The sequence below is a fragment of the Cinclus cinclus genome, chromosome 26 (assembly GCF_963662255.1).
Source record: "Cinclus cinclus chromosome 26, bCinCin1.1, whole genome shotgun sequence".
Classification (NCBI taxonomy): domain Eukaryota; kingdom Metazoa; phylum Chordata; class Aves; order Passeriformes; family Cinclidae; genus Cinclus; species Cinclus cinclus.
The window spans coordinates 5,200,930-5,478,307 of NC_085071.1; the positions used below are offsets into that span (position 1 = coordinate 5,200,930).

Genomic DNA, 277,378 nt, shown 5'->3' on the forward strand with positions numbered 1-277,378 from the left:
AACTACAATTGGTTCCAATTCCCCAAATCCCCCGGAATTCCTGCCCCAAGGAGCACGATTCCCACCCCATCACCAAGGATGGAGCAGGGGGGACTTGGGGGGTGCCCACCCCACCTGTGAGAGCAGTAGATACTCACAGGGAGCCCTGGTGGCCCTGGGAGTCCGGGCTGGCCCTGCCAGGACACAAGAGGAGAGTCAGGAGCTGGAAAAGGAGGATCTGCTCCAATTCCCAATTCCTGGATGAAGCCTCAGGGCCAAAAACTCCATCAGGCAGTTCCTGCATCCATGGATCGATCCCAGAGTGATGGGGACGGTCCCAGGCTGGGGAGGGGAGGGGAAGGGGGGAGTCTGGGAAGGTGGGAAATTGGGAATGTGGGAATTTGGGAAGGTGAGAGCCTGGGAGATTGGGAGCCTGAGAAGGTGGGAAATTGGGAATGTGGGATCCTGGGAAGGTGGGAAATCGAAAAGGTGGGAATTTGGGAAGGTGGAATCCTGAGAAGGTGGGAATTTGGGATCCTGGGAAGGTGGGAAGTTTGGAATATGGGAATTGGGAGTGTGGGATCCTGGGAAGGTGGGAAATCGAAAAGGTGGGAATTTGGGAAGGTGGAATCCTGAGAAGGTGGGAATTTGGGATCCTGGGAAGGTGGGAAGTTTGGAATATGGGAATTGGGAGTGTGGGATCCTGGGAAGGTGGGAAATCGAAAAGGTGGGAATTTGGGAAGGTGGAAACTTGGGAAAGTGAGAGCCTGAGAAGCTGGAAGCATGAGGAGGTAGGAAATTGGGAATGTGGGAAATTGGGAATGTGGGAATTTGGGAAGGTGCGATCCTGGGAATGAGGGAGCCTGGGAAGGTGGGACTCCAGGGCTGCCCCTTACTCACTTTAATTCCTGGCCTGCCAATGGGTCCTGGCTCCCCTTTCGCTCCTGTCAGGCCCTGCAAGGGAACAGACTCAGGGAATTATTCCCATCCCTCCTGCTCTCCAGGAACTTGTGCTGCGTTGAATCCATCAGGAGGGGCCAAGGGCGGAATTTCACAGCACAGGGACACCCTGCAGGGACCCTGGGCACATCCAGCTCTGGCAGGGACACGTGGGGAGCTCCACCCATCCCTGATCCCAGTTTTATCCCTGGGATGGGGCAGGAACCCACCCCAAAGCTCCCCAGACACCCCTGAGACTCCACCCAGGGTTCCTGGGCACTGGCAGGGTGAGGGGACAGCTCCGTCCCCTTCGTGCCACCACGTCTGCCAGGCTGTGCCAAGGAAGTGGGGACAGTGGGGGAACTGCTTCGGATTTATTCTGGAGGAAACAAGAGATCTGCTGGGATTCCCAAGCTGGGAAGGGGTGGAAAAAGCAGTTCCCAAACTCTTTTGGGATTCCCAAGCTTTTTTGGGATTCTCAAGGTTGGAAGGGGTGGAAGAAACAACTCCCAAACTCTTTTGGGATTCCCAAGGTTGGAAGGGGTGGAAGAAACCATTCCCAAGCTCTTTTGGGATTCCCAAGGTTGGAAGGGGTGGAAGAAACCATTCCCAAGCTCTTTTGGGATTCCCAAGGTTGGAAGGGGTGGAAGAAACCATTCCCAAGCTCTTTTGGGATTCCCAAGGTTGGAAGGGGTGGCAGAAGCTCTCCTTGAGCTCTGCTGGGATCCCAAGGATGAAAAAGGGTGGCAAAAGCTCTTCCCAAGCCCACTTGGGATTCCCAAGGTGCTTTCAGCTCCTGCACAGAGGGATTTGGGGATGTTTTAAAGTGGGACAGACCCTGGGGACAGGAGGGGTTTGCTGTGACCCCACTGTGACCCCAAGGGCAGGGACACCCCGAGGGGACAGGGGGCAGTTCTCACATCAATGCCCGGCTTCCCGGGGGATCCATCCACACCGGGGGCTCCAGGCTCGCCCTTGGCACCCTGGAAAAGGGAGAAGAGTGGGGTCAGGTTGGGATGAGCCCCTCTGGAATTTGGGGTCAGGTTGGGATGAGCCCCTCTGGAATTTGGGGTCAGGTTGGGATGAGCCCCTCTGGAATTTGGGGTTGGGATAAGACCCTTTGGAATGTGGGGTTGGGACAAACCCCTCTGGAATGTGGGGTCAGGTTGGGATGAGCCCCTCTGGAATTTGGGGTCAGGTTGGGATGAGCCCCTCTGGAATTTGGGGTTGGGATAAGACCCTTTGGAATGTGGGGTTGGGACAAACCCCTCTGGAATGTGGGGTCAGGTTGGGATGAGCCCCTCTGGAATTTGGGGTCAGGTTGGGATGAGCCCCTCTGGAATTTGGGGTTGGGATAAGACCCTTTGGAATGTGGGGTTGGGACAAACCCCTCTGGAATGTGGGGTCAGGTTGGGATGAGCCCCTCTGGAATTTGGGGTCAGGTTGGGATGAGCCCCTCTGGAATTTGGGGTTGGGATAAGACCCTTTGGAATGTGGGGTTGGGACAAACCCCTCTGGAATTTGGGGTCAGGTTGGGAAGAGCCCCCCTGGAATGTGGGGTCAGGTTGGGATGAGCCCCTCTGGAATTTGGAGTTGGGATGAACCCCTCTGGAATGTGGGGTCAGGTTGGGAAGAGCCCCTCTGGAATTTGGGGTTGGGACAAACCCCTCTGGAATGTGGGGTCGGGTTGGGACGAACCCCTCTGGAATTTAGAGTTGGGCTGGGATGAGCCCCTCTGGAATTTGGGGTCAGGTTGGGATGAGCCCCTCTGGAATTTGGGGTCAGGGGAGGGGTGTGTACTCACCGGGGAGCCAGGGGCTCCAGCGGGACCTTTGTCACCCTGGAGAAAGGGACAGGGATCTGTCACCCCACAGAGCCCTCCCGGGCCATCGGGGTCCCTGTGCCACCCCAAAAACAGGAGGGACCCCGGATCCCACAGGTAGGGCAGGATGGGGCTGGGTTTGGGAAGGGTTTATTGGGATTTGTGAGGGATTTATTGGGGTTTGAGAGGGATTCATTGGGGTTTGTGAAGTGGGGTTTTGTGAGGGTTTTATCAGGGTTTTGTGAGGATTTTATTGGGGTTTTGTGAGGGTTTTATCAGGGTTTTGTGAGGATTTTATTGGGGTTTTGTGAGGGGAAATTGGTGAAGGTTGTACTGGGGTTTTGTTAAGGCTGTGCTGGTGTTTTTTGGGGGGGGTTGAGGGTTTTGAGAGGGTTTTAGTGGGTTTGTGAAGGGTTGGTGTTTTGTGAGGGTTCTGCTGGGATTTGTGAGGTTTTTACTGGGATTTTGTGAGAGGAGGGTTGTGAGGGTTGGGCTGGGGTTTGTGAGGTTTTTTTACTGAGATTTTGTGGGGAGTGGGGGGGGAGGATGGTTGTGAAGGTTTTCCTGGAATTTTTTGAGGATTGTGCTGGGGTTTCCAAATCTCTTTGACTGCCCTGGGTATAAATAACACTAAAATAACACTAAAATAACACTAAAATAACACTAAAATAACACCACATCCTGGAGAAAAGGAACTTCCTGCTGCCTCACAGGGCTCCCCTCTGTTCGAGCCCCCCATTCCCCAACCCATAGGGGATCCAGAGCCACAATTCCCCCCACACCCCTCTGCAGGACCCCCATGGCATGTCACTGTCCCCCCACCCCAGATCCCCCCTTCACTGGGCACCTCTGGGTTGATCCCTGCCCCAACCCCTCCGAGCATCCTCCACTGTACCCCAACCTCCCAAAAACCAATTCAGGCTCCAATTCCCGAGCTGTGGATTTGGGGTGCAGCCTCTGTGCCACCTTTGTCTGCCCTAAATGAGGAGTGGGAACAGCAGGGAGCCCTGTGCCACTCGCAGTGTCCCTTTTGTGCCCCGTGTCCCCTCCCTCCCCACTGCCCGCACGGGTTCCTGGTCACTCACATCGATGCCATCAGCTCCTGGCACTCCTGGGGGACCGGGGGGCCCTCGTGGGCCAGGTTCTCCTGGTGGCCCTCTCTGCAGGAAAAAAGGGATGGGATCCACGTCAGACGAGTGTGGGGGGCACAGGGAGCCCCTGGAATGTGCCAGGAATAATCCATTTCCAGGGAGCTGGGATGGAGAACAGCCCGAGGGGTCAGAGCTCTGCTCCTGCCGTGGATCCCCAGGCACAGATGGGGAAATCCAGGACATTTCCTCACACTGGCACCTCCAGCTCCTCATTCCCTGCCCAGTTGCTGTCCCATTTCTCCAATCTCCTGTTCTGGTGTCCATGGGGAACAGAGCGGGGTCTCCATGGGGTGAGGGCAGCATTTCTACCCCTCCTCCCTCTTTCCCTGGTGTCCATGATCTCCTACCCTGATGGAATGGGATCTCCATGGGATGACATTTTTACCCCATTTATGCTCTCTCTTACCTTGCTGCTCCTGCCTGGATGGAGCAGGATCTCTGAGCATTTCTCCCCCATCTCTGTCCCCCCACTCCCTGCCACTTCCAGAGCAGGGTGCCCATGGGGTGAGGCAGCGCTTCCAAAAACCCCTTTTAGCTCAGAGTGGGATTTCTGGGAGCACTGGCAGGATTTAGGTGCCCAAAACCCCAGGATAAGGTGGGGACCCCCAGCCCCTCCGTGTGAGCTCTCCCCGGGCTGGGCTGGCTCCGCTCCCAGGCTTTGGACAAAAGCTCCATTCAGGGAAGCTCCCGGAGCCTGCCCCTGGCTTTGAGGTTTGCACAGGACTCGGCAAAGAAACCTCTGTTATCCTAACAGGGAGTTCAGGGGGAAAAGATTCCAGTCCTGGAGACTGGAGCCCTGGTGTTCCTGGAAATGGGAAGCAAACGGTGGCTGGGCTGCACTCCTGCAGCTCCTCCAGCCTCCCAGGTTGGGTTCATTTAAAAATCAACATAAATACAAGGAATAAATGTAAATCTATAGGGATGAGAGGTGCTGCTGGTTCGTGTGCACGACAGGAGAGCCCCAGCTCCACCTTGGATCAATCCCCGAGCCGGGGAGGGAGCGAGTCCCCATCCCTGGGATCAGCCCTGAATGGCACCTTTGTCCTGCTCAAGGAACGAATTCCAAAGGGTTCCTTGTTCCCAAAATTCCCACATCCCCCTTGCTCTGCTCCCCTGCCCCCACAAGCCCATGGAGATCCCGAGGGGGGTTTAGGAAGGAGTTGTCCCCCAGCTTCCAACAGGCAGCTCAGAAGCCACATGGAAAAAAATTTCCAAAATCTCTAAAATCTGATTTTTCTTTTTTTCTTCAGTTGTAAGTCAATGAGAGTTTTTTCCAGGTGGAATCCCACTGCTTGCCTCTCTCCAGGGCTCCTCTTCCCTTTTTCCAGATCCACTTTCTCCTGCCTCTGGGTTAGCCTGGAGAGTCCACAGGGACCCCTTGACAGCCCCCATGGAGCCCTGGGACAACCCCAGGAGGGGCAAAGCCCCCCCAGCCCTGCTCAGTCCAGATCTGCAGCACATCCCAGGAAAGAAGGAACAAATTTCCCAGAAAATCCAGTGGGAAAAACAGAGTCCCCCACTGCTGCTCCAGGGGGAAAACCAAACTAAACTTGTTCAGCCAACAATTCCCGAATTTCCAAGCCCGCACTTCCTGCACGGAGAGGTCTGTGGGGCTGTGGCTGTTCCCACCTTCCCAGGGGGGCATTCCTGGGAAAAGCAAAGGAAAAAGTGCTGGGGGAACAAAAAACCCAAAAGTGCTCAGCAGGGCGAGGGAGCCGAGATGGGGAATGTCCGCTGTCCATCCCCTCTCTGTCCCTTCTCCATCCCTGTCTCCATCCCTTTCTCCATCCTCTCTCCATCCCTTTCTCCATCCCCTCTCCATCCTCTTTCCATCCCCTCTCCATCCCCTCTCTATCCCTTTCTCCATCCCCTCTCCATCCCCTCTCCATCCCCTCTCCATCCCCTCTCCATCCCCTCTCCATCCCTTTCTCCATCCCCTCTCCATCCTCTTTCCATCCCTTTCTCCATCCCCACTCCAGCCCGCAGCAGAGCGGGATCGAGCACGGCACTTACGAGCTGGGCCAGGCAGAGGCAGGAGGCTTGGAGCAGGAGCCAGAGCTGCGACACGAGGGTGGCACGGGCCATGGCGAGCCGGGCCGAGGCGAGCCGGGCCGAGGCGAGCCGGGCTGGCACCGAGCGCGGCTGGCACCGAGCGCCGGCTCACAGCGCTCCGGGACACCGGGGGAGGAGGAGGAGGAGGAGCAGGAGGAGGAGGAAGGGGCTCATTAATATGGAGCAGAGGGATGAGGGATATCCCCGCCTCTCCCAAGGTGAGACCGTGGCTACTGTGGGCTGGATGGGGCCAGAGGGTGGGGCCAGAATTAGGGACGGTAGGGACAACATTTGGCACGATGGGGACGGCATTTGGCACGGTGAGGACAGGATTTGGCACATGAGGACAGGATTTGGCACGTGGGGACAAATTTTGGCACGATGGGGACGGGATTTGGCACAGACGAGGGGCTCGGAAAGGACAAGGATGAGCTCGGGAGCTGCTGCCGGGGACAGCCCGGCCAGGAGGTGCCAGGGGGTCCCCGAGGTGTCCCCATCACGGTGCCATCCATCCCAGTGCCACTGGGCCTCGTGGCTGCAGCTCCCCCACGCCCTGAGATGGGGGTGGCACTCAGAACCTGTTCCTGCCACCCCAGGGAAGCTCCTGGAGGATTCCTGCCCCAATTCCCGCCCCGTGACCCCTGCGCAGCCCCCCGGGGTTGTCCCCATGTCCCCAGAGAGTCAGCTCCCATGGGGGGATGGATGAACTGCTCACACCTCCATTCCCGTTAATTCCCGCTCCCACTCCCGTTCCCATCTTCGCCGGCAGCCGCCCCCATTCCCATTCCCAGGGAACACGGGATGATTCATCCCGGCCTTTCCTCCTCCTCCTCCTCCTCCTCCTCCTCTCCCGAGGGCTCCACATGCGCCGCTGATTCATCACCTTTAGGGGGGGCTCAGCGATTTGGGATGGGCACGTCCTGGGCACCCTCCCCGTGCCATCCCAGCACGGACCAGTTGGGACTGGGATGCTCCTCTCTGGGCTGATATCTTGCCTGGATTGTTCCCTCCGTGTCCCAAACCGTCCGGGAAGCAATTCCACCAAAACCTGGGGGTTTGAGGCAAAGAAGGATCCAGGCTGAGAGCATTTGGGAGCTTCTCCTTTTGGATCTCTCCCTCCTGGAGCTGCTGGGATGCTCCTGCTCGTGTCCCTGTGTCCCAGCACTGCCCCTTTCTAGGACACGAGTGTCACTTTTGGGAGGATTATGCAATTCCGGCTGTATCTCACAGTACTTCAGTGACAGATTTTTGTTTCCTGTCGGTGCCATTGCTCGTTTTATCGCGGTTTTTCGGGTACTGCCGTTCCTGAAATTCTCTCCTAAGCACAGCTGCACCGCCAGGTGCCCCTCCAGCCCAAGGGACAGCACCCCAGGGTCCCCAAAATCCCTTGTCCAGGGCCCCCCAAACCCCCACTCAGTACTTCTGTACCCGAGTCCTCCCCATCCCATATCCAGCACCTCTGAACCTCCAGAACCCAGCATCCCTGCACCCCCACCCGGCATCCTAGCAGCCCAGGGCACCCCAAATTTCCCCGCCAGCATCTCTGGACCCCCACCCAGCACTCCAGGGCTCCCCAGGATCCCCCACCCAGCATCTCTGAGCCCCCCGAAACCCCTGCAGCATCCCTGTTCCCCCATCCATAGCCCCATAGCCCCCCACAAACCTCCCACCCAGCACCCCTGGGCCTCTCGGCCATCACTCCCGCACCCCGTGTCCCCCATGCCCTCCCTGTCCCCTCCCCCGTGTCCCCCATGCTGTCACTGTCCCTGTCCCCTCCCCCGTGTCCCCCATGCCCTCCCTGTCCCCTCCCCCGTGTCCCCCATGGTGTCACTGTCCCTGTCCCCTCCCCCGTGTCCCCCATGCTGTCGCTGTCCCTGTCCCCTCCCCCGTGTCCCCCGTGTCCCCCATGCTGTCCCTGTCCCCTCCCCCGTGTCCCCCATTGTCCCCACACCCCCCCCCCCATTCTCACCACGTGACCCTCCCCATTCATGCCCCCGGTGGCTCCGCCCCCCTCTCCCCATTGGCGTCCGCTGGCGCGCCGTAACCAATCAGCGCTCAGCATCGCCGATGAGCGGGGGAGGTGTTGCCGCGCAGGGCCGGCGCTGATTGGCTCTTCCCCCGGCTGGAGCCCCGCCCATACCGGAAGCAGGAAGCGGGCGGGCCGGCCGTGACCCGCGGGCGGGCAGCGCCGGCCGCGCCATGACGGGAAAATCGGTGCGGGACGTAGAGCGCTACCAGGCGGTGCTGGCCGGGCTGCTGGCCGAGGACGAGAACAAGTTCTGCGCCGACTGCCAGGCTAAAGGTAGCGCGGATGGGCGGCGGGGCCTGCTGAACCCGCGCCACACCGGATACACCCCCTTGGTGCCCCCCCCATCAGACCGGCCTCGCCGCTCGGTGCTTTCCGGTGTCGCCGCTCCCCCGAGGGTCGGGCACACCCGGTTGGGTCTCGTAGGGGTGGGCACCGCGCTGCTTCTGCCAGAGGCCCGGTGGGAGCGCTCCGGTGGTGGCGGGGGGACAACGGTGCTGCCCCGGCGGTTACGGGGATTGCGCGGGGGCGGCGGCTGAACCAGCGCGGGGTCCCGGTGGGGCTTGGGGGCGAGAACGGGGTAGGTTTGGGGGAAGAGAAGGGGGTGGGCTTGGGGTCAAGAGCAGGGTGGGGTTTGTTGCGAGAGTAATGTGGTTTTGGTGGAAAGAACCCGGTGGTTTTAGGGGAAAGAGCTTCGTGTTTTGGGGGCAAGAATGGGGTGGTTTTGGTGGAAAGAACGCCGTGGTTTGGGGCATACGGGGAAAACAACACGGTGGTTTTATTTTTTTGCGGAAAACCCCCCGATGTTTGGCTGCAGCACAGCTGGGTTTGGTGCGAGTCGCACCTGGAGGCCCCTCTGGGAGCCGGGGGGAGATGAGCAGGGAACAGCCCCAGATCTCCCTGTGGGAATCCCGGGAAACACCCCAGGGTGGGTGGGGATCTCTCCTGAAGGGGGAAGGAGAGGGACCTGGAAAAGCCTGGGCTCTGTGGAATTAATTAAGGGAATTCCAGCTGGGGAGTCCCATCCTGTCACCTGAGGCAGGACGTGCCGTGGATGCTGCAGGGACAGGGCAGGAGCTGTAACCTCACCTTGGAATCACGAACCACTGCAGGAGTTCCACATTTTTGTCCTCTGCTTCTTTACCCATCTGTTTTTTGTTGTTGTTGTTGTTGTTCTTTTTTTTTTTTTTTCCCCTGTGAGGTTGATGAGGCCCTGGCACGGGAATCTGTGGCTGTCCCATCCCAGGAATTGTCCAAGGCCACCCTGGGATAATGGAAGGGACAGGACAAGCTTTAAGGTCCCTCCCAACCCAAACCATTCCATGTTTTTGTGATTCCAAGGCGTGCTATGACCCTGATCTCTCTGAGAAAGGAAATGTTTGAATTCCAGAGGATAAAACAAAGGAATCAAACTGTTCCTTGTCCCTTGGTGCTGCTCTGTGGTTGCTGCTTTGTTTTCCTGCAGCAGAAGAGTTAAAAGTTTCCCAAAAATCCCATTTTTAATGAGCTGCTGTAATCACTTGGAGATCTGGACTTGAGCCTTGTTGCCCAAGAGCTGCTGGAAGTGAACTTGTGGGAGGGATTGGCCAAATCCATCTGTAAACAAAGGACTTGGTCACCTCAGTGTGACCTCAGAAACTGCAGAGCCCCCTTGAAAAATGCTAAAAATTAGATAATTATGATCTCTTTTCATCCTAAAACCCCCTAAACCACAATAACCTCATCCATCCCACTTGCCTGGAGCCCACCTGGCTTTGGGATGAAGGTGGTGCTGGAGATCAGGATGTTCAGTGCCAATCCTTTATCTCTTGGCACCTCCTACCAGCCCCGAGGGCAGAAATAACTCCTCTATTTCAGCTTCCCAGACCTGAGACAGCAAATTCCACCAAAATGGGAATCAATTCAACCCCACAGCTCCGGGTGATGGGGTGGTGGAGCTCCTCCTGGTCACAGCATGTCCTGGAAGTGCAGAATTCCAGCTAATTAATTATTATAATTAAGTTCTAATGTAGAGTTCAGCCTTTCCGAAGCTGCTTCTGTCTGGGATCATGGATTGCACCAGTCCTGGAGAGCAGGTTGGGGTTATCTGATCCACTAATTACCCCCTGCACTAATGAGATTCCTGCAAGTGGGAAATCTCCTCTAGGGCATGTGTGGAGCTGTCTCTGCCTGGAGCTCCAGGGATTTGCTGCAGTTTTGGGGCGGTTTTGGTATTTTTGGTGAATTTTGGAACTCTCCCAGCACTAATACCAAGGAAGGCCTGATGTTCCTCATGGAATAAACAACATTTCCACTCTCCCTATGGAAAGGAGCCCCGTGGTGGCTCCAGATGGTGCCCTCAGCATTTCCAGGGATGTCTGGAAGCAACGCTGCTTTTCTCTGCAGGGTCTGGAGTGTCCCAGGCCAGGCTGGAGCAACCTGGGCTAGTGGGAAGTGTCCCTTACCCGTGGCAGAGGTGGAATTAAATAATCATCAAGGTCCTTCCAACCCCAGCCAGCGTGGGATTCTGTGAAACCTCAGGGTGCTTTTGCTGCTGCTCAGAGCTCTTGTTTTGCAGGAAATTGGGTGAAATCGCTTCACTGCTTCTTCCTCTTTTTTTTTTTTTGTTTGCCAACCTCATGTCCGGTCCAGGGGAACTGGGAGAGCTGAGCCAGGGCAGGGTGGGCTCTGCTGAGTTATAATCCCTTCCTTGGAGGATTTTGCTGTGGGAATCACTTGGAAAAACACCTGGAAAGGGCAGCACTTGCTGGGCAGGTGGGATTTTTCCTGCTGGTGCCATTCCTGGGGTGAAGCCAAGCCATGGCCGTGGTGCTGCTTTTCCATGTGTGTGTGTAAGAGATAACAGAGCTGCTGCACAACCTGTGCTGAGCATCCAACACCAAATTCCCTGCCTGGAATGGCAGCCTGCAGCTGGGATGGCTGAGGGGAGGGAGTGATGTGCTAAAAATCTCCCAAGTTCACCAGCGGGATTTGGAAAAATTCCCTTGGGAGTGAATTCGTTGCTACCTCTCCAGCTGCTCTCATGCACCCCTCTCCCAGCTAATTGTGTTTGGTTCTCTGCTTATCCCAAACTCTTCCCTCTGCTCTGCAGTCCCCTCCTGATTGCTGCAGGCTCCGTGGATCCCGTTGGTGACGTCGGAGCAGGAGCTTCCTCCCCAGGGAGCACCGGCGGGCGCTGCCACCGCTGCCCCCAGGTTCAGGTTGTCCTGTGCTCCCCTTGGTTTGTTTGGCTCTTCCTTCCCCCAGGTTCAGGTTGCCCTGTGCTCCCCTTGGTTTGTTTGGCTCTTCCTGTCCCCAGGTTCAGGTTGTCCTGTGCTCCCCTTGGTTTGTTTGGCTCTTCCTTCCCCCAGGTTCAGGTTGTCCTGTGCTCCCCTTGGTTTGTTTGGCTCTTCCTTCCCCCAGGTTCAGGTTGTCCTGTGCTCCCCTTGGTTTGTTTGGCTCTTCCTTCCCCCAGGTTCAGGTTGCCCTGTGCTCCCCTTGGTTTGTTTGGATCTTCCCTTGATCCTTTATGTCTTGTGAGATCCGTGGGTTCCAGGCTTTAATCCATCCCTTGTGTCCCGAGGGATTAGGTGGGGAGAAGCGCTGCTGAACACGGCGCAAATTCAGGTTTAATTCTTCGTCAAGAATAATAGAATAAAAATGTGTAAGGGTTGGGGATATCCCTGCCCAGAGGTGGTTAAATATGGGGTGGGAAGGGGGAAAAGCTTGGGGTTGGAGTAGGTGGTATGGGGAGGCTGACTTCCAGTGGAATTTGGGAATTATTTTATGGGGGAAGCTGCTTTAGTCCAGCCTAACTCCCGTTAATCCAAACCAAATATCCCCTGAAAATCTACGTGACTCAACTCCTCCTCCTCCTCCAGCAGCCTCTCGAGCTGCAGCTGAATTTCCTTTGCAGTCAGAGCAATTCCAAGTGGAACTTTTGAAATAACTGCATGGGAGGAAGGATCCCATGGATCCTTGGAATGGCAGTGCAGGTGGAGGGGGAGTGGTGCAGCCTGTGCCTTCCAAAACCCAAAAACCCCGGGGCTGGAACTGCTCAGCTTGCCTTGGGAAATCTGGGATGAGGAGAAGGCTCAGCCTTGTGCGAGGGAAATCTTGCCAGAGGGACGCACGTGGGCCGTGTGTTCCTTTGAATCCTGCAGCCACAAATTTCTGGGATCTTCGGTCATTCTGCTTTTCTGCTCTGAGAGGTTTGCGCACAAAGGCAACGCTCCAAAATTCACTTTATCCCTCTGGGCTCTTCACCTGAGCAAGGTAAAAACTGGGAGAGGACGCAGCTCCATCCACCCTGAGCCTACCTGGAGCTAAAACTTCCCCCTGAAGCAAAAAGGGGAAAAAACCATCAGTGTTCCCAACAGGGATTTAGTGTGGAATTAGTTGTAGGAAAATCCTTTTTAAGCAGAGATCTGGGTCACGCTTGGATGCCTGACCCTACATCTGGCAGAAATAGGAATAATGCTCAGAGCAGCAGCACACCTGGGGAATCTCTGTGCTGACCCACCTGGGCAGCAGAGGTGGGAAAAGAAAACTCCCCCTCCAAAGAAAAAACCCTCCCCCAAAAAAAAATAAATAAAAAAAAAAAATGCCACGTGATTCCCAACTGGAATAAAATTTGTTCCTATAGAAACTGCTGGGAATTATGTAAGGAAACAGAAGCTGCAGTGCAAAGGGAGCTCGTGCTCCAAAAAATCTAAAGCAGGGTCTTGAAAACGACCCCAAAAAATCAGGAAAAAAAAAAAAAAAAAGCTCAGGGGCTCCTCCAGGGCTGCTCCTTGGTCGTGATTGTCCCCCCCGTGCCAGGAAAGCTGGGACAAAAATTGGGACATTTTAGGAGGAGCTGCCCTGGAGCACTGAGAGTGGGGCTGGGTTTACCTGGGCTTTAAGAAATTGGTTTCTATCTGGTTTTTGGGTTTTTTTTTTTTGTTTAATTGATCTGATTTTTATATGTGGTTTATATGTGGATGTGTTTTTGTAGTTTGGTATATTTATAGATATTTATGTAACTTATCTGTATATTGCGTATATATATAAAATATATTATATATAAAAATAATTATATAAATATAATTGATATTTCAAATTGATATTTCAAATTGATATTTTTTAAATTGATATTTCAAATTGAAAGTTTAAATTGAAAGTTTAAATTGAAAGTTTCAATTGATATTTTTAAATTGATATTTTTAAATTGATACTTTAAACATATTTTAAAATGATACCTTAAATTGAAACCTTAAATTGAAACCTTAAATTGAAACCTTAAATTGATATTTTAAACTTTAAACTTAATACTTTAGATTTATACTTTAGATTTATATATTTATTTATATTTAATATATCTTTAATGTGTATTGAATATATACTTAATATATATTTGTATTTTGTATATTTTTATATATTTGTATATTTTTATTTTTATATATTTTGTTATTATATATTTTATGGGTATTTTATGGGTATTTTATGGGTATATTAATATATACATTTTTATATATTTTATATTTATTTATATATATAATATACTTTTTAAATTTTATGTATATTTTATATATTTTATATATATTTAATATACTTTTTAATTTTTTTTATATTTTATACTTTTTTATACTTTTTTATACTTTTTTATACTTTTTTTATACTTTTTTTTATACTTTTTTTTATACTTTTTTTTATACTTTTTTTTATACTTTTTTTTATACTTTTTTTATACTTTTTTTATACTTTTTTTATACTTTTTTTATACTTTTTTTATACTTTTTTTATACTTTTTTTATACTTTTTTATACTTTTTTTATACTTTTTTTTATACTTTTTTTTATACTTTTTTTTTATACTTTTTTTTTATACTTTTTTTTAATACTTTTTTTTAATACTTTTTTTTAATACTTTTTTTTAATACTTTTTTTTAATACTTTTTTTTTATACTTTTTTTTTATACTTTTTTTTTATACTTTTTTTTTATACTTTTTTTTTATACTTTTTTTTTATACTTTTTTATACTTCACTTTTTAATATTTTTTTATGCATTTCATATATATTTTAATATACTTTATATTTTATAATTTTTCTATTTTAATATACTTTTAATTTTTTTCCATATTTAATATCTATTTAATATCTATTTTTATCTATCTATTATATATATATATATATAAAATTTTTATTATTTTAATTTCAGCACATCCCAGCTGTGATTCCCTGGATTTCCCAGATCCTGCAATTACTGGGACAAATTCAAAAAACAAAAAAAAAACAACAAAAAACCCTTTAAATAATCCTTTTAATTTCTCAACATCACAAATGTGCTCCGTGTTAGGCTCTGCCAGATGTTGAATTTAGGAATTTCAGCACATCCCAGCTGTGATTCCTTGCATTTCCCAGATCCTGCAGGAGCAGGAGGATGTGACCACCCCCCCCCCCCCCCAGTCATGTTTTACTGGGAGCTTGTACTGGTTTGAACTGGTCCGTGTGACAAAACCAGTGAGCTGATTACTCCAGGAACTTGCCCATTAATCCTTTTAGTCCTATCAAGGCTAAATTTATCTGCAGTTGAAATTTAACCTTGAATTTCATGAGAATCCTTCCAGCAGTGTCACCTTAGAGCCCTGGGGGTGGATCTGGGACAGAATTCCGGGTACAAATCACAGCAAGGATCCTGCCTAAGGCATTTATTCCTCATTTTTTGGGCAGGTTTTGTTTTATTCCTCATTTTTTGGGCAGGTTTGGGTTTTATTCCTCATTTTTTTGGGCAGGTTTTGTTTTATTCCTCATTTTTTGGGCAGGTTTGGGTTTTATTCCTCATTTTTTTGGGCAGGTTTTGTTTTATTCCTCATTTTTTTGGGCAGGTTTTGTTTTATTCCTGATTTTTTTGGGCGTGTTCGGGTTTTATTCCTCATTTTTTGGGGCACATTTTGTTTTATTCCTCATTTACTGGGCAGGTTTTGTTTTATTCCTCATTTTTTGGGCAGGTTTGGGTTTTATTCCTCATTTTTTGGGCAGGTTTGGGTTTTATTCCTCATTTTTTGGGCAGGTTTGGGTTTTATTCCTCACTTTTTGGGCAGGTTTGGGTTTTATTCCTGATTTTTTTGGGCAGGTTTGGGTTTTATTCCTGATTTTTTTGGGCACGTTTGGGTTTTATTCCTCATTTTTTGGGCAGGTTTGGGTTTTATTCCTCATTTTTTGGGCAGGTTTGGGTTTTATTCCTCACTTTTTGGGCAGGTTTGGGTTTTATTCCTGATTTTTTTGGGCAGGTTTGGGTTTTATTCCTGATTTTTTTGGGCACGTTTGGGTTTTATTCCTCATTTTTTGGGCAGGTTTGGGTTTTATTCCTCATTTTTTGGGCAGGTTTGGGTTTTATTCCTCACTTTTTGGGCAGGTTTGGGTTTTATTCCTGATTTTTTTGGGCAGGTTTGGGTTTTATTCCTGATTTTTTTGGGCACGTTTGGGTTTTATTCCTCATTTTTTGGGCAGGTTTGGGTTTTATTCCTCATTTTTTGGGGCACATTTTGTTTTATTCCTCATTTTTTCGGCAGGTTTTGTTTTATTCCTCATTTTTTGGGGCACATTTTGTTTTATTCCTCATTTATTGGGCAGGTTTGGGTTTTATTCCTGATTTTTCAGGCACGTTTGGGTTTTATTCCTCATTTTTGGGCACATTTTGTTTTATTCCTCATTTTTTTGGGCAGGTTTTGTTTTATTCCTGATTTTTTTGGGCGTGTTCGGGTTTTATTCCTCATTTTTTGGGGCACATTTTGTTTTATTCCTCATTTATTGGGCAGGTTTTGTTTTATTCCTCATTTTTTGGGCAGGTTTGGGTTTTATTCCTCATTTTTTGGGCAGGTTTGGGTTTTATTCCTCATTTTTTGGGCACGTTTGGGTTTTATTCCTCATTTTTTGGGCAGGTTTGGGTTTTATTCCTCATTTTTTTGGGCAGGTTTTGTTTTATTCCTGATTTTTTTGGGCGTGTTCGGGTTTTATTCCTCATTTTTTGGGGCACATTTTGTTTTATTCCTCATTTATTGGGCAGGTTTTGTTTTATTCCTCATTTTTTGGGCAGGTTTGGGTTTTATTCCTCATTTTTTGGGCAGGTTTGGGTTTTATTCCTCATTTTTTGGGGCACATTTTGTTTTATTCCTCATTTATTGGGCAGGTTTGGGTTTTATTCCTCATTTTTTGGGCAGGTTTGGGTTTTATTCCTCATTTTTTGGGCAGGTTTGGGTTTTATTCCTCACTTTTTGGGCAGGTTTGGGTTTTATTCCTGATTTTTTTGGGCAGGTTTGGGTTTTATTCCTGATTTTTTTGGGCACGTTTGGGTTTTATTCCTCATTTTTTGGGCAGGTTTGGGTTTTATTCCTCATTTTTTGGGCACATTTTGTTTTATTCCTCATTTTTGGGGCAGGTTCGGGTTTTATTCCTCATTTTTTTGGGGCACATTTTGTTTTATTCCTCATTTATTGGGCAGGTTTGGGTTTTATTCCTCATTTTTTTGGGCACATTTGGGTTTTATTCCTCATTTTTTCGGCAGGTTTTGTTTTATTCCTCATTTTTTTGGGCAGGTTTTGTTTTACTCCTGATTTTTTGGGGCATATTTGAGTTTTATTCCTGATTTTTTTGGGCGTATTTAGGAGGTGCTGGGTTTTATTCCTGATTTTTTTTGGGCACGTTTGGGTTTTTTTCCTGATTTTTTTTTTTTTGGGCACGTTTGGGTTTTTTTTCCTGATTTTTTTGGGCATGTTTGAGTTTTATCCCTGATTTATTGTTTTTGGGGTTAAGTTTGAGTTTTATCCCTGATTTATTTTTTTTTGGGGGGGGTGGGGGGCATATTTAGGCAGTCACCAAATCCCTGCGGATGCTCCAGGTTTTCCCCAGGAATAGGAATTAAATTGTTAACAGCATCCCAAATAACAGCACTGCTTTTTTTAGGGTTTGCAAATCACATTTTCCCACCTCCCTCTCCTTAACTCGAGGCTCTGCTCTTTTAGCTGTGGCAAGAAAAGCAGGATAACTCTTCATCATCCAGAATAAAATCTGGGAAAAGTTTTGCTGGAAGCTGTTTGATCCCTAATTCTGTGTTTTCCCAGTTTTCCCCTGCACTGGGACACCAGTTTGTGCTGGGGGGGGGGATTTAATTTTAAAATTTAAAATTTTAAAATATTCCTAAAATTTTCATCAGGATCCAGAGTTTTGCCTGGGTGGGAATTGCTGTGGATCTCTGGGGAATGCCCTGCTGGGATTCCTGGATGCACTGAGTTCAATCTTTCCCTGGTGGATGTTTATTATTTATTTATTATTTTATTTTATTTTTTTTTTTAAATCCCTGGCATGATCTCCCATCCACACCTTGGAGTTGTTCTCTGCCCATGAAAATCAGGAATTTCCATCAGAGCCTTGGAAACTGTGGAGTGAACTGATCCTTCCTTGGGCTGGGATTGTTTTGGGGAGCCAAATCCTGAGCTCAGTGCTGCTCTCCTGCCTCAGCTGGGAATTCCTGCCCAGCACCGAGGAGATTTGGAGATGCTGAGTGGGTTTTTGTTGGAGGGAATCTCGTGGAGCTGATTCCAGGTTATCCAGGAAAAAAAAAAACAAAAAAAAACAAAAACAAAACAAAAAGCAGGATCACAGATAAGGCAGAGCTCCGGGGGTTGGAGGTTTTTTTGGTTTTATTTTTTTTTTGAGTGTTTTAAATCCCTGTTTTCCTGCCTCTTCCTCTTTGAGCTGTTTGGTTTGTGTGGATGGAAGAGGGAGGCCATAAATCCCCAAGGATAACAGATTGGGAACATCCTGCTGCTGTGGAACTCCAGTTTCCAGCCTGGATGAGAATCCAAAGGTTCCAATCCCAGTTCACTTGGTGCAGTTTCCCAGTTGCTCCAGGCAAAAAAAAAAAAAAATAAATAAATAAAAGAAGGGATGAACTGGTGGGAAACACTTTGCTGTCTCTTCCCAGGACCACGATGGGCATCCTGGAATATTGGGGTGTTCATCTGCATCCGCTGTGCTGGGATCCACAGGAATCTGGGAGTTCACATATCCAGGGTCAAATCTGTCAACCTCGACCAGTGGACACAGGAACAGATTCAGGTAAGGGCTGGGATAACACAGGGGGGATTTTTAGGGTTTTGGTTTTTTTTTTTTGTCGGTGGAGCTTTATAAATTTGGAATTAAACCAAGCCAGGATAGCCCCCCCCCCAAAAAAAAAAAAAAAAAATTGTGGGAAGTGGAGGAGGAAGAAGAATTCCAGCTGGGATAGGTTGAGGGGGGAAATGTCCTCGTTCCAGGCTGGACAAACAGCAGAGAGAAAAGTTAAAGGAGCTGCAGGATTAATTAGCAATCCCTGCTGGAGGTGCTTCCCACCTCTCCTTGAGCTTCCCAGGGATTTCCAGAGGGAATTTTGGATTGTTGATGGGATGTTTATCCTGCCTTGGAGTAAATATTGCTTGGCATTGGGGATGGGATGATGGGATAATGGGATAATGGGATGGGATGGGATTGGGGATGGGATGATGGGGTGGGATGGGTTGGGATGATGGGATAATGGGAACGGGATTGGGATTGGGATGGGATTGGGGTTGGGATGGGATGAGTTGGGATGATGGGATAATGGGATGGGATGAGTTGGGATGATGGGATGGGATTGGGATGGGATTGGGATTGGGATGGGATGAGTTGGGATTGGGATGGGATTGGGATGGGATTGGGATTGGGATGGGGATGGGATGGGATGAGTTGGGATTGGGATGGGATGAGTTGGGATGATGGGATGGGATTGGGGTTGGGATGGGATGAGTTGGGATGATGGGATAATGGGATGGGATGAGTTGGGATGATGGGATGGGATTGGGATGGGATTGGGATGGGATTGGGATTGGGATGGGATGAGTTGGGATGATGGGATGGAATTGGGATGGGATGGGATGAGTTGGGATTGGGATGGGATTGGGATGGGATTGGGATGATGGGATGGGATTGGGATGGGATGAGTTGGGATTGGGATGGGATTGGGATTGGGATGGGATGAGTTGGGATGATGGGATGGAATTGGGATGGGATGGGATGAGTTGGGATGATGGGATGGAATTGGGATTGGGATGGGATTGGGATGATGGGATGGGATTGGGATGGGATGGGATGAGTTGGGATAATGGGATGGAATTGGGATGGGATTGGGATGATGGGATGGGATGATGGGATGGGAGCAGCTGCATCAGAATCCCCCTCATGGCTTTCAGGATCAGCTCCTTCCTTGATTTCTGTTCCCTGGCGTGCTGTGGGAAGGCTTTAATGTCGGGGAAAGGCAAATTTCAGGGAATTTCTTTGGATTTCAGTGCGTGCAGGAGATGGGGAATGGCAAAGCCAATCGTCTGTACGAAGCCTACCTGCCCGAGAACTTCCGGAGGCCCCAGACAGACCAGCATCCTTTTTTTAACCCTGGGGGGAGAGAGGAAAAAAAAAAAAAAAAAGGAATCTTTCCGTCCTGGAGTTGTGTGGTTGAACCTCCCAGAAGGAGGAGGAGTTCCCTAGGGCAGGGAATGGGAATGAAGGAATTGCTGCAGAGCTCTGGGGGGTGGAGAACTGGGACACCAAGGTCACCCCCCCCTCCTTGCCCTGGAGGCTGCTGCAGGGAATGGAAGGGTTGGATTTTCCCAAAAAAAAAAAAAAATAATAGTGCTGAGTACTCCAAAGGTTCCGTGGAGATCCCGTTGTGGCCTTCCAGGACCTGAAGGAGCTGCAAGAGAGATGATTTACCAAGGACAGGGTAAAGGGGGTGGATTCCCACTGGGAGGGGATTCTGGGGCAGGAATTCCTCCCTGTGAGGGTGAGGAGGGGCTGGAATGGATTTCCCAGAAAAGTTGTGTCATCCCTGGAAGTGTTCCCCAGGCTGGATGGAGCTTGGAGCAACCTGGGATAGTGGAAGGTGCCCCGGCCATGGGATTTAAGGTGTCCCTTCCAACCCAAACCAGGCTGGGATTCTCTGGTGGAATTTTTAACACTCCTGAAAACTTCAGCTGTAGCTCCCACCTTGCAGGAATGCTGAATAAACAGGGGTATAACAATGTGAACATTAAAAAAAAAAAAAAAAAAAAAACAAAAACCACACAAAAGCACCTTTCCACCATCATTTTTTTAAGTTAATCTGTTACCTGAGGTGCTTTTTTGAGGTGCAGGATCCTGTCGTGACCCGAATGTGCTCGGGGCAAACAAAAGAAAACACAGCAAGAGCCTAAATCCTGATTTAATTCCCTTTTTACAGCACTGAAATAACCTGGAATAACCCACGGGCAAAAACCAAGTCGGGATCTAGCAGTAAATTATTTTAAGAAAGTTACTGCTGGAAATGCTCTTTAAACAATGATTTAATTTAGTTACAGCCTGTACCTTGTTCCTCCCTGTCAAATAAGGTTTCTATTCTGGAATCCTTTGTCCTTAACCAGCTGCTGCAGAGCTGTGGAGAGTTTTATCCGGGATAAATATGAGAAAAAGAAATATATGGACAGAAGCATCGACATCAGCGCCTTCAGGGTGAGTGTGGAGGTCTAAATTAGTGATGAAAATAATTTAAATGTTCCCTGTGTCAGGAGAAATCCCTTCTCCACGGCTTCTTGCACTTCATGGATTGAATTCCTGCCCAGCGCTGAGATTTGAAGATGCTGAGTGGGGTTTTTGTTGTAGGGAATCTCGTGGAGCTGTTTTCAGGTTTGCCAGGAAAAAAAAAAAAAAAAAGAAGAAGAAGAAAAAAAAACAAATTCAAAAAAACCAAAACAACAACAATAAAAAAAACCAAAACAACAACAAACAGAACAGCAACAACAAAAAAAAAAAACAAAATGACAAAACTACAACAACAAAAAAAAATAAATAAATAAAACCACCAGGATCACAGACATGGCAGAGTTTCAGGGGTTGGAGTTTTTGGGGAATTTAAATTCCTGTTTTCTTCCCTCTCCTGGAGCTTTTTCATTTATGTGGATGGAAGAAGGAGGAAATAAATCTGCAGGGATAATGATTGGAGGAGATCTTGGAAGGGTTTTATCCAATTTCTTGCTCAGAGCAGGAAATAGCTCAAATTTTACCTCAAATTCAGCTGTTGCTGAGGCATTTTAGATCTGAAGGGTTTTAAATCAGTAACATCACCAGGTGTGAGCTTTTTCTTGCTGTAATCAGGAATTTTTTTTCCCCTAATTTCGGTGATTTTTAATTTTTTTTTTTTTTTTCTCCCCTCTGCCAGAAAGAAAAAGACGACAAATGGAAAAGGAGCAACGAGTCAGAAAGAAAACTGGAACCCATAATCTTTGAGAAGGTGAAAATGGTAAGATCAGGAAAAAAATCATGGAGCAGTTGTGGAGACATCCCTGAGGCAGAGCAGAGGGATTCCAGCCTGCTCTGGGAACATTTTTCTGGCCTCAGTCACACCCTGGGTGTTTTGAATCCCTGGTGGGAGCTTGTTTTGCTCTGCTCAGACACTGAGCAGATGTGCAGGTTGGAATCCAGCTATTCCCTGCTGATTTTTTTTTTCCCAGCTCCAGCAGCTGCTTCTCCCCTAGTTTAGACCCTGCTTAGATTTGACAACCTGTTGGGACAATAAAGAATTGGGAAATGTTCACTCTGAAATTTTTCATTTTGGTTGTGCAAAGAGAATTTTGCTTTTATTTTTGAGTTAAATCTACCGGGGGGGGGAAGGGGAAGGGGAGGATTTTAAGGGTTAATCTCATTAAAACCTCTGACATTTCACAAAGCTGCACAAGATTTGTGTTGTTTCTTTTCCCCCAGCCTCAAAAGAAAGACGAAACGCAGCAATCCAGGAAAAGTTCCCCCAAATCTGAGCCAGTCATGGATTTGCTGGGCCTGGGTAAGAGAAATTTGTGTCGAAATCGTGGGAATTTGAGGAGTTTCAGTACTAGTTTTCCCAATCCAGGTGAACAATTCCAGGAATGCTGCAGGAATATTCACCTTGAACTGCTGCACTTGGGAAGTTGGTTTGCAGTTGGTTTCCCTTTATTCCAGGAGCAGCTGGAGGGACAAACAAGACCCAGGGGCACTTGGCGAGTGCTGCTCCCATCTCCAGAGGGATGAGGGAGGTGGGGATGAGGTCACTGATGGGGTGGGGTGGCCCTGGTGGCACAGAGGTGTCCCCAGGCTGGGGTTGGGTGACGAGTCTGTCCCTGCAGACGCTCCGGTGACAACGGCCGTCACCAACGGCAGGCCCAGCAGCCTGGAGAAGGATCTGGATCTCTTTGCATCCATGGGATCCAGCTCAGACTCCAGGAAGGTGAGCTGGGAAAAGCTTGTTTGGGTCATAGAGGCACAGGATGATTTGGGATGGAGGGGATGTTAAAGAGCAAGGGACGTCTTGCACTGTGCCACTGTTTCAATTGTCTGCCCTAAATCTTTCTTCATCTAAATTTCCCTTCGTTAAATCCCCAAAATCTCCCTCTTCCCTGTGGAAGCCATGACCCCAGCACATCCCTGGATGGGGGTGGATGTTCCCCCATTTTCCCCTGGTGCTGGACTGTGCCCTGATCCTGTCCCTTTGTCCCAGGTCGTTGGCTCCATGCCAACCTCTGGAAGCGCCGGCTCCGTTCCCGAAAATCTGAATCTCTTCCCGGAGCCTGGAGGCAAAGGGGAGGAAGTGGGGAAGAAGCAGCTCTCCAAAGACTCCATCCTGTCCCTGTATGGCTCCCAAACATCCCAGGTGCCAGCACAAGGTAACCCTGGCTTGAGCTGGGACCTGCAGAGCTCCGGGGAAGGGTGGCTGGGGTGTCCTTGGAGCTGACAAACTTCCAGAAGTGGGAATGTGGCTCATCCCTGAGAATCCCAGAATGGGGTGGGTGGGAAGGGAATGCAAAGCTCATCCTGTTCCAGGCTTGCACTTCCCACTATCCCAGTTTGCTCCAAGACCTTCCCAGCCTGGCTTTGGGCATTTCCAGGGATCCAGGGACAGCCAGAGCTGCTCTGGGAAATCCATCCCAGCCCCTCACCAGCCTCAGGGGAAGAATTCCTTCCCAGTATCCAACCCAACTCTGGCACTGGGAATAGTGGAAGAATTCCTCCCCAGTATCCAACCCAACCCTGGCACTGGGAATCCATTTCCCCATGTCCCTGCCCAAATTTCCTCTCCATCTTTGTTGAGAACTGTGAGTTCCCCGAGGAACAGCTCAGTCTGGATATCCCAGCCAGACTGTGACTGCAATTGTGTCGTTCCAGCCCCTGAACTGATTCTCCCCTTCCCTCCCTCCCTGCCTTTCCCAGGAGCGATGTTCATGGCGCCAGCTCAGCTGGGTTATCCCACCTCTCCCTACCCCGGATTCCCAGGAGTTCCCCCTTCCAGCAGCATCATGGGGGGCATAATGGCCCCATCCGTGGGGATGCTGGCCCAGCCTGGAGCTGCTGGCATGGTGGCCCCCGTGGCTATCCCAGCAGGCTACGTGGGCAACGTGCTGGGCGTTCCCAACGGGATGATGGGGGCCCAGCAGCCCGGCTACGTGGCCGGAGTGGCCGCGGTGCCCCAGCCCGTGTACGGCGTGCAGCCAGCACAGCAGCTGCAGTGGAACCTCGCCCAGGTGAGGGGGAGGCACCTGGAGGAGTTTTCCTGCAAGTTGGAGGGTCGGTAGAGGGAAGGGATTTGGGGGATGTCCCGGGGTTTGCGCTCGGTGCGGGATGTGTTAAGGTGGATGTGAATGCTTTGTTGGAGCAGCTGGGAATTGCAGGGTAGGGGGGGGTTGGAAAACAATTCTGAGTCCAGTCCCAGTCTCATATCCCAGCCCAGAGCCCATGGGCACCTCTGGGGTGGGGGGTCCCAAACTTCCCTGAGCGATTCCAAGGCCTGGCCACGTTATCCATGCAGAAATTCCTGCTGAAATCCAACCTGTCCTGAAGATCTCCCATTCCTGGGGACCCCAAACTTCCCTGAGCGATTCCAAGGCCTGGCCACTTTTTCCATGCAGAAATTCCTGCTGAAATCCAACCTGTCCTGAAGATCTCCCATTCCTGGGGACCCCAAACTTCCCTGAGCGATTCCAAGGCCTGGCCACGTTATCCATGCAGAAATTCCTGCTGAAATCCAACCTGTCCTGAAGATCTCCCATTCCTGGGGACCCCAAACTTCCCTGAGCGATTCCAAGGCCTGGCCACGTTATCCATGCAGAAATTCCTGCTGAAATCCAACCTGTCCTGAAGATCTCCCATTCCTGGGGACCCCAAACTTCCCTGAGCGATTCCAAGGCCTGGCCACGTTATCCATGCAGAAATTCCTGCTGAAATCCAACCTGTCCTGAAGATCTCCCATTCCTGGGGACCCCAAACTTCCCTGAGCGATTCCAAGGCCTGGCCACGTTATCCATGCAGAAATTCCTGCTGAAATCCAACCTGTCCTGAAGATCTCCCATTCCTGGGGACCCCAAACTTCCCTGAGCGATTCCAAGGCCTGGCCACGTTTTCCATGCAGAAATTCCTGCTGAAATCCAACCTGTCCTGAAGATCTCCCATTCCTGGGGACCCCAAACTTCCCTGAGCGATTCCAAGGCCTGGCCACGTTATCCATGCAGAAATTCCTGCTGAAATCCAACCTGTCCTGAAGATCTCCCATTCCTGGGGACCCCAAACTTCCCTGAGCGATTCCAAGGCCTGGCCACGTTATCCATGCAGAAATTCCTGCTGAAATCCAACCTGTCCTGAAGATCTCCCATTCCTGGGGACCCCAAACTTCCCTGAGCGATTCTAAGGCCTGGCCACGTTATCCATGCAGAAATTCCTGCTGAAATCCAACCTGTCCTGAAGATCTCCCATTCCTGGGGACCCCAAACTTCCCTGAGCGATTCCAAGGCCTGGCCACGTTATCCATGCAGAAATTCCTGCTGAAATCCAACCTGTCCTGAAGATCTCCCATTCCTGGGCACCCCAAACTTCCCTGAGCGATTCCAAGGCCTGGCCACGTTATCCATGCAGAAATTCCTGCTGAAATCCAACCTGTCCTGAAGATCTCCCATTCCTGGGGACCCCAAACTTCCCTGAGCGATTCCAAGGCCTGGCCACGTTTTCCATGCAGAAATTCCTGCTGAAATCCAGCCTGCCCTGAAGATCTCCCATTCCTGGGGACCCCAAACTTCCCTGAGCGATTCCAAGGCCTGGCCACGTTTTCCATGCAGAAATTCCTGCTGAAATCCAGCCTGCCATGCTGGAAGCCACACCTTGTGCTCCCCTTTAGGACTCTGCTGGTTTTGGGAGCCATGGGCAGTGTCCATCCCTGACCTCTCTCCTGTCCTGTTTGCAGGTGACCCAGCAGATGGCTGGGATGAACTTCTATGGAGCCAATGGAATGATGGGCTATGGACAGTCCATGGGAGGAGGAGGAGGAGGAGGAGGAGGAGCAGCCCAGGGCAGCAATCCCTCCCTCAGCTCCCCACTGTGGAAATGATCCCTCGCTCCCATTGACCATTTCTGCCTTTGTTCTGTTCTCCAAACCTGCTCCATGAGACATTCAGGGTTTTTGCTTTCAGGTTCGGGGAGCCAACCTCAACCTGAATTTATTCTTTTTTTTTTTATTTCTTTTTTTTTTTTTTTTCTTTCCCCCCCCCCCCGATCCCTGAGCTGCATCTCTGCCTTTCCACTGTCACAGCCACGGGGACAGCTCGGTGGCCAGGCCAGGAGCACACCCCATCCTCAGCACAGTCAATGCACACAGGGGAGGGGATCCCTCCCTGCACTGAGCTCCACCAGAGCTCCTGGGTAGCACTTGATGCCCTGCTGGGCACCTGGGCACAGGTGGAACTGGGAAATCTGGACCGAATCCCACCCGGAAAGATGGGATTTCTCACTTCAATACCAGTGTTAGATTTTTTTTTTTTATTATTATTATTATTTTTTTTTTGGGGGGGGGGTGGGGAAAGGGGTGGGAAACCTCGTTTGGTGCCGAGGAACTGGATTTAAGCCGAGCCCAGGGGCAAGCAAGCCTTGCTACCTCTTCCCTTGAGCGGAGCTCTCCCTGCTCCCAATCTCCTTGGAACCAAAGTCCTTTGGGAAAAGCCCTGTCCCACCCCCCCTGAGCAAGCAGGAATCTCGCCCAGAGTGGGGGCAAAAACCGATGGAATGTGAAAAAACTTGCACTGCAGAGTGAATTTTCTGGCTGGTGTTGGGATTTGGTGGAATTTCACTTTTAACAACCTAACCAGAGTTAATTCTCCAGGGCCCAGAGCCCTGTGCAAGTTTTCTTACGCTTTTAAAAGTTACTCTGAAATCCTAATTTATACCTTTTTCATGTTGGTTTTTTTTTTTTTTCCCTCCTGTTTTGTTTCGTTCTTCTTGTCGTTGTTCCTGTGTAAAATCCTGGTTCTCTCCTTTCCTGGCTCGCTTGGGACATTTTAATCTTAAGCAGATTTCTTTTCTCACCTCCAGTAGAACCCAAAACTGCTTCAAAAGTCAGCAAGAAGTCGGACTTGTGGTCTGCTCTCTCCTGTGGATATGTAAATTCCCAAATAAAATATTGCAGTGGACTCCTCTGGTGCTGGTGGTCACTCCAGGTGTGGGAATTTAGGGAATTTCATCCCAAAAATCAGCCTGAATTCCTTCTGGTTTGGGCTCTGTCCCAAATGCCAGGGAGCTGAGGGAGCACAGCCAGGCCTGGAAGAATCCAAAGTTGACACTTTTATATACAAACCCCTCAGCTTTGGCATGGGGGGGGAAGGTGGAGCAAAATTCCTGCAGCTGCTGGGATTAAATTATTTCATTCCAGCTTTTTCATTCCATTATTTCAACTATTTTAAACTCGGGTTTAACAAAACCTTGTCGAGGCTCATCTAAAAAATGTGAAGGAATAGGGAAAAAATCGGAGAATTTTGGAATTTCATGATGGTTTGGGTGCCTTTTTTACCTCATGGCACTTTCCCAATCCCAGGTTTCCTTGGACACTTGCACAGCTTCCCTGGGAATTCCATCCCAGCCCCTCCCCACCCTCACAGGGAGGAATTTCATCCCAAAATCCCACCCTGCCCTGCCCATTCCCCCTTCTCCTCCCCATTTTTCTTGGGAAGCTGGAGGGGATTTGGGAACCAAGGAGGTTTGGGAGTGTTTGTGGGACCTTTAATTCATTATGGGATTTCTTTCCTCAAGTCAAACCTGCTTTTTCCAGGAAAACAAAAAAAAAAAAAAAAGACCCAAAAAAATATAGTTTTTATCCTTTTATCCCATTCCCCCTTTTCAGATTATCCATGAGGGATTATGGGATGATTTTTTTTTTTTTGGTGGGGTGGAGGGGGGGGGTTAAAAACTCGACTCAAGCACAGGAAAAAGTTTTCAAGCTGGCTTTAATTCATCTCCACTTGCTGCCCCAATTACTGTACATGCAAAGCCAATTAAAAGGTGAATAATTCAGCTTTTCCTCCCTTTTTTTTTTTTTTTTTTTTTATTTTTTGGGAAGGAAAAATATCAGGAATATTTTACAAAACAACGTGCGCCCTCAGAGCCGTCGGTCCCGCAGATAGAAACCACAAAAATACAAGAGTTTGACATTTAAGAAAGGACCACACACATAGAAAACGGGACAGGACACAGGTAGAAAATTCCATTTGCTCGTTTTTTTGAAATATTCCCACTTTTCTGTAGCTGTCCCAAACCCATCCCCTTCTCTTGGATGTGGGACTGGGGCTCCAAGGATGCTCCAGTTCCTCCCTTCCCAGGGATTTTTGGGGAGGGTGGAGTTGGGGAATGGGAGGAATCTGTCATTAAACCAAGTTCAGCACAAACTGGGAGGTGGTGGGGGGGTGGGGGTGGGGGGGTGATGCCATCCCAGCTCCCAGAAATCCTCAAATATCCAAGGGAAGTCTTTCCCTGGCTTTCCTTTCCCTCTCAGCTGTCACCTTCTCATTCAGTGCCAATTAACTCGTGGTTAATTAAGCTCTGCTGCTTCCTCACTTCTCCTGCTGATCCCTTTCCATGCAGATTTTGGGGGGTTTGAGGCTGGAAAATGTGAGGGATTTGGGGGGTTTTGCACTTTCACCCTTATCCTTCCCTTCAGCCTCAGCTTCCAAGGGTTTGGAATTTCTGGCAGAGCTCTGGGACCATCTCCTTGCCTTTAATCCCTCATCATTCCCAACCTTTTATTCCCTTTTTTTATATTTTTAATGGACCCAAACCCGTCTGGAATTCCACAATTCCCTTTTATTCCCCTTCAAACTTTTTTAGAGGGAAGCTGGGTTGAAAGATCCCTTAATATGGATAAAACCCCTCCATTTGGAATGGAAATCCAGAATTCCCAAACTTCACTTTACCTACTCCTAAAAATCCATCAGGGCTTTTCCTTCTGTTTTTATTTCCCTGGTGCTGCTGCCAACCCAAATTCCAGGAGAAATTCCCAACTTTGCTTTCCCCGGAGCTGCTTTTTAGGTGTAAACTTGAGGGATTAATGACAGATTCCAGAGTCCTGGATCATCCTGAACATTCCAGGTGCTCGTTCCTGGGATGAATTCCGAGCTGGGGAGGAGGAGGATGATGGGATGGGGAAGATTCTCTCTCCTTTCATGAAAAGATCAAAGCCCTTTAAGAAAACAAGGCCACCAACTTCAAAGTGCTCTGAACATTCAGGGGTTCCCCCGGCCTTCCAGAGGCCCTTTGGGATTGGGAATTCCTTTGGGATATTCCCTGGGGCAGGGAGAAAATTCCCTTTGGAGCCAGAGGGAGATGGGATCCTGTAGGGGAATGATGGGATCAGCATTGCACCCCTGTCCTCCCAAGGGAGGGGCACCTTCCCTGCCTGCTCCAGGGGCTCCTTGTCCATCCAGGAGGTTTGGACAGGGATTTGTGCCCCTCCAAGGGCTTTGGAATAGGATTTGGACAGGGATTTGTGCCCCTCCAAGGGCTTTGGAATAGGATTTGGACAGGGATTGTTACCCCTCCAAGGGTTTTCAAAAAGGATTTCTGCCCTTTCTAAAGCTTTGGAAAGAGATTTGTGCCCTTCCAAGGATTTTGGAAAGGGATCTGTGCCCTTCAAGGGCTTTGGAATAGGATTTGGAGTGGGATTGGGTCAGGGATTTGTGCCCTTCCAAGGATGAGAGCAGCACTGGATTTTGGAATCGAGCCCCTCACCAACCCCTGGGAGGGTTCTGGGGGGCTCAGGGCAGCCCTGGAGGGGCTGCTGGACAGGAAGGATGGAAAAGGGACACAGGGATCCCTCTGGATCATCCCTCCAGCCCCAGGATCCCTCTGGATCATCCCTCCAGCCCCAGGACCCTTTGCCTTGGGCTCAGATCCCAAAGGGAGCAGGGTTGGGAGTTGCCCACCCCTGATCATGGATTGCTTTTCATTCCACAGGGGAAGAAACAAACAAAAAAATAAAACCTGGATGTGGCTGAGTGCACAAGCTCTGGGTCCTAAAGGAATGGAAAAAGTGGGAAAAGGGAAGGATCCAAGGAAAAGGAAAGGATGAGGTATAGCAACAACTGGAGCTCCAGGCCCTGGGGGAGCACTGGGATCTCCTGGATTCTCCTGGATTCCTGGAGTTCATCCCGGTGTTCCTGAGGGATACTCGGGGGTCCCACAACGTGGAGGTTCCTCAGACACCCAGACCAATACTTGGACATTTTTCCAAGTCTTTTAAAACCCAAAATCTTCCTCAGGTGAGCGGGATTGTCCCACCCGGTCACGGAGTGACCCCCAAAATTCTAACCCTGTTTTTTGGGATTTGCCTTTTTATTTTTTTTTAATTTTTTTTTTCTTTTCCCTAAAAAAAGTCATTCCTGCAGCTTTTCGACTCCTAAAAGTGATTTTCATGCCTTGAACCAACCAGGCAAGGATTGGGAGGGGTTTCTCCATGAAAAAGAAATCCTGCCCTGTCCCTGGAAGGGTCCCAGGATAGGGCTTGGAGCAGCCTCGAGGGGCTGGAATTCGATGGATTTTTAAGGTCTTTCCCACCCAAACCAGCCTGGGATCCTGTGGAGCAGAGGGAAGACTTCCAGTCGGAACAGCTTTGCTACAAAAACATTGGAAACCTTGCTGTTCCTGCAGGGAATTCTCCAGAATCCCTCTGCAGCCATGAAATCCCGAGGGAAAACGGGGAGAGCTCTTCCCATCCATGAGGAAAAACACATCCACGTTGGATTCAGATTCCTTGATCTGCACAATTCTGTGATTTTTCCAAACCAATCCCACACTTTGCGGAGATTCCCACATCCAGGCACTTCCCATCCATCCAGAAAGAAACATCTGAGTCAACTGGAAGAAAAGTTTTCTGCCTGGAAAACCATCCCTGGTGCAGTTTTTTTTGGGATTATTTCCTGTCAGGAAAAAACCCTTCCTACCCTGCTGGGGTTTGTGAGTCCAGGTGGGAATTGTGGAATCCAGGCTGGATTTCCCAAGTTGTGGTGTCAGGCAGTGAACAGAAGAGATTCCCTGTCAGCCAAGGGAATCCTGATCCTATTCCTGAGGAATTCCTGGTCTCTTGGGAACCAGGAGCTCCCAGCTCCTGGAGAAAAGGTTGGGAAAGGTGGAGGGAATATTTTCCCCCCTCTCCAGTGCTCTGTGGCAGTAGGTTCAGGGAATTGGTGCTGTGTTCCACTGGATTTTGGGAAAACTCCATCCAAACCTCCTCTCCCAGGTTTTCAGCGTGCCCTGATAGTGACAAAACAGGGGCTGGATTCTGACTGATCCAAATTTTTTGGAAATTTTCACTGGATTTTGGCAAATCTGGCCCATTCCAGGCTGGTGGGAAACCAGGGATAACTCAGGCCTGGAATCTTGGAGTGTTTTCTGTGCTTTTTGTGAACTTTGTCAGTTTTTAGAGGTTGTTTCAGAATCATTCTGAGAGGATTTTGTTTTTGTTTTTTTTTGTCAAACCCATCCTCGTGATTGCAGCTGGGGGTTTGGATTCCAGCTCTGGCAGTGTCAGGTGGGGGCTGCTCCTCTCTGCTGGGGGCTGGGTGTCAAATGGGCTGAAAAACTGATTTAATTCCACATTAATTCTTCTTTCCAGGAAAAAAAAAAAACAACAACAACAACAACAAAAAAAAAAAAAAACTGGCAAATCCGGTGATTTGGATTTCTTTTCTTGATAGAAAATAGAGGAAATCATCGAGCTCAAAATTCCTTCCAGGGAATTTCGCAAATCGAATTGCACATCAAAAAAATTGCTCTTTGAGAGCAAATATTCCCCCAGAAAAAAACCAACATAAAAAACCAACCCTGGAGTGCAGGAATTCATCCTGGGATGCAGTTCACTTCCTCAGGAGCTGGCACGGGGCTCAGTTTGGGATTTCTGGGTGTCTTGGCCGTGTTTTTCTCATTGTTTGAGGAAGGAAAATGCTTGACACGAGGTCTTGGGGGTTGAGAAATGAGGAGCTGATGTTGCAACCCCAGCGTGACGCAATCCCAGCTCTTCCCCCAGTTTGGGTTCCTCACACCAGTTTAAGGTGGGTCATTCCTGCTGGGAACCGAGTGGCGGCTCCTGGGGGACTGGAAGAGAAGGAGGGAATGTTTTCCTGGATTTTGGTGTCACTCCCTGGTGTTTCCACTTCTGCAGCAGCAGGAGGAACCCCTCCCATGGAACCCTCAACTCATCCTCGGCGATCCGCGAGCCAAAAAATCTTTGGGTTTTCCTCATTCCAGGGTGGAATTTCACCGGGATTTTTGCAGCAGAAAACCAGGAACGCTCGTGGCGGCCCTGGGGGAGCGCGTGGTCGCCACGTTCTGCTGCTCATCCCGTGGGATGTTCCTGGCAGGGCTGGAGCAGGGAAGGAATGCGGGAATGCGGAGGGGGTGGGAAGCTGTGCCCACGCCACGAGCAGGAGCAGAACGTCCCTGCTCAGCTCCCTGCTCTGCCCACGCTCCTGCTCCCTCTGGGACAATCCCACCGCGGCAGATTTTGGAGTTTTCCCATCAGAACCGAGTGGGTGAAGCCAGAGGGAAGAGCGGCAGCTTGGAGGAGAGGAAAGCTTTTCCTTTTAGGATGCTTTTCCTCATGGAGAGTCAAAAATCCGGCACAGGCTTACCCAGGTTGAGCCTCGTGGAATTCTGTTTGCCTTGGTTGGCGTTGGCCTCGTGGAATTGCTCCGTGCCCGGGAGGGAACACCGAGTCCAAGCCGTTGTTTTGTTCCTGTCTCAGCACTCAGGGCGCCGAGTTTGTTCATCGGAGGTTCAGGGCATCCCACGTTCCCAGAGGTCTCCATCCAGGATTTCACCTTTTATCCTTCAGGGATGATGAACTTCTAGCAAAGCTCAGCAGGATCCGGGCAATTCCCTTCTCGGTGGTTTGGAGTTGGCAAAGTCACAGCAGCAGCTCCGAGTCCCCGCCACGGTGACACCGGAGTTGTGGCAGTGCCGGGTGGGTCGGCCACAGCACAGATGAGTCCTGCTGGCCACGGTTTTGCCCCATAGTTTGAGCTTTTGGACCCCAAAGTTTGAGCTCTTGGACCCCAAAGTTTGAGCTCTTGGACCCCAAAATTTGAGCTCGTAGACTCCAAAATTTGAGCTCGTAGACTCCAAAGTTTGAGTTCATAGATCCCAAAGTTTGAGTCCATGGACCCCAAAGCTTGAGTTCATAGACCCCAAAGTTGGAGTTTGTGGACCCACAGATCTGGTTTGTAGATTCCCAAGTTTGGGGATTTGTGGACCCCAAGATTTTGGGTTGTGGAATTTTGGGGTTATGGGACTCCACATCTGAGTTTGTGGAACCCCAGGTTTGGAGTGGTGGAACCCTGGATTTGGGTTTGTGGACCCCAAGCTTTGGATTTCTGAACCCTCAGGTTTGGATTTATGATTCCCCAGGTCTGAATTTGTGGACCCCCAAGTTTGGGGTCAGTGGAACCCCTGATTTGGGGTCGTGGAACACCAAGCTTGGGTTTTTGGACCCCCAGATTTGGGGTTATGCAACCCCAGATTTGGAGTTGTGGACCTCAAGGGTTGGATTTGTGAACTCTGAGGTTTGGGTTTATGATTCCCTAGATTTGGGGTTGTTGACTCTCAGGTTTGCATTGGTGGAACCCCAAATTTGGGGCTGTGAACCCTCAGGTATGGGTTTGTGGACTCCTGGGACTGGATTTATGATTCCCCAGATTTGGACATGTGGAGCCCAGATTTGGGGTTGAGGACTCCCAAGTTTGGTTTTATGGACCCCCGAGTTTGGGGTTGGGTTTGTGGAGGGAACAGCTTCATCCCAAAAAGTCTTTTCCTTCAGCTTTGGGTTTGTTCTGCTGTGGCTGAGCTGGTTCTTCATACCCAGTGCCACCAGGAGAAGCCCAGGTGGTTTTGTTGTGCTCTGTGCATCGTGGAATTCCGTGTTTTGCCAAGAAATAATCCTATAAAAACCCCAGCCGTGCTGTGGGGTGCTTTGTGGTGAAGACTGAAGGTCAGAGCCAGCCCCATGAAATTCCCCATGAACCTCTTGTCCTCTTCCAGCCTCCTCATCTTTTGGTGTGTCGAGATTTTGTTCCTTCTCTCTTGGGAACTGATCCTTCAGGACAGTCACTGGATTTAGGAATATTTGATGAAGAAACCAAGAGTTTCTAGTGGTGTCTCCCCTGAGTAATTTCAGCAAATTTCAATAGGCACCTTCAAAAAAAGCTTCCGTAATTCCTGGGTTTGCTACAAGAACTGGATCCCTCGGAGGGAACCAAAATGCTGCTTGGAAAAACAAACAAAACGAACAAAAAAAACCCCAAAAAACGCTCATCCCGTTAAGGAATCCCGCTCCTTTGTCTGTCCCCCGAATTCCAGAGCTGCTCTTGAGATGTTCCCCTGGAGAGAACCAGGGTGGGGTTCCACTCCTGCTTGGACTTCAAGTATCCAGGAGGGCATCCCAGCTCTCCAGAAGGGTGTCCCAACCCCAAGGAGATGTCCCAGACCTCAAGGGGAGCATGCTGGAGCCCGGGAAGGGAATCCCAGAGCCCGGGAAGGGAATCCCAGAGCCCGGGAAGGGAATCCCAGAACATGGGAAGGGAATCCCAGAACATGGGAAGGGAATCCCAGAGCTTGGAAAGGGAATCCCAGAACATGGGAAGGGAATCCCAGAGCCCGGGAAGGGAATCCCAGAACATGGGAAGGGAATCCCAGAACATGGGAAGGGAATCCCACACCTTGAGGAGGATGGCCCGGTCTGGAGGAGGAGATCCCAGCTCCAGGGAAGGGATCCAAGATCTTGGGAAGGTCATCCCAACCCTCAGGGAGGGTATCCCAACCCCTGAGAAGGGAATTCCAACCTCAAGGAGATCATTCCAAACCTCAAGGAGAACATCCCAACCCCAAGCAGGCATTCCCAGACCCTGAGAAGGGACAGGCAGACCTCAAGGAGCACATCCCAGCTCCGAGGAGAACATTCCAGACCTCAAGGAGCACATCCCAGCTCTGAGGAGAACATTCCGGACCTCAAGGAGCACATCCCAGCTCTGAGGAGAACATTCCAGACCTCAAGGAGGATATCCCAGCTCCAAGGAGAACATTCCGGACCTCAAGGAGGATATCCCAGCCCTCCAGCTGGGAAGAGAATGGCTGGGAGGAAGTATCCCAGTGTTCCTGCTCCTTTGGGTCACCTTCTCCTGTCTCCCACGAGGCATTCCCAGAGTTTGTCCCTTGGATCTGGTTTTGGCCGGACACGAGCGCGGTCAGCGGTGAGACACGAGGAGAAGCCCAGTGAGTTCCCCTTTCCCTGTCCCCTCTTGCTTTGGCAATGGTCACAGGCTACATGCTCCCGGGAAAACCAAAACAAACAAACAAAAAAAAAATATTTGGGAAAAAAAAAAGAAAAAGAAAAAAGGCAGGGAAATGGCCACCAAAAGTGCTGGGAAAGCGACCAAACGGGATGAGACTGGCAGATGTTCCCGGTCCATCCGGAGTTCTCTTGGATATTGCAGTGAGTGTGTTGTTAGCACGTGGCAAAGCTACATAAGAGAAGATGCTACATTCCTTGGAAAACAAAACAAAAAAAGTAGTGCTGAGTTGGATTTGTTCTGAGTTCGGCGGGGTTTTCCCCTTTTCCTCGGAGGCAGGGAAAAGGGAATGGGAGGAAAAAGGAGCCTCGTCCTCAGCCAGGCTGAGCTGCTCCCAGCAGGGTTGGGAGAAAAGCTGGGAGCTTCCAGGACGAGGTCTGGGAACAGTCTGGGATCGTTGGCAGTCGCAGCCTTCAGAGGGAATTTTTGCCTCTCCTTCTCCCCTGCCTCACACCCAGCCCTCGCTCTCTCTCCCTTCCTGGGGAGAGCATCGAGGGCAGATTTCTTTTTTTTTTGGTGGGGGAGGAAGGAGATTGAAAATTAAAAAAAAAAAAAAAGGGGGAAAAAAAAAAAGAAGGATATTTACAGCTCTCCACGATCAGTTCTGCAAGGTCTCCTTGGATGTCTCCTTCCTAATCCCAGCCTTTTACGGGCAGGAGGGGCTGGTGGAGCTCTCCAGGGAGGACTGGGAGAGGCGGCGGGTCAGGGGTCCGATGCTGGAGTCGGCCAGGGAGGAGGTCGGGAAGAGTTTGTACCAGCCCGAGACGGCGCTGGAGAGATCCAGCTCCTCCAGGATGATCTGGGCCATCCCCATGAAGCACTTGTGGTCCATGCGCCCGTAATCGCCCCAGACGATCACCTGTGGGCAGGGAAGGGGGCACGGAGCTGGGAATTCCAGGGGAAATGGTGCCCAGATGGAAAAACCCCGCTGGGGTCAGGGTTGGGAAAGTCTGAGGGATGTGGGAAGGGTTCTGGGGATCCCTGGCCTTGCTCCCCTCACCCTGTGAGGGTGGGGAGGTCCTGGCACAGGGCATTCCAGATTCCAAATGGGACATCCCAAACTCGAGGAGAGCATCCCAAACTCGAGGAGAGCATCCCAACCCCAAGCAGAGCATTCCAGACATCAAGGAAAACATTCCAACCTTGAGAAGAGCATTCCCAACCTCAAGGAGAGCATCCTAACCTCAAGGAGATCATTCCAGACCTTGAGAAGAACATCTCAAACCTCGAGGAGAACATCCCAACCCTAAGCAGTGCATTCCAGACCTTGAGAACATCCCAAACCTCAGGGACAGCATCCCAACCCCGAGGAGGACATCCCAGCTCCAAGGAGGACATCCTAGACCTTGAGAAGAACATCCTAACCCCAGGCAGGACATTCCAGCTCCAAGGAGGACATCCCAGCCCAGAGAAGCTGTGTCTGTCCCACCCCTGGCAGTGTCCAAGGAAAAGCTGGATGGAGCTCAGAGCCACCTGGGGTAGGGGAAGGTGTCCCTGCCCACCTGCAGGACTTTGCCCTGGGGACTCTCCTCAAAGAGCAGGGGTTGCTGGTACGAGGGGTCGCAGGTTTTCTTCACCACCTTGGTCTTCTTCTTGGCCAGGCAGACGCCGTTCTCCAGCAGGTAAACCTTCACATAGGTGGCTGCCGTGGGGAACGGGGACAAACAGGGCCATGGAGCAGCATCCTGAGATGATCCCAGCACGGCACCTCCATCCCCAGCCCCCTCCCTCCACAGTGCCCTACCAGGGATGCACTTGGAGCCCATTTTTGGGATGAGTCCCCTGGCCTGGATCACGTCCACCTCCAGCTGCCCGTTGCGGTCAGCCATGCCCACGTGGACGTCACCTGCAAGGGGGGACACGCCTTCAGGGATGGTCACCTCCCCCTGGGGACAGCCACAGCCCCGTGTCCTCATCACCCGTGGGAATTAGGGAGCTGGGCACCCCCATGCTCACACCCAGCTGGATGTCTGATTTGTTGGGAATCAGGGGCTCGGTGGATGGGAAGGGGCTTGGATTGAGCAGCGAGGAGAGATGGAGGTGGGAGCTGCTCCTCCCCATGGGCTCCATCCCTCTCACTGGGGTTTTATCCCTCCTGATGGGAATAAGGCTGGGATTTACCCAGGCTGGGCCTTGGCTGGGTGATTCCCCAGGAAAATGAGAGGCTGGGACAGGAGGGATCAGGGGTCAGGAACTCTGAGGGTCCCTTCCCTTTCCCCATTCCCATTTTCCCTTTCCCTTTTTCCCCTTCTTTTTCCCCTTCTTTTTCCCCTTCTTTACCCCCTTCTTTACCCCCTTCTTTTTTCCCTTCCCTTCCCTTCCCTTCCCTTCCCTTCCCTTCCCTTCCCTTCCCTTCCCTTCCCTTCCCTTCCCTTCCCTTCCCTTCCCTTCCCTTCCCTTCCCTTCCCTTCCCTTCCCTTCTCTTCCCTTCCCTTCCCTTCCCTTCCGCTGGGATTTGTTCAGGACCAGCTCCCAGTGCCACAGGGACAGGACAGGGGACACTGGGCAGCTCTTCCCATTCCCAACAGGATCAGGATCACCTTGTGGTGTGTCCCCAGCTGGGGACACGCTGCTGCTGGCTGGGAATTCACACTTAGGGTGCAACTTTTGATCCCCATTTGGGATTTCAAAGGGAAAAGCGGGACAAAAGGTGGGGTTTGGTTCCAGGATGCTCGAAAAGGAAACCCCTGGGAAAGGCAGAGCTGCTGCTTCTCAGAGATGCCCTGCACGCTCCCCTGTATAGGGCAGAGCATTCCCGGACCGGGATGTGCTGGGATGGAGCCTTGGGAAGGGACACACGGCCCCTTTCCCGTCCTTCCCTCCCTCCAGAGCCTCCCTGGGCTCTGTCCCTGCTCACCCATCGGGGGGGTTGCCAGGGTCTGCCGCCCCACGAGCTGACCCGGCCCCAGCCCGTCCAGGAAATCGCTGAACTGGCTCTCTGCTCCCAGCCGCGTGGTGGGGAAGATGAACCTGCAAAGGATTTTCATGGAGCATCCTTCTGTGCCCATCCCGGCGCCGTTCCTGACCCCTGTCCCGTTCCTTACGTGCCGTCCGAGCTGTTGCTGTTGGTGCTGCCGTCCGTGGATTCCCGGCTGCCCTGCCGGGTCACCCTGGTCCTCATCTCCACGGCGATGCCGGTCTCGGTGCTCCTGCGGATGGTGCTGCGAAGCTTTTTGGGGCCTCCCTCTGGAATTGGAGACGGGATCAGCTCCAGTTCCTGCCCCCCACTCCAGCCCTTCCCTGCTTTCCATCATTCCCAGGGAGTTGCGCGCCTGGGTCAGTTCCCAAGGGGATGCACAGATGCATCGCGGTGCGGGAGAAGGAGAGGGGACCGACGGGTTGGCTCCGTGTCCCCATGTCCCCGTGTCCCCAATGTCCCCGTGTCCCCAATGTCCCCAATGTCCCCGTGTCCCCAATGTCCCCGTGTCCCCATTGTCCCCGTGTCCCCAATGTCCCCGTGTCCCCAATGTCCCCAATGTCCCCGTGTCCCCAATGTCCCAATGTCCCCGTGTCCCCATGTCCCCAATGTCCCCGTGTCCCCATGTCCCCAATGTCCCCGTGTCCCCAATGTCCCCGTGTCCCCATGTCCCCGTGTCCCCATGTCCCCAATGTCCCCGTGTCCCCAATGTCCCCCTGTCCCCAATGTCCCCATGTCCCCAATGTCCCCATGTCCCCGTGTCCCCAATGTCCCCGTGTCCCCACTCCACTTGCTACAGCCTCGCTCTGTCCCAATGTCGCCGTGGCTTCAGACGGCTCAGAGTCCCCCCTGCAACTGAGACCTGCCCCACTCATCCCACAGGTGCTGGCTCCGTGCATTGTCCCCGTGCCAGAGGGGACAGGAACACGCAATGCCACAGCCCCAGTGCTCCTGATGTCCTCTTTATCTGCCCTCCGTGTGCCCCTGTCCCCACGATGGAGGGGACAGCAACCCTCGGGTGTGGGCACGGTCCCAAAGCTGCTCAGTGTCCCCTTCCTCCACCCCTTGGCCTCCAAAACCCCCTGTGCCCCTGTCCCTGTGCCAGAGGGGACAGCAATCTACAGTGTCAGTCTCAACGGTCCCCATGTCCCCTTCATCCCCTTGTCCTCCAAAATCCCTGTCCCCGTGTCTCCCACGAGGGGACAGCAATCCTCGGGTGTGGGCACGACCCCAAAACTGCCCGATGTCCCCTTGGCCTCCAAAATCACCATGCCCCTGTCCCCATTCCAGAGGGGACAACAACCCTCAGTGTCACAGCCCCAACGCTCCTGATGTCCCTTTTATCCACCCTGCTCGTCCTCCAAACCCCCCCTGTCCCCATGATGGAGGGGACAGCAACCCTCAGGTGTGGGCACGACCCCAAAACTGCCCGATGTCCCCTTGGCCTCCAAAATCTCCACGTCCCTGTCCCCATAGCAGAAGGGACAGGAACCCACAATGCCACAGGTGCGGGCGCAGCCCCAACACCGCCTGATGTCCCCTTTCCCCCACCTCCCCTCCCCACCACGTGTCCCCTGCGGTGGCAGATGGCAGCAGGAGGAGGAGGAGGGTGGCACCAGCGGCCACCCCTGGCACTGTCCCCGGGCCCTGCTGTGTCACCATGTGTGTGCGGTGACATCGCCAGCTCTGTCCCGCTCGCTCGGGGCTGTCCCCACGCGAGGGTTTGCCCGGTTCCCTGGACTGGAGCATCCCGGTCCTGCCATTCCAGGTGAATTTCTGTTTTTTGGGATAAATTTAACCCCTTCAGAGCCACCTCGGATGGCTGGAGGTCTCCGAATTCCTTTCCCAAATCATGGAAGGGCAGCAAGGAGCAGGATAAAAAGCAACAACCAGGGGGAAAGGCTGCACTAAAAGGAGCTTGGTATTTAAATATTTCCCAGAAGTTTGGGGAAGTTCTTTCTCCGAGCTCCTGCCCGAAGATGGGACTGGGAGTTACTGGTGAAGGGGACCCTGAGATTGTGCAGAGCTCCAGCGACATCCTCACCTGCAAACCTGGCACCTGGAGAAGTGCCAGGAGGGTTAAAATGCGATTTTTTTTAGGCAGCTTTATTCAGTGTAATTTTTTAGGTGTATTCTTTTGGATTGTCATTTTTTAGGTGTCGGGTTTTTTTAGGTGTCCTTTTTCAGGTGTATATTTTTAGGGGGTTTCATTTTTAGGTGTCATTTTTCTTGGGTGTCACTTTCAAGTGCCGTTTTTGGGGTGTAATTTTTGCGGTGTCATTTTTGTGTGTAATTTTTTCGGGTGTAGTTTTTAGGCAACATTTTTAGGTGCCATTTTTGTGGTTTCATTTTTGGGTGTCATTTTTTAGGTGCCATTTTTGGGGGTGTCATTTTTGTGCTGTCATTTTTGGGTGTCGTTTTTTCAGCTGCCGTTTTTGTGCTGTCATTTTTTTTACGTCTTTTTTTGGGTGTCATTTTGAGTTGCCATTTTTGTGGTTTCATTTTTGGGTGTAGTTTTTTAAGCGCCATTTTTGGGGTGTAGCTTTTGTGCTGTCATTTTTGGGTGTAGTTTTTTTAGCTGCCATTTTTTGGGGTGTCGTTTTTCAGGTGCCATTTTTGGGGTGTTTTTTTAGGTGTCATTTTTGGGGCGTCGTTTTTTAGCTGCCATTTTTTGGGGGTGTCGTTTTTCAGGTGCCGTTTTTGGAGTGTCGTTTTTTAGGTGCCATTTTTGAGGTGTCGTTTTTTTAGCTGCCATTTTTGGGGTGTAGCTTTTTTTAGCTGCTATTTTTGGGGCGTCGTTTTCTTAGCTGCCATTTTTTTGGGGGGGTGCAGTTTTCTGGGTGCTATTTTTCGGGTGTAAGTTTTTCTCTATCTGCCATTTCCGTGGCGTCGCTTTCACGGTGTCGTTTTTATGGCCGCCCTTTCCGGCCGCCATTTCTCTGCCACCACCTTTAATCGCCTCCATCGCGCGCGGGCAACCAAATCACGAGCGGCGGCCACCTCAAACCCCAAGATGGGGATCGGGGTGGCCTCTCACCCGTCTGGTTGAGCTGCAGGGTGCTCTTGCTCCACTGGGACAACCCCACGATCGCCACCATCTTGGCGCCCAGGCTGGAGCGTCGCTTCTTGCTGGCGGTGACGGTGACGGAGTCGGCGCTGCCGCGCGCGCTCTTCTCCAGGTTGTACATCTCGCCGCTGATGCTGGAGCTGCGCACCACATTCCTGGAGGATGAGGAGCTGGCATCCCCGTTGAACATGGTCAGCGCGCCCGCCGGGCACCGGCACCGGCTCTGCTGCCCGGGATCAGCTGCGGGGACAAGTTGGGGATGGGTGGTGGCATCAAAGTGTTGGCAAATCCAGGAAATTCAGGTGGTAGGAGTTTACTGAGGGGTGGGAATCAGGGAAAGGGTTTTTTCACCCAGAGGGTTGGGAACTGCCCGTGTTCCCCAGGGAATGGGTACGGCCCCAAGATCTCAAGGGATATTTGGACACAACTCTCAGCGATGCACAGGGTTGGGGTTTTGGGGGTGTCTGTGCAGGGCCAGGGGTTGGACTGGATGATCCTTGTGTCATCTCAGTACATTCTAAGATTTTTCCCCACCTGTAGGAGCAGCAGGAAGGGGTCAGAACCCCTGGGGTGAATATCCAGCCCTGCCTCAGCTCCCTGCAGGACTTGGACACTCCCAGCATCCAGGAGACACCTGGATGGGCAGAAGGCTCTGAGTGTCACCAACCTGCCCAGCCAGGGATGAGGTACATCCTTGGCTACAGCCCCATCCACCCCTGAGGACATCCAAAATCCCATCCAGAGAAGTTTTCCCTGCACGTCCCCCTTCTCCAAACCGCATCCAGGTGATTCCAGCCTGGGATGGGAATCCCTGGAGCAGACAGTGCTGGGGGGGCCAGGAGCACCAGGAGTACCAGGGGTGGATGCCAGACCTCCCACACGGCCCTGCCGCCCTCCCTGGCCCATGAATCTTTAAACTCCAGCAGGGTGGAGCATCCATCTTCCAGGGAAAGGTGGGTTATTAACTGCAGGCCAAGTGAAGCCACTTTGTGATAATGGATGGAGGCAGCGCCTGGAAAAATGTTTCCCTTTCAGGAGAGAGGGATGGACACGAGCACGGGGAGGCTGCGGGATGGGGAGTGGGGCAGGGCGGGGGCTCTGCTGCTCCACAGCAGCCACAGCTGGGATGAGAGCTGATGGGAATCGTGGATGAGACCTGGCAGGAGCTGTGGGATCAGCTCCAGCACCGCTGAACTCGTGGATTTATCAATTCCAGGGGTGAGTGGGTGATTAGTCATTAATATCATTAATGAGCTGCCTCCTGACTGGGTTTTCCTCTCCTGGCTCTGCCCAGGCATTGGCCCGCAGCCTTCCCAGCACTTCTTGTGCCCGGGGGGGGCTCAGCACTGACCCCCAGCTCTGGAGGGATGGATCCTCTGGGATAAAGCTCTTGGTGGGGGGTGAGCTCCATTCCAGAGGGATGGAGCCACTGGCACCAGGTGCATCCCAGCTCCAGGGCTGCCCCATCACAGCTCCAACGTCCAGCATCTCCTCGAGGAGGGGTCAGGATGGATCCACTGCCTTGGGGGGACCTTTGGGGTGACACCTTCCAAAGCCACCCACCACTCTCGGGCTCCAAACCTGCTGCAATCTCTGAGTTTTCCCTCAGGGTGCACCTGACACAGGGAACGGATCCCAAACACTTCCCATCCAAACACGCGGTGTACCCATGCCTCAGTTTCCCCACCAGCAAACCTGGCTTAGGCTGTACCTGAACAAGCACAAACCCCTCTGCACGAGAGCTCAGCCAGGCCCAGCCCTGGCCCCTCCACGTTCCAGGTGAGAAATGCCCAGAACAACCCGACCCTGCAGGGCCAGGAGCACACAAGAGGCTCCTGTTGCTGCTCCCCACTCGCCGCTCCAGCCAGGCTCCACCAGGCTCTGCTGGGAGCAAATTAGATCAGGAGAGCACAGCGCTAATGGGATCATTTCCAATGCAACACACACAGGGATAATCCGCCGCAAAGGAAGCGGAGCTCGTTCCTCAGCCCGAAGGGAGGATTTGCTTTCCCTTGCCCATGATTTTATTCCTTATCTCTCTGCACAATCTGTTTCTGCCTGGAGCAGGTGCTGGGTGGAAGGTTCAGGGGGTGCCTGGTGCTGAGATGAGCTGGGTTGGAGAATGGGTTTGAGTGCTGGAGCCTGTGGCTGTCACAGCTGAGCCAGCCTTGGCATGGCTACAGAATCCTTGGCAGGGCCACAGCATCCTCAGTGTCACCAGAGCATCAGTGTCACCAGAGCATCCTCAGTATCACCACAGCATCCTCAGTGTCACCAGAGCATCAGTGTCACCAGAGCATCCTCAGTATCACCACAGCATCCTCAGTGTCACCAGAGCATCAGTGTCACCAGAGCATCCTCAGTATCACCACAGCATCCTCAGTGTCACCAGAGCATCAGTGTCACCAGAGCATCCTCAGTATCACCACAGCATCCTCAGTGTCACCAGAGCATCAGTGTCACCACAGCATCCTCAGTGTCACCAGAGCATCCTCAGTGTCACCACAGCATCATCCTTGGTGCCACTACAGCACCCTTGGCATGGCCACAGCTTCCTTGCCACCACCATAGTGTCCTCAGCATGGCCACAGCACCCCGATGCCACCACAGCATCCTTGGCATGGCCACAGCCCCCTCGATGCCACCACAGCCCCCTCGATGTCACCACAGCCCCCTCGATGCCACCACAGCCCCCTCGATGTCACCACAACCCCCTCGATGTCACCACAGCCCCCTCAGCCCCAGCTCCCCCTTCCCGGCAGTGCAGGGGGAATCAGTTTTCCCTTCGAACACACATTTCCCCCTTCCCCTATCCATGTATTTATTCCCTGTATCCCAAACCACCGCGATGCTCGGAGCAATCCACCGTGACGCCGCATCCAAGCCCCCTCCTGCCCTGCCATGGGAACGCGTTCCCGAGCTCCCGGGGCAGCGCCGCAGCCCCCGCAGCGTTTACCGCCAGCACACCCCGTCCTTGCGGGAAACAACCACCACAGGCAGCCCCGGGAAATTCCCCAGCGAGCCAAACCCCGATCCCGAGGGATGCACGGAGCCCCCGGGCACCGCCGGGAGCCGTGTCATGGCTGGAGCATCTCCCAGCGCCTGGCTCCGATGGATGAGCACAAAAAACGGGATCCCTGTTGCGTTTGGCCGAGCTCTGCTCCTCCCCGCTCGTGGTACCCCCCCTCCCCCCCCAAAAAAAAAAATTAAAAGCAAAGAGGAGATGGAGGTGCCTTACCGGAGCTGCGCCGGGAGGAGGAGGAGGCTCAGTTCAGCTTCCCAGCCCCATCCCGGCCGGATCCGGAGGGTGCCGGGGCGGGTGAATCTTTCCAGGGTTCTGGAGAGCCGGGGCTGTGCTGGCGCTGCTTCAGCATCTCCCTCAGCATCTCCATGGTTACACGGCTGACCCAGTTCTCCCAGCCCCGAGCAGGGGCACAGTGGTCCAGCGGGGTGGGATGTGCTGGGAGCATCCCTGAGCTGGGATTCAGGGAGTTGGTGACCCCCTCCCCACCCTCCATCCCTACAGATAGATCCAGGTGCCATGGGGATGGCAGGGCTGGGAAAAGTGGGGCTCGAGGCAGGGCAGGGGGTCACAGGTGACCCCAAGGTGGGGATGGATCCCGGGGACAGCACAGTGCCAGGGGCTGCAGGTGGAGGAAGGAACAACCTGGGGCTGCGAGGCAGTGCTGGCCCCAAATACACCACAGAAACAGGAATGAGGGGCAAAATATTGATGGGGAAAATGGATGCTTTGGGAAAAGCTCTGGAGAAGGAGGGAGAAGCCCCGCAGGTGCCCCCACACAGGTGGGAAAGCAGGAGGAGGAGGAAGGCACTAAATAAGCATGGTGGGGGTGGGAATGCTGCCTTGCCAGGGAAGGAGGCAGAGGGATTTTGGGAGCTGTTTTCTCCCTCAAAACCATCAAGGTGGGTTGTTCCCAGGATAAAATGGGGCTGGAAACCCCCAGCAGTGGGGCAGGAGTTTCTTCTTGTCCCTGTGCTGGGGCTGCCTCGAGCCTGGAGGGAGAGCATTGAAAACTGTGGATGTCTGGAGCAGGTAGGTCCTAAAATCAGATTTTTTGGGACTAATAAAAAGGTTGCCAGAGCTGCCACCCCGAGGCCCTGCCAGTCCTGGGCAACAACACACCAGAACAAGCTGCAACATCCCAGCTCCCGTGCATGTGCTCCTTCAAGAATTTGGGAATAAGGCAAGGCTTATTTCCCCTAAAAGTATTTCATTCTAATTAATTGCTTCAGCTTTGATGGGCAGGTGCTTGTATAATTTTAATTGCCCAACAAGGGGTATAATTGGGTGCACGTGAGCTGGGAATTTGGGAGGAACTCCAGGTTCTGGAATTGAGCTTCTCCTGGCTCAGGCAGGTTAGCAAAATTCTGTCCTGCCTGCAGTTTGCTGCAGGTGCAGCATTATTGCTGCTGCATTGGCTTGAAATTAAAGAATGGGTCTAAATGTGCTCCATTTCTTGGAAAAGTTGGGAAGTTTGGATGAGGCTGTGCTCAGGGATCCCACAGGAGCAGCTGCTGCCTCTGGAAAAAGGCCTGGCTGTTGGACGAGTGAGGCTTAGGGAGGAGGAAGAAGAGGAGGAAGGCCCTGGAGCAAATCCCACAGGATGGCTCTGGTCAGGATGGTTTTCCAAAGGGCAGGGGCTGGGATGGAAGCCTGGACTGGTTTTCCATCAGGATGGGAAGTGTTGGTGGCCGTGGTGTGGGTGGAGAGCTCAAGGTCTGATGGGATGGTGGTGACAGTGACCAGGGATGTCCCCAGGGGCTCAGCTCTTCCAGAAACCCGGGAATGGCTCTTGTGGGATGGCATTCCTCCAGCCTGGAAGCAGCTGGGGCTGCTCCAGGTGCTCTCCATGCTTCCATCTGCTCCTGCACGTGGGATCCAGACTGGGAGCCACAGCCCAGCATGGAGTCTCCAGGCAGTAGTGACACAGGAGAAATGTCCCATGGGAATCATCCTGAATCCCACTGTGTCCAAACACACCTCGGTCACGGCAATTCCCATCCCCATTCCCAAAGGATGTGTCCATCTCCAGACGCCACAGCTCCAGAAGGATCCATCCCAGAGCACCTGCAGCATCCTCCTGCACCCACTTCGTGCCCATCATCCACTGGGAAACTGGGACAGGTGTGGAATTCCAGGACATCCACGTCCAGCGGGGAGGGGGCTGCAGGACACCAGAGTCCACACCCTAACCACACTGTCCCTGTCCCCCGTGTCTCTGCGTGACGTCTGCGCCCAGTTAAATCAGATCTGTGCTGAATCCCAGCGTTTCCTTGGCAACATCAAGGAATCCGAGGAGCAAAAGCCACCCGGCAGGGCCAGGCTGGGGGACAGCCAGCACCCGCCGAGCCCAACTGGCCACCAGAGCCACGGGGACACTGCGGCAAGCACCAGGCATTCCTCATGGTCCAACTCATCCTGGAGATATTCCGGGACAGAGCGTGGATGATCCGCTCTGGTGGCACCTCGGTGCTGGTTGTGGCCACCATGAGCAGCTGGCAATGGGGACACGCAGGAGCTGGCACCGAGCAGCCACTGTGGGCAGTGGGACACTGCAGCCGTGTGGCCCCAAAAACTGGGGCAGCTCCACGGGGATGCAAGAATCCAGCCCTGGGATGGGGTTTGGAATGGGATCGCCCCGCTCAGCTCCCAACCCTTGTCCAGGCGGCACCGAGGGCTGGCAGGGCCGTGCCAGGGCTGGGGCCGATCTCCCTGGCACGGAGGGAATGTGGAGAGGAGTTTTTCCCGTTCCCAGCTGCCGCTGCCTTTCCGGCTGCTCGGCTCCGAGCTCTGCAATGCAGCTCGCGCGGCTCGGCTGCTGTGTGTGAATCCCATCAATATTTCATGGAGCTGCTTCCTCCAGGGGAAGGGCTGCTCTCAGCTCCGGCTTTCTGCTGTTCCTACCAGCAGGGAACATTTGATTTCCTTCCACCAGCACCTAGCAGACCCTCCTCATCCTCCCCATTACACACTGGAAAATATCCCTGTGCCTTCCAGGGGCTCCAGATTCTGAAATCCCTCCAGGTTCCACCACTGGCACCTGCCCAGTGCTCCTGGGGTTTCCTGGGACAAGCCACCAGCCCCAGGATGGGTCACCGAACCCACCCACACCCCTAAATACACGTCCAGCAGCGGGATGTGCCAACAGCCTGGCTGGGTCTGACATTCCCTGCCTGGCTGTATCCATCCCGCAGATCCCAGCTGGCTCCCGAGCCCAGCAGGAGTCGGGGGTGAGCAGCTTTGTTTGCAGAAAAAGTTGCTTTTTTAACTGCTAAGGCTGCACAATTATTCACGAGCTTCTTCAGGGATCAGCAGAAAACTTGGGAAGAGTTGTGGGAGCCGGAGCGATGCCAGGAGGGGGCAGAGCCTGCGGCAAACACCCCTGGCTGTGGCACGGGGAGCTGGGGAGGCTCCCCGGGGGTGGCAGCGGCTCCTGCATCCCTGGAAGAGCGGGAGGATGGGATGGAGGGACACGGGATGATCCCAGCAAGGTGCTGCTCCCCGGAGCACTGGTGAGAAGGTGAGGCCAAAAGCTCTGGTATTGCTTCACCATCCAACAACTAAAATCTGCACAATTCCCGATTTCCAGGGTGAAATTTCTATCTCCAGGAGATTTTTTTTTGGCTGTGGAAAGGATGAGGAGCCTGGAGAGGCTCCCAGGAGAGCATTCCAGGGCAGGGAAGCAGCTCCTGATCCCGGCAGGCAGCGGGAGGAGCGAGGCTGTCAATCCCTCCCCAATAATTCCTAACCGAGGTTCTCACCCTGCTCGTGGAGATGTGGTGACAAAACATTTGAAATGCCTTGACAGGCACGCCAAGAGCTGCTGCCACACAGCTCCGGTTTTAATCAGCAGGAAAATTAGGGATTTTCTTCGCCTTAAACTGCATTTTGTATCTGTGAGTGGCTTCCCAAAGGGCTGCCCACGGAGAGCTGAGCTCCAGGGATGAGAGCAGCTCAGGGGGGATGGAATGGAGAAGATTCACCCCCAGATTTGGGGCCAAGCAGCCCAAGATGCTGCAATGTCACCCTGCGTCCCTGTCCCACAAAGGCTGGAATGGGGACAAACCGAGAGGCTGGAGCACTGGGAATGTGGGAGGTGGCAGGAGTTTGGCCTCACAAAGGGATGTCGGAGATGGAACAGAGCGAGAGAGGTGTGAGCACAGCAGGAGTGGCCTTGGGGAGGTGTTGGTGCAGGAAGAAACGAGCACACGGAGAACTGGGGCTGGAGAGGAGAGCAGCAGGGGGATCAGGCAGGGATGGATTGGGAGCAGCCAGGGAATGAAACCAGGGATGGATTTGGAGCAGCCAGGGAATGAAACCAGGGATGGATTGGGAATGATCAGGGGATGAAACCAGGGATGGATTGGGAGCAGCCAGGGAATGAAACCAGGGATGGATTGGGAATGATCAGGGGATGAAACCAGGGATGGATTGGGAATGATCAGGGAATGAAACCAGGGATGGATTGGGAGCAGCCAGGGAATGAAACCAGGGATGGATTGGGAGCAGCCAGGGAATGAAACCAGGGATGGATTGGGAATGATCAGGGGATGAAACCAGGGATGGATTGGGAATGATCAGGGAATGAAACCAGGGATGGATTGGGAGCAGCCAGGGAATGAAACCAGGGATGGATTGGGAGCAGCCAGGGAATGAAACCAGAGATGGATTGGGAATGATCAGGGGATGAAACCAGGGATGGACTGGGAGCAGCCAGGGAATAAAACCAGGGATGGTTTGGGAATGGCTGGGGGATGAAACCAGGGATGGTTTGGGAATGTCTGGGGGATGAAATCTGGGATGGTTTGGGAATGGCCAGCGGATGAAAACAGAGACAGTTTGGGAACAGTCAGGGGATGAAAACAGGGATGGATTGGGAACAGCCAGGGGATGAAAACAGCAGTGGTTTAGGAATGGCTGGGGGATGAGGCAGGGCTGGTTTGGGAGCAGCCAGAGGGATCAGCCAGGGCAGGCGCTGCCTTGTCCTGTGGTGGAGGAACAACCCCAAGCTCCTGTGCCTGACAGCAAAGCCCATCCCGTGCTCCCAGAGGATTCGCAGCCTCCCAGCCCCAGCTCACAACCAAAACAAGCAGCACAGCCCCGGGATGTTCCCTGGGCACCCAAGGATGGGATTCAGCCTTGGAAACCCCTTTCCCGTGGGTCCCAGACCCCCGGGAATGGGCACTGCCCACCACAGAGCCCCTCACACCACCACGTCCCATGGGTGCCACCCTGCAGCTCGATGCCAGCTCCCATGCCATGGCCCTGGGGACCGTTTTGGGGCACAGAGGGGACCCTGTGGCGAGCCAGGCCTGTGCCCGTTGAGGTGCCAGGGTGATGCCCACACTGGCCTGGGGCTGTCCCCACTTGTCCCCCTGGCTGTGGCACGAGGGGAGCGGCACGGGAGCTCTGCCCATCCAGGGCACCGTCTCATTCTTCCTCACCCCTTCCTTACCAATTTTCCCTCCAGAACCGACCCCAGCACCTGCCCCAAACCCCACGGCGGGTGGAGGAGACTGAATCGAGGAAGAAAATCCACGCACAAATCGCAGGCTGGAGGCACCACCGGGAAGCCCGGGACGAGCTGAGCCCGGTGCGACGCCCTGGGGACAGACCCTCCCCAGGACCCTCCCCGCTTTTCCCGGTCTCTATCCCGGTTTTCCCGACGCTGGGACCGGCGTGCACGGGACGGGGTTGACGTCAACGAGCTTTCAGCGGGATGATGGATGGCACGGGAAGGCGCTCCCGGTGCCGAGCCGCCGGCCGGGAAGCGCTGCCCGCCCCGCACCGGGAAAGGCTCCGGGAAACCGGCCCGGGGAACCCTCGGGAACGGGGGCAGCGAGGCCGCATCTCCCCGGTCTTCGGCGCAGCGATGATTTTTGGGGGGTTCGCATCCCTCCTCAAAGCCTGAGAGAAGATTTAAGGGTGCCGAGCGCGCCTCGCCGGCAGCCGTGGGGCACGGGGGAACCACCGGCGTTTTCCCCACGGGGCTCCAGACCCCTCCTCTCCCTCCATCCCTCCTCCCGGAGCTCCCGGAGCGCGCATCCCGCTGCTCCCCGCTACCGCAGCCGCGCCGGGCATCCCCAAATTCACCTTCCCCGTTCCCCCGCCGCCGGTCGGGGATGCTCCGGGGCAGGTGCGGCACCGCTCGCTCCGGTTGCCGAGGGGACCCGGGGTTGTCGCCGCTGTCCCGGGCGCTCGGAGCGCCGCACCCCGCGGGCACTCACCGCTGCTGCCGCCGCCGCCGCCCGTGCCCGCTCCTCCCCCGGCCCCGGCGGGCTGCTGGGAGCGGCGGGCGGGGGAGCCCCGGGCCCGGCCCCGACGGTCCGGGAGGAGCGGAGAGGGACCGGGACCCCCCGAGGGACCGGGACCCCAGGAGGAATTGGCCCGGGAGCTGCGGTCGGACCCCAAAAGGAAGCGGCAGGACCGTGCAGCCATCAGGTGGATCCTAAAGGATGATGGAAGCAGCAGCAGGTTCCCAGGAGCTTCCAGTTGGACCCTACAGCCTTCAGGTGGGTTCTATACACAGCAGCTGGACCCCAAAAACTTCAGTTGGACCCTACAGCCTTCAGCTGGTGTCTGGACCCACTAATCAGAGCTTGGGAGCCACCAGCTGGAGCCTGTACCCAGAAATTGAACCCCAAGAGGTACCAGAAAGATCCTACACCCAGAAATTGAACCCCAAGAGGCACCACCTAGAGCCTACACACAGCAATTGAACCCTGAGAGGTACCAGATAGTGCCTGCACCCTTCAAACAGACCCTACAGCCATCACTTGAACCCCAAGAGCCTTCAGCTGGACCCTGCACCCATCAGTGGGATCCCAAGAGCTTCCAGTTGGACCCTACACCCATCAGCTGGACCCCAAAAGCCTCAGGTTGAACCCTACAACCATGAATTGGACCCAAAGAGTCCCCAGCCAGACCCTACACCCATCAATGAGACCCCAAGAGCCTTCAGTTGGACCCTACACCCAACAACTGGACCCTACACCCATTGAACAGACCCCAAAGCTGGACCCCACACCCCCAACTGGAGCTCCAGACCCTCCAGCTGGACCTTCCAGGCACCAGTTGGACTCTGGAGCTGCCACCTGCCCCTTGTGTCACAGCTGGACCCCAAGAGCAGCTGCCGACCCCCCTGCTGTCACCCGGTTCCCAAGAGTCCCCAGCCAGCCCCCCGGGACCTCTCGAGGCTCCGGGCTGATCCCGCTCAGCCTGGGCTTTGGGAATGCACAAACCTCGCAGCTCCGATCCCGCTGGAGCCCCCGGGGGGAACGGGGACACCATGGGGACACCCCAGCGCCCTGGATCCTGCACAAGGAGGACGTTTGGGCGGAGAGGCGGCGATTCCAGCGCTGCCCTTGGACTCACCTTGGCTGCCGGGATCCAAACACCGATTTCCCTCTAAGCAGCGTCTCCCTGCTCCCGGTGAATTCCTCCGGCGCTTTCCCTGCGATGCCTCTGCCGGCTGACATGGAGCCACGTGCCAGGAGGAAACCCTCCTTCACCGCCTTTAACTCTGTCCCTCCCTAAAATCCTGCAATTCCCAGTTCTCCATCCCATGGACAGCACCTCGGGCTGCACGGAACCACCCGGAGTTCCCAATCCCGGGTTTAGGGCCTGGGGAGAGATTTGGGATCGGGGTGGGTCAGTGAGTGCAAGCATCCATCAGTGTAGGGAGGATGTGGGATGATTCCCCCCCGTGGCAGCTGCTGGAGGGAAAAACTGGGATGCAGCAGGTCCCGGCAGGAAAGCTGGTTCAGGAACAGGAATAGCAGAAAGAACTAAATATGGAAACTTGGATAAACCAGCGCTGAAGGAGGGAGATGGTTTCCTAATGGGATTCAAAGCATATAAACAAACTCAAGGAGGAGGGAGGTTGTCCAGAGGGGCCTTGGTGAGGAAGAGTTTGGAAAACCAGCCGGAATTCTCCCAGCAGGGAAGTCTATTCCATGAAATTTCCAGCTTTGTGGAGGAACTGCCGCTCCTGGAAACATATTGTTGGGGGGGAAGAGATAATGAAAACAACATCCCTAAAAGATTCTCTGAAGGGTTTTTTTTCCCCAGCTGCTTTTTGATGATAGGAAGCCTCACAGCAATGGAGTTCTCAGTTCCATTGGAAGTTTTTTGCTTCCTTTGTTTTTTCTGGCATCACCAACCTTTCACACTGGGAAAGCTTTGGTGCTGCAGATTCCAGGCTGGCGCTGTGTGGCACCAATTTCCCGGGAACTGCTTCCCTGGATGGACAAACCCCAAGGCTCTGAGATCCCATCAGAGCTCTCCCATCTCCGATGTCTCTTAATTCCTTAAGGAGCTTGGCTTTGCCGGCTCCTTGGCAGCTTCTCCTTTTCCCTTTTGGGTTTGTGCTGGCACCACCGGGGCGGCTTAACGCGATTATCCCGCTAAAACTCCCCTAAGAGGATTCCCGGGGCTGGGGATAGGGATGATCCTGCTGGACGTGGGGGAGCCCGGGAGAGGCGTCACCCTGTGAGGGTGACCCCAGGATCTGCACCTCCCCACCCCGTGGGTGCCACGTGCTGCCCTTCCCTGGGATAGGGTGGAAAACTGCCCGTGGATGGATTCCTGCTGCTGCTGGACAGAGGGGATGGGGATGGAGACACAGGGAAAGGGTGGGAATGTCGGGGCTCTGGGGTTGTTGGGGGGTTTGGGTTCTTCCTGGGGGGATCCTGGGGCTGCTCTGGGAAGTCCTGGAGTTTCTCCTGGGGCTTCCCAGGAGATTTTGGGGTTTCCCAGGAGTGTCCTGGAGTTTTCCAGAGGGCTGAGGCTTCCCAGGAGGGTCCTGGAGCTGTCCTGGGACATCCTGGGGCTTTCCAGGAAGGTGCTGGGGATTCCCAAGAATGTCCTGGAGTTTTCCAGAGGACTGAGATTTTCCAGAAGGATCCTAAGCTGTGCTGGGGCTGCCCAAGGAATTCTGGGGCTTCCCCCAAGGGTCTTGGAGCTGCTCTGGAGAATCCTGGAGCTGTCCTGGGGCATCCTGAGGCTTTCCAGGAGATTTTGGGGATTTCCAGGAGGATGCTAGAGATTTCCAGAGGACTAAGGCTTCCCAGGAGGATCCTGGAGCTGCTCTGGGATATCCTGGAACTTCCCAGGAGATTTTGGGGCTGTCCTAGAGGCTCTGAGGCTACTCTGGAGGTTCTGGAGTTGAATTCAGGGAAGGAGAAGCTGCACCTGGAGAAGGGTTATGTAAAGGGGCTGGAATTCCCAGTGGGGATTCCCTGGAATAACCCTGCCCTGGGAAGGTGCCAGGCCCTGCCCTGGCTCTGGGATGAGCTCTGCACCCTCTGGAAGTGCCCAGTGGGATGAGCTGCTGGAGCTGGGTCAGCTCCTTCCCTGCTGGAGGCTCTGTCCCACTTCTGGCAGGTGCAGGAGCTGTGTGGAGACGCTGGAAAATCTCCTGGCAGGAGCAATCGAGTCATCAGTGCTCACCAGTGGGATACTGGGGCGGCTAGGGGGTTGAACTGGGCAAGAGGTGCTTTCCTGGGAAATCCTCTCCCCACTGCCAGCAAAGCGGGAATATTGGGAATGAGGCCTCCCAGTCAGCACCAGGCTGAGCACCTCAGCTCCCAGTGCTGATCCTAGAGTTTTGGGGGGTTTCCCTGATTTCTGTCGGCTCTTCCTTAGGAAATGAAGGCTGGGACAATGAGGAAGAGCAAGATTCCTTTGGGAATTCCCATCTGGATCAGAAAAGGTAACATTTCCTGGGACACAGGTTCAAACCTGAGCACAAAAGGGGGACCCACAAGCCTGGAGTTGACCCTGGATCATTCCTCAGGAATTTTGGGCTTCCAAGGAATCCTTCGGCAACACCCAATGGTCAAATTATTTCCTCAGGTGTTTAATTTCAAAGCAGAAGGTTTAAAAATAAAATCAGTGTCCAGGTATAGATATATTCCTAAATATCCTTAAATATCATATGGATCATCCCAGCTAGGACAGGCACCAGGTGGGATGTGGCACAAAGGAGGGGCTCCCAAAATCTGGCCCTAAATGGCCCCTTTTTTCCTGCAGATCCATAAAGCAGCGTGTCCATGTCCAGAATGAATTTATATCCAGGTTTTCCTGTGCCTGTGGATTATTGCCCCAAAGCAACAGCTTGTTTGGGATAAATCCAGAGTCCTGCTGGAACGGGAATCCTGGGGGATGGCGGGGGCTGAGCTGGGAAGGGCCAGCCTTGTCCCTGCTGCTCTGAGCTGATTTTCCTTGGTGCCAAACGAATCCATGGCTCCCAAATCCAAGTCTGGGGTGCAGTGGGAAGTGTGGGAGGGATGGCGTGAGCAGGTGGAAGGTGCTGGGAGAGTCCAAACTCATCAAAGCACCACCAAATTCCTGCAAAATCATTTTCTCCGTTTTTTTTTTTTTTCTTTTCCCCTCCCCTTGTTTCTTGTTTTCCTTGGCTCCTCCACGTTCCGGGCAGGCTGACAGGGAGCTCTGTGGAGCTGCAATCCCTGTGGGAAAAGCTGAGCAGCTCCAGACAATGGATCCATTGCTGCTGGAAAAGGGAGCAGGTGGGGAGGAAACGGAGCCGCTCTAAAGGATCCGGGGAGAAGAGGAGGAGGAGGAGGAGGAGGAGGAGGAGGAGGAAGGAGGGATTGTCCAGAAATCCCTGGAGAGGGGCTGGATCCAAGCTGGGTGCCCCGACAGCTGGGCCTGGCAGCAGCAGCAGTGCTGGGTAATTAATTAATAAATGAGGCGTTTTCCAGGGAGCTGTGGGCAGGGATCATTGGCCTCGGTGCTGAAACAGAAGGAAACAGCTCAGAAATTCAGGAATTAAAATAAAGTAATTTAAAAAAAATATATAACCACAAACTGGAGCAGCTGGGAGGGTAGGGAATGGATTTCCCAGGGAAATTGTGGCTGCCCCATCCTGGGAAGTGTTCAATTCCAGGTTGGAGCACCCTGGGATAGTGGGAAGTGTCCCTGCCCGAGGCAGGAGGTGGAACTGGAGGATCCTGAATGTCCTTCCAACCCAAACTACTCCACGATCCCGACTTTTATTTCTCTTGGCTGCCTTGCAAGTGCCCTCAGTCTCAAGACTTCCAATAAAACTTCAGGAATTTTGCTGTAAGGCATTTCCCACTCCAGTACCAGCACAGAGCCTCTGGGGCAGCCGAGCTCCCAACCCACAGAGGACACAGAAATTTGTCCCATTTCCTCCATTTCTTCCACAAAAACCATAAATCCCAAATCCCTATGCTTGCAGGGAATGGGATTTTGTCCTCTGGCAGGGCAGACCCAGCCATCAATTTTGGGAAGGGTGACTGGAAGTGCAGCAGCCCTGTGGGATCCCACTTTCCTTTCTCATCCCAAACAATATTTCAAGGGATTTATTTTTATAACCTGAACAATGATATTAAAAACTATATTAAAAAAAGAAACTTGGCCAGGTTGCAAATTGGGCCACGAGAAGGACGATGAGGAGGCAAAAAGATGGAGTCGCTCCTAAGGAAAAGGGAATTTTTTCACAGGAAAAATCCTGAGGCAGCATGAGTCACCCCTCGGTGTGTCCTGGAGCCAGGAAAGCTGGGAATTGGGAGAGCTGGCGGGAGCAGGGCACAGACTTTGGCAGGAGAAAACCCTCCTGTGCTGAGGGAGCAGCTCAGCCAGGATTCACTGGAATGTCCCTGGATGATCCTTGGGATTGCACTGCCAGGGATATCCCGGTGGAGAGGAGTGGCTGTGAAATGGATGTGAGGAAAGGCAAAAAAATTCCGTTGGAAATGCAAGAAATACCAATAGAAAACGACTTTACTGCTCTGTTAATTAATCAATCCATAAAAGCAGAGTTCCAGAGATTCCTGAGACTCCTACCATGTATAACACACACCCATCCAGGGGTGGGAATAAATTCCTTGGGTTCCTCCATGGAATTGTGAGGATCCACAGGATGAAACTGTCACAGAGGAAGGGATCCTGGAGGGTCTTTGGGATGGGATCCCTGCAGGAAAGGAGATGGCAATTCCCAGAGGGACAGGGAATGAGGCAACAGCTCCAGCCCTCCGTGGCTTCAAGGAAAAACTTAAAAGGAATTAAAATCCACTTCCCATAAAAATAAAAATCCTCTCACTAATTTTCCTCATTATTCCCACTGGATATTGTTCCAGAACTGATGGATTTGAGGGGATGTCAAGGCAGCCTTGCTTTCCCTCCCTTTGGGGCTGCTTTTTGGGTTTTTTTTTCTTATTATCAGCTGCCTTGATTCTCCACTCAGAGAAAAAAAGAATCTTTAATTCCTTTATCTATTTAAGTCGATTTCAGGAATATTTTTTTCTCCCACAATGTGAACAATCAGAACTCTATGGTCTCCCAGATATGTAAAGTAGTTCTTTCTCTTCTTTTGTGGGCAGATAGAGTTAAGCTACATAATGGGACTCTGGGAGTGAGTCAGCTCAGGAACACTGCATGTATTTAAATTCCATTTCAAACGAACTCCTATTTTAAAAAAAATTCCACAAAAATGCCAAATCCTGGCGTGGAGAAAAGTTCACAGCATACCCTAAGCATTTTTATCCAACATCTCTAACAGATTTATTTACCACCCAATTTATTACAAACTTGACAGAGAAGCAAACCAGCTTGGAAAATATCGCAGCATTCTTGCTGATTTCTTTTTTAATTTTAATATATAATTTTAATATATATAAAGCAGAATATTGGAAGGCTCCCCACACAAGCGTTTACATCAGTGTCAGAGCAGGGCATGTCTGTGTCAGAGCCAGAGTTTGGCTGCCCCTCAAGGCACGGTCGGCCCCGAGATCTCTCCCGAATTGTCCCGATCCCTCACGGCTTGTCCCGGTTCGTCCCTGTCCCTCACGCACCTCCCGCCCTCGGCAAATCTCGCGAGATCCCCGCCGGATCACGCGCCCGCGCGCGCCGCCGCGGCCCAGCCCGGGGAGGGGTGGGGGGGGGAAACAAAAAAAGGGCGGAGCCTCCGCCCCGTCGCCTCACGGCTCCGTCGCCATCTTGTTTCTCGGCCGCTCAGCGCTCACTCCGCTCCGGCCGCCCCCCTTTTTCCCCCCGCCTCCCTTCGGCCGCACCGGAGGCAGCGCGGGCAGCGGGCGGAGAAGGCGGAGGTCGCGGCGCCGGCCGCCCCGGTGAGTGCGCGGGGAGCGCGGCGGGGGGGAGGCGGCGGCGGCGGCGGCCCGTGAGGGGGCGCGGGGCGGGGGCGGCCCGAGGGGTCGTTACGGCACCCCCCCCCCTTCCTCACCAACGGCTGCGTTGCGATTGGCTGGGATGCGGCGCGCCCGTTGATTGGCCCGCGGGGGGGGGAGGCGGGCGCGGGGAGACGGACGCTGATTGGCCGGCGTGGTGCGGACCGGGGAGAGGACAGCGAGCGGACCGTTGTCCCGCGCGGGCGCGGGGTTGGGGGCAGGGCGGCGGGGCCGGGGCAGGCCCGGGCGGGTTCGGGACCGGCCGCACAGGGGACCCCCGTCCTGAGAGCCGGGACTCAGGGCCCGGGACCCCCGTGCCGGGACTCGGGGCTGGCAGCGCCCCGCGGCCGGCGGGCAGAACAGAGCGCGGACTTTGCCGGGTGGGATCCACAGGGCCGCCACAGGGGATGTGCTGTGGTTCCTCAGACGTGGAAGGATCCAAAGCCGAGGTGGATAAACAGCGTGGTCTAGTGAAACGTGTCCCTGGCCATGGCAGGGGTGAAATGGGATTGAGCTTTAAGGACTCTTTCACCTTAACCGTTCCTGGTTGTGTGATTCCAAGGCAGGTTGTGATCCTGACCTATCTGAGAAGGGATTGGGAGAGGGTAGAGAGGAGTTCGGATGTTTAGGTTTGATTTTAGGAAGAAATTCTTGGCTGTGAGAGTGGTGAGGGGCTGGAATGGATTTCCCAGAGAAGCTGTGACTGCCCCTGGATCCCTGGAAGTGTCCAAGGTCAGGCTGGATAGGACTTGGAGCAACCAGGGGGTGGCACTCAGTGATGTTTAAGATCCCTTCCAGCCCTTAACATGTTATCATTCCGTGGTTCTGTTTCACCAATCTTTGGGATTTTTGCCATGCAAGCCTTGAGAAGCTTCTTCAGGCTCTGTCAAAGCATTTGGCAAGAAGAGAGGCAGGACCATGACAAAGTAGTTGAGGGTTTCTGGTATTGTCCTGGGCGTTGTCAAAAACAACAAGAGCTGTGAGAACACCTTTGGTCTTCCTAAATCCTGCTTTTTCTTCTGGAGCTGAGGGAATAAAAGAAATTCTCCCAGGTAACCGGTAAATCCCAGGGCACTGCCAGCAGTGTGGGTGTGGCCTCTGGATAAGCAGGAATTCTTTAGGCCTGGGTGGGATTTCATTCAGGTGGGTTCCTGATGCAGGTGTTTTGAGGGGTGTCAGGGCAGCTTTGGGGTGCCTGAGCTGTGTCCCAGGGCCTGGAGCTCTGGCAGATTCCAGGTTGCTCACAGAAGTAGAAACAATAGCCCTGGTTACTTCAGGAATGTGACTTTCCAAAGCATTTCTGAGCCATTTCTCTTGGTGAGTGGAGTATTTTCGATGAATTTAGGAATAAATCTTTCTTTTCTCCATTGCTGTCTGAGCATGGACAATTCAAAGCCCATGAGCTCGTTATCTTTTCTGCCAGCCCTACAAACCAAACCATCAAACTTCCTTGGCAACATCCTGGGTCTTTCCTTAGGTTTTTTTCCTTAAATGAGGGTCTGGTTTTGGACAGGGCTGTTCCTACTGGGGCTGTTTGTCCTGGTGCTCTGTGACAGGTGCTCTGTGTCACACCTGCCTCTGGCATAACCAGGGACAGGATCCCAGGGAAGGCCTGGAGCTGTTCCAGGGGGGATTTAAGGTTGGATTTAGGGGAGGGTTCTGGGGTTCTTGGTGCTGGGGCACTGCCCAGGCAATGGGAACATTCCCAAGGCTCCCAGAGCTCCAGGAATATTTGGACAACATTCCCAGGGATGCACAGGGTGGGGATTCTTCAGGGGTTGGATTGGATGATCCTTGAGGATCCTCAGGATAGTCCATGTTTCTGGGATCCAGCAGAATCCCTGACTGCTCATTCCAGCTAGGAATAGATGTGATCCCAACGCTGACCTGGAGCTGGGCATTTTTCCTGACTGGCCTCATTAGTTTGTGCTTGATCAATGTAAATCCTGTTTGTCCAAGCACATTTCCACGGGAGTCACGAGCAGTGGAAATTCCTAGAAGTGCCTCAGAGAGGCAGGTGACACCTACAGGGTTCAGAACATTCCTTTCTCCCGATGTTTTCCCAGGAATTCTGCAGTTATGGAATGGTTGGAGTTGGGAGGGACCTTAAATCCCACCCAGTTCCATGGGCAGGGACACCTCCCACTGTCCCAGGTTGCTCCAGCCTGGTTTGGACATTTCCAGGGATCCAGGGGCAGCCACAGCTTCTCTGGGAATTCTATTCCAGCCTCACAAGAAAGAATTCCTTCCCAAAATCACATCCCAACTGTCTGTGCTTTCAGAGCGAGAACAGCTGCAATGATTGAAATAAACCCTTTAGGGCTTCCTAAATTAGTTCAGTGAGGTTTTTCCATAAATGAAAATGCAGGTCTTCCCAAAATTAATTTCGATTTTTTTTTTCCTCCCCACATATAAACCCATTACTGGAGAACTTCCTAAAATTAATTTGATTTTTTTGTTTTTCTCCCCACAAATAAACCCTTTACTTCAGGTCGTCCCCAAATTATTTTGGGGTTTTAATCACCCCACAAATAAACCTTTTACTGTAGAGCTTGCCAAAATTAACCAGCTTTTACTATCAGGAGGAATTATTAACCACTCTGTGAGCATCAGAGTCATTCCCTAGCACAGCAGAGCAGCTTTAGGTCCCTTAGGATTTGCCAAGGCACAAGGGAATGTGTTTGGCCAGTCAGAACCCCTTGGAATTCCAGAATTCCAGCCAGGCATTCCTCTGTTCTGCAGGAAAGGTGCTGGGTTTGTTTTTCTTACCACCCAAAGTACCTCACATAATTCCAATAATCAGAATTCCGCAGCTTCCAGGCCCTGTTTTTTATCTGACGAATGCCACAGGAAGAGAACAGAGTGTATTTATGGTTTTTTAAGGCTGTGTTTTAACCAATTCTATTCCCCCAAATCATCAGGAAGATCTATTTTTTTAAATTAATCTCTCCTCGTTATCAGATTCAAAGTGATTTAATCCACAGGACTGGTCAAGGCTTGGCTGTGCTTCCCAATATTTTTTGCCCCTGGATAATCCTGTCAGCAAGAAATTATACCTTGGATTTTGAGCTGTAATTCCATTGGGGTGGTGTTGATAAAAGTGGGATTTGTGCATCCAGAGGTTAAAATATCACCAAGTTTCCACAGCTTTTTTTAATTGTGGGTCATTCCCAAATTCTCATCCCATCCAAGTGCTGCTGGAGGGGGCAGACTGAGGCTGTGTGTGATGAAGAAGACCAAAGGGAAATTATTGTTGTTGGAGGTGAACGCTCCAGCCACGCTTCCTGCCGGGAATTTTGCTGGGATTCATCCTGCCCAGGGCTTGGGAGCTGGAAAAGCCTCCTCACTTTTATTTCATTTTTCTTTTTTCCCCTCATCCTGTGGAATGTTTGTGGTGCAGCAGGGAGAGCTGCGGGATCCCCATCCCTGCTCCCGGTGGCTCCCAGGTTTGACAGCAGGGTGGGAATGTTGTCCCCGTTCCACCGGGAAGCACCAACCCGGGATTTGGGCCACGAGGGATGCAGTTCTGGGATCCTCAGGACAGGACGAGGAGCTCTGGAGAGAGTCCAGAAAGGATTTGGGGTCTGGAGCATCTCCCTGATGAGGAGAGGCAGCGGGAGCTGCTTTGGCTGTGGCCCTGCTGGAATTAATTATTCCTGAGAAGCAGCAGATTTGTCCGAGCTCAGGGATCATTGTGAGGAAAAACTGGGAGAAGGGGAAGGCTGGGAGAGAGTCCCATCAATCCATAAAATGTCCCCAAGGGGGGGTCAGAGATGGCGGCAGGCTCTGTGCAGGGACAGGACGAGGAGCAGTGGGCAGAAATGAAAACACAGCGAGTTCCAGGCTCCCCCTGAGCAAGGACTGCATTCCGTGAGGGAGACGGAGCTGGAACAGCCGGAGGCTCCTTCTGGGGACATCCCAACGCCACCTGGAGCTGTCCCTGTGTCACCTGCTCCAGGTGACCCTGCCTGGGCACGGGGTTGGACTGGGTGATCTCCAAAGCTCCCAAAATTTCTGGAATTCCGGGATCCGACCGCGCGCGCTCCCGCCGCGCCTCGCGCACGTGCGGCCCCGCGCCCCGCCGGGAAGGTGTGGCGGGAACCGCCGTGATTGACAACCGCGCGGACTAATCAGCGGCCGCCTCCTCCAGCGACCTCGTGCTTTTGAATAGGAGGCGAGGCGGCCAATCGGGGCGGGGCTGGGGGGCGGGGCTTCCCTGACCCCTGCGGCCGCCGCTCAAGGTAACTTTAAAGCAGGAAGCGGCCGGCGAGGCTGCGCCGCGGCGCCGACCAATGGGCGAGCGGGGCCGGGGAGCGCGTAGCCAATAGAAGAGCGCGGCCGCGCGGCGCTCAGCCAATAGGCGCGGGCGAGGGGCGGGCCGGGCGCGCGCAGCGGGGCGCGCGGGGCCGCCGCCGTTAAAGGGGCCGCGGGCACGGCCCGGCCCCGGGAGGGGGGGGGGCGGGTCGGGCTCCGCTGCTCCCGGGGTCACTCAAAGACAAAGCCATGGCGGGGAAGCCCCGGCCGCGGGCACGGCCGGCGGTGAGTCCAGGGCGCTGCCGCTGTGGTGGCGGCGGGTGGGCGGACGGCCCGGGCGCCGGGGACAGGCCGCGGCGGTATGGGGAGGACGGGATGGGGGGGGGGGTGATGCTCGTGAGTCCCGGTATGGGAGCGGGGAAACGCGGCGTGACGCGCCCGGTTCGGGATTTAACGCTAAACCCTCAGTGCTCCCCACCGAGCCACCCCCAGCTCGCGTGAGGACAGCGATGGTCGGGGACAAAGCGGGGGTACCGCGAGCACAACGGGGGGCTCCCCCCCGGTACCCTCGGCCTGGCTCCCGAGGAGGCGACAACGGAGCCGCGACAACACCGCCCCCCTCTTCCCCAAACTCCCACCGCGTGCGAGTTGTCCGCTCTTTGGTTGTCGTTTTTTGTGGGGAACTCGGCGGCGAAGGTCACGGGAGCGGCTGTGGGGGAGAAGCGGGGGGCGAGCGGTGCCCCCCGGGGCCCCCTCAGGAGCTCTCCGGGCCGGCCTCGCTTTTCCCGAACGCCGCAGCACAACTTGGAGCGGGGCCTGCACCGGTGACCTTGAAATCCCAGCGCTCCGAGCCGCCGCTCTGAAGGACAAAGTTTGTTTGCGGCACTTTGGACCGAAAAAAAAAAAAAAAAATTAAATAAGGAGGTAAAACAAAAAAAAAAAAAATAACGTAGCCGAGGGCATCGAGGACACGGGGGATGGGTGGGAGGTTGGAATTGAAGTTGGGTTTTGGCGAGTTCAACGCGGGTGTTGCTGCTCTTCAGAGATGCTCTTCCCTCTCAGGGTGAAAAAAAAAAAACCACTTTTTTTTTTCCCCCCCACTCATCCTCTGACCCTAAAAGCGCTTTTTGGAAAGTTGAGGAGAATTAGAACTTCTCGTGAGGGTCCTTGAACCTGAGCTTCACGTCCTGTCAGGATTTCCTTGCTTCTTTCCAAATGCCATTTTTGAGGTGTTTTAATTCAAAAAATTCAAATTCCCAGCATCTCATCTCGGGCTTGTTGAACTTCTTGGCGTTGTCACAGTTTTAGCGTGAGGAAGGGAATGAGAAGAGAAATATCCCCAAAAATCAAATTTGAATAATTGAGGAATTTGGAAGGAAATTCTGGAGCGGGCTGTGGACCAGGATCGGGAAATTTGATGTGATCGTGAAGGTCATTATCAGCATCTTGAAGCAAAAATAAAAATATTTTAATATATTTCCCTTGAAATTAGGATAAATCCAGCTTTTGAGTGTTGGCAACCTGCAGCTCCCAAAACTGAGAATAAAAATCCTGCCGAAATCTTGGTTCCACCCAATATTTGGAATATTTTGATTTTGCAGGAGGCTGGGTACGAGTAGGTCCTGATAGATTTTCTAGGTCAAGAGCTGCTGGAAAAACCTGGGAAACGTGAAAATTGATTTATTATTCCAGGTTTTTTTAAATTTTTTTTTTTCCAGCTTTCGATGAGCAGGAAGGTTCCATTTTAAGGAGTGAACTTTGGGTGTCCCTTCTGCTCCAAAGATCTCAATTTTTTTTCTTAAAAGATCTGAATTTTTTGAGAAAAAAACCAAAAACGTTCTCAAAAAATCAGATTTTTTTGTTGTTGTTTTCTAGAAGCTTGATATTTTAGTTTTATTCTCTACTTGAGTTGGCTCTTTTAGCTTTATTCTCTAAGAGTTTGATTTTTTTGTTTTATTCCTTAATAGTGGGATTTCTTAGCTTTACTCTCTAAAAGTTAGATTTCAAAATTTTATTCTCTAGGGGTTTGATTTTCTGGTTTTACTCTCTATATGAGTTTGCTTTTTTAAAATGTTTTCTTTCCTATTAATTTCATTTTAAAGTTTATTCCTTATGAATGAGATTTTTTAGCTTTATCCTCTAAAAGTTAGATTTTTAAATTTTATTCCCTGTGGATTTGTTTTTTTTTCAGTTCTCTATGGGTTTGATTTTTTTAAATTTTATTCCCTGTGAATTTGATATTTTACCTTTATTCTCCAAGAGTTTGATATTCCTCTTTTATTTTCCCTCAGTTTGATTTTTTTTCTCCCTTGATTTTTTTTTTCCAGCAGTTTGCTTTCCCAGGATGCTTTTTCCTGTAAATTTTTATTTTTTTTAGTTTCTCCTAAGATTTTAACCTGAAATTTCCAGCTTGGAAAACAACCCTGGTGCCACTTCAGTGAGCGTGTCACCCTTGGGTCACCTTTCACTAAATTTGGATTTTATTTGATTTAATCAGGCTAATATCTTGGATTTATATAATGGTGGTGACATCTGTATTTTAATTATGTTGGCTCATGAGGTGGTTTCTTCATTTCAGGGTGTAAATGAATTAAATTTGGTGAGTTTTGAACCTAAAAATCATGAATTGTATACATTTTTAATCTCCTTAATTAGTTCAACTCTTTAATTATGATCAAGAATAATTGACTTTTTATTTCAGAGGGTTAAAAACCACAGCAAGAACAAAGTTCAGGACATCTCCAAAGCATCTTGGAGGTTTTAAAAGGAGATTTTTTGGGGAGTGATTCCCAAAAGGTGAAGGGATTTTTCTTGTGCTTTTAAATTTGGTCACTTCGTGCTCAAAGCAGAGCAGAAATTTTCAATTTTTGTGCTGTGAAGGTGGGAGATTTGAATATAACACCAAAGTATTTTTATTTCAATCAAAGAGTGGAAAAAAATAAGAAATTAAACCATCCTGGCTGCCTGTTGAGCACTTCAGGTTGGGTTTGATTTAAAACTTCCATGAAAATAATTAATTTCATCTTTTGAGTGATACCTTTGGATGATTTAATTTATAAAATGGAGTGAGGACAGTGATAGGAATAATGAATATTCTATGGAATAATAGCATTCAATAAATATTTATCAACACACACAAAAATAAGTGAATTTATTTAAATACACAGAGCCCTTCCACACCCTAAAATCGTTTATTTCTCCCAAAATTCCCTGGGATAAGGAGTTGGAAATTGGGATCCAGGTCCCTCTTTGCCCATTTTGGGGCTGGCTCAGTGAGAGGATGGCAGCAGAGGGAACGTGGGGGAGGATTTCTGGGATTTGAAAGTGCAAAAAAAATCCTAAATATTCCTTGGAAAAGCAGCTGGGAAGCACCTGGAGTTGATTTTTTCACACAAAGTTTTGCAGCCTGAACCTCAGTGCAGCATTTAATTCTTGAAATAACCTTTCAGCCTCTTAAAAATTAGGTTTAAAATGTTTAAAACTTGGGGGTTTGTGGTGGGTTTTTGTTTTGTTTTGTTTTGTTTTGTTTTGTTTTGTTTTGTTTTTTATAAGCAGAATTTCAGCCTCCCCCGAGTTTGTGTCCATCCCCTTTTCCCAGTTTTCTGTTGGATTTGATAACATCATTTTATAGGATGTTTTTTGATAAATAAATCAGTGTTAAACGTAAAAAGTCTTTAATTATTCCAGTTGGTTTTAATTTTTTTTTTCTTTTTTAAATTTATTGTCTGTCCTTAGTGCCGGGAGTTTTGATGTTTTAATAATTACTAATTTAATTTATTTAATAATTAAATAATTACTAATTTTAATAAGTGGAATGATGGTGGTGCTGTGGGTTCAGTGCTTAATTAGCTTTAATTATTAAAGTTTTTTTCCTGCTTCTTTTTTTTTTTTTTATTGTGACAAATTTGGAAGCAGGAGAAGGATTTGGGATAAGGGAGGAAATGGATTTCCAGTGCCAGAGATTTTTGGGATGGAATTCCCAAAAAAAAAAAAATCTGTGGCTGCCTCATCCCTGGACAACCTGGGATAGGGAAAATTCTCCTTATCCATGGTAAGGCTTGGGGAAAAAAAAAAAAAAAAAAAAAAGGGATTTAAATTCCCTTAATAAATGATTTATGGGTTGGGATTTCCTCAGGTCAATCCCAAACCCCACCCTATAAATAAATCCTTTCCCAGGTGTTGGTTTCCTTCTGTCCCAGTGCTTTTCCAGGGAATATTTCCCATTTTTGGGACACTGGGATGAGTCCCTGTGGATGTTGCTGCTCCTTGGATGGGGTTGGTACCTGGTACCTTCCAGCCTGGCTCTTTCCAAACACAATTCCCAGGATTTTTCCGTGGAATCCTGCAAAAAAAAAAAAAAAAAAAAAAATCAGGATTTTTTTTTTTTCCCCCCCTAAAAAGCAAAAAATCCAAAGCCAAAATCCATTTCCAAAGCATTTTTATCCTTATTTGAAGCCCTAATTTTAGGATGTTGAGGCAAAATTTTTTGGGATTTGTGCTTCATTTCTTTGGGAGCTTTCATGGTTTAGCAGTTTTTTGGGATCCTTGCATGGAATGTGCTCCTTTTTCTCTGGAAAGCAATGGCATTTTCCTCCTAATTGTGGGAATTTTGTATTGAAAGGACCTGGAATATTCCCAGGTTCCAAGGATTTAGGAATTTTTATCCCTAAATATTTTTTACCAATGCAGATCAAGGTGAGGGAGATCCAAATGCAAATTAAATCCTTATTGGAATATTTTTATCCCTGTTTTTCTTAAAAATACTTGGAATATCAGTCTGTGGGCAGATTCCATTCTAATGCAAATAATTGTGGAAGAGTCAGCAAGAAATGTGTCAGTCACTGAATTTCCAGAGGTTCCTTCACCTGGAATTCTTCCTGCCTTGCTCTGGGATTGAAAATAAAATTCCCTGACCTTTTTTCCTTGTCAGAATTGCCTCTGGCTCTTCCCACTCCCAGATGGCTGGAATTAAAATACAACAGTTCCTTGCTTTCCTTGGGAAGTGTGGAATTAATATAAAACCATTCCAGGTTTTCCTTGGGAAATGTGGAATTAAAATAAAACCATCCCAGTTTTTCCTTGGGAAATGTGGAATTAAAATAAAACCATCCCAGTTTTTCCTTGGGAAATGTGGAATTAAAATAAAACCATCCCAGTTTTTCCTTGGGAAATGTGGAATTAAAATAAAACCATCCCAGTTTTTCCTTGGGAAGTGTGGAATTAAATTCCTTGGGAAGTGTGGAATTAAAACCATTCCAGTTTTTCCTTGGGAAATGTGGAAATAAATTCCTTGGGAAGTGTGGAATTAAAATAAAACCATTCCAGGTTTTCCTTGGAAGTGTGGCCTGCAGGATTGTCTGGCATGACCCCTTAGTGCCATTTTAGGGATGCTCTTTCCTTTGGAATGGTGGATTTTGGAATTTCTGGCCAGTTCCTGTTTCTGGGTGGAACCTGCTCGTGGGTCACCGTGGGATGGGAAAAAAAAGCCACACAAAAATCCTGGATATCATTCCCTGTGGGAAATCCTTTCAGATTGATTTTCCATCCCTGCTCTGTGTCGTTCCTGAACATTCTGGAGCTGCTCTGGGTGTTTGATGTTGGTGACTCTCCCAGAATTCCCAATCCTTCCAAGCTGTCAGCAGTTCCTGCTGTGCTCCTGGAATTCCCAGGGGTTTCTCTAACTCAAGAAATTCCAGTTCACACAAACTGGAATCACTTGAAGTGTTTTTATCCCAAAGTTTGATCCAGACATTTATTGAGGGGGGGGAAATTTGGTGTGAGGTGGGAGCTGGAAGTGTCCCCAAGGATGGGGACAGGGAATGCTGAGTGTCCCAAGCCCTCACCTGGATTAGGGACAGTCTGATCCCAGAGATTTTTCCCTTTGTTTTCACCTGTTTGCAGAGATCCCAGATTCCCATGGAGATCCTCTGGAATAAATGGAATAATCAGCAGATTTGTTACACCTCAGGTTAATCACCCATTTGGAAAACGGCTTCAATGAAAAGATTTTGGAATTTGGATCTCCCTGCCTTTGCTGTCCTGCATTGTACAGACTCTTAATTCCTCCTGTTGATCCTATCCAAGGAAAAGAAGGATTTGAAAACTGCTGGAAAGGCACAAAATGACACTTCAGTGTTAAACAGCCACGGAAGCAAATGGTTACTGTACTTTTTCTGCAGAAAAATAAACTTAATTTAAAAAAACAAAAAAAAAAAAACAACAAATCAGGAGGCTGTGAGACCTGGGCTGACATTTCTTCTGATGGTTTTCCAGAGGGATTAGCAATTTGCTGAATTCCTGGGACATGGAATCATGGCCTGCTTTGGGTGGGAAGGGACATTAAGGATCACCCCATTCCCCCTTCCCCTATCCCAGCCTGGCCTTGGACACTTCCAAGGACAAGACTTCTCTGGGAAATCAATGGGAATTTCTTCCCAAGCTCTAACCTAAACCCATCCATCTGTAGCCATTTTTCCTGTTCTCCCTCCTTGCTCATTCCTGTTTTTTTTTTTTTTTCTTTTTTCTTTCCTTTTTCCCCTGTCCCAGGTGCCACGATGTCCACGGATGGTGGCTTTGGCACGGCCGGGAGCAGCGATGCCCAGCAGAGCCTCCAATCCTTCTGGCCAAGGGTGATGGAGGAAATCAGAAACCTCACCGTGGTGAGCATGCCCAGGGATCAAAGGATTCCCAAAAAAAAAAACCAAAAAAAACACAACCAAAAAAAACAGGGAAAAGTTCCTGTCAAAGCTGAGCTGCTCAGCTTGAACGTGTTCCTGCTCGGGGATCTGGGGAATTGTTGTTTTGTTTTGTTTTGTTTTGTTTTTTGTGGGATAATGTGGTTTTAGGAAGTGAGGATTCATTGCCCAAGTGAGGAGAGAGGTCTAAAAAAGTGGAGATGGAAATGGAATTGGAGCAGAGTGATAAAATCATGGAATGGTTTAGGAGGTTTAGGAAGTGAGCAATAATCATCCAGCTAGGAGGGATCTCCAGAAAAATGGAGACAGAAATGGAATTGGAGCAGAGTGATAAAATCATGGAATGGTTTAGGAAGTGAAGATTCATTCCCCAAGCTAGGAGAGATCTCCAAAAAAATTAGAATTGGATCAGAGTGATAAAATCATGGAATGGTTTAGGAAGTGAGGATTCATCTCCCAGCTAGGAGAGATCTCCAAAAGAATGGAGATGGAAATGGAATTGGAGCAGAGTGATAAAATCATGGAATGGTTTAGGAAGTGAAGATTCATTCCCCAAGCTAGGAGAGATCTCCAAAAAAATTAGAATTGGATCAGAGTGATAAAATCATGGAATGGTTTAGGAAGTGAGGATTCATCTCCCAGCTAGGAGAGATCTCCAAAAGAATGGAGATGGAAATGGAATTGGAGCAGAGTGATAAAATCATGGAATGGTTTAGGAAGTGAAGATTCATTCCCCAAGCTGGGAGAGATCTCCAAAAAAATTAGAATTGGAGCAGAGTGATAAAATCATGGAATGGTTTAGGAAGTGAGGATTCATTCCCCAAGCTAGGAGAGATCTCCAGAGAAATAGAGACAGAAATGGAATTGGAGCAGAGTGATAAAACCATGGAATGGTTTAGCTTGGCAGAGATCCTCAGGATTATTATCCCTGTCCCTTGGGAATCATTTCCCTGGCCCAGGTTGCTCCAAGCCTGATCCAGCCTGGCCTGGAACATTCCAGGGAATGTTCCCTCTCCGAGGTGGAGCAGCCAAACCTGCAGCTCCTTCCAGGCTGAGCTAAAAGTTCTTTTATCGGGCTCAGGGATGGCCATGGCTGCATCCTGGGGAATTCCTCTTGGGAGGGAGAAGAGGTGGGATTCTGAACCAGCTACAGGTGTAAAAGGAGCTGCCAGAGGCTCTGTTAGGTACCAGAAAATGGAGGGATTTGAGCATAAAGCTCACATTGTGCTGCTGTTCATATTCTGAATTCCAAACCCGTGAGGGAACCCTTGTCCACACCAAGTTTTTACTGTCAAAATACACCTCAGACTTTTCTCTCTTCCCTAAATTCCCCGTTAATTCCAATTTTGTGAATGAATTTTTGAGTTCAGGCTCCTGCCCTAGTCCAAAACCACCTCCTTTGACAGCCCTGAAGTGTTGAAATACTCAAATGCCAAGTGTGTCATTATCAGGTGCTTTATTAAATTAAAGACATTTGATTTAAAAAATCCCACCTAGACTGACAATAACAACTGGCCTAAGCAACTTGTGGGGTTTTTTTTTCCCATCCCCACAAGAAGTGTGGGAACAAGGGCACGTAATAAAAAAGACTTTTGAAGAGAGAGTGATGGATTCCTCTGATCTAAAAATCAATCTCCTGGTGCTTTTCATGCAGCTGAAAACAAAAAAACTTCAAGTTTAAGCCAGGCTCTTCAAAATAAATTTAAAAAAAACACAACCCAATCCACCAGGCCCAGCATAAGCTGCTTTTTTATTATTATTATTATTTTTTTTAAATAATTTTTCTGTGTGCAGATTGATTAAAGAAACAGATGTAGAAATTTGTATGCATAACCAGAATTAATTACTTTGCTCTTTCAGCACAGTGAATTCTTGTGTTGGGGAGCTGGAGTTTGATCTCCACATGAAAGGAGTTTTATTACTCATCTTATCAACTATGGGCAGCTTAATTTTTGAACTGTCAGTGGGATCTATTTATTGCTTTGCCAGCTCAGGAGTCACTGGAAATGGAGCTGAGGGCAAGGAGGGGATAAAAAAGAACAGGAAAAGATCCCAGTGCTGTGGGATCCTCAAATCCTGAAATCCATTCTGTTGAATATTATTGAAATCTGAATATTTTATACTGAATATTATTGAAAATTGCTCCTGGGAATGTGGATGAGAAAATTCTGTTGGTTTCTGAATTTTGGAGAAGTGAGGGAAGGAAAAAGGAGAACAGGAAAAGATCCCAGTGCTGTGGGATCCTCAAATCCTGAAATCCATTCTGTTGAATATTATTGAAATCTGAATATTTTATACTGAATATTATTGAAAATTGCTCCTGGGAATGTGGATGAGAAAATTCTGTTGGTTTCTGAATTTTGGAGAAGTGAGGGAAGGAAAAAGGAGAACAGGAAAAGATCCCAGTGCTGTGGGATCCTCAAATCCTGACATTTATTCTGTTTATTATTAAAATTGCTCCCATGGATGTTGCTGTAAAATCTCTGTTGATCCCTGATTTTTTTTTTGAGTTTTATTTCCTGTCTGCTTTTGTGGGAGTTTTATTGTGGTTAAAATACAAAAAAAAAAAAAAAAACAAAACCAAAACCCAAGAATAAACAATGTTTAAAGAAGGGAAGGAATCCTGGAGAAATAAGGACCAGGCTTCAGCATTTCAGCTCCACAAGAGGCTTGTGGAGACAACGAGGCCAAATTTGGAGAAAAGAAAAGAAAAAAATTTGGAATTGTTGTCTTGAGGTTTTTCCTGCTGGTTTGGGGCCAGTCCTGTTTCCCTTTCCCCACCTTCTGATTTATGGCTGCCTTAAAGGAATCAAAGGAAATTTAATTTTTAATGATTTTTTTTTTTTTTTCCCTAAATCTAAATATTTTTTTAATACTTTTTTGAACTGTTTGTGTCTCCTCAGAGTTCATCAAAGTTGAAATTTAATGTTGCAGATGAGAAATTTTGCCCTTTTCAGCTTTTTGTGATGGTCAGAATTCACGAGGCCCTTTTAAAAAAATAGCAAAAAAAATCCCCCAATAATAACAACAACAAAAAAAACCACATTTTTTGGGGTATTTTTCCATTAAATCCCTTCACTTTTTTATTGGTGGTCCCTGAGCTTGGTGTGTGTTTAAGGACAGGTCCCAGCCCTTTTATTGCCCCAAATCCTTCAAAATTCCACAATTAAATGAATCCCAAATTAATTCTGGTTTGCAGCAGGAACAGCACATTCAGGTTTCTCTGCAGAACGAGGCACAAAATTCTGATCAATTATATATATTTCTATAAAATAATATGTATAAATATTTATAAATACGCTGGATATTAATTAAATTAAATGCTCCTGATGAAATGCTGGCTGGGCCATGCACAAAATCCACATTTTTCTTCACTGGAAAAGAAGCACAGAAGAAAAATTCTGAATAAAAACCAACATTTTCAGCATTTTTTTCCCTCTCTTTTGTTTCCCTAACACATCCTACAGTGCTTTTTCCCTGGAGAAATGAGTTTCTCATTATTTTATTATTATTTTCCTATGTCATTTTTTTGTTAAGAAAGAAAGATGATTATTATTATTATTTTTTTTTAAACAAGTCTTTTAATCATTCTTGATGCAACCTCAACCTTTCTCCCTTTTTTTTGTTTTAAGAGGTTCCTGACAGGAATACACTGAATTAATTTAATTTATTTTAATCCCACTTTTTGTTTTCAGGGAAAGGAAAAATCTCTCCAGGGAATGTGTGGCTACAAATTTGGGCTCAGTAATGTCTCAGGGTGGGATAATCCAAGTTTCTAAACCACCATTCCTGACTGAAAAACAGGGAGAAATCCACCTAAAAAAAAACCATAAACCTGATCTTCTCAACCAGGTTTTTAAAACCAAAATTGGGATTTGGCAACAGAGAAATAAAAATAAAACCAGGATTTCATCCAGTTCTGGTTTATCTTCCTTTTTTTTTTTTTTTCTGTGATTTTTTTTTTTTTTTGGTAAATTCCAGTGATTTCTTAGCCCAAGAAACATAATTGAGATAGTTGTTTCAAATATAAATAGGTGGATAAATGTGTGACACCAGAAACATTGAGGAAAACTTCAGTTTGGAAGTGAAATAATAAATATAAATATAGATATAGAAGTATAAATAAATATAAATATAAGTATAAATAAATACAAATATAAGTATAAATATAAATATAAATATAAATAAATACAAATAAAGATATAGATATAGATATAAATATAAATAAATAAAAAATAGAAATAAAAATAGAAATAAAAATAAATAATAAAAATAAATAAAAAATATAAATAAATTATAAAATAATAAATATAAATATATCTAACAGAATAAATATATCAATATAAAACACAAAAAAAAGAAGAGATTTTCCAGCCCTCAGCAAAAGCTGCCCCACCCCACCTGTAAGAGAATAAATCTGATTTTAGCCAGATCAATTCTAGAAAACACTGATTGTTTTAATTTTTATTTAACCTTTATTTTCAGTTCAATATCAGTTAAAAAAAAATAAATAATCTCTCAAATCTCTGTGCAGAAAGATTTCAGAGTTCAGGAGCTGCCCTTGGCTCGGATTAAGAAAATCATGAAGCTGGATGAGGATGTGAAGGTAAATTCAGATTTTATTTTTTTTTTTTTACCTGGGATTTATCATCCTGGAAAAGGATTTTTCAAATGAACCCTCAGTGTGTCCCCCTGAATTTCCAAATCCTTTCTGGACACTGCCTGGTGCCAGAATTGAAATGGAGAGAGGGCAGAAATTTGGGATAATTGAAGGAGTTGGGATTTTGGGAAGGAATTTGCAGTTATTTCAAATTAAATGTTCAAACTGGGGTTTCAAATGAACCCTCAGTGTGTCCCCCTGAATTTCCAAATCCTTTCTGGGCACTGCCTGGTGCCAGAATTGAAATGGAGAGAGGGCAGAAATTTGGGATAATTGAAGTTTTTGGGATTTTGGGAAGGAATTCCTCCCTGAGAGGTTGTGGTTGCCCCTGGATCCCTGCACTTGTCTGAGCTGAGCTTTGAGCTCCTTTCCCAAACCATTCCACAACCCAATTCCATGAATTTACACCCTTGATCCGTGAGGAACGAACCTTTCAAACCAAATTTTAGCCACCCAAGACTCTTCTTGATGATCTTAACTCAGTCAGACCTGAGGAAATCCTGAAATGAAAATCCCCCCCCCCCCCCTCCAAATTCACATTTAACCTCCCCAACAAAATTTCCTCTTGGTGCTGTCAGAACGGAGTGTTAAAATTAAAATAAAAATTAAAATAAATAAATAAATAAATAAATTTCAAATTGACAACAATCTCATTTTCTGGAATTGAATGTAATTTTCTTTTTCAGATGATCAGTGCAGAAGCCCCTGTGCTGTTTGCTAAAGCTGCTCAGATTTTCATCACTGAGCTGACCCTGCGAGCCTGGATCCACACAGAGGACAACAAACGCAGGACCCTGCAGGTAAAAGAATTCCCAAAATCCCCTCTGCTCCCAAATCCCTTCCCAAATCCTCATTCCCATAACACCAACCACATTTTGTACACAGCAACCAGTGTACAAACTGCACACACTGCAGCTTTTTTTTTTTTTTTAATTAATTTAATTAAAATAAAATAAAAATAAATCTCCGTCTCTCACCTGTTGGGGAAAAAAAAAAGAACTCTGTGCAGCTGCAGCTGTTGGATTTTTGGATGGTTTTGTGGTTGTGATCTAAATTTGCAGAGGTTTGGGTTGTGGAGGTGAAAGTAAAAATGTAACAAAATGCAGATTATTGGCTCCTGTAGCTTGAGAAGGCCTCAATAATATTCATTTTTTTCATAGTGGAAGAGTAAAATAAAACTTTTTAAGGTGTTTTAATGGAGGAAAAGAAGAGGTTTTCACTTTTAGTCGTCCATATTGAGCAGAGCTACTGGAAAATGCAACAACCATTAAATCAGGCCTTCAAGTCATGGGAAAAAATTGGGATATTCAGGCCCACATCAGCTCTCCTGATGCAGGAATTGCTGATTTAGGGGTGGGCACCCACAACTGATATCCATTAAACTGGGATAAAGTTACTAAAAACCTTTTTTTTTTTTTTTATTGCACATTTCGGAGAATTTGCTCAGCAAAAATCTGAATTTCCATCAGCTGCGACCTGCAGGAGACATTTCCCCCTTTTTCCTTCAGTTTTAATCACCTCTTAATTTCATTTATCCATTGCCAAAGCAATCCTGAAGCTGAGGAATGTTTTTCCTTTTGTTTGTTTGTTTTTGTTTTTTTTTTTTCCAGAGGAATGACATTGCCATGGCAATCACCAAGTTTGATCAGTTTGATTTCCTGATTGATATCGTCCCCAGGGATGAGCTGAAGCCTCCAAAAAGGCAGGTAAGACACAAAATTATGGAATTTTTTGTCCTCTTGGTGAAAACAAAGGTGATCCAACAGCACAGATTTAAACACGAGGTTTGTTCCTCTTTTTGGTGGTTTTCAGCTTCTTAAATTCTTAAATTTCAGCTTCTTAAATTCCTAAATAAAACGTAAAAACCAGAAATAAAAATAAAAAACACTCGAGTTTTTATGGAAATAAGAGTTTGATTGGAGATCCACACAAATTCTCACCAACAAAACCAAACCAAACTCTTGAACAATTCTGATCCCAAACGACTCCGGTGAGTAAAATCGACCTTAAAAAAAAATAATAATAATAAAAAAGAATGTATTTATCTACATTTTATGACTTTTGGGTTGAAAAATCCCCTTTCCTGCATCCTTTGGGGCAGTCAGTGCCTCTGTAAACATCCTTGACTGGAAGCTGGAAGGTGCTGGAAGGAGCTTTCAGTCGGATGTTTACAGCAGCAGGCTGCTGCTCTCAGCTGAGCTGCAGGAATTCCTCATCCCTTTCCCTTAAAATTTCCCTGCTGGATAAAAATCTCTGAGTTCTCCCTCAAAACTTTGTTTGGATAATTCTGCTCCTTGCTCCTGCAATCAAAAAAATAAAATAAAAAAAGAAAAAGATAATTTTTTAAAACAACTCATCTCTGCTGTTTCGGAAAGTTTGCAGCGTGGGAAATCCACACTGGGATTTGGGACCCCGTGGAACATCTTGATTTGGAAGTTTATCTCTGAAATGGATTTATTTTTTTTTTTTTTCCTCTTATTCCATTCTTAATCCTGGATAGCATGGAAAATTCTGTCTGCTCTGAGTGTACAGAGCAGCATTCCCACTTGGATTTTGTGCCTGGAAGTGTCCTCGTGCTGCTCCTGGAGTGACAATAAAAGGAGGGAACAGGGAATCCTCACCTCTTCTTTTGGGATGCTGCCCTGAGCTGGGTTTAACTTCCCATCCTGATTTCCAGGATCTAGAAAACAAGGAAAACACTTTTCCATGTCTCTAATATCTAGGAGAGTCCATCCTGCTGCTCCTGGGGGTTAAAATCAGCATGCCAGGAGTGCTGGGAACTCGACCTAAAATAGAAATATCAACATAAATCCTCGTGATTTCTCCCAAGCTCATTAGTATGGTGTTAATTAAAAGACAAACCAGTCCCTACAGCTGCTCTTCTTTAACTGGAGTTTCTTGGAAATCCACCTTTTTTTTTTTTTTTTTTCTTTTTTTCCTTGAGGTGCCTCATTCCTGTACTTCCTGTTTTTAGCAGTGCACCATGTTTGGGAGGAAGAGCATTCCCTGAGTCTTCTCCTTGCTTGATTCACATCAGGACGTTGTGATTACAGAAATTTCAAGCTCTGGAATCCAAGGAATTCCTGGAGCACTTGAGGAGTGTGTTACAGCATCTGGGATAACGTGTCCTGCTGATCCATCCCATCCAGGAAATCCTAGGGACTTTTTGAGGGAAAATGAGGTTGGGGAGATGTTCCTCACCCATCTGTGACCCCTGCAGGATCACCAGGAATGCTTTTTCCAGCAGGAAAAGTTTAACAGAAAGCAAGATGTCCTCTAGGAGTGTAGGTTAAGGATTTACAGGGAAAATCCTGTGGAAAAGTGGCTGCCTGTGCCTGGATTTTTGTTTCTGTTTTTTGGCTGGTGCTACAATCTGTATTTTATCTCTTAATTTGACAAGGCAGTGTTGGTTCTTGGAAGAGCTGGGAATGAAATCCTGGTGTTGTGGTGCTCTGGGAACTCCAGTTGTGGCTTGGAAATAAAAGATGGCAAACTGGGATAGGAGGGAGTGGAAGCAGATTTGGATTTAAAGCTGTTCCTCCCTAGGATTGAAGCTGGAATAGATGCTCAGAAAAGGACTCAGTTGCCCAAATTATTTCAGGATTCAGCTGGAATTGGGGATTGGAGCACTCCAGAAATATCCCAAGGACTGGGCTTAGCTCAGCTCTTCAGTGCCTGTGGGTTCCTGGCTCACTGCAACTGGTGAAGATATATTTTAATTTATTATTACTCCTTCCTTCAGAGGAATTAATGAGGGGAATGGGAATCACAGGGATCTGCAGGAGCAGGAAGTGTCGTGTTCGGTGGTGGCTGTGATGACGTTTGCCCTGAGAGCCAGGCTCAAAGTTGAGCCAGCTGAGATCAGTTCAATCTTCAGGATGTGATTTTCTGCTGGGAAACCTCCCAGGAGTAACTCCTGCGTTGTTCTGCTCCCCAGAAAACATCTTCTAAGCCAACAAACTCCTCTCTCCAGCCCAAAACCCACCCAGACTTGCTCCTGTTTGATGTGAATTTTCCTTTTCCTGCCCAGCTGGATCAGCTGAAGGGGAATCCACGAGCAAGCCTGAGAAAAGCAGGGATTGCAGCAGGCTGTTGGAGTGGCAGTGTCCCATGTTGTAGCACGTGTAAACATCCTACACTCTCAGCTGTGAACTCGAGGTGGCTGGGAGAGGATTGTTTACGCCTTCTGCCATGGAGTGAACGTCTGGGAGCTGCATCTGCCCTCATCTAGCTCAGCAATTCTGATCCTGGGCTATTTACATCCCATCATCTCTGAAAATCCTGGAATATCGTTGATCCTGAGGGGGTTTTCTGTCCTGAGATGAAGGAGAGCAGCGTTGCTGCTGCCAGGGAGGCAGAGCAGAGCCTCTGGTTCTTCCCACTGCTGAGATCTCTGCTCCCACAGCAGGGAATGCTTGTCAGCCTGGAAAAGCTGGCTTTAAATAAATAACTCCAGGCACGAGAGCGAGCATCACATCCATGACTTTTATTCCCAGGGCTTTGATATCAGAGCTCGGTGGAGGGTTGGGAACACAGCTCAGGAGAGGGGTTGGTGGCAGAGGAGGCTCTGACAGTTCTCCTGGGGCATTTGCAATTCCCCCTGTGCTGGAATTCACCCATGAGGAAGTTCCATGGCTTTCAACTGTGGTGATTTTATTAATTTCCTCCTCCTCACGGTGACCTCAGCAGCAACTCCACGTTAGACACACTTTATTGGGAACATTCCTGATTTCCATCGAGCCGGATAAACCAGGTTTTACCAGCTCAGACTTGGTTTAACTGTGCTGGGTGAGCTGTTGGAGCCCCTGTTTGTGTTTGGGGGGTGGGGGGGGAATATTTGGCCGTGGGGCGGGCAGGTGCCAGGTTCCCATCCCAATTCCCAATGTTCTCCTGCAGGAAGAGGTGCGCCAGGCCGTCACCCCGGCCGAGCCCGTGCAGTATTACTTCACCCTGGCCCAGCAGCCAGCAGCAGTGCAGGTCCAGGGCCAGCAGCAGGGCCAGCAGACCACCACGGCCACCACCACCATCCAACCGGGCCAGATCATCATTGCCCAGCCCCAGCAGGGCCAGGTGAGCCAGCCTGGGGAAATGCTCAGGAACATCCATGGAAATCATGGGTTTCATCCATGGGTTGGGTTGGGTTGGGTTGGGTTGGGTTGGGTTGGGTGGAAGGAAAAAAAGGAAAGAAGGAAATGGAAGGAAAGGAAGGAAATGGAAGGAACTTAAATCTCACCCTGTTCCATGATCAGGGACCTTCCACTGTCCCAGATTGTTCCAATCCTTGTCCTGCCTCACCTTGGACACTTCTGTGGGGCAGCCTCAGCTTTTCATGGCTAAATGGGATTCCTGGGTCAGATCCTTCAGGAAAGGACCTCAGCCAGGCTCTGAGCCCCCTCTGTGGTGATTTCACCTGGGTCTAGGACAGGCTACCTGCCCCAACTCCAATCCCAGCAGGGCCAGGTGAGCCAGGGAAATGCTCAGGGATGGATTGCTCAGGAACATCCATGGAAATCATGGGTTTGATCCATGGGATGGGATCATGGGATCATGGGATGGGAAGAATTTAAATTTCACCTTGTTCCATAATCAGGGACCTTCCACTGTCCCAGATTGTTCCAATCCTTGTCCTGCCTCACCTTGGACATTTCTGTGGGGCAGCCTCAGCTTTTCATGGCTAAATGGGATTCCTGATCCTCCAGGATCCTCACCCAGGCTCTGAGCTCCATCTCTGGTGCTTTAATCTTTAAAATTTGTGGGTGTAGGACAGGCTCAGTCTGCCCAAATCCTGCCATCTCATGGATTTTCCACCTCCTGCATCCTCATCCTTGTTTTGTTTTTTTTTTTTTCGTTTTTTTTGTGCAGACCACCCCTGTGACAATGCAGGTGGGAGAGGGGCAGCAAGTCCAGATTGTGCAAGCCCAGCCCCAGGGCCAGAGCCAGCAGGCTCAGAGTGGCACAGGGCAAACCATGCAAGTGATGCAGCAAATCATCACCAACACGGGAGAAATCCAGCAAATCCCGGTAAGATTCAGCCAGGAGGAAAAGTGGAAAAATCCCCCTGAGTAAATTTGTGAGCATGAGGCTTGTTTCTGTTTGCTTTGTTAACTGGCAGAGGAAGTTTGGATTGAGTGGTGTGGTTCCTGCACTTAGGAAGACCAATCAAGTGTGACATGAAAGGGGAAATAAATCTTAATTCATTTAGTCCAGACTCATTGCCCACCCCAAACGCCTTCCCCTGAGTGAAATAATTTGGATTAGGAAGCAATGAATCAAATACTTTCTGGCTAAACCTCAGTTCTTTGCCACAACCTGGTTTGAATAAAAGAGAATTCATTTCTTTTGCCTTTACTTGGTTGTGCCTGTGCAATCTGAAATCATGGCCTGGCAGGCTGAGTGGGAAAGGTGCCATCTGGGAGTTATTAATAAACTTTGATGTTACAAGAAATATTTCTCCAAAATATTTGGAGCTGATTGGAGGAACGGCTTTGCAGAACCAGGAGATACCTCCTCACTTCTACATCAACCTTAAAAATGGGATTTTGGGTGCCCAACATAACCCAAACTTTCTGAAATGTGTCCTAAGTAAACACAGTAGTCAAAAATAAAAATCACATTAACTTAGAATCACAACAAAGCTGTGGCTTTTGGTTCCCAGCTGGAAAATATCACACCTGTTAGAAAAAATTAAAATAAAAATCAGCCAGTTCTGTGTTCCAGAACCCAAAGGTCACCCAGGGCCAGACATTTCACTTGGATTGCAGTTTTTCTGTGAAATCAGAGCTTGCACACAGGTTTTGCCTTTCCAGCCTTGCTGAGCTCCCTCTGCTCGTGCTGTGCCAGAGCATCTTGGAAAGGGTTTGGATTGGGGGAGCTGCCAGATTTTCCAGATCTTTTCATCTTCTTGAGTCTTCAGCTGATTCCTGCTGCCTTGAGGTGTTGATCAGGAAGGAAGAAATTCCCAAATTGGCTTTTTTACTACAAGGAACCCTTTTTCTTCTCTGCATTTCCTTGACCATTTCTTTTGGTTTTTTCTTTCTTTCCCATTTCTTTTTTTTCCTTGTTCTTCTTTTTCCATTTCTTTTTTCTCTTCTTTTCCTTGTGAAAATCTCTCTGAGAGGCTTGTTCCTCAAAGAATTGTGGAAGGAGATCTCCAGTGGATCCTCAGCAAGAAAAGAAAAGCTCAGATTTGTCTCTAGGGAGTTCTGGAACTACAGAAAGGGGCTTGGACATCTCTTGGGAGAAACAATTCCTTAGAGAGGAGCTGTTCAGGGCCAAAACCTCCTGAAGAGAATCCAGGGGGATCCTTTGGGAAGTGATCCTGTGGTTTTGGAGGGCTTTTAGGGTCTGGTTTTGACCAAGAATTTGCTTTTTCCTCCCTTTTTCCTGAGATTGTGGAAGAACAGGGATCTGTGGCTGCTCCTCAGGAGCTGCCAGGGCCTGGGATGTGGAATCTTTTTGGGAATACCTGGGAACTCTGACAGCTCCAAAACTGCAAACCAGCAGTGTGGGAGCAGTGTGGAATGGAATAATCCCAATTCCCAGCTCCCCATCCAGCACAGATCCTGTTTGGCTGCAACCAGGAGGATTCTTCTGTTGAAGAGCCACAGTTGGTGCTGAAGGAGCTTCCAGCAAGTGAAATAAAATAAAACTTGGAGAAGAATTTGGATTTGGCTCCACAAAATTCCAGTCCTTAATCCGTTCTGCTCTTCTTGCTTTGCTTTTCTTATTTTTTTTTCTCTTATTTCCTTTCACTTTTGGCATCTTCTGACAGCTCTGAGGGGGCTCAGCAGAGAATCTTGGATCACCCAAATAGAGCTGGAAACTCTCTCTTGAAACTGGAATTGCCTCTGGAGTGCTGGGAGCATCTTACTCCTGGTTTTCCACATGTTCCTGGTGCTGTGCATACTCCCTGATGCTCTTCATTCCAGAAATAAAGTGAATTTTATTTTTGAACAGAGAAAAACTGGGAGCAAACCCATCCATTAAGTGATAATTGTGAATTTTATGTTAAATTTTGTCTTACCCAGCCCTCATTTTGGGCAGATTCTTTGAAGTTTCCTCTCCTTGCTGCAAGAACTTTTCCCCAAATCTCTTCCACCATAATTTAATGATATAATTAAAACCTAATCCCCCAGCATGGAAAACTTGACCTCCCTGCAGATCTCAATGCAGAAATCAATTTTTTAATTAAAATTTTGTTGCTCAGGGGGAGTTCTATTTGCTCTTGAAATAATTGTGAAGCTTTCAGACACAAGTGGGGGAGTTGGTGGCTTTTGTGAAAATGCCAGGACCACGATCCAGGCACTTCTTTATCAGTCAGAAGTTTTTTAGAGTGTTCTGTGTGTTCTTTCCCCTTTTAAAAAGAAAAAAACAAACCAAAACAAAACAAAAAAAAATTTCTTTGTTATAAAATTACCCTTAAAACTGTGAATCCCAATGTTGTAAAGTTCAATAAGAGAAGGAAAACCCAGCAGTGGTATCTGTAACATTTCTATTGCTCTCAGGTGTTTATTAACAGTTTTACCTGTTTTTTCTTCTTGTCCCACATTCCCAAGCATCCAACCTCCCAAAATTTAGAGGATTTGGGGAATAAATTTGGGGTTGAATCTCTCACATGAAGCTGACACCTGAAAGCTGAGCCTCTGCCAGGTGTTGGCAGAGAGCTGCCTTCAAAGCTTCCAAAAATATCTTTGGGGTTTGCCATCTCTGCTGGCTTTATTTATGGGGAAAATTCCTGTTTATTCCTTTTTCTTTTTTTTTTTCCTTAATTTTTGACAGGATAGGATTGATGGGGGGTGTAGGATATGATTTGCTGCTGCCAGCTCATAAATGTGAAATGCTGCCTCAAAGGAATAAAACAATTCTCATAACCAAAAATGCTCCCAAATCCCTAAAAAACCAAGCCATTAATAATGCTTTAGCTACTAACTGACCCCTCCCAGCTTGGAAAAAAAAGGAGGAATGTGATGCCTTAGGGATACCCAGGAGCTCTGTGCCCTGGGATTTTGCTTTTAGGCACCTTTTTGATGATTCCTGCTTGGGGAAACCTTTCAAAATTCCGTGAAGCTCCGGGAGGAAATCTCCGCCGTAACTCCAGTGATGGAATCGAGCAGGGAATTTTGGTGTGTGTTCAGGGTTCAGAGTGACCTGTTTCATTTTCTTTCCCTGCTCCCCTCCCTCCACCTGTCTCCAGGTGCAGTTGAATGCTGGCCAGCTGCAGTATATCCGCTTAGCCCAACCCGTGTCAGGCACCCAGGTAGTCCAGGGGCAGATCCAGACGCTTGCAACCAATGCACAGCAGGTATGCACTCCACAGGGCTGCCTCCAAGGCTTCTTCCCCGAATTCCAGGGGGGTTTCGACCACCTCTTGGGTTAGGATTCCTACTTTTCTTTTCTTCCTGTTTGTCAGAGTTTATTTTAAAAAAAAAAAAAAAATGAAGGAGAGTAGCAGAAACCTCCTTTAGGTGTCTGTGAGAGGTGCATGCACAGCTTGTGTGTGTGTGTGTGTGGCTCTGGGTGAAGCTCCTGCTGCTTCTCAGCTGCTTGCAGGTAACATTTTGGGCTCATCAACCTTTTTCTTTTCCTTCTCCTTCTTGTTTGGGTGAGGGAGGAGCCGTGCACCGAAGACAGAACGTCGCCTTGAGGCTGAGGGATCCTTCTCTGCCTTCCTGCTGGCCTGGAGGCCACCTTCTTGTCGGGGGAGGCAGAGAGGATGTGGTTTTGGGGTCTGGAAGGACCTGGTTTGGTCTGGAAGGACCTGTTTTTGGGGTCTGTTTTTGGGGTCTGGAAGGACCTGCTCTTGGGGTCTGGAAGGACCTGGTTTGGTCTGGAAGGACCTGTTTTTGGGGTCTGTTTTTGGGGTCTGGAAGGACCTGCTCTTGGGGTCTGGAAGGACCTGGTTTGGTCTGGAAGGACCTGTTTTTGGGGTCTGTTTTTGGGGTCTGGAAGGACCTGCTCTTGGGGTCTGGAAGGACCTGCTCTTGGGGTCTGGAAGGACCTGTTTTGGGGGTGTGTTCTTGGGATCTGGAAGGACCTGCTCTTGGGGTCTGGAAGGACCTGTTTTTGGGGTCTGTTTTTGGGGTCTGGAAGGACCTGCTCTTGGGGTCTGGAAGGACCTGTTTTGGGGATCTGTTTTTGGGGTCTGGAAGGACCTGCTCTTGGGGTCTGGAAGGTGGTGTTTGTTCTGAAGGTGTCCGTGGCTGCCGTTCATCTCGCGATTTGGGGTGCTGGAAAATGAAAAAAATCTCTCCCCAGGCAGCATTAGGATGGTGGGGAGGGGCTGTGACCCTCTGGGAAGGGCTGGCAGTGATCAGCTGCTTTTATCTCTGTAGATAACACAGACAGAGGTGCAGCAGGGGCAGCAGCAGTTCAGCCAGTTCACAGATGGCCAGGTAAGAGCTGTGGGTCACAAGGGGCACAGGGACCGTCCTAAACCTGCATTTTTTTTCTTATAAAGCAGGATAAGGGGAATGTTGGGCCAGTCTAAATTCAGGTGGATTCTTAATGTTCTGCTGCTTTTGCTCTGAATTAATCCAGTGCCCGGCACTAAATCCTGAGCAATTGAGGAATAAAAGTTTTAACATCTGGATGTTCCATAAGTAGCATAAATCGTGGAATGGTTTGGTTTGGAGACACCTTAAAGCTCATCCACTTCCAACCATGTGAGGGACACCTTCCACTATCCCAGGATGCTCCAATCCTGGCCTGGGACACTTCCCAGGGATCCAGGAGCAGCCACAGCTTCTCTGGGAAACCACAGAGCCCTGATGTGAGCCTGGGAATCAGGAATTCCCAGAAAGACTTTGGTGGGAATTGGCAGCAGCTGATGGTGGGTTTGGGGTTTTGGGACCGAATCTGGGGGGTTCTGGGTGTGCTGAGCACTGACAGAGGTTCCTTTGTGCCATTGTGTGTCTGCAGCAGCTGTACCAGATCCAGCAGGTGACAATGCCCGCGGGCCAGGACATCGCCCAGCCCATGTTCATCCAGTCCAGCAACCAGAGCTCGGACACCCAGGCCACACAGGTGACAGGGGACTGAGCAGGGACCTGGTGACCCGTCCCCAAATCCCAGCCCGGGCACCTCTGCCAGCCCCAGCTGGGCCGAGGAGCACAGCTGGGAGTGAGCCTGCAGCAGGCTCTGCCATCTCCACCTCGCTCTGCTGGCTATGGGAATATCCTGAATATCCAGAATATCCAGCAGACTCTGCCAAGAATGCAATATTTTTATTTTCCAAACCGATCTTTGTGTATCCAGCTGCTTTTCCAAACCCTGAGAGAAGCGATCCGAAGGGATTTGGAGCATCTCATTGAACAAATGTGAGAAATGTTTTTATTTCTAGGAAAATCCTGAGGGTACTGCTCCTGTCAGAGCTCTATTCCTGCTGTTCTGTTTGTATTTTTTTTTTTTTTCTGGATAGAGCTAGGTTTGGTCCTCCCATCTCAGTGGGTTTTAGGGATTTTTTTTTTTGGGGGGGAAGAGTGTGTGTGGTTTAGATTTTTCCCTCCTGCCTCCTTTTTTTGGAGCATTTGCTGTATGCAGGGAATAGGAGGAGGAGGAATTGAAGTGAAACAAAATAAATAAAAACATTCCTTGTATTATGATTGTATTTTCTAAAGGCAAAAAAAAAAAAAATCCTTGAATTTGGCTCCTGGATTCCAGAAAAACTGATGGAATCTGGACAAAACCCCATTCCTGCTGTTACCTGTTGTCCTGGCTTTGGTCCATGCATGTAATATAAGCTTCATAAAAGGAAATAAATTTGCTTTTGTCAGATCCTGTGTGTGTGCTGTCCCATGAGATCCAGGGCCAGGAACAGCCTGAATCCCTGGAAATGTCACACCTGGAGCAGGGGAATCTGCCATAGGATCCCTGGACAAGGGGTTGGCTGAGAGCTCAGGTGGTGTGAGAGGTTTTGGGGTAAATATGTGAAATTTAACACAAAAAGAACCCCCCTCCCCAGTGTTCCAACAGAGCTCGGAGATTTTGGGCAACTCAAAATCTCGCCAAGTTTTGGGAGGAGGGACAGGAAGTCCTTCCGAGGTCTTTTGGGGTCTTCCTCCCAGTCAGGTGGAATTTCTGCCCTCAGAATCATCAAGGTTGGAAAATCCTTCCAAGGTCATGGAGTCCAAGCTGTGCCCGACCCCCTCCTTGTCACCAGTGCCACATCCAGGTGTTCCCTGGGCACCTCCAAACCTCCCTGGGCAGTTCCTTCCCATGCAGAATTCCTCCTGAGCCTCCCTCCCCTGGCACAGCTTGAGGCCATTCCCTGGGAGCACATCCCAAATCCCACCTGGCTCCAACCTCATCCCCCTCCCTCGTCCTTCACCTGTGGCACGTTCCGGGCAGGGACTTGAGTGACAGCATGTCCCTTGTCCTGGAACAGGTACCCCCTTACCTGGCACAGGTGCCCCCTTGTGCCAGAGGTGTCCCCCTTTACCTGACTGTGTCCCCTTATCCCAGCTGTATCCCTTGCCATGACAATGTCCCCTTTACCTGGCTCAGGTGTCCCTTTACCTGGCACAGGTGTTCCTTTTCCTGGCACAGGTGTTCCTTTACCTGGCACAGGTATCCCCTTTACCTGGCTCAGGTGTCCCCTTTTCCTGGCTCAAGTGTCCCTTTACCTGGCACAGGTGTTCCTTTACCTGGCACAGGTGTTCCTTTACCTGGCACAGGTATACCTTTACCTGGCACAGGTATCCCTTTCACCTGGCTCAGGTGTCCCCTTTACCTGGCACAGGTATCCCTTTTACCTGGCACAGGTGTTCCTTTACCTGGCACAGTTATCCCCTTTACCTGGCTCAGGTGTCCCTTTACCTGGCACAGGTGTCCCCTTTTCCTGGCTCAAGTGTCCCTTTACCTGGCTCAGGTGTTCCTTTACCTGGCACAGGTGTCCCGGTCCCTCCTCGCTTTGTAACTCCATGGATTTTTCCGATTCCCGAAGTTTTCCCGATTCCGCGATTGCTGGGAGCAGCGGCAGGGAGGGAGCGGGCGGGGCCGGGACGTGCCAGGCTGGAGCAGCATCTGCCGGGCTGGGAAAAGATGGAATTGGGACCGGGAAAAGGATATTTCGGGAATGCTCGAGAGTGGGATCGGCCACGAGAGGGCTCCCGTGGGAAGGGCTGGAGCGGGATGGGACGGGAGAGATGGGAATAGGAGAGGTGGGAATAGAGGTGGGAATAGGAGAGGTGGGAATAGGAGAGGTGGGAATAGGAGAGGTGGGAATAGGAGAGGTGGGAATAGGAGAGATGGGAATAGGAGAGGTGGGAATAGAGGTGGGAATAGGAGAGGTGGGAATAGAGGTGGGAATAGGAGAGGTGGGAAAACCGGAACGGGACAGCCGGGACGGGACAGGAGAGACGGGACAGACGGGATGGGACAGGTGGGATGGGGGCTCGGAGGTGCCTTCCCTGGGACTGGGGGCTCAGAGATCCCTTTCCCTGGAATTGGGGGGTTCAGAAATCCCTTTCCCTGGAATTGTGAGCTGAGAAATCCCTTCTCCTGGATTTGGGGGCTCAAAAACCCCTCTTCCTAAAATTGTAAGCTTGGAAGTCTCTTTCTCTGGATTTGGGAGCCCGGAGGTCCCTTTCCCTGGATTTGGGGGCTCAGAGATCCCTTTCCCTGGATTTGGGGGCCCGGAGCCCCATCCCTCTCTTCCCACGCTGCCGCAGGAAGAGCTGGAGCGGGATAGGAGAACCGGGATGCGGATTTGGATCTCCGACCCCAACAGCTGATCCCACCCGGCGGGGGCTGCCCGGAGGAGATGAATGACCTCCTGTGCCCCCCCCCCAGACACCTCTGGAAAAGCATCCCTTGGGTTTGGAGAGCTGGGAATCCGCTGGTGAGGATGGAATGAAGAGCAGGACAGAGGAGCTGGCGCTGCTCGCCGTTATCAGCCCCCGGCAGCCAGCGAGGCTCTGCTGAGCAAAAGCTCTTTACCCGCAGCATCGGGTTTGTGGAAATAGGTTAAATTTGAATGGGAATAAATCGCTCAAATGACAGAAAATGGGAGGGTGATGCTGCTCCCGAATGGAGTTTCCAGCTGTTGCATGAGGTGAATGAAATTTCATTAATATTAAATAAACTCTGTTGAGTTCCGAAGAATCAGAGGGGCTGGGGATGGTCGGGCTGATTATTTCAGTTCCTGATTGTGTCGAAAGGGGCACGAGAAGTGTGGTCGTCTTCAATAAAAACCTTCTCAATCAGATGCACAAAAATAGGGTTTGTTGAAGGCATAGAAACTTCAGAACGGAATCTTCTCCTCATCGGATCTGAGTAATAATCATGGATGTGAGAGTGTGTGTTTAATTAACCTCATTAGCATATACAAGAGGCGGATTTTAATACCTAAATAAATCGTAATCGGGGAAAAAGTTATTTTTTATTTAGGTGATGAGAAGTAAAGCTTTGCCTGCCCTCCCCGAGGAGACTGGGACAGGATGGGTGCTTTGGGGACATCAGAGACTGGAACACCGGGCAGTGACAGGAGCCAGACTTTCCCTGCAAGGACTCACGGCCTCCTTTGATCTGCGAGGGGACCGCGGTGACAAACTGGGTGGCGTGGGATGACACAGAGGCGAACACGCGTCCCTCGAGAGGCTGGACGAGCGGTGACACTCGCGGGAGGGACATCGCTCCTTCTGTGTGTGACCAGTCTGCAGTGCCACCAATCTACAGGGCGAGTGCGACAGGAGCAGAGCTGGTCACACCTCCAGAGACCCGGGATGAAGCTGAGGAGGAGGAGGAGGAGCGGTTCGAGATCCCGCTTTTCCTTCGGGGTGATGAGCTCAGCAGCGGCCTCTGGCACTGGGACAGTGCCACGCTCGGTTTGCTGTGAGCTTGGCTGCTGACAGCTGTCCCTTCCCCAGGGCTATTGTCCCTTCCCCAGGGTTATTGTCCCTTCCCCAGGGCTATTGTCCCTTCCCCAGGGTTATTGTCCCTTCCCCAGGGCTGTTGTCCCTTCCCCAGAGTTGTTGTCCCTTCCCCAGGGTTGTTGTCCCTTCCCCAGGGCTATTGTCCCTTCCCCAGGGTTATTGTCCCTTCCCCAGGGCTGTTGTCCCTTCCCCAGAGTTGTTGTCCCTTCCCCAGGGTTGTTGTCCCTTCCCCAGGGCTGTTGTCCCTTCCCCAGGGCTATTGTCCCTTCCCCAGAGTTGTTGTCCCTTCCCCAGGGCTGTTGTCCCTTCCCCAGGGCTATTGTTCCTTCCCCAGGGTTGTTGTCCCTTCCCCAGGGTTGTTGTCCCTTCCCCAGGGTTGTTGTCCCTTCCCCAGGGCTGTTGTTCCTTCCCCAGGGTTGTTGTCCCTTCCCCAGGGTTGTTGTCCCTTCCCCAGGGCTGTTGTTCCTTCCCCAGGGTTGTTGTCCCTTCCCCAGGGTTGTTGTCCCTTCCCCAGGGCTGTTGTCCCTTCTCCAGAGTTGTTGTCCCTTCCCCAGAGTTGTTGTCCCTTCCCCAGGGTTGTTGTCCCTTCCGGGGCTGCCACCTCCGGCCCCCTTTTCCAAGGAAAGCTCACTGCGGTGAAGGTCAAGCTGCCGCTGTGGGTCCAGGATCCCAGAGGGACACTGGAATAGGGACAGGAGCTCCTGGAGACAGTTGGCCAAACTCAAGAGCCCACTTTCCAGATGTCATCTTTGCGCCACCGAAGTCCCCATCCCTCGGGAATCAGCTCCGGCTCTTCTCCGCTCTGCTCTATCTCCGCAGGACCTTGCACTGTTGGAGAGGTTTGGCTGGGAATTGTCCCGGCGCTGGGAGCTCTCGGCATCCTCATCCATCCTTCCTTCCTCTCCTCCGGAGCTGGAGAGAGGAACCGAGCCGCTGCCTCGTCCGGCTGCAGAGCGGGGCCGCTCCCTGCTCCTCCCGGGCTGTGCCCGAGCTCCGGCCGGTGCTGCTGGAGTCATTCCCAGCTCGGGGACAGCGAGCGCGGGGACCGGGCTGTGGGGTGGCTGTGGGGTGGCTGTGGGGTGGCTGTGGGGCGGCTGTGGGGAGGCTGTGGGGTGGCTGTGGGGTGGCTGTGGGGTGGCTGTGGGGTGGCTGTGGGGTGGCTCTGGGGTGGCTGTGGGGTGGCTGTGGGGTGGCTCTGGGGTGGCTGTGGGGCGGCTGTGGGGAGGCTGTGGGGTGGCTGTGGGGTGGCTGTGGGGTGGCTGTGGGGTGGCTGTGGGGTGGCTCTGGGGTGGCTGTGGGGCGGCTGTGGGGCGGCTCTGGGGTGGCTGTGGGGTGGCTGTGGGGCGGCTCTGGGGTGGCTGTGGGGTGGCTCTGGGGTGGCTGTGGGGTGGCTGTGGGGCGGCTGTGGGGTGGCTCTGGGGTGGCTGTGGGGCGGCTGTGGGGTGGCTGTGGGGCGGCTGTGGGGTGGCTGTGGGGTGGCTCTGGGGTGGCTGTGGGGCGGCTGTGGGGTGGCTGTGGGGTGGCTGTGGGGCGGCTGTGGGGTGGCTCTGGGGTGGCTGTGGGGTGGCTGTGGGGCGGCTGTGGGGCGGCTCTGGGGTGGCTGTGGGGTGGCTGTGGGGCGGCTCTGGGGTGGCTCTGGGGTGGCTGTGGGGTGGCTCTGGGGTGGCTGTGGGGCGGCTCTGGGGTGGCTCTGGGGTGGCTGTGGGGTGACTGTGGGGTGGCTCTGGGGTGGCTCTGGGGTGGCTCTGGGGTGGCTGTGGGGTGGCTGTGGGGTGGCTCTGGGGTGGCTGTGGGGCGGCTGTGGGGTGGCTGTGGGGCGGCTCTGGGGCGGCTGTGGGGTGGCTGTGGGGTGGCTGTGGGGTGGCTCTGGGGTGGCTGTGGGGCAGAGCAGCCCCCAGCCCCTGCTCGGGGGTTCCCCATCCCGCAGGAGCCCGGGCTGTGCCAGGCGCTGCTTTGTCCCAGCGAGCGGTGCCAGGAGTTAATTACCCTGGGACGAGGCCAAGCCTCCTGCTGGCGCAGGTGCTGCGCTGCCCTCCCCGCGCCGCTGTCACCGCTGTCACCAGCGCTCGCCCCACCGCGACAATGCCACCCCTGGGACCCCCGAAGCCCCTGTCCCCAGCTCTGCCCATCCCAGTCACTCCAGTCACTCCCCCGCTCACAAGGGTTGGATGAATCCTCCTCTCCACGATGTTCCCCAAATACCCCCCATGAGGGGAGACGAACTGGGGCTTTGCCCTGGTCGCTGTGTCCCCGTCAGGGGTCCCGGCTGTCCCTGGTCCCACGGCCCCTGTCCCCAGCCCTGCAGCCGCATTCCAAGCCCGCAAAACTTACTGGAAATCCTGGGGATGCAAATCCTGGCTGTCGGTCCGTGCCAGGAACTTGAGCCGCAGTCCCGAGAGGGCAGCAGGCTCCAAGCACAGAGGCCTCCCCCTCGCCATTCCCGGCCTCTGGAATCCTTTTTAAAGTTTCATCGGGGCGGGGATCGCGAGTGGCTCTGTGGGACCCTCGAAGCCGGGCAGGTGTGGGGCAAAGTCAGCAAATCCTGGGATGCTTTCCCAAAATCTCTACCGCTTCTGATGGATGGGTTGGTGCCATGTTGATTCAGACTGCCTGGCTCCATCCCAAAACTTCCCAGCTCCCAGATCGATGGAGATTCCCAGGTCTGGGCAGGTGATGAGGTGAGAATGGGAGCTGCCCACTGCCTGTGGTGACCCCCAGCCGCAGGAATAACCCAATTCCCACCTGGCCCTTGAACACCCAAGTCTTTTCCAGGTCAGCTCAACCCTGCCCCCTCCGCAGCCCCGAGGTTTTAATCAATCCCAGGTGAAACCTAAACCTCCAGCGAGGGGAATGTGCGGCTCCGAAGGCAGCGGGATGAAGGTCAGGGTGCTCCCGCTGGAGCTTCTGCCGGGAGAGGGGCCAGACAAGCTGGGGGGATGCTCCAGGAAACACTTTTTGTGGTGATGCAGGAATTAGGGATGGATGAAAGGGAGAATTTCGTTTGGATTTCCAGGATTTCAGCTTCCACGGTTCTTATCCCTTGTGCGTGGGGTTTATGTGGCGTCCTCGGAGGGGAACTGTGGGTTTAACAGCACCATTTCCCGCGAGTAAATGAAACTTGTCTATTTATTGTGTGCGATTCCCGAGACCTCCCGAATCCCGCAGTGCTCACGAGGGCCCGCGCTGTGCCAGGATCTCTGACTGCCACTAAATAATTCACTGCCCAAAGCCCTGAATTTCATCTCAGCTCCGGGAGAACCTGCAGGGGTTGGTGGGAGCACTCGGATTCTCCAAAGGTGAGAGAGCACACGGATCCAACTGGGATCCAGCTTGGAAAGGGAATTCCCAGCGCCCTGCCTCAGTTCCCCACTCTGTTGGTGGGAGGTTGAGAGGGGGAAGAGAAAAAGGCTGAGAGTCTTAGTTGGGAAATACTGGGACAGGCTGGAGGCTGAGTCTGCGGAGGATTGGTGGGGGTGGGATGCTCCATCCCCTCCAGGGATGCTCCATCCTCTCCAGGTTTGCTCCATCCCCTCCAGGGACGCTTTGTCTCCTCCAGGGATGCTCCATCCTCTCCAGGAGACCTCTGTTTGGGATATGATGTGGGAAGCAGTTTGGGATACAGTTTAGCAGGCACTGACATGGTTTGGGATGGGATTCAGTTTGGGATGCAGTGTGGGATGAAGCTGGGATGTGGTTGGGATGTGATTCGGTTGAGGATGCAGTGTAGGGTGCAGTTTGGGATGAGATGTAGATGCAGATGGGACGCGGTGCAGGATGCGGACTGGGATGAAGCTGGGACGCGGTGCAGGATGCGGATTGGGATGAAGCTGGGATGTGGTGCAGGATGTGGATTGGGATGAAGCTGGGATGTGGTGCAGGATGCGGATTGGGATGCAGATGGGACGCGGTGCAGGATGCGGATTGGGATGAAGCTGGGACGCGGTGCAGGATGCGGACTGGGATGAAGCTGGGACGCGGTGCAGGATGCGGATTGGGATGCAGATGGGACGCGGTGCAGGATGCGGACTGGGATGAAGCTGGGACGCGGTGCAGGATGCGGATTGGGATGAAGCTGGGACGCGGTGCAGGATGCGGACTGGGATGCAGATGGGACGCGGAGCGGGATCCTCACTGGCGGGATGCCCCAGGACGCTCCCCGCCCCCAGCAGGGTCCCGTATCCAGACCGGGGCTGACAGAAGCCCACCCACCACCCCATCCCTTCCACCCCCGCGGCCGCCGCCTCCCCGCACGCCGCTTTCCCCGCCCGCCCCGTCCCGCGGATCCCCGGGGGCGGGGGCCAGGTACGGCGGGGCGGGCCGGGCCGGCGGGGCGGCGGCGGGGGAGGGTCCGGCTGCGACGGCGGGCAGCTAAAGGCAGGTGTCCCCGGGAGCGGTCCCGGGCTGGCTCGGGGGTCCCGCGGCAGCCGGGGCCATGCGGCGGGCGGCGGCCTGAGCGGGGCGGCCATGGCCGGGGCGGCGGCGGCGGGCGGGGAGCGGCGGGCGGCGCTGACGGCGGTGAGGACCGAGGGTGCGGGGACCCCCGGTCCCGACGGTGGGACCCCCCCGCCGCCACCCCCGCCCCGCCGCCGGGGGCTGCTGGCGGGGCCGCTCCCCGGAGCCGCCCCCCGCCCCGCCGGGGCCCCGCGCTGCTGCCGCCGCCGCCTCCAGAACTGCCTCTACAACGTGCTGGAGCGGCCCCGCGGCTGGGCTTTCATCTACCACGTCTTCATGTGAGTACCGGGCACCGGAGGGACCCGCAGCCCCCAGGGCTGCCCCAGGGGCGGCGGGGATCGGGTGCTGCCGGCGAAGGAGCACCGAGGGTACCCGGAGTGCCGCGGAGGTTCCCAACCAGCCCCGCCGGGCTCCACCGGGAAGTTTGTCCCGGTTCGGCGGGGGGGACGCGCCGGTGACGCTCCTGCCGCCGGACCCGGTGCCGGTGCCGGGATCCGCCACCGGGGGGGAGCGAGTCCGGCGGAGGGTCTGTGGCAGAGGGTCCGGTGCGAGGAGCTGAGCGCGTCCCCGGGGACGGGACTCGATCTCCGGGGTGGCCCAGAGTCCCTTCCCGGTGGCACCGGGAGCCGCGTCACCGTCCCGCTCTGCCGCTGGCCCTGGCCGGGCCCTCTGAGCGTGGGAGGACCCTCAAAGGCAGGGGACCCGCGAGGGGTGACAGGTCAGGATGGCACCGGGGACCCTCTGCTGTCCTGTACCCGTCGCAGTGCTGGGACAAGGCGGAAGTGCCACCCCAGAGCCGTGTCGGGCTGGGATGGGGACAGCGGGGCTGATCTTGTCACCGCTGTACCCCGGGAGCTGCGCCCATTCCTGGGTCACCGTCGATCCCCCACCATGTCCAGGGCCAGAGGGATGCTCCCCGGAGCACACCTGCTCCTTTCCCTGCTCCGTGTGTTTTCCTAAGCTCTGAGGTGCTGCTCCAGCTTCCCTCGCTGGATCGGAGCATCCCACGGCTCTTGGCATGCGGGCTCAGCGCTCAGAACAGCTTCACCCCCTCGGGGGGAGGGGGGGTGTGACAGAGACTTGTGGGGTCTCCAACACACCTGGAGGCTGCAGGGACAGAGGTGGCTCCATTCTGGGGGGGCTGTACAGAGCCAGGACCTGGGGACACTGCTGGGGACACTGCCGGGACATCACAGCGACAGCCACAGGGCAGGACGTGTTTTCCCTCTTTGCCTCGCGTGTGCCAGGGGTGGGCACAGACCTTCTGTGAGGGCATGAAGTAAAATTTTACCTCCTTCCCTCTCTCCTGGAGCGGTGCCGCGGAGCTGCGTCGTTTCTGGGGTGGGGGAGCCGGAGCTCGTTAAGAAGCAGGAAAATGGGTCTTGCCTAAGTTAGCACATCGAGCTGGCAGCAGGAATTTGTCACTGGATGAAAGGGCACCTGAGCTCCCCAGGGAACCGGGACACGAGCCCGGGGCTCATCTGTAACCACAGCGGGCTCCCACAGCCAGAATCCCTGCGTGGAAAATCCCACCCTGGGAAGAGCTTCTCCTGCAGGGAAAAGCGGCCAAACCCCCTGCCAGGGGAGGCAATCGGGATTTACGGCACAGACACCCCTGGGGTGTGGAAGAGATGTGTCCCTGCTCATCACCCAGCTGGGATATCCGCCCCTGAGCTCCCTCCACCTGCTCTTCCCCCCAAATTGAGCCAGATTGCCCCAAAAACCACACATAGGACAAACGGCCCCATTTGCAGAGCCCCTCCCCAAAGCCCCCCCAGTCCCTCCCCTGCCACCCCAGCGCGCCTGGCCCTCATCCTGGGTGCTGGGCTTCGTTCCACAAGATGTGCAGCCGCCGGCAGCAGGAGCCAAACGTCTCCAGCCTTTGCTGGGGAGGTTTTTGTTCACTCGCTCGCTTAATTTTAGGGCTGAGGCAGCTGCAGGGCAGAGTCCTGCCAGGGACCCCCCGAATCCTGTGGGAAGACTCCGCAGTGGGTGCAAGGTGCGGACATCTGTTCTGTGAAGCCTCTCTCGTAATCTTGCTCATTTCTGGCTTCTTCCAAATTTTTTGTTGGGTTTCTTTTTTTTTCTCTCTCTCTCTCTCTCTCGCAGCAGATGGGAGCTGCGAAGCTGTTGCAGCGGCTCTGAAGTTGTCGGGGATGATTTGTGTGCCGCAATCCTTGGGTTTAACAAAAGAGGAGGAAGGTGTTACCCCCCTCTTCTTCCCTCCCATTCCTCGGGGACGGAGCCCCCGGCCCGAGGTCAGGGCACTGCTGGTGACCAGGACCGGTCCCCTGAGCCCCGGCTGCGCTGCCTCCTCCGAGCAGGCTGGCTCCGAGACAGGGCTGAAAAATGCTAAAATGGAAATACCCGCTGAGAAGTGACGCGCTTCCCTCCCGGAGCCGCGGAGCGGGGCCGAGCCCATCGCGTTTTATTGACCAGCTTCAACCTCTTTCTGTCGAAAATTGTTCCCAAAACTTATCCCAGCACCTGCTCCGGGCTCGGTTTGATTGCTGCATCATTTCTGCAGCCCCTCCTCGCCCGCTGGGGCTAGGAGGGCTCGGAGCCGCTTTTGGGGTCTGATGGATGTCCCCAAACGCTCCCATGCTCCGGGAAGGGGATGGTGAGGACATGGGAGCCCGTGCGGGTGGAAATCCGAGGTTCCGAGGTCTCCCCCAGCCCCTCCAGCCCCACGCTGACCACGAGCAGAGCCTCGTGGCCGGCCTCACCAAGCCGTGCCTCGCCTTCTTGGAATAAGAATTCCCAGCCCTGGAGCTTACGGAGCAAATCCGGGAGGGAGCCCAGAGCATTAAGCGAGAGGCTTTAGGGCCAGGAGGAAAAATAAGAACTTCCTTTTTCCAATCTCCTCCTCGTTAGCCGGAGGGAAGGTTCTTCCCTGCTCCCGGCAAAGCTGCTGCGGGCTTGGCACGGGCACGGCTGCGTGTCCCGCGGGCAGGGGCTGCCCTGCCAGGGGGTTCCTGCATCCTGGAGCTGCTCCACCCGGTTTTCCAGGTGTCCAGTTCCAGCTGTTCTGGCTGTGGTTTGTCTTTGCCCACCCACCAGCCCCCCACATCCCCAGCGGCTCCCGGGGGCTGGGAGCCGGTGCCGATGGTTATGAAACGGCTGCTGGGTGCACCAGCAGCTCAGCTCAGCACTTTTGCTGGTCCTGGAGGAACATTTCCATCCAGAACAGTTTAACCTGGAGCAAATTAGGGAAGACTGAGCCAGCAGCACCAGGAACAGCCGCAATCCCCTGCCTGGAGCAGCGTCCCCCGTGCCAGGCCGAGCTCCCTGATTTCCCATATGGGGCAGGAATTTCCCTGAGGCAGGGAGGAGACGGGAGCCTTGTCCCTGTTGGGTATTCGGTGTCGTTGTGGGGACACGGGGGTGGCAGCTCGTGGCAGAGTCCCAGGGCAGCCCTGGCACTGGGAGAGGGATGCCAGGCACAGGCTCTCCCTACTCGGGGTTGGCCTCCATTGGGAAATCCCGGCTGGCTTGGGACTCTGGAATTGGGATGTGGGATCCGGGCAGGGGCCGGAGGTGACAGCTCGGCCCTCCCGGAGTATCCCTGTGCCTGGCTCCTGTTCCAGACGGGTGTGGAGGGCACGGTGGGGCTGTCACCCCTGCCACTCCCCTACCTTGTCACAGCCCTCCAGCACTGCTTGGAAAACATTTCTCTGCCATGCTGGCAGTGCCAGCCCTTGCCAACATCCCCAGGGCAATTCCTAGGCCTGGAGCCCTGGATGTGTTGCAGGAAAATCCCTCCACCGCCTGCCTGGAAAAAAAAAACTCTTTAATTTAACCTTTAAACCTCTCTTAAACTCTTGAGTTTAACTCTCGACTCTTCCACCTCTTTGAATTTAGCTCCTTGAAGGCTTTTAACTCTCTGTCACCTGTGCATCCCCCAGCTGGGGCGGTGGCATGGCCACAAGCAGAGGGACCCGTGCCCTTCGAGCAGGGGCTGTGCCCCCAGGGCCACCTTGCCTGGGGCTGAAACAGGAGCTGCTTCAGGGGCAATGCCAGCGGCAGGAGAAGCCGGCACAGCACTTTCCCCTGCCCGATGTGGTGTCACCAGGGCATAAAATTAAGCGACTTCGGCGCAACATGAAACGGTGCATTGATTTTTTTTTTCTACTGTTTTTTTTTTTTTTTCAGCTCCCACCGTATCCCCCCAGGCCAGCACAGGAGATGCCAGTTTGGGTGTCCCAGTGGGGTGCAGGGAGAGTTTTCTGTTCTTTGTACCCCCCTAGCAGCAATCCCAAACCTCCCCTCCACTCTTTAAGGCTCCCAGCTTTGGGGCGACTCCTCAGGATCACCCATGTCCCTGTGCCCCAAATATCCCCGTGTCCTGCGGACCCCCAAGGTGCTGGAGGAGGGTGACAGCCCCCATTTCTCTGCTGAGGTGCCTCGGGAAACACTCCAGTTCCTTCCCCCCCTTCTCCAGCCCGTTCCTTGCCAGATGATCCAAGAGCAAAACTATCCCGGCTGCTCCGTGTGAGCATTTTGGCACCGGCCACGGGAGCCTTGTGACCGTGCTCCCCGTGGGCACGGCGGGGCCGGGGGGTGCTGGGTGCCACGGGGGTGCCGGCTGATGCCACCAGCAAGATTTGCCTCTCAAAACACGAAGTTTTTGTGACCACATGCTCTGTGGGATGTCGCTGGACGTCACCCTGAGGGAGCTGCCGCGCTCCGCATCCCAGCTTTGCTTCCAGCCTTCCTCAAGCTGCTGGGAACATCCCGTGCTGCCTCCCCGCCGGGGCTGGAGGGCTCTGGGAGCAGCACTGATAGCCGGGCCAGGCTCTGAGCGTGTGCCGGCTCCTGGCTCCGGCTGCGCTTTCCCTGCTCGTGGGGAAACACTCGGAGCTTTTCTGCTTCTCTTCTGGGCGGCGTGGGACGCTCCGTGCCATGGTTACGGGTGCAAACAGGCCCGCTACAGCCCGGTTATTTATATCCCCTGCTCCACCTCTCCTGAAGGGCTGCGGGGCCGAGGGCCGGGGATTTATGGGACACGCTGTTTAAACAGCTGCAGACGGAGCTGAACCTCGCGGCATGGGGAGCCTGGAGGGTGAAACACCATCGCCATCCCCGCTGGAGCCGCCCTGGGGCAGTTTTAATCCAAATCCCAAATTTCCAGCGGTGGCACAGCTGGAGGGTACGGCCTAGGCGCTGAGATGCCGCCAGGGAAGGGATCCGTGCCTTCCCAGAGCCTGTTTTGCTCGCTCATCCCACGGTTGAGCTGTTTATCCTGCGGCGCGTGGTGTTTTCCTTCCGCTGAGCTATCGCTGGCACCGCCTGTGCCCCGGCGCGGGGCATCCCCGGAGGTTCGGGAAAAGCGGGACCGGGACAGCCCTGCCAGTGCTGGGGTCACTCCCGTGACAATCCCGGGGATTCGGGAAAAGCGGAACCGGGACAGCCCTGCCAGTGCTGGGGTCACTCCCGTGACAATCCCGGGGATTCGGGAAAAGCGGAACCGGGACAGCCCTGCCAGTGCTGGGGTCACTCCCGTGACAATCCCGGGGATTCGGGAAAAGGGGAACCGGGACAGCCCTGCCAGTGCTGGGGTCACTCCCGTGACAATCCCGGGGATTCGGGAAAAGCGGAACCGGGACAGCCCTGCCAGTGCTGGGGTCACTCCCGTGACAATCCCGGGGATTCGGGAAAAGCGGAACCGGGACAGCCCTGCCAGTGCTGGGGTCACTCCCGTGACAATCCCGGGGATTCGGGAAAAGGGGAACCGGGACAGCCCTGCCAGTGCTGGGGTCACCCCCGTGACAATCCCGGGGATTCGGGAAAAGGGGAACCGGGACAGCCCTGCCAGTGCTGGGGTCACCCCCGTGACAATCCCGGGGATTCGGGAAAAGGGGAACCGGGACAGCCCTGCCAGTGCTGGGGTCACTCCTGTGACAATCCCGGGGATTCGGGAAAAGCGGAACCGGGACAGCCCTGCCAGTGCTGGGGTCACTCCCGTGACAATCCCGGGGATTCGGGGACAATTCCTGGGAGGGCTGGGCTGTCCCATCCCCATCCAGCCCCACGGGCTCCAAGGATCCCGGTCCCTCAGCCCATCCCAGGCTGTTTTGGGGTGCAGCCTCTTTGTCCAGGGCTATTTGGGGGGCACTGGGAGCCAACTGGTGCCCGCCTGCCCAGCCAGGGAGGCCGACTTGGCCCTGCTTCCCCTGAGCTCAGCAGCTTTCCCGGCTCACCTGTTCCTCGGCCGGCTCGGGCAGCAGCAGATGGCAAAGCCCACCCTAATGAAGATTAATTGAGGAGATTTTGCCTTCCCCGCCGAGTTTTCATTATTGTCTTGGGGAGGTTTCATTACTGCTGGGGCCGGGCTCTGCTCCTGCTGGGTCCATGCAGTGACATGCGCTGGAAAAAGGGGGGAGACCCTGCCGGGAAGGGGCTGGAAATAGGAATTTTATTCGGGAGAGTTGAAGCACTGGCTCAGCCTCCGCTCCCTCCATCCCCCGGGGTCCTGGAGCAGGGAGGTGAGGAAGCCCTGAAGCTCCTGTCCCACTCTCTCTGCCCCTTCCTCATTTCCTTGCCAGCATTCCTTGGTTTTTCAGCTCCTCTTGGAGGGTGGGAAGAGCGGCGAACTGGGATGGGAGACTGGCACCGCCACTCCCCAGGGGTGTTTGACGGAGGGTTGAGGGTGGGAAACACGGCTGGGTGCTTGGTGGAGCGGCTGAGAGCAGAATTCCTGCCCGGGAGGGATGGGGGGATGCTGGTTCCTGGCTCCCCTCGCTGCCTTCAAGCATCTGACCCTTCCCTAAGCCGCTTAAGCGCTGCCGGCAGCCGGGACGGGGCATTTGCCCGAGGCTTTACAAGTTAATTCCTAGCAGGTGATGTGTTCCCAGAAAGTTCCTTTCCCTGGGGCCTCTCGTGCCTGTATCCTTCCCCAAATCCTATGGGATGCCGCCTGGGAGGTTTCCCCACCCCGCAGGGAGGGCAGGTTTCCATCACTCCAGAGTCAGGGCCACCCACTGCAGGTCCCCCCGTGTGCCCAGGCGCTGGGGACCCCCTTCCTGCCCGCTGGATGAGGCGAGGGACTCAGATCTTTGCAGGCTGGGAGATTTCTGCCTTCTCCTCTGCTTTGTGCTCCGCTGCCCGTGTAATTGCCTGCTAAATCCTGCTTGGATAATCTTTTATTGCTGATGATGCACAAAGCCCCGAGCTCTGCCCTGGGCCGTGTTTTGCTCCTCAGCCCAAGCCCCGGCGCTCCCTGCCCGTGCCGCGGGGGTGCCGCTGTTCCCAGTGGGGGTTAATTCCAGAACTGCTGCGCTGGAGGAAAAAACCCCAATTAATAATTCAGAGGGAGAAGGAGCAGACTCCAACCTTCTGCCTTGCGGGTGGGGACTGCCCGGCAGAGCTGCTGTGTCCTCTGCAGGGTGGTGACACGGCTGTGACACCCCTGGCCCCTTCCTGGCTCCAGCTCTCCCTCCTCCAGCTCTGCATCCAGCCCTTCTCCCATTCCCAGGGATTTTTTGCTGTCGGTTCCACCTCCAGCAGCATTTTGGGGGGAAGGGGACCCAGCTGTCCCCTTTAGGCTGTGCCACCCTCATCCCTCTCATGACAGGGTCGGGTTTGAGAGCTCCCAGCCCCACACGGGGCTGTGGGGTCAGTGGGGAGGGGTCCTGGACGGTCCCACTGAGGGAGAGAGCATTGGTCCCTCTCTGCTGTGTCCCCTGGGTTTTGGGACAGTCGGGACATCTGGGACAGGTTTCACCCCTCTACTGGCCCAGGCAGGTAGTTCTGCCCAAAAATTCCACATCAATGACACGAAGAGATGGGAACGTGTCCCTGAGCAGGCACTGAGCCCCTCACAGCCCTGGATCACCGCTGGGCATTGCCACCATGAGCTCCCAGCCCTGGCAGTGAGATGGGTGCCACCAGCTCGAGGACAAGGTGCCAGTGCCACCAGGGCTCAGCCAGGCCGTGCCAGTGTCACCCAGCGTGGTGTGCCCGGAGCCCCGATGCCATCCCGGAGCTGTGGTGACATCACGGAGCAGTGAGTGACCCTTCGCTCGCCATCACGTGGGCTGGTGGCATGAGCCCTCCGCTTTCCTTTTTTAGAATCGCTGGATCAGGGGAAAAAAAAATGTGTATTTTTGGAGGTTTCATTTGCTTCAGCTTCAGAGTCTACTTTCTTTTTTTCTTTTCTTTTTTTTTTCTTTTTTTTTTTCTTTTTTATTCCTCTCCTTATTTTAAATGGGCCAAAGCCCCTCGTGCCTGAGCCCAGCGTTTGGGGAGGAGCAGCCTCAGAGCTGTTCCTGGGGAATTTTCCCCTGGGTTGACACCTCCCAGGTGTTGCTGGCAGATCCCCACGGTGGCAGTGAATCTGGGGACAGTCCGGAGGAGCTCTGGTCCCCTTCCTGCAGCACCAGAGCCCTCCACAGCAGAGGACCCTCCCTGCCTCCCTCCCTGCCTTTAATTAAGAAACTGCAGGGCTGCGGCAGAGCTGGCACTGAGCCCCACGGCAGCTCCTGGGCTTCCCAAAGGCTCCATGACACCATCTAGGGGCAAAATGTGTCCCCAGTGGCTTTGCCACGACCTGTGGGGGTCCTGACTGGGGGGTTCAGGCTGTGAGTGGGGGGTAGCACCGTGGGCTGGGGGTCCCCTGGCTGTCCCTGTGCCCCCCACTGACACTTTGTCCTTCCAGATTCCTCCTCGTCTTCAGCTGCCTGGTGCTGTCGGTCTTCTCCACCATCCAGGAGCACCAAAAATTGGCCAATCAGTGCCTCTTCATCCTGGTGAGTGATGCAGGAGCAGGGTTTGCTGCTCGGATTTCCTCTCCCCACTTTATATCCTACAAGAATCGGGCAAGATCACGGACAGAACCGCTGTGACCTCATCACCAGCCGGGATGTCGCTGTCCTTCCCATGGCACGCCGGGGGTGGCCTGGCCCTGGGTGTCGCCGCTGCTCGGGGTGGCCCATCCCACCATTGTCCCTCCGTGCCGCGGGGAGAGGCAGCAACCGCTGGAAAAGGCAGGGCACGAGGGGCTAAAAAAGGCAACTTTCCCCCAAACTGTCAGAAAGAGCTGACGCAGGGACTTCTCCCGAGTGATGGAGACTAAATTGGGAAGGTCCTTGTGACTTTCCTGCGAGTAAGCAGAACGGGGGCTTGTTTGTGCGAGAGAGAGGAGGACAATGCTGACGGCGGAGGAAAAGGACCCAGCTCGGGGCGAGGAGCAGAGCAGCGATTCTGAGCCAGCCCCGACGGCTCCGGTCTCACCGCCCTGATCCCCCCGGGGTGGCTCCGGTGGCCTTGGGGTGACATCACGCACCGCTCTCAGCCCAGTTTCATTTCACCCCCCTCCAACCTGAGCTCCTCCACTCTCCCTGCCCCTCTCACCCTCTTTCCCCCACCTCCTCCGGCAGGAATTCGTGATGATCGTGGTGTTCGGCATGGAGTACATCATCCGAGTGTGGGCCGCCGGCTGCTGCTGCCGCTACCGCGGCTGGCGCGGCCGCTTTCGCTTCGCCAGGAAACCTTTCTGCGTGATAGGTACGGGGTGGGATGGCGGACGGCGAAATTTGGGATAACCCGAGCATCCCCTGAGCCTCGCCGTGCCCTCAGATTTCATCGTGTTCATCGCCTCGGTGGCCGTCATCGCCGCGGGCACGCAGGGCAACATCTTCGCCACGTCGGCGCTGCGCAGCATGCGCTTCCTGCAGATCCTGCGCATGGTGCGCATGGATCGCCGCGGAGGCACCTGGAAGCTGCTGGGCTCCGTGGTCTACGCCCACAGCAAGGTGAGCAAAAGCATGCAGGTACATCCCCGGACACGCCCCCCCCTCCCTCCCCCCAACCCCCGAGCGAGTCCGACCCGCCGTGCCCCGCAGGAGCTCATCACCGCCTGGTACATCGGTTTCCTGGTGCTCATCTTCGCCTCCTTCCTCGTGTACCTGGCCGAGAAGGACGCCAATGTCCAGTTCGCCACCTACGCCGATTCGCTCTGGTGGGGCACGGTAAGCTCGGTCCCCGCGGCCCCCCGGCCCCGGGAGGGGAGCAGGAGGGTGGGATGGGGCCGTGGTGGGGGAGCGCCCTCCAGGCCCCCCGCTGCTGCGTCCCCCCGCAGGTGACCCTGACCACCATCGGCTACGGGGACAAGGCGCCGCAGACGTGGCTGGGCCGGATGCTGGCGGCAGGATTCGCCCTGCTCGGCATCTCCTTCTTCGCTCTGCCCGCCGTGAGTAGGGCCGGGAGAGGGGTTCCTCTGCAAAAATAGGGGAGAAAAGGGGCAGAGGTGCCTCTGTGTGGGGTCCGGTCTGCGCCCGCACCCACTGCCCTGTCCCCTCCCGTCCCCAGGGGATCCTGGGCTCCGGCTTCGCCCTCAAAGTGCAGGAGCAGCATCGGCAGAAGCACTTCGAGAAGAGGCGGACTCCGGCGGCCAACCTGATCCAGGTAGGGCAGGGCTGGCGTGTCCCGTCCCAACCCTTCCCGGGAATTCTCTGCTGTCCCCTTGTCTGCTCTGCCCTCGAACACCCGGCCCCACATCCAGCACCGAGATCCTGCGGGTTGGTCGCTGCCCCCTGTGGGGACCAGGATGGATGGATGGCTCCGGGGGATGGCTCTCCCATCCCGATGGATCCCGATTCCTGGGAATCTCTCTCCCGTGCAGGCTGCCTGGCGCCTGTACTCCACGGATGCCAGCCGGGCGTACCTGACGGCCACGTGGTGTTACTACGACAGCCTCCTGCCCGCCTTCAGGTAGGCGGGAGGGGTGAGGGCTGGGGGGCTCACGGGGGTCCCCGTGGGGACGAACAACCTGGGAAACCAGGAGGGACCGTGTGGAACCTCCGGGGGATCGGTGGGATCGAGGAGCAGCGACACCTTCCCAGGATGGGAGTGTGCTGAAGGACCCTCTTTCATCCTCATCATCCTCACAGCACCCATCCCTCCCCATTCCATCCCCTCTCACCACATCCAGAGCGTTCCTCCAGCACCACAGAGAACGGGACGGTGTCTCGGGGACCCGAGGGCTGTGGTGGTGGAGCTGCAGCTGGACAGGAGCTCGTTCCAGTGTGGATCCAGTGGGAGCCCCACATCGCATTCCTGCAGAGTGTCCCTCCCTGATCCCTGGGATTTTGCCACTGTGGGTGGATCAAAGGCTCACCAGAGGTTTTCCAGATCTCTCTTGCAGATCCCGAGGGTTTGCCACATCCCTGGGAGCATCCCTGCCCTCCTGCCTGCCCTGCTCCAGTGTGTCCTGCCCTGCTCTGGCAATGTGACATATTAATCCTCAATTTTTCCAAAGGCAGGGATTCTGACAGCCCCGGCCCTGAGTCCCAACTTCTCAAGAATCACCCCGGATCCTGGGAATCACTGAGGGTTCTGCTGCCCCTCCTGCTGTGCCAGGAGCTGTTTTCCCTGCAGTCGAATTCACACGGAGCCAGATTTGATCCCTGCTGGATCTGAGATTTCCCCTTCTGGCTGCTCCAGCAGCTCCCAGGATCTGATGGTGACAGGTCCCCATGTTCCCACCCCATCCCACGTTTGTCCTTGACTGATCCATCCTTCTCAGATTCCTTCTGTGGAATCCTGTCCCAGGACCCTTCCCCTGCCCCATCCGCCCCAGTTAAGAAACCATCTCAAAAAAAAAAAAAAAAGTCTGATTTTTTTTTAGTTTGTTTGTTTGTTTAGTTTTGTTTTATTTTGCTCTGGTTTTGCTTTGGTTTGTGCTCAGGAGGACCCGGAGCTGCTCAGCCTCACTTTGCCGGTTTTGTTTGCTTTGGAAATTTTAATTTCTCCCCATTTTTATTTCACCCCGACCTCAGAGAGCTGGTCCTTATGTTTGAGCATTTGCACCGGGTCCGCAACGGAGGATTTAGGAATTCAGAGGTGAAAAAATGGCCTGACAGAGGCCCACCGCCCTATCACTCCTTCACCCCTGCCCAGAAAAGCTTCAGCCTGGCCGTGTGTTCAGGGGAAAGGTAGGAGGGGGCAGCCCCCGTGTTCTCCCTCCTCTCTGCTCTGTCTCCTCTGTGCCCTCCTGCCCTGTCACTGTCACTGCCAGACCAGATCCCGAGGTGCCACCTCCCCGAGCTGGCCCTGCTCGTGCTGGGCATCCCTCCTGCCCCTGTGGTGCTCCCAGCTCTGTTCCAGCTCCAGAAGGGACAGGTTTGATCCACGGGGACACTCTGGGCTCTTGTACCTTCGTGAGGTCACCTCGCTGCGTTTTTTATGTGGCCGTGACCCTGGGATGTGGCACAGGGTAGCCGAGTGTGGCAGCAAATCCCTTGGCAAGGGCAGTGGTGCCATCCCGGCGGGATGGAGCCGTGGGAAGGAGCAAATCCCCGAGCCTGGGGCTGGGAAAAGCTCCTGGTGCCCATGAGGAGAAAAGAGGGGTTGAGGCTGCCCTGCTGCTGGTGGCGACTGCTCTGCATCGTGTCCCTTGTCCCCTCTGCCTGAAGAGTGTGCCACCAACTCTGGCCACCCCGCCAGGAGATCGGGCCACCAGCGCCAGGGTTAGGTGGGGAGAGGCCTCGTGCCTCAGTTTCCCCCGCAATGCCACATCAGCAGGGCTGAGGCTGCAGGTGTGGGGCTGAGAGGGACCTGCTCCCCGAGGTGAGTTCGGGGCTTGGGGGGCTCCTCCGTGGGCTCGGTGACCAACCAGGAACTGGCAGGGGAAGGACCGAACCCCCCTCGGGGGTCTGAGCCCGCCCATCTCCCCCGCGAGCATCGCTTCTCATAACATCTCATCCTCTCTCTCTCTCTTCCCTTCTCCCTCTCACCCTCCTCATCCTCCTCCTCTCCATCCCTCCACCCTCCCCCCAAACCCGCCGTGTCCCCCCTACCCCCAAGCTGGAATGAGGAGGACGCGCAGCCCCACAAGTGTTTACGCCTCAGGTAACGCTCGCCCCCGGCCGCGGGGAGCCCCCCACCAGAACCCGCCGGGGTTTGCGGGGCCGCCACGGTCCCTCTGCTCGGGGACTGTCCCTAAATCCTTCCGGCAGAGCCGAGAAACCGCACAGGTGTTCATGCAGGACCTACACAAACATCCTGCCCTGCCGGCAGCGGCGGGGATGTCGCACTCACCGGTGGCACTTGCGGGGCACGGGGACGCGGTGGCCCGGGACGCTCCGCTCCCCGCTGGCCTTGGCTGATTTCTCTTCTCTCCTGTGTCTCTGCCCTGCCCCTCCAGCCCCATCTTTAGTGGTAAGAGGAGGCTCTTGCAGACGTGGGGCACGTGGAGACGGAGGTACCGTGTCCTGCCCGTGCCCTTCATCCCGGGAACCTCGGGATGCATGGGTGCATTCCCTGCCTGGCTGCCTGCAGCATGGAGAGGGCTGGGGGTTGACGCACGGGGGCTGCAGGCTGAACTGGGGGTCCCTCCGCAGGGCAGGGGAGTTGTGCATGGCCTGGACTGAGCTGGCTGTCCCCACTGTCCCCGCCGTGCCTCCCTGCCTCAGTTTCCCCATTGCAACGTGGATGAGCACGGGGTGATTGATGAGCGATCTCCTGCACTTGGATAAATCCCGTAAATCCCGTAAATCCCATCCCAGCTGTGTGCCGCAGCCTGATTCCCGGGACACAGCCCTTCCCACCCTCTGGCACAGCCGCTGGATGGGTGGGATGTGTGGCAGCCCCCCCTGCCAGCACGGGAAAGGGCTGGGAGCCCCGGACCCTGCCCAGACTCTGCTCGGACCCCGCCCGGACCCTGCCTGTATCCCTGCCTTGCCCTGCCTGAGGAAATCCAGGAAGGTCCCCAAACGCCTGGGTTTCGTGGAGCCTGTCCTGCACCGGGCGTGGGATTCACCCCGTGTCCTCCCCGGCTTTAGGGTCCTTCCCTGTGTGTCCCCTTGAGCGGTGTTTGGGGTCTCTCATCACGAAAAATACGGGGGTTTTGTGTAGGTCCTGCATAAACAATGCCTGGTGCTTCCCCCCACCCCAAAACTGCAGCTGGGTTTGGGAGCAGAACTCGCGTTAGAGCTGGAGCAGAATCTGGATTGGGAGGTGCAGCCTGGAGGAGGAGGAGGAGGATGAAGCAGCTTGGCCGGGTTGGGAACACCCCGTGCCAGCAGGGATGGAGCAGGAGCAGAGCTCTGCTCAGCTCAAAGGTGGCTCTGCCGCGTGTCCCCTGCTGCCACAGCCGCCTGTCCCCTCTGTCCCTGTCTGCCACCTCCTTTCCCCGCCCTTGGAACCAAAAGAAGGGGTTTAAAGGAACAACCCTGCAGGAACCGCCTGCTCCTGGCCTGGCTTGTGCCCATCACCTGCCGGGAGCTCTCCTTGAGCTCAGCACGGCCACCCCCTCTTCACCCCAGGGACCATCCCGACCCCGTCCCCACGTCCCTGACACTGCCCTCCCGCTGTCCCCACGCAGCAACAAGATGGGCATCAAGGAGAGGATCCGGCTGAGCAGCTCCCAGCGCCAGGGCAGCCGAGGCCGGCAGCAGCACCTGGGGCCGCCCCTGCACCGCTCCCCCAGCACCGAGGACGTGGCTGAGGCGTCCAGCCCCACCAAGGTGCAGAAAAGCTGGAGCTTCAACGACCGCACCCGGTTCAGAGCATCCCTGAGGCTCAAGCCGCGGACCCCCGTTGAGGGTGAGCCCCTGGCTGAGGGGTTTGGGGGACACTGGGGGGCTGCAGGGTTCGGGACAGCCCTCGGGGTCTGCCATCCACCCGCTCTTGGCACCCACAGCTGACTGCCCACCGGAGGACAGTGGCGAGGAGAGGAGCTCCCCCTGCGACCTGACCTTCGAGGACATCATGCCGGCAGTGAAGACCCTCATCCGGGCTGTCAGGTGAGACTGTCCCCTCCCGCGTCCCCAGGTGTGCACAGAGCACCCCCAGGGCGCCACGTTCCTGCCTCCAGCCCGGCTGTCCCTGCAGGATCCTGAAATTCCTGGTGGCCAAGAGGAAATTCAAGGAGACCTTGCGTCCCTACGATGTCAAGGATGTCATCGAGCAGTACTCAGCCGGACACCTGGACATGCTGGGCAGGATCAAGAGCCTGCAGACGCGGTGAGGCGCCCTGCAGGTGACCCTGGGGGTTTTCCCACATTCCCAGAGCTCCATCCCTAGCGGGCTCCCGAGCCCTTGGGAATGATGGATGAGCTCTGCCCCTTCCCTCCCTGCCAGCGTGGACCAGATCGTGGGCAGGGATCGGGCGCTCCCTGCAGACAAGAAAGTTCGGGAGAAAGGCGAGAAGCCAGCGTTGGAGGGAGAGCTGGTGGATGAGCTCAGCATGATGGGGCGCGTGGTCAAAGTGGAGCGGCAGGTCAGGAGGGGACACCCCGGGAATGTCACCGTCCCTTCGGAGGGAGAGCCGAGCCCCCCGGGACCCCTCCCGCGGGGTTAGACCCGGCTGAGCCCCGCCCTGCTCCCCTTGCAGGTGCAATCCATCGAGCACAAGCTGGACCTGCTGCTCGGTCTCTACTCGCAGTGCCTCCGCAAGGGCTCCACGAACTCCTTCAGCCTGGCCGCGGTGCGGGTGCCGCCCGGCGAGCCCGACATCACCTCGGACTACCACAGCCCCGTGGACCACGAGGACATCTCTGTGTCCGCCCAGACCCTCAACATCTCCAGGTCGGCCAGCGCCAACATGGACTGAGCAGAAGGCAGAGGGATGGACCCTGCCCGCCTGGATGGGGCACTGGGGGCGGCGTGGCATTTTCCCCTCGCCGTCCCTTGCTGTCCCTCGCTGTCCCTCGCTGTCCCTCGCCGTGTTACTTGAATCGAGTCTTCCTCTGCGGGGACATGGCTGCAGCGGGGTGCCTGTGGCACTGTGGCATGGGCAGTCCACGCTCCTGGGGTGCTCCTGGGATGTTCCTGGGATGATCCTAGGATATTCCTGTCTTCCTGCGGGATGACAACCCCCAGCTCCGGGGTCCTGAGTGCTCCCCAGCTGTGGTGGGGGTGCTCCGGGCTGGCCCCATCCCCTGGGGTTTGGTTTGAACCCCAACCCCAGCCCTCAGGACAGGTCCTGCCTGTTTGCCCAGAGCTGAGCCGGGGCCACCACCAGCTATGCAAGGTCCCATCTCCCTCTCGCAGTCAGTGCAGGGGTGTGGGGGCACGACCCAGGGTGGCTCTACCCGTGTCATTCGGGGTCCCCAGTGGGGGAGCAGGGGACTGTCCCCCCTCACCAGGCTGCACTTCTCCAGAAGCACAGCAGAGCCTTCTGCCTGCCCGTGCATGCTCCCAGGGCAATATATATATAGAAGATATATATATATATATATTTATGCAATAATGTCTTAATATGCAACACCCCTGGGAAGAGCAACCCGAGGGGACATAGGCAATAAGCAACGCCCTGCCAGCTCCCAGGGCTGGACTGTGCTGCCCTGGAGGCCCTGAGGGCTCAGGGCCAGAGGGAAAATCTCCACCGATGGTGGCTCTGGAGGCAGGAAGCTGAGCAGGGGCTGTGGGGAAGGCAGGGATGCAGGCACAGGCCCCGTCCCCAAGGAGTGTCCCTCCCCCTGTGTCCCAGCCCCTGCTTAGAGGAATTCCCTCCCGGCTGGGTCCCGCGGTGCTCAGTTTGTCCCTGCCCGTGTCCCTGTCCCCTCTGTGGTCCGGGTAGCACGGGCCGGGCCTGGAGGGGACCTGCCTGATGGGGACAGGGCGGTGTCCTTGCATGTCACCTACAGCAGAGCCCACGGCACCTCCCACACTGCCACAATCCCCCTCCCAGTCCCGGCGCTGCTTCCCAGTACACTACTGGGGTTGTGCCAAAGCGCCGGGTTGGGGCTCCGAGGCTCCGGGGAGGACTCGGTGGTGACCCCGCAGTGCCGGGATCTCTCCTGGGCTGCTCGCACCGCTCCTCTCTGAGTTCGGGCCGCGACATTCGCACCCCCTTTTCTCGTCCTTCTGCTCCGGGCACAGTGGGGACCCCCGAGCCTGCTCGCCCCGTTAGTGCATGTGGCCAGCGCGGGCCGTGACAGAGCTGCTTGAACCCCCCCTCCCCACCCCGCTCCTGCACCCCTCCCCTCACCCCGGGTGTCCCCGGGCGGTGCGACACGAGGGGACAGTTCTGGGTGGGTGGCCGTGGGGCGAGGTGCATGTGACAGCTTTGTCCGCAGCTGCACGCAGGAATTAACCCTTAGGATCCCCTTCCTGGAGCTGGCTGGTCCCCGCAGCCCCCCCCCCCCCCCCCGAGCCAGCGGTAGTTACCTCACTTGATTAACTTATTAATTTATTTGTTTCATTAAAGTTTGGAGTAGAGGCTGCCCGCCTGCTGCCGTCTTTCTCCCGGCGCTCCCGAGAGGTGGCACTCCAGCCCTGCCGCCGAACCACGACAGGGGGACAGCAGCGTCCGGCCGGGGGACACAAATGTCCGGCCAGGCAACATAAATGTCCGGACGCCGCCCCGACCCCTTAAGCTGCAGAAACCCACCGAGATGGGATTGAGAGCCCAGCTCCGGCTCGTTCGCCCTCCCCAGTTCCATCCTGGGAGAAAGGGGAGGGGAGGTGCAGGGTTGATGTCACTGCAGAAGGAACAGTGCGCGGCTTTTTTGGCACCTTACAGGGAAGGGTCGCTGCCCCGGGAGGGGCTGTGCCCCACCTGCCTGTTTTGGTGTGTCCCCCCCACAAATGGCGACAACGCTGCGATGTCCCCGAAACCATCCCAAGGAGATGAGGGTGGAGTTCCCTTCCCCAGGAGCCCCCAGACTCCTCTGGGGACAGCAAAGCTTCACCCCATGGCTGTGAGCTGGCGTCCCCCGGGGACCACACGTCCTGCGACGTCGGGGGCTGAGGTGGCCCCTTCCCGTGCCGCTGGCTCGGGAGGAAGCCGGAGCTGGCCGCGGAGCAGTCCCTGCCTTTCCTGGTTGCCTCCTGCCAAGAAACTCGCCCCAGGATGGTCTCGGAGCCGAGCACTGCGGGAGCAGCACCTCCCTGCCCCGCTCACACTGCCCCGCTGCTCCCAGAGCTGCCCCACCCGGGCATGGGGGTCTGGTGGGGGCTCCAGCACCCCAGCTCCGCGGAGTGCCCGATGTGTGGGGTGCAATCCCTGGGGGCTTGGCTTGGAGGGGGATCCACGAGGCTGCAGCACCCCAAAAGCCGCAGGGGCACGGTCCCGGCCTCTCCCGGTGCTCCCAGCGGGGTGGGAGGGGATCCCGGGTGGGTTTGGGGGGATTCATCTCTGCCACGGTGGGGTCTTCACCCTGCACCCCGCGGGGGTGGCAGCTCGGTGTGTTCATGGGGCACCCAGGGCCAACCCAGCTGGGTGTGGGGTCTTCCCACGGCTCTGAGCAGTGGGGCCGGGTCCTGGCACCTCGTCCCTCCCCCAGCATGGCCGGGATGGTGGCACAGGCAGGGCAGGGGTTGTGTGCCAGCCCGTGGCTCTGCCTCTCGCCGTCACATGGGCCCAAGGTGCCCCGGCAGGACTTTGTCCCACTCCACCTTGGCTGCCCCACGTGTGCCGAGGCTGCCACTCCCCGCAGAGGGGACACGAGCAGGGGGGAGACGCCAGCGTCAGAGTGACACAGAGGGAGTTGTGACCTCGCAGGGCCAGCTGGCCGCAGCCCGCCTGAGCCCAGCCGCAGGAACGGGGTGAGGGGATGCTCCAAACACTTGGACTGTCGCCGCTGCCGCCTCCGCGCAGCGGCTCTTATCAGCTGGCAGGGGGACAGGGTTGTTACGGGAACGGTCAGCTGTTCCCGCAGCACCCCACAGTCCTCTGAGCTGTCAGGGAGCTGGCGAGGGCACAAGGACACAGAGCAGTGGCCGGGGATGTCCTTTGTGCTAGTGGCTTTGCTTTGTTCCCCGGGGGTCTTGGGGGAATTCGTGACTCACTGTGGATTCCTACGAGTCCAGTCATGCTGGAGACAGTCTGGGCTGGACTCAGTTCCTTCCTGCGGCGCTCCAGCCTCCAGCTCCGCTGCCCAAGGACGCACTCACAGGAAAAGGCCCTTCCAAGAGTGCTTGGAAGAGGGGCTCCCTGCGGATGGGGCTCCACAGGACCCGCGTTCAGGCGCTCAGAGCACCCCGGGGTCCCGGGGAGCAGGCAGCCCCCGTGCCCGGCGGGATTTGGCCTTCCCCACTTCCAGTGACCCTCCCCACCCTGGCCGCGGCATCCCCCCGTGGGCTCAGCCAGGAGCCCGTGGCCCCTGGCCCGTGGCCCGCGGCCGTCCAGGGAACCCGGCGGTGCTCCCGTCCTGGCTGCCGTGAGGCATCCTCGAGGAATCCTTTGGCAGCGCCGGGAGACGCTCCCGGCGAGGCAGAGACAGCAGGAGCCCCGAGTGGGCGGCTGAGGTCCCGCAGCAGGTGCTGGTGCCGCGGGGGGGGCCGGAGACTGAGGGGTGGCCAAGACCCCCTCGGTTCTGGTCCCTGAGCACGCGGCTGGGGGCTGGCAGCGGGGACAGGGAGCTGGATCCAAGTGACACCAACTCCATGCCCTGGGCTGAGCTGGGGTGTCCCCGTCTCATCTGTAGCCAGCTTCCCACACCCCTGGAAGGGGAGGAACGCAGCCCCCTCCCCTCTGCAGCCCTCCCTCCCCCTCCTCTCCACACACCTGGAGCCTCCAGGACGGCTCCTCCACGGTAGCCAGGACCCCCCATTTGGCGAGGGCAGTGCCGGGGGGGGGGGGGGGGCACCGAGAGGGGACAGAGAGCCGGGAACACCCCGGCCCCGCGGGGACAGATGCATCACCGGGGACTTCGGGCGAGGGGTCCACAAGTTCGGGGCTCTGCTCTACATTCCCAGGCCCGACCCCCGCCCCGTTGCGCTCCGCCCCGGGCCGGTCGCGACTGCCCCGGCGCCTCCCCGCACCCCCCCGGCCGGGGCGCGGCTATAAGGAGCGGCGGGGCCGGCGGCCGGCGGAACGGCGGGCGCGGCAGGTACGGGACCGGCTCTGGGGGGATGGGGTGGGGGTGCCAGGCAGGAGGAGAGAGAGAGAGGGGGATCCCGCCCCATGAATTCCGTGAGGGATCCCAGCATCGGATCCTCCCACTCTTCTCTCCCGGGGTGTGTGCGCGGCGGGCGCGGCAGGTACGGCCGGGAACGGGGAGGGGGTCCCACCCCGTGGGATCTCCGTGGGATCTCCGTGGGATCTCCGTGGGTCACCCTCTCCCCGCTTTACCGGGGTCCAGGGAGTCCCCACGCTGTGGGTGGGGTGGGTACAGCCGCGGGAGGGACAAGGCAGAAGGGGGGTCCTGCCCTCTGTGTCCCTTAGATTGTCCCCACCTGCCACTTTTGGGGTCCCCATCACCCTCCCCTCGGCCCCGCGGGCTCATCGCACTGCCCGCGATGGGGACTGGGGGTGGCGGTGAGAACGGGACCCGCTCAACCCCCTCGAGTGTTCCGGGGAGCCCCTTCCCGAGGGGATTCTGCTTTTGGAGCCGGTGGTTAAGGGATGGGAGGGCACGGGGCCCCTCGGGATGCGGGGAGCTCGGGGGGAAGTTTTTGGGAGGGTGTTTTGGAGGTTGAGCTGCGTGGTCACAAGGGGAGTTACAAAACCGGGATGTTTTGAGGAGCCTGGGGAGGGCAGGGTGGGAGCAGCACCCACAGTGGGATGGGGCTTGCGGAGAACCCGCAGGACCCCCGTGACATCACTGCCCTCCTTCCCTCTCTCCGCAGGTGTGGGGACATGACCGGGGACATGCGGGCCCTGCTGTGCCTCTGGCTGGTGGCCCAGGTGGCCCTGTCCTCCCGGGTCCGCACCCGCCGGGAGCTGGGCCCCGGTTTGTACGAGCACGGGGTCTACGATGCCGGGGGCTCCTACTGCCAGCGGGGGGACGTGTGCTGCCACGGCCGCGACGATGGCTGCACCGTGCCCTACCACGACACCCTCTGCTACTGCGACCTCTTCTGCAACCGCACCGTCTCCGACTGCTGCCCCGATTTCTGGGAATACTGCCTGGGCATCCCGGCCCCCTTCCCCAAAGCCGCAGGTGAGGCGCGCCCAGCCCGGCTGTGGGTGCTGGGGTGCTGCATGCGCTGTGTGATGCTGCTGATGCTCCTTGGGGTGATGATGGATGTGGGACCCCGCATTCCTGCCCTCAGTGCGGAGCTGCTCCGTATCCCTCAAAGGTGTGGGAACTCCCACAGAATGTCCGGGATGGGGGTGGGCTCCCAGAAAAAGAGGTGTGGGAGCAGCCCGTGACCCCACAGCCTGCTCGCTCCCTGGGAAGCGGCGGCTCCAGCAGCGCGTGTGGGCAGAGCAGGGACGTGAGGGGACATGCGGGGACTCCATCCCAGCTTGCCCGGTCACGTCTGGGGCAGGCAGATGCTGGCCCTGGCTTAACCCTGCCGGCAGCTGGGGCGGCCGGGGGCGAGGAGGGGGCACGGGCACCCCCCAGCTCACAGCACAAGGCGCTCTCAGAGTCCCTGCGGAGCAGAGCCAGCTCCTCCCGGGCACAACCGGCCCCTTTATCCCTTGTCCCGCCGGGCTGAGCGCATTTAACCCTCCCGGCGCCGAGCCAGCCCCGCTCCCACCCTCATGGGGCACTAATGGGGACACCCAGCCCCGGGCTGGTGTCCAAGCTCCTCTCTGATGTCTGCAGCCCTGGCACCGTGCAGCACCCACTGACCCCCAGCACAGCTTTGGGGGTGCCAAGGTGCAGCCGGGCACCTGCCTGGGTTTAAGAACCACGTTGATTTTCCCTTTGGTTTGTAGCCCCGGGAATATGGGGGTGCTAGTGGGACCCCCGGCACAGCCAGGCACTCACCAGGGGCTCTCCCATTCCCATCCAGGCTGTTCTCGTGCCGGACGCAATTATCCCACCGGAGCCACGTACCGGGAGAACTGCAACCTGTGGTGAGTGAATGCTCTGTGGGCACCTGTGGCATGTCACCAACATGTCACCAGAGGAAGGTGTCGCTGTCCCGCGGGCTCCTATAAATCTCAGAGCTCAGAGGAGAGCGAGGCCCGAGCTGGGTGGTGGGAGCTGCTGCCAAAATGCCTTTACTCCAACAAATTCGGAGCCAAGGGCCTTGAGCCGCTCCCAAGTTTCAGCGCATGCCTGCGTGGGAGCCGCTCGCCCCGGCGGGACAAAGCGCTGCCCAGGGGGGTTTTGGGCACGCCGGTCGCAGCCCAGCTTGCCCAAGCCTGACGGAGTTCCTGGGTAGCCGCGGTGCGTTCGTGCCAGTGGCCAGAGTCCGGCTGTGCCGCACGCTCGGCAGCACCCGGAGCTCACCTTTGGAGCAGCGCGGGGGTTATCTGGGAATACTGGGAATACTGGTATTACTGGCATCCGGAGGTGGGGGATAGGGCAACCTGCAGGCGAGGAGCTGCTAGAGACGAGGATTGAACCCGCAGGGGCGATGCGGTAGATAAGCGGAAATCAAAGGCAGCGTCTGGGGCGTGTGCGAGGGCAGGGGCACGTGTGTGAACATGTGTGTGCGGGCGTGCGCCTGGGCCGCAGGTGAAAAACCAGCCCGACCCTCCCCACAGCTCTGGGGCAGCCTGGAGCTCCTCCGGGATCGTGGAGAGGAGCACTCAGGGATGGAGGGTGTCCCCATTCCCGGGGGAATGTCCATGTCCCCAAGCCATGCACGTGGGGTCTCTGCTGCTGGGGGAGCATCTCTGACCCACCAGCGCTGCTGAGGGGGCAAATCTTCTCTTCCGAACCCTCCTCCCCCGAACTCGGCACCTGGAGAATTTCTGCAGCGCTTCACCCCAGCCCCTGTCCCTGCCGGGGTCCCGCGGTGGCTGCGGGTGTGGCAGGGGGCACAAACCACGGCAGGGTGACACGGAGCGTGGGCACCCAGCTGAGGTGCTCCCAAATGGCCAGGTGTCCCACACAGCGCCGGGAACGCTCAGGGATGGATGGGGGAATGCAGGAATGCAGGTGCTGCCGGCGGGATTGGGATGGGGGTGTCTGGCAGGACACGGCTGCGGCCTCGCTCAGCTCCATAAAAGGGAAATGTGCCGGGATCTGGGCAGGAGGGAGCATGCCAAGCATTGCTCACTGCACGGGGGGAGCACAGCCCGGGGCTCCCCGGGGGACCCGCCGCACCCCCACAGCCTCCCCCCGGTCCGGTTGTCCCCGTTGGTGCCGCAGGAGTGACCTGGTGGCAGTGGGTCCCTCATCGGGACACCCAGCACCGACCCCCGGCCCTGGGCTGGTGTCCAAGCCCCTCTCTGATGTCTGCAGACCTGGCAGCGTTTCAGCTGATTTTTTGTCCCATGGCCTGTCTGCCCTCGGGGCTCCTGCGAGGGCTGGGGCGGGGCGGGGGGACAGCTCCCAGGATCACCCAGAGGCCACTCGAGGTCACCCAGATGGTTGCCCACGGCTTCACCCCGTTCTGAGGTGCCAAGCTTTGGTGACCCCTGACCAAAGTAGCCCTGACCGCCTTCGCTGGCTGCCCAGTTCGGGAGGGGCAGGGCCCACTCAAGGTCCCCCTGGTCACCCTGGGGACATCATTTCACCGACTGTCCCCTCTGCAGCACCTGCGGCCCCGGCGGGCAGTGGCAGTGCGAGGACCACGCCTGCCTGATGGATGCGGAGCTGATCGACGCCGTCAACAGAGGCAATTACGGGTAAGGATCGGGCACCGCGAGGGTGGGGCAGGGATGCTTCACCCCTCGGTGCTTTTTGGGGTAACCCTTGAGCCGTGTGCCCTCTTCCCACGCAGCTGGAGAGCCGCCAACTACAGCCAGTTCTGGGAGATGACCCTGGAGGACGGGATCCGGCACCGCCTGGGCACCTTCCGTCCCTCTCCCACCGTCATGAACATGAACGAGATGCACGTGAGTCCCCTCGGGATGGGGAGGGGAAACTGAGGCACGCCAGGGGTTGTCCCTGCCCGTCCCAGTGATTCCCCACGGCTGGGAAGGGGCTCCCAGAGGGGAGGCAGAGCAGCCCTTGTGTTTGGAGACAGCAGCTCAGCAAATTCCCCCGGACAATCCCCGGGCTGCCAGTGTTGTTTTTTCCCCCTCTCCTCCGTGTTCGTTTCCCATCGGAACGCCGGCCCCGCCGCTGCTGACTCAGCAGAGCCGCCTGCTCCAGCGCTTTTCCTCTGCCCGCTCCCAAACCCGGGGTGGGCGCCCCTCGGGGGTCCCTGGTGTGCCGGCAGAGCTTGCTGCACGCCCAGCCCCGCACTCCGGAGCCTGAGGTTTAATTTCAGAGGCGCTTCCTGCGCTGGGAGAAGCCAGGGAGCTGTGACCGTGTCCTCCCTAGGAAGGCCAGGACGGGTGCACTGTCCCTGCTCCAGGACGGAAAGGCTGGACAAGAGGCCACCGGGAGGGGCTGTGTCAACCAGAGCTGCGTGCTCGGGGTGGCCACCGAGGGCTTTGCTGGGGTCTGGGGTAGGACACTGGGTGCTGCTGTTCTCGAAGGAGCTGCTGGAGCTGTGGTGCTCAAATTTAGGGAAAGCTGAGGAGTGTGGCCCCCCTGGAATAATGGGGCACCCAAATCTTTGTCGCTCATGGTGGTGTCCCTGTCCTGAGGAGTCTTGAAGTGGGACTGGGGGACACTAAAGCTGGGTGAGAACCATCTCAGAAGATGGCTGGGGTGGCTGGGATGGCAGGAGGAGGACATGGGGTCCCACAGTTGGGCTGAGGGACACTAAAAGTTGCTGGGACCCTGTTCAGAGGATGGCTGGGGTGGCTGGAGGAGCTGAGGTCCCACAGTGGCACTGGGGGACACTAAAGGTGCCTGGAGATAATTTCAGAGGATGGCTGGGATGGCAGGAGGAGCTGGGGGGGTCCCTATGGCCTGACCCCCCAGCTCTGCCCCACAGATGAACATGGACTCCAACGAGGTGCTGCCACGTCACTTCGATGCCGCTGCGAAGTGGCCGGGGATGATCCACGAGCCCCTGGACCAGGGGAACTGCGCCGGCTCCTGGGCCTTCTCCACAGCTGGTGAGCGGACACGGGGCGGGCTGGGCGGGGACAGGGGGACAGAGACCAAACCGCCTCCCCCTGACCTGGCACCCCTCCCCAGCCGTGGCCTCGGACCGCATCTCCATCCACTCCATGGGACACATGACCCCCGCCCTGTCCCCACAAAACCTCCTGTCCTGTGACACCCGCAACCAGCGCGGCTGCAGCGGGGGGCGCCTGGATGGAGCCTGGTGGTACCTGCGCAGGAGGGGGTGAGTGGGGATGGGATGGGATGGGATGGGATGGGATGGGATGGGATGGGATGGGATGGGATGGGATGGGATGGGATGGGATGGGATGGGATCCATGGGAAGGCATCCATGGGATTGGAAGGGATCATGGGATGGCATTGCATGGGATAATGGGATCATGGGATGGGACGGGGGACAGAGGCTGCTCTGGGATAGGGTGGGATAGAGGGGGTTTGAGGCTCTGGCCTCCTGGGGAGAGCCCAAGAGATCCCCGTGTTCACCCTGTCCCTTGGGCAGGATGAGGATGTCCATTGAGGATGGACAGTGGGGTTTGGGATCGGGATGGGACTGGGGATCACAGTGGAGATGGGAGTGGGGTTTGGGGTGAAAATGGAAGTGGGGGTTGGGATGGGGATGAGAGTGAGTTTTGGGATGGAAGAAGGATTTGGTGTGGGGATGGAGAGTAGGTTCAGTATGGGGATGGGGATGAGATTGGGGTTCAGGGTGGGGATGGGAGGGGGCTGTGGGGAGGGGAGTGGGCTTCGGGATGAGGATGGATCCGGGTGGTCCTTCCCCTCCTCCATCCTGTCCCCTTGCGCAGGGTGGTGACAGACGAGTGCTACCCGTTCACGAGCCAGCAGAGCCAGCCGGCGGCTCCTCCCTGCATGATGCACAGCCGCTCCACGGGCCGGGGCAAGCGACAGGCGACAGCGCGGTGCCCCAACCCCCAGACCCATTCCAACGAGATCTACCAGTCCACCCCCGCCTACCGCCTCTCCTCCAGCGTGAGCGCCGGGCCAGGGGCGGAGCGGGAGCGGGGAGCGGGCTCGGCTCGGGCTGCTTTACCTGGGAAAACCGGGTTTGAGAATGCGGCTGGGAAAACCCCACTGCAGAGCCTGCGGGGAGCGGCTCCTCCGCCCGGCAAATCCACAGCAGCAGCCTGAGGGTGCTGGAGCAGTTCTGCTGCATCCCTGGAGGTCGGGAGGGCAGTGCCGGGGGTCCCGGCCCCGCTGCCACTCGGTGCCACCCGGTTCTGTGCTTGCAGGAGAAGGAGATCATGAAGGAGCTGCTGGAGAACGGCCCCGTGCAAGGTAAGGAGCTGGATGGGGGCGCCTCTCTGTGCACCCCAAAAAGTCGGGGGAAAAAGATGGGAGGGGAAAGCCGCTCTGTCCTGGCTGGGGGAGCTGTCGTGGGGGCCAGAACCCCCCTCAGCTGCTCCCTCTGCGTGCCCGGGCAGTGCTTGCCCCAGTGCCCGTCACGCTGCCCACCCCAGCGGGCACTGGGTTGCTCATTAACTCCTGAGATTTAATCACCGTCTTGGCAGCTGGCGTTTGTTTAACTTCATTTTTTTTTTTCTTTTTGAAACCTCCTCATGAGTGTTGTTGCATCGCCCCGGGGAGGATCCGGCTGCCGCCTTCCCTCCCGCCGGGAATGCGATGCCCCCCGTGCCCGCTGTGCCTGAATCCCCCACCCTGGGGACAGTGGCGGTGTCCCCAACCCCTGTCCCGTTCCCCGCAGCCATCCTGGAGGTGCACGAGGATTTCTTCATGTACAAGAGCGGGATCTATCGGCACACACCGGTGGCCGAGGGGAAGGGGCCGAAGCACCAGAGACACGGGACCCACTCGGTGAAAATCACCGGGTGGGTGACGGGGTGGCCTGGGGGGCTCCAGGGGGTGCGGAGAAGTTTGGTCTGGGTGGGAGAAATATTCCTTTAGCTAGGAAAGGAAGCTGGGAGGGGAATGGTGGCACAAGTGACACGAGAGTGATGCTCAGGACCCTGGAAGGAGGGGCCGGGTTTGGAGGTGCAGACCCCCGGGGAGGGCAGAGGGGCCGGGTTTGGAGGTGCAGACCCCCGGGGAGGGCAGAGGGGCCGGGTTTGGAGGTGCAGATCCCCGGGGAGGGCAGAGGGGCCGGGTTTGGAGGTGCAGACCCCCGGGGAGGGCAGAGGGGCCGGGTTTGGAGGTGCAGACCCCCGGGGAGGGCAGAGGGGCCGGGTTTGGAGGTGCAGACCCCCGGGGAGGGCAGAGGGGCCGGCTGCCCTGCGCCTGTGTTTCCTTCTTCCTGCCCTGGCTAAATATTCCTGCCCCTATTCCGGGAACGGATGTCAAAACCTCGGCCTGGCCCTTGGGGCAGGAAACGAGCAGGGTCAGCACCCCCCCATCCCATCACGGTGCTGGGTGGGGGATCCCACAGCCTGGGGGCGCCTGGGGACCCCCTCTCACTGTCCTGTCCCACCGCAGGTGGGGAGAGGAGCAGCTGCCTGATGGCCAGACCCAAAAATACTGGGTGAGTGTTGGGGGTGAGTTTGGGGCGCTGCCGCTTCCCCGCGCCTAGGTGGGGTCCAGCTTGGCTTCGGGAGGGATGTGGGGGTCTCCACGCTGAGCGTGTCCCATGTCCCCTCTGCAGACGGCGGCCAACTCGTGGGGCACGGCGTGGGGCGAGGGCGGCCACTTTCGCATCGCCCGCGGCGTCAACGAGTGCGAGGTGGAAACTTTCGTGGTGGGGGTTTGGGGTCGCGTCAGCATGGAGGACATGCCCCACAAGTGAGCCCCCCGCCACCCCCGATGTCCCCGTCCCCAGCGGCCCCGCAGTCCCGCAGGGCTGGCGCTGTCCCCTGGGCCCCCTGGGTCCCCTGGCCGGGGGGCTGCGTGTCCCCTCTGTGCTGACACAGCGGCTGGGTGCAGTGGGGCGTGCGTGGGGGGTGTCCCGGAGACCGCTGCCGTCTCCCATGGGATTTACCCGCTAATCCCCCCCGCTCCGGGCTCGGCTGGGCTGCGGTGGCGGCGGGGGTCTCTTCAAAGGCAGCTGCACCCACCCACCCCCAAATCCCAGCTGGCGCTGTGGGATTCCCCCCCTCCCTCCCTCCCTCCCTTTTCCCAATGGATGGGACCCCCATATTCCTGCCCCTCCCGTCCTGGCCCCACCAGCTCCCCCCTCTCCAGCAGGGCAGCGCTGGAGCTGGGGATGTGAAATAACCCAGCCGGGGGGGGGGGGGGTGGTCCCCTGAGCCCCCCCAGGGCTGGGTGTCGCCAGGATGGGGTCCCCACCGTCCCCCACCAGCCCGTCCCTATGGTGCTATGGCCCTGCCACCCCCCTTGGGGACAGCAGGGACAAGGGAGGGCTCAGCCCCGTAGTGTCCCCGTCCTGGTGGGGGCCACGCAACCAGCACAGCCCGAAACCTTCCCCTCCCCCTTTCCCCCCATCCCAAGGGCTGTACTTTTAAGAATTTTTTTTTGTATTTATTTTGCTTTTTATTGTTTGTAAATAAAGTTATGGAAGCCTCATAACCCAGAGGGTGGACTCAGTGCTCCGAGGGGGACACGTGGCCCCTGTCACCCCCTTCTGGGGGGGCCCAGCGTGGCCTCGGGAAGGGCTGGGGGTGTGAGATAAGGCCCCGCTCATTGTCCACCTTCCGGCCCCGCCGCTCCGGTCACCGCGGCCAGCGCTGGACACGCCGCGGGCACGCGCAGCCACTCGGGCCACCAAGGCTGTCACTGCGGCCGGGGGTAGATGGGGGGGGGTGGGTGTCACCAGGGCCAGCTGTGCCACCACAACCGGCTATTGCCATCACACCCAGCTGTGCCACCGCAGCCAGCTGTGCCACCGCAGCCCCCGTGTCCCCGCAGCCACCTTGTGGCGGTGCTGGGGCTGTTGTCGCCTTTTCCTGACGGTCCCTCTCCCTTTTCCCTTTCCACGTCCCCTCCCTCGGGTCCTCCCCCCCGGCAGCACCGGGGAGGGGACACACGCATTGTGGGGCGCGCTGCCACCTGGTGGTGGCGTGCTGCAACTGCAGGGACGCGTTTATATAGATTTATGTATTTTTAAAAATATATATTTATATGTGTAAATAGAGATATAGATGTGGATAGAAATGTCTGTGTATATATATATATATACAGATGCCTGTGTTCATACTCACTTTTATATATCTATATATCTCTCTCTATATATATATATATATCAATATATCTATATATATATAGGTGTATATGTACCTGTATATTTTTACATATATATATGCAAAAAAGTCCTGTATATATTATATATGTGTATACATGTACATGTAACCACAGATGTTTAATTTATATTTTATATTATACATAAAATATAATATATATGTATATATGTATGTATATATTATATACATATAATATATAAAAGACATTATACATATTTATGTATTATATAATGTGTGTATATATATATCTATATTACACATATATTATATAATATATTTAATATATACAATATATTATACATATAATATACATAACACGTATATAACATATCCATGTATTTATAGGGTGTACATATAAACACATCTTTATATATATTTATATATATTTACATGCATATATATACATGTAAACACTTTTTTATATTTATGTGCATCTGTATATATATAAACATGCCTGTATATATATTTATATGTGAAAATATGTATGTACACACACCTATACATATGTACACTGGTGTATATGTATAGAGACACATATAAATATATATGTTATGTGCAGATATTTTTATATATATATTTACATATACATATTTATTTTACGGATATGTATTTTATATATTTTATGTAGCATATTAAATATATATATATAAAAGACATATCTGCGTGTATAAAATATATAAAATACCTCTATAAAAATATATTTTTATACACTTTTACAGCCCTCAAACCCAAGCAGGGCTGAGCTCTGACTCAAAAGAAATATTGGAAATGCTCAGGGGAGAAATATCCTCGGAATGCTCGGGGATGGTTGGGAACAGCCAGTCCTGCCCGGGGCTGGAAAACACCGAGGTCACACAGAACACAGAGCTTGGGCTCTTCCCTCTGATCTCAGACCTTTTCAATTTTTATTCCATAAAAATTCCTTCAAATCTCCTGGAGAATCCTCACGGCAAATTCCAGGTTCATCCCCTGGATGGGAAGGAAACTCAGGCATCCCTCGGATTTTTCTGCGCCTCGGGAGCCCCCCGGTCCTTTCTTTTCTGTATTTTGACACAAAATTCCCAAGAACTGATTTCAGGGACCGGTGTCCAGCGCTGGGAGCAGGGACAGAGGCACAGGACGTGTCCCCTGGTGCCATCGAGGGGGGACAGGAGGCACCTGATGTCCCCTGGAGCCCCCCTGGACACACAGAGACCACAGAGCAGCCAGAGCACGACGCCTTTTATTCCAAAGCTGGAAAAAGTCAGCTCTAAACTTTGTCTGGATTTGGCTTCAGGATTGGCAACAGCGAGGGGATGATCCCGTGGGTCTGCAGCAGCGCATCTCGTTCCAGCAGCCCCCAGAAAATCAAGGACGAGACCCCCAGGAAAGCATTCCCAGGGTGGGATGTGCTCCCAGGGCACTCAGGGAGGGAAGCAAGGAGCTTTGTCCTCACTTTTCCCATTTCCTGCTGCTTCCAAACCCAAGGCTCAGCTTTTCCTCCCCAAATCAGGGATGTTCTGCTGCAGGAACCTCGGGATGAAGCAGGAATTTGGGGCTGGCACGGGATCTAAGCTGGCTTGGCTGCCCCAGTTTGGCATGGGATTCATCCTGACTCCCACAGAACTGACACAAGGAATCCAAGCCAGGAAAACCCCAGCAGGATTTTGGGGATGGATCAAGCTGGAAATTTGGCCCCGGGGGAAACTCTTGGGAGTGGAGATTCAACCACATCCCAGAGGGAAGATGAGGATGGCTGAAACTCTTGGAGAGCTCCAGAATTCCCAGCCTTTGGAGTGGGGATGTCACAGCATCCGGGTCACCACCATGGCCAGGAAATCCTCGTAGCTGAGCCGGACATTTCCCACCAGCGCCGTGTCCTTCTCGCGGAAGGCGTCGGTGAGGCTCTGCAGCTGCATGCAGATGTGGATGAACCGGTCCAGTTGGATACTGGGATTGGGAGAACGCTGGGCGTACCGGGCCAGCAGCAGCTGGCTGAACTGGGGGCTCAGGTTGTAGCCCATCTGGGAGAAAGCTGGGAGCAAGGAAAACTCAGATTAAACCTTCCCAGAGTGGCCGTGTCCTCCTCTGCCACCTCATCTCCCACTCCCACTGCCCTTCCCACACTTCCCACTCAGGGTGTGCACGGGCAGGGCTCTCCAGAGGAATCCAACAACAAATTCCAGGCGTTTTTTCCCTTTCACACACCCAAGAGCTCCTCCCAAAAACAGCAGGTTCCAGCCACTCAAGATTGAGGGGGAATTCTGGGCTTCCTGAGGGAAGTTTGTGCCCCAGCCCTGCTGCAGCCCATCACCTCCTATCCCCTGGGAAGCTCCGTGCCAGCCTGCTTTATCCAGTGGAAAATTCCCAAGCTGCTCTGGAAGCATCCCAGGAGCTCAGGAGCCCCCCGGCCCGGCTGCAGGGACCACTCCAGGAGGAATTCCATTTTCCAGCTGGGAACAGAGCCAGGTAGTGCCTGTGTGGGGAGTCAGGACAGGCCAGGCTGGTGGCTGTGCCCCTCACCCACCTTGCTGGAGCTCGCTGAAGCTGATGGAGCCGGATTGATCCCTGTCATACTGCTGGAAGAGGCTTCTCCACTGCTGGATAAAGCGGAGCAGGGCGGAGAAGCCGTAGACGTCGATGCGCCCCGACCGCGTCTTGTCAAACATGTCTGGGCAGGAACAGGGCAGGGAGGAGTGGAAAAAGCTGCAGAAACTTCCAGGGAGCTCCAGGATCTGTGCCACGGCTCCCTGGAATCCTGCTCTGATCCCAAAAATTCCCCCTCACCAGGACTGCGATCGACCGGGATCATTCGACCCAAGGCTGGTAAGAAACGGCACCAAAAGCTGAGGTTGGGGCAAGCTCTGGGTCAGTCTCTGCATTTTTTGGGCTTTCCCTCCCTTTCCTCTCTATCTTTCTGGGATCTGGGGTTGTGCAGAGCTAGGATTTCCTTTCCCAAGCAGGATTTGGGGCCCTTCACTCGTGTCTTGCACCACTGGGAGCTGCTTGGTTTGCTCCAGCTGGGAAAAGGGGAATTCTGCCAGGATGGGCTTCACCCCAAATCCAAACAAACCAGATTAACACCAGGAAGAGGGGAAGGAGATCCCAAACTCACTGATCATGAGCAGACAGGTCTCATCATTGAACGAGGACCAGTTGTTGTTGACCAGTGCCTGCTTCAGCTCCTTGACAGAGATGAACCCGCTGTGATCCGTATCCACGGTCTGGAACCAGGAGAACGCCTCGGGATCCACCCCTGGGGGGGCATTCCCTGCGTGGGGAGAGGCCATCGGTGCTGTCACCTTCCCCTGGGACAGGCCAGGGGCTGGGCTGGCCCTGTGGGTGGCTCACAGGGCCGGGCAGAGCTTCTCCTCCCACGGGTTTTATAGCCCGGTAAAATCCCAGGATAACGGGGCAGGAAGGGTTAGGAATGGGCACGGAGAGGCTGGAGCTGGGAATCAGAGCCTGGTGGAGCTCTGGATGGAGAGGGAGCCACGGTGCTGCCCCACAAACCCGGCAGCACCGGGACACGGATGTGGGGTGTGAAGTTTTAGGGCTGCCTGGCACTTCCTCTTCCTCCTCCTCCTCCTCTTTCTCCTCTCCCTCCTCCTCTTCCTTCTTCTCCTCCTCCTCCTCCTCCTCCAGGATTTCAAAATAATAAACCGGGACGTTGAATTTCGTTCTCGTGGTGGCTTCTGCTGAGCTGAGGATTCACTCAACCCCCACCTCTCCCCCGGGCACCGGACTGGGAACTCCCCAGCTCCCCGATCCCGCACCGGGTGGGGAGCCCGTCCCCGCCCCGCTCTGTCCCGGGTACCGCGGTAGGGAGAGCCCCGGACTCACCTCCCGGGACCGCCCCGCCGTAGGGTCCGGGCTGGGGACCGCCGTAGGGACCCCCGGGCGGGGGCTGCCCGTAGGGTCCCGGGGGTGGCCCCCCGCCGTAGGGACCCCCGGGGTAGGGTCCTGAGCCGGGAAAGCCCTGGGGAGGGGACAGAGCCGCTGTGAGGCGGGCACCGGACACCGGGCACCGAGATGGGCACGGGGACGGACCTCGAGTCACCCCCCTGCGCCCCTCCCTGACCCCACCCCAAAGCAGTCCCCGGTTCGATCCCCGCCCCCGGCCATAGTCCCGGTCCCGGTCCCTGTCCCCGGCGCCGCTCCGGGTTCCGGTCGCGCCCTCCGGTCCCAATCCCCGCTGCCTCTCTGGTCCCGGTTCCCGTCCCGCTCCCGGTACCCAGACCTTGCCCCCCGGTCCCGGTCGGGCTCCTCGTCGTCGCTCCCACTCCTCCGGTCCCGGTTCCTGTCCCGGCCCAGTCCAGTCCCGCCCCAGTCCCAGTCCCAGTCCCTGTTCCCCGCCGCCACACCTGATCCCGAACCCAGTCCCGGTCCCGATCCCGATCCCGATCCCGATCCCGATCCCGGTCCCGATCCCGGTCCCGAACCCAGTCCCGGTCCCGATCCCGATCCCGGTCCCGGTCCCGGTCCCGATCCCGGTCCCCCACCTGCCCCGGGTACGCCATCGCGGATCCTCCGCCCCGGCCGTGCCCCGATGACGTCACAGAAATAATCAATCCTATTGGCCGCGCTGGGCTGTGACCACTCCCCTTGGGCGGGGCGGAGGAAGGGCGGTGACGCGCGGGGAGCGCGCGCCCGAGGGGCGCCTTAAAGCGGCAACGGTTCCCGGGATGTGTGGGGCCCACCGGTCTGGGAGCTCCCCGGGAGCGGGGCTGAAACTCCCTGGGAGCCCATCCAGGATCAGCCAGGGAGCGCGGCCAGGATCAGCCTGGGAGTGGGGCTGGCCGCCCCACAAAATGAGGGCTGGGTTTACCCTGGCAGCAGGATCGAGATTCCCATAGGAGCAGGGCTGGGACCGTGGTCTGGGATTCCCAGGAATTCCAGGTATGATGAGGCTCAGCCCGAGAGGAGTCAGCCTCACAGTAGGGTGAGAATCTCCACAAGCTCAGAGCTGGGATGTCCATGAGAATTAGTTTGGGATTCCTCCAGAGGCAGGACTGGGATCCCACCAGACCACAGATCTGGGACCAGGACTGGGATGTGCTGGGATGAGGGCTGGGATCTCCCCAGGAATGGGGCTGGCAGATCCCCAGACCACGGCTGGGACTGTCCCCGCGACAGGCCAAGGATCCCCTGGGATCAGGACTGACATTCCCCCATCAATCCCAAGGTGACTGGGACCTCAGGGTCACGGTGTCCCCAAGCAGAGTGGCCTCAGAGCAGCATCCCTCGGTAACAGGGCTGGGGACAGGGATGAGGAGAAGGCAGAGACCCATCCGTGTCCAGCCATGGAGCACCAGCACAGGTGTATTTTTGGGGCAGGATCCACCCGCCCCCTCGATTGCCACGGAGCTGTACAACCCCCGAGCCCACGGGCACGGCCCCGGCACAGCGGGGAAACAATATTAACAATATTAACAGCAAATTCGGGGGTGCACGGGGGGCACGGGGCCCCTCAGCCGAAGGGACCCTTGACATTCTTGGGCTGGAAGAGTGGCTGCTCCATGGGCACGGCCCCCAGGCACTCGGCAGGGCTGCAGTGCCCGGTCTTGCCCGGTTGCCCCGTGGCACCAGGAGGGCCGGGGATGCCAGGGATGCCCTGCTGCCCCACAGGGCCTGGGGGACCCATCTTCCCATAGCCTGGTGGCCCTTGGGGACCTGGAAGAGATGGAGAGAAAGAAGGGTGAGGTGACAGGGTGAGGGGGTGGCAGCAAAGGCCAGCGTGGGACTGGGGACCACGCGGAGGGTGGGGGACTCACCTGGGGGTCCCGGGGGGCCGCTGTCCCCCATCAGCCCCACACCTTTCTCGCCTTTCTCTCCTTTGGCTCCTGGCTCACCTGGGAGATAGGTGAATGCAGAGGGGTGAGATCCCAGCACAACTGCAGCACCCCGGCAGCCAGGGACACTGGGAATGTCCTGAGGACACCAGGAACATCCCAGGGACACTTGGAATGTCCTGGGGACACCTGGAACATCCCGGGGACACCAGGAATGCCCCAGGGATGTCAGGAAGGTCCTAGGGACACTGGGAACACCCCAGGGACATCAAGAATATGATGGGGACACTGTGAGCACCCCAAGATACTTGGAATACTCCAGGGACACTGGGAATGTGATGGGGACACTGGAATGACTGCAAGGGCACTGGAAATGGCCCAGGGGACACCGGGATGACCACAGGGACACCGGGAAAGTCTTGGGGACACCGGGATGACCGCAGGGACACCGGGAAAGTCTTGGGGACACCGGGATGACCGCAGGGACCCCGGGAACTCCCCGGGGAGCAGCACGTACCCCTCATGCCCGGCACTCCCTGCCGCCCCTCTCTGCCGATCTGCCCTGGCATCCCCGGGGAGCCGGGGGGTCCCGGCCGGCCGGGCAGCCCGTCCTTGCCGGGAGGACCGGGCCTGCCCGGGGATGCCACCATCTCCACCGGGAAGTGCAGCCGGGAGGTGTAATACGCCATCCGCTCTGCGGGGACACGGACCGAGCTCAGCGGGACAAAGCGGGGACACGGGGAGGGTCCCCCGGGCCTCGTCCCCACCTCCCGCTCGCCGTTACCGTCAAACATCTTGTTCAGCTCCTGCCGGATGAACCTCTTGACCTCGTCGTAGTTCACCACATCTCCCTGCGGGGACACGAGGGGACACGCGAGGAGCCGCGGCCACCACGCCACAGGGACAGGGTCCTGTCCCTCCCCTCCCGCACGGCCACCCGTCCTTACCATCATCCCCGGTGGTCCCGGTAGCCCGGGGCTACCAGCGGGGCCCGGAGAGCCCGGGGGTCCCCTCTCTCCCGCGGGTCCCCGTGGCCCCACGAGCCCCATGGATCCGCTTTTCCCTGGACCCCCGGGCATTCCGGCTCTGCCCTTCTCCCCGGGGTACCCCCTCTCGCCGGGGGATCCAGCGTCACCCTGTGGACAGGAAAAGCTCAGCTCTGGGAGCCGGGACAGTTGTGGGACACCAGGGTGGCCGTGGTGGCACAGCCGGCTTCCCCTCACCTTCTGTCCAGCCGGTCCCACCATGCCCGGTTTTCCTGGGGGTCCCTGGAAAACAGGAGCAGAGTGACAGGGATGTCCTCACCCTGGGGATACCCTGTCCAGGCCAGAGGATGCCGCAGTCCAGCCCTGTGTCCAGCGGGGTGGGAAAGTTCCAGAAATCCTTGCTCCTACCTCTTTCCCAACGGGTCCGTCCGGTCCCTGCTCTCCCTGCGAGGTCAAAGAGGGGCAGCATGAGGAGGTGACACCACGGGGCCACCCCCGATGTCCCCGCTGCTCCGGGGTCCTGCTGCACTCACCGGTGGTCCCGGGTGTCCCGGGGGTCCCGGCTGTCCTGGCATTCCGGGCAGACCCCGTTCCCCCACGGAGCCGCGCTCGCCCTTCAGCCCCTGCGGGAGGAGGGAGCATCGGGATCAGCGCGGGCCAGGAATGGGGATCCCAAACCCGCTCATCCCGACCCCAAATTCCAAACCTCCAGCCCTGGAGGTACTCACCACTCCAGCGAGGCCAGCGGGACCCGGCTGTCCTGGGCTGCCGGGGGGTCCCTGGGGACAGAGACTGGGGGGTCAGCTGAGGGTCACAGGGGGTGTCCCCACTGCCCGCACCAGAGGGAGTCCCCGCTGTGATGGGGGAGTCATGGGGGGGCAGCTCCAACTTACGATGAGCCCTGGGGGTCCCTGCCGGCCTTGGGGTCCCATGGGTCCGGGGTCACCCTGAGGAAGGCAAGGAAAGGAGGAGGAAGGGGGGGTGATGACAAGAAAAGGGCTGCCCAACCTTCCCGGGGGTCACCCACCCCTTGTTCACCTCCGCTCCCGGCCGGCCCGTGCTCCCAGGGGGGCCAGGTTTGCCGCAGTCACCCTAAAAGGAGGAAGGGACGTCACAGGCAGAGCAATGACTGGGGTCTTTGTCCAGCTCCGAGGTCCTTGGGGACGTCCCCACTCAGCGTCACCATCCCTCACCTTCGGTCCTGGGAGCCCTGGGTGTCCTGTCTTTCCCTTGAAGCCCTGGAGAGAGAAAAGAGCTGGGTGGGTCACAGCAGGTCACAGCAGGTCACAGCAGGTGACCCTGACCCTGCAGTGTTGGTCCAGGGCCACCACCCGCAGCTCAGTGTCCCCAGGAACACGAGGTGGGACAGTCCCAGCTTAGGGGACCCCGGGTTTGGCTGCAGGGACGTGCCAGGAGCACTAGGGAGGGGTGACAAGGAGGGGTGTCACTCACCGGAGGACCCATCATCCCTGGTGGCCCGGGGGGACCAGGGTCACCCTGGGGAGAAAGAGACACAGGTTGGGGGTGTCCTGGGGGGGTTGCAGGGTGGTTTGGGGGTGCCCTGGGGGATTGCAGGTTGGCTGCCACCCCCCTCAAAACCCAGAGCCTCACCCTCAGTCCTGGCTTCCCATCCTTGCCATCCAGTCCTTCCAAACCAGCAGGGCCCTGTGGGGACAAGGTGACAATGTCAGAGGGAGGTTTGCTTTGGGGAGCTCTGGGGGTCCCAGAGGGACTTGCTTAGGGCACCCCAGGCTGTAGGAACAGATCCCTGGGAATGGGAACAGGTCCCTGGGAATGGGAACAGGTCCCTGGGAATGGGAACAGATCCTTGGGAATGGGAACAGATCCTTGGGAATGTGAACAGGTCCCTGGGAATGGGAACAGATCCTTGGGAATGGGAACAGGTCCCTGGGAATGGGAACAGGTCCCTGGGGATGGGAACAGGTCCCTGGGGATGGGAACAGGTCCCTGGGAATGGGAACAGATCCTTGGGAATGTGAACAAGTCCCTGGGAATGGGAACAGGTCCCTGGGAATGGGAACAGATCCTTGGGAATGGGAACAGATCCCTGGGAATGGGAACAGGTCCCTGGGGATGGGAACAGATCCTTGGGAATGGGAACAGATCCCTGGGAATGGGAACAGATCTTTGGGAATGAGAACAAATCCTTGGGAATGAGAACACATCCCTGGGAATGGGAACAGCCATTGGTGCTCCCAGGAGCACCCAGGGGTGACACACAGAGGGGCTCTTACCTGGATTCCTGGGGGTCCAGGGGGCCCAGGGGGTCCTGGCATCCCCGTGGGGCCTCGCATGCCCTCGCTGCCCTGCAGGAGCCACAGGAGGTCACGGGCACAGCGGGGGCTGGCACCAAAGCCAGCCACGGCCCAAGGGACAAGCGGTGACACCACAGAGCCATTGCCCGGTGGCACTTGTCCTGGCACTCACCTTCTCGGCCGCAGGCCCTGGTGGCCCGGCTGGACCGACCTTTCCTGGGAAACCAGGAGGACCCTAAAGAGAAGAGGGGTGTGGAGTGAAGGAGGGATCCCAGCACCAGAGCCCAGCCCGTAAATCCCACTCTTTCCTGGTTTATTTTAATGGGATTGATCTGGGGCTGCTCCCTGCACCTCATCCCACTTGTGTCCCCCTTGTAGAACCTCCTGTCCCCATCCCTGGTGCTGTGGGGACACGGGGACACACAGCCAGGAACGGGGCACCCCACAGTGCTGGAATTCCCAGCGGGATGTACTCCAAATTCCCAGTGGGATTTACTCACCGGTGGTCCCGGGAAGCCAGGCTGGCCCTGGAAACCCTGTGGAGACACAAGAGCTGAGCCAGAACCCACAGCCACACCCTGCCCTGTGGGGGTCCTGGGGGTCCTGTCGCCTTTTGGGGTCACTCACCTGGTCCCCCTTCTCTCCAGCACTTCCTGGGAGCCCACGCTCGCCCCTGGGACCCTGTGGAGAGATGGGATTGTTGGATCCCAGAAATCTGGGATTTTTGAGCTTTTTGTGCTTTCTGGCACTGACCCCCTGGAGAACTCTGCTTTTGACCTGAGGCCTTGGAGAAAGCTTCCAAATTTGAGTTATGGAGTTAAAATCACTGTAGTGTGTAGTGAAATAGAAGTGTGTGATTTTACGTGGTGAAGGGTTTTAAATTTGAGGTGTTTATAATGTAGCAATAGCTATGGGACAAGGTGGAGGATTTTGGGTTGTGTCTCTTTTGGTGCTCATCTTCCTTCTTCTCCATGATTTCAGGTAATAGTTTCTAGTTGGACAGTTAGTGTCACACTGAGGGTCATAGGAATTCAGTTATTGGGTTAAAAGTATAAATAACATTAATTATTAATTCCCTTTACGAGACCTTGGAGCTAGCTAGGTTCATCTCCATTTTGCTCACTTCTAGCTGGAAGTGTTACTGAACTTTCTGTCCTTTTTGATAAGATTTAACAAACAATCAAACCCAAACACAAAAAAAAAAATCCATGTCCTTCGTGTATTTTTTAACCCAAGCTCTAAGAGAAGGAAGAAGAGATTCTGAACAAAAAACTAATTAAGTGGTACAAAAAACACCCACCACTGTTACAGTGATGTGGTGGTGGGAACACCCCACTGCACCCACACCCACCCCTCTCTCACCCCACTGCACCCACACCCACCCCTCTCTCACCCCACAGCACCCATAGCCACCCCCTCCCACCCCACAGCACCCATAGCCACCCCCACAGCTCCGATAGCCACCCCCTCCCACCCCACAGACACCCCCTCCCACCCCACTGCACCCACAGCCACCCCCACAGCACCCCATAGCCACCCCCTCCCACCCCACAGCTCCCCATAGCCACCCCCACAGCTCCCATAGCCACCCCCTCCCACCCCACAGTGTCCACAGCCACCCCCACAGCTCCCATAGCCACCCCCACAGCTCCGATAGCCACCCCCTCCCACCCCACAGCCACCCCCTCCCACCCCACAGACACCCCCTCTCACCCCACAGCACCCACAGCCACCCCCACAGCACCCCATAGCCACCCCCTCCCACCCCACAGCCACCCCCTCCCACCCCACAGCCACCCCCTCACCCCATAGTCCCCGGGGTGGTCACCTACCGCTGGCCCCACAGGACCGGGCAGCCCATCCACACCAGGAGGTCCCTGGGAAGGGTGGGAATAGGATCAGAGGGATGTGGCTGGAAGGATCCCAGCCCCGGTGCCCACGGAGAGGGGGCAGGGCCCTGAGGGACTCACCAGCTCCCCTTTCTCACCAGGGGGACCCACGTAGCCACGCTCACCTTTGATGCCCTGCAGAAGGAGAGTGACAAGTTGGGACATGGGGCAGGGATGGGATTTGGGGCAGGAATGGGATTTGGGGCAGAGATGGCACTTGGGGCATGGGTGGGATATGGGATATGGATGGGATATGGGGCATGGAAAGAGCATGGGACACAGATGGGATACCAGGCACAGGTGACATACGGGACATGGATGAGATTTGGGGCATGGATGAGATTTGGGACATGGATGAGATTTGGGGCATGGATGCAATTCGGGGCACGGATGGGATTTAGGACAAGGATGGGATTTAGGACGAGGATGGGCTTCAGGGCATGGATGGGACATGGGGCAGAGAAGAGCAGACATGGGGACACAGACAGAACATGCTCAGGGTGCAGATGGCATGGATGAGGGGAGACCCCGGAATGTGTGGGATGGGATTGGATGGACAGGACAGGGATGAGCCCTGCAGGAACGTGGTGCTCTGTGCCCACCAAGGTCCCCCAGCTGTGATATGGGGGGGTCTCAGGAGGGCCATGGAGACCCCCGAAGGGGCTGGGGGCTGCCAGGGGCTGCCAGGTCCCCCCGGTACTCACAGGAAGGCCGGGGGGCCCTGTGGCCCCGGGGTAGCCAGGTTGTCCTGGAGGTCCCTGTGTGTGAAGATGATGACATTGAGCCACCTGCAGTGCCCCAGCCAGGTGCCACCCTCCGTGGGCCACCAGTGTCCCCTTGTCCCCTCATCCCACAGCACTCACCGGCTCCCCTTTGGCTCCAGCGAGCCCCGCAGGGCCACGTTCCCCTTGGAGACCCTTTGTGGGGAGAAGAGAGGAGATGCAGGGGATTTCCTACAGCCCCTCCCGGGGCTGTGCCCACCTGGCAGCAGGACCTGGCACAGCCCATGGGGTCTGTGGAACCTGCTGGGACCCTGCTTGGGCTCCCTCCACCCCTGGCACAGCCACAGGCTCTGGGGTCAGCACCCAGGCCTGGTGGGGATGTTCAAACCCTGGCGCTGTCACCCTGGGGCCATGGAAAGCTCAGCCCTGTGTGGGGTGCCCAGCTCTGGCTCCAGCCCTTAACTCCAGCCTGGTGCCCCCCATCCTCCAAGGGTGACACGGGGACAGCCTGGAGCACCATGGGGACATCCAGGGTGTGTTAGTGAGGTGGTGCCGAGGTGACAGAGAATGACAGGACACGCTGGCACACCGCAGAGCACGGCCCACAGAGAGCCCCAGAGAGCCCCAGAGAGCCCGTGGGGTGACGGTGACATTAGTGACATGACGAGGGGACACGAGCAGGAGCACAGGATCCTCCGAGAGCCGCGGGCACAGCCCCACCACCAGCTCCTGTGGGGAGCGAGCAGGGTGGGAGCAGGAGGGTGGAGATGAGGATGAAGATGGAGATGATGAGTGACCACAGAGGAGTGACCAGAGGAAGAGAAGGGTGAGCCCAGGCAGCACCGACCACACACGGGATCCTCCTGGTGCCCACGAGGGGTGTCCCTGGTCACCATCAAGTCACGCAGCCGAGGTGACAGGCCCCTGGCACACCTGGAGCCGCGGAGGTGCGCCAGGTCCCGCGGTGGCGAAGGGACCCAGCAGGTGGCGAGTGCCAGCACCAGGTCCCTGAGCTGAGGAAGATCATCCGAGAGCGCCGGGTCCGCCGGGACCCCCTGCTTTGGGATGGAGGAGTGGGAATGGCAGGATGGAGATGGAGTGGAAGGGGAGGGGCAGCTGTGCTGCGGCTGCTCCCGGCGGGGACAAGGGACAAGGGACACAGCCAAACCAAGCGACAGAGACACAGGGCACAGAGCGGAGCCGTGCTGGGTTCTTACGGGCAGTCCGGGTGCGCCCGGCGTTCCAGGAAAGCCTGGGGGGCCCTGAGGGGAGAAACAGGGAGGTCACAGCTTGGAAAAGGAGCTGGGGGATCCTGGGCTGAACCCTGGGGGTGCCACGGAGCTCCTGCTCCACCTCGGGGCTGGCAGCAGCTTCACCTCCTTCTCCAGCCTCCATGGGGACATCCGTGCCATGCCATGTCACACCTGTGCCTCGCCATGGCCGCGTCCCTCTGTCAGCACGGCCTCAGGGCAGGGTGCCAGGCCCCTTCGGCTACCTGCTTTTATGGGCTCCGAGCCCCTCAGAACCCTCCACCCACCCCAGGCAGGGCTACTTACGATGGGTCCGGGTGGTCCTGGAGGTCCGCGCAGTCCTGGGGAGCCCTGGGGAGGGATGGGGGTGCCAGGTGTGACTACAGCGGTGGGGACAGCCCCGATGGCCGCCAGGGACCTGTCACAGCCACCAAGAAGGGCTGGGATGGCAGGAGAGGGTCCGTGGATGGGTTGGACCCCACCCACCTGCTCTCCTCTCTCTCCTGGCATTCCTGGGGCTCCCGGCAGCCCGGGATCACCGGCGCAGTCAGGGCTGTCACCCTGCGGGGAGTTGGGGACACATCAGGACCCCGGCATGGCTCTGCCCACTGCCCACCACCCACCAAGCCTCCCCAAAGCCCCCACAGCTGGGGAACAGCCCTGGATACCCAGCAGGGACCGTCCCTGGGGACCTGGGGGTGTGACCAGGACACCAGCGGCACTCACCCGAGCCTCCTCCGCTCGCGGGAATTGAGCGAAGCACTGGGAAAAAAAACCCTGGAGTCACCCAGCTGCGACAGAGGACGAGCCTGTCCCTTCTCAGGGCTGTGCCCGGGATTCCCAGAGTGTCCCCAAAGCGCGGAGCTTCCCCCAACTCCCACAAAATCCAATTACCCGTGACTCGGGAGCGACTCTCCAACCTCACCCCCGCAGGGCCAGGGGATGTCGGGCACCGAAATTCCCACCCAGAGCTGTGGGAATACTCACCCGGGCACAGTTCTCGCTGCCAGGGGCACCTGGCATGCCCCCATCCCCCTTCTCCCCTTCCAATCCCCCGGGAGCTTCCAGGGCTGCCTGCAGCTGGGCACAGTCCCCGCAGAGAGTCTGGGGGGCAGAGGGGAGTCAGGGGTGCCCCGAGGGGTCCCCCAGGACAGGAGGGTGACCCCATCCCCACCCCCTCACCTTCAGCACCTCGATGTTCCTCTCAGCCATGACGGCCAGAGGTCCCTGGAAAAGAGGGACGGATGGAGGGATGGGATGGGATGGGATGGGATGGGATGGGATGGGATGGGATGGGATGGGATGGGATGGGATGGGATGGGATGGGATGGGATGGGATGGGATGGGATGGGATGGGGGGATTGAAGGATTGTCCCCACCATGGGGGAGCAGAGCAGAGGACATTGCCATGACAGTTGTCACCACCTACCAGGTCTCCAGCAGGTCCGGGCAGTCCGGGTAAGCCGTTGTGTCCTGGCATTCCCTAAATCCACCAAGAGAACCAAGGGAATATTCAAAGATCAGGATGGGCCCCTCTCTCTCTCTGCTGCTCCCCTCTCCCATCGCTCACCTGGCGACCGGGGGCACCGGGTGGGCCGGGGGGACCCGGAGCTCCGGGGGGGCCCTGCAAGACCCCAAAAAACAATCAGAGAGAATCAAGGGGTGAAGGGGAGGGTGGGAGGAGCACTGCGGGGTTAGCACCGACCTGCGGGCCAGGCTGGGGCTGCCAGGACATCCCGGTCCATAATCCAGGGGCTCCCTGGGGATGAGAATTCGGGAGGGTGGAATGGGGGATTCGGGGGGTGCCCGTGAGGGTGACACAGAGCCCGGAGGGGGGGGGGGGGAGGGGGTGACACTCACCGGCATCCCATTGTAGTTGGGGTCCTGGCGGGGGCTGGAGGGGCAGGAGCACTCGCCGGGGTCTCCCTGTGGGCAGAGGGGGTGAGGGCAGGGCGGGCAGGGGGTGGCACGGGGGGCACGACTCCACCCGGACCCCGACTCACCTTCTCTCCCTGGGCGCCCTTCTCCCCCTGCCAGAGGAAAACGGAGATGGGCTTTAGGGCAGTGCCCCCAGTGCCCCCCACCCACCGAGTGACCCCCCACATCCCTAGCACAGCCCCCCCCGGCACCCCCCACACCTACCGGCTGCCCATTGGACCCGGGGAGCCCCCGCTGCCCCTCAGGGCCCTGCGAGGAAGAGGAGGGTGAGGAAAACTCCCTGCCTTGATCCTGCCAGGATCAAGGTGCCAGCAGGGTGGCACTGCCCATCTTGGAGGGCAGGACCTACCGGTGGCCCTGTGACGCTGCTCCCTGGTGGTCCAGGGGGTCCCGTGGCACCTTTGGGGCCCGGAGATCCCTGCAGAGGAAGGACAGCAGGAATGGGGAGCACGGGGGACATCGAGGGCTGGGGGACGCTCCCTTACCTTGGCACCTTTCTCTGCTTCCATCCCCGGGGGTCCCTGTGGTCCGGGGGGGCCCTGGGGGCAGGACAGGGTGTTGGTTCCCTCCACTGAGAGGACAATGCTGTCCCCAGAGCCACCACAGTGCACACAGGGGGCTGGCAGAGGTGTCACCCCACAGCTCACTGCATCATAACCCAGGGCTGGGCACCCCAAAACCCCAAACCCTACTCACGGGGGGTCCAGGGGGTCCGGTGCTCCCGGGGTCGCCCTGGGAAAAGCAGAGTGTGTGAAAGCCACCAGAGCCACCTGGCATGGCACAGCAGGGGACAACACAGGCACCTCAAAACCCACCTGTGGTCCTGGCTGGCCGATCCCCCGCGGTCCTGGCTCACCCTATGGACACAGAGGGGCAGTGAGGTGTCCCCAGGACCCCACATCCACCCCCTGCACCCCACTCACCTGCAGCCCCTTTGGCCCAGCGGGGCCCTGCACCCCCGGCAGCCCCGGCTTCCCCTAAAACACAGCAGGGTCAGCCCGAGGACACGATGCCAGCAGGCGCCGTGCCCGTGGGGTGGTGGCACTCACGGGTCTGCCTGGCTGGCCGATGCCCGGTGGTCCCTGGTCCCCTTTGGGCCCGGCTTTTCCCGGGATGCCAACCACATCCGAGAGGTCCCTGAGCAAGGCAGGGCCAGGCTCGCAGGCATCTCCCTGTGGGGAGGGGACAGGAGAGGGAATGGAGGAGTGGGTGACACCGCGGGGATGGGGTACAGCTCCCCAAAATATGCCACAATCTCACCTTGTCGCCTTTGGGGCCGGCTGGTCCCCTGATGCCAGGCTCACCTGATAGCCCCGGGACACCGGCCATGCCCGGGGTGCCCGGGTCCCCGGGGCTGCCAGCGTCACCCTGGAAAAGAGAGGGGACAAGGCTGGCACGGGGAAGGAGGGGACATGGCGCACAGGGGTCACAGAACCCTCTGCCACCACTGGGAGCCACCCCGAGCCCCTCTCACCTTCTGTCCCTTCTCGCCAGCGCCGCCGGGTCTGCCCTGGGGAAAGGCAGGAATGGGTCAGGATGGGGCATCGCCCCCAAAAACGGGCACGGTGGGCACGGGGGGCACTCACCGCTTTGCCCGGGAGGCCACCGGGACCCCTTTCTCCCGGTGGCCCCGGCACTGCCAGCACTGTCGCTGTCCCTTGGAGAGCTTGCGGGCTGGGAGGGCACTGCCCGCATTGCTCGCCCTGTGGAGGGACATCCCGGCTGGAAGGTGGCTTTGGGGACCGCGACACGGCGGCACCGGGGGGCACACCTGCGCTGTGCCATGCCCAGGTCTCACCTGGGGAAGTGGCAGGGACAGGGCAGGGACGGGGGTGTCCCCAAGGCTGGACTCACCTTCTCTCCCTTGAGCCCCCGCGCACCTGGATCTCCCTTCTCTCCCGGGATTCCCTGCACCAAGAATTCACGGCAGAGGTGACACCAAGGTCCCCCCAAAACTTGGCTCCGGCAGCCCTGAGCCACCAGACCCCTCCTGCTGGCCTGGGTCCCCCACCCTGAGCCCCCGTAGTGCCCCCACTCACCGGTCTGCCCGTGGGTCCCACTTGGCCACTGTCCCCCTGAAACGCAGCAGGGCCAGGATCAGAATTAAGGTCAAGATCAGCCAAGCCTGCCCCGACCCCATGGGATGATCCAGCCATTCCCGCTCCTTCCAGGGATGTGAAAAGGGCGGCAGGAGAGGGGGTCACTCACCTTCTCGCCCTTGATCCCAGCCAGCCCGGAGAGCCCCATTTCGCCCTGCTGGACACCCACGTGGTCACTCACCGGCACCCACAGCACCCCGGGGGTCACCCCGCCGTGGGAGAGGGGGGTCCGGCCCCGGTACTCACCGGCAGCCCCGGTTCCCCCTCGAGCCCCTCGGCCGGGCCGCGGCGCAGCGCGGCGAGGACTCGGAGGTCGCAGGAATGGCACGAGTCCCCCTGGCATGGCAGGAGGGGACAGCTCAGAGGCTGCAGCGGCCGAGCGGGGAGTGACACGGGGGGTCACACACTCACCTTCTCCCCTTTCATCCCCTGGATGCCGGGATCTCCCTGGAGAGGAAAAGCGGGAGCTGGACGGTGCTGGGTGTCCCCCACCTCCGTCTGGGGACAGCCCAGCCCATCCTGTGTCACCTACCCTGTCCCCTTTGGGTCCCGCGGGGCCGGGTGTGTCCTGCGAATGGGGAAACAGGGAGAACATCAGGGATGCTGTGGTGACACCGCTCTGCCCTGCACCCCACGAATCCCTGGGATCAGACTCACCGAGACCCCGTCCCTGCCTGGCGCTCCGGGCTCCCCCCGGGGTCCTGGCTTGCCGGGAATTCCGACGGCACCGAGCATCCCCTCGGGGACAGTGGGACACACCTCGCACGGCTCGCCCTGCACGGTGGGAGCAGTGAGACAGAGGTTGGGGAGCTGTGGGGTGGCGCCCAGGATGTCCTAGGTAGCCCCAAGGCCGGGGGATGTGCCCGTGGCCACCCCAGGCCACCCACCCTGTCATTGTCACCGTACTCACCTTGTCTCCTTTCGGCCCCAGAACTCCGGGGAGACCCTGCGGGAGAAAAGTGGGGACGGGGCTGCTTCAGGGAACCCACGGTGTGGCCCATGAGTGCCACCAGCACCCCTCAGCTGGCCACCAGCCTCGTCACGGGTCGATCCCGGCCCCGAGCGAGGCTGCCGGTTTTCTCAAAGCCCTCTCGGCTCCCGAGCTCGGATCCCATCACCTCTCCGGCCAAGCAGCCCCGACCCCGAGCCAAGAAACCCGGCCCTGACCCCAGGCTTTGGCTCCCTGCTCCTGCTACTCACGGGTGTCCCAGGCGATCCTCCGGGTCCAGGAGCTCCCGGGCTGCCCTGGAGCCAGAGATGGGAAAAGCTGAGCTCAGCAAGGGGAAACAGCGCAGCCCTGAGCTCCCTGTGACACCCCTGTCAGGGAAATCCCGGGGGGTTTCCTGCCTCCCAAGACCTCCCTTGGGCCACCCAGATGGAGCTGGATGGCTCCAGCTCAGCCGTGGTGATCCGGCTGTGGATGGGATGGCACAGCCCTCCCTGCCCTGCCAGGCATGGGGTCAGCTGGGACCCCTTTCCCTCCACTCACCTTCTCTCCCTTGGCACCTGGAGGGCCACCGGGGTCACCCTGATAGGGACAAAGGGTGGTGTTAGCCCTGCTGGGGTGCCCTGGTCAGCCAGCTCTGGCTGTGGGGTGGCACCTCACCCTTCCCATGGCAGTGCCCACCATGGGGACATCGCCTTGGCACAGGGGTCCTCACCGGCTTCCCTGGAATGCCAATCCCTGGAGAGCCTGGCTTGCCTGGGGGTCCTGGTTCACCGGCCAACCCCTCAGGTCCCACGAGCCCGGGGTCACCCTGGAGGACAATGGGGGGTGTCAGTGCTGGCAGTGCCACCAGGTTTCCCCACCCGTCACCCCCAAACCCCCCAGGTACCTTCTGGCCCTTGGGCCCCACCACGCAGATCTCTCCGGGCCGGCCCTGCCAGGAGGGGAGTGGGATGTGAAGGGTCCTGGGGCTGGACCCCCCATCCTGGGGGATGCCCAGGTGTGCCCAGGGGGTGCCCAGGTACCACCCAACACTACTCACATCACGCCCAGGGCGCCCCGGCTTGCCCTGCAGTCCCCCGTCACCCTTCTCACCCTTCTGGCCCTGCAGAACAGACAGATGTCACCCGTGGAGTCACCCGTGATGCCACCCATGGTGCCACCCAAGCTGCCCAGGTTGGTGCTGGCAGGTCCTGGCACCTCTGCCACCATCCCAAGTGTCCCTGCTGCGATGCCCTTAGGTGGGCTGGACTCACCTTCGGCCCCTCGGTGCCAGCTGGCCCTGGGAGTCCCTGCACGGGAAAAACGGGACAAAGCGGGTGCCCAGGTGGGCTCGTGCAGGGCCACCTCCTGCTCCTTTCCTGCCCACGTGGAGCTGGACCCCCAGCCCAGGGCAGGGGCACACCCCAGTGTCCCCACACTTTTTCCCCACCCTCGAATGTCACTTACCACCTGCCCACGTTGTCCCTTCTCGCCCCGCGGCCCCTCTGCACACTGGGAGGAGGAGGAGGTGAGAGGGGAGGCAGAGATGGGGAGGGGATTTGGGGGGGTTTGGGGGGGTCTCACCTGCACGGGGCCGCCAGGGTGGGTGCGCACACAGTCCATGCCCTGCGGAGGGACGGAGGGGCTCAGGGATGAGGGTGGGGGGTTTGGGGGACAGGGATGGGGACCCCCGTGTGCCGGGGACCCCACAGGGAGCAGCCCCCCAGCAGAAGGGGACAGGCCAGGGACAGGGACTGGGACAGCAGGGCCAGGGATACTCACACGGTCACCCTTCTCCCCTTTGCCACCAGCTGTGCCAGGGAGGCCCCGCTCGCCCTTGGTGCCCTGTAAGAGAGGGAGGGAGGGTGACAAACGGGCACAGGGAGGGTGACACAAGACAAATGGGGTAGGTGACACAACGGGCACAGGGTTGGTGACACAGTGGGCACAGGATGTCCCCAGGTCCCCGTGTGTGCCCACAGCAGGGCCCACAGCTCCTGGCAGAGATGCTCTGGCACAGCATTCCCACATTCCTACTGGAGCTCTGGGTGTCCCGGGTGGTAACAAACCTACCTTTGGACCTGGAGGACCGAGAGTGACCTGTGGGGACAGGAGAAAGGTGTCCCCAAAGGCACAGGGGCTTTTAACACCACTGTCCCCATCCTACCAGCAATCTGTCCCCAAGTGCCACTATGGGGTGTGAGGGGTCCCAAACACCTGCCACCCCCCTGCCATCCCCCCCACACCCAAGCCAGAGATTGCTGTAGGAATGGGGCCACATCTGGAAGGGATCAGGGGCCTTCCAGATGTTGCAGGGCCCTGGGCCACGAGGAGCCGTGGGGTCGTGAGGGGCTGGTGACAGCACCCTGCTGGCTTTTGCCACCCCCAGCTCACAGCCCAGCCCATGTCCAGTGCCACACTCACATTTTCTGATGCAAACTGGGTCGAGCAGGGAGGGCACTGAAAGAGACAGGGGTGGAAGCTCAGAACAACTCTATATGGCACCCTAAATCCCACAGCAGCCAAAACTCCACAGCACCCCAAACCCCACAGCACCCCAAACCCCACAGCACCCCAAACCCCACAGCATCCAAAACCCCACGGCACCCCAAACCCCACAGCATCCAAAACCCCACAGCATCCAAAACCCCACGGCACCCCAAACCCCACAGCATCCAAAACCCCACAGCACCCCAAACCCCACAGCACCCCAAACCCCACAGCACCCCAAACCCCAAAGCATCCCAAACCCCACAGCACCCCAAACCCCACAGCATCCAAAACCCCACGGCACCCCAAACCCCACGGCACCCCAAACTCCACAGCCACTCCCTGCTTCCCTGAGTGCCCCACACCCTTGGGGATCCCCCATCCCGGAGCTCCCCGGGCACAGGGAATTCCTGGATGGAGAAGGGAAAAGCCGCCGTGTTCCCTCCCTGGGGAGGTGACAAGGAGCTGGCCTGGCTCTCCCTGTGGGTTTGGCTCTGCTGGTCCAAACCCACTCCAGTCTGCTCCCATGGCACTGGGGACAGGCAGGACGTGGCTGTGTCCCCATGGCCTCCAGCCCCCTGTCCTGATCTGCATCCCTGAAAGGATCCCACCCCTGGCATGATCCCATCCCTGGCAGGATCCCACCCCCAGGACACAGCAATGAATCTCCCCGCTGGCATGAGGGATCCCAGAGACATTCAGGGATGAAGAGCAGGAGCACTGGAGACGTTTCCCAGCTCTGGCAACGCTCCGGAGACACTCGGAGGGAACAAAGAGGCCCTTGGCCATAGCTGGGATGGCTCCAGCAGCAGCACAGAGTGAGTGGGGCCTCAATTCCTGCTCGGGGGAGCAGAGCAGCCACTCTTCCCGGAGTCCCTGCAGCACTGGGAGCAGCCGGGAGTTCCCAAATGTGGCAGGGAGAGAGCCAGCCTGGGTCTGGGACAGTGGGTGGCACCCTGGGATGGCGATGGAAGAGGAGCAGAGCTGAGAGTGCCAGGAGCAGGACACCCTCACCTTTTCCTTGGGATCGTCCCTCAGGCTGGTCCTTCCCGAAGTCCTCCCCGGCTCCTGTAGGGAGGGAAGAGCACCTGGTGGTACCTGCCTGGATTATCCCACCCCTGGGTGCTCCCTCTCCGTGAATCCCAGGTTATCCTGCCCGAGCACCCAGAGATGAGGCAGCGCTGGGACCACAGGAGCCTTCATTCCCTCTGGACACTGACACCTCCCTCCCGAGCCTTGCACGGGCTGGAAAAAGTGAGGCAGGGAATTTCCAGAGGCTGGATACACATGGCTGCACCGGGCCAGGCATGGGATGGGGACAGGGATGGGGATGGGGACGGGGTTGGGGATGGAGATGGGATAGGGATGGGGACAGAGGTGGGAACAGGGATGGGGACGGAGATGGAGACGGAGATGGAGACAAAGATGGAAACGGAGATGGAGATGAGTTTGGGACGGGGACAGGATGAGGACCCAGGATGGGGATGGGGATGGGGTTGGGACGGGGACGGGGACAAGGATGGCGATCAAGATGGGGACAGAGATGGGGCCGGGGTGGGGCTGGGGGTGGAGATGGAGACAGGGATGGAAGCGGGATAGAGTCGGGGATGGGGTCAGAGCCAGGGATGGGACCGGGATGGGACAGGGATGGGGCTGCCGGAGCTCACGGTGCCCAGCGGCTCCTCCAGGCAGAAGCAGCGGGTGAACACCCGGCCCTCGGGCTGCGGCACCATCTCGATGAGGTTGCTGCTCTGCATCAGCTCCGCTTGCCGGCGAGTCTTGGGCGCTTCCGTCTGGCACTGCAGGGAGACAGCAGGGAGGCTGCTGGAGGACAGCCGGGGCCGTGGGGACAGGCAGCACCAAGCGGTGACACAAAGGGGACAGATCTGCCCTCACTGCGCCTCAGTTTCCCCCGTGGGGAAAAGCCTGAGCGTGCACTGGGCAGTTCCGGGGTTCGGTCAGGATTGGGGTGGGGGCTCAGGGGCACTCAGGGGCACTCAGGGGTGCTCAGGGGTGCTCACCCCGCTGGCTGAGATCTCGCAGCACCCCTCCTGCCTGGCCAGCTCGGCGTCGCAGTAGATCTGGGCTTGCTGGATGTCAAACTACACCAGGACGAGAGTGGCAGGTCAAGGCTGGCCCCGACACCACGGGTGGAGCTTCCCTGACCCCACGGCCACTCACCCGGACCGGGGTGCCCCGCACGGCATCCAGCCCCAGGAAGGTGTTGCCCTCAGGGGCCAGCGCTCGCCGCGGCCCCAGCGGCTTGGAGGAAATGGAGGCGCAGTCCAGGTGCACGGACACGGCGTGGCCCTGCACGGCCACCACCACCTTGTGCCACCGCCCGTCGAACAGGGACGCCACGGCCTTGCCCGTGAAGACGGCGCTGACGAAGGTGGCTCCCGGTGCCCTGGCCTGGAACTCCAGGCTTTTCTCGGGGCCGTGCACGGACAGGGAGAGCTGGGCACAGAGGGGACAGCGCAGCACTCAGGGACAGCTCCTGGCTATTCCCTGGTGTGTCCTGACACATTCCTGGGATGTACCTGGGGGTATCCCTGCTGGTCGGTGACCTGGAACAGGTACCAGTGCTCCCCAGTGCTGTTCTTCTTCAGCAGCAAGGTGACCACCAGGGTGAAGGTGGGGGGCAGCCCCCGGGGGAACACCTGCCTGTGGGGACAGGTGTTGGGGTGCTCTGGGCATGGAGTTGACACCAAAGCTGGTGACACCCATCCACTGGGCACTTCCAGGTGGCAGCATCACCCCAACAACCCCCTGCATGTCCTGCCGTGATCTGTCCCCACTGGTGGCACCCCAGATGCCCTCCCAGTGGATTCAGCCCCACACCGCACCCCAAAGATGCCCCTGCTGGGGTGGCTGCAGCGCCCAGAGCCGTGCTCTTATCCCAGAATTTTATCCTTGGGAAGCCAGGAAATTCATCCATCATCCCCAAGGCAGCTGTGGCAGCCTTTCCCCAGCTCGCCCACAGTCCATTTAACCACTGGAAAGATTTGCTCCGGGCTCTGCTCCTCTCCCGGCCTTGGCTCCACACCCATGACTTTCCAAACCACCGCTCTGGAGCTGGGCCAAGGGATGGGGACTGGGACAAGGCCGGTGCTCCCCTCTGCTCTCCACAGGGCACAGGGACACTGTGACTGGGCACTGAGGTGGGTGGGCACCCATAGGATTTCACTGCCTGGATACCAGGGCTGTCCCCATATCCAGACTCCCCAAGGCTGGATCTGGGATGCCAGAAGCTCCAGGCCAAGAGCAACACCAGCCTGGAGCATCCACCACCCATCCCAAAACCATCCAAGGATTTGGCTGCCCAGGCTGGGTCTCCTCACCCTCAGGAGAGCCCCATGCCCAGCACAGCTCTGTGCCAGCCCCGGGGTGATGTGGGGACAAACCACAGCCATTTCCTGCAGGAACAGCTCCCGAGGATCTGGGTCTCCTCCTGCTTTGCCACGCTGCAATGTCTCTGCCAGCCCTGGCACCTCCGGCACCACAGACGGAGGGGACAGGGACCAGTCCCCCTGCAGCCCCCCCCCCCCACACACCCAGCAGTGCCTGCTCAGTGCTGGGCAGCTTCTGGAGCTTGTCTGGACCCTGAGAGCTCTGCCAAGAGCAACCACAGAGCAGCCACAGAGCCCTGCTCACTCAGGGTTTGGCCACCATCCAGCAGAACCGTGGCAGCCCAGGGTTTACTTACGAGGAGGAAGATGTTGGGGTAGCCCCTGGGTCCCCAGCGTCCCCACGGGTGGCACGGAACTGCCTGGCATCCCAGGCACGAGCTAAGGGCAAAGCTTCACCCAGACCCCAAATTTACAACACCCTGGGATGGTGCCTGGAGGAGCTTTGGGTCACCTGAGGGTCTCTCAGGGCCACTCACAGGTCACCCAAGGCCACATCTTGAGTCACCCAGGACCACTCACAGGTCACCCAAGGCCACCTCTTGAGTCACCCAGGACCACTCACAGGTCACCCAAGGCCATCTCTTGGGTCACCCAGGGCCACTCACTGCGTGGGCTGGACCAGGGGCACGGTGCCCAGGCGCAGCACCGCTGGACCCCGGGTGCTCCGGATCTTTTTGATGGAGGAGATCTTCAGCAGGTCGAACCTTTTAATCAGGTTAAAACCTGCAGGACAGAGCAGGGGACATGAGAGCTGGCCCTGGGACAGGTGACAGTCCCCAGGCTGGACACAAAGCCCATCCTGGGGCGTCAGGGGACCCCTAAGAGGGAATTTCCTTACCCGTGACATTCTCATACTTGTCCCCAACCAGATCCTCATCCCAGAGCTGCGGGCACAGATCCCCTGTGAGTGAAACCAGCACGTCACTGTCACTGTAGTGTGGGACAAGCAGGTGGAGCACACAGAGCTCCCCCAAGCCCTGGAGGGTCTCGGGGCGCTGCCAGGACCTGGCCCTAGCCCCCTGAAGCAGCGCAGACCGAGCAAACCCTGCTCCCACGGCAGAACCAGCTCCGGGAGAGGGGAGGAGCGGAGCTGGAACGCTCCAGGAGCAGCTCGGAGGGGACAGAGCTGGCCCTGCTGCCTCCTACAGGTGAAATGCTTTTCCCAGCCCTGTTTTGCCTCTAGACAGCCCTGCAGTCGGAATCAGCATCAGGAGACTCGGACGGGTGCCAGGGACACCCACAGTGCCACCGAGAGCTGCCTGTTCCTGTCCCATCCCGGTGACAGCTCAGAGCTGGTGGCCCTCGGTGACAGGCGAGAGGGCCCAGGCAGAGGCTGAGGCGCAGGAAATGCCGTGTCAGGAGCAGTCACGGGGATGCTGCTGCTGCTTGCAGGGATAAATCACGGCTCCGGCAGCACCGAGCCACCTCCAGATGCGCCAGATGTTGGGAGGTGTGAGATAAAGGAGTAAACAAGGGGGTAGGGAGAGAGGGATTTGTTTTGTCTCCATGCAAACCGGCCCTGGAGCAGGATGAGCATCAAAGATTCTTCCACCTCTTCCTTGGGTGTTCCTGAGGGGGGTGGGGGGTCTCTGACCACCCCAGATCCTCTGTCCAAGAGAGTGGCACCACCATGGCTTGTGCCCCAGGGTGACCACAGGGCCAGCAGCGGTGTGGGGGACATGCCCCGGCCCTGGGGACCCCAGGCACAGCCACAGCAGTGGTAGCTGTGAATGTCACATCCCCCTCAGCAGGGCAGGGGACACAAATAAACATAACATAAATCACCCCGGTGAGATCCCTTTGAAGCCTCTCCCAGCCCTGCCGCGGATCTCAAGGGGAAATCTCGCCTGTCCAACCCTCTGTCCCACAGGAGAGAGCGGAACAACGGGAGGCCACGCCGTGCCGGGAAGCAGGAGCGGGTGACAGTGACAGGGTCCCCTCCCTGGCAAACCCCCCTGGCCGAGCCACCGCTCCGCCCCCACCGAACCTGATGCAACCACGGCAGCTCGTCCTCCGGAGCCCGGAGCTCATCCCACACCGGGATCCACGCAGGCTGGGGACACCCCGGCAGAGCTGGGCTCGGCCATCGTCCTGCTGTCCCCAGCTGCATGTGGACACCCCCCAGCCCTCCACCATCATGGCCAGACCTCTTCCCCTCTCGCAGCTGGAGGCCAAACCTCCCTCGGGATCTCTGTGCATCCTCACCCTGCCCGGAGTGGTCGTGGCTCACCTGCCCGAGCCGAGCTGCCCCGGCTGCCAGCTGGCCCCGAGTGTCCCCCAGCCGGACAGTGGCCAAGTCCCATCCCTCCCTGATGGCCAGGGCTGTGGGGGTGGTGTCGGGGTGTCCCGGGCTCGCTCAGCTGGACTCTTCCTGGCCCCCTGCCCGCATGGGATGCTGAGCTTTGCTCAGTCCGCAGCCACCACTGCAGTCCTGGCACGTGGGGCCCTGGCACAGCTCACGCTGTCTCCGGCCAACTCTGCTCTGCCGTCCCTGCGTCTGCCCCAGCTGTTCCCTCCTCACCCCAGGGACAGGCAAGTAGGGAGGTGGCTCCCAAGCTGTCGTTCCGGTGGTCCTTACCTTCCACTGGCAGCGGCTCCTTCCCTTGGCAGGCGCTGACGAGCCCGGCGAGCACCAGGGCCCAGAGACCCCTCATGGTGCCCGTGGCAGAGGCTCAGGGCCCGCACGGCTGCCTGCAAGGGAGAGACCCCGGGCAGCAGCGAGATGGGCACCAGCCTGGTGGCCACCAGCCCATGAGGTTGCCCACACCAGGAAAGCCACTAGCATGGAGTGGTGCTGACCCTCCTGGCTGTGGTTTGGTGACGTTTTGGGGAGTCAGTGTGGCCCCCATCCATCTGCTCCACACCCACCCCAAGTCTCAGCATCCCAGCATCCCTGAGTGTCAAAGCCCAGCACCTGGATTTACTCCAAACATTAGGGGATGCCATGGCTGATGTTCCCCAGAGTGGAACCGGGGGCGTCCTGTGTGTACCCACCCACGAAGGCCTCTCCAGCTCCCGTTCAACCTCCCGATCCCGTGTGGATCCAGGGGCGTCCCTGCAGGTCACCCCGACCTGGCCTCCCTCCTGCTTCCTGCCACGAGGCAAACTCGGGCTGCAGGCGGGGAGCCGGGGCCGGGACAGACCGGACACACTCGGCTCCAGGCGCTGCAGCCAGAGCGGGACGTGCATCCCTATTCCTCATCCCACGCACAGGCCCCGGGACCCCCGGCAGCGGGGCCACCTCTGCCCTGCCTGTTCGGGGCTCTCTCACACCCCCCAGGCTCCCAGCCCTCTCTGTCCCCAAGCACAACCCCTTCACAACTGTCCCCTGCGCTGCCACCCGGCTCCCCTGGCCTGGTACTGCCTGCACCCAGCCCTTCTCCCACCCCGCAGCTCCTCTGCCCGCTCCCCGCCTTCCCTGCGCCGCACCCTCCGCACCGGCGGGTCCCCGCGGCCCCGGGGCGTCATTAACTCCGGTGATTAACGGGGAATCCCCCCTCGTCCCGTCCCGCCGGGCTCCGCCCGTCCCCGATGCGGGGCTGCCCCGAGCTCACCTGTGCGGGGCTCGGCGGGGACGGGGCTGCCGGGGGGGGGGGGGGGGGGGTGTCCGGGACACCGGGAACTCCGCCGCGGGACACCGGGAACTCCGCCGCGGGACACCGGGAACCGCCGCGCCGCCCCCGCCGCCTTCCCCGCCTCCCTCCGAGGGAGGTTGCGGGGGGAGCCGAGCCGCCCCCCAAGCGCTGCCCGCCCTCCGCACCACCCTCCCCAACCCGGGGGGGGGGGGGCTCGGGCCGCCGCCTGCCTTTGCATCCCCGCCCTTCTCCTTCTCCTCCTCCTCCTTCTCTACCCCCAGGCGCCTCCCCCGGCAGCGCCTTCCCTCCCTCCCCACCCTCCTTCCCCCCTTCGGGTTCTGGACCCCGGCCCAGAAGAGGGGGAACCCCAATCCCGGGGGTGGGGTGTAGCCCATTCCCTGGCTGCCATCCCTGTGGAACGGCTCTTCCTCCCCGCAGGGAACTGAGAGCAGCACCGGGCGCTGACACGGGTGATGTCTGTCCCTACGGAAGGACAGTGACCCTCAAGGATGCTCCTCCACTGGCACGACCCCAGCAGCAGCTCCGGGCAGACCCCGAGGTGTGGGGGCAGCCAGCCCCGCTGTGTGACACGGAGCTGCTGTCCCCACCCTTGCTGTCGCCTTGGGGTGGCTTGGGGACAGTCTGGCTCTCAGGGCGAGGTGCCCGGGGTCAGAGGGCTGAGACGGGATCGCTGCCACCATCCCTGCCGCTGGCACCGCCGCTGCTCCCACGTCCCCAGCAGCAGCAGCAGCAGCAGCGGAGCTGCTGATTTCCCAGAGCCCTGCCAAGCCCCGGAGGGATCAGGCGCCCAGCCCGGCTCCCAGCATCCAGCCCCGCGCCGCTGGGACGTGCCAGCCTGGAATACTGCCCCGGGGCCTGGCTGCTCCTGCTCTGCTCCATCCTCCCATTCCCGTGCGTGCCAGGCTGCCCTGATTTCCCAAAACCAGGCAGGGAACGAGCCCAGCTCACAAAAGTTTGGGTCTAGGGGAGGTGCGAAGCATCCGCTGGCATCTCCGTCACTGCATGGCAGTGCTGGGATGGCACGGGACCCTCAGGATGGCTCAGCTGCGTTTTTCTCCCAAATTGTGATGGATCTATTTAGGCTGCAGCTTTACAGACGCGTGAGGGACGCATGGATCTCCATAAACTCGCTAATTAACAACTGCTGGTTAGGCAGACGCAGTAAATAAGCTGTCGTGGGCAACCCCAGTCCCGGCGACGTGGTGACAACGCTCCCGCGAGGTGCCCGCTGAGGTAATTAAGGGTATTTAAAGCAAGTGGGAACGAAAACACAGCGAAACTTTTCTCGTTCCCCCATTTAGGGTGAATGTTCACCTCGAGGTGCTCTTTGTTTAGGGCCACCCAGCAGCAATGAAACTGGGGCAGGAGTGTTCGGGGGACTTTGTGTGTCCTGTGGGTGGGGGGCCACGGCCCCAAAAATGGCCCCACACCCCATCCCAACCCTACATCAGAGCAGGGATGAAGGTGAGCCTCATCCCATCCTCTCCAGCTCCTAGGATCCTCAATTCATCTGCGAAAAGCTTCGGAGGGATTACAACCGAGGCACCCTTCCCGTGCCTCAGTTTCCCTCACTTCCCAGGGTGTCCCAAACCCAGTGGCACAAAGCGACCCCGACAGCCCCAGGGGTGGCAGCGGTGTGGGAAACTCTCCGCGCAGCTCCTGCTTCCCGTCGCGCTCCAGCGTGCACGGGATCGCCATTTCCAGAGGGGAAAAAAATTCTGGATCCCGCCTCCCCAGAACTGTCTCTTGGAGCGGTGCCGAGCGGGGGGGATGGAAAGCAGGATCCTGGAGCCCCTGCCCAACATCCCAGCATGGAAAAAGCAGAGGCACGCTGTGCTTCCAAGAAACTGCCTCACCGCCTGCCAAAAAACACGAGCCGGAGCAGAGCCCGACAATTTTCGGGCTGGAGAACAATTTTGCCTCCGAGCCCGAAGCGTCACCGCGGCGGTTGTGGTACCATGGGGCTCCCCACTTCTCACACCGAGCTCAGCCCCCCCAAAACCTCCCCAAATCCAGGGAATGAGGCTTGGGATGACGCGTTGGCTCAGAGGAAGCTGCCGGCCAGGCCAAGGCGCAGGAGGGAATTCCTGCGGTGAGGATTTCAGCGGCTCAGCATTAATTTCTGCACAATTCCCCCCACCGCCCTCCCCGCCTAATTCCAGTCAGGAAGGAAAGAGCCTGCAGGAATTCTTTCCAGCTTCGGCAGGTCGTTTGTATCCGCGGTGCTAGAACACCACTTTTGCCTCTTTTTGGTGAGATTTCTTGCCTGGAAAGTGGAGGGCAAAGCTCTCCCGTCCGCGCAGCCTCAGAGCCGCTTCTCCATCGTTTCCGCCACCCCCTGAACCGCATATTTTTGGCACTGGGGGGACACAGCCCGGCTCCGATGGGAGCTGCAGATGGAAAATGGCTCCAGAGCTCTGGGATCTGCTCTGAGCCACCCTGTACCCCCCATCCCGCAGGACTGGGGGCCGTCCCTTGTCCCCTTTTGCTGGGACATGCCACGAGCTTGTGCCTCTCGCCCGGGCTCGGTTCCCTCTCCCCATCTGGCGTCTCCATGTGTAATAAAAGCTGCTAATTGCCAACAGATGCCCCAGGAAACCCTGACGCTGCCTCTCGCGGCTGTTTAGCTGGGAAGGAGAGGAGGGGAGCTGGAGCAGGCTCCGGATCCCCCAAAACAGGGGGGGCGGGGGGATCCCAGTGCGTGGCAGAAACCAGAGCCGGAGGATGTGGCTGCATTTACCAGCAGAATTAGGGACCAGCGGGGAGACACCCCAAAGAGGGGATGGGGCCCCTGGCTCACAGCCTCCATGGGGCTGGGAGCCACGGGCAAGCTCCACGGCAGCCCCTGGCTGTGCCAGGACCTGTCACCACGGTCCTGACCCCTGGCATGGGCAGCCAAAACCCTCGTGCCCGTGCCAGCCGCCTCTGCACAGCTGGATCCCCCTTAGGAGGTGGCAGTGGAATGATTTGGCTCCTTCCACCCCCTACTCTTCATTCCCATCACCTCGCTGGAACCCCCAAATCGTTTCTTCCTGCGCCCCAAACCCGAACTGGGCACTGCTGGGATGAACTGGGTGGTGAAATTGGTACTTCCATCCCCCGGGGGCTGGGGGGAACCCCCCACACCCCAAGGGTCACATCCTGTCCCAGTGTCCCAGCACGGGCATGTTGGGGCTGGGAGCAGCATCTCTTGTCCTGTCCCGTGATCCAAACCGGGCAGTAGCCACCAACCCAAACTGGGCAGTGCCCTTTGCTCTTTCCAAGCCTGTCCTGTCCACGGGAAGCCCTCGGGAAGCTCAGGAAGCTTTTCCCAGAGGGAGGAAATAGCCGTGATCGGGATCAGCTCCTGGCATGGAACAGCCATGGCACACACAGCAGTGGGTTTTGGTGCCGTGATCCACACCGTGGATCAACATCTCTTGCCCCAGATGTGCTGAGAGCCACCAAGCAGAGATGACCTCTCCTCCAGCATCGCTGGCCCGACACAGCTCCTGCTCTGGGTATTCCCACCCACAGCTGCTGCTCCGGCTGCCCCAGCTCCATCTCCGGAGCCCGCATCCCCCAGGTCTGGATTCCAGGATGCTCCAGCAGTGCCGGGCAGCCCACCTGGAGCGGCTCCGCGCGGCCATGGCCTCCGAATTTCCTAATTTACTCACAGATTAATTACTATATAATTACTGCTCCCAGCTCTGGTGATCAGATGCTCATTTACAGCGCGTGGATGTAAGATCAGCCCTGCTCGGGGCGGGGGGGAATTTTTTGGGCACGGGAGCGGGTGGGGGGTCCCTGTTGGGTGACAACCACCCCCAAGCAAAGCACGAGGCGGCGGCCGCGGCCCCACGGCACCACAGAGAGTGAACTTTTATTTCCAACAACGACAGCACCTGCCCCGTGGGGTGGGGACGGTGGGGAGGGCTGGGAGGGGGCGGCCGCGGGGGTCCCGGGTTTGTTTTTTGTTTTTTTTTTTTTTTTTTTTGGGGGGGGGGTCCCGGGGGGCGGCCGCTCGCGTGCACACGGTGCACGGCGTGAAGAAACATCCCGGTAGAAAAGAACGAAGGTCTGAGGGCCTCGACGGCCGGTCCTGCCCCGGGGGAGGGTGCAGGCGTGAGCGTGGGTGAGCATTTTGGGGAGGGGGGTGGGGTGGAATGGAGCGGGTCCCCTCCACACCCTCGCCCGGGGGGTGGCAGGAGGAGGAACCGCGCGAGGACGAGTGGGAAGCGGCTCTCCCGGGGATGGGGAACGGCTCCGGCCAGGCAGGGACCCCCCCTTGGGCCGCCCCGGAGCACGGAGCAAACGCAGCGCGGCGGCTCCGGCACCGCGCACGGGGCGGAGGAGGCGGCGATGGGCGCGGGGCTCACACCTCCGTCTGGAAATCACCGTCGGCAGCGTCCAGGCCGGCGCAGGGGTTGTCCCAGTCTGCCCGGCACAGCTCCAGCCGGTCCCGCTGGGCACTGGGCAGCGAGCCCAGCGTCATCGCCTTGAATGTGCTCCATGGCTTGGGCGGCGCGGCCGGAGCCTTCGGCCGCTGCTCCTCGGGGCTGGTCACATCCTGAGGGGTGAGGGGCAGCTGTGGCCTGGCTCTGTCCCACAGCCCCGGGGTGCAGGCCCCTCCAGGATGGGATAGGACAACCCCCAGCGGGGGCTCAGGAACTTACGTTGCCCGTGCTCTTGTCCCCGCCGCCCGACGAGACGCTCCACCGCTTTTCTCGCTGCGGAAAAACCCCATCGCTCAGTCCCAGCAGCGCCCCGGGGTGTCCCCAGCGTCCCCGGGGTGTCCCCAGATTCCCCGGGGTGCCACAGTCCATGCAGGAGGAGGTAAAGGGTTGCAGGGTGCAGAGCAGGATTGGGCCTCCAGGACCTCACCTTGGAGGAGCCGGTGGACGGAGCCCGGTACCGATCCAGCGTGTGGAATTTCTGGTTGAGCTCGTGGTAGAGCTCGGAGTGGCGTTTTCGTGTGTGCATCACCTTCTGCGGGGGCAGAGCAGAGCCTGTGGCCATTGGCACTGCCCGGTGTGCCTTGGCACTGTCCCCTTCCCTGTCCCTGTCCCCATCCCTGCCTTCCTGGGCCATCCCGGACAAGCAGCAGAGCTCGCTCCACGCTCGTCATTGGTGTTTTAATCCAGAGCCAACGCTTGTTACTGCCTGGTCTAAACCCCTCAGAGCTCAGGAGCTGCTGGCTGGGTAAAGGGAGTGGGGACAAACTGGATCAGTCCCCCACGATGGCACCGGTGACACTTCCATGGCAGGACTTACCTCGAAGTCCAGGTCAGAGTACCGCAACCTCTTCCTCTGGCAGGGGGACAGGCAGGAGCAGGGGGAGGAGATGGAGAAGAAAAGGGAAAGGTCTTTGCAGGTCCGGGATGAGGGCGACTCAGGGTTTAGGGGCTGGGAGATACGGGGCTCATCCCACCAAGGAAGGGATGGACAGGGAAGAATCCATGCAACCCTACACGTGCACCCGTGTCCTGGCACACACCTCCCACCCCCACACGCGTTCCCACGGGCACCAGCCCCCCGCTCACCTCCAGGGACCCCACTTTCATGGCAGAGCCGGGCACGGTGCGGGGCATGGTGCGGCTGCGTTCCGACAGCTCCGAGGCCAGGATCTGCCTCACCGTGGGATGCTGCTTGAACTGGAGCCCGTAGGGAGCCTTCACCGTCGCGTAGGGTTGGTTCAGGTTCACGTTGACGTGATCCACGGCCACAAAACCGGGGTAGGAGTCCCCTTCAGCCGCCGGGCGCCCCGTCCCGCCGGGCACCGCCTCCTCTACACCGGCACCGAGCGTCCCTTCATCCCGGGGGAAGGGCTTGAGGCTGCCGGTGCGGCGGGGCAGCATCATGTAGTCGCTCTCGCGGGGGGGCTCGGGGGCCCGGATCCAGCCGTATTCCAGGGGCCGCAGGCTGCTCTCCGTGCACAGGTAAACGGGGCCCGGTGCCTCCAGGCCGAGCTGCTGCGCCGGGGGCTCGCCCAGCTCGGTCAGACCCGCCACCACGTTGGGCGTCATCTTGGGCACCTGCACCAGGATGCTGGTGGGAGGGATGTTCCCGGGTAGGCTGGAGAAGCCCAGACCTCCTTCCGAGGTGGTGTTGAGCTTAGGGTCTTCGTCCCCGTCCAGGGAGATGCGGGACAAGGTGCCAGTGATGGTGGCGGGGTTGCAGGTGTTCACCTCTTTGAACAGCACTGTGGGCAGGGAGCGGGGTCAGAGCCAGCCCTGAGGGTCCCACGGAGGGTGGGGGACACAGGGGACACCCCCTGGCTCGTGCTGCCTGTCCCTCCCAGGTGTGGCACCGTGACAACAGAGGAGAGCTCACCTGTCTGACACGCCAGGTCAACGTCCTTTTCAAAATCTGTCTATAAAAATCCAGAAAGAAGGGAGAGAGCGAGAAGAGAGAGGAGAGAGAAAGAAGGAGAGAGACGGGGAAATGAAGCACCATGGCCGGCACGGGCAGCGGCGGGGTCTCCAGGGGGGGACCCACTCACCAGGATCTGCACCTGCCCGTTCTTGCAGGAGTCGGGCGAGTTTTCATTCTCCTCGCTCCTGCACCCCCCCATCTGACACTTGACCACGTCCTGGACCTGCGGGGACAGAGCCGGTCACGGCCCCGCGGCCAGGGCTGGCCCCCGGCGCCCCTCCGGCGCCTCCCCACCTCTCGGCGCAGGAAGCCGTGCACGGTGATGATGACGAAGCCCTGGACGGAGTTGAAGACGGCGAAGAGGACCTGGAAGAGGATGGAGCGCCGGTCGGTCATGGCGAGCACGGCCGACATCCAGGTCAGCGCCAGCAGAGGCAGGACCACGCAGGAGCTCCACAGCGATGCCCTGGCGCAGGGAGAGAGGGGCCGGGGTGAGCCCGCGGGGCGGGGGGAGCCCCGGGATAACCCCCCCCAGCACCGCCCCCTACCCCCGCAGCAGCCCCCGAGCCTCGCCCCGCGCCCCACAAGCATGGCCGGGGCTGTGTGACACAGCTGTCCCCTCTTCCTCGGTGTCCCCAAGCCAGCGCCGGCCGGGAACTGAGGGTTGAGGGCACCTGTGGGACTCCCCCAGGTGTGTCCCTGTCCCCACACAACCACAGGGTGGTGGGTGGGAGGGGGATGCAGGACCACCGTCACCGTCCCACCGCCACCAGAACAGCAGAGAGGGGATTATTTTTTTTTAATTCTTTCTTTTCAGCGGTGAATTTTAGGGCTGCCTCTCTTGTAACTAACCCCCATGAGCGGGGACTTCAGCAGCCTCTGGAGCTCACACGCCGGGAAGAGGATCCGGGGGACACCCCCCTACCCCACCCCACCCTAGAAGACCCCCCTCCCCAACCCCGGCAATGAGGTGACCTGCCATGGGAAGCCATGCCATGCAGACGTGATGGGACACCCCGCCCCGAGCACACAGCGTCACCCTTCCTTCCCCTCGGGGACCCCCAACCCGTCCCCCCAACCCCCTCGGGGAGACTCCCAGAGCCCCCCTCCCCTCGCTGTGCTCGGGGCGGGGGTCGCGGCGGGCGCGGGACGGGCACTAACATGGCACTGCTGGCGGTGGCGGAGGTCATGGCCGCGCTGGACACCACGCCGCACTTGGTGCATTTCAGCAGCAGGCTGCCGCACGGGGGGGGCTCGGAGCTACGAGCCCACCGCCCCCCCGGCGCCCCCGCGGCCAGGACCGGGCCACGCGGGGGTTGGGGAGGAGGAGGAGGAGGAGGAGGAGGATGCAGGCACGGGGAGGGGTAGGGAGAGCAAGGCAGGACGGCGGGGAGGGGATGGACAGATGGATGGACAGATGGGTGGAGGGATGGATGGGCGGACACAGGCAAGAAGCAAATGGGAGGAGGAGAAGAAAGAGAGAGAGAGAGAGAGAGAGAGAGAGAGAGAGAGAGAGAGCGCCGGGTTAGTCGGGGGCGGCAGCTGTTAATGGCGAGGGGGGGTGGCCAAGCTGCAGGGGAGGGGGCGGGCACGGAGGGGGGGATGCGGCCTGCGGACCCCCATTCCCCCGAGGATGGCTGGCCCCCAAATTCTGCCCCTTCAGCGGCCCCCAACAAGGTGGGGGGAGCGCTCACCCCTGGCTTGGCCCCCCGGTGAAATCTGCCCCACCCTCACCCCGCTGCCGGGGCACCCCCATGCGCAGCCCCTGGCAGGGTGTGGGGGGCGAAGGGGGCAGCCCCAGGGACCCCCCCGTGGGGCGCAGGACACTTACCCAGCTCGCTGCTTTTTGGACTTATCTGAAATGCCGTCGCGGGACATGAGCTTGTTGAAGACGATGATGCCCACCAGCATGTTCACCTGCGGGAGGGGGGACTCAGGGCTGGCACGGGCCCCCCCTGCCCACGACAGCAGCTGCCACCAGCCCCCCATTCCCCTCCCCGGGTGAGTTTTGGGGGGGTCCAAGGCTCTCGGAGCAGCTCACCAGCACGATGACAGCAGCGGGTCCCACGAAGGCGTAGAGCAAACCGCCCTCCAGCGAGAGCCAGCAGCTGCAGGGGACAGTGGGTGACATGTCAGGGGACAGGACAGCCCTGTGGCCGTGCCCTGCTCCCAGCCAGCCCGCAGCAGCCCCCATGCCCCGTGTCCCCCGTCCCCACGTACTAGCTCGCTGTCCCATAGCCTTTGGTCCGCGTGAAGCCGACGGAGACGGCGACCACGAGGGCTGGCAACCCTGGAGAGGGGACACGAGGCTGGAGGAGCTGGAGGAAGGTGGCATTGTCCCCCCACCATGCCAGCCCCAAGGGTAGGGACAGCGATGGGGCTCCTCTGACAGCTCCCCGTGACCTGAGAGTGCCACAACCGAGACACCTGGGTCTGCTTTCCTCCACCGTGCCTCAGTTTCCCCTCTGATGAGCCTGGGGGGGTACAAGGCATGGGCGAGGGGTGCCCCCCACCCACCCACGCCGGGATCTTACCCCATCCCAAGCACAGGAAGCGCTTCCTGACCAGGCGTGTCCGGATCCGGCCGATCACCGCCAGGTAGGACTGCCAGGCCTCGGTCAGCACCCAGCAGAAGGACGAGAGGAAGAAGAAGTGGAGGAAGGCGGCGGTCATGGTGCACACGCCCTGCAGGGTGGGGACACGGGGACATCAGGAGGACACCGGCACCGCGGAGGTTAAACCCCCACGCCCACGGTGAGGTTTGTGTCAAAGCCACCAGCACACGGGGGATTTAATCCCGGGATCGAGTTAATCCAAATCCAATCTGCTGCTGGGAGCCAGCAGGGGACAAGGCGAGTGGCCTGGGACCCCACCGAGGGTGGCAGGGTGGTGGCAGGGTGGTGGCACTGACCTTGCTGAGCATCTGGGACTGGCCCACGAGGATGAGGATGTTGGAAGCCAGGATGGAGACGCAGAAGTTGAGCAGGATGATGGAACGCTCTGACTTGATGAACCTGCGGCAGGAGCAGCGTGGGGCCGGGGGACCAAACTGTCCCAGTCCCTGTCCCTGTCCCTGTCCCTGTCCCTGGTCCCACGCTGCCGCAGGGTGGGCGCTGTCCCGGGGCAGCCCAAGCATCTTCTCCCACCCAGGTTTTCCATTCCCATTAATCCCATTGCTGCTGAGCCTTCCCTGGTGCCGTGTCCCCCTTTGTCACCCCCTCCCCACACGGCCTCACGCCCCAGGTGCCCCCCAGGTGCCCAAGCACCCTCAGGTCACCTCCAGAAGGCCGCGTAGATCACCAGCAGGGTCAGCAGGGCCATGCAGGACACGGCACAGCCGATCATCAGTGGCACCGATGGTGTCCCCGAGGGGTCCATGGCCTGGGGGGACACCGGGGGGAACTGGCTGAGCCCAGCCACCCTTCACTACTCCCTGCCAGCCCCCTGCCCCCTCTGGGCCCTCCACCCCCTCACTGGGGACCCCTGGATGCCACAGGGAGTCGGTGACAGTGGTGAATTCCACCCCAACAGGGGACATGCAAGGAACAACAATGGGGTGGGGGGTCAGGGCTGCCCCCTCCCCTCCTGGCACACAGCAATGCCCTGGATTGAGCTCTGGGGACCACGGCAGCCCCTGCCCACACAAACCCACCCTGCTGGGGGTGCTGGGGGGTTCTGGAACCCTTCCCCTGGCTAGTGCTGGACACCCCCACCCTCCAGTGCCCACCTCGTCCCTCGGGATCCCCCTCCGCTCAGCCCGGGGGTCACCCCCCCACCACACCCATGTCCCCAGCCGGCTCGTGGCTGTCCCCACCCTGTCCCCTACCAGGTCCTTGGGCAGCTGTGCGAGGACGGCAAAGGTGGCGAGCTGGCGGCACTGGCATTTGGTGTGAGCCGGGAGGGTCTCCAGGGTTTGGCAGCTCTCCGTGTCCCAGTTTCCCAAGCCAGCATCCCTGATTAATGGGGAGAGAGCGAGGGAGAGCAATTTGAAATGATCAAACACGAGCAGCCCCTCGCGCCCTCTCCGCAGTTAACCCGTTCCTGGCCCTCCCCGGAGGGAGGCACGGAGGGGGGCACTGCCAGGGGCCCCCCCGAGCTCGGGGAGGAGGGAGTGAAGCCATCCCTGCCCCGGGCTGATCCTGCTGGGAGCGGTGCAGCGGGAAGGCTGCAGGTTTAATAATCCCACACAGGTTGGGGGAGGAGGAAACACCGCGGAGAGGGGAGGAGGCAGTGCCAGGACAGGCAGGGACAGCCCCAAGGGCCCCCTGGCACCTGTGTCCCCTCCCAGGGGGTGATGATTCCCTATCTCATTCCATGGAGATCCCTCCCTTCCATAGGGTCCTCTCCCACCGTGGGGATCCCCCATTATGGGGACCCCTGTACCATGGGGACCCCCCCCCTGCCCCTTGGGGACCCTTCTGTCATGGGAACATCTCCTGCTAGAAAAACCTTTCTACCATGGGAACCCCTCCTTTTATGGGGACCCCTCCTGCCATGGGGACCCACCCCCCTTGGGGATGCTTCTGCCATGGGGACCCTTCATTTTAAAGGGACTTCTCCACCATGGGCATCCTTCCTGTCACAGGGACCTCTCCTGCCATGGGGAAACCCCCAGTGAGGGAGCAGAGAGGGGGGTGACACTGCCATGCCCAGGGAGAGACGCCACAGCTCCCAGCATGCCAGGAAAACTGGGAACTGGGTCTGTGGGACAGCTGGGGACTGTCCCCGGCATCGGGCTGAGACCTGCCACGCTCATCACAGCCAGCACCTCCGCACCGGTTTGGGGGGTGAACTGGAACCAGAGACCCCGAAGTGCGGCGTACCCGCGGCTACCTGGGCAGGGGGGCTGGCAGTGCCCTCCCCCACCCCGCAGCCCTGCCCACCCCCCTTCCTGCCCTACTTTCCCTCATTCCTGCCAGCACTAACAAATCACATCTGGCAGCCTGGCGCGGACTGCCCCGTGGCTCCGGGGCCACATCGATCCCGTGGGAGCTCAGATCACCAGTGCCGGTGGGGCTGGGATAAAGGAAGGGATGGTCCCGACTCCTCATCCCTGCTCCTTGTCTCTGCTCTCCCATCCCTGCACCCCACCCCTGTTCCTGTCCCTGTTCCCATCCCTGCTCCATCCCTGCTCCCATCCCTGCTCCCACCCCCTTTCCATCCCTGCTCCCATCCCTGCTCCCACCCCCTTTCCATCCCTGCTCCAATCCCTGCTCCCACCCCCTTTCCATCCCTGCTCCAATCCCTGTTCCCATTCCTATTTCCATCCCTGCTCCAATCCCCGCTCCCTTCCCTCCCAGCAGCGCCCCCCACTCCCCCGGCACTGCCAGCCCCTCCCTGCCACCACTCTGTCCCTGTGCCCCTGTGTCCCTGTGTCCCTGTGTCGCTGTGCCCCTGTGCCCCTGTGTCCCTGTACCCCTGTGCCCCTGTGCCCCTGTGTCACTGTGTCCCTGTGTCACTGTGTCCCTGTGTCCCTGTGCCCCTGTGTCACTGTGTCCCTGTGTCACTGTGTCCCTGTGCCCCTGTGTCCCTGTGCCCCTGTGCCCCTGTGTCACTGTGTCCCTGTGTTCCTGTGTCACTGTGTCCCTGTGTCCCTGCGCCCCTGTGTCCCTGTGTCACTGTGTCCCTGTGTCCCTGTGTCCCTGTGCCCCTGTGCCCCTGTGTCACTGTGTCCCTGTGTCCCTGTGCCCCTGTGCCCCTGTGTCACTGTGTCCCTGTGTCCCTGTGTCACTGTGTCCCTGTGCCCCTGTGTCCCTGTGCCCCTGTGTCCCTGTGTCCCTGTGTCCCTGTGTCCCTGTGCCCCTGTGCCCCTGTGTCCCTGTGTCACTGTGTCCCTGTGCCCCTGTGTCCCTGTGCCCCTGTGTCCCTGTGTCACTGTGTTCCTGTGTCACTGTGTCCCTGTGTCCCTGTGTCACTGTGTCCCTGTGCCCCTGTGTCCCTGTGCCCCTGTGTCCCTGTGCCCCTGTGTCACTGTGTCCCTGTGTCCCTGTGTCCCTGTGCCCCTGTGTCCCTGTGTCCCTGTGTCCCTGTGCCCCTGTGTCACTGTGTCACTGTGTCACTGTGTCACTGTGTCCCTGTGTCCCTGTGCCCCTGTGTCCCTGTGTCCCTGTGTCACTGTGTTCCTGTGTCACTGTGTCCCTGTGTCCCTGTGTCCCTGTGCCCCTGCCCCTCACTCACGTCCTTGAGTAGTCCCAGGTGACACACTGCGGGTGGGACGTGCCCTGCAGACACGGGGACAGGTTAGAGCTCACCCCCAGCCTTGCCCCCACCCCACGAAGATATGTGACCCTTGGGGACATCCCCCAGGTGTCCGAGGGCTGGCACGTCCCCACTGTGGGCACAGGGATTGTGCCACAAACTGGGAACTGCCCAGCTCTCAGTGCCTGCAGGTGACAGGGACCTACATGGGACTCGGAGGTGACACAGGATTGGGACAGGAGGGTGACACATCGGAGGAGAAGGGGACACTCACGGTGGTGGTGACACAGGAGGGTTGATGATGAGGAAGTGCCACACAGTAGGAGGGGACATGCACAGTGACAGTGTGGGACAAGGGACACTTGTGCGATGACACAGAGGGTGACATTCAGAGTGATGTGGGAGGGAGACACGTTCCGTGATGATGAGCGACAGCCACGGTGTGGAAAGGGGGATGCAGGCTGGTGACATGGGGAGGGGGACACACATCGATGACATTGGAGGGGGACACGATGTCATGGGACGAGACACATTGGTGATGTGGGAAGGGACATTCACGGTGACATGGGACAGGGACACACTGGTGACACGGAAAGGGACATTCATGTTGGTGCCATGGGAAGGGACACTCACACTGGAGCCATGGGAAGGGGGATACAGTGAGTTGGGAAGGGACATTCCCGATGCCAGGGGAGGGGACACTCACGTTGATGATGTGGGACAGCTCCACCAGCACGAGCGGCTCCGCGGGCCGGGTGGGCGGGCGCACCGTCACCGTCAGCACCTTGGAGGTGACGGCCAGGGGGCTCCTGCGGGAAGGGACACGGGCTGTGACAGGCCGGGGGACAGCAGAGGACACCGCGGGCGGTGCCACTCACCTGGGCGGGGGCAGGATGAGCCCCAGCGTGCGGTACAGCACCGCCCCGATGACGAAGTGCGACGACTCCTCGGCTTCTGCGGGGAGGGTGACACGGGCTCGGTGACACGCGGGAGGGGACGCGAGGGGCTGCCAGATGTGCGCCCAGATGTGCGCTGGCACACACGCACGGCCCCAGAGCACGCGTGGGTCACCTGCACACGCCTGGGGATGCCGCTCAGGTGTGTGCGTGTGCGTGTGTGAATGGGAGCCAGGCGTGAGCCTACATCTGCACCAGATGTGCACTCCTGTGCGTGCGGGCATGCAACGCCTCCAGATGTGCAGGCCCACACGTACGCGCACAGTTCCAGATGTGCAGGCTCACACACGCTCGTGCATCCAGATGCGCACTCGCGTGGCACGTCCACACCTGTGCACACACCTGCCCGCTCCCAGATGTGCACTCACAACATCTCCCAGATGTGCAGCCTCACACACCTGTGCAGCATCCCGGGTGCTCCGGGAACATTCAAGCAAGCACACGCACCGCTCCAGATGTGCACCCCTCCAGCTGTGTGCACAGCTGGGCGCTCCTGCTCACCGGCCGAGGCGAGGCTCAGCACCTCCCTGGGGATGAAGAGCTTGTCCTCGGAGCTGCGGGCCCAGTCCTTCATCCCCCGCCGTCCCTTCATGGGGAAGTTGATGTCGCTGGACACGGCGGACACGGGTTCCCGTTGGATGCTGGTCACTGCCAGGGGACACGGGGGTCACCTCCCACTCCTGTGTCCCCTCAGGTCCCCGTGCCCACCCAGCCACTCACCCAGGTTGTCGGTGACGATAAGGGAGCTCTGGAAAGCCTTCAGCGCGTTCCCCACGAGGTGGATGAAGTCCTCCACCACCTTCATCAGGTGCACAGAGCCGGGAGAAACCTGCGGAAGATGCAACCACCATCGTGATGAGGACACCCCCTTGGTGGGGACATCCCAGCTGCCACCATCCCACCGTGCCACTCACCTGCTGGGCATCCTCCCACTTATCGCGGTTCTCCGCGTCCACCATGTAGCTCACCACCTGGAAGAAGCGCTGCGGGGACGGGGCTCAGCGGGGCTGGGGACCGACCGACCGACCGCCACCTCCCCGGGGAGGGGACCCTGCCTGTCCCTCTGCCCGCTACCTGCACGTCCTCGGAGGACGGGATGTAGGTGGCCCTCTTGAAGGTGTCGGTGACGTTGCGCAGGATGTCCACGGAGAAGAGCAGGTCCCCGCTGTAGTAGGTCTTGCGGGCCATGAGCTCCAGCAGGCTCCGCACCACCTGGGACATGCCCTCCCCTGCCAGCACCCGCTGGCCCTTCGCCAGGTGCTCCCGCAGCTGGTACAGGGGTGGGGACAGCGGTGTCACTCTGCTGTCACCACCCCCCAGCAGTGCTGAATGTCCCTTATCATCCCCAGAGCCCGGGGGAGGGGGGAGAGTGCAAAGCTAATTGTGGTAATTAAGGAAGCTGTGGAATGTGCGGGTTGAGGGAGTCTACAGGGGTTTGGGGACATCCATGGGGTCTGGGGACATTCACAGGGGTTTGGGGGCATCCATGGCGTCTGAGGACATTCACAGGGGTTTGGGGATATCCGTGGAGTCTGGGGACATTCACAGGGGTTTGGGGACATTCACAGGGGTTTGGGGACATTCACAGGGGTTTGGGGGCATCCATGGCGTCTGAGGACATTCACAGGGGTCTGGGGACATTCACAGGGGTTTGGGGATATCCGTGGAGTCTGGGGACATTCACAGGGGTTTGGGGACATTCACAGGGGTTTGGGGACATCCATGGGGTCTGGAGACATTCACAGGGGTTTGGGGGTGTCTGTGGGGTCTGGGGACATTCACAGAGGTTGGGGACATGAAGCGTGGTCTGGGGACATTCACAGGGGTTTGGGGACATCCATGGGGTCTGGGGACATTCACAGAGGTTTGGGGACATCCGTGGGGTCTGGAGGCATTCACAGGGGTCTGGGGACATCCAGGGGGATCTGGGGACATCCATGGGTTCGGGGGCATTGTCCTTTTCCCATGCACACAGGAACACAACTCCAGCCAGAACCCCCCCCCTCCAGCTCTGGGATGGGATCCCTATTCCCACCCCACGGGGGATTCCATGAGATCTGAGGCAACCTTTCCATCCCAAGAACCATTTCCCATGGGCACAGCCGGGATGGGATCCCCTTTCCCAGCCCACCCAGGGAGTTCTGCCCCAGTTTCCCCATGCCGGAGAGGTGAGGTGGCTCTTGGGGTGCCGGGGATGTGACAGAGCCTCAGGGACAAGGACAGGGGAGAGAAGGGGCCGCGCCAGAGCGGGCACCTACTGAGAGATGCAAGTATCTGTACTCGTGGGAGACACAGCGGGCGAAGCTGGGCACACCCCAATAGGCGACCCCGTGGGGGCTCAGCAGGCACCGGCGGCTGGCAGTCCCTGTGATGGAGATTTGGGATTGGGGCTGGCACTGGAATCCCTTCTTGGCACGCCGATGCCACCCGCAGCCCCCTGCCCTGATCCAGGTAGCTCAATCCCAATGCCACCCTCTGCTCCTGGGCATTTGGGGTGGCTCGACCCCACCAGCCCCTGCTCTGCTCTAAGATCGGGGGGTTTAGGGGTGCCTGATCCCGATACCACCATCAGCCTCTGGGGTTTGGGGGTGCTCATCCCTGATCTCACCCACTACCCCTTGTCCTGTTCCCGGTGGCTCTACCCCAATGCCACCCTCTGCTCCTGGGGCTTTGGGGTGGCTCAACCCAAATGCCACCCACCCTACTCTGCTCCAGGTCAGAGGGTTTTGGGTTGCTTGTCCCTCATGCCACCTGCTGGCCCTGGGGTTTTGAGGTGCTAGACCCCAAAACCACCCACCACCCCCTGTCCTACTCCATCCCTGGGGACATCTGGTGTCACCTGTGGCATTGGGGGGACATTTGTTGTAGATGATCTCCCCCGCAGCCGTTTTCTTCCAGGTCATCAGCATCACGTACTCATCCTTGCACATCTCGTGGTAGGCTGGGGGGAGAGGGGGGATCAGCACTGCCCAGATGTGGGGTGAGGGGAGCTGGGGTGGGGGGTACCCCATACCTGGGCACTTCTTTTCGTTGCAGGTCTTCACCTCCTCCCCGGTGCCCTCGCAGGGGTAGCCCTGCATTCCCGTGCCCTCGCACATCCGGAAGCGTCGCTGCCAGCCGGTGTCACAGGTCTTGGAGCAGAGGCTCCAGTGGTTCCAAGGACCCCACTTGCTGTCTGCTGTGGGGATGGGGACACTGTGGGACACCCGACTCTGCCCGTGGAAAGTGGCACCCGCGGGGACGACCACGGGGCAGCATCAGCGCCTCCCCCCACACGCTGTGAGCCGAAATCCCGCGGGGTGTGAAATCCATGGATCGGTGATTTGAATCTCTTTTAGAGCAGACTGGCATCCTGGTGCAGATGCCCCTCATTCCCTGCTACCATCCATGGGCACCGTGGCACAGCCACCACCTCCCTCCGCGGCTGCCACCGATGCCGTGACATCTCCCACAGAGCAAGGAGCGGCTCCAGAGACAGGATGAGGACCCCGTGCTCCATCCTTAGCCAGGTGTCCCCCTCTCCCAGAGCCGTCCCCAGCCCCGTCTGCGCACGTGAGACGTCCCTCATGCTTCTACACCCAAAGCACGACAGGACCCGCAGCCACCTGCCACCGACGGGTCCCCAACGCGACCCAACACGAGGACAGTGCCAACCCTCCAGCCGAGCCGTGCCTGGCGATCCCTGGCATCACCCTCAGGCTCCTTCTCCCTCGCAGCAGAGGGGGCTGCCAGCACTCCGGGTGTCACCGGCGGTGACACCGCGAGCCGTGCCGGGTGCCGTGGCCGTCCCCCCAATCCCCCCCCAGCGCGCGGGGCCTTACTGGGACAGGTGGGGTTGGAGCACTCCCGGGCGTCGGCGTGGGCACCGCGGCACTCGGCCCAGCCGTGGGCCGAGACGCTGCACTTGCGCGTCCGCTGCTGGGTGCCGTTGGCACAGGTGACGGAGCAGCGGCTCCAGGCGCCCCACTCCAGCCACTGCCCTTCCACTGCGGGGACAAGGAGAGCGGTGTCAGCTCCCACTGCACAGCGGCCGCTCGGCCGCGCGACCCCCGGCTCGCCGTGACCCCTCGCCGGGCTCTCCGGGTAACGGGTCCAACCTACGGATGTGCCGGCTTGTCCTGGGTGGGACTGGGGAGGCAGTGCTGGGTGTGGGGACTGTCACTGGGACTGGCCCCCCACGCCGGCTGCGACACAAGGGACACTCTCAGCGTAGGGAGCTGGGTGTTGCTCGCACCAAACTTGGTATTTTTGGCAACCTTAGCATCACTTCCGAACAGACCCAGCATCGCTGGCATGGGTCCTGCCGAATCCAGAAGCTCCAGCATCACTTTCCAACCAAATCCAGCATTCCTGGTATCACTCCAGGCTGAATCCAGCACCCCTGGTATCAATTCCCACCAAATCCAGCATTCCTGATATCATTTCTGGCTGAATCCAGCATCTCTGGCATCAGCCCTGCTGAATCCAGCATCCCTGGTATCACTTCCAGCCAAATCCAAAATCTCTAATATCGCTTCCAACCAAACCCAGAATCCCTGGTATCACTTCTGGACAAATCCAGCATCCTTGACATCACTTCCAACCAAATCCAGCATCCCTGGCATCGTTCCCTGCCAAGCTCAAGGCTCCAGCAGCATCTCCACAGGACTGCCATGGCCAAAGCCGTGTGCCATGGGTGCCACATCGCTGCCAGAGCTGCTTCAGGAGCAGCTCGCACACTCCCCCTGCTCTGAACTCCCTGCCAGCTGTGTAACGTGGGGTCCCCATGGGGACACCATCCCTGCCTGTCACTGCAGAAATCCCACAGCCACCACCACGGCCACTCCTGGCACAGAGGAGGAAGGGACAGATGTGGCACTGCCACCTGTGTGCAGACAGACCCTGCAGCCGACCCCCTTTGTCACCTCCCTGTACTCCACAAGGTCCCTGTGCCACTCCAGTGCCACACACAGCACATGGGTAGGGAAGGAACCACTTCCTCTGTGGTCCCCAGGCTGGATCCCTGTCCACTCTGGGGTCTGGAGACCCCAGCATGGCCAACAGCACCGATTTTCCACTTGGATTTCCAGCAGGGACAGGATGGTACACCCGGTGTCACAGCACCCCTGTGTCCCAGCTCCTCATGACGGTGCCACCCATCCCTGGCAGCACCAGGAGCGTGGCCATGGCGCTCGGCTGGAGCCACATCCTGGCATTCCCGACGGGAAGAAGGAGCGTGGGGAGAGGGAGGTACTGACCCGGGCAGATCGCGATATTGCAGGGCTTTGCCTGCAGCTCGGGGCCCTCGCAGGCCTTCCCTCCGCGCCGCGAGGCCACGCAGCGCCGCGTCCTGGTCCTGGCCCCTCGCCCGCAGGTCACCGAGCACAGGCTCCACGGGGACCACTCCTCCCACGCGCCGGGAACTGCAACACAGCACAGCCGAGGGGCTCCAGCCTCCTCCTCTTCCTCCTCCTCCTCCTGGCACCGATGGGTCCTGTCATGGCAGACCCCTCATGCGGTGCCCAAGGCTCAACCGGGCACAGTTCCCAGCGCTGCCTGCTCCTTCATCATCCCAAATCCCTGAGCTGGCAGCGGTGCCGCTGCCACCCCTCCGCCGCTCCAGCCTCCCTTTTGGGGTCCTGGCACTGGTGGCGCATGTCCCCCCCAAAAGCCACACGTGGGTCACCCCAACCCCTGTCAGCACACCGAGCACGATCTGCGCCTCGCATCCACAGGAGCTCAGTGCTCCCAGGAAAGGATCAGGGACCATCCTAAAGGATGCTCCCATTTCCTCGAGGTGCCAGGACAGGCCTGCGCTCCCCGGCAGGGAGGGGAGTGGACGCTGCATGTTCCAGAGGTGAAAATCCCTTGAAACTGCCCAGACAGTTTCGGACAGGGCAGTGCAGCTGCCACCGTGGCACCCTCAGGTTCCTCTGATTCCCATGTCCCACACCAGACGCACGGACACCACCACGGACAGACAGGAGACCTTCAGCATCCTGCCTGTCACCTGCCTCGAGGCACTGAGCAGCTCAGCCCCGGGAATCTTTCAGAATGCCAGGCTCAAATCCCCCAGGCTCCAGCACAAAACCTCGGGGACATCCAGGAGGAGCCTGCAGTTTGCCAGGAGAGAGGATGGCAAGGAGCTCCAGAGGAAAATCGCTGGAAGCAGCCCCGCTGGCAGGGCACCCATTCCAGATACCTCCCAAGAGGGATTCCAGAGGATGGAGGGATGCCAACAGCACTCGGAACATCCCAGCACAGGGTGGGCACCAGAACCGTGCCAAGACACCCTTCTCATCCACCACAGCACCTCGAGGACACCCCAGAGACGTCCCAACAATGCATTGTCTCTGTCCCCACCGGTCTGCTCTGCCCTGCGGGGATCCGGCAGCGCAGCCCCGCGGTGTCCCCGGTGGTGTCCCCGGTGTCGCCGGTGTCCCCCGTACCTGGGCAGGTGGCGGTGTTGTTGCAGGTGCGGGTCTCCCGGAGCAGCCCGCTGCACAGCGTCCCGTACGGAGAGGAGACGCAGGAGCGCGTCCGCACCTGGGAGCCCTGGCCGCACGTCAGGGAGCACACGCTCCACTGAGACCACTCCTCCGCCGCAGGGTCCCCTGAGGGAGACAGGGAGCCTGAGAGCCCGGGGCGGGGGGACAGGGGACATGCCACCAGGGCAACCCCGTGAAGCGGGCAGAGAGGTGGGAGGGTGGCACGGGTGAACGCAGGGGTGAGGATGGGGTGGTGTGGGTGGCAGTGTACTCGGGGTGGCACTGGGCTCGGCACCAGGTAGAGCTGGAGAAGGGATCGGGGCACGGGGTCGCAGCTGGGGTGAGGGACAGGATCCATCCCGGGAGGTGCTGGCGACGCAGGCGTGGGGGCAGGGGGGGCAGGGGGCAGCACTGGCAGGTTGAGCAGGGTGAGTAGGGTGGACAGGGTGGGCAGCACAGGGAGGGTGGGCAACAGGGACAGGGTGGGCAGCGGGCAGCACGGGCAGGGTGATCAGAGTGGGCAGCACGGGCAGCTCTCCACGGCTCCCTCTGCCCACCCCGTCACACACTGACATTTACAACAACCGGCTTTTATTAAGGTTGATGATGTCTCTGAGGCTCTTGGACAGCCCAGCAGCAGAGCCCATCCGTTTCAATTAAACTGGGATATATGGAGGAGGGCTCCAAAGGGAACCTTTTGTCCTGGAGAGAGGCAGGACATGGTCTCCATGTCACCCGCGGCGGTGACAACGGGCTGGGGTTGCTCTGTGTCACGCAGGGTCACCACTGGGGTCACCCAGGAGCTCCCAGTGGGGCAGAACCTCTGTGAGTGGGGAATTCTGCACGCCAAGCACATGGAGCAGAGCCGGGGCTCATCCATCTCCCGCTCGCCTCCGAGCCCTCCGACCATAAATCAGGGAGGCTGGGGAGGGGGGAGCAGCATGCTCAAATTACCCAGATGGATTTGCCAAATAAATACATTTGAACGAAACAATTAATAGATTTTTTTTTTCTTTACAACCCTCGGAGGAAAGTGCAGAGGAAAAAATATATAAATGGAGCAAATTAAGGCAGTGCGTGGGCAGGAAGCTAAAGGAAGTTGCTCCATCTCTGTCACCCCTGCCCAGGTGCCACAAGCCCGGTGTCACCGGTGTCCCCCTGCCTGTTCCTGGTACCTGTCTGGGCCATGTAGACCCCGGGCTCATCCGCTGACCGTGGCCACTGGGTCTTCACCTTCTGGTTCTCCTCGACCGCATTGCCTAGGAGAGAGAAATTCCCAAATGAGAGTGAGCAGGGGACAGGGCTGAGGACAAGGATGGGGACAGGCCAGCGTAAGACATTTCAGGGGGATACAGGGATGCCTGACCCCATTCTGAGCACCCTGGCACCCCTGAGAGCAAGCCCTGGTTGAGCATCACTGAGCACACTCCCAAACGTGTGTCACAGCTACCCCAAAAGTGTCACAGCTGGATCCCAGCCCGGGGTGCCACGTCCCTGGTGCAGGCAGGGTGCCCGTGTCCCCACTGTGCCAGGCACAGGCGCTCCCCCGTCCCCACTTATCAGCTTGCTGCACTGAGGTGGCACGAATTTATGGCTCGGCTCACCAAAAATAACAAGTGATCCATCAAGAGCGCTTGGCGTGAAATTAACTGGCATGTGCAGGGCTCGGTGGGGGACACGGCTACTGGCACGGGGGGACACCTCCCTCGGCCTCCCCCACACCCCCCCGGGCCACCTTCCTGTCCTCCAGAGAGACTCTCGTCCTCAAATCTGTGCCCTGGAGTTCCCGTGGATTCATCCCTGCTGGATGTGCCATGGGGAACCGTGGCGCAGCACCACGGATGCCACTCCTTCCCCCAGGGATGTCACCCCCAAAAATTCTGTGGTCACGGCACAGGAGAGCAGACAGGGATGGCACAGGTGCCTTGCTGAGCTGCCAGCCAAACACAGCGATGTCCCCAGGGGTGGAGGGGAGGTGGCATGGGGACACCTGATACTGGCAGGGTGCTTAGGGCACATGGTGTCTCCCACTGGGACACGGAGCGGGGACACCCAGCCCCAGGCAGGGAGCAAAGCCTGCTCTGGCACTGACTGTGCTGTCAAAAAAGCCCCAAATTTGAGTTTTGTCTTAACTCAGGGCAACCCTTCAGGGCTCCCCGCTGGCACCCTCAGATGTTGTCCTTGGACATCCTGCTCCTGGGCATGGAATTCCCGGTGGCATGGGAGACACAGGGAGGACGTGGGACACGGAGGGGGTGCCCAGGGGCGTTTGTGGGGCCTGAATTCCCCACAGGGCCATCCCCTCCACTACCCCCGGGAGCACCACAGCAGAATTACACACGGAACAGCAGGAGCCTGGGGAAAACCATAAATCCTGAGGATATATGAGGGCGTTCTCCCTGGCTGTGTTCGACAGAGACACCAAATTCAATTTCCTTCAGAGAGCACTAAATCCTCGGCTGTCACTGCCGGGAGGCTGCGGCCAACCCCGGCACCGCACCCCACCCTGCCCGGGGGTCCCCCAGCACCCACAGCTGGGGGGTGCAAGGATAGGAGGTGATTTTGGGGACATCAGGGGTGTTCCTTTGGGGACCTCAAGGTGAATCCCAAGGCTGGTTGTGTCCTTGTCCCAGCAGCACCTCGCTGGGGGTTGGTTTCTGAACGGGGATGGGTTTGGGGTGAGGGAAATCCGCAATTGGTACTGCTTGGCCTGGACACAGCAGGGTCACCCAAACGTCATCGAAAAGATGGGGTCACCCTTTTGAGGGTCTTTAGAGGGGACACACCTCCTCCAGAGCCTGGAGCAGCAGGATCGAACGCACCCGAAGTCACCCCACAAAACTCCAACCCATCCACGCTTTCCACCCACGTGCCTCCAGCCCGGATCCCCCTGGGAGAGCCTCCCCACGGCGGGGATGACGCGGGAGCGGGGGACCCCGGGGTCACCGCTGTGGGGAGGCTCTGGGAAGGTGCCAGCCCCACGTCGCTGCGGCGGAGGAGCCGCTGAGATCAGCGCTGGGCGCCCGCCAAGCCTGGGCTCACAGGCGCCATTCAGCCCCCCGGCCCTGTGTGCCACCATCCCCCTGAAAGGAGACCATTCTCCACCCCGGGGGGCCAGGGGGAGGCCAGGTGGGAGCCAGGGACCCCCCCCTCGCTACATGAAGGGCAGCTCTGTGCTGCGGCCCCGCGGCTCGGCGCGGTGACACCCTGGGGAGGGGGATGGTGGCAGTGGTGTGGCACAAGGGGTGGCCGAGGCAGCGCATCACCCCCGTGGCTCTGGCACCGCAATAACACTGAACCTCCGGGCGCTCCAGGCTTTAATTGAATGTCAAATGTAATTTGGAGAAGGAGCCGGAGTTTGCACTGCGGCCGTCGCAGCCAGAGAGGCGGAATGTGGCACTGAGTCCTGCCAGCAGTTCTGGGACCTCCCTGGCCGGCGCCCTGTGCCAGGCCCGGGGGTAAAAACCCCACCGAGACACCCCTGGGGATCTGCTGGGTTCCCTAGAGGAGCATCCTGCTTCTCCACCCCATCCTGGGTTCCCTGGAGGAACATCCCGTTTCTCCATCGCATCCTGCATCCCTCTTCTCCATCCCCATCCTCATCCTGCTTTTCCATCCTGTCCTGCATCCCGCTTTTCCATCCTCATCCCACTTTTCCATCCCATCCTGCATCCCCCTTCTCCATCCCATCCTGGATTCCACTTCTCCATCCCATCCTACATCTCATTTTTCCATCCCGTCCTGCATCCTCCTTTTCCATCCCATCCTGCATCCGCCTTTTCTATCCTATCCTGTATCTCCCATTTCTATCCCATCCTGCATCCCACTTTTCCATCCCATCCAGGATCCCGTTTCTCTCCCAGACAGCTCCCGGCCACCACAGGTGTCACCCCTCGGGCACAGGTCAGCCAGGCTGACCTCGGGGCTGGCACCTGACCCCAGCACTGAGCTCTCTTAATCACCCATGGACGGTGGCGTTTAGAGGGGAAAACAAACAAACAGGAAAAAAAACTAAAAAACCTAAACAAACAAAGAAAAAAAAAACACCAAAAAATAACAAAAACGGGGGGGAAAAAAAATAAAATCAGCTCAAGCAGCTCCCCTCTGGATGAGGCGATTTAGTGCCCTGCAGCTGTAACGGACCGGGGATTTAGTGGGGGATCTGCCCGTAATGACATTTAGCTCCTGAAATAAATGCTAAAGCCCAATGAAATTATCTCTACACCCCCGGCCCGGCCCCGCCACCTAATCTGCCGGATAAAGACCCCGCGCAGCCCAGTTGAGGATTGCTCCTGCCCGCGCATCACCCTGAGGCTGCCGAAGGGAACATCTGGCCAGATGTGTCCCAAAATCCCCGTATCGCCTCGGCGGGCTTGGCACGGCAGACACGGGCAGCACCAGTGTGAGGCGGCCCTGATCCCGGAGCCGGCTGCTTTATCCTGAGCCATTCCCACAATCCCGGAACGAGCAAATGGCCTCATTCCGCCTGGTTAATAACCCGGCCGCCGTGCCCTGACATCCTGCCTGGAATAACAAGCGCCCGGGCTGCAGCAGTCAAGGGTAATTTGCCACGAGAAAGGGTCATTTTACCTGCAAATTGTTTTCCACGTGTCCACCAAGGCAGACCGAGCTGGCTCCCGTGCCAAGGAGGCGACGAGCCAGGCCAAGGAGCCACGTGGGATGTGCCAGAGCAGCCGTGGCATCAGCCCTGGCAGCCCTGGGGTCACCGCGGCGATGCCAGGCCTGGCTGAGCCATCCAAGGTGAAGCTCCAAGGATTTGAACTTTGTGTGGGTTCCCTGCTCCACGCACAGTGTCCCGTTGGAAACTTCCAGCAACAAGGAGTGTGCTCAGGTAGAATCCATCCATTCCATGGATTCCCTGCTCCATGCCCAGTGCCCAACGGGCACCATCCTGCCCTGAGAGTAGGCTCGGAGAAGATTCATCCATTCCATGGATTCCCTGCTCCATGCCCAGCGCCCAACGGGCACCATCCTGCCCCGAGAATGGGCTCAGAGAAGATTCATCCATTCCCTGCATCGTGCACAGCACCCTCCTTCCCTGAGGAGTGTGCACAGCCAGGATTCATCCATCCATCCCATGGATTCCCTGCTCCATGCCCAGCACCCACTTGGCACCATCCTGCCCTGGGAGTGGGGTCGGAGAAGATTCATCCATCCCATGGATTCTGTGCTCCATGCCCAGTTCCCAGCTGGCCCCACAGATCTCACACAAGCAGCATCCACCCGCTGAACAATTCCCTGCTCCACACGCAATCCCCACCACCCCCATCCACCACGGACCACGCGCAGGCACAACCCACCCATTCCACGACCACGAGCGGTACCCGGGCACCCCCTGCCCTGCACGGGGGGGGGGGTCCCTCTCCGGTCCCCACTCACCGTGTGGCACCTCGGGCAGGTCGAGCTCGTTGGCATTCGCAGAATGCAGCTCGGTGGGGCAGCAGTCGGGGGCGGGGGGCTCCGGGGTGGGCGCGGGGTGGGCCGGGGGCCGGGTGCCGTTGCGCCGGGGGACTGGAGGGCTCTCGGCCTGGCAGCTGCAGCCGGCGTGGGTGAAGCCGCAGCGGCGGGCACCGGGAGCCTGCAGGCACTCCTCGAGCCAGCGGCACAGCACGCTGCAGGTGAACTGGCTGGAGTTGTTGTTGTTGATGAGCAGCACCTCCACGAAACGGAATTCCAGCGCTTGCGGCTCCAGCAGCCGCGGGGCCGCCTCGGGTTCGGCAGCCAGGCAGAGCTGCACGAAGTTCTTGTCGAAGTGAAGGAAGGTGAAGGGCCCCGCGCCCTCGCACAGCTCCAGTTCGGCTTCCTCGTCCTCCTCCTCCTCCTGCTGCTGCTCCGGGTGCTGGCGGGTGGGCGCGGGGCTGGCCTCGCCCCGGGGGTCGCAGGTGTAGTTGGCCAGGTAGTGGTCGAGCGGCAGCACCATGGGCGAGAAATGAGTGCAGACCTGCTCCTCCCGGTTGAAGCGGAGGTAGAGCGAGTATTTGGTGGGGTCGGGGTTCTCCAGGGTCCAGGAGCAGCCGGAGGAGATGGTGGGGAACAGGTCCTTGAGGGAGAAGGAGCCGTAGAGGACACCGGAGGCCAGGGCGGAGCAGGCGCTGGGAGCCGGGTCGAAGCCCCGCGTGAGCCACAGGACAGACGATATCACAGCCAGTAAGAGGGGACCAGCAGCGGTCATCCTATGGCATTTGCCCTGAGAACAGACAGATGGACACGTGGACAGAGGCTTACCCAAAGTTTTGGTCACTGTGGAGCTGGGCTGGGGGTCAGCAGCCTGCCCTGAGCCCGGCTGGTGTGGGAGCAGCGTCCCAGTTACCCCATGTCTCCTCTCGGTTCATGTCCCCGCCTGGTCCGTGTCCCCATCTGCCACCTCTCAGCATCACAGGAGACTCCTTGCTCTGCCAATGAGTCCCCATGTTGGGGACAGTGCAGCACAGAGCGAGGACTTCACCCCAAAACAACCAGAGCGAAGACCCAGCCCCACAGGTCCTCACTGTAGTGACCCCCACACCCGCAGTTCATCCCCTCCGCCCCAAGCTGGCCAAGCACAGCCTGGGCAAGAAACCACCAAGACAGGGCTAAAAAAGCCCTTGGAGCTAATTCTGGTGCCCTGGAGCATGGTGGGGACAGGCTGGCAGCTCGGTGACACCCCAGCAGCGTGGTGTCCCCACATCTGTCTTAAGAGCTGGGCTCAGGGTGAGCAGTCATTGCTCAGCACAGATTTCTCAGATACCTCTCTGGGAATGCAGAGCATCACCGTGAATGGCTTTTTAATACCTCATTAATAAAATAATGCACGCGGTGGCCTTATTAAGTGAGCCCTGAGCGTGGCTCTACAGAGGCCAAGGCCGCCGTGCACGTGTCAGCATCACTCAGCCTGTGCCCGGGGCAGCGGTGGCAAGGGGACAGCCCTGGGGACAGCCGGGGACATTCAGGAGGTGGCCACAGGGCCAGACGCCATGGCAGAGGTTGATTCCAAAATCGCTGAGGTCGCCGCTCGCCTCCTCCCTCAGCCGTGTGCTGGGGATGCCGAGCGCTTGGCACGGAGCGGGGATTGCTCTTCTCCACCCTCAAACAGCAAATCTGCTCCAGAACCACCGCTGGCCGAGCTGGTGATACTGGGGCATCCCCCGGCTCACCGGGGAGGGACACGGAGCCTTGACCGAGCCTGCGCTGGAGCCATTCCGGGGACATTAGAGAGCTAAAAATATCCCGATTCTCATGCAACAGGCTGGCGCTGGCTCCTGCAGCCCCGGCAGCACGGGGGGGGGGGGGGGGGGGGGGACTCGGTGCTGGCATTCCCCCCCTTCCAGGGCACGGGAAAGGGGGACTGGGATGGAGCCAGCGGGAGCAGACCGGGCTGGACATCCCCGATACAAGCAGGGGGATGTGGGGCAGAAGAAAACCCCACTTTCCGGGAGTAACTCCCAGCCGGAGACCCCAGGAAATGCAACAGGATAGACCCAAAAAGCACCGAATTCCAACTGCAGCCAGAGCGGGGAGCACCAGGGGCATCCCCCACCGAGGAGCTGGGGTCCCCCAGAGAACCGCAGCCCCCTCTGCTGCTCCGGGAGAGCCGGGGTGGGGGAGGGAGAGGAGGAGGAGGAGGAGGAGGAGGAGGAGGAGGAGGAGGAGGAGGAGGAGGAGGAGGAGGAGGAGGAGGAGGAGGGAGAGGAGGTCAGGCAGGGACACGCTGCTGCTCTGCAGCGAGCTCCTGGGGCTCCCGCAGCCTGGCAGGGACACAAGATGGTTCTTGCTTCCCTCACCCAGGAGCAGCGAGCAGGGACGCTCTGGCGCCGCCATCCATCCATCCATCCATCCATCCATCCATCCATCCCCCATCCATCCCACCCTCTGGAAGGCTCGGGGCCGGACAGCCGGGCAGTCCACGCCTCACCTCTCCAGGCACGCATGATCCAGATGTTCTGGGATATGGGGAGCTTCCTCCCAGCCCCAAAAACCTGCCGGGACTGCGGTTGCCCGGAGCCCTGCACCACACCGAGCCCCAGCCGGGACTGAACCGAACCTGCCAGAGCTCACTCGGCACCGGCACCGCTCCCTGCAGCGCTGGAGCCGCCGCTGCTGCCGCCGCCGCTGCTGCTGCAGTGAAAATATTTCACTGATCCGCGAGCCGGGCCGAGATCTTTAACATCTGGGCCACCGAGTCACCCGGCGGGAGCTGCCGGGTGGCACAAGGGGTCACCATCACCCCCACCCGGCAGCACGGCGGGGACCTGGAGCCCTGCAGCGTCACCGTCTGCATCCTCCAGCTCGGGGGAGCCCAGCCGGGCCGCGGTGCCAGGGCACGGCTGCTCCGGCATCTCCCCCGTTTGCCTCCAAAACCACCTCGCTCCACGCGGAATGAACCACCCGGCAGCGCTGCTGAGTCCTTGGGGGCAGCTGGAGAGCACCCCCTCCCCACCCGAGCCCTGCTGGGGAGTGGCTGGTGCTCCCTGGGGACGGCGATGTCGCCCGGAGCACGGCGGGCACAGCCTGGCACGCTCGCCCGCCGCAGGCGCCCGCTCCAGCCCCTTCCATCTGCCTTTGTTCCCGCCCGGGCGCAGGGAAGGGGGTGGGTTTAAAGCTTTAATTAAAGCTTTTAAAGAGCCATCACAGAGATGGGAAAGCGACCGGCCGGGCGGAAGGGACAGCCCGGGCTCCGCGTCCTGGGAGCGCGGTCCCTCTCCATCACTGCCGGCGCGTCCCTGCTGGAATATCGCTCTGGGAAAAGCAGGATCCGACCGGGGCTCATCTCTCCCTGGCCACAGCACGGCACTGCTCCCGACGCACTAACAGGTTGTTTCCCTGAGGATGTTTTGCCTGGATTTTGGCTGGAACCTGGTCCAGCTCCATCATCCCAGCACGGCAGGAGCCCAGATCGTGACAGTCTCCGGCCAGGAAATGCCAGGAACAAATAACCAGTCCCCAAAAAAAGTGATAAATGGACAGCACTAAACCCCTCGGCATCAATAATCTGAGAAACGATTAATGGCAGAGTAGAGGAGATTTGGGGGTGGAGGGATGTGGTTTTTAACCCAACTGTTCTTTTAACAGGCTGTAAAGAATACAAAATCCATGGGAAAAAATACCTGATCCATGAAAATTCCTAACAGTAACATGGCTTAGGATAAAGGGATGAAAAGTAAGGAAGGGCTGGGGCATCCTGAATGGTTGATCCGCTCAGGAACAGCCTCGCTTCCCTGCTGAAAGGAGCAGGCTGTGAGGCACAGCCGTGAGGCTCCATCCCACGGGATCCCATCCCTGCCCACCCAGAGGTGACAGCGACAAACACAGAGCCACAACGAGCAATTCCCAGCACCCTCCAAGCCCCAGGGTCTTCCCCAGCTGCTCACAAGCGTCCAAAGCTTCTCCAAAACACCTCCATGGGGACTCCCAACACCGAGCTGGGGTGTCCTGAGTCTTCCCAGCCCCTCCATCAACACATCAGCACCATTCCAAGGGAAAAACTCCTCTGCAATCCCAGCCTCCAGCCCGGAAACGCAGATCCCTGCACGACACACGCTTGCACACGCGTGTGCACACACGGACACCCAGCAGGGACAGCGACATCCCAGCTGCTTCCACCCGCTCTGGCACGATTCCCCCGGTGTCCAGGACCACGTTTTGCTCTCTCTTCCATGATTCCACGTCTCCCTTCTCCCTCTGGCTCCCCGGCGTGCTGCCACGGCCTCTCCCGGAGCCGGCAGGCTGGCCGCGGTGCCGAGCTGTAATTAATGGTGCCGCTTTGCCAATCCCTGGCGCGGCCTCGCGAGGACTGGCAAGCACAGGACTCTTTATTTATTTTACTTAACTGCTGTTGGTAAAACTCCACTCCAAAAGCAAGGACCGGAGACAGTACAGTGAAATCTCTGCCGGCATTAGGGATTTGCTCTGCCAGGGAATGGCGTGTGCTGACTCCTCCCTGGCCCTCCATGGCGGGGGGGGGGGGTACCTGGAGGCAAACCCCCCCCCGCCCCCCGAGGGGCTGAAGAAGCCACAGCCTCTTTGAAGGAGTTTGTTCCACATCCTTGGAATGCGAGTCCCTCTTTTCCATCAGCTCCATTCTAGGAGACCCGTGAAGGCTCCAAATGGGGGTTCTGAGTCCCAGCAGCAGGATCTGTGCTCATCCCGAAAAGGGGATTTGTATTTTTTTTTTTTCTCATGCAGACCCAGCCCCACCGGGAGCCTCTGAGGTGCTCCAGGGAGGAGAAGGGGCCTGGCTCCATCCTGCTCTTGGAGGACATCAAGAAGGAACAGACAGGAACAGTGCAGGGGGCACACGATGGCCCTCGTGAGCGCCCAGCAGCTACAGAGCTTCTGACGTTTGGAAACCCAGCCAGGTGGCCCCGAGCCAGCCCCGTCCCCATTAGAGGACGGGCCCGTGGTAGGAAATGAGTTTGCAGGGCCTCAGTCCAAATTCCCATGGAGAAGCGTTGAGGCAGCCCAGCAGCCCAGGGCTGGAGCATCGTCTTCCTCCAGGCACGGGGATGTGGGGAGTCCATCCTGCAGCCCCCATCCCATCTGAAAAGCACAGGGTGGGGGATTTGACAGCCATGGGGACACCCTGGCTGGTGAAGTCCAGTCTATTCCCACAGCGGTGCCAGGGCAGAGCTCTCCACCAGCCATGAGCCCACCGGGAAGAGCCGAGCACCCCCGGTGCCATCTCCAGCATGGCAGGGAGTGACTCCAGGCAGAAGATTCCACTGCCAAAGGTCCTTGAAGGTGCTGAGAAGAACCAGAGGGAGGTGGGAAGAGCTGGCAACGTGTCCCAGCCAGTGCTGGAGCTCCTCTGCCACGTGGCTCCTGGTCCAAGAGCGAGCGCCCGCTCTGCCGGTTCCGAGTCCATTTTCTCTCCAGCACATCCCGAATTTGTAGGATCCTGGCTCCGTGGATCAAAGCAGGGGATGGTGACTAGGCTTGACAAGGCAACTGGGCAGGCCTGGGAGAGGAGCTGCTGCCTGGCACAGCGGGGCTGTCATTGCCACAGAGCCAACGCCACATCCACTGCCACCGCGCCGTCACCAAGGAACCCTGCTGGGAATGGGGAGCGGACCCTCCCTGCTGAGGGCGGCTGGAGAGCAGCCAGGTGACGCTGACGGTGACAGCGACAACAGCTGCGCCACCCCGCTCCTCCCTATGTGAGCCCAAGGAGCCGGGTGCCTCCCCACGACCCCCCTCAGCTCAGCCACGGCCTTCAAGGGAGGGACAAGGGTGTCCCCAACCACTGGGAACAACCCCAGTGCCACAGCTCAGAGCCAGCCCCGTGCCACCGGCTCCACGTGCGCCCCGGGCACAACCCCCGGCCAGGCTCTCGGCCACCCCGGGGCCACCTCCCCACGTCACCGGCGGCCCCGGCTGCTGCCAGGCGCCAGCCGGCACAGCCAGCAGTGACATGACCTAGAAAAGCGAAGGGTTGTTCACACGCCGCGCTGCCCCCGCCCCTGCTCCGACCGTGCTGCGGAAAAACCTCCCCGTCCTCAACAAGTGACCGGCGCTGGCACGCGCGTGGGGCACGCACCTGGCACCTCTCCGTGCCACCGACCCCAGGGCTCGCAGAACCCTCCCCGGCAAGGGCTGCAGCTCGCCCCAAGCCCCGCTTGCCACCTGCCTGCCTCACGTGCCCGCGGCGGCACACGCTGGGTGCCCACGTGTGCCCTCCCGCACGCCCACGGGTGTCGGGGCACGGTGGACCCCCCAAGCTGGCACCGAACAAAGCCCCAGCACGACTGTGAGGGCTGCAGACCCACCCACGAGCCCACCCACCCGCTGCCGGGGCTTCGCCGACGCGCCCGCCCGCGCGTCCCCGGTGCCTGCCGTGTCCCCAGGGTCCTGCCCCACGGGTGACAACGCGGGGTGACCGAGCCCGCCGAGCAGCCACGCTCGCAGGGCTGGCACAAGCCGCACGCTTGCCCACAGCGGCAGTGCCAGCAGGGAGCCCCGCACCCACCCGTGGCCTTGCTGTGTGACACACACCACGGTACCGCGCTGCCACGCGTGTGCCCACGGACCCGCGTGCGGAATCTCAGCCGTGGGGCTGGCACTGTTTTAAAGGCGAGGGACTGGCACCCCGAGGTGCCAGGTGTGGGGCACAGGCGTGCTGAGGGGGAGCGGGACCCCCGGGAAAACGGCGGCGCCGAGGGGAGAACCGGCAGAGGGGGGGAAGAACCGGGGAGCGGCGGAGCGGGAGGAGGAGATCGGTAGCCCCGGGAGAAGGAGGGGGGCTGGAACGGCAGCTCCGGGCACGCCGCGGCTCGGCCAGCCCCGGTTCCGACCCCTCCGCGCCGCCGCAGCCCCGCGCAACTTCCCGGCAGGGCCGGGGCCGCCTCGGGGATGCCGCCGCTAGCCCCGAGCACCGGGCACGGGGCACCCGCGGTGCAGCGACGCGGCTGCGACTCCCCGTTCTTCCAGCCCCACAACCGGGGCAGGAAAGTTGGCCGCGGTCGGGGTGGGAGCAGGAGCGACGGGTTGGGGGCGTCCCCGGTGGAACCGGGGCTCTGCCAACCGGCAGCACCGGCCGCCGCAGCCCGCATCGGCGGAGAGCTGCCGCCCCCGCTGCGCCGCGCCGGGGGGGAGCGGAGCCGCCGCACCGGGAAAGAGATGGAGGGGGTGGGGGGTTTCACCGACAACGAGGCACACCGGAGAGGGGAAGGGGGCAGGTATCGGTTCACCGGCGAACGAGGTCGTGGCCGCCCTTACCTGCGCTCCGTTAGCAGCGCGTGTAGCCCCGGCGCGGCGCGGCGAGCAGCGGGCTGGCCATCCCCGAGCGGCGGCGGCGGCGGCGGCAGCCGGTGGTGCCCGGGCGCGCCCGGGGGAGCGCGGTGGCGGCGGCGGCAACGCGCGGGGCCGGGAGCGGGCGCGGGGCCGGGAGCGGGCGCGGGGCCGGGAGCGGGCGCGCAGCGCGCCGGGCCCCGGTGGCGGCGGCGGCGGCGGATGCGGTGGGGAGGGGAAGGGAAGGGAAAGGGAAAGGGGGGGGCTGGGGGAGCGGGGGGCGCGGGGGCGGCGGCGGCGCGCGCCGCTCGGGCACTTGCTGCATGCGCCGGGCGCGGGGCGGTGTGTGACAGCACCGGGCACGGCGGGGACCCCCCCACCCCATCCCCTCCCCTCTCCCCGCTCCGCCGCTCCCGCCCCCGCCGTGTGTGCGGGGGGAGGTGACCCCCGGGCTGCTGCTGCTGCTGCTGCTGCTGCAGCGCTGGGGGGGCGGCGGGGGCCGCACGGGGGGCGGGGGGTGAGCGGTGCACCCCCACATGGGGGGGGGGGGGGGTCAGTCTCTGGGGTGTGGGTGGCGTGTCCCCTCCACTCACCCCACTCCCCCAAGTGTCACAGGCGTGGGGTGGGTCGTGCACGGGCGGGGGTGAGCGCTGGGTTTGCACACGCGTGTGCGAGGGACGCGGGGATGTGGGGGGTGCGGGTGCGCTCCCCGTGTGCGTCCCCACCCTCGTGCAGGCCTCGGGGGGTTTCTGCAAGGGGGTGTGGGGCTCAGGGACGCTCAGAAATGGGGCCGTCACACGCACAAGTGGGGGTGACACGGAGCCCGCCGGACCGCCAGGACCTCGGGGGGCTGCAGGTCTGCGGTTTCACACCGAACGAGGAAGCACAGACAGGATAAACTTGAGGATCTTGGTGGTCCGTGGGCGACTGTGCCACTGGCACAGAGGCTCCACTGCAGCCCCGGATCCTGCGGCTCGCCAGGAGCTGTGGCTCGCAGGGGACGGGTCAGGGCCACCGAGCCCCAGGCGTGCAGAAGGAGCTCAGCAGGATGCGGCACGGCCTGGCTGCCACGCTGCGGGAGCAGCGCAGCTGGAAATGCAGCACATTCCCGCTGCTGCTGTCCAGCTCTGCCGGACACATCCTGACCAGCCCCGTGCTCAGCCCGGCCGTGCTCACAGCTGTCCCTTGTCCCCTCCATCCCAGCCGGACACGATGGACGGAGAGGGCAGGAGGCAGTTCTAGGATAACTGCTCCGCACCCCGGGGATTTGTGGCTCAGCACCATCTCTGATCCATCCCGGCAAGTGCAGGATCACATCCAGCCCAGAGCTTTGTGCAGTTCAGCTCCTTCCCTTCCTGGCATTCCCTTTTCCCAGAGCTTCCCTGCAGTCCCTGGGTGCCTGATCCAGCGTCTCCAGACAGACACTCATGCCCTGCGGGTCAAGGCTGGGAGAAAGAAAACCAGCTTTTCAGGCTGGTCTTTATCCCGAGGAGAAAAGCAGCATTAGCTCCGGAGCTGGAGGATATTCCCGACCCCGGCTCTGTAAATACAGCTCAGCGCAGCTCCGTGGATGAGCAATCCCAAAACCACGGCTCCCTGGGCCATTCCCGGCTTCCCACGAGGTATTTGCTCCCTCAGCCAAGCAGCCCGCCACGGCTTGAGGGAATTGGGAATTTCCAAAGGGATCTCTTGCACCGGCTGCCACTGCCCAGCGAGGAACGCGGGATGCAACGTGGGATGCACTGCAGGATGCGATGCAGGATGCAAGGCGGGATGTGGCGTGGGATGCAGGATGCAATACCGGATGCAACAGGGGATGGATGCAACGCAGGTTGTGGCGCAGGACGCAGTGCGGGATACGATGCCCGTGGGATTTTCCCTGAAGCTGTGGCACATCCTGGCTCGTGTCACTGTGTCCCAAAAGGCCACCACCCCGCTGCTGCTCGTCCCATCCTCCGTAATCCCCTCCTCGCCAAGTCCCCTCTGCCCCAGGGGGGGCCAAGAGGAGCTGGGGGGCTCCGGATCTGGGGGTGCTGAGCTGTGGGAGTGGGAGGCACCCACTGTTACCAGGACAACTGGGTGCTCTCCGGAGCCGCTTGCTGCTGCTGCTGCTGCATCCCTGCAAACCTCCCCCGGCACCGCCACCAAATCCTCAACCAGGGGGATGCTCATCCCCTCCCCCCCCCCCCCCCAGCCCCAAAGCATAGCTTGGAAAAGCACTGGAGACCCCCCCCAGGGTGTCCCCAACTGTCCAGGGTGAGGGGTCTGAGCCCCCATCCTCCTCCTCACTCCTGTGAGCCGCTGGGATGTGGGAAAACACCGATCAGGGCCTCTCCGGGGCTGGGAGGGAGTGCAGCTTGTCACAGGGTGTAATTAGAGGTGGTGACACCGGGGCTTTACGGCTCGCCGGGAATCAGAACCCGTCCATTAAAACCATAATAACCTGCCAGGTTGACACAGTTGATGTCCCCGGTGCCACCAGTGTCATGAACGGCCTCCAGCGCCGCAGGGACCGGGCACACCAGGACAGCCGAGTCCCCCCTGAACCGGCCGGGGGCTCCCCAGGCACCCGGCACCGCTGCTTCCAACACAGAGCTCTTGTTTCCCCTTCATTTAGCACAGAAATCAGGGACAGGGAGAGTCACCGAGGTGGCAGCTGCTCTGTGCCCAGAGAGCATCCAGGGAAGAGTTGAGTCCAGCTCCTGGCCGGGGGTTTGGGGATGCTCTTCCAGCTCCATCCCCAGGGATTGTCTCCTATGAACAGGGCAGGGAGCTTTTCACAAAGGTTTATCGGGATCACCTCGGCTCCAAGATGGGGCGAGCAGCCCCCGAGCAGCCGGTAACGACAGCCGCTTGTCTGATTCGCTTCCCTTAAACTTAGCGGTGAATTGCTCCAGCGGGAAAACAAAACCAGCCGTGAACGGGGGGAGCTCGGGTTGCAGGATAATCCGCTCTGATGGGAGAGCCCGAGGAGGAGCCTTCGCCACCCGCTCGGTGCCATCGCCGGGATGGAGCGACCCGTGGCCACCACTCCCTGCCAGGGACCTTCATGTGGAGTTTTCTCTTTTGAGAAAAGCCCAGGAAAAAAAGAACGAGGGCAGCGCAGGTGATGAGAGGCAGAGGAAGGACGTGAAGGAGCCATGGAATAAATTTCACTTTGTGGCTTGTTCCGGACTGAGGGCACAGCCAAAAACTCATCCCAAGTAGCTCCCGGGTCTCTGGATGTGGCCGTACTGCCCACGGGGATGGATTCCAGTTCAGCATCCCCATTTTGGTATTCCCAGGCTCCTTGTGCGGTCAAGGATGGATCGGGGCTGCTCCTTGCCCATCTGTGCCAGGTGATGCTGTGGCACAGGGCAGGGCCCAGCTGCCGGCCCAGGCACGTTGGAGAGAGTTTTTTGGGGAAAATCAGAGGAACTTCTGCCAGGTGAGGTGCTGACCTCCCTGCTGGGCCTGTGGGACTGAGGGATGAGCACAGCACCGGTGGGACAACTGTGGGATTTTCACCCCCAGGTGCTTCCTGGGAGATCCTCCTTGATCCAGAGCAGCCTGGCAAGGAGCAATCCCACCCTCCCAGCTCCATCCACCGGAGCCCCTTCCCCAGCTCCATCCACCGGAGCCATCTCACTGCCCAGCCCGGCAGCAGCGGCCAGATCACGCCTGCACTCGAGCAGCCGCTCCAGAAGAGAGGAACTTTGCATAAATATTCATCTCGATTAATAAACATGAGGGCTGCAGAAAGCCCGGCTGCAGCGGCAGCGGGGTGTCAGCGGCTGCTCAGCCTTGCAGGAAGGAGCTCAACCCCGACACCTGACGGGTTTTGCACAGCAGGAAAACCCAGAGGTTGGATGTTGGGAAACCGCTCAGCCACGTCCTTCGTCCCCTCGTTAGAGAGGGGGTGGCATCTCCCTTGGGGGCTGGAGCCCAGTAAGACCTAAATGGGGACACTGGGAAACAAGGGAAGCTGCTCTGGTCACCCGCTGTGACAACCCCAGTCCCCTTTGGGTGTGGCTGCAGCGGGATGGGGGCTCTGGAATAGCCCCGAACCCACATGTGGCCCCAAAAGGGACGTTCAGGGCCAGCTCTGAGCAATGCCAATCCTGCACAAAGCCACGGCAGTGAGGACAGGGCCATGCCCAGCAGCGGTGACAGCCCCACAGTGCTGGTGACAGCTGGCACTGGGGCTGCGGTGCCACCTCGGAGCAGGCGGGGGGGGGGGATCCTGGAATTCCCAGCTCCTGTGGGGGAAACTGAGGCACAGGGACAGCTCCAGGGTTGCGGGAGGTGGCACTGGCAGCAGCTCGGAGCCGGCAGGGCCAGGTGACGCGTGGTGGCACCTGCAGGACGCTGCCTTTGTCACTCCGCCAGCATCCCGGGGCATAAACAAGTGCCTGACATTTCCACACAGCCGCCAGGCCCTCGGATTAAAGCAGAACATAATTAGCAAATTAATCAGGAGACAATAGCCGGCGATCTGAGGCTGCCGAGCTGTCACCGGCTCCGCGTGGAGCTGACCCCGAGCATGTTCGGGGCCAGGAGAGACGGGGATGGCCACGAGTTGTTGTCCCTGGGTCTCTTCCCCTGGATTTTCCCGTCGGGGCAGGGGTTCACCGGCATTCCCTGCTCCGTCAGGAGCCTGGGAATGAAACCTCCAAAGGGCAGCACCTTCCTCTGGCTCACCGGGACACGCAAAACCCGTGAATCGAGGGTGAATTTGCATTCCGCTTATTAGACACCCGGCAAATACGGGCGAACCTCGTTCAAACACATTTCGGTGATAAAATGATATTGACTCTGAGTAATTAAAAATCATTTCCATATTCAAATACGCCTGATTGAGGAGAAATAGCTTCCCTTTAATTGCCTGGAGGGGAGCGGAGCAACTTTGGGAGCGTGCAGCTCCGGTAAATGCATCTTCGCTTGGCAGCGTGTGAAAGGCCCGGGGAGGAGGAGGGGAGGAGGAGGAGGAAGAGGAGGAGGAAGAGGAGGCGTAGGAAGATGAGGAGGAGGTGGAGGAGGTACGGAGGCAGCACGGGGAAGGGTGAGGGTGTGACCCTGCCACCAGAGCCTCCCTCTCTGGTCCCCAAGGATTAATCCTGGAACAAGGCACTCCTTCCTCCTCCTCCCCGTCATCCCAGGGTATTCCCAGGAAAATGCCCTCCGTGGCAGCAGGATTTCAGGTTCGGGATTGCAGGGACAGCCCCTAAAATCCCTGTGGGATGCTTTGGGTGACCCTGGTCACTCCAGCACCGGTGACAGCCCCACAGCCCTGGGGACGGCCCCACCCCAACTCGGCCACCAGTCCCAAATTCCCATTTCCAACCCCCCCATCGCACCAGCACCTCCCCGGCCACCCGAGTGCCACCACGCTGTCACTGTCACCGGTGGGACAGCGAGGCTGCCGGGGGGTGCAGAGCTCTTCCAGCCACGTTCTGGAGCTCCTCCAGCCCTTCCCTGCGGGATTTTAGGCTCCGCTTGGTTTCCTAGGGAAACCAGGCTGCAGCTCAGCTCAGCCTCCGCACACGTGGGTGTGCAGGGGGGCCGTGGGTGGGAAGGGGGGGTTTGGGTGGGAAGGGGGGACCTGGGGGTGCAGGGAGGACCTGGGGGTGCAGGGGGTGCTGTGGGAATGCTGGCAGGAATGTTGGTGCCCCACACCCTGTGTCCCCTCTCCCAGCTCTCCTTGGAGCCTCCCAAATCCCCGAGGAAGGGACTGGAGCACAGTCCCCATTCCTGGGTGTCCCCTGAGCGGGGGACGATGCAGGTCCCGCATCCCTGAGGATGCTCCTGTGCCACCCAGGGATGCTCAGAACCGAGCCCGAACTTCCCGGGGCTCGGAAAGGGGCAGGAGGGGGCTGAGCCCGAGCTGGCCCCGCGGGCACGGACCTTTCCATGCTCCATTGCCCCTGGAACAGATTGGAAAGTGCCTCCGCTTTGCTGCCATCGATCTATCCCCTCTGGCCCGGAGCCAGCGCTCTCTCCCTGGGGACACGGACCTCGCTGTCCCGTGTCGCCAGCAGCAGAGAAAGAGCAGGAGACCCCCACGGGTTCATCCCCTGGTCCGGACGTGGCTCTGCAACACCTTGGAGCGCCGGGATGAGGGGCCGGGATGGTGGGAAAAGGGAAGGGAGGAAGGTGGGAGGGGAGTCAGGGGAAAAGGGGGAAGGATCAGCCCCGGGACAGCCCCGGGACAGCCCCACTCCCACTTGGAGAAGCCTCCTGCTCTTCCAAGTGAACTCACGGCCCTGGATTTGGGAAAGGCAGAGGCGCCACCAGCATCAGCACCAAGCAGTCATTGCAACCTGTCCAAAAACTGCCCCTCAGCAGTGAGATGTCCCCTCCGGGACCAGAGGGTGGAGGAACCGACAGGAAAAGTCTCCAAGAGCCCAAGCTGGGCACCCACGGGTGTGGAGGAGGTGGAGAAGGCAGGGGCTGGGAGCCAAGATGGGCACAGAGACACGGGAGTGGGGAGAGGAGTGGCTCAAAACCGGCCCGGCTGCCTCCTGCAGCTCACATGGATGAGTTTTCCAGCCAGGATTCCCCTGATGAACCCTCTGAACATCACCCCATTCCCGACTGGAGCTCACAGAGCCACGGGGAACAAGTGAACCCATGAAGACTTTGGAAGTGTTTTGTTTTTTTTTTATAAACCATATCAAAATGCCCTAAAAATAATTTTAAAAAAACATCCAGGAGAGCTCTTTGTGCTCCCACAGCTCTAAGAGTCCACAGGGAGAATTGGGATAAATTCCCAACTCCTTCCAGCTCTCTCATCCACGTGTTATGAGCCCAAATCCCCATCCAGGCATCCCAGACTGGGATGAGCACAGCGGGAATGGGGTGATGGCCACAGGACCCCCCATCCCGGGACCAACCCGAAACTATCCTGGAACCATCCTGGGCCCATCCCGGGGCCATCCCAGAACCATCCTGGGCCCATCCTGGGGCAATCCCAGAACAATCCCAGAACCATCCTGGAACCATGCCGGGACCATCCCAGAACCATCCCAGGACCATCCCGGGACCATCCCAGAACCATCCTGGGACCATTCCAGAACCATCCTGGGCCCATCCTGGGGCAAGCCCAGAACCATCCCAGAACCATCCCAGAACGATCCCAGAACCATCCTGGAACCATCCCAGAACCATCTTGGGCCCATCCCGGGGCCATCCCAGAACCATCTCAGAACCACCCCAGAACCATCCCAGGACCATCCCAGGATCATCCCAGAACCATCCCAGAACCATCCCAGAACCATCTCAGAACCATCTCAGAACCATCCCAGAACCATCTCAGAACCATCCCGGGACCATCCCAGAACCATCTCAGAACCATCTCAGAACCATCCCAGAACCATCCCAGAACCATCCCAGAACCATCTCAGAACCATCTCAGAACCATCCCAGAACCATCCCAGAACGATCCCAGAACCATCCCGGGACCATCCCAGAACCATCCTGGGCCCATCCCGGGGCCATCCCAGAACCATCCCAGAACCATCCCAGAACCATCTCAGAACCATCTCAGAACCATCCCAGAACCATCCCAGAACCATCCCAGAACCATCCCAGAACCATCCCGGGTCCATCCCGCTTTTCCCACCAGGGAAAAGTATGGAACATAAAGCTGGAGCAACGGGACCTAAAGCACCATAATTAAAGAGAAAAATTTTCCAGCCTGCTGGAGACGGGAGAGGATCATTGTGTTTGCCTCCCACATCCCAGATGGATGCACGAGGGCTGCAGACAACGCCGGGGAGCGCGTGGAGAGGAGGAGAGGAAGGGTGTGAGTGAGACCGGGACGTGTGTGAGCAGAAATTGAATTTTTATCAGTTCCTATGTAGATTGTGTTTATTCATCTGTCTCCTCTCCATCTCTCCCTGCATCTCCCTATTTCTTTGACAAAATTACTTTCCTCCTTCGGCCTAATTTTGTTTGTACAGATAGCAGCTGCTTCCTCCTGATCCGGCAGGAGAAGTATCCCGGTAAATGAGGTGTTCCGTATCCTCGGCACAGGTTGGAGCAGCTTCCTGGAGCACATTAGCTCCTGCAGGCTCCATCCCAAAAAAATCTCCCCTCCTGCTGCTTCCCCAGGCTCTTGCCACCTCTCCCAGGGAAGCCTTGGGGTGGCAGAGCATGGGTGAGGAGACCCCAGATTGCCACAGGTCCCCAAGCGCCACCACCCCGATGGCACTCAGGGGTTAAATCCCCCTAATTTGGGGTTAGCCCAGGGGTTAAAACTCCACATTTGGGGTTAAACCCCCATAGGGAAACTCTTCTAATCCATATTAAGTTTTCTGCCACAGGAGATGAATGGAACTGGGATGATTCGGAATAACAATAAAGGCAATTTTTTTTCCCCAAAAAACACCGATCTTGGCAGGACCTTTCACTCTCCCTCTCCCCAGCTGGGTTGGATTCTATGGGAATTTTAAGGAGAGACACCCACATGAGCCTCTGGATGCTCTCAAAAACCAGAGGGTCCTGCAGGGAGGCACGACCCCAAATCCCAAGGATGATCCCAGGGATGCCGCCGGCAAGAGCCACAGAGAGGGGACAACCCAACGTGGAGCTGAGGACGGTTCTGCCATGCCCAAACCACCCCAAAAAGAGCCGGAAAATCCTTCCCGGCCACTCCAAGGCTTTGCCAAGGGGGTGGAAGAGGAGCCTCTGGAGCTCTGCCTCCTCCACCAAAATCTCTTTGTGCTCCTTGGCATGAGGCAAACTCAGTCTCGTGATGGATTTTCCCCCAAGGCCTGCCATTAAAAATGTATGGAATTGCTCATGCAAAGTCCCACTTACACACGGGGCTTTTGTGAGGACATTAAAACACCGGCCTTTGTCACTCACTTCCTCCAGGCCTCGCAATTTGTTCCCATTTATTATCGGCAATGAACGCCCGTAATTCTTTTTTTCTTTTTTTTTTTTTTTTGTCTGAGCTCTCCCAAGTTCCCCTGAGGGGTCGGTCCCACCCCAAAACCTGACACCCACTCCTAACCCCTCCCCCCCCCCGTCATGGGGGAAGCGCTTTTTGGGAAAGCAGGAGAGGATTGGGGTGCTTAGGACTCTCAACATCACAGATCCCCATCTCCTCTCAGCTCCCTTCCCATTTCTGAGTGGGGCAAAGCTCAGCTGGAGTGGGGCCAGGAGAAGATTGGGATGCTCAGAATCATGGTCCCCATCCTCTCCCAGATCCCTTCCCAGATCTGAATGGGGTCAAATCCCACAGGGAGAGGATTGGGATGTTCAGCATTACAGTCCTCATCTCCTCCCAGCTCCCTTCCCATTTCTTTTTGCCAAAAAGAGGATTGGGATGCTCAGGATCATGATCCCCATCCTCTCCCAAATCCCTTCCCATAACTGAATGGGGTCAAATCCCACAAGGAGAGGATTGGGATGCTCAGGATCAGGGTCCCCATCTCCTCCCAGATCCCTTCCCAACTTTGAGGGGAACAAATCCCACCTGGGGTGAGGCCAGGAGAGGATTGGGACGCTCAGAACTCTCAGCATCAGGGTTCTCCACCTTCTCTCAGCTCCCTTCCCAACTTTGAGCTGGACAAAGGAGGTTTTGGGGTACTCAGGATCAGGCCCTGCATCCTCTCACACCTCGGAGGAGAGGCCAAAACCCCCCAGGAGAGGATTGGGGTCCCCCCATCCCCTTCCAGCTCCTTTCCCACCTCTGAGAGGGGGCAAAGCCCGCCTGGGAGGGGGCTCAGGAGCACCAGGACATTCAGGATGGAAAAGGCTTTATCCTTTCCCGGGATCCAGGCTCTCACCCATCCCCATTCCAGCGTTCCCTTCACCCCTCCAGACCAGGCTGGGTGCCAAAGGTGCTGGGCTGGGTTGGGAATCGGGTGCTGCTCCTGCTCCGAGCTCCAGGAACCGAGGAAGGGACAAAAGCCTGGAAACCCTCGAAAGGAAGGCAGGAATGTGGGAATACCGCGGGTCGTGTGATGCGGATGGTTGTGGCTGGGAGGAACGGCGCTGGAATCACAGAGCGCTCCCCCTGCGCTCTCCGAGCCTTTCAACTCCTAATGCATCTCCCTCCCCGCCTGAGCACCTTGCCGAGTCAAAAAGACAAATTTCCCGAAGCTTCAAATGCTGCTGAGAGCCACAGCTCCGCTCTTCGGAGCCATCACTCACCGAGCCAAACAGCCCCTGCCATCCCAAATTCCAAATCGGCGTTTTCCAGGGTGCCTGGTGAGGGGCACGAACACAGGGAGAGCCCCCCCACGACCAAGAGGGACAGGGGGTGGTGCCACCTCCAACTGCAGAACCCCCGAATTTTAAATCTGCCGTGAATTTGGGATGTTGGGGGTTTTCCAAGGCTCCTGGAGAGGGGGAGGAACACAGGATCAGCCCGGGGGGGACACGGGGGGTGATGCCACACTCTGCAGCCAGAACCCCTAAACTCTCCGTGCCTTAAATCCACTGCTTTTCTGAGTTTTTTGGGTGGGATTTGGGCAGGGGGTTGACATCACCCCCCCGTGTCCTCCTTGGTCCTGAGGGTTCTTCCTGTGCTAAACCCCCTCAAAAACCCCGAATTTGGAATTTGGGGTGGTACAGGAGCCTCGGCTGTCCTCCCCTGCCGTCCCAAATTCCAAATCGGGGTTTTCCAGGACTCCTGGTGAGGGGGATAAACACAAAATCAGCACGGGGAGACACAGGGAGTGATGCCACTCCCTGCCCAAATCCCACCCAAAAAACTCCAGAAAAGCAGTGGATTTCAAGCATGGAGGGGTTTGGGGTTCTGGCTGCAGAGGGTGGCACCACCGTGTGCCCCCGTGTTCTGATCCTGTGTTTATCCCCCTCCCCAGGAGCCCTGGAAAACCCCAATTTGGGATGGCAGGGGAGGACAGTGGAGGCTCCCGTGCCACCCCAAATTCCACACGGGGGTCTTTGAGGGGGCTCAGCACAGGGAGAACCCCCAGGACCAAGGAGGACATGATGGGTGGTGTCACCCCCTGCCCAAATCCCACCCCAAAAAAAAACCCCAGAAAAGCAGTGAATTTCAAGCACGGAATTTTTGGGGGTTCTGACACCCCCTGTGTCCCCCTGTGCCTCCAAACCACCACTGACAGAGCCAAAAAAAAAAGCCGCGTGCCACCCCAAATTCCACATCGGAGTTTTTGAGGGGGGCTCAGCACAGGGAGAACCCCTAGGACCAAGGAAGACGTGGGGGAGTGATGCCACCCCCTGCCCAAATCCCCACCCCCAAAGAGAGGATTTTGGGGGGCTCTGGATGGGGGGAGAAAAAAAAAAAAAAAAAAGCAGGAACCTCCCTGGAGGGTGGCACAGGGACCCCAGCTCAGAGCGACACCCCGAGCTCAGCCGTGCCCTCGGTACCTCCGAGGTGTCACCAGCTGCCACCACGGCCCGGCCGGGGCTCGGATCGCGCTCCAGCCCCTCAGGCACGACACGTTCCACAACATTGCCCGGTAATTGCGTCTCCCAAAAAGCAATTACCACGCCGGCAGCCCAGCGGCGGCGGAGGCGACGCTGTTATTTATCCACGACGAGACGAGGTGGCAGCCCTGGAATGTCGCTGGCACCAGGGACAGGGCGCTCAACCCCGTGCCCAGGGGCCGGGCATCAAATTCAGCTGCCCGTGCCTCAGTTTCCCTTTCCATGCAATGGTCACAGCCCGTGTCGCATCCTTGGATGGAAAAGTTCAAGGAAAAAAATAAGTTCTGCCCGTTCCTGAAGATGTCCCGTGGGAGATTTTCCATGGGTTGGGGTCTGTCCTCCTCACTCAATCCCAAATAGGAGGGGATAACCCCAAATATGGGGGTTGAACCCCAAATAAGGGAGGTTTAACCTCAAATACGGGGTTTTAACCCCAAATATGGGGGTTTAACTCCTGGGTTAACCACAAATAGAGGGGGGTTAACCCCAAATATTGAGTTTAACCCCAAATAGAGCGGGCTTAACCCCAAATATGATGTTTTAACTCCAAGTAGGGGGGATTTAACCCCAAATATTGATTTTAACCCCAAATAGAGCAGGTTTAACTCCTGACAGAGTTATTTAAATCTCAGGCTCTGCCCCAATCTCTCCCATCTTCCCACCAGAAGTTTTCCTGCCGATGACAAACCACCATCTGGGGTTTGAGAGAGGGGGATTAGGAAAAAAAAAAATAACAACTAAGAAAAACTAGCAAAACAACACCAAACCCAACATTTCCTTCCAGCAACGCAGCGAGCGGCGGTGTCGGAGTGAGAGATGTCGCTCGGCTCCGACAGATTTTGTTCATTCAGGGCAAACTCAAAACATCCAAAATCCCTGGGTGGAGCTGGGTCTGAAGGGTCTGGGAAGGGATGGGAAGAGGGAAAAAATTCTCTTCTCTTCTCCCTCCATCAACATTTCCAATCTCCTGGAAGAGCGGGATTAGAATCCAGGAGAATCTGGGGGAAGGAAGTGGCCAATCCCACCCCGCACAGTCACCAGGTAAAACTCATTTATCGGCTGGCATCGAGGCAGAAAAGAGTTGTTCTGTTGGGTTTGGGGATTCTTTTTTTCTTTTTTTTTTTTTTCGGTTTTGAAACCTTCTCTGCGGTGACACTGAGGACGGAGGTGACACGCGGAGTCACCCAAGCGTGGCTGGCAGCTCAGCCGGGCAGAAAGCCGGGTGGCACTGGGGGCACTCAGCCTTTCCCACTGCTCCCTGCACCTCACCGCTCCCTTCCCTCCATCCCAATTCTCCCAGTTCCCAGGAGAACCGCGTCCTCCCGAGGGAAAAACCCCGCGCAGAGAGGGGACACCCCGGGCACGGCGGGGTCAGGGGTGGCACCGCTGCCATCGGAGCTGGCCCGGAGCCGCGCGGCGAAGCAGCGCACGTAATTAGTAAATTAATTATCGAGCGGTAAAGGAGATTTCATAGCTCGGAGCTGTCACATCACCGGTGTTTTGTCAAGCGAGATGACGAGTGGTGGAATTATTACTGCGGTGCTGGGGCTGGGGCTGGGGAGGGGGGTGGGGGGAAGAGGAGAGAGAGACTTGCAGGGAGAGGGGAGGATAAAAATATAAAGGGAAGAGATAGGGAAGAACAAGATAAGTGGGTTTTGTTGCTAATGGAAGCTGGCACAGGGACAGAATCGCAACTATTAGAAGACAACACACTACACTACGAGTGGCTCTGAACGATCCTCTTAATTAACGGCGAGCACAAAAGGAGCCCCTGCCCACCTCCAAAGCCGGCGGCGCTGCTGGAAGAGCAGCCACAGCTCCGTGAGGACGCCCACGGATCCAGGCCGTGCCCAGCAGCGACACGAAAAGAGCTGGAGACGCTCTGGGAGGAGGGAGTCAGAGCCCGTGGGGACACGAAAATGAGCACGGGGAGCTCCGCGTCGCCCAGGCAGCAGAGGGACACGGCGTGGGGCTGGCAGCACTGCTGGATCCGGGCACTGCAGAGCCCAGAAACCAAAGGGACACGATTCTCCTTCCCCTCCATCTCCCAGGGACAGATTCGAGCTGCGTATCCAGCGCGATGTAAAAATAACACCCCGCCCTCCCACTTGGGAAATTGATTCCTTCGCTTCCCACCCGGCTCCGGCTTTAAATATCCCCATTTAGATGCAGATTGTGCTGCCTCCCTGCACCGCCTGGTGCGGAGCCCGTGGGTGGCCGGGACCTCGTCCTGCCGCTCCACCCCATCCCGACAGAGCGCCCGGAGGTGCCAGAGATGCCCTGATGCTCCTTCCCCAAGCTGGGAGGCGACACAGAGCGGGGAGCGCCACCCTGCCCGCGTTTTGCCAGGGAGAGCGCCAAGGGAGACGCTTTTGGATCTCATCCCAAATCCATCCTCCCCAAATTCCATCCCTCCAGCGAGCCCCGGCTGCTCCCTCCCCGTCCCCAGCACGAGGAGCAGCAGATGCCAGGGATGGAGAGGGGACGAGGAGAACGTGGGCAGCCGTGGCTGCGCCCTACTTTTGCAGGGCAAAATCTGGAGAGGGGAAGCGGAGCTGTCGTGTGAGCGGATCCAGCATCTGCTCCGGCTGGCAGAGCTCACACCCGCGGCCCCGAGCCCTCCCAACCTCCCCAGCACGGCCCGCGGGGATAAATCAGGCCGGGGGAAGGGGGACAAGAAGTGTGGGCAGGAATTTTGGGGCATCCCGGATGGCATCGTGCCCATGGAGCCGGGTGATGTGGGGCAGGAGCGGCGCTGGCCGCGTGTTGTAACTTCAGAGGGGAGGGATGGGTTTGAAGAAGCCGCCTCAGGGCTCCCAGAGGGATCTTTGCCAGCTTCTCAAAGTGTTTAATTCCTTCCCCTCGGCAGCCGCGGGAGCAGCCCGGATTCATGGCAGCGCTCCCGAGTTATCCCTCCCTCGCTGCATCAGGAGGGATCCGAGGAGCTGCGAAACTTCTGCCTCCACCAAAATCCAACCCCGCGCCTCCGGGCAGAGCCTGATCTTTCCCCAGATTCCTGCCGGGAAGATGCTGAGTGCAAAACCTCCCCCGGCGTGGCATGTCCAGTTTTCCCCTCCCGGGGTGACCTCGCTGGTGACGGCGCTTGGCCAAATTTGGGTGGAAAACCCCAGGATTTAGAGGAGCTGCTGGGAAAAGGGTCGCGGGTGCCAAGGGGAGTTCACAAATCCATCCTCGCCCCCCGGCAAAGCTCCGAGTGCCAGCATTCCCTGATCCCAAACCGCCTCCCCGGGCTGAGGTTGGCAGGAAAATCATCACTCCTGCTGAAAAGGAGGAGGCAACAGGGCGAGCACAAACAGCATTTACATATCCTTAATTCTATTTTAGCACCTCTCGGGCTATTTTTGTCGCGGCAGAAGCACAACAGGAGTGCAAGGCTAGAGAAAGGGCAAGGAACGGCTCGGAATGTGGGACAGAGGGAGAGAGAAAATAAATCCTGGGCATGGGAACGGCTGAGAGCCGGGGATGTGCCCGCGGGCCTGGTTTGTTCCTCTGGGTGGGACAAAGGGACAAAAATGCCACCAAACACCCCTGTCCCGTGTGCGGCGTGGGAGTGAGGGGGGGGACAGTCACCACGTGCCGGCTTTCCCTCGCTGCCTGCCTGGGAAAGATGCAGAGGGGACAGCAGAGGGGACATCCCCAGAGCCGGAGGGGACAGGCCAGGCCAGGCTCCGCAGCATCCTCGCCCCGTTGTTGCCAGGACAACGGGATGTGATGGAGCCACCTCCATCCACCAGAGCCGGCTCCGGGATGTTGGGACCACAGCAGGAGGCAGGTTCGGGGTGCTGGGGGAACCCCTCAAGTGTCGGGTCTATCACAGAACCCCCCAAGAGCCACCTGCGGCCAGCGGGCACGGACAGGGCACAGCGGGAGAGGCGGGACGGAGCCGCCGGGACAATGACAGCTCCCAGAGGAACAGACAAGGAGCAGCCCCGGGGCCACATGGCAGCTCCTCTGCCCCTCCAGCCACACCGGGCAGGGCCCAGGGGGTGTCACAGGGTCCCCCTGTGCCCCCTCGGCCTCCCAGCGCCCCGGGCACAGGGGCTGGCAACGCCCCGAGGCTCCGAGCAGCCATAAAGGTGCAGCTTCGCTTCCTTGCTGTTGGTGCCATGGCAACCTTTCCCACTTGGCTTAATTACAGAGCCGGCTGTGCCTCCGAGGGGGGCGGCGGTCCCTGCTCCGTCCCTGCTCATTCCTTACTCACTCCCTACTCACTCCCTGCTCATTCCCTGCTCATTCCTTACTCACTCTCTGCTCATTCCCTGCTCCGTCCCTGCTCACTCCCTACTCACTCCCTGCTCCCTCCCTACCCACTCCCTGCTCATTCCTTACTCACTCCCTGCTCCGCCCCTGCTCTGTCCCTGCTCCATCCCTGCTCCCTGCTCCATCCCTGCTCCCCAGAGCCAGGGATCAAAGACAGGAGATGGAATGCACAAGCCCCCCCCGTAGGAGCACAATCCTCTCCCAGTCCTGAAGGAGCATCCTCAGGGATCAGCCCTGGAAAGGTGCTGGGATCCCCTGGGGCAAAGCCAGCGGTGCTGGTTCCATGACGGGCAGGACCTTCCCCACCTCGTGTCCCGGCCCTTTCCTGCCCTTGCTGCTCCTCACACCCCAGCCCTGGGTGTGTCACACTGGAGTGTCCCATCCATCATCCATGGATCCATCCATCATCCATGGATCCATCCATCATCCATCCATGGATCCATCCATCATCCATCCATCATCCATCCATCCATCCATCATCCATCCATGGATCCATCCATCCATCCATGGATCCATCCATCCATGGATCCATCCATGGATCCATCCATCCATCCATCCATGGATCCATCCATGGATCCATCCATCCACCCATCTATCCATGGATCCATCCATCATCCATCCATGGATCCATCCATGGATCCATCCATCCATCCATCTATCCATGGATCCATCCATCATCCATCCATGGATCCATCCATGGATCCATCCATCATCCATCCATGGATCCATCCATCCATCCATCTATCCATGGATCCATCCATCCATCCATCCATGGATCCATCCATCCATCCATCCATCCATCCATCCATCCATCCATCCATCCCTCCCTCCATCCCAGCTGGAATTCCAAGCCAGACCAGACCAACAGGAACCAGGATTCAGGCACCCCAGGCTGCTCCTGGAACCATTCCCAGCTCTACATTTCCTCCTTTTTCCATGAGGAAACCAGTTTGGAGTTGGATTCTCCACAGGGGGAATAGTGGAAAAAAGTCCATCCCACCAGGAAAGAGGATCCCAATGCGAATCCCAACAAATCCTTGAACATCAAACGAGAAGGGATGTGACATCTCCATCCCCACGGGAATCTCCCTGCTCCGGGCAGGGCTCCGGCTATGAAATCTCTTTGTGATTAATTCCAAACAATTATCCTCCCATGGCAGATGACCCGACCCCCGTGTCCGGCCGCCGAGCAGGCGGATGGATCCCGGCCGGTGGGGATTTAATGCCCTCATTGATTCCAGAGAAATCCCACAAGCTGTGCCCGAGCCCCTCTCCAGGGACAGATTTTTGGAGCCGAAGGGGACATCCAGGACTGGAAAAGGCAGCAGCAGAGAATCCCTGGAGGAATTCAATTTATTGCAATTTAAAAAAAAAAAAAAAAAAAAAAAAAAAAAGATGGGAAGGAGCCCTCTGGAGCTGCGGAGAGCATGAGGAAAAAAAAAATAAATTAAAGAGAGAGAAGGGAAAATATAAAAAACCCAACCCAAGCCAGCAGCGGTGCCGGGTTTCAAAGGTCACCTCTGGGTATGAATTTTAATTTCACACAGTAGTTTTGTTCATTTGTTAATTATTTTCAGATGAAAAGGGAGATATTCCTGCGGAGGGTGAGGAAAGGGCCACGGCAACATTTGAATTTCAAAGGCGAGGCTGTTTGCAAGGAAAACACAAGGGGAGAGAAGGGAGGGAGAACCTGGGGAGGACAGAGAGGCTGGAGAGGTTCCCCCCCTGCCACGGCCTCGTTGGGGACACGCCAAAAATAATTTAAAAAAATACTGAAATTGCATCCTGATCCTCTTTCCAGGGAATATCGTGCACGCCATGGAAACACATCATGGAGTGGGGAGTCCTGTGCCTTCCCTCCAAGGAATGGGAACACCAGGGATGAGACCTGGGATGCGGTCCCCAGGATGTGGGAACCTCAGGAACGATCCCAAAACCAACTCCAGGAAGGATTTTTTTTTTTTTTTTTACCTCTCCATAGGTTTTGCAACTCCAGGAGGAGGAAGAAGAGGAGGAGGGAGAAGAGAAAAAGCTGTTGGAGAGATCCAGGCAGGAGAGGGCAGGGAATAAACCAAGGAATGTTTTTTTGGGCTGGTTTTGTTTTTTTTTTTTTCCTTTTAGCTTTTAGGGCAGGCGTTTGTTTTTTATGGAGCCGGAGGGGCCGCGCATAAAACACAACAGGGAGAATTCATCCTCCCCCCACCCCCTAGGGCAGCCGGGAATGCAGCCGGAATTCCCAGCACTTCCCAGCATCCTGCACCCTAAAACTGCTCCTTCTGGGATGGAGCAGATCCCTGGAAACACTCCTGGATGGAAGGAGCTCACAAATTCCCACCCAGGCAAATCCTGCCTGGAATTTCTCCTCCCCGCTTTTTCATTTTGCAGCAGAGCCGGGAATTCCCAGGAATTCAGCCCCACCCTCTCCCCCAGGAAGGGCCCTGGCAGTTTTGGGGGCACAAAGTGTGACCCCCCCCCAAATGGGAGAAACCGAGTGATTTCCCCATGGGTAAAGCAAATATTTCCCTTTTCCAGATAAAACATTTATCCCACAAGAAGGGGTGGGAGGCAGGAATCCCAGGGACCAGGCAGAGCCTGAACCCCTGGAAAACCTTCCCTCAAACCCCCAAATCCTCCCCACTGGCCCGTGCCTCAGTTTCCTCTCAGCTGGGCAGGAGGAGCTGGGAGAGATCCTCGGGAAGAGGAGGATTAGGGTGAGGATTTATTAATTTTCCACAGAAACTACCGGGGGGGGATTCTGCTCTCAGCTCCTCAAATCCAGGGAAAAGTCCAATTTCCACAGTTCTGAGCCCGTCCTGATCTCCTAAAACCGAGCGATTTTCTGCCTGATGAGGAATTAAAGCACGGCAGCCGCGGTGGAGGAGAGGATGGGGGTGCGGGGCAATGATCCCAAATCCCTGCACCGCTCCAACATCGCCCCTCCAGTGGAATTCCAGCGGGATGGAAAGGCAGGAAAGGGGCCTGGCGACCCCAAACCTCCTCATTTGCTCACCCACAGGTACCAAGAAGCAGCAGAGGACACCCCAAAATCCTCACCCAGTTATGGGGCCATTCCTGGAGTTTCCCAATCCCAGGGGATTCACATCCCACCCCATAAATCACCCCTTTCCCTGTGGGGCCTGGCTAATGAGGCAGTAATAAAATAAAGGGTGAAATTATTAATGAAGAGAAGCAGCTCCGCTTCCCTTGTAGGTTTGGAGATTCCGGGCTGAGTTCCTGCTGGAATTCCAATTCCCGGTGGCACCGGGGCTGGCAGTGCCACAGCCCCGAGCTGAAGCCACCCGCTGTCCCCAAACCCCGGCACCTGCTCTCAAATCTCTCCGTGGTTTTTTTTTTTTTTTTATGTGGCTGCAAGAAAACACCGAGCGGAGTTTGCAAAGATCGGGAGCATTTAAATGCAAATTGCGTTATTTCTGTCTCAAAAAAAAAAAAAAGAAAAGAAAAAAAAAAGAAAAAAATAAGCTTCATTAATACATTTTCTGCAATTTGGAGAAATCAGTGGCAATTATTTTTTTTCGCAACGAGCCATTAGCTAACTTTCATTTGGAGAAGGAGGAGGGGAGAGGGAAGACGGGGGTTGGGGGGGAGGAAAAAAAAAAAATCTCGAGGAAATAATTCTGTGACTGACACATTTCCTCCCAGGTCTTCTGCTCATCCCGGGAATAATTACAAAGGGAAGGAGCTAAAAGTACTTCCAGGAGGCGGATGAGCACGAAGCCAAGTGTTTTTCCAAGGGATTGATCCAGCACGTGCGTGCTCAGATCAACGGGATGGCATTTTGGGGCTCTTCACAGATAATTTTGGGTTTTAAAAAAAAAAAAACCTTTAAACCCATCCGCTTTCATCTTCCAGGTTGCTCCAAACCCCATCCAGCCTGGCCTTGGGAACATCCAGGCATGGGACATCCAGGATTTTTCCTGGAGCTGCGGATGTTGAGGTTCCAAAAGCGTTTCCTGATGTTGGTGTCCAGGTGCTGAGGGGTTTGGGGAGGGATTTAAAGGATCAGGAGTGAGGAAAAAGCCTCGCGTGGGCGGTCTCGGGTATCCAGGTGGTGACTGCCTCTGGAATGTGCAGGTCCCCGCTGGAATTGTGATCTCCAGCCTTGCTTTGCTGCTAAATGAAAGGGAGAGGAGAAATGAAAAGGGGAAATAAAAAAAAAAAAAAAAAAAAAAAAAAAAGCGATCCGTGACGAGATTAAAGGAAAAAAGGATTTTAAAAAATACCAAAAAATATAGATATATATATAAAAAATATTAAAGACGCCCGCTCTTGTTCTGATCGCCCGGGGTGAAGAGTGAAGAGCTGATTTCCATCATGCTGGAAGTGCTCATTAAGCGCTGTTAAGTGACAGTCCCCACTCCCGGAGGGCCGCAGGGGTGGCTCTGTCCCCACCAGGAATGCACATTCCAGCCTCTCCGGGCTGGGATTTGGGATAAACCAGAGGTGCCAGGCTGCCAGCGCCACTGATTTTCCTCATGCTCCCTCCCTGCTCAGCCAAACGCAACCAAAGCAAAGAGCCCCGAAACTCCCCGAGAACAGGTGGGGAGAGACAAAGTCAGAGCCAGCGAGCTCTGGGGGACATCAAAAAATGGCATCAGAACTCTGGCCATGCCTCGTTTACGCTGGATAATTCCGGAAAATTCCGGAGTTCTCTGAGCCAGCAGCCACCCACCCTCAGCACCCAGGGGCTGAATTGATCCTGGGGGTCACCTGGGCCTGTCCTTGATTTCCAGTGGCCTCCATCCATCGATATCCATTGATATCCATTGATATCCATCAATATCCTTTGATATCCATTGATATCCATTTATACCCCTTGATATCCATTGATATCCATCAATATCCATTAATATCCTTTGATATCCATTGATATCCATTGATATCCATTGATATCCATCAATATCCTTTGATATCCATTGATATCCATTTATACCCCTTGATATCCATTGATATCCATCAATATCCATTAATATCCTTTGATATCCATTGATATCCATTGATATCCTTTGATATCCATTGATATCCATCGATATCCATTGATATCCATCAATATCCTTTGATATCCATTGATATCCATCGATACCCTTTGATATCCATCAATATCCATTAATATCCTTTGATATCCATTGATATCCATTGATATCCTTTGATATCCATTGATATCCTTTGATATCCATCGATATCCATTGATATCCATTGATATCCATTGATATCCATCGATATCAATCAATATCCATTGATATCCATCGATATCCATCAATATCCATTGATATCCATCGATATCCATTAATATCCTTTGATATCCATTGATATCCTTTGATATCCATTGATATCCATTGATATCCATCGATATCCATCAATATCCATTGATATCCTTTGATATCCATCTATATCCATCAATATCCATTGGTATCCCTTGGTATCCATCAATACCCATCAATACCCATCAATACCCACCAACACCCCTCATGAACCACACCCTGCACCCCGTCCCACAAACCCTGTCCAGAGCAGCGGAACGGGAATTGCGGTGGGATGAGCGCCCTTCCCACCAATCCCAAATTCCACCCTCCGCTCGCGAGGCCGATCCCATAAATCCATAAATCCATAAATCGCTGTCTCCTCAGCCCCGGCCCTGCTGCCACCCCCGGGCCGGGTGACAGATGGCCAGGGCTACCAGGGGGTGACCAAACCCCCCTTCCCAGAGGAGCCGTGCAGCTCCAGGCTCCTTTTTCCAGGGATAATTCCCGGCCTCGGTGGCGGTGATGGATGAGCGCTGCCATCCCCGCTGGCCCTTTCCTATTGACTTTTATTTTTTTATTTTATTTTTAATTCACATCAAAACCCCGGCGCAGCGGGATGCCGAACACCTGGATCAGCACGGGGAATGGATGAGGAGCATAAAACATTCCCAGGATGAATGATCCCTTGGAAAAAAGAGCGTTCCAGCAGCAAGGCGGGGGTTGGGTATCAGCCCAAAAACCATCCTGGGCACCCCAAAATGTTCCCAGGTGGGTTCAGGAGGGTGACAGAGTCCCCACAGGGCAGGACACGGATCCTGAGCTCTAGGAATTAAATCCCAGCTCTTGGAATTCTCCATCCCAGCACAACCACATCGCTTCTGACCCACCCAAACCCACAACCCTGAGGGGTTTTTTTGGGGTTCCCCGAGGGTCCCACAAACCTGAGAGGTTTTTTTGGGGTTCCCCGAGGGTGTCCCCACTCTCCACGATGCCAATCCCAGGATTTCCAAAGGATCCAGCTCCCAGCTCAGGGTGAAACACACTCTAAGTGCCATAAATTCCATCCGGTACGAAATTCCAAGCTGGGAAATCATCCTTGCAGTTTGATTTTTAGAGATGAGTAAATCTTTTTTCTCTATATTTCACAGATTTTTTTTTTTCTTACTCTGGGTGTTAACAAAGTAAATTTTCCAATGTGTGACGGGATGGCAGGCCAAAATCTGTCTCCACAAATGAAAAGCATTCCTCGTGGTAATTAATTGATTAATTGATTAGTTGACATTATTAGATGCAGACTGAGCTAAAGAAGTACGATTACACCAAAAAATCTAATTTTTATATAGAGCACAATGAGGAGAAACATCCTTAAATAAAACTTGATTATTTTTTTTTTCCTCTGTATAATTAAATTTCGCACAATAACTAAACAAGTGAAAAAGGAAACTTGGGATGAAGAGGATCAGCCTCTCCATTCCCAAAATTTGTTTGAAAATTGTGGAAGAGAAAGGGTGAAAATCCGATTTTCAGGAAAAGAGCCATTTGGGGTGCAAAAAAAAAACTTTGGATGAAGATCAAGCTCCACGTTCCCATTATTTGGGGTGGAAATGATGGAGGATTTGGGGTGAAAATGGGATTTTGAGGGAAGGAGCCTTTGGGGGTTTGTTCTTACACTGAAGGATGTCCCAAAGTCAAGGCTGGAGCATCCCAGGGATTGTCCTGCTCCGGGTTCAGCAGGATTTTGATTTTCCCAGGGCTCAGCACAGGTATCAATCCCATATCCCATGAGTCAGGAATAACCCTGGAACAGTCGGGATAATCAGGCACGGCACGGAGCGGGCAGGAAGGGAGGGAAAAGAGGAATGGGAGGGGTGGGAGCTGATTTATAAACACGGAATTTTATGGAAGCGGGAAATGGGGAGAAAACGGGATAGGCTCGGCACAGAGCGGCAATTGCGGTATTCAGGATAAAAATCCCAATAAATTCCGAGCCGCCAGGGAACTCTCCGGAGCTGAGCAGAGCGAAGGGATCCCCTCGGGTTCTTCCCATGCTCCCATCATTTTGGGAATGGGATCAAAGTCTCACGGGATTAACCCCCAGTGCAGCCGAGGCCTCTCCAAACACCCGGTAAAATCCCCCTTCGCTCATTCCAAGGCTTTTGCCCAAGAATTCCACTCCCTTTCCATCCCGGGGGAATGCCACTTCCCCGGCCCGGGAGATCCCATCTCCATCCCTGAGAGCCCCGGAGCTCCGGTGAGGCGCTCCCCGGATGAGGCACAGCGCTAATTAAAGCACCCCTGACTGCAGCTCCATTACAATTAACACACAATTAGCAGCACAAGCTGGCGTGCGGCAGCGACGAGCACGAGCTGGCAGCCAGACAAATTCCCCGCTCCTTTCCCGGCGGGATGGCTTCTCCCGGTGCGGCTTTGGACATCCTTGGGCTGGGGAATTCCAGCCGCACTCCCGGCACCAAACCAGCGCTGGAGACGCGCCACCGCGCCCTTCCTTCCCTTCTGCCGTTTTTTGCCCTTCCTTTTCCTTTTTTCTCCCTTTCCCTGCTTTTTTTTTCCCCTTTCCTGTTTTCCCCATTCCTTCCCTTCCCTTCCCTTCCCTTCCCTTCCCTTCCCTTCCCTTCCCTTCCCTTCCCTTCCCTTCCCTTCCCTTCCCTTCCCTTCCCTTCCCTTCCCTTCCCTTCCCTTCCCTTCCCTTCCCTTCCCTTCCCTTCCCTTCCCTTCCCTTCCCTTCCCTTCCCTTCCCTTCCCTTCCCTTCCCTTCCCTTCCCTTCCCTTCCCTTCCCTTCCCTTCCCTTCCCTTCCCTTCCCTTCCCTTCCCTTCCCTTCCCTTCCCTTCCCCCCTTTTGGAGGGCAATATATCCCCATTTCCCATGGGATTTGCCATCCCAAAACCCATCCCGAACCTCTGGATGTGACAACCCCAAATCTCACCCCCCAGGGCCAGCATCCCAAAACACACTCCCGGATTTTCCTCACTTCACGCTCCTTCCCACCGGCATTCCAGAGGGAAATGGGATGGGCCTCTCTGGCTCCTGCCTGCCCCCGGCTCCCTGAGGAGCAGCAGGCAGATGTTTGCTCGGTGCCAATCCGCATCCTGCTGGATTCCATAATAATATCAATTATCCCGAGCTCTCATCCACGGAGCTCTGTGTTCCCCGGGAAACTGAGATGGATGGAGCCGCTTTTCCAGAGGGGTCCTGGGGACACCGGGCTTGGTGACAGATGGGGAGGTCACAGCGGTGGGAGGGGCGGGGAGAGCCTGGGGCTGGATTCCCTTTGGGAATTGTGGAAACGCTGCTCGACTCTTTCCCTTCTCCTCTGGAGGGGACGCCCTGAGCGCTTGGAAGAGCAGAAATTCCTGGAGACATCCCAGCTCCAGGATCGAGCTACCTGGCAGATGGACGCTGGCATCTCCTTGGCAGGACATTGTCACCGCGTGTCACCTGGCGGGAGCATCCCCGCTCTGGGGCTTCCCACTCCCTCAGGGCTGCCATGGGATGAAGGTGGCAGCACCCCAAATTCCTTCTGGAAAGCGGGATCTTTCCCAGGGGTTTGTGCTGTCCGTTCTTCCCGGGGTTGCCCCATAAGGAGAGGGGGGGATCCTTTTTTTTTTTTTTTTTCTCCACTCCTGCTCCTATTTTGGCAGCGCTGGAGTCAAGTAGCTCAATTAAGCAATAACTGCCTCTGTACAGCTGCCCACACAGCCTGCGGTAAATAATTAAATGCTGAAATAATCCAGCAGATGGGAAGCAGCATGGAGAGGAATCCGAGAGGAATCCTCCCTCCTGCCCGCCTCATCCCTGGCCCTGCCACAACACCGGGACACCAAACCACGGAAATCTGGGGAAACACCGGAGGGGAAAATCACAACTCCCACAACGCGCCCCCCCCCCCCCCCCTTTTCCCTGGGGCGAAGCAGAACGTGGGAAAAAAATCATCATGGAAAATTTTAGAAGAGCGCTGGTATTGATCTGGAGGCGAAGCACATCCCCGAGCCAGCCCGTGGCTCCTCTCACACATCATCCGCGTTTTATCTGCTCCAGCACAGAGCAGGAGCATCGTTGAGAGGCCTAATTAGCAGCCACCGATAGATAAATATTAATTCCGAAGCCTCGGGAATGAGGATCCAGCTTGGAGGGTTTGGCACTGGAGTGTGTCCTGAGCGTGGCGCAGCCACCTGAGTCACGCAGCGGCTCTGCTGATGTCCCGGCAATTCCTGGCATGGAATTGGCATCACCCGTGTGCCACATCCCCTGTCAGCTCCCGGGAATCACCGGAGCCAGGAAAAACACCGAGAGCCTTTCCAAAAGGTGCTGCAGCCCCATCCACCTCCCGGGAAGTGAAGGGAACACCACAAGAACATTTAATGATCCCTAAAATCAGCTCCTGCCATTCCAAAGGGCCGGCACAAGGAATTAGCTGGCGGGATGTTGTTCCACGGCGATGCCGGCTCCCAGCAGGCAGCCGGAGCCTCGATCCATATTCACATTTCCATCACATCCTCCTCAGACAGCTCTGCTCCACTCCTCCATCTGCTGAAATGCCACCCCCGAGAGGGATTGGCTCAGAACAGCTTCTCCCCTCGTCGTTCTCCTCCTCAGGATTTGCGTGCTTGGTCCCAGGAATTCGAGAGGGCTTTGGATTTTCTGGGGCCTGGGAGCCAGGCAAAACGTGTCAGCCTGGGCTTGGGGCAGGGGATGGCCTCAAAACCTGAATTTCTTCATGGAAACAGTGGAGTTTTGGGTGCAGAACAACCTGGGAGAGGCCGAGGTGTCCGATTCCAATGTCACCCAATCCCCTGGCTGAGCTGGGATTCCTTGGGGACATCCTTGGGAATGGTCCCACTGCAGCCTCCCGGCCAGCAGTGATTGATTTTCTCAGTGTGAATTGAATCTCAGCTGGGAACAGATTTTCCTGTGAGATCCACCTGCCCATCATCAGATCGGGAAAATGATCCTGGGAGTCAGATTGGGAAAGTGATCCTGGGGATCAAATCGGGGAAGTGATCCTGGGAGTCAGATCAGGAAAGGGGTTCCAGGAATCAGATCAGGAAAGTGATCCTGGGAGACGCTTTCCAGGTCTTTATCTCTGTTATCAGCTCCCGGCCAGTTCACAAGCAGCCCTGAGCTCAATCCCACACTCAGCCCAGCGACACGGGGCAAATGCACTCCTGGGATGAACTGGGATGAACTGGGATGAACTGGGATGAGCCGGGTCTCCCCCTAGGAGATGCACACGAGCTCCTCAGCGATTGTCCCTGGATCTGCCGTCACCTCCGGCCGCTCCATCCTTTGACCAAACCCCTTTTGCCGCGTCCCAGCCTCACCTTTGGGGACCCCCACTCCTTGTCCCCATCTGGTTTTGTGCCTGGAGCGCGCCGGAGGCGGTGGGGACAGCGCAGCTGCCGCTGGCAGGGGATGTGACAGGGTGTCACAGCCCCTTCCCACCGCCCCCCCGCGCTGTCACAGCGCGTTTTTCCCGGGAGCTGCTGAATAATTTGCATCCTCCACGACGCGGCTCCTGGGCCGTGTTTGTCAAAGTCAATCTGAGGCTCGCTGCCTCCGGAGGTTCCGACGTGAGCGCGGCTTCCAGGCTCGTGGAAGGGGCACGGGCAGCGCTCCGGAGCTGGGATGGCCCCTGGCACCTCCCGTCCGTCCCAGTGCAGCCCCCAGGGCTGCAAATCCTTGGGAAGTGGGAGGGGAAGAGCCACCGGTTTGCGGTGATACAAGGATAAAAGTGTCCCTGTGTCCTTTCATCCCTGGGGTGGGATTAAACACCAGCACAGGAGCATCACCCCAAATTCCAGCATCAGGTTTCTCTGAACCCCAGGGGTGTAAATTCTGGGGAAGTAGAGAGGAAAGAGTCACCAGATTCTGGGTGACACAAGGACAAGGGTCACTGTGTCCCCTTATCCCTGGGGTGGGCTGTGATGATCCAAGGGGACTCAACACCAAAGGGATAAAACACCAGCACAGGAGCATCACCCCAAATTCCAGCCTCATCTCCCATTTCCCTCCACCCGCAAATTCCAGTCTTTGGGAAGCAGGAGAGAAAAGACCCACCAGCTCGTGGGTGACACAAGGACAAGGTGTCCCTGTGTCCCCTCATCCCTGGGGTGGGCTGTGATGATCCAAGGTGACACAAGATCAAAGGGATAAAACACCAGTGCAGGAGCATCACCCCAAATTCCAACCTCAGCCCCTAGCTGCTCAAACCCCAGGAATGTGAATTTTTGAGAGGGAGAAAAGAAGGAGCCACCAGCTTGTGGGTGACACCAGGACAAAGGTGTCCCTAGAGAACATCCCTGGGACATCCCAGTGTTCCTAAAGGATTAAACACCAGGGCAAGAGCATCACCCCAAATTCCAGCCTCAGCCCCATCTTCCTGAACCCCAAGGAAGGAAATTCTTGGGAGCCAGGACAGAAAGAGCCACCCACTTGTGGGTGACACCAGGACAAAGGTGTCTCATGGGGACATCCCTGGAATGGGCCACGGTTCTCTAGAGGGATTAAACACCAGTGCAAGAGCATCACCCCGAATTCCAGCCTCAGCCCACGGTGCTGTGAGGAGCTGGGGGGGCTCATCCCTGTCACCCTCGTCCCTGTCACCGCGGGAAGGGACCAGCGGCTGCTCCTGGATGTTCCCTCGGTGGCAGCTGTCGATGCTGCGATAGATTTGTGCTCCCTGGGAGCCTGGCTTTGTTCCCTGCACAAAGGGAGCTGCCAGGGAGCAGTGACAGCCCAGGCACAGGGAGGAGGAGGAGGAGGACGGGGTTTGTCACAGCCCTGCCAGGAGTGGTGGCACCGGGCCGGGCTGGGAGCACGGGTGGAAAGAGGGAAGAGCCAGGGGTCTTCAAATGAGGCTCAGCCCCCACCAGGGTCATCCCTGCTCCTCGCTGATCCCCCGAACCAAAAAACGCCCCAGGATTCCCTTTGCGAGGTGCGCCTACTCGTGTTCCCCCAGGTTGCTGACCTGGAGAGACGAGGGGACAAGTGTGACAATGGGGACACGTGGGTGTGGTGACAGCGGTGCCAAAGCCCCTGTGGGGTGAAGCCAGAGCTTTTCCAGCTCTCCCAGGACCCTGCAGGCTCCGTGGCACAGCCAGACCCGGCACTCGGGACACCCCAAAGCTGTGTGACCTGCAGGGCGCTGTGACCCCGCTGTTCCATCCCCCAGGGCAGGACGCTCTGCTGTCCCCTCCCTCAGCTCCATCCAGCTCCAATTCCCACCTCTGCCATCCTCGGGACCCTCTCCCTCACTCACCTTCCTGCCAGCCCTCCTAAGTCCCAGCGAGCATCTCCGGGGCTCTGCCTTGAGCCGGCTGCATCCAGGAGCTCCATGCACGGCCTCCCCTCCTCTTCCAAACCCCCCAATTCCAGAGGAGTGGGGGCTGTTCTCACTTTCCTGTGCTATCTATAGTCCCCTCTGTACCTCTATATATAGATTCTATAGCTCCCAGATAATCCCTCCGCAATCATAAAGCCATTAAATTAATTAACCGAGGGAAAGAGAAAGGGCTGGAGCCCCCCTGGAGAACAGAGGAGCGTTTGACATTTATTTATACCTGGATTTAAGGCAGGTCAGCACCGGGGGCTGCCAGCCCAGCTCGCTCCAGCCACGAGGAGCAGATCCACGAATCCACCAGGAAGGGCTGAGCCATCATCCCAGGCTCTGCTCCTCCCGATGCTCCAAGTGGGGAATGAGGCAGGGAAAGAGCTGCGGGTGCTGCAATCTGCTGGATGCAGCTAATGGGATGGGTGGGAGGGCGGTGCTGAACCCCACACCCATCCAATCCCCCTTTTCCCGGCTCCCGGGAAGAGCCGGGCGAGAATTCCAGGGGTGGGCAGGGAGGATGTGAAGTGGTGACGGTCCAGAAGCGATGCCAGGAGCAGCCACAGGCTCTGGGTGAGCCCCTGGATTGGAGGGAGAGCTCGGCCTGAGCCGATCCCTGAGCGTTTCCAACCAAAACCCAGCCCCGGCTCCTCTGCTTGGGGTTGGGGAATGTTGTCACCCCGGGCTGGACATCCCTGGAGCCTTCCCAGGGCATCTGGGACAAATTTGGGGTTGAAAGCAGTGGGGGAAGGAACACCCAGGTGGAGAGATGGAAACAGGGGGGAGATAGAAATGTGGAGGGATGGAAATGTGGGGAGATGGAAATGGAGGGGATGGAAATGGGGAGATGGAAATGGGGAGATGGAAATGGGGGAGATGGAAATGGGGGAGATGGAAATGGGGAGATGGAAATGGGGGAGATGGAAATGGGGGAGATGGAAATGGGGAGATGGAAATGGGGAGATGGAAATGGGGAAATGGAAATGGGGAGATGGAAATGGGGAGATGGAAATGCTGCTCCACCTCACCTCGGCTTCTGCTGTGACCACCTCCTGTGTCCCCATTGTCACATTTGTAGTGACAAATGTGGGTCACCCATCTCTGTGGGTCACTGGGGGATCACGGGCAGGTGAATCCCATAAAGGAGTTTTTGGGGCATTTTTGGGGTTCAGGGGGTCAGCAAGGAGCAGGGATGAGAACCTCTGGCTCTTCCCTCCTTCCATGCCCGCTCAGCTCACCGTGCCTGTGCCAAGGTGGAGGCACAGAGAGCACGGAGCAGCCAGGAATGGCAGGATTTTGGGAATGCTTCCCTCTGATCCCCCCGGCTGATGGATCGGCTGTCTGCCTGCAATCCCCGGCCGTCACTCAGCCTCTAATCCTCAGCCCTGGCGCATTCTCCTGGCTGACAAGGAGCTGACACGCTTTTCATCGCACTTAATCAGCTCTCTAAATTTCATGCCCCCATCGGCTGCATCTGCGGCAGCCACTCTGCCCCGGCCGGGCCCCGCAGAGCTGGAGGGAGGCAGGAGGGAAGGAATCCCTCGCTGGAATTTCAAGGATGGAGCTCTCTGAGCTGCCAGGAGCTCCCCCGCCAAAGAAAACCAAAACAAACAAACAAAAAAAATCCCAGCTCGGCTCCCGGGCGGTGCCGTTTCCTCTCCCTCCTGTGGGAACAGCCCAGGATTCAGCCGGGCGTGGTGGCCTCGGGGCTGGTGGCATTTGTCCCACACAAGGGACATTCCAAACCCCTGGATGCCCAGGAATTCCCACAGAGGGACCGTGTGGTGGCACCGGGTCGAGGCCACCGTGGAGGTGACAGCGGAGGTGACACAGGCAGGGCTGGGGGGATTGATGAACAGGGCAGGGAGATTTGCTGGGATGAGGGAGAGGAGCATCGGGAACGGCCACGGTGGGGACCGGGCACATCTGGGCACATCCTGGCAGCCAAAAACAAGAGCTGTGGGAAGCTGTGGGTGATGGGCTTGGTTCCACCCCAAAACCATGGAAAATAGTGGGGATGGAGAGACGGGAGGTTTTGGGGTTAAGGACAGGGATGGGGTGGACAGAGGGAATGGGGTGGGGACAGGGATGGGATGGGATGGGATGGGATGGGATGGGATGGGATGGGATGGGATGGGATGGGATGGGATGGGATGGGATGGGATGGGCACAGGGAGTGGGGTGAGGACAGGGAATGGGGATGAACACAGGGATGCAGACAAGGCTGGAGCAGCATCCCAGAGAACTGGGAGCCGCTGGAATGCAGCCAAGAGCTCCCACCAAGCCCAGCCAAGGGAGTGTGTCCATGTGGAGCCCGCAGGGTGGCACCTCTGATCCCCTGGCTGAGCTGGGATCCCTCCTTCCCTCCCCAGAACCCTCCCGGGTGCCAAATCCTTCCCGACCCGGGGCTGGCACCTCCCTGCTGCAGCCAGCTCCAGGCCGCAGAGATCCAGGGAACTGGGGACAAGAGCGATTTTTCTCCCTTCACCTTTCTTTGTACTCCTATGCTAATGACAACAATGGGAATTAAACATCTCCCGAGCAGCAGAACAAAGGCCTCTGTTGAGAGGAGATCAGCGTGACCGAGCTGGAGGCGCTTCCAGCCGGATAAAAAAAACCCCTGGAGCAGGGAGCAGGAATGATGAACAGCGGGGTGGGGGGCACCGTGCAGCCCTGGAGAGCTGGGGCTCACCATGGCTGCATCGCAGAGCTGCTACCCCTCACCCAGGGGGAAAAATCCTTGGGAAGAAACCTCCCGAACCCTCGGCCAGCTGGCCGGAGCGGGAGCTTGCCGGCACACGCGGATGGGCAGCAGCCCCCTCGGGCCCCCCTGCACCCGCCCCAGTCCTCACATGCCGCGCTCCGTGCGGGAAGGCGATGGCCTGGGATGCTCCAGCCTGTCCTACATTCCTCCTAAATATAGCAGCCAGGTGCTGCCACCTCACCCGGCCCGGGAGAGAGCGGGTGGTCCTGCCCGGGATGCTGGGATGGTGCTGGGATGGTGCTGGGATGGTGCTGGGATGGGGCTGGGATGATGCTGGGATGGTGCTGGGATGGTGCTGGGATGATGCTGGGATGGTGCTGGGATGGTGCTGGGATGATGCTGGGATGGTGCTGGGATGGTGCTGGGATGGGGCTGGGATGGTGCTGGGATGGTGCTGGGATGATGCTGGGATGGTGCTGGGATGGTGCTGGGATGGTGCTGGGATGGTGCTGGGATGATGCTGGGATGGTGCTGGGATGGTGCTGGGATGGTGCTGGGATGGTGCTGGGATGATGCTGGGATGGTTCTGGGATGGTTCTGGGATGGTGCTGGGATGGTGCTGGGATGGTGCTGGGATGGTGCTGGGATGATGCTGGGATGGTGCTGGGATGGTTCTGGGATGATGCTGGGATGGTGCTGGGATGGTTCTGGGATGGTGCTGGGATGGTGCTGGGATGGTGCTGGGATGGTTCTGGGATGGTTCTGGGATGATGCTGGGATGGTGCTGGGATGGTTCTGGGATGATGCTGGGATGGTGCTGAGCCCACTGCTCCCATGCCCATCCTTGTGTCACCTCTCCCACCCCGCTTGTGACAAGCAGGGCCAAGGGGCTGGTGGCACCCTGGGGACACAGCCAGACATCCAGATGGATGCAGCCCTTGTGATTTTTTTCCTCCCCAACAGACGGAGCCATCCCAAAAATAGCCGGGAACAGCCCCAGCGCTGGCTGAGCTGCACAGGGGGAGGAGGAAGAGGAGGAGAAGAGGCTGCTCTCACCTCCTGCTTCCTAAAATTCCATGGAATGCAGAGTGCCAGGGCTGGGAGAAGGGGAAGAGAAGGGTCATCCCTGTCTCAGCACGTCCCCAGGGGCCTCCTGTCCCAAACAGCTGGGAGGGGCCGTGCCTGGGTGCTGCGGCGGTGTGAGGATTCCTGGCTGGATTTTGGGATTTTTCCTGCCTGCAGAACATCATTTACTGCCAGCAGAGCCAGGCCTGGTGCCCAGCCTGGAGCCTGTTTGCTCCTTGCTGGTTTTGCTCAGGACTCTGCCCCTCCAGGTCCAATGATCCCAATAAAACCCCCCTGCCCTGCAGGGGCCATGTTGTGAAATTGCTCCCATCCTGGATTTCAGCTCATCCTTTGCTCCTAAATCCCACGGAGAGCAGCCTGTCCCCACTTGGTGCTCGGCTCTGGGTCACCCCAATCCCCGAGGGGCTCCCAGACCCCATCCCCAGGCAGTCCCCGATGCTCCCACCCAGGGATTTTCCCACATCCCAATTTTGCAGAAATCCGCATCCATCCCTTCTCCAGCACCGTCTTTATCCCTTCCCAGCATCACGGAACAGCCAGAAACTCTGGAATTCTGAGGTTGAAACCTCAGAGGGATCTCCCAGGACAGGATCCGGGTGCCCACCCCCACGCGGGGCGCAGCGAGGGGCTCGGGGTGGGTGCGGGGCACGGCCGGGGCTGGCTTGGGTGGCCACGCGAGGGAACATTGGGCACTTGTGCGTGAACGAGCCGAGGGGCCGCTCATGCAGAAACCACCCGGGTGTTCCCGCACAGCCCCGGCCCCGCCTGCGCCCTGCCCGGGGGCAGCGGCTCAATTCCCAGTGGAGACCGGGAAGAGACTGGGAATGGGATGAGGCCGCTGCCCGGAGGGGACTGAGGAAGTGGCACCGATGTCACTGTCACCGCCGACGTCAGGATTTCATCCCTGCCAGCTTCTCCTCATTGTCAGCCCTTCCTCCCCATCAACCCTTCCTCTTCATCATCCCTTTATCCCTGCCAGCCCTTCCTCCCTGCCAGCCCTTCCTCCCTGTCATCCCTAATTCCCTGCCAGCCCTTCCTCTTCATCATCCCTTTATCCTTGCCAGCCCTTCCTCATTGTCACCCCTTCCTTCCTGTCAGTTTTTCCTCCCTGCCATCTTTTCCTCATTGTCTGCCCTTCCTCCCTGCCAGCCCTTCCTCCTCATCAGCCCTTTATCCCTGCCAGCTTTCCCTCCCTGCTAGTTTTCTCTCCCTGTCATTCCTTCCTTCCTCCCTGACAGCTTTTCCTCATTGTCAGCCCTTCCTCCTCATCATCCCTTCCCAACATCTTTTCCTCCCTGCTAGTTTTTCCTCCCTGTCATCCCTTCCCTCATTGTCAGCTTTTCCTTCCTGCCAGCCTTTACTTCCTCCAGTTTTTCCTCATCATCCCTTCCTCGCTTCTCAGCCCTTCCTCCTCTTCATCCCTTCCTCATTTTCATCCCTTCCTCCCTGTCAGTTTTAATTCCCTGCCAACCTTTGCTCCCTGCCAGTTTTTCCTCCCTCCTGCACTCGCCCCCTTTCGATCTCCTCCTTCTCCCCTCTCCCTCACCCCGAGTGCTGCACACGGAGCAGCTCCTGCTGTCCCCTGGCTGTCCCCAGACTCTACCCAGGAGCGATTCCACTCCCTCTCACTCTCCAAAAACCTCTTCGCTGGAGTCAGCCTCATTCACCAGATCTCCACATCCCCGTGGATGCACCTTCAGGACTTTCCCTGCTCCTGGCCTTGCCCTCTCATTCCCTTCCCTGTGGTTTTCTCCCCCTTTTCCCCCTCCTCTCTCCGGGGATTTGCACCGCAGGGCCCTGATCCCACAGAGGAACCGCAGCTGCCAACAAAGGCAGCTCTTTGAAAAGCTCCCAAAAGCTCTGGCTCTGGCAGAAAGCTGATGTTCACCTTGAAAAAGCCATTTGCTGAAGGCCAGAGAGGCGATCCCCGCTCCAGTCAAAAGCTGCTCCAGTAATGGATGTGCAGACAAAAGCGCCGGCCTGGCAGCCCGGGGACTGCCCCGAGCCCTCCCCGCTCCCTGCGGTGGCACTGCCAGGACAGGAGCTGGCACCAGGGGTCCCCTCCCCGGCCAGCTGTCCCCATGGCTGTGTCCTCCTGGGGTATCCTTTGCTGTCCCCACATCGCATCCCCCCGTTTCATCCCCACTCTCCCATCCCATCCCCCCCACAATGAAATCCTCATTTCATGCCCCCTTTTTGTACCGCCCCCATCGAATTCCCGACACGTCCCCCCATGGCATCCCCTCATATTCCCCCATCACATCCCAGAACTTCCCCACACCTCGTCCCTCATGGCATCCCCACCTCATCCCACCCCATTTCATCCCCCCTTTGGATCCCCCCCATCCCATCCCATCCCATCCCATCCCATCCCTTCCCATCCCATCCCATCCCATCCCAGCCTCTCATTTCCCCTTTTTTATCATTTTTAATCTTCTTTTTAATAATTCAAATCTTTTTTTATCATGCTTTTAATTCCCCTTTTTTATCATCCCATCCCATTATCCCATCCCACCCCACTCTCCCTTTTAATCCCCCTTTTTTAATCCCATCTCACCCCCTCATATTCCCCCATCCCATCCCCATCTTTCCCTAAATTCCGGACATTTTCCCAGCCCACATCCCAGCCGCACCCCACGGAATTTGCGGGCTCCACCCCAGCCCCGCAGCCACCATCATCCTGGAATGCCGAAACATCCCCCTGGAATTTCCTCAGCCCATTAAAGCCCTGGAATTCCCTCAGCCCGCTAAGGCTTTGTCCCAGCCCAGCTGATGTCCCAAAGGACCCCCGGGAGCAATTCCCACCCTTTTTCCCTGGAATGACTCCGCATTTGGAGCACGACAAGACACAGAGGCCTTTTAAAAACAAGAAATAATCATAAATCCAAATATTTCAGAACAAAATTGCCTTCCCCCCCCCCCTTCCCATACCTCATAAATATGCATTTTCCCAATTTTCACTTCCTACAAATCTATTATTGTTTTTACCGGCTGCGGGAGGCCGTGGTTGGCATTGGGAGTGGGTAATTTATCATTAAAATGTAATTTATAACGCCGAGAGTGGAGCACAATAAAGCCTGGATGAGGTGATGGATGGTGGGGAAGCATGTGCTCAAAGGGAATCGTGTTTACATCCTTGGAGGTCGGCACGGAAAAGGGAATGGGGGGGTTGGGAAATAATTCCCGGCGTGTCTTGGGAATTGCTGTAGGCTCCTGGAGCTTCCCAGCTCCCGGGAGAGCAACTGGCAGAGCTGGGATGAAAGCTGGAATTGCTGGGGTTTGTGGGGTTTTTGTAGGTTGTGGGTTTGGAGGAGAAGGGAGAGGATCCAGGAGAGGAAGAGGATCCAGGGAAAAGAGAACATCCAGGGAATGGAGAGGATCCAGGGGAAAGGAGAATCCAGGGAAATGAGGGGATCCAAGAGAGGGAAAGGATCCAGGGGAGGAAGAGTATCCAGGAAAGGTGAAATCCCAGGAAAGAGAGCACCCAGGAGAAAGGAGAGTACCCAGGGATAGATGAGAAATCATGGAAGGATGGGAATCCAGGGAAGGATGGGAATTCAGGGAAGGTGGGAATCCAGGGAAGATGGGAATTCAGGGAAGGATGGGAATTCAGGGAAGGTGGGAATTCAGGGAAGATGGGAATTCAGGGAAGGATGGGAATTCAGGGAAGGTGTGAATCCAGGGAAGGATGGGAATTCAGGGAAGATGGGAATCCGGGGAAGGATGGGAATTCAGGGAAGGTGGGAATTCAGGGAAGGATGGGAATCCAGGGAAGGATGGGAATTCAGGGAAGATGGGAATCCAGGGAAGGATGGGAATCCAGGGAAGATGGGAATCCAGGGAAGGATGGGAATCCAGGGAAGGATGGGAATTCAGGGAAGGATGGGAATTCAGGGAAGGTGGGAATCCAGGGAAGGATGGGAATTCAGGGAAGGATGGGAATCCAGGGAAGGATGGGAATCCAGGGAAGGATGGGAATTCAGGGAAGGTGGGAATCCAGGGAAGGATGGGAATTCAGGGAAGATGGGAATCCAGGGAAGGATGGGAATTCAGGGAAGATGAGCATCCAACCCCATCTGGCTGGAATTTGCACGGAAAAGGCAACGCCAGCTGCAGCTGGATTTGAGTGCTCAGGGAAGCTCCTCTGAGCCTTTTCCACGCCGACGGGGACAAAGCCATCCCAATTCCCATTTCCCAGGGAACGGAGCTGAGGATCCCAGCGTTCCCGGGCAGGAGGGGACACCGAGATGTCCCCGGGCTGACAGCTCCAGGACAGGGACAGGGAGGTGGCAGCTGGGGCAGAGCTCAGCAGAGCAGAGAGAGGCCCTGAGGTGATTCGGTTTTTTATGGAAAACAGCAGAACTGAGTTTTATAAATCCCCGGGTGCTGCTCCTGCTCCCTGCAGTCTCTGCCTCCTCTTCCCAAAAAATTAAATAAACTCCAGGGATTTGGGAGCAGGAGGTGCCAGGTGAGTCCCTCTGCCTCCTCTTCCCTAAAAATTAAATAAACTCCAGGGATTTGGGAGCAGGAGGTGCCAGGTGAGTCCCTCTGCCTCCTCTTCCTTAAAAATTAAATAAACTCCAGGGATTTGGGAGCAGGAGGTGCCAGGTGAGTCCCTCTGCCTCCTTTTCCCAAAAAATTTAATAAATTCCAGGGATTTGGGAGCAGGAGGTGCCAGGTGAGTCCCTCTGCCTCCTCTTCCTTAAAAATTAAATAAACTCCAGGGATTTGGGAGCAGGATGGGCCCATCCAGGCTGTGCCTCCCCCAAGAGGGTGCTGAGAGAAGGAATTTGGGAATTCTGCAGGAACAGGCTCCCCAGGGAATGCTCAGGGTGGGATTTTTGGGGGTTGGCTGTGCAGGGGTTGAGCTCCCTGATCCTTGTGGGTCCTTCCCAACCGGGAATATCCACCAGGAAATTCCCCCCGCCGGCCGGGCCATGCCCTGGGCGCTGCCTTTGGATTCGATTCCAGGCTCTCCATCCGAGGCTTGGGAATCCCGCAGGGCCCAGCTGATCCCGCCGGGATCTTGGCGTCATTCCTGAGCCGAATCCGGCCCATTGTTTTCCATCCGTCTGCCTTCAAATTGCTCCTAAATAACACAGTTTATCTTTGGCTGATTGAGCCGAAGAATTTTGCAATTACCGACAAACAAGGACATTCAGCAGCCCATGTTATTTGCATTTTTAAGGACCGAGGCATTTTTTGGTGGTTTTGTTGTTTTGGTTTGGTTGTTGGTTTTTTTGTTTTTTTTTTTTTTTTTTTCCCTCTCCATGGGATTTTAGCTAATGATGTTTGGGGTCGGAGCTGAGGATTTGGAACGTGGATTTGATCTCCTGCGCGGCTCCTCTCCCTCACACCCCAAAACTCCCTCCAGCCCCATCCCGTGAGTGCTCAGACGGATGGGGGAAGAAAATTCTATCCCCAATTCTCCTTTTTTAGGAGATGCTCCCCTTCCTCTTTCCAGCCCCAAACTGCATCCAGGAGGGAACAGCACAGCCCTGGAGCATCTCTGGGGCCGGCAGCACTGGTGGAACTGGTCCCAGTTTCCCTCTCAGCAGCACCACGTGCACTCAGCCAGGGGTCAGCGCCGCGTTCAAGCTTTTATTTCTGTTTTTAATTCCCTTTTTTCTCCCTCAACCTCCCGCCCCGGCTGCTCCATTAGGCCGGGCTGCCTCCTCCAGGCCACTTTTTCTGCTCCAATTCCCTCCTCCCTCGGCGCTTCCCCCTCCCCGCAGCCCTCATTGATCACCTTGTCAAAACTTCTGCGGGCTGAAGCGGCGAGGAAGAGGAGCTGGAGAGGTGGGAGAGGAGTTGGAGAGGAGCTGGAGATGTTTAATTACTCCCTGCGATCGCTGCCGGGGGTCCCAGAGCTGTATAAATGATTAATTACAGCCCGGCTGCGTGCGAGGAGCAGAAGACGCCGCTAATGCGCTGAGTGCTCTCCTCTGCTAAATTCCTGCTCGGAACCCGCCGGGAGAGAGGGAATCGCAGGGAAAACGCCTCGCTCGGACCCGGCCGTGCCCTAATTCCAATTTTTCAGGAGTTCAGGAATCTCCCAGCCCGCCCAGATCCCGCGGGGTGATGATTCTCCCACCAGGAATCCGAGAGAGGTTTTGACCGGCGCGTCTTTTCTCTCTCCCTTTCCAAGGATTTCTCCGATGGCTGGAAAGGTTGGATTAGGGAAAAAGGAGTTGAATTCCCGGATTTTTTGTGGTGGGGAGGGGACAGGGCCTGCTCAAAGTGGTGTTCGGTGCTGTCAGCAGCAGCGTGGCCGTGCCCGAGTTTGTCCCAGCGGGGATCAGGGAAAGGATGCTCGGGACATCCCCGAGGGGTTGGGGACAGTCCCTGTGTCACCTGGGTCCCGTCCCGGGCTGTCACACCCTGTCCCCGACGTGCCACGAGTCCTCAGTGCCTCCCGAAGCACTTTTATCCTCTTTATTTCCATTTTATCCTCTTAATTCCCATTTGATCCCCATTTTTTTTCCCCCGGGGTTTTTCCTGTTCCAGGGTGCCATCAGCAGAAGGGACAGAGGGCTCGGTGTCACCTCCACCTGCCACCCCCCCCCCCCCCAAGCCCCAGAACCACCCGAATTTTTGGCTCCCACCGCCCTCATTCCCCTCTCATTCCAGCTCCTGGAAGTTCGCAATCCCACGGACCCGTGCTGTCACGGAAGAAGGACCTCATTAAAAAGGCAAATGAGGATGACATCGTCAAATCGTTCAATTAAGTTGATCTCATTTCGGTTCATATTCCAGAAGAACTTCAGGACTTTTTTTTTAATTTTTTTTTTTTTTTTATTTTACTCCAAGTTTGGAGCTGGATACGAAGGACGGGGATGAAGGAAGGGATTAAAAAAAAAAAAAGGGATTTAATTAAAGATCCACCTCTTAACTCGTGTGACGTTTCAGGGCAGCACCGGGCGGTGGCTTTGGTGACACCGCTGTCCCCACACCTGGCAGCTGGCGGCGGCAGCGAGGAAACAAAGGCGCCGCGATGTTTTGATCCAATTAAACGTAATTTATTTCATGCTCATCAGCACTTCCCCGCCGGGAGATTTGCAGTTTCCGTCGGGAATATGCGAGCTCCGCTGGGAGATCCCAGCAGGAACATTTCCCCTTCCCAGCCTCCAATTCTCCATCCCCGAAGGATGCAGGAATCTCCCGGTCAGGTTTTATCAAAGTTTTATTTGAGCCCTCGTAAATTCACACCCCATCAGCAAAGACGCTCTGGGTATTCAGGTTTTAAATCCTGCGCTTTTCGGGGAATAAAACTGGGGAAAGTGGGGATTTTTTCTTTTTCTTGAGGATTGTCCCTTCTCCATCTCCTCCTGGAGAGGGGGACAGCTCGCCTGGAGGAGCTGGGGATGGATTTTTCCCTGGGGATAAATTAAAAAATGACCCTCGGAGGTGTCATTCAGGCGCCTTTTCCCTCCTTTCCCCCTCGTGCCGAGCAGACAGATGTTGTTTTCCAAATCCAGCCCCAAATCCAGCCCCAAATCCTGCCCCAAATCCAACCTCAAATCCAGCCCCAAATCCAGCCCCCAAATCCTGCCCTAAATCCAACCCCAAATCCAGCCCCCAAATCCTGCCCCAAATCCAACCCCAAATCCAGCCCCAAATCCAAACCCAAATCCAGCCCCCAAATCCAACCCCCAAATCCTGCCCCAAATCCTGCTCCAAATCCAGCCCCAAATCCAACCCCAAATCCAGCCCCCAAATCCTGCCCTAAATCCAACCCCAAATCCAGCCCCCAAATCCTGCCCCAAATCCAGCTCCAAATCCAGCCCCAAATCCAAACCCAAATCCAGCCCCCAAATCCAACCCCCAAATCCTGCCCCAAATCCTGCTCCAAATCCAGCCCCAAATCCAACCCCAAATCCAGCCCCCAAATCCAGCTCCAAATCCTGCCCCAAATTCTGCCAGGGAAAAGCCAGGAAGGGACAGGGGAAGTTTTGGGGCTGATGGGCATCACTGGATGATCCTGGTGGGATTTGGGACTGGATGCTGATCCCATGGTCTGAATGAGATTGGGAGAAGCTTCCGGCCCCAAATCCAGCCCCAAATCCTGCCAAAGAAAAGCCAGGAAGGGATATGGGAAGTTGTGGGGTTGATGGGCATCCCTGGATGATCCCTGGATGATCCTGACAGGATTTGGGGCTGGACATCGATCCCAGGGGTCTGAATGAAATCAGGAGAATCTTCCAGTCCCAAATCCTGCCAGGGAAAAGCCAGGATGGGATATGGGAAGTTTTGGGGCTTTTAGGCACCCCTGGCTGATCCCTGGATGATTCTGGTGGGATTTGGGGTTGGACATCGATCCCAGGGGTCTGAATGAAATCGGGAGAAGTTTCCAGCCCCAAATCCTGCCAGGGAAAAGCCAGAGTGGGACAGGGAAAGTTGTGGAGCTGAGGAGCATCCCTGGATGATCCCAGCAGGATTTGGGGCTGGAAACCGAGCTCAGACCCTCCGGGATCAGCGTCCAGCCCCAAATCCTGCCGGGATCAGCCAGGGCAAAACCAGGAGGGGACAGGGGAGGTTGTGGGGGCGCTGGGCACGGCTGGCTCCGTTTCCCACCCCCAGGGAATGGGATTTCAGGGCGTGTTTGATCAATGCCTGTGGAAGAGATTCCTTTGATGCAGGAGATGCTCCAAAGAGCTTTAAAGCAGAAAATGGTGTTAAGGGAGGAAGGGAAAAAATCTCCTCTGCATGCGCTGCTCGGGGCTGCGCAGGGCACCCCGAAATTCTCCCCCTTTATCCCAAATCTCCTGCTCCAGAGGGGTCCCAAAGGATGGGGCTCTGCATCCTGTCACCCACGGGGGACAACAGGGGTGAGCAGATAGGGAATCCACCCCACCCCCCCCAAAAAAAAAAAACCTTTTGCCCTCTCCAAAATCCCAGCAGCTCCAGCACTGATTTCCCATTTCCTGATTGCAATTTGGGATTCATCCCAAAGGATGGGACCTCGTGCATCCCATCACCCTGGCAAGGGGCAGCAAGGGTGAGCAAAAAGGGGATCCCCTTTGCCCTCTCCAAAATCCCAGCATTTCCGCCACTGGGAGAGGCCCATTATCCCAAATTTCCTGATTGAAATTTGGGATTTATCCCAAAGGATGTCCAAAGGGAATCTTCATCCTGTCATTCTCAGGAGACAACAAAGGTGAGCAAAAAGGAGATCCCCCCCAAAAAAATCCCCTTTGCCCTCTCCTCAATCCGGGCAGCTGCAGCATCGAGAGACCCCCATTGTCCCAAAACCCCTCCAAAACCCCAAAACCCCAACTCCCTCAAACCCCCCAAACCCCAAACCCCAAAAACTCCAAATCCCCCAAACCCCTCCAAAACCCCAAAAACTCCAAATCCCCCAAACCCCTCCAAAACCCCAAACCTCTCCAAAACCCCAAAACCCCCTCAAACCCCTCCAAAACCCCAACCCCGCCCCAAACCCCCAATACCCCAAAACCCCAAAAACTCCAAATCCCCCAAACCCATCCAAAACCCCAAACCCCTCCAAAACTCCAATGCCCCCAAACCCCCCAAAACCCCTCCAAAACCCCAAACCCCCCAAGCCCCCCAAATCCCCCAAAACCCCAAAACCCCAAACCCCCAAAACCCCAAATCCCCCCAAAATCCCAAAACCCCAACCCCCCCAAAACCCCAAAACCCCAAACCCCCAAAACCCCAAATCCCCCAAAACCCCAAAACCCCAACCCCCCCAAAACCCCAAAACCCCAAAATCCAAAACCCCCAAAACCCCAAAACCCCAAAACCCCAACCCCCCCAAAACCCCAAAACCCCAAACCCCCAAAACCCCAAATCCCCCAAAACCCCCAAACCCCAAAACCCCAAACCCCCAAAACCCCAAATCCCCCAAACCCCAAAACCCCAAATCCCCCAAAACCCCCAAACCCCCAAACCCCAAACCCCCCAAAACCCCAAAACCCCAAAACCCCAAACCCCCAAAACCCCAAAATCCCAAAACCCCAAACCCCTCCAAACCCCCAACTTCCCCCAAAACCCCCCCAAATCCCATTCCCCATCCTCCTCCTCCTCCTTCCCCTTCCCCTGGGCTGAACTTTCCTTCCTTCTAATCAAGGCCCGCTCTTGATGATGCATGAAATTACCCCTGATTAACGAAACCTTTTCCAGCAGCAGCTCCGGGGGGACAGAACCGTTCTTGGGGTTCTTTGGGGTCGGGGGGGCTCCAGGGGTCGAACCTTGATGGGATTTCATTATGGGATGAGCAGTGAGAGCAGCCCAGAGCTCAGGGATGGAACCCGGAGCTTTTTGTGTCCCCTCCGGGAGGGGACAGGAGGGTGGCACCACCCGGCCCTTCAGGGAAACCAGCCTTTTATTAAAAAAAAAAAAATACAGAAAAAAAAATTCAAACCCTCCTGTCCCGACCCAAATCCCACATTTTTCCCCCCTCCAAAAAAATCAGGAATGGGGAAAAAGGGATGGAGGGAGAACCCAGAGGCTTCAACCCCTCCCATCCCAACCCAAATTCCACATTTTCTCCCCCCAAAAAATCAGGGATGGATGGAGAACCCACAGGGTTTCAAACCCTCTTTGTGTGACCCAAATTCTGCATTTTCTCCCCCCCAAAAAAATCAGGGATGGATGGAGAACCCACAGGACTTCAATCCCTCCCGTCCCAACCCAAATCCCACATTTTTCCCCCCCAAAAAATCAGGGATGGGGAAAAAGGGATGGAGGGAGGACCCACAGGGTTTCAAGTCCTCCTTGTCTGACCCAAATCCTGGATTTTTTCCCCCAAAAACTGCAGGGTTGTATGGAGACCCCACAGGGCTTCATCCCTTCCTAGTCTGACCCAAATTCCACATTTTCTCCCCAAAAAAATGTTGGGATGGATGGAGAACCCACAGGGTTTCTACCCCTCCTTTGTCTGACCCAAATTCCGCATTTTTCCCCGAAAAAATCTGCAGGGATGGGGATAAAGGGATGGATGGAGGCCCCACAGAGCTTCAATCCCTCCTGTCACGACCCAAATCCCACATTTTTCCCCCCAAAAAATCAGGGATTGGGAAAAAGGGATGGAGGGAGAACCCACAGGGCTTCAACCCCTCCTTTCCCAACCAAAATCCCACTTTTTTCCCCCCCCAAAAAAATCTGCAGGGATGGGGAAAAAAGGGATGGAGAACCCAGAGGAGAAAGGATTTGGGATAATCCAGGGAGAAAAATGAAAGCACGGAGGGAAGAGCCCGGGGTAGAATTAATTGTCATTATCTTCATTAAGCACCAAAGCTGGCAGGCAGGAATTAATTCCATGAAAATTCCCTCATTTTTCAGGGGGAAAATCCAAGATGCCGGAGGGGAAAAAAAAAAAAAAATGCTGCTGCGTTGATTAAAAAAAACGAGCCCAGTTTTATTAAAATTAATTCTAATTTATCTCTTTTATCCTGGAGGGAATCCCAGGATTTTGGGGTCAGGTTCTGGAGATTTGGAATTTCCCCTGTCAAGACTTAATTCCATTTTCCTTTTTTTTTTTTTTTTTCGTTTTTTTTGCATTTGCCAAAATTCCAAAATTTTCCAAAAAATTCCCCCTCTTGGGTCATCCCTCTGCAGGCAGCAGAGAGGGGATGGGGAGATTTTGGGGAAAAAATGGGAAATATTAAAAATATTCCAATCTAGGAGGTGGCGAGGAGTCGGTGAAAAAAGCAGGAAAAACAGGGAAAATGGGAAATATTTAAAACATTCCAATCTCGGTGGTAGCGAGGAGCTTGAGGAAAAGTAGGAAAAAAAGGAAAATATTAAAAATATTCCAGTCTGGGATTAAAAAAAAACTTCCCAGGGGCTGGAAGTGGTGGCTGGAGCGGGGAATTCTGATCCCAGGTGTGAAATGTGGGAGGTCACTCCCCTTTCATCTGCAGAGTTACTCATTAATTTTATTAATTTAATTAATAATTGGATCATCCCCTCCCTCCCCAGCCTGGCACGGAGATGAGCTGGGATTTATTTGCACCAATATTTCCTCAAATATTCTTTTTTTTTTTAATCAAAGGAGGGGTTTGGGAACGTGGCGGATCAAAAAAAAAAAAAAAAAGTGGTCGGAAATCAATATTTTATATTTTTTTTGGCTTTTCAAAAATATATCTAATGGGGGAAAAAAATGTAAAAATTGTCAAGGCCTTGAAGCGACCATTTGGAGCTTTTAGGGATTTTATTCTGCTTTCATTGCTGAAAAAAATCAAAAAAAAAAAAAATTATAAAATGCCAGCAGCAAGTCCTGTCCTGCCGGTGCCCTTCTAAGAATATTCCATTGTCACGGCTTGAAACGTTGGAATTTTTTCTGTTTAAACCTCGTGGGGGAAAAAGAAATGTATTCAGAGATATCAGCTCTCCCCTTTGGGCTGGAGAGAAGAGATTTAAAATAATAATAATAATAATAATAATAATAATAATAATAATAATAATAATAATAATAATAATAATAAATATGTTTAAATATAGATATATAAATGCATAAATGTATAAATGTTTAAATATATAAAGATAAATACATGTAAAATAAACTAATAATAAATATAATAGTCAAATATGGACATATAGATATAGACATATATAGACATAGAAAGATATAAAATACATAGAAAATATAAATATAGCAATATAAAAAATAAAAATACAAAAATATAAAAATATAACAGTACAAAAATATAAAAATATATAATATAAATATATTGTGGAATCATGGAATCATGGAATCACAGAATCGTGGAATCATGGAATCACGGAATCGTGGAATAATGGAATCATGGAATCACGGAATCATGGAATCACGGAATCATGGAATCATGGAATCATAGAATCATGGAATCACTGAATCATGGAATCACTGAATCATGGAATCACGGGATCATTGAATCATGGAATCATTGAATCATGGAATCACTGAATCATGGAATCACGGAATCCAGGAATCACGGAATCGTGGAATCACGGGATCATTGAATCATGGAATCATTGAATCATGGAACTGTGAAATCACAGGATCACAGAATTGTGGAATCCAGGAAACATGGAATCGCGTAATCGTGGAATCATGGAATCAAATCACGGAATCGTGGAATCAAGGAATCGTGGAATCACAGAATCATGGAATCACGGAATCACTGAATCGTGGAATCACGGAATCGTGGAATCACAGAATTGTGGAATCCAGGAACCATGAAATCACGGAATCACTGAACCGTGGAATCACAGAATCATTGAATCATGGAATCAAGGTATCACAGAACCATGGAATCATGGAATCACAGAATCGTTGAATCGTGGAATCAAATCACTGAATCATTGAATTACGGAATCACTGAATCACGGACTCGTGATATTACAGAATCGTGGAATCACGGAATTATGGAATCACTGAATCATTGAATCATGGCATTGTGGAATCACCGAATCCTGGAACCACGGGATCATGGAATCAAGTAGTCATGGAATCGTGGAATTCTGTAATCAAGAAATCGTGGCGTCATGGAATTATGGACTCATGGTATTATGGAATAATGGAATTGTGGAATCATGAAATCAGAGTATCGCGGAATCACGGTATCGCAGAATCACAGAATCGCGGAATCACAGAATTGCGGAATCACAGAATCGTGGAATAATGGAGTCATGGAATCACAGAATCATGGAATCACAGAATCGCGGAATCACAGAATCGCGGAATCACAGAATCGTGGAGTCATGGAATCACAGAATCGCGGAATCACAGAATTGTGGAATCACAGAATGATGGAATCACGGAATCACGGAATCACAGAATCACGGAATCACAGAATCGTGGAATCACAGAACCGTGGAATCACAGAACCACGGAATCACAGAATCATGGAATCACAGAATCACGGAATCACAGAATCACGGAACCACAGAATCACGGAATCCAGGAACCACAGAATCATGGAGTCATGGAATCGCGGAACGTTCTGGTGCCCACATGTCCTGGCTCAGCCTCCTAATTATTCCCCTCCACCTTTTCCTGCTGGCTAATTGCTCCCTCCTCCCTCCCAGCTCCCCCCTCCAGCTCCGGCTCCGTTATTAACTTTGGCCACTGAGCGGGAGGGATCTCCAGGAGTTTTGTTTTCCTTGTTCCTGATGGGTTTTTAATTGGCCGGTGCCCTCCAGGGTTCCGCAGGAACCCGATGCAAAAGGGATTTTTCCCATTCCTCGGCTCTCCCTCGGCCGCTGCCAAATATTTGAAATAAATAAACGCGATTGCGTCAATGGAGCGCGGAGCGAGGCTCCCAGGTGTGCTCACAGCCCCAGCACGGCGGGATGAGCCCCAGCTCGGTCCTGGAAAAGCTGGGAATGAGGAGATTTGAGCTCGGTCCTGGAAAAGCTGGGAATGAGATTTGTCGGGATGAGATTTGTCGGGATGAGATTTGTCGGGAGCATCCTCTTTGCAATAATGGCCCCGCAATGCAGGCGCTAATTAATGGATGCTGCTCCCCTCTCCCACTTCCATCCCGGGATTTAACCCTCCACACGCTGTGCCCGGAGCTCCCAAATCGCGGGGCTGGAAGGTTGGTGCCGCTTTCTGTACCCCCAAATCCCCTGCGCCAGGATCCCCCAAATTCCTGTGCCAGGATCCCCCAAACCTCTGAGTGAGGATCCCCCCAAACCTCGGCACCAGGATCCCCCAAAACCCCACATCAGGGTCTCCTAAAACCCCGTATCAGGACCCCAAATCCCTGTTCCAGAACCCCCCCTTACCCACGCGCCAGGACCCCCCAAACACCCGCACCAGGACCCCAAACCCCCACGCCAGGACCCCTCAAATCCCCTGCACCAGGACCCCCTAAAACCCCATATCAGGACCCCAAACCACTACGCCAGGATCCCCCAAACCCAGGACCCCAAATCCCTGTGTCAGGATCCCCTAAAACCCTGTTCCAGGACCCCAAATCCCCGAACCAGGACCACCCCAAACCCAGGACCCCCCCGAACCCAGGACCCCCCCGAATCCAGGACCCCAAATCCCTGTGTCAGGATCCCCTAAAACCCCGTTCCAGGACCCCAAATCCCCGAACCTGGACCCCTAAAGCCAGGACCCCCCAAACCCCGGACCCCCCAAACCCCCGCTCCAGGCGCGTCCTCCCCACAGGGATGCCCAGGGCTGGGTGATTGACAGCTGTCACTCAAACCAGCCGCATCTTCCCGGCCGATGAATATTCATGGAATGTTTTCCCTCCCTCCCCGTTGCTGCGGGACCCTCCTGTGGGTTCTCGCTATTAATTATTCATGGAACTGCAGGAAAAATGCAAATTCCAGCGGGAATCGGCTCCTCCAGGCCTGGCATCGGCCACCCCGATGCCCCCGCGCCGTGCCAGGTGCAGAAAGTTCTGGAAAAAAAAGCAGGAAAACGTGGATCCCTCCCTTCATCTTCCCACCTTTTTGGGGTGCCACACCAATGGACGGCCATGGTGTGACCTTGGCCACCATCCTGAATGTCCTCAGTGCCCCTGGAATATCCCTGGGATATCCCAGGACCAGCCGGGGCTGTCCCGGGATGGGGAAACTGAGGCACGGAGAGGGACAGGGCGCTGTGGGACAGCAGGGGACAGGGAGGTGACACCGCCGGCTCTGGCTGGAGGTGGCGCTGGGCGCTGACACCTCTGCAGCACCGTCACTGAGGGGCTGAGCTAATTAAATCGCTGTTAATGATCCACTCATTAGCGAGGGCCATCAAAGCCCAACCTGGATGTGCCCGGGGTTTTCCCAGCTGGAAAAAAAAAAAAAGCAGGAGAGGCTCGAGTTCCTGATGTCAGGGACATCCCAATGGGAACACCGGGAAGGTCACCCCAGACCCACAGTTTGAACCCACCAGGAATTAGTCCCAGATCCAGACCCAAAATTTGAACCCAACCAGGGCTTCGTCCCAAATCCAAACCTAAAATCTGAAGCCACCAGGAATTTGTCTCTAATCCAGCGCACCATCCTGATCTCCCCAAGGCTTCATTCCTATTCCTATCACAATTTTATTTCCCCACGGTTTTGTCCCAAATCCAGGTCCCGATCCCAAATCCGGGGCCCCATCCCGATCCCAAATCCAGGGCTTTGTCCCAAATCCAGGGCCCCATCCCGATCCCAAATCCAGGGCTTTGTCCCAAATCCAGGGCCCCATCCCGATCCCAAATCCAGGGCCCCATCCCGATCCCAAATCCGGGGCTGTGTCCCAAATCCAGGGCCCCATCCCGATCCCAAATCCAGGGCTTTGTCCCAAATCCAGGGCCCCATCCCGATCCCAAATCCAGGGCTTTGTCCCAAATCCAGGGCCCCATCCCGATCCCAAATCCAGGGCTTTGTCCCAAATCCAGGGCCCCATCCCGATCCCAAATCCAGGGCCTTGTCCCAAATCCAGGGCCCCATCCCGATCCCAAATCCAGGGCCCCATCCCGATCCCAAATCCGGGGCTGTGTCCCAAATCCAGGGCCCCATCCCGATCCCAAATCCAGGGCTTTCTCCCAAATCCAGGGCCCCATCCCGATCCCAAATCCAGGGCTGTGTCCCAAATCCAGGGCCCCATCCCGATCCCAAATCCGGGGCTGTGTCCCAAATCCAGGGCCCCATCCCGATCCCAAATCCAGGGCCCCATCCCGATCCCAAATCCGGGGCTGTGTCCCAAATCCAGGGCCCCATCCCGATCCCAAATCCAGGGCTTTGTCCCAAATCCAGGGCCCCATCCCGATCCCAAATCCAGGGCTTTGTCCCAAATCCAGGGCCCCATCCCGATCCCAAATCCAGGGCTTTGTCCCAAATCCAGGGCCCCATCCCGATCCCAAATCCAGGGCCTTGTCCCAAATCCAGGGCCCCATCCCGATCCCAAATCCAGGGCCCCATCCCGATCCCAAATCCGGGGCTGTGTCCCAAATCCAGGGCCCCATCCCGATCCCAAATCCAGGGCTTTGTCCCAAATCCAGGGCCCCATCCCGATCCCAAATCCAGGGCTTTGTCCCAAATCCAGGGCCCCATCCCGATCCCAAATCCAGGGCCCCATCCCGATCCATGAACCCTTCACGGGTGGTTCCCATCCACACTGGAACGTCCCAAAGGAACCCGGCCCCGGTGGATCCCTGGCGGCCCCGGGATCCCCATCCCGAGGAGCCCAGAGGGGCTGGGAGGAGGGAGGAGGGAGGAGGGAGGAGGGAGGAGGAGGAGGAGGAGGAGGAGGAGGAGGAAGAAGAAGAATCCCGGCTCTCTGCCACGCTCACCTTTCCTGGCGGATCCCGAAGTCTCGGACCGCGCGATTCCCTCCTCCCACCTCCCTCCCGGCTTTTCTTACTTTAAACACACGGACGCATGAAAAATAAATGTTGTTCGGGAAAGACAGCGGCAGAGGGCTGGGAAGCAATTAGCATCCAAAGAGGCGTAATTAGCGCTCAGAATGCGAGCGGCAGAGAAGAAATAAAGCAGCGTTCGGATGCAATCAGGGTCGTGCCTGAATTACAAACCCTTAACTGAATTGCTAATTAAGCACAGGGTGTGAATCACGGCTTATTAAGGGCTCAGCCAGGGCTCTGCCAGCCGGGACCGTGATGGGACAGAGGGACCGTGATGGGACAGAGGGACAAGGGTGGGACAGAGGGACCGTGATGGGACAGAGGGACAGTGGTGGGACAGAGGGACAAGGGTGGGACAGAGGGACAGTGATGGGACAGAGGGACCGTGATGGGACAGAGGGACAAGGGTGGGACAGAGGGACAGTGATGGGACAGAGGGATAAGGGTGGGACAGAGGGACCGTGATGGGACAGAGGGACAAGGGTGGGACAGAGGGACAGTGATGGGACAGAGGGATAAGGGTGGGACAGAGGGACCGTGATGGGACAGAGGGACCGTGATGGGACAGAGGGACAAGGGTGGGACAGAGGGACAGTGGTGGGACAGAGGGACGGTGATGGGACAGAGGGACAAGGGTGGGACAGAGGGACAGTGGTGGGACAGAGGGACAGTGATGGGACAGAGGGACAAGGGTGGGACAGAGGGACCGTGATGGGACAGAGGGACCGTGATGGGACAGAGGGACAAGGGTGGGACAGAGGGACAGTGATGGGACAGAGGGATAAGGGTGGGATAGAGGGACCGTGATGGGACAGAGGGACAAGGGTGGGACAGAGGGACAGTGATGGGACAGAGGGACAAGGGTGGGACAGAGGGACAGTGATGGGACAGAGGGATAAGGGTGGGACAGAGGGATAAGGGTGGGACAGAGGGACAGTGATGGGACAGAGGGATAAGGGTGGGACAGAGGGACAGTGATGGGACAGAGGGACAAGGGTGGGACATCGATGGGATGAAGGACAATAATGGGACAAGGGACCCTGGTGGGACAAGGGTTCATTCCAATTCCCAATCCCCATTCCCATCCCCATTCCCAATTCCATTCCCAGCCCCATCCCCATCCCAGTTCTAACTCCCATCCCATTCCCATCCCAGCTCCCCAGAGCAGGGAGCGCCCAGACCCCAGCCCGGGGCAGGGAACGGGGACATGATCAATTAATTAATTACTTAATCCTGGTTTATCCAACCCAGACACGTCGCTCCAAAGGCCTGGCGAGCTTTGCCCAGGGGGAGCAGCTGCCCTTGGCCCCCTCCTCCTTTGCTTCCCAACTTTTCCCATTTTTTTCTCCGCGGGATTTTTTTTATCTTCCCTTTCCCGTTTTTCCCCCGAGCTCCAGCGCCGCCTCTGTGCACCCTTGCCAAGCTCCCCAAAAATCCCCCCGGCTTTTCCAGTTCCTCGCTGAGCTTCCAGGGATTCTCCTGGATCCACCTGGGCTCCCCGAGGGCCGGGATCCCCCCAGCTCTTCCCGGGAAGCTGAGGAGCAGCTCCGGGTCTCCGGCTCCGAGCAGGGATGAAAGGGAAAAATCCTGGGAGCACCGCGGCGATCAAAGGCAGCCTCATCTGCTTTAATGAGCATTCCACAGGGTTCGGAGAGAGGAAGGGGCTTTCTGGAGATCAAAGCCCCGCGTGAGGAGCTGGGGAGGCTCGGAGAGGGAGAGGAAGGGAGCGAGGGCTGGGAATAAAAAGATGGGGAGGTCGGAGATGCGGATCTGAAGGATTTGTTTGGTGGGGCTGAGCCTCCGGGGGATGCGGCACAGGAGCAGCCAAGGAATGTCCCTGTCACCAAATTCGGGCCCTTTCCCATCCTGCCACTCCCAAATGCGGGAATAGGTGGACAGGGACACGGGCAGGTGTCCCCACTTCTCACCTGGCAGGATCAAAGAGCCACTGGGATCATCTCAGGGACAACCAAAAATCCCCCGTGCCCGTCAGCGCTTCCCTCTCGGCACATCCCACAAATCCCCAAGGTCCAGCACCAAATCCCAGCTCGTGTGGGACACCAGAGCCAGGAGCACGGCCTCGGGAATGGTCCCCAGGCTGGGATTTCTGCACCAGCAGGGAAAAAATGCAGTGGGAACAGGAGCGAAGTGCAGCTCCGGGGACAATCCGGGAGCAGATGAAGACGTGTGGCTCCAGAGCTGTTATCCCTCCCCGGCTCCTTTGGAGACAAAATCCCTTTTTCTTTTATGAAGGATTTAGCAAGTTTGGTTTGAAATCACCTAGGAAGATTCCCTGTTTGGATAAGCCTCCGCCTTGTGCTGGATTAACATCCCGAGCTGGGAACTGGAGGATGTTTGGGAACATCCTAATGAGGAACTGCAAACAGAGCAATGAGGAGCGATCCCACTGCTTTTCCAGGGCCAGAAATCCCGGGGTGATGCCTGGCAGGGAATCCTGGAGCCCTGGCTGCCCTTTGGGATGCAGGAAAATCCCAGGGACAGCTGGAGTGATGAAGATTCCTCGAGCTCTGGGAACTTTGGGATTTTATTTATTTCTCTTTTTCCCAGAGGAGGGAAAACGGGATGAATCCCAGCACCAGCTCCACAGTAGAGCTTCCCGGCCAAGGATTATCCTGGAATAAAGCAATTCCCAGCTGGTGATCCCTCAGGCCTTTTCCCGGGAAGCAGCTCCATCCAGCAGGGTGGGATAAGGAATAAAGAGCCCCAGGGAAAGGTGGGGAATGCTGGAGAGGGGCCGGGAAGTGCAGGGGAAAGGGGATGCTCCACACAGAAATGCTGCAGCCGGTTCCTAAATCTGGTGTGTCTATGCATGGGAATATTCCAGGGGATCCCTGGGAATTCCAGGGTTTTATCATACAAGCATGGAATGGTTCGGGTGGGAAAGGAACTTAAAACTCATCCCACGGGCAGGGACAGCTCCAGCCTGGCCTTGGACGCTTCCAGGGATCCAGGGGCAGCCACAGCTTTTCTGGGAATTCCATCCCAGCCCCTCCCCATCTTCCCAGCCAGGAATCCCTCCCCAGTATTCCCAAAAATCTCCATTTCCAGTTCAAAGCCATTCCCCGTCCCTCCATCCCTTGTCTCCAGCTCGCCTGGAGCCCCTTCAGGCCCTGGAATGTGCTGGAAGCTCTCCCTGGATCCTTCATTTCTCCAGGGGAACATTCCCGGCTCTCCCAGCCAGGCTCCAGAGCAGCTCCAGCTCCCGGAGATTCTCCTCTGGATTTGCTCCAGCAATTCCAGATCCTCCTTGTTGCAGGGAGGAGCCCGCAGGACATCCCCTGAAATTCCAGGGGGGACCCATCAGGATTCCCCAAATCCCAGGAGGGACCCAGCAGGATCTCCTGAAATTCCAGGAGGGACCCAGCAGGATTCCCCAAATTCCAGGGGGGACCCAGCAGGATCCCCTGAAATTCCAGGGGGGACCCAGAAGGATTCCCCAAATCCCAGGGGGACCCAGCAGGATCTCCTGAAATTCCAGGAGGGACCCAGCAGGATTCCCCAAATTCCAGGGGGGACCCAGCAGGATCCCCTGAAATTCCAGGGGGGACCCAGCAGGATTCCCCAAATCCCAGGGAGGATCCAGCAGGATTCCCCAAATCCCAGGGGGGACCCAGCAGGATTCCCCAAATCCCAGGGAGGATCCAGCAGGATTCCCCAAATCCCAGGGGGGACCCAGCAGGATTCCCCAAATCCCAGGGGGGACCCAGAAGGATTCCCCAAATCCCAGGGGGACCCAGAAGGATTCCCCAAATCCCAGGGGGGACCCAGCAGGATCCCCTGAAATTCCAGGGGGGACCCAGCAGGATTCCCCAAATCCCAGGGGGGACCCAGCAGGATTCCCCAAATCCCAGGGAGGATCCAGCAGGATTCCCCAAATCCCAGGGGGGACCCAGCAGGATTCCCCAAATCCCAGGGGGACCCAGAAGGATTCCCCAAATCCCAGGGGGGACCCAGCAGGATCCCCTGAAATTCCAGGAGGGACCCAGCAGGATTCCCCAAATCCCAGGGGGGACCCAGCAGGATCCCCTGAAATTCCAGGGGGGACCCAGCAGGATTCCCCAAATCCCAGGGGGGACCCAGCAGGATTCCCCAAATTCCAGGGAGGATCCAGCAGGATTCCCCAAATCCCAGGGGGGACCCAGCAGGATTCCCCAAATCCCAGGGGGACCCAGAAGGATTCCCCAAATCCCAGGGGGGACCCAGCAGGATCCCCTGAAATTCCAGGGGGGACCCAGCAGGATTCCCCAAATCCCAGGGGGGACCCAGCAGGATTCCCCAAATTCCAAGGCCGTCCGCATGGCCCTGGAATCGCCTCCTGCTCCTCCGGGCAGCTCCATGTCCCACACTCGGCCCATCAGGGGCTGCCTGTGGATCCTGGAAAAATTAATCCCCATGGCTGCGAGCCCGGCACGGCGCGGGCCCTTAATTATGGAGCTGTAATTGGATAGAGCGTAAATGCAATTACCCGGGATTAGAGCTGAGCCGAGCCGAGCCGAGCCGTGCAGGGGCAGCGGCTGTGGGATGCCGTCAGGGTCTTTCCCGTTCCTAACAATTTATCCCGGTTCTTTTCTGGAGAGGAAAGCTGGGAAGAGCTCCAGCTCCTCATCACAGCCCCCAAATCCTTCTCACCATCACTTTTCTCCTGCCAGCATGAGGAAAAATGGGAAGATCTTCAGCTCGTTATCACAGTCCCAAATTTCCCCAAATTCTTCTCCCCATCCCCCTTCTGTTGCTGAGCTGGGGAAGGGTCTCCAGCCCCTTACAGAATCCCAAATTCTGCCCAAAATCTTTCTCTCCACACCATTTTCTCCTGGCAAGTTGGGAACGGTCTCCAACTCCTTACGCAATCCCAAATTCCACCCCCAAATCTTTCTCCCAATCCCTTTTCCCATGCCAGAGCTGCCCAGATCCATAAAGATTAAATTTTTTATATATATGTACATAGTGAATAAAAGGAAAATATTTAACTACAAGGAACAATCATCCCCTTTTAATACCCACAGATAAAACCAGGAATTGTTTTCCAAGGAGAACGAGGTGATTTCGTCTCTGTTTTTATGCAGTTTTGGGCTATAAATTTGCAGGAAGGGAAGGGAAGGGAAGGGAAGGGAAGGGAAGGGAAGGGAAGGGAAGGGAAGGGAAGGGAAGGGAAGGGAAGGGAAGGGAAGGGAAGGGAAGGGAAGGGAAGGGAAGGGAAGGGAAGGGAAGGGAAGGGAAGGGAAGGGAAGGGAAGGGAAGGGAAGGGAAGGGAAGGGAAGGGAAGGGAAGGGAAGGGAAGGGAAGGGAAGGGAAGGGAAGGGAAGGGAAGGGAAGGGAAGGGAAGGGAAGGGAAGGGAAGGGAAGGGAAGGGAAGGGAAGGGAAGGGAAGGGAAGGGGAGGGGAGGGGAGGGGAGGGAAGGGAAGGGAAGGGAAGGGAAAGGAAAAGGGAAGGGAAAAGGAAAAAGGGAAAAGGGAAGGGAAAAGGAAAAAGGGGAAAGGGAAAAGGGAAAAGGGAAAAGGGAAAAGGGAAAAGGGAAAAGGAAAGGAAAGGAAAGGAAAGGAAAGGAAAGGAAAGGAAAGGAAAGGAAAGGGAAAGGGAAAGTTTTCCACCTTCCCCAAATCCCCCGGGAACACTTTGGGAATGCAAATGCCCGTCCGGGGGTGCTCAGGCCGTGTCCCAGAGCCCCCAAAGGCCGAGGAGGTGCCGGGTGCCGCCGTGCCCGGCCTGCTGCTGCCCTCTGCTGCCAGGGAATTCCTGATCCCGGGAAAGGCGCTCCCCTGGGAAAGGCAGCGGATCCTGCCCGGACGGAGCTGCTCACGGCACGGCCGCGGTGGGAGCGCCGGGAGGGCTCTGCATCCCAGAGAAAGATGGTCCGGATTTTGGGATAGGGATGGTGTGGGATCCTGGGACAGGGATAACCTGGATTTTGGGATAGGGATGGTGTGGGATCCTGGGACAGGGATAACCCGGATTTTGGGATAGGGATGGTGTGGGATCCTGGGACAGGGATAACCTGGATTTTGGGATAGGGATGGTGTGGGATCCTGGGACAGGGATAACCCGGATTTTGGGATAGGGATGGTGTGGGATCCTGGGACAGGGATAACCTGGATTTTGGGATAGGGATGGTGTGGGATCCTGGGACAGGGATAACCTGGATTTTGGGATAGGGATGGTGTGGGATCCTGGGACAGGGATAACCTGGATTTTGGGATAGGGATGGTGTGGGATCCTGGGACAGGGATAACCTGGATTTTGGGATAGGGATGGTGTGGGATCCTGGGACAGGGATAACCTGGATTTTGGGATAGGGATGGTGTGGGATCCTGGGACAGGCATAACCTGGATTTTGGGATAGGGATGGTGTGGGATCCTGGGTCAGGGATAACCTGGATTTTGGGATAGGGATGGTGTGGGATCCTGGGACAGGGATAATCTGGATTCCAGGACAAGAATGTTCCAGACTCCAGGGTCCAGGATGCTCTAGATCTCAGGGTCAGGGATGCTCTAGGATCCCAGGAATTCTGCTCTGGAATTCAGGGCCAGGGATGCTCTGGGATCCATGGTCAGGATGTTCTGGATCCCAGGACAAGGGATCCAGATTATTTTTATTTTATTTTATTTTTATTTTCCCAGCCCAGGGACGCCCTGCAGGAGCCCCGGGATCCCTGTAGGTGTGACCCGGAGAGCGGAATGTCCTGGGAATGTCCCGGGAATGTCCCTGGAATGTCCCTGGAATGTCCCGGGAATGTCCCGGGAATGTCCTGGGAATGTCCCTGGAATGTCCCGGGAATGTCCCGGGAATGTCCTGGGAATGTCCCTGGAATGTCCCGGGAATGTCCTGGGAATGTCCCTGGAATGTCCCGGGAATGTCCCAGCGCCAGGAGAGGCAGCAGCGGAGCGGGGCACAGGGACCACAGCCCAGAAAAGAGCTAAAAACGGCCGGGAATGGGAAACTCCATCCTTGGGGAGGGATGAGCCTCATTCCGGGAGTGGGAAAACGTCACTGGTCCTCACTGGTCCTTACTGGTCCTTACTGGTCCTTACTGGTCCTCACTGGTCCTTACTGGTCCTTACTGGTCCTCACTGGTCCTTACTGGTCCTTACTGGTCCTTACTTGCCCTCACTGCTCCTTACTGGTCCTTACTGGTCCTCACTGGTCCTCACTGGCCCTCACTGGTCCTTACTGGTCCTCACTGGTGCTCACTGGTCCTTACTGGTCCTTACTGGTCCTCACTGGTGCTCACTGGTCCTTACTGGTCCTTACTGGTCCTCACTGGTGCTCACTGGTCCTTACTGGCCCTCATCCGCAGCTGCCCCGGCTCCTGCCCTGCCCCGTGTCCCCCCGGGCGCTCACCGCGATTCAGGAACTGCAGCCGGGCTTGGGCTCACCCGTGACATCCACCCGGGACATTTCCACCCACCCGGGACATCCACCCGTGACATCCACCCGGGACATTTCCACCCACCCGGGACATTTCCACCCACCCGGGACATTTCCACCCACCCGGGACATCCACCCGTGACATCCACCCGGGACATTTCCACCCACCCGGGACATCCACCCGGGACATCCACCCGGGACATTTCCACCCACCCGGGACATCCACCCGGGACATTTCCACCCACCCGGGACATCCACCCGGGACATCCACCCGGGACATTTCCACCCACCCGGGACATTTCCACCCACCCGGGACATCCACCCGTGACATCCACCCGTGACATCCACCCGGGACATTTCCACCCACCCGGGACATTTCCACTCACTCTGACATTTCCAGCCAGCGGCTGCCCGGGAAATGTCTGCTCAGGAACGGGGCACAGCGCGGGGACATTTAGGGGACATCGTGGGGACACCGTGGGGACATCGTGGGGACACTGCGGGGACATGGAGGGGACATTTAGGGGACACTGTGGGGATATCGTGGGGACACTTTGGGGACACTTTAGGGACATTGTGGGGATAACCTGGGGACACTCTGGGGACACTTCGGGGACACTTTGGGGACACTTTGGGGACACTCTGGGGACACTTTGGGGACTCTTTGGGGACTCTTTGGGGACACTCTGGGGACACTCTGGGGACACTTTGGGGACACTCTGGGGACACTTTGGGGACATTCTGGGGACACGAGGGGGACTCTTTGGGGACACTCTGGGGACACTCTGGGGACACTCTGGGGACACGAGGGGGACACTCTGGGGACACTCTGGGGACACTTTGGGGACACTTTGGGGACACTCTGGGGACACGAGGGGGACACTTTGGGGACACTCTGGGGACACTTTGGGGACTCTTTGGGGACTCTTTGAGGACACTTTGGGGACACTCTGGGGACACGAGGGGGACACTTTGGGGACATTCTGGGGACACTCTGGGGACACTCTGGGGACTTTTTGGGGACACTCTGGGGACACTCTGGGGACACTTTGGGGCCGTCACCGAGTGCCAGCGCCCCGCAGGGACGCGACGTCCCCAAATCCGGCCGCGGGTTCCGCTGGGCCACCAAAACACCGCCGGTCACCACGGCTGGTGGCCACAGGGGCCACCGGGACCACCGCTCCTCTGTGCCGGTAGCCACAGGGACCACTGGTAGCCACGGGGAACCATTGGTAGCCACAGGGGACCATTGGTAGCCACGGGGGACCATTGGTAGCCACGGGGACCCCTGGTAGCCACAGGGGACCATTGGTAGCCACGGGGACCCCTGGTAGCCACAGGGACCATTGGTAGCCACGGGGGACCATTGGTAGCCACAGGGATCATTGGTAGCCACGGGGGACCATTGGTAGCCACAGGGGACCCCTGGTAGCCACGGGGGACCATTGGTAGCCACGGGGACCCCTGGTAGCCACGGGGACCATTGGTAGCCACAGGGGACCATTGATAGCCACAGGGAACATTGGTAGCCACGGGGGACCATTGGTAGCCACGGGGACCCCTGGTAGCCACAGGGACCACTGGTAGCCACGGGGACCCCTGGTAGCCACGGGGACCATTGGTAGCCACAGGGGACCATTGGTAGCCACGGGGACCATTGGTAGCCACAGGGAACATTGGTAGCCACGGGGGACCATTGGTAGCCACGGGGACCATTGGTAGCCACAGGGATCATTGGTAGCCACAGGGGACCCCTGGTAGCCACAGGGACCATTGGTAGCCACGGGGACCATTGGTAGCCACGGGGACCATTGGTAGCCACAGGGGACCATTGGTAGCCACGGGGGACCATTGGTAGCCACAGGGACCATTGGTAGCCACAGGGATCATTGGTAGCCACAGGGATCATTGGTAGCCACAGGGGACCATTGGTAGCCACAGGGGACCATTGGTAGCCACGGGGACCATTGGTAGCCACAGGGGACCATTGGTAGCCACGGGGACCATTGGTAGCCACAGGGACCATTGGTAGCCACAGGGATCATTGGTAGCCACAGGGGACCATTGGTAGCCACGGGGACCATTGGTAGCCACAGGGATCATTGGTAGCCACAGGGGACCATTGGTAGCCACAGGGGACCATTGGTAGCCACGGGGACCATTGGTAGCCACAGGGGACCATTGGTAGCCACGGGGGACCATTGGTAGCCACAGGGATCATTGGTAGCCACAGGGACCATTGGTAGCCACAGGGGACCATTGGTAGCCACGGGGGACCATTGGTAGCCACGGGGACCATTGGTAGCCACAGGGGACCATTGGTAGCCACGGGGACCATTGGTAGCCACGGGGACCATTGGTAGCCACGGGGACCCCTGGTAGCCACAGGGGACCATTGGTAGCCACGGGGACCACCGGGACCAGCGCTGTCCCCAAGTTGGTGGCCACAGGGACCTTTGTTATGTATTTAATACCTTAAAATTTCTGCTTTATTTCAGTTAAAATTCAATTTATTTTATTTTATTTAATTTAAATTCCCAATTCCCAATTCCCACACCAGAACATTTCTCCTTTATTTCAGTTAAAATTCAATTTATTTTATTTTATTTTATTTTATTTTATTTTAAATTCCCAATTCCCAATTCCCACACCAGAACATTTCTCCTTTATTTCAGTTAAAATTCAATTTATTTTATTTTATTTTATTTAAATTCCCAATTCCCACACCAGAACATTTCTCCTTTATTTCAGTTAAAATTCAATTTATTTTATTTTATTTAATTTAAATTCCCAATTCCCACACCAGAACATTTCTGCTTTATTTCAGTTAAAATTCAATTTATTTTATTTTATTTAAATTCCCAATTCCCATTCCCACACCAGAACATTTCTCCTTTATTTCAGTTAAAATTCAATTTATTTTATTTTATTTAATTTAAATTCCCAATTCCCATTCCCACACCAGAACATTTCTCCTTTATTTCAGTTAAAATTCAATTTATTTTATTTTATTTTATTTAAATTCCCAATTCCCACACCAGAACATTTCTCCTTTATTTCAGTTAAAATTCAATTTATTTTATTTTATTTTATTTAAATTCCCAATTCCCATTCCCACACCAGAACATTTCTCCTTTATTTCAGTTAAAATTCAATTTATTTTATTTTATTTAATTTAAATTCCCAATTCCCACACCAGAACATTTCTCCTTTATTTCAGTTAAAATTCAATTTATTTTATTTTATTTAAATTCCCAATTCCCACACCAGAACATTTCTGCTTTATTTCAGTGAAAATTCAATTTATTTTATTTTATTTATTTAAATTCCCAATTCCCACACCAGAACATTTCTGCTTTATTTCAGTGAAAATTCAATTTATTTTATTTTATTTTATTTAAATTCCCAATTCCCACACCAGAACATTTCTGCTGCTTTTTTTAGGTTAAAATTTCAATTTTTTGGGGTTTTTTATTGAACACAGCAGTGCCCATTGGCATCTTTGAATCGTAATCTCATTTTTGGACGATATTTTTCCAGATAAAGCAGCTGCTTGGAATTAAAAGCTCCTCTCCTTTTCCTAAAAAAAAAAAAAAATTAAATTAAATTAAAAAAAAAATTAAAATCAGTTTAAAAAAAAAAAAAAAGCAGAATTTTGGTTATTTTAGGGAAATTTTTGGGGGGTTTTAATGGGAATTTTAGTGGGAAAAAGTGAATTTTTTCATGGTGTTTTCATGATAAATTCTGATTTTTCTCACGATATCACAATCTGAAATATTTCCATTTTTTTCCATGATTATTTCAGTTATAAATTTTAATTTTCCTCCCAATATTTCAATAAATATTTCAATTTTTTTCCCATTATTCCAATCATAAGTTCCAATTTTTCTCCCATTATTTCAATAAATATTTTAATTTTCCTCCCAATATTTCAATAAATATTTCAATTTTTTTTCACATTATTTCAATAATAAATATTTTAAGTTTTCCCCCAACATTTCAATCATAAATTCCAATTTTTCCCATAATATTTCAATGAATATTTCAAATTTTCTCCCAATATTTCAATAAATATTTTAAATTTTTCCCATTATTTCAATAATAAATATTTCAATTTTTCACCCAATATTTCAATACTAAATATTTTAAATTTTAACATTATTTCAATAATAAATATTTCCAATTTTCTCCCAGTATTTCAATAATAAATATTTCAATTTTTCACCCAATATTTTAATAATAATTATTTTAAATTTTAACATTATTTCAATTAAGAAATATTTTAATTTTTCACCCAATATTTTAATAATTCATATTTTAAATTTTAACATTATTTCAATAATAAATATTTTAATTTTTCTCCCAATATTTCAATAAATATTTTAATTTTTCTCCCACTATTTCAATAATAAATATTTTAATTTTTCTCCCAATATTTCAATAATAAATATTTTAAATTTTAACATTATTTCAATAATAAATATTTTAATTTTTCTCCCAATATTTCAATAAATATTTTAATTTTTCTCCCCCTATTTCAATAACAAATATTTCACCATTTCTCACACTTTTCCAATGCAATATTCCAATCCAACTCCAGCTTTTTATTCAATTATTTTCACCTCACAAAATTCAGAATATTTGAATTTTTTTTCCCCATTTAATCCCAGATTTTAATGAGAGATCCCTCATTAACTCTCATTAATTAACAGCAATTTTTTAACCCTTCCTTGACATTTTTATCTCCTAAAAAAATCAAATTATTTCAGTTTTCTCCTCACATTTAAATCCAGATTTTAATAAGAGATCCCTCATTAACCCTCATTAATTAACAGCAATTTTTAACCCTTTCCTGGACATTTCCACCTCACACAATTCAGAATATTTGAGGATTTTTTCCCCATTTAATCCCAAATTTTAATGAGATCACTCATTAACCCTCATTAATTAACAGGGATATTTTAACCCTTTCCTGGCCATTTCCACCTCACACAATTCAGAATATTTGGGGTTTTTTCTGCCCATTTAATCCCAAATTTTAATGAGATCACTCATTAACCCTCATTAATTAACAGCAATTTTTTAACCCTTCCTTGACATTTTTATCTCCTAAAAAAAATCAAATTATTTCAGTTTTCTCCTCACATTTAAATCCAGATTTTAATAAGAGATCCCTCATTAACTCTCATTAATTAACAGCAATTTTTAACCCTTTCCTGGCCATTTCCACCTCACACAATTCAGAATATTTGGGGTTTTTTCTACCCATTTAATCCCAAATTTTAATGAGACCCCTCGTTAACCCTCATTAATTAACAGGAATTTTTAACCCTTTCCTGGACATTTCCACCTCACACAATTCAGAATATTTGGGGTTTTTTCTGCCCATTTAATCCCAAATTTTAATGAGATCACTCATTAACCCTCATTAATTAACAGCAATTTTTTAACCCTTCCTTGACATTTTTATCTCCTAAAAAAAATCAAATTATTTCAGTTTTCTCCTCACATTTAAATCCAGATTTTAATAAGAGATCCCTCATTAACCCTCATTAATTAACAGGAATTTTTAACCCTTTCCTGGCCATTTCCACCTCACAAAATTCAGAATATTTGAGGATTTTTTCCCCATTTAATCCCAAATTTTAATGAGATCACTCATTAACCCTCATTAATTAACAGGGATATTTTAACCCTTTCCTGGCCATTTCCACCTCACACAATTCAGAATATTTGGGGTTTTTTTTGCCCATTTAATCCCAGATTTGAATGAGATCCCTCGTTAACCCTCATTAATTAACAGGGATATTTTAACCCTCTCCTGGCCATTTCCACCTCACAAAATTCAGAATATTTGAGGATTTTTTTCCCCATTTAATCCCAGATTTTAATGAGATCCCTCATGAACCCTCATTAATTAACAGGAATTTTTAACCCTTTCCTGGCCATTTCCACCTCACACAATTCAGAATATTTGGGGTTTTTTTTGCCCATTTAATCCCAGATTTGAATGAGACCCCTCGTGAACCCTCATTAATTAACAGGATTTTTTTAACCCTTTCCTGGCCATTCCCTTGGGGCCCAGGGATTGTCACTCACTGCCGGATGAAGTGCACGGCGTCCTCCGACCTCATGCCACTCTCAATGAGAGCCAGAGCCACCAGCACGGGAGCCCTGCAGGGACACAGGGGACTGCAATCCACACCCAGATAACCCCAGAAACCCCAATAAACCCAAACCAATCCAAATAAACACAAATAAACACAAATAAACACAAATAAACACAAATAAACACAAATAAACACAAATAAACACAAATAAACACAATAAATCCAAACACAATAAATCCAAACACAATAAATCCAAACACAAATAAACCCAAACCAATCCAAATAAACACAAATAAACACAAATAAACACAAATAAACACAAATAAACACAAATAAACACAAATAAACACAAATAAATACAAATAAACACAAACACAAATAAATACAAATAAACACAAATAAACACAAATAAACACAAATAAACACAAATAAATACAAATAAACACAAATAAACACAAATAAACACAATAAATCCAAACACAATAAATCCAAACACAAATAAACCCAAACCAATCCAAATAAACACAAATAAATACAAATAAACACAAATAAACACAAATAAACACAAATAAATACAAATAAACACAAATAAACACAAATAAACACAATAAATCCAAACACAAATAAACCCCAATAAACCCCAATAAACCCCAATAAACCCAAACCCAAATAAACCCAAATAAACCCAAATAAACACAAATAAACACAATAAATCCAAACCCAAATAAACACAAATAAACACAAATAAACACAAATAAACACAAATAAACCCAAATAAACACAAATAAACACAAATAAATACAAATAAACCCAAATAAACACAAATAAACACAAATAAATACAAATAAACCCAAATAAACACAAATAAACCCAATAAATCCAAACACAAATAAACCCACACCCAAATAAACCCCAATAAACCCACACCCAAATAAACCCAAATAAACCCAAATAAACACAAATAAACACAAATAAACACAAATAAACCCAAATAAACCCCAATAAACCCAAACCCAAATAAATCCAAATAAACCCAAATAAACACAAATAAATCCAAACCCAAATAAACCCACACCCAAAAAAACACAAATAAACCCCAATAAACCCAAACACAAATAAACACAAATAAAAACAAATAAACACAAATAAACCCCAATAAACACAAATAAACCCACACCCAAATAAACACAAATAAACACAAACCCAAATAAATCCAAATAAACCCAAATAAACACAAATAAAAACAAATAAACACAAATAAACCCCAATAAACCCCAATAAACCCACACCCAAATAAACACAAATAAACACAAATAAACACAAATAAATCCAAATAAACACAAATAAATCCAAACCCAAATAAACACAAATAAACCCCAAATAAACCCAAATAAAACCCCAATGGGAATAAAACCCAAATGGAAATAAAAACCCAAACCCAATTCCAAACCCAAATAAAATCCAAATCAAAATAAAAACCCAAATTCAAACCCAAACCAAAATCAAAATGGAAATAAAAATCCAAATAAAAATCCAAATCCAAATCCAAACCCCAACCCAAAACCAAACCCAAATAAAATCCAAATTAAAATAAAATCCCAAACCCAAATCAAAATGGAAATAAAAACCCAAACACAAACCCAAATAAACCCAAATAAATCCAAATAAACTCAAATAAACCCAAATAAAACCCAAATCCAAACCCAAATAAACCCGAATGGAAATAAAAACTCAAACCCAAACCCAAATAAAATCCAAATTAAAATAAAAACCCAAATCCAAATTAAAATAAAAACCCAAACCCAAATCAAAATGGAAATAAAAACCTAAATGGAAATAAAAACCCAAACTCAAATAAAATCCAAATTAAAATAAAATCCCAAACCCAAATGCAAATACAAATGGAAATAAAATCCAAATAAAAATAAAAATCCAATTCCAAATAAAAATAAAAATCAGAATGGAAATAAAAATCCAAATCCGTATCAAAATAAAGATAAAAATAAAAATCCAAATTCAAACCCAAATCAAAATCCAAATAAAAATCCAATTCAAAATAAAAATAAAAATGGAAATGGAATGGAAATAGAAACAAAAACAGAGATAAAAACAGAAATATAGATGAAATTAAATAATGAAAATAAAATGAAAGTGAAAACAAATAAAATTAAAAAATAAAATTAATAAATAGAATTAAAAAATAAAATAAATAAAATTAAAAATAACATCAAAAAATAAAAAAATTAAAAATAAAATTAAAAATAAAATTAATAAATAGAATTAAAAAATAAAATTAAAAATAAAATTAAAAAATAAATAAAATTTAAAAATAAAATTAAAAATAACATCAAAAAATAAAAAATTAAAAAATAAAATTAAAAAATAGAATTAATAGAATTAAAAAATAAAATAAAAAATAAAATTTAAAAATAAAATTAAAAATAACATCAAAAAATAAAAAAATAAAAGTAAAATTAAAAAATAAAATTAATAAAATTAATAAATAAAATTTAGAAAAAATAAAATTTATAAAGAAAATAAAAAATTAAAATAAAATTTAAAAAATTAAAACAAAAATAAAAACTAAAATTAAAAAAAATAAATAGAATCAAAATTAAAAAAGAAACAAAACTCAAATCAACATGAAAAAATAAAAATTAAAATTAAAATTTAAAAAATTAAAAATAAAATTTAGAAATAAAACTAAAAAATAAAAATTTAAAAATAATAAATAAAAATAAAAAATGAAAAATACCAATAATAAAAATTACAAATAATTACAAAAAAAAAAAACCAACCACCAAAAATTACAAAAAAAAAATTACAAAAAATAACCCAACACCCCCCAATAACAATAAAATAACAAGAATTAAAAATTAAAAATGAATAAAATACCAGAAATAAATCAATAAGCACAAAATCCCCAATTCCTTCAAGGCAAAAATCCCAATTATTGGGGGCAAAAAAGAAATAAATTCCCATTTTTGATCCCTTTTTATATAAAATAAATGAGATTTTAATTGAGATTTTGAGGCCTAAACTGCAGCACAGAACCAATCAATAAATCTGATTTTTGATCCCTTTTTATATAAAATAAATCAGATTTTAATTGAGATTTTGGGGCTGACCTGCAGCACAGAACCAATCAATAAATCTGATTTTTGATCCCTTTTTATATAAAATAAATGAGATTTTAATTGAGATTTTGGGGCTGACCTGCAGCACAGAACCAATCAATAAATCTGATTTTTGATCCCTTTTTATATAAAATAAATCAGATTTTAATTGAGATTTTGGGGCTGACCTGCAGCACAGAACCAATCAATAAATCTGATTTTTTGATCACTTTTTCCATGATATAAATGGGATTTTGAGAGGAATTTTGGGGCTGACCTGCAGCACAGAACCAATCAATAAATCTGATTTTTTCACCACTTTTTCCATGAAATAAATGAGATTTTAACAGGAATTTTGGGGCTGACCTGCAGCACAGAACCAATCAATAAATCTGATTTTTTCACCACTTTTTCCATGAAATAAATGGGATTTTGACAGGAATTTTGGGGCTGACCTGCAGCACAGAACCAATCAATAAATCTGATTTTTTCATCACTTTTTCCATGAAATAAATGGGATTTTGACAGGAATTTTGGGGCTGACCTGCAGCACAGAACCAATCAATAAATCTGATTTTTTCACCACTTTTTCCATGAAATAAATGGGATTTTAACAGGAATTTTGGGGCTGACCTGCAGCACAGAACCAATCAATAAATCTGATTTTTTCACCACTTTTTCCATGAAATAAATGGGATTTTGACAGGAATTTTGGGGCCTGACCTGCAGCACAGAACCAATCAATAAATCTGATTTTTTCACCACTTTTTCCATGAAATAAATGAGATTTTAACAGGAATTTTGGGGCTGACCTGCAGCACAGAACCAATCAATAAATCTGATTTTTTCACCACTTTTTCCATGAAATAAATGGGATTTTGAGAGGAATTTTGGGGCTGACCTGCAGCACAGAACCAATCAATAAATCTGATTTTTTCATCACTTTTTCCATGAAATAAATGGGATTTTGAGAGGAATTTTGGGGCTGACCTGCAGCACAGAACCAATCAATAAATCTGATTTTTTCACCACTTTTTCCATGAAATAAATAGGATTTTGACAGGAATTTTGGGGCTGACCTGCCCAGCCCTGCCACGCAGTGCACGGCCACGCAGCATCCCGGCTCCTCCCGAAATTTGTTTTTCAAAAGGTTCAGCCAATCCTCCACGATCTCGCTCGGGGGTGGTGCTCCATCATCAAATGGCCAATCCTGATTGGGAAAAATTAAAAACAAAACAAAACAAAACAAAAAAAAAAATTAAATTTAAAAAAAAAAATTTAATTAATTCTCGGCGGCGCAAGGAAAAATTTAATCGAGTTGAAATCAAATAATTAATGTAATTATTGGGGTTGGTTTTTTTTCTGCTGGCGGATGGGTTTGATAGGGGTTTTAATTAATAATGATTTAATTGTGTTTTGTTGTGGAATTGTCTGCAGGGAAGATTTTTTTATTCTTTTTTTTTTATTATTATTATTTTTTTAGAGGGATTGTTGTGCTTGAAATGTCATTTGGTGAAATGAAAAGGGGGAATTAAGAAGTGGTTTTAATTAAACAGGGGAGGGAGAACTCTGCAGAGCTCTGCTGCTGCTTGGGGAACCCTGGAAAAAAAAATCCCATTTGTGCTTCAGGCTCTGCCTCTAAAAATCCCAAATCCCAAATTCCCAATGCTGAGCTGGAGAAGCTGATCCTAAAAATCCCAAATCCCAAATTCCCAATGCTGAGCTGGTGGAGCCGATCCTAAAAATCCCAAATCCCAAATTCCCAATGCTGAGCTGGAGAAGCTGATCCTAAAAATCCCAAATCCCAAATTCCCAATGCTGAGCAGGTGGAGCCAATCCTAAAAATCCCAAATCCCAAATTCCCAATGCTGAGCTGGAGAAGCTGATCCTAAAAATCCCAAATCCCAAATTCCCAATGCTGAGCTGGTGGAGCCGATCCTAAAAATCCCAAATCCAAAATTCCCAATGCTGAGCTGGTGGAGCTGATCCTAAAAATCCCAAATTCTCAATTGCAAATTCCCAATGCTGAGCAGGAGAAGCTGATCCTAAAAACTCCAAATTCCAGATTCTCAATTTTTCCCAATTCTCCCAAATTCTGAGCAGGTAATGCTGATCCTAAAAATTCCAAATTCCCAATTCTTCCCAATTCTTGAGGGGTAAAGCTGTCCATAAAAATCCCAAATCCCAAATTCCCAATTCTCAATTCTTCCCAATTCTGAGCAGGTGAACCTGATCCTAAAAATCCCAAATTCTGAGCATAAAAAAAAATCCAAATAAATAAAAATGGAAATAAAAAATAAAAATAAATTAAAAATAAAAATCAAAACAAACACAACCCAACCCAACTCAATCCAACTCAATCAAATCAAACCAAACCAAATCAAACCAAACTCAAACCCAACCCAACCAAACTCAACTCAACCCAACTCAACTCAACCCAACCAAACTCAACTCAACCCAACCCAACCAACCCAACTCAACCCAACTCAACTCAACCCAACCCAACTCAACCCAACCAAACTCAACTCAAACCCAACCCAACCCAACTCAACTCAACCCAACCAAACTCAACTCAACCCAACCCAACCCAACTCAACCCAACCCAACCCAACTCAACCCAACCCAACTCAACCCAACCCAACCCAACTCAACCCAACTCAACTCAACCCAACTCAAGTCAACCCAACCAACCCCACCAAACTCAACTCAACCCAACCCAACTCACCCAACTCAACTCAACCCAACTCACCCAACTCAACCCAACCCAACTCAACCCAACCCAACGCAACCCAATCCAACTCAACCCAATCCAACTCTACTCAACCCAACCCAACTCAAACCCAACCCATTCCAACCCAACTCAATCCAACCCAACTCAACCCAACCCAACCCCATTCAATCCAAGCCAATTCAACCCAACTCAACCCAAACCAAACTCAACTCAACCCAACCCAACTCAACCCAATCCAACTCAACCCAACCCAACTCAACCCAACCCAACTCAACCCAACCCAACTCAACCCAACCCAACTCAACTCAACGAACCCAACTCAACTCAAAGAACCCAACTCAACCCAACTCAACCCAACTCAACTCAAACCCAACCCAACTCAACCCAACCCAACTCAACTCAACCCAACTCAACCCAACTCAACCCAACCCATTCCAACCCAACTCAACCCAACTCCATTCAATCCAAGCCAATTCAACCCAACCCAACTCAACTCAACTCAATCTAAACCAAACTCAACCCAACCCAACTCAACCAAATAAAAACGTGCCCTGGGCCGCGCAGCACTCACCAGCACCTGGATGCCCTGGCTCTCAATGGGCCCCCGGTCGTAGGTGGCGTCGCAGACGCGCACCAGCGTGCGCACCCCAAAGCGTTGCAGCTCCTGGGGACACAGCAACGGGGGGCACTGAGAGACTGCGGGGGCACCGGGCACCGGCACCGGCAGCGGCCCTGGCAGCACAGGAACACTGCCACCAGAAAGTTACTGACGGGGGAATTCACGTTAGAAAGGGAACAGGGCAAAAGGATCCCGTTAGAAAGGGAGAAGGGCAAAAGGATCCCATTAGAAAGGGAAAAGGGCAGAAGGATCCCGTTAGAAAGGGAAAAGGGCAAAAGGATCCCGTTAGAAAGGGAAAAGGACAAAAGGATCCCGTTAGAAAGGGAAAAGGGCAGAAGGATCCCGTTAGAAAGGGAAAAGGGCAAAAGGATCCCGTTAGAAAGGGAAAAGGGCAAAAGGATCCCATAGTAAAAGGGCAGAAGGATCCCGTTAGAAAGGGAAAAGGACAAAAGGATCCCGTTAGAAAGGGAAAAGGACTAAAGGATCCCGTTAGAAAGGGAAAAGGGCAAAAGGATCCCATTAGAAAGGGAAAAGGGCAAAAGGATCCCGTTAGAAAGGGAAAAGGACTAAAGGATCCCGTTAGAAAGGGAAAAGGGCAAAAGGATCCCATAGTAAAGGGAAAAGGGCAAAAGGATCCCATAGTAAAGGGAAAAGGGCAAAAGGATCCCGTTAGAAAGGGAAAAGGACAGAAGGATCCCGCTGTAAAGTAACAAAAGAATTCCTGTTTTAAAGCTGAAATAGCAAAAGGATCCCATTGTAAAGGGAAAAGAGCAAAAAGGATTCCCGTTATAAAGGGAAAATAAAAAAAATCCCATTATAAAGGTAAAATAACTGCACAAATCCCTTCTTTGTTACAAGAAAAGTTACTGAGAGAGGGAAAAAAATTTAAATTTCTGAGAGGGGAAAGATAATTCCCACTATAAAGTTAAAATAACAAAATAATTCCCATTATAAAGGGAAAATAACTGGTTGAATTTCTTATTTATTAAAGGTAAAAGAAGTTACTGAGAGGGGAATAAAAGAAATCCCATTATAAAGTTAAAATAACTGGTTAAATTTTTTATTTATAAAAAATTTTATTGTTTTTAAATAGAAGTTTGGGAGTGTTTTCTCTTCAGGGAGTGTTGAACAGAACAAAGCTCAATCATAATAATGATTATGATAATCATAAATATATAATAATATGCAAATCATAGAAATAAATAATAAAATTTAAATAGAAATTAAATTTAAAAGTAAAATTAAATTAAAAATAAAAATAAAATTAACAATAAAAACAGAAATAAAATCAAATTAAAATGTAAAATCAAATTAAAAATAAAAACAAATTAAAAATAAAAACAAATAAAATTAAAAAATAAAATTAAAAAGTAAAATCAAATTAAAAATAAAAATAAAAACAAAAATAAAAACAAATTAAAAATAAAAACAAATTAAAAATAAAAACAAATTAAAAATAAAAACAAATAAAATTAAAAAATAAAAGTAAAAAGTAAAATCAAATTAAAAATAAAAATAAAAACAAAAGTAAAAACAAATTAAAAATAAAAACAAATTAAATATTAAAAATAAAATTAATATAAAATAAATATTAAAATATTTGTAATAGTTTGTAATTAGCAGGAATGTTTATTGCAGAGAGACATCTGGAAATGGGAGAAAATTCTTAATAGCTGGGGAATAAAAATTAAAAAAGAAATAAATAATAATAATTCTTCTTGTCCCAGGATTAAATCCTTCAATCCAAAATTGAAGAAGATCCAGACCAAGAAATTTCAGAAAAAAACAAAACAAAAAAAAAAAAAAAAACAAAAAAATCAGGAATTCTTTTCTCATATTGGGAGGAAAATGTGAATAATGAAGGAAAAAAATTTAAATTTCAGGGAACAGGAAAAGTGAGGGAGGATTGGGCAGGAATTTTGGAATTTTGGAATTTTTGGGGATCTGTTATTTTTTTCAAGGATTAAATCCTTCAATCCAAAATTGAAGAAGATCCAAACCAAGAAATTTCAGACAAAAAAAAAAAAATCAGGAATTCTTTTCTCATACTGGGAGGAAAATGTGAATAATAAAGGAAAGAAATTTAAATTTCAGGGAGCAGGAAAAGTGAGGGAGGATTGGGCAGGAATTTTGGAATTTTTTGGGATCTGTTATTCTTTTTCAAAGATTAAATCCTTCAATCCAAAACTGAAGATCCAAACCAAGAAACTTAAGAAAAAAAACAAAAAACAAAACAAAAAAAAAAAAATCAGGAATTCTTTTCTCATATTGGGAGGAAAATGTGAATAATGAAGAAAAAAAAACCCCAAAATCCAAGTTGAAATCCAGGGGAGAGGACAGGAGGTGAGGGAGGATTGATCTGGGCAGGGATTTGGAGGAATTTGGGGATTTTTTTTGGATTCCTTACCTCGATGAATTTGCTGAGGGTTGCATTGGTTGGGTTGTGAGTGATCAGAAAACGTAAATTCTCATAAGTGATTTCTACAGGGGCTGGACGGTTCATAATGGCAAAATAAAAATGTGTGAGGGGCCAAAAAAAAAACCAAAAAACAAAAAAAAACCCAAAAAAATAAAACAAAAATAAAAACTAAATAAAAGGGGAAAAAAATTAATAACCTCGGCAAGGTTTCACAGAAGAAAACATCAAAAATAAAACATCAAAAATAAAATAAAATATGCTTGGGATTATCAGTTTGCTTTGATGGGTTTGGAGGTTTGGTGGTTTTTATTTATTCTCTTAAAAAAAAAAATAATTAAAAAAAAAACAAAAAAAACCCCAAAAAAAACCAGGTTTGCTTCCAAATCCTTAATTCCTGGTGGGGGTAGAATCCTTCAGGTTCCTAAAATTCTGAAATTCCCACTCCAGGTAAGGCTTGGCAACCTGTTCTACATCGAGGCACTGCTGAAGGAAATTAAATTCAGGCTTTGGAGTTTAATTTTGGGATTTTTTTTTTTTGTCTCCAATTTGGGGTTCGGTTTTTTATTTTTTTTTTTTTTTTATGACAGCAAATCTGTTTCCAAGGGGCAGGAGATATCCCATAAATATCTGCTGCGTTCCCAGAGTCTTCTTGAAGGCCCCCACACCAAAAAAAAAAAAATAAAATAAAATAAAATTTAAAAAAAAAATGGAATTTAGGGAATTTTCTGGCACACGTGGGGAGCCCCCTGAGCTCACTTGGCAGGCAGGGTGCTGTGCTGGGCCTGGCAGAAATCTGCCCTGATGCTCAGAATCGCCATAAATGTGCCAAATATCCTCCCACAGAACACCTGGAATGGGAGAAAAACAGAGAAGTAATGGAGAAAAATCCTAAATTTATCAAAGTTCTGATAGCCCTGATGACAAATATTGAAATGTGCCCAAATATCCCTCAATAAAACACCTGGAATTGGTTAAAAACAGAGCAGTAATGAAATAAAATCCCAAATTTATAAAAGTTCTGATAGCCCTGAGCATAAATACAGAAATGTGCCCAAATATCCCCCAATAAAACACCTGGAATTGGTTAAAAACAGAGCAGTAATGAAATAAAATCCCAAATTTATAAAAGTTCTGATAGCCCTGATCATAAATACAGAAATGTGCCCAAATATCCCCCAATAAAACACCTGGAATTGGTTAAAAACAGATCAACAATGAAATAAAATCCCAATTTTATACAAGTTCTGATAGCCCTGATCAGGATTTCCTGATCAGAAATATTGAAATTACCAAGTGTTCTCCAACAGAACACCTGGAATTGGGAGAAAAACAGAGCAGTAATGGAGAAAAATCCCAAAGTTGTAAAATCCTGATAGGCCTGAGCATAAATATTGAAATGTGCCCAAATAGCCCCCAATAAAACACCTGGAATTGGTTAAAAACAGAGCAGTAATGAAATAAAATCCCAAATTTATAAAAGTTCTGATAGCCCTGATCATAAATATTGAAATGTGCTCAGGTATCCCCCAATAAAACACCTGGAATTGGTTAAAACCAGATCAACACTGAAATAAAATCCCAATTTTATCAAAGTTCTGATCGCCCTGATGACAAATATTGAAATGTGCTCAAATATCCCCCAATAAAAGAGCAGGAAATGGAAAAGTGTTGGTGGGTTCTGTTTCCATCACTGACCCACCCCAGAGAAATTACAATTAAAAGAAAAATTAAATTAATAAAGGCCCTGATCAGAAATATTGCAATGTCCCCAAATATCCTCCAACAGAACACCTGGAATTTGGGATAAACAGCAGGAAAAAGATTTGTGGGTTCCGTTCCCATCACTGACCCACCCCAGGAAAACCCCAATTAAAACAAAAAATTAAATTAATGAAAGTCCTGATAGCCCTAATCAGAAATATTGTGAATATTCTCTCGGGATTTGTTGCAATTGCTGCTCCTGGAAGCACCAAGGACAAGGAATTCTGTGTCCTGGAATAACAAAAATAAAAAAGCACAAAGCCAAGCACACGCTTGGAAATGTCATGGGCACAGCCCCACCTGCTTGGATTAATCCTAAATCTATCAAAAATATATCAAATATGTATCAAAATATCAAAAATATCCAGAATAGAGGCACTGCTGCGCCTCTGTTTTCTGAACAAAACCAGCAGCAGAAATAAAGAGTGTAAGAAATAAAATAAATAGAATAAAATCAATTTTTCATGTATTTGAGCTCTTGCTAAGGGATAAATTTCATCCAACTCGAAATATCCCCCAGAAATCCATCAAAGTGATGGTCAAATGGTCATTTAGCAGCAATAATTTGTAATTTTTTCTCAATTATTTCAGTTATAGGCATAATAATTTGGGGTTATTTGTAGTCTTATGTCTATTTACAGACCTGAGCTTGAAAGGTTCTCAGTTTGAAAAGGCAGAATTTCAAAATTTCAGCAATAAAGGAGGAATAAAACCCATGAAATCCAGGGGGATGGAAATTGGAATTATCCCAAACTACCTCAAATCCAAATATTTAATTATCCACGTGGTTTTTTTAGTGGTTTGAATACTAATGAAATCTCCAATTAGGAATGACACCGTGAGGAATTCCCAGAGGGTGAAGGGAAAACCAGGAATGACACCGTGACGAATTCCCAGTTCCAGCAGCCCTGGGGAAAGCAATTCCCAGTTCCAGCAGCTCCTCCAAACCCGAGCTAAACCACGAGGGATGGAAGGAGGGATGGAAGGAGGGATGGAAGGAGGGATGGAAGGAGGGATGGAGAGCAGCTGCTGCAGCTCCTGCAGCGATCCCCAAGGCCCCGTTCCCCAGTGATCCCCAAGGCCCCGTTCCCCAGTGATCCCCAAGGCCCCGTTCCCCAGTGATCCCCAAGGCCCCGTTTCCCAGTGATCCCCAAGGCCCCGTTTCCCAGTGATCCCCAAGGCCCCGTTTCCCAGTGATCCCCAAGGCCCCGTTCCCCAGTGATCCCCAAGGCCCCGTTCCCATCCCCAAGGCCCCGTTCCCATCCCCAAGGCCCCGTTTCCCATCCCCAAGGCCCCGTTCCCCAGTGATCCCCAAGGCCCCATTTCCCATCCCCAAGGTCCCATTTCCCATCCCCAAGGCCCCGTTCCCATCCCCAAGGCCCCGTTCCCATCCCCAAGGCCCCGTTCCCATCCCCAAGGCCCCATTTCCCAGTGATCCCCAAGGCCCCATTTCCCAGTGATCCCCAAGGCCCCATTTCCCAGTGATCCCCAAGGCCCCATTTCCCAGTGATCCCCAAGGCCCCGTTTCCCATCCCCAAGGCCCCGTTTCCCATCCCCAAGGCCCCGTTCCCCAGTGATCCCCAAGGCCCCATTTCCCAGTGATCCCCAAGGCCCCATTTCCCATCCCCAAGGCCCCGTTCCCATCCCCAAGGCCCCGTTCCCATCCCCAAGGCCCCGTTCCCATCCCCAAGGCCCCGTTCCCATCCCCAAGGCCCCGTTCCCATCCCCAAGGCCCCGTTCCCCAGTGATCCCCAAGGCCCCGTTCCCATCCCCAAGGCCCCGTTCCCATCCCCAAGGCCCCATTTCCCATCCCCAAGGCCCCGTTTCCATCCCCAAGGCCCCGTTTCCATCCCCAAGGCCCCGTTCCCATCCCCAAGGCCCCGTTCCCATCCCCAAGGCCCCGTTCCCATCCCCAAGGCCCCATTTCCCATCCCCAAGGCCCCATTTCCCATCCCCAAGGCCCCGTTCCCATCCCCAAGGCCCCGTTTCCCATCCCCAAGGCCCCGTTCCCCAGTGACCCCCAAGGCCCCGTTCCCATCCCCAAGGCCCCGTTCCCATCCCCAAGGCCCCGTTCCCATCCCCAAGGCCCCGTTCCCATCCCCAAGGCCCCGTTCCCATCCCCAAGGCCCCGTTCCCATCCCAAAGGCCCCATTTCCCATCCCCAAGGCCCCGTTCCCATCCCCAAGGCCCCGTTCCCATCCCCAAGGCCCCGTTCCCCAGTGATCCCCAAGGCCCCGTTCCCATCCCCAAGGCCCCGTTCCCATCCCCAAGGCCCCGTTCCCCAGTGATCCCCAAGGCCCCGTTCCCATCCCCAAGGCCCCGTTCCCATCCCCAAGGCCCCGTTCCCCAGTGATCCCCAAGGCCCCGTTCCCATCCCCAAGGCCCCGTTCCCATCCCCAAGGCCCCGTTTCCCATCCCCAAGGCCCCGTTCCCCAGTGATCCCCAAGGCCCCATTTCCCATCCCCAAGGTCCCATTTCCCATCCCCAAGGCCCCGTTTCCATCCCCAAGGCCCCGTTCCCATCCCCAAGGCCCCGTTTCCATCCCCAAGGCCCCGTTCCCATCCCCAAGGCCCCGTTCCCATCCCCAAGGCCCCGTTCCCCATAGAGGTCACTGGGATCCCCTCCCAGCACTGCACTCCCTGCTCATCTGTCACTCACAACCCAAAGGATCCTCGGGAAGGCCTCGAGCAATCCCCAAATCCTTTGGAGAATCCCTGAGCCGCTGGATTTTCCTTTTCCCATCCAATCTCCGCAGTGAAATCGGCACCACAAAAACGGGATCCCATCGAATTCCCATCCTGCCCCATCAGGATTTGGGCTTTTCCTTCCTCAGGTTTTATTTTCCCTTCCTGAAAATTCCTCACTTGAGCGGTCCCTCTCTATCCCTACAGCACCAAAATGTTTCATGTGAGCATTTCCCAAGTGAAAGAAGCCAGAGACCTCCAAAAGGAGTGAGAAGAATGATGGATTTGGATTTCCAAACAGACTGTGGGGTGACAAAACCAGCACTGAGAGATAAAAGAAACAATGGGAAGGATTCCACTGATGGCTGAATGGAAAAAAAAATAGTATATATGTATATTTGCCTTTACAAACAAACTGATCAATGAAATTGGATCTTGAGAGATGAAAGAAGCAATGGGGAAAAAACCCATGAATTCTGTAAGAATTAAAAATGAAAAGGGAGGGTTGTACAGCAGAGGGGAATCCCAGGTACCAGGAGTTCTGGGAAGTCTCAAGTACCTCAGGCAATGGGGAAAGGAAAGAGAGAGGGAACATGGGATAAAAAGGGAGGTGAATCCTCCAAAAACCTGAGATATCCCATGGGAATGCCCCACGGCCTCTCCCTTTATTCCAGTAAAGTTACAGGACACCTCTGGCTCCTTTTTGGACACAAACCCCTGGTGTTTGTGCATTCATTTTCCTGACACAAGCCTGAAAACTTAAAACACAAATCAGTCAGAACCTCAAAAAAAAATGGTTATTTTTAATACCCTCTCCTAGAACACAGAGAAAACAACAAAAACAAAAAAAAAAAAAAAAAAAAAAAAAAACACCAACCCAAAAACAAAAACCCAACCCTGGAAGGAAATGAACTCCTTGGAAACCTTTTCTGAAGGAAGCTTGTTCAGACTGACACGTGCCAGGAGAGGGGTGAGGTCAAAAAAAAAAAAAAAAATTGAAAAATTTCACTGTTCCACCCTGTCCTCCCCCGCGGGGGCTGCAGCTCCTTCCCAGTCCCTCCCAGTCCCTCCCAGTTCGCTGACAAGCTCTGGGGGTGACTCACTCGTTTCCTCTCGCACCAAAGGCGCAGCAGATAGAGATCAGCCCGAGCAGAGACAACAAAAAAAAAAGGGAAAGAAAAAACAAAACAAACAAAAAAAAAACCCTCGGCGTGAAAGAATTACAGAGTGACTGACTGCGCCAGGATATGGTGACAATTGTCACCTGCTCCGAGGAGGACAACAGGCCTGAGGCAAAGCTGGAAAAGTTGGGATAAATAGGAATGGATGGAGAAATCATCCTGGAAGCAGCTGGACGCTGTGATAGTTCTTTTAGGTTTATGTTCTTCCCTGTTAAAATGCTGTTCTGACGCTGGGATTATTAAAAACAAACCACCTTCCCCACCCATCACTTAAGTTTTCAGAGGATATGTTAGAATGGTATTTGCATTCCATGCCCAAAAAGTTAAAAGTTGCTAAAAGTGTTTGAAGTTGAAAGCAAAAGGCTCTGCTAAGGAGAAAAAAAAAAAAAATTGAGCTACAATCCTGTTTAAGGCACGGAATTATATTGAAGTGAAATCAAAAACTACTTTCAGAAATTTGTTTGCAACATCAATAAATCCTTCCTAAAAAATCAGAAGGCTGAGTTGTCCAAGCTGGGCTTTGAAAACAAGGCCCTGCCTGATCAACAACCGAGCCTCAATATTGTCACGCCTGCAGCTCAAATATCAAACCCAACACCCCAAACCCCATTAACGAGTCGAGCAGGACTCAAAAGGGACTTCAAAAAATCACCCAGAAAACACAGAAACGGCAGGGCTGAGTCACTTGCACCTCGAGTTTCTGCTGGGAAAACGAGTTTGGAGCTGAGGAGTTAAAGGCAGGCTGACAGCGGAGCCTGGGGCTGACTGATAAATGTCACTGCCCAAAAGGGCCACAAAGTCCCCATTGTCCCCAGCCACGGCTCGGTTTTCAGCGTGAGAGCGAAGAGCTCCACTTGTTTTTAGCACGGCGCACACAGAGAGAGAGAGAGAGAGAGAGAAACAACAAAAAGCTGCAAGCGACAGTGGAGCCAACCTGGGGAAGAGTCTGGGAGCTGAGAAAGGAGATTTCAGCCTCTTCCAGCCCTTCCCAATCAGCAAAACGAGCCGTGAGATGCCACCCTAAAGGGATTCTGTAATTCTTATTTAAGAGGTGCCAGGCTGCTCCAGCTCTCGGCCCCAAAAAAGAGCAAGCTCCAAAACGGGGGCTGATTTCCAACGTTCACACGGAGCTGCTCCTGGATCTCCGGCTGGATCCAAGCGATCCAGAGCGAGCCAGCTGCCCTCTGCCAGCGCACCCGAGTCGCTGGAAATGCGTTTGCCCCTCCCAAAACACACAAAGATCCCTTGGAATGCCAGCGTGCTTCAGGTGGGAAGGGATGGTAAAGCTTCCTCTCCCTGTCCCACGTTACTCCAAGCTGGACTTGGGCACTTCCAGGGATGGGGCAGCCATGGATTCTCTGGGAATTCCATCCCAGCCCCTCAGCACCCTCACAGGGATGAAGTAAATCCCATCTCGATCTCAAAATCCCATCTAAACCCGCGTGAAGCTGTTCCCTGCTTGTCCTGCATCTCCAGAGCTCCTTTCCCAGCTCTGGATCCCTCCTGGAGTGAATTCTCCTTGCCACGAATCACCTGGCTCTGCCTCCCAGAGGTAACAGACCCGGAATTCCAGAGCTGGGCAAAGTCCAGGAGCCAGGGAAGCACCCCAGGGCTCTGCCCCACACAGGACTGAGCACTGCAGGGTGGAAGAGGAGGATGGATCTCTGCAGGGAATTCAGCCTCGCTGCAGTTTATTAGGTTTTTCTAAAGAAAAAAAGGGGAAAAAAAATCACAACTAGACCCTGAGTTCCTGGCTGTGCATCCACACTCCTACCTTAACTCCAGCTGAGTTGATTAAATCCAAGTATTTCAAGTGTTGAGTCAAAAGGAGACAGAGTTTTCTGGCTACTGCTAGTGGTGGGGGGTTTTCTTATTGTTATTCATTTTTTTTATTTCTTTTTCCTCTCCTTTAAATCCTAACTGCAGTTCTGAGTCAGACCCTGGTTCGTTCAGGGAGTTTCGAGGCGAGTTTCCATTTATACAGGAGCCTTTCAAAGCCCAATTTCTGCCTTCTTCCTCCTCCTCCTCCTCACCCCGAAACCATCGAGCACAGACTGCCCGGGGAGAAAACGCAGATCGTGACTAATCACACCCAGCAGCCACCGTGAGACTGAAGGAAGCCGCTTCCAGCACTTCCCCCGCGGCCTCACCTGCGCTCCAAAAATCCCCAAACTCCCAAAGCTCAGCTCCTTCTCATCCCAAAGCCCGCCCCGAGCTGACATTCCCAAGAAATCCGCCCCTCCCCTGACTCAGATCTTCCCGCAGGTCACTCGCAGAACCCTGGGCCACGCCAGGATTTTTCCTGAGGCGCTGCTTGTCCCAGAATTCATCGACTCTTCCCCCCCCCCTTTTTTTTTTTTTTTTTGTTTCTCGAGCCCCAAATCCCACAGGGCAGCCCTTTATCCAGACAAACCGGCCAGCCCTGCCCCCATTCCCACCCCAGGAAAACCACCGCATCCTGGACACCCTCTTCCTTTCCTGCTCCCCCTCCCTCCAGCCTGAGAAATGTCACCCCACAGCTTCTTCCCCTTAGTTTTTCAGTTCTAAAAATAAATAAATAAAAAAAAAATCCTTCACATTTTACTGAACCCCTTTCCCACCCCAAAAAATCGTCAGCTCTTATCAAACTTGTTTCCCATCCACACGGAAATCAGTAACACCCCGCGCCTCAAAACACTGCTCCAAATGTCCCACAAAACAGGTAAAACGCCCCGAAGCAGGTACAGATCATTCCCCCACACCCAAAAAACAGCTACAGACCATTCCCCCACAAAAAAAAAACAAAACAAACAAACAAACAAAAAAACAACCAAACAGCTACAAACACATCCCCCAAAAACCAGGAACAAACCCCACATTCAACCCTCCCTGTCCTCCCACTTCCAATCCCCTAGGAAATGCCCTTCTTTCCTGAACATCCCCCCAAAACCAGGTGCAGGGGGGTTTGGGCACCCACACAATGTTGGGGGTGGGCACTGAGCTCCCCCAGGTCCCACAGGTGAGGGAGGACCCCTCCCAAAACCAGCCTTGCAGGTAGAAGGGACCCACCCAAAGCTGCAGGTGAGGGCCAGTGCCCCCAAGCAGCCGCTGGGGACCCCCAAAGCACCCCCCGAGCACAGGAGGGACCCCTCAGGTGATGAGGGGCCCCCAAATCTCCTCCTCACACTCGGGGAGCCTTTAAAGCGCCCCCCAAGGGTCCCCCAAACCAACCCCAAAGGCCGGGAATTTCCTCCGCAACAGGAGCCAGCCCCTGGACCCCAAATTCCCCTCCAAATGAGCCCTTCAGCGCAGAGGAAACCTCCCGCACCTCCAAGCCCACCCCGAATTAACGCCTCAGCTTTCTGCAACCCTGAGACCCACCCCGAGAGCACAAAAACCCCTCCGCACCCCCCACAAGGGCCTAAAGAGACTCTTCAGCCCACAGAGGCCTCCCCAGAGCAGGGAATCCCCTCAGAACACCTGAGATTCCTCCCTTCACCTCCCTCCCCCACCCCCGCCTTTCCCAGCTCCCGGGGCGGCGCCTCCAGTCTTCCCCCGGTTCTCTGCGTTCCCCCACGAATCGGCCCCGTTGCTCCCTCACCCTGGGCATTGAGCGGGCCGGGGACCGGGCAGGGTCGGGCGGGGTCGCGGGCGGGCGGCGGGGCCCGTGACGGGGCTGGGGCTGCGCTGGGCCCGGTCCTGCCGGAGACACCGAGAGCCCGCGCGCCGCCACACGGCTCCTCGCGCACAGGCCGCGCCCCCCCCCCCTCCCGCCGGCGCCGTGGTACGGCCCGCCCCTCACACCCACGGCCGCCACAGTGGTACGGTCCGCCCACACTCGCCCCCGCCCCGGGGCAGCGCGATGGGCGCGTCCATTTGAGGCGCGGCGGGGGGGGGGGAAGGGGGAGGGTGAGTCTCGCAGCACCTTTCAGTGTGTGGAGGCGCCTCCAGGGAAAGCGGACAGGGATCCTTCGTCACGAGCTGCAGCGATAGGACAAGGAGCAATAAAGGCTAGGTACTAGGAGGACGCTCCTCCCTGTGAGCGTGTGGAATGCCCCGAGCCGGGGATTGTTCGAAGCCAGGTTAGATAATACCTTGAGCAATCCGCTCTAGGGGGTGGTGCCCTCTCTCCATGCAGAACGGTTCTTACCATCCCGCTGCCTTTATAGCAAACCCCCCTCTTTATAGGCCTCTTCCCCCACCCCCGGTGTTGGTATGGCCTGGGGGCGCCGTCCCCAGTCACCCTTGGTACGTGCCGGGCCCCCCCCCCGCGCACTTGGACCGGCCCTCTGGCCGCACGTGCACACGGAGCCTTCCACGCCAGCATTTCCCTCCCCCCCCCCGCCGGCGCAGTGGCACAGCCCGCTCCTCCCCACTGCGGCCAATGGTTCGGTCCTGCCGGGGGTTCCCACAGCTTCCGCTTCCCTCAGCTCGTGACGGGAGCGGGATCGGGGAACCGGGATCTGGGTCAAGAACACGCGGGGAAACGCTGGTGGATCCAGCTCTGATCCCTCGCGACCGTCAGTAAATCAACGAGCCGTGGGTCCGGTTCCCCGCTCCCGGCTGGAGCACGGGATTCCTCCCTCAGAGCGTGGCTGGCAGCAGCCGTGGGGGTACAGGCGGCCCGAGGTGACAATCCCCCGTTTCCCAATGTGTCACACCTGCGTCCCGATCCCGCCTGGAAAAGGGAGGCTGTCCCCCTCACAGTCCTGCTGGGACTGTGGCAGAACCCGCTCCCAGCTGGGGCCACCGAGTGCCACAGGCGTCCCCAAAATCGGGTGACATCTCCTCACAGCTCAGGGAGAGGTGGATAAATAAGAATCCCTTGTTTCCTCACCAGGCTGGAGGAGATGTGTGATTTCCCCGCCTAGAAAAGCTGTTGTCTTCCCATTTCCCATGCTCCGACTGAATTATTCATAGAGAGCCGTGTTTTATATTGATTTAAGCAGCTGCAGAGCCTGGACTGTGTCAGTGCTAGTGAAGTGCTGCCTCCACACACAGTAACAGAAATCCCTGCAAAAAAAGGGGATTTGCATTTATAAAATAATGGAATACCTCAAGTTGGAAGGGACCCATGTGGGCCACCAAGTCCAACTCCTTGCCCAAATCCATCAGCAAAGAAACTTGAAGAATCATCCATGAAGGGGCAAAAATTTAGGGTGTATCCCCAGTGAGAAAAAAGGAACCAGCAAACCTTTGTCCCTCAGAATACACGGAGAAGCTGCCCAGTCCCACTTTGCTGGGTTTAATGGCTCGGCAAAGTCGTAACTAGAGCCACAGGCCTTAGGGCTCTTTTCTTTCCTTTTCCGAGGGCTCTTTAATTTCCTTCAAAGGCTCTTTTCTTTCCTTCTTCAGCACCTGGCACGCGTGGGAGCCAAGACAGGGACACCGAGGGCTCGTCCCCCACAGTGGGCTCTGCTCCACAGGAACAGGAGGCCAGGGAGGGGAAGGCTCAGCTCCCACAAGGAACTGCGGAGAAAGCAGCGGAACACTGAGCCCTCACAGCGGCACTTCCCCTGTACCACAGGGCAGCGCTGTGACCCGGCCAGACCAAAATCTCGATGCCCATGACCCGGTCCCGGTCTCGGTTCCGGTCCCGGGTCCCCCTCAGGCCTTCCCGCGCCTCAGCGCCGCCGCCTGGCGGGAATTGAGAGCGCGCATGCGCGGCACCGCCGGGGCGCAGTTCCGGGCAGGGCCGAGGGTTCGAATCCCGCCCGCGCTCTCCATGCTCTCGCTGGTTCTCTTACATCTTTATGGATTTATTTACCCCGCATTGGTCAGGCCGCACCTTCAGTAGCGCGTTCAGTTCTGGGCCTCTCCAAGGCTCGTACAAGGTCAAGAAATAGGCCTTGTGTGAGCGGCTTGGGAGGGAGGCTCATGGCGGCCTCAGGGCTCTCCGTGACCAGGAGCTTGTGGTGAGGTGAGGCCGGTCTGTGCTGCTGTGTGAAGAGTGAGCTCACCGAGAGGAAACGGCCTCAGGCTGACACAGGGCACACGTTCGCAGTAAATACTCAAATCCTGCCATCCGGGGAAGGGGCTGCTTGGGGATGTTCTCAATGAGAAATTTAAAAAGTCTTGATTTGCTGTAGACGGAGCAAGCAGCGCTGGGGAACGTGAGGGGTCACTGCCCACTCCACCTGGGTTTGCAGCTTCTTCTTACAGTATGGTCTCTCGTTGTGATTTTTAACTTTGCCAGGTAAGCAATGGTGGTGAATAAACATCTGTAACGTCTTTGGGTGATGGTCAGTCTCATAAACTCAATCAACCATGTGGTCTCGGTAGATAAAAACCAGCAAAAGTCGGGAACTCTGGTCTTTGTAGATAGGCAGCAACGATCAAACGAAGGCAGGAAATCTGATTTTGCAAACCGGTAGTAGATACAACTTGTTTAGAAAACACAATATTCATAACAGGGGGATTTAAAACAGAATGATTTGATCGTATATTTTCCTCAATCTAATGTTCACGCTTCACTTCAGACCCCACTACTCCGATTTATACAAACCCCAATACTTTTACGATTAAGACGCATCTTTGACCAGTTATCACAGGGATTACAACGGGAGGGCGGAGTGGAAGAGTAATTCTCTTCCCCCACGCACCTATTCCGTGACTCCATCATTTCCCGCTCTTACACCTCCCCTCACGCCATTCCTGAGGGGGGGTGGGGGGGGAGACACCGAGCTCTGCGCATGCGCGGGGCGATCCCGCCGCGCTTCCCCCCTCACATCCACCCGGGAGGTGGGCGGGACTTCCGGCGCGGCACTTCCGGCCCCCGGGCGCTGCGCGGGCGGTGTGGCCGCTGCGCTCCCGCCGCCGTCCCCGGCCCGGCCCGGCCTCACTTCCCCGGCACCGCCTCATGCAGCGCCGCGACGACCCCACAGGCCGCTTATCTCGAGGGCAAGGTCCCGGTAGTCGCGCGCCGCCGCCGCGCCGGCCGCCCCGTGGCGGAGGGGCCCGCGGAACCGCCAGCGGGGCGCAGCCGCCGCCCGGTGGGGCCGCGGCCGGCGGAGCCTCAGGGCAAGGGGGTTCGGCGCAGATGGTTGGAGGTAAAATGGAGCCTGAGAACAAGTACCTGCCCGAGCTGATGGCCGAGAAGGACAGCCTGGATCCGTCCTTCACGCACGCCATGCAGCTCCTCACCGCAGGTACCGGGAGAAGGGAGAGGGCAGCGGGTCCCGGTGGCCGCTCTGGCTCCGGTGCGACAGGGGGGTTCAAATGAGGTATTTGTCTGTGTAATCGCAGCTTGACCCGTAGGGTTGGAGCGTGTTTCATTGGTGGTTATATTGTATTGTGTTAGTCATTGCGGTGTGGCCTCAGCCGGAGAGGAGAATCAAAAACCCTCGCGGGCTGAGATTGCAGTTGAATAATTGAAAGAAGATGTGATGGTAATAGTAAATACGCTGATAATAATGGTAATTGCGGCGTTGAGAGGGAGTAGAAACAAGCGATGCCCATCCCATTCCATCCCCGAGATCCTTCCAGTTTGGAATTCCGGAATTCCAGATGGGAATGAGAGCCGGGGGGGATGGGATGTCCCTTCGGTTCAGGTGACCTGTCCTTGCCACGCTCCCCCTGCTCTGGGGACAGCTCCTCTCTTTTACTGAGAAATCTTGGGGTACACCCTGCTCGGGAATAGCCGAAATAGCAAGGGTGTTGATAATGTGATGGCCATAAAAATCCCTAAAAAACAGCTCTTAAGAATAAAAAAAGCTCCGTGCCAGCCGAAATCAGGGCAGCCCTTCCATCCGTGGAGGAGAGAAAAACTAGGAAAAAAAAAAAAAAAAGCCATGGGAGCGATGATGGAATCCCAGCGAGCCATGTCTAGGATATTTTATTTTATTTTATTTTATTTTTTTCTTTTTTTTCTTCCTGGCTGGAAATTGGTGCCCGCCGAGCTTTCGGCTCGTGCGGAAGCCGAGGAAGGAAGGAAGGGCTGGAAATGGCAGTCTTTGTTCTGTGCCCAGCCGAGCCTTCTCCTTCTCCAGAGCCTCTGTCCAATCGCTTGGCAGCTCGGATTTCCCTGCATCTCCTCTGCTGCACCGCCTTCGGGGCCTCCATCCCACCCATTCAGCTGCTTCCAAACACCGGAGTCAGCTTAAAAAAAAAAAAAAAAAAAAAATTTAAAATAAGTTCAAAATATTCCCAACCACTTTGTGCGCTCCGGGAGGCTCTCAGAGCAAGGATCTGTTTAGATCTGATCTCCCCGGTGCTTTGTTTAGTGGGGTTTTTTTTTGTTTTGTTTTGTTTTTCTTTAATTATTTATTTTGTCAGGGTTTAAAAATGCAGAGTTTTGAGGTTTTACCACTTTGTTTTATGCAGGGAATAATTCTTGGGGATTGTTTTCTCTCCCGTTGTGCAGACAAGAGGGAGAGATCGTCACGGCATCACCCGCCAGCACCTTGATCTTAATAAATGAGTTTTATAATCTAATTTCCCATCACTTTAATGATTTTTGATTAATAAAATTCCTCAGCCAGCTCGGCTGTGATGCCTCCCAGGCAAAGGAAATCCCAGGAGTTTGCAAATTCCCACACAAAGAGCAGCGTCCTGCAAAACCTCCCTCACTTGAGAGGTGTAATAAGGATTTAGGAGGGGTTGTTTTTTATTAATTTCAAAATTGCTGATTGCAACTTTGGGAGATTTAAAACTGGAGCAGTTCCAGCTGTGGATGTTTTGAAAATCACTTTTTTTTGTTTGTTTGTTTGTTTTTGGGAGCGTTCACAGTCCCTGTTCAGGGTGAGCTGAGCAGGAAAACAATGAGGAAAGATTTGAGGTAAAATGGTGGGTTAGGTAATTTATTTATTTATTTATTTATTTATTTATTTATTTATTTATTTATTTATTGCTTGGATGATCCCCAGAGTGCTCTGGATTCCTTGGAATTTCAGTCTGGGCCAAAGCTGTGATGCACAGAGCCAGCACAACTCCAGCAAAATGACTTCCAGATACAGAAATGATCCCGAGTGTCAGCAGAATTCCTATTCCAGCCTTTTTTTTTTTAATCTTTATCCCAGAAGTGGAAGTTGCTCAGCCTGTCTGCCTCGGGGAGGGAGCCCTGCAGAAATTCTGCATTAATTTCTTGTCAAACAGCATCTTAAAGTTGTCTGAAATACTGTGGTGGTTCTGTATTTTTAGAGGGAATTATTTTGGGGTTTTTCTTTTTTTTTTTTTTTTGGGAGCAAGGGCCTGGCAGTGATGGGATTCCTATTGATTCCAGGGACTGTGGTGTGGAAGTGACCACACTGAGGGTTCTGTTATCCTAAAGAGAAACTGAAAACTGGGATTTCTTGCATTTTCAAATGTAATCCACGTTTCCCTCCTGGGATTTGGGGTTTGTGTGATCTTCCTTTTCCACAGGAACAAGGAATTTTATTTTTTTTTTCCCATTGGGATTTCCTGTGGAAAGAGCAGGGGGAGCTGCTGATGGTGTGAATATTTCTGCTTCCCTGCTTTGGGAAAATGGGACATAATCCATCTGTGTGTCAGCCAGGTGTGAGTTTTTGGGTTTTTTTGGGAATTTTCGCTGGTTTTATTTCCTGGAGCAGCTCCAAGGGGAAAGGGCTGAGCTTGCCCGGGGATGTGAGAGCTGTGTTGGGGTGAGGAGGGAATGAGAGCAGGAAGGAGCTGCAGGTGCTGGGGGAATCCCACAGGGAATTCCCTGCTGGATCCAGGCCAGGTTGAGGCGTTCCTGGCCATGGGAAAGGCTGGGTGGGAATGTCACAGGGACGGGTGGCGGCTCCTGGGAGCCCAGCAGGGATCAGGGATGAGAATTGTCACCCTGAGGCTCCTTCCAGGGGTCCAGGCTCTCCTGACTCGGAGATCCCCTCAGTTCCTGCCTTCCCAGGTGCTGAGCTGTCCCCAGCTCGCTCAGCTCCCGTGTTCTGGAACCTTTTCACTGCTGCTCTTCTCAGGTTGGGCTTTGTTCAGCTGTAGCGATGTTCCCATTCCCAGGAGTCCCAGTGCTGGGGCCATTCCCATTCCCAGTGCTGGGGCCATTCCCATTCCCAGTGCTGGGGCCATTCCCATTCCCAGTGCTGGGGCCATTCCCAGTGCTGGGGCCATTCCCAGTGCTGGGGCCATTCCCATTCCCAGTGCTGGGGCCATTCCCATTCCCAGTGCTGGGGCCATTCCCATTCCCAGTGCTGGGGCCATTCCCATTCCCAGTGCTGGGGCCATTCCCATTCCCAGTGCTGGGGCCATTCCCAGTGCTGGGGCCATTCCCAGTGCTGGGGCCATTCCCATTCCCAGTGCTGGGGCCATTCCCATTCCCAGTGCTGGGGCCATTCCCATTCCCAGTGCTGGGGCCATTCCTATTCCCAGTGCTGGGGCCATTCCCAGTAATCCCAGTGCTGGGACCATTCCCAGTGTTCTGACCATTCCCAGTAATCCCAGTGCTGGGACCATTCCCAGTGTTCTGACCATTCCCAGTAATCCCAGTGCTGGGACCATTCCCAGTGTTCTGACCATTCCCATTCCCAGTACTGGGACCATTCCCAGTGTTCTGACCATTCCCAAGAATCCCAGTGCTGGGACCATTCCCAGTACTGGGACCATTCCCAGTGTTCTGACCATTCCCATTCCCAGTGTTCTGACCATTCCCATTCCCAGTGTTCTGACCATTCCCATTCCCAGTGTTCTGACCATTCCCAAGAATCCCAGTGCTGGGACCATTCCCAGTACTGGGACCATTCCCAAGAATCCCAGTACTGGGACCATTCCCAGTGTTCTGACCATTCCCAAGAATCCCAGTGCTGGGACCATTCCCAGTGTTCTGACCATTCCCATTCCCAGTACTGGGACCATTCCCAGTGTTCTGACCATTCCCATTCCCAGTGTTCTGACCATTCCCATTCCCAGTACTGGGACCATTCCCAGTGTTCTGACCATTCCCAAGAATCCCAGTGCTGGGACCATTCCCAGTACTGGGACCATTCCCAAGAATCCCAGTGCTGGGACCATTCCCAGTGTTCTGACCATTCCCATTCCCAGTACTGGGACCATTCCCAGTGTTCTGACCATTCCCAGTGTTCTGACCATTCCCATTCCCAGTACTGGGACCATTCCCAGTGTTCTGACCATTCCCAAGAATCCCAGTGCTGGGACCATTCCCAGTACTGGGACCATTCCCAGTGTTCTGACCATTCCCATTCCCAGTGTTCTGACCATTCCCATTCCCAGTACTGGGACCATTCCCAGTGTTCTGACCATTCCCAAGAATCCCAGTGCTGGGACCATTCCCAGTGTTCTGACCATTCCCATTCCCAGTACTGGGACCATTCCCAGTGTTCTGACCATTCCCAAGAATCCCAGTGCTGGGGCCATTCCCATTCCCAGTGCTGGGGCCATTCCCAGTGCTGGGGCCATTCCCAGTGCTGGGGCCATTCCCAGTGCTGGGGCCATTCCCATGAATCCCAGTGCTGGGGCCATTCCCATTCCCAGTGCTGGGGCCATTCCCATTCCCAGTGCTGGGGCCATTCCCAGTGCTGGGACCATTCCCATGAATCCCAGTGCTGGGACCATTCCCATTCCCAGTGCTGGGGCCATTCCCAGTGCTGGGGCCATTCCCAGTGCTGGGGCCATTCCCAGTGTTCTGACCATTCCCACGAATCCCAGTGCTGGGACCATTCCCAGTGTTCTGACCATTCCCATTCCCAGTACTGGGACCATTCCCAGTGTTCTGACCATTCCCAAGAATCCCAGTGCTGGGACCATTCCCAGTACTGGGACCATTCCCAGTGTTCTGACCATTCCCATTCCCAGTACTGGGACCATTCCCAGTGTTCTGACCATTCCCATTCCCAGTACTGGGACCATTCCCAGTGTTCTGACCATTCCCATTCCCAGTACTGGGACCATTCCCAGTGTTCTGACCATTCCCATTCCCAGTACTGGGACCATTCCCAGTGTTCTGACCATTCCCAAGAATCCCAGTGCTGGGACCATTCCCATTCCCATCTCTGTGACCATTCCAGCAAAATCCCCCAAATCAGAGCTGGCAGCCCAGAAATCCGAGGCTGGAATCCCAGGGTATATTTTGGGGAGGGAAACAGTGGGATCAGGATTGCCAAATTCCTGGAATGCAGCCAGGAATTTCCTCAGAGGTGCCACCCCCAAATCCTTTAGGGTTTGGGCTTTTTTGGGTTGTTTTTAGGGGTCGGTATAATTTGATTTTTTGAGCTGAAGGTTCCATTCTTACAACTCAAGTGTCCCAGAGCACGGCTGAGCAAATCCAGGGTTTTTTCTGGATTTGGGTTTTTAGGGAAGAGCTCAGGTTTAGCTGAGGAGCAGGAGTGGAGAGCAGCAGCGTTCCCAAAAAAACCCTTTAGGTGTTTGGGAATCCTGGGGAGCACCCACAGCATCCATGGAAAAGCCACTGATGTCACCAGCGTGGCATTCCTTGTGCAAGCAGGGAAAAAAAAAAAACAAAAATCCCAAAAAGTCTTTGGGAATGGGGCTTGATCAATGAAGGTAAAAAAAAAAAAAATCCCAAAAAATCTTTGGGAATGGGGCTTGATCAATGAAGGTAAAAAAAAAAAAAAAAAATCCCAAAAAATCTTTGGGAATGGGGCTTGATCAAAGAAGGTAAAAAAAAAAAAATCCCAAAAAATCTTTGGGAATGGGGCTTGATCAATGAAGGTAAAAAAAAAAAAAAATCCCAAAAAATCTTTGGGAATGGGGCTTGATCAATGAAGGTTAAAAAAAAAAAAATTCCCAAAAAATCTTTGGGAATGGGGCTTGATCAATGAAGGTAAAAAAAAAAAATTCCCAAAAAATCTTTGGGAATGGGGCTTGATCAATGAAGGTTAAAAAAAAAAAAATCCCAAAAAATCTTTGGGAATGGGGCTTGATCAATGAAGGTTAAAAAAAAAAAATCCCAAAAAATCTTTGGGAATGGATCTTGATCAATCCAATTAAAAACTGAAAAAATCCAAAAATATTCAGGGATGGATCTGGATCCCTCCAGGTAAAAAAACCAAAAAAATCCCAAAAAAACTTCAGGAATGGATCTGGATCCTTCCAGGTAAAAAAACCAAAAACATCCCAAAAAATCTTCAGGAATGGATCTGGATCCTTCCAGCAAAAAATCCCAAAAATCTTCAGGAATGGGTCTTGATCAATCCAATTAAAAAAAACCAAAAATCCCAAAAAACTTCAGGAATGGATCTGGATCCTTCCAGGTAAAAAAAACCAAAAATATCCCAAAAAATCCCAAAAATCTTCAGGAATGGATCTGGATCCTTCCAGGTAAAAATCCCAAAAAATCCCAAAAAACTTCAGGAATGGATCTGGATCCTTCCAGGTAAAAAAACCAAAAAAATCCCAAAAAATCTTCAGAAATGGATCTGGATCCTTCCAGGTAAAAAAATCAAAAAAATCCCAAAAGTTTTCAGGAATGGGTCTTGATCAATCCAATTAAAAAAATTCCAAAAATCCCAAAAAACTTGAGGAATGGATCTGGATCCTTCCAGGTAAAAAAACCAAAAAATCTTCAGGAATGGATCTTGATCAATCCAATTAAAAAACCAAAAATCCCAAAAAATCTTCAGGTATGGATCAGGATCCTTCCAGGTAAAAAAACCAAAAAAATCCCAAAAAATCCCAAAAAATCTTCAGGAATGGATCTTGATCCTTCCAGCAAAAAATCCCAAAAATCTTCAGGAATGGATCTGGATCCTTCCAGGTAAAAATCCCAAAAAATCCCAAAAAACTTCAGGAATGGATCTGGATCCTTCCAGGTAAAAATCCCAAAAAATCCCAAAAAACTTCAGGAATGGATCTGGATCCTTCCAGGTAAAAAATCCCAAAAAATTTCTGGAATGGGTCTTGATCCCTCCAGGTAAAAAAACCAGAAAAATCCCAAAAAATCTTCAGGAATGGATCTGGATCCTTCCAGGTAAAAAATCCCAAAAAATCTTCAGGAATGGATCTGGATCCTTCCAGGTAAAAAATCCCAAAAAATCTTCAGGAATGGATCTGGATCCTTCCAGCAAAAAATCCCAAAAAATCCTCAGGAATGGATCTGGATCCTTCCATGTAAAAAAACCAAAAAATTCCCAAAAAATCTTCAGGAATGGATCTGGATCCTTCCAGGTAAAAAATCCCAAAAATTTTCTGGAATGGATCTTGATCAATCCAATTAAAAAAAACCAAAAATCCCAAAAAAGTTCAGGAATGGATCTGGATCCTTCCAGGTAAAAAATACCAAAAAAATCCCAAAAGTTTTCAGGAATGGGTCTTGATCAATCCAATTAAAAAAATTCCAAAAATCCCAAAAAACTTGAGGAATGGATCTGGATCCTTCCAGGTAAAAAAACCAAAAAAATCCCAAAAAATCCCAAAAAAATCTTCAGGAATGGATCTGGATCCTTCCAGCAAAAAATCCCAAAAATTTTCTGTAATGGATCTGGATCCTTCCAGGTAAAAATCCCAAAAAATCCCAAAAAACTTCAGGAATGGATCTTGATCAATCCAATTTTAAAAAAACAAAAATCCCAAAAATCTTCAGGAATGGATCTGGATCCTTCCAGGTAAAAATCCCAAAAAATTTCTGGAATGGGTCTTGATCCCTCCAGGTAAAAAAATCAAAAAAATCCCAAAAGTTTTCAGGAATGGATCTGGATCCTTCCAGGTAAAAAATCCCAAAAATTTTCTGGAATGGATCTTGATCCTTCCAGGTAAAAATCCCAAAAAATCCCAAAAAACTTCAGGAATGGATCTGGATCCTTCCAGGTAAAAAAAACCAAAAAAATCCCAAAAATCTTCAGGAATGGATCTGGATCCCTCCAGGTAAAAAATCCCAAAAAATCCCAAAAAATCTTCAGGAATGGATCTGGATCCTTCCAGGTAAAAAATCCCAAAAATTTTCTGGAATGGATCTTGATCCTTCCAGGTAAAAATCCCAAAAAATCCCAAAAAACTTCAGGAATGGATCTGGATCCTTCCAGGTAAAAAAAACCAAAAAAATCCCAAAAAAATCCCAAAAAAGTTCAGGAATGGATCTGGATCCTTCCAGGTAAAAATCCCCCCAAAAAACCAACAACAACAAAAAAAAAAAATAAAATAAATAAATAAAATCTCGAGAACGTCTCTCTTGATCACTATAAAATTAATATAAAAATATTCCAAATTTTTTTTTTTTTTTTTTATTTTTTCTCTCCTTCAGAAATAGAAAAAATTCAGAAAGGTGAGAGCACAAAGAAGGATGAAGAAGAAAATTACCTGGATTTATTTTCTCACAAGAACATGAAGCTGAAGGAACGAGTTCTGATCCCTGTCAAACAATATCCCAAGGTGAGGGGACAACAACAACCAAAAAAAAAACCAAAAAAAAATTTAAAAATCCAAATTTTCCCTTTTTTTCTGAGGTGGGATTTTATACCCGCCAAAACAGCAGCAAAAAAAAAAAAAAAATTAAAAAAAAAACCAAAATTCCATATTTAAAATAAATTTATTTTTCGATAATTATCATTTTCTTCACAGGGTTTTTATTGCTCATATATTGAATTTTTATCTTTTTCGTGCTGGGATTGATGGAAATGAGAATTCCAGATGTGGATTTTAAGGGTTTTTTTTTTATTTATTTAATATTTTTAAATATATCTAATTTTTTTTAATATATATATATATTTATATTTAATTTTGGGAAAGGTTGGATGGAAAGTTGCAGAGGAAAGGGGTTGGAATGGAAATATTGAATTGATGTTGATTTATTTTTATTTTTCTGCTGGTGGTTTTTGATTTTTTTTTTTTTTTTTTAATGGAAGGAACTGAAATTTTTCCTTTAAAAAATGAAAATTTCCCTTTAAAAAATGAAAATTTCCCTTTAAAAAATGAAAATTTCCCTTTAAAAAATGAAAATTTCCCTTCAAAAATGAAAATTTCCCTTTAAAAAATGAAATTTTCCCTATAAAAAATGAAATTTTCCCTATAAAAAATGAAATTTTTCCTTTAAAAAATGAAATTTTCCTTTAAAAAATTAATTTTTCCTTTAAAAAAATTATATTTTCCTATAGAAAATTAAATTTTCCTTTAAAAAATCAAATTTTCCTTTTGAAAATGAACTTTTCCTTTAAAAAATCAAATTTTCCTTTTGAAACTGAAATTTTTCCTTTAAAAAATTAATTTTTCCTTTAAAAAATTAAATTTTCTTTTGAAAATGAAATTTTTCCTTTAAAAAATTAAATTTTACTTTAAAGAATCAAATTTTCCTTTGGAAAATGAAATTTCTCTTTAGAAACTTTAATTTTCCTTTTTAAACTGAATTTTTCCTTTAAAAAATTAAATTTTCCTTTAGAAAATTAAATTTTCCTTTGGAAACTTTAATTTTCCAATTTTCCAATTTTCCAATTTTCAATTTTCCAATTTGAAATTTGCAATTTTTCAATTTTTGAATTTTCAATTTGAAATTTTAAATTTTTGAATTTTCAATTTTTAAATTTTAAATTTTCCATTTTTCAATTTTTAAATTTGAAATTTTTCAATTTTGGAAGTTGAAATTTTCAAATTGAAATTTAAAATTTTTGAATTTGAAATTTGAAAATTTTTCAGTTTGAAATTTTCAGTTTTTCAATTTTCATTTTGTAATTTTCCATTTTTCAATTTGAAATTTTTAATTTTTGAAATTTTAAATTTTCAATTTTTTCAATTTTTCAATTTGAAATTTTCATTTTGTTATTTTCAATTTTTGAATTTGAATTTTTCAATTTTCAATTTTTCAATTTGAAATCTGAAATTTTCAATTTTTGAATTTGAAATTTTCAATTTTTCAATTTGAAATTTGAAATTTTCATTTTGTAATTTTCAATTTTTGAATTTGAATTTTTCAATTTTTTCAATTTGAAATTTTCAATTTTTCAATTTGAAATTTTCATTTTGTAATTTTCAATTTTTGAATTTGAATTTTTCAATTTTTTCAATTTGAAATTTTCAATTTTTCAATTTGAAATTTGAAATTTTCATTTTGTAATTTTCAATTTTTGAATTTGAATTTTTTAATTTTCAATTTTTCAATTTTTCAATTTGAAATTTGAAATTTTCAATTTTTCAATTTGAAATTTGAAATTTTCATTTTGTAATTTTCAATTTTTGAATTTGAATTTTTTAATTTTCAATTTTTCAATTTTCAATTTTTCAATTTTCAATTTTTCAATTTGAAATCTTTCCTGCCCTTTTTTTTTTTTTTAAACTGAGTATAAATTGAAAAGTGATTTTTATTAATTCTATTTTAATTTTTTTTTTAATTATTATTTTTTTTTTTTTCTTTATTTCCAGTTCAATTTTGTTGGGAAGATTTTGGGACCCCAAGGAAACACCATTAAGAGACTTCAGGAAGAAACTGGAGCTAAAATTTCAGTTTTGGGGAAAGGTTCCATGAGAGATAAAGCCAAGGTGAGAAAAATTAAATCAAATTAAATAAAATAAAATAAAATAAAATTTCCTTTTTATTCGGTGAGGATTTTATTAAAAATTCCATTCATTTTATTCATTTATTTGCAATTTATTTTTATTTTTTTCCATTTATTAAAGCATTTTTTTTTATATATTTTTGAACTGGAGGAAGGTTCAGTGAGAGAATAAAATGAAATAAAATAAAATAAATAAAATGAAATAAAATAAAATAAATAAAATAAAATGAAATAAAATAAATAAATTAAACAAAATAAACTAAATAAAATAAAATAAAATTTCCTTTTTATTCTCTGAGCATTTTATTAAAAATTTATTTTTATTTTTTTTTCACTTTATTAAAATGAATTTTTTTATATTTCTGAACTGGAGGAAGATTCAGTGAGAGAATAAAATGAAATAAAATAAAATAAATTAAATAAAATAAAATTTTTATCCTCTGAGGATTTTATTAAAAATTCCATTCATTTTATTCATTTATTTGCAATTTATTTTTATTTTTATTCATTTTATTAAAATCGATTTTTTTATATTTCTGAACTGGAGGAAGGTTCAGTGAGAGAATAAAATAAAATGAAATAAATAAAATAAAATAAATAAAATAAAATAAAATTTCCTTTTTATTCTGTGAGGATTTTATTAAAAATTCCATTCATTTTATTCATTTATTTGCAATTTATTTTTATTTTTTTTCACTTTATTAAAATGAATTTTTTTATATTTTTGAACTTGAGGAAGGTTCAGTGAGAGAATAAAATGAAATAAAATAAATTAAATAAAATAAATGAAATAAAATTTAATTTCCTTTTTATCCTCTGAGGATTTTATTAAAAATTCCATTCATTTTATTCATTTATTTGCAATTTATTTTTATTTTTTTCCATTTATTAAAATCAATTTTTTTTATATTTTTGAACTTGAGGAAGGTTCAGTGAGAGAATGAAATAAAATGAAATAAAATAAATAAAATTAAATTAAATGAAATAAACTAAATAAAATAAAATAAAATTTCCTTTTTATCCTCTGAGGATTATATTAAAAATTTATTTTTTTTTCACTTTATTAAAATGAAATTTTTTATATTTTTGAACTGGAGGAAGGTTCAGTGGGAGAATAAAATGAAATAAAATAAAATAAATTAAATAAAATAAAATTTTCTTTTTATCCTGTGAGGATTTTATTAAAAATTCCATTCATTTTATTCATTTATTTGCAATTTATTTTTATATTTTTCCATTTATTAAAACATTTTTTTTTATATTTTTGAACTTGAGGAAGGTTCAGTGAGAGAATGAAATAAAATGAAATAAAATAAATAAAATTAAATTAAATGAAATAAACTAAATAAAATAAAATAAAATTTCCTTTTTATCCTCTGAGGATTATATTAAAAATTTATTTTTTTTTCACTTTATTAAAATGAAATTTTTTATATTTTTGAACTGGAGGAAGGTTCAGTGGGAGAATAAAATGAAATAAAATAAAATAAATTAAATAAAATAAAATTTTCTTTTTATCCTGTGAGGATTTTATTAAAAATTCCATTCATTTTATTCATTTATTTGCAATTTATTTTTATATTTTTCCATTTATTAAAACATTTTTTTTTATATTTCTGACCTGAAGGAAGGTTCAGTGAGAGAATAAAATAAAATAAAGAAAATAAAATAAATAAAATAAATAAAATAAAATTTAATTTCCTTTTTTTCCTCTGAGGATTTTATTAAAAATTCCATTCATTTTATTCATTTATTTGCAATTTATTTTTATTTTTTTCCATTTATTAAAATCAATTTTTTTATATTTTTGAACTGGAGGAAGGTTCAGTGAAAAAAAACCCTGAAAATAAAATTAAAAATAATTTTTTTT

General features: G+C 54.5%; 11 protein-coding genes across 28 annotated transcripts in view; 5 read left to right on the forward strand and 6 right to left on the reverse strand.

Annotated features, from left to right (window-relative positions):
* Positions 1–5,976, reverse strand: part of COL9A2 (collagen type IX alpha 2 chain) — a 15,709-nt gene extending 9,733 nt beyond the window's left edge. The window contains exons 1-6 of the mRNA XM_062509278.1: positions 5,905–5,976; positions 3,826–3,900; positions 2,723–2,758; positions 1,839–1,901; positions 880–933; positions 138–173 (exon numbers count right to left, since the gene is read on the reverse strand). Coding sequence (XP_062365262.1) covers positions 138–173; positions 880–933; positions 1,839–1,901; positions 2,723–2,758; positions 3,826–3,900; positions 5,905–5,976 — 336 coding nt within the window. The remainder of the gene's footprint in view (positions 1–137; positions 174–879; positions 934–1,838; positions 1,902–2,722; positions 2,759–3,825; positions 3,901–5,904) is intronic.
* A 2,146-nt stretch (positions 5,977–8,122) lies between these two features.
* SMAP2 (small ArfGAP2) lies at positions 8,123–26,451 on the forward strand. Of its 5 annotated transcripts, none has more exons than XM_062509279.1 (10): positions 8,123–8,245; positions 17,913–18,046; positions 19,291–19,376; positions 20,407–20,485; positions 21,192–21,272; positions 21,734–21,812; positions 22,132–22,232; positions 22,503–22,668; positions 23,213–23,523; positions 25,233–26,451. In XM_062509279.1, exons 1-10 carry the CDS (start codon positions 8,143–8,145, stop codon positions 25,374–25,376), a joined length of 1,284 nt encoding a protein of 427 aa, XP_062365263.1. In that variant the 5' UTR covers positions 8,123–8,142; the 3' UTR covers positions 25,377–26,451. The 5 variants fall into 5 exon arrangements, with proteins under 5 accessions (XP_062365263.1, XP_062365264.1, XP_062365265.1 ...); XM_062509280.1 differs by having other exon boundaries at positions 23,216–23,523; XM_062509281.1 differs by having other exon boundaries at positions 21,192–21,263.
* Positions 26,452–35,293: 8,842 nt separating this feature from the next.
* Positions 35,294–40,821, reverse strand: RIMS3 (regulating synaptic membrane exocytosis 3). The gene is made up of 6 exons (XM_062509290.1): positions 40,602–40,821; positions 37,692–37,833; positions 37,505–37,617; positions 36,392–36,493; positions 36,150–36,289; positions 35,294–35,506 (listed from the first exon to the last, which is right to left on the reverse strand). Exons 1-6 carry the CDS (start codon positions 40,819–40,821, stop codon positions 35,294–35,296), a joined length of 930 nt encoding a protein of 309 aa, XP_062365274.1.
* A 15,650-nt stretch (positions 40,822–56,471) lies between these two features.
* Positions 56,472–84,230, forward strand: NFYC (nuclear transcription factor Y subunit gamma). Of its 5 annotated transcripts, none has more exons than XM_062509285.1 (10): positions 56,472–56,768; positions 67,626–67,738; positions 72,309–72,380; positions 73,121–73,234; positions 74,045–74,140; positions 77,331–77,504; positions 78,297–78,455; positions 81,628–81,735; positions 82,766–82,825; positions 83,352–84,230. In XM_062509285.1, the coding sequence occupies exons 2-10, from the start codon at positions 67,634–67,636 to the stop codon at positions 83,469–83,471; spliced, it is 1,008 nt and encodes a 335-aa protein (XP_062365269.1). In that variant the 5' UTR covers positions 56,472–56,768; positions 67,626–67,633; the 3' UTR covers positions 83,472–84,230. The 5 variants fall into 5 exon arrangements, with proteins under 5 accessions (XP_062365269.1, XP_062365272.1, XP_062365273.1 ...); XM_062509288.1 differs by having other exon boundaries at positions 83,355–84,230; XM_062509287.1 differs by lacking the exon at positions 56,472–56,768 and adding an exon at positions 61,352–61,364.
* A 1,276-nt stretch (positions 84,231–85,506) lies between these two features.
* Positions 85,507–107,309, forward strand: KCNQ4 (potassium voltage-gated channel subfamily Q member 4). Its single transcript, XM_062508843.1, has 19 exons — positions 85,507–85,542; positions 86,965–87,263; positions 89,770–89,823; positions 89,910–89,982; positions 91,502–92,034; positions 100,413–100,503; positions 101,134–101,260; positions 101,333–101,508; positions 101,599–101,724; positions 101,808–101,945; positions 102,065–102,160; positions 102,378–102,466; positions 103,534–103,689; positions 104,561–104,605; positions 106,080–106,300; positions 106,398–106,500; positions 106,589–106,720; positions 106,838–106,976; positions 107,091–107,309. The coding sequence occupies exons 1-19, from the start codon at positions 85,507–85,509 to the stop codon at positions 107,307–107,309; spliced, it is 2,853 nt and encodes a 950-aa protein (XP_062364827.1).
* Positions 107,310–110,057: 2,748 nt separating this feature from the next.
* On the forward strand, positions 110,058–120,030 carry TINAGL1 (tubulointerstitial nephritis antigen like 1). Of its 4 annotated transcripts, none has more exons than XM_062509274.1 (12): positions 110,058–110,248; positions 112,274–112,587; positions 113,390–113,453; positions 115,086–115,178; positions 115,274–115,388; positions 116,381–116,504; positions 116,587–116,737; positions 117,318–117,501; positions 117,762–117,807; positions 118,235–118,358; positions 118,960–119,005; positions 119,126–120,030. In XM_062509274.1, the coding sequence occupies exons 1-12, from the start codon at positions 110,058–110,060 to the stop codon at positions 119,264–119,266; spliced, it is 1,593 nt and encodes a 530-aa protein (XP_062365258.1). In that variant the 3' UTR covers positions 119,267–120,030. The 4 variants fall into 4 exon arrangements, with proteins under 4 accessions (XP_062365258.1, XP_062365259.1, XP_062365260.1 ...); XM_062509275.1 differs by lacking the exon at positions 110,058–110,248 and adding an exon at positions 111,504–111,534; XM_062509276.1 differs by lacking the exon at positions 110,058–110,248 and adding an exon at positions 111,677–111,685.
* Positions 120,031–121,426: 1,396 nt separating this feature from the next.
* Positions 121,427–125,192, reverse strand: PEF1 (penta-EF-hand domain containing 1). Its single transcript, XM_062509291.1, has 5 exons — positions 125,159–125,192; positions 124,500–124,635; positions 123,772–123,927; positions 123,184–123,327; positions 121,427–122,691 (listed from the first exon to the last, which is right to left on the reverse strand). Exons 1-5 carry the CDS (start codon positions 125,174–125,176, stop codon positions 122,462–122,464), a joined length of 684 nt encoding a protein of 227 aa, XP_062365275.1. The 5' UTR covers positions 125,177–125,192; the 3' UTR covers positions 121,427–122,461.
* Positions 125,193–126,126: 934 nt separating this feature from the next.
* Positions 126,127–147,090, reverse strand: COL16A1 (collagen type XVI alpha 1 chain). Its single transcript, XM_062509273.1, has 70 exons — positions 147,015–147,090; positions 145,275–145,337; positions 145,042–145,159; positions 143,567–143,690; positions 143,208–143,483; positions 143,048–143,128; positions 142,694–142,825; positions 142,041–142,094; positions 140,961–140,996; positions 140,610–140,636; positions 140,319–140,381; positions 140,121–140,162; positions 140,004–140,048; positions 139,811–139,846; positions 139,597–139,659; positions 139,444–139,488; positions 139,270–139,365; positions 139,098–139,136; positions 138,809–138,853; positions 138,519–138,554; positions 138,266–138,382; positions 138,141–138,176; positions 138,020–138,055; positions 137,855–137,944; positions 137,718–137,765; positions 137,549–137,584; positions 137,364–137,417; positions 137,096–137,212; positions 136,984–137,019; positions 136,770–136,877; positions 136,559–136,681; positions 136,433–136,486; positions 136,325–136,366; positions 136,206–136,241; positions 135,995–136,048; positions 135,859–135,927; positions 135,714–135,758; positions 135,575–135,601; positions 135,432–135,497; positions 135,277–135,330; positions 135,142–135,195; positions 135,001–135,054; positions 134,754–134,798; positions 134,559–134,675; positions 134,298–134,333; positions 134,058–134,132; positions 133,878–133,922; positions 133,539–133,583; positions 132,463–132,516; positions 132,304–132,357; positions 131,681–131,734; positions 131,543–131,587; positions 130,338–130,391; positions 130,211–130,246; positions 129,883–129,945; positions 129,690–129,761; positions 129,046–129,099; positions 128,887–128,931; positions 128,628–128,672; positions 128,473–128,526; positions 128,328–128,381; positions 128,163–128,213; positions 127,968–128,057; positions 127,843–127,878; positions 127,672–127,716; positions 127,396–127,584; positions 127,233–127,299; positions 126,966–127,142; positions 126,431–126,508; positions 126,127–126,329 (listed from the first exon to the last, which is right to left on the reverse strand). Exons 1-70 carry the CDS (start codon positions 147,088–147,090, stop codon positions 126,127–126,129), a joined length of 4,836 nt encoding a protein of 1,611 aa, XP_062365257.1.
* A 5,296-nt stretch (positions 147,091–152,386) lies between these two features.
* Positions 152,387–178,812, reverse strand: ADGRB2 (adhesion G protein-coupled receptor B2). Its single transcript, XM_062508877.1, has 32 exons — positions 178,616–178,812; positions 173,408–174,276; positions 169,183–169,266; positions 167,969–168,133; positions 166,778–166,942; positions 165,362–165,526; positions 164,554–164,718; positions 164,380–164,481; positions 163,799–163,905; positions 162,615–162,809; positions 162,455–162,523; positions 162,261–162,369; positions 162,042–162,188; positions 161,463–161,538; positions 161,291–161,393; positions 160,564–160,607; positions 158,213–158,339; positions 157,664–157,767; positions 157,298–157,400; positions 156,921–157,071; positions 156,607–156,676; positions 156,428–156,494; positions 156,218–156,303; positions 155,548–155,646; positions 154,681–154,852; positions 154,514–154,609; positions 154,345–154,384; positions 153,555–154,213; positions 153,286–153,321; positions 152,896–153,000; positions 152,688–152,741; positions 152,387–152,581 (listed from the first exon to the last, which is right to left on the reverse strand). The coding sequence occupies exons 2-32, from the start codon at positions 174,198–174,200 to the stop codon at positions 152,387–152,389; spliced, it is 4,653 nt and encodes a 1,550-aa protein (XP_062364861.1). The 5' UTR covers positions 174,201–174,276; positions 178,616–178,812.
* Positions 178,813–240,872: 62,060 nt separating this feature from the next.
* On the reverse strand, positions 240,873–261,806 carry PTP4A2 (protein tyrosine phosphatase 4A2). 7 transcript variants are annotated; one of them, XM_062509306.1, is made up of 6 exons: positions 261,702–261,806; positions 252,484–253,343; positions 250,029–250,121; positions 247,806–247,936; positions 243,600–243,674; positions 240,873–241,080 (listed from the first exon to the last, which is right to left on the reverse strand). In XM_062509306.1, exons 2-6 carry the CDS (start codon positions 252,577–252,579, stop codon positions 240,972–240,974), a joined length of 504 nt encoding a protein of 167 aa, XP_062365290.1. In that variant the 5' UTR covers positions 252,580–253,343; positions 261,702–261,806; the 3' UTR covers positions 240,873–240,971. The 7 variants fall into 7 exon arrangements, with proteins under 7 accessions (XP_062365290.1, XP_062365291.1, XP_062365292.1 ...); XM_062509307.1 differs by lacking the exon at positions 261,702–261,806 and adding an exon at positions 259,655–259,825; XM_062509308.1 differs by lacking the exon at positions 261,702–261,806 and having other exon boundaries at positions 252,484–252,566; positions 252,693–253,836.
* Positions 261,807–264,890: 3,084 nt separating this feature from the next.
* The window catches only part of KHDRBS1 (KH RNA binding domain containing, signal transduction associated 1), a 28,187-nt gene continuing 15,699 nt past the window's right edge, over positions 264,891–277,378 (forward strand). The window contains exons 1-3 of the mRNA XM_062508836.1: positions 264,891–265,248; positions 273,267–273,394; positions 275,375–275,491. Coding sequence (XP_062364820.1) covers positions 264,960–265,248; positions 273,267–273,394; positions 275,375–275,491 — 534 coding nt within the window. The 5' untranslated portion in view covers positions 264,891–264,959. The remainder of the gene's footprint in view (positions 265,249–273,266; positions 273,395–275,374; positions 275,492–277,378) is intronic.

Excerpts from the sequence above, each read along its gene's own strand:
- SMAP2 (XM_062509279.1), top strand. The coding sequence starts at position 8,143 with ATGACGGGAAAATCGGTGCGGGACGTAGAGCGCTACCAGGCGGTGCTG. Across the intron at positions 18,047-19,290 it reads GGACACAGGAACAGATTCAG|TGCGTGCAGGAGATGGGGAA; the intron begins GTAAGGGCTGGG and ends TTTGGATTTCAG. Across the intron at positions 21,813-22,131 it reads CATGGATTTGCTGGGCCTGG|ACGCTCCGGTGACAACGGCC; the intron begins GTAAGAGAAATT and ends CTGTCCCTGCAG.
- RIMS3 (XM_062509290.1), bottom strand. The coding sequence starts at position 40,821 with ATGTTCAACGGGGATGCCAGCTCCTCATCCTCCAGGAATGTGGTGCGC. Across the intron at positions 37,618-37,691 it reads AGCAACAGCTCGGACGGCAC|GTTCATCTTCCCCACCACGC; the intron begins GTAAGGAACGGG and ends AATCCTTTGCAG. Across the intron at positions 35,507-36,149 it reads CCCAGGGCAAAGTCCTGCAG|GTGATCGTCTGGGGCGATTA; the intron begins GTGGGCAGGGAC and ends CCCTGCCCACAG.
- NFYC (XM_062509285.1), top strand. The coding sequence starts at position 67,634 with ATGTCCACGGATGGTGGCTTTGGCACGGCCGGGAGCAGCGATGCCCAG. Across the intron at positions 67,739-72,308 it reads AAATCAGAAACCTCACCGTG|AAAGATTTCAGAGTTCAGGA; the intron begins GTGAGCATGCCC and ends ATCTCTGTGCAG. Across the intron at positions 82,826-83,351 it reads GCCAGTTCACAGATGGCCAG|CAGCTGTACCAGATCCAGCA; the intron begins GTAAGAGCTGTG and ends GTGTGTCTGCAG.
- KCNQ4 (XM_062508843.1), top strand. The coding sequence starts at position 85,507 with ATGCTCGAGAGTGGGATCGGCCACGAGAGGGCTCCC. Across the intron at positions 100,504-101,133 it reads ATCAGTGCCTCTTCATCCTG|GAATTCGTGATGATCGTGGT; the intron begins GTGAGTGATGCA and ends CTCCTCCGGCAG. Across the intron at positions 106,501-106,588 it reads ACCCTCATCCGGGCTGTCAG|GATCCTGAAATTCCTGGTGG; the intron begins GTGAGACTGTCC and ends CTGTCCCTGCAG.
- TINAGL1 (XM_062509274.1), top strand. The coding sequence starts at position 110,058 with ATGGGCCCAAGGTGCCCCGGCAGGACTTTGTCCCACTCCACCTTGGCT. Across the intron at positions 112,588-113,389 it reads CCCCTTCCCCAAAGCCGCAG|GCTGTTCTCGTGCCGGACGC; the intron begins GTGAGGCGCGCC and ends ATTCCCATCCAG. Across the intron at positions 116,738-117,317 it reads TGGTACCTGCGCAGGAGGGG|GGTGGTGACAGACGAGTGCT; the intron begins GTGAGTGGGGAT and ends CCCCTTGCGCAG.
- PEF1 (XM_062509291.1), bottom strand. Across the intron at positions 123,928-124,499 it reads CGGCGGGGCGGTCCCGGGAG|GGAATGCCCCCCCAGGGGTG; the intron begins GTGAGTCCGGGG and ends CTCCCCACGCAG. Across the intron at positions 123,328-123,771 it reads GACCTGTCTGCTCATGATCA|ACATGTTTGACAAGACGCGG; the intron begins GTGAGTTTGGGA and ends GTTCCTGCCCAG.
- COL16A1 (XM_062509273.1), bottom strand. The coding sequence starts at position 147,090 with ATGAGGGGTCTCTGGGCCCTGGTGCTCGCCGGGCTCGTCAGCGCCTGC. Across the intron at positions 139,660-139,810 it reads CTGGCACCGAGGGGCCGAAG|GGCCAGAAGGGTGAGAAGGG; the intron begins GTGAGTCCAGCC and ends TCTGTTCTGCAG. Across the intron at positions 134,799-135,000 it reads CCGGACCTGCTGGAGACCTG|GGACCTCTGGCCGTCATGGC; the intron begins GTAGGTGGTGAC and ends CCTCTTTTCCAG.
- ADGRB2 (XM_062508877.1), bottom strand. The coding sequence starts at position 174,200 with ATGACCGCTGCTGGTCCCCTCTTACTGGCTGTGATATCGTCTGTCCTG. Across the intron at positions 169,267-173,407 it reads CCTGCCCGAGGTGCCACACG|GCAATGCGGTCGAGGAGAAC; the intron begins GTGAGTGGGGAC and ends TCTCTCTCCTAG. Across the intron at positions 160,608-161,290 it reads AGCTGTCCCACATCATCAAC|GGCACGTCCCACCCGCAGTG; the intron begins GTGAGTGTCCCC and ends CCGTGTCTGCAG.
- PTP4A2 (XM_062509308.1), bottom strand. The coding sequence starts at position 252,720 with ATGTTTTCTTCTGTGAAACCTTGCCGAG. Across the intron at positions 243,675-247,805 it reads TGCGTGGCAGGGCTGGGCAG|GGCTCCCGTGCTGGTGGCTC; the intron begins GTCAGCCCCAAA and ends GTGTCCCTGCAG. Across the intron at positions 241,081-243,599 it reads GCCGTGCACTTCATCCGGCA|GAAAAGGAGAGGAGCTTTTA; the intron begins GTGAGTGACAAT and ends TTTTTTTTTTAG.